Genomic DNA, 288,358 nt, shown 5'->3' on the forward strand with positions numbered 1-288,358 from the left:
GTTGTAGCCAATTTACTCAGTTTGAGGCCCCACAAACAACAATTGGGATTTGACACCAATGAAATTATTTTGGTCAACAGATGATGTTTGACCAGAATACAGAGAAAAATTCCTACACTCCTTAAAATTGTGTCATGGGATGTTTTTTACATTACCTGGACGTGCCTCAGTTTCCAATGTCACTTGGCAATACAGAGCTTTCATATCACTAAAAAAAAGAGACATGTTGCCGAAGCTTTTCATTTTGCCCATATCAGAACAAATGCAAGAATGCTAAATTTTAAATGATCACAACAATTTATAGTACAGGAGAAAAGGGTACTGATTGGTTGGCAAGTCAACTCTGATTGGTTGAGACGTTGCCATGGAGAAAGAAATGAGGAGCTATAGGCTCTCCAAACTCTCGGGCAGTTCAGAAAAGGAATATGTTGCTGTGCTTTTTTGACCTCAGGTGTGTGTCGCACCAGCAGCAGCCACCACCTCCCTGGTGGGTCTGCCATTCAGTAGAGCTGCTGACCTCTGATTGGCCAGCAGCTATTGGCAGGTGGGACTTGATCCCAGAGGAGGGTCTGCCACTGGCCTGTCAAGTGCCTGAATGGAACAAGGTGTAGTTAGCCCTCCCAAAAAGAGGCAACACAAGGCTCTTGCCACTTCTCTTGCCAGTGCCAAGACCTCTATAACCTCTACAAGATTCCGCCCCTTGAGAACTGCATTGGAGTATAGGTTCAATCCTTAAAATGAGAACTTGAAGCCATGATCTGTTGATTCAGAGGTAAAATGTTAATCATCTCACCTATACTGAGATGTAGTTTAAATGATTTGGGCTCTCAGACCCAAACATTACAACATTTTACAGCTCGCTGCAAGGAGTTTGAATACTTCATCGTTGCCTACAGTATAAATTGAGTGACTTCAGCACCAGCAAAGACCAACTGTATTGGAATCTCATTGCCCTTTCTAATGTTGTTGCCTCCAACACCCATACTGCTTGATGCATATTTGCAATATAGGAAGCTAGGGACTCGAGATTACAACAGATTGTTAGACGCTCAGGGTCAGGAACTCAGCTGCAAACGATGGGTAATTGTCTTCCATTGGAACATAAAACAACAGACATGGGTCATGTCTGCTTGACTAATCTCAGTTTAAGTGATTTATGAATTGGTGGACAAAAGGCTTAGGGCAGGAAAGATAAACATATATCATGACAGGAATTAACTTTATCACAAAATTACAATTTCAGCTGTTGAGTTTTAGAGGTGAGGTGAGAGTGACTGCCCTTGACATCAAGGTCACATTTGACTGAGTGTGGCTTCAAGGAGCCCTAGCAAAACTGGAGTCAATGGGAATCAGAGGGAAAACACTCTACTGGTTGAAGCTATATCTAGCACAAAGGAAGATGGTTGTGGTTGTTGGAGGTCAGTCATCTCAGCTCCGGGACATCAGTGCAGGAGTTCCTCAGGATAGTGTCCTCGACCCAACTACCTTCAGCTGCTTCATTAATGACCTTCCTTCCATCTTAAGGTCAGAACGGGGGATGCTCGCTGATGATTGCACAATGTTCAGCACCATTCGCGACACCTCAGATATCGAAGCAGTCCATTTCCAAATGCAGCAAGACCTGGACAATTTTCTTCCATTGCAACATAAAACAACACACATGGGTCATGAGAGAGTTTAAACTGCTTGACTAATCTCAATTTAAGTGATTTATAAATTGGTTGAGCTGACAAGTTGCAAGTAACATTCGCATCACATAAAGTGCCAGACAATGATCATCTCCAACAAGACAGAATCTAACTATCGCCCCTTGACGTTCAATGACATTACCATCACTGAAACCCCCATTATCAACATCCTGGGGGTTACCATTGACCAGAAACTGAATTGGACTAGCCATATAAATACTGTGGCTACAAGAGTAGGTCAGAGGCTATGAGTCCTGTGGCGAGTAACTCATCTCCTGACTCCCCAGAGCCTGTCCACCATCTACAAGACACGAGTCAGGAGTATGATGGCATATTCCCCACTTGCCTGAATGAGCGCTGCTCCCCCACAACACTTGAGAAGCTTGACACTGTCCAGGACAAGGCAGCCTGCTTGATTGGCACCACACCCATAACCATTCACTCCCTCCACCACCGATGCACAGTAGCAGCAGTGTGTACCATACACAAGATGCACTGCAGGAATTCACCAAGGCTCATAAGACAGCACCTTTCAAACCCACAACCACTAACATCCAGAAGGACAAGGGCAGCAGATAGATGGGAACAACATCACCTGGAAGTTCCTCTCCAAGTCACACACCATCCTGACTTCGAAATATTTCGCCATTCCTTCACTGTCGCTGGGTCAAAATCCTGGAACTCCCTAACAGCACTGTGGGTGCACCTACACCACATGGACTGCAACGGTTCAAGAAGATGGCTCATCACCACCTTCTCAAAGGCAACTAGGGATGGGGCAATAAATGCTGGCCTAGCCAGCGAAGCCCACATCCCGTGAATGAATAAAAAAAAAAACAAAGAATGTTTGCAATTTACTTTTTGTTGCATCTCAGTAATGGTTTTGAACTCATGCACCAAAAGTAATATATGTTTTACAGTATGCTTTTTTTAACAGAAGACACGGGGAATGTAAAATATTTATTTCTGAATTGTTCTTGGTTTATTAAAGTGCAGGCAATCAATTTTCTGTTTTGTTTAAAGTACAACGTATCAGACTGTCAGGCAGGGTCAGAGAGAGAGATCATGGGCCCTGGTGCTTCTGTTTCAGGGCCCCTTATCCCCTCCATTTAACACTCCACCTTGCATATTTCAAGTGCCCAGAATTGGGAACCATAGTCACAGTGGGGCCAAACTGTTTTATATAGGTTTAATAAAACTTATTGGCTTTTGTATACCTCTATTTATAAAGCCCATTGAAAGCTCAGGTTTCAGCCTGATACACTTTATAACTATGGCTTTGTCAGACAATTATACACAACTTTGTAGTTCATACTATACAACCAGCTCCGCTGCTTTGAACCTAGCCCTATGGAATATCGAGACAACAACATCAAAAAGGCACCTCACAAGCACCGCAAAGAATTCCAGGTACAAATGAGAATATCTTGTACTAACAGTGACATATTCTGTTAGCACATGACTCCTGGTTTCACTTCAAAGTTTAAAAATGGCAAAACCTTACAGTAAATAAGCACCAACCAATTCACCTGCAATAACGTGCTATTTCTATCCACTCTTGGGTTTTGTTAGCAGAAAAATTGCACTTTGCATTGAGTGATAAATACTTCCTCATTTTAAGTTGATACAAGCCACACTTACAAATGCCCTGGAGCATACAGGAGAGCAAAGTACTGTGGTTGCTGAAATCTGAAATGTAAACAAAAAATGCTGGAAATATTCAGCAGGCCAGGCAGCATCTGTGGAGAGAAAATTAGAGTCAATGGGCAGGATTTTCCCATTGGCGAGCGGGGGCTGTGGCCCGCTCGCCGACGTGTAAAATGATGTCGGGTGGAACTCCTGACAACACCGCGCCCCATTTAAATTTTCAGGAAGGCGGGGGCACAGCAAAATCAGCTGTGTACCTGCCAACCTGTCAATGGCCAATTGAGGCCATTGACAGAGTCATTTAGCTAATTAATGGACCTGCCGGTCCAACCTTAAGGTTGGGGGGCAGGCCAGGAACCCCCCGACGGGAATTAGAAAAAGCATTAAACCTCATCCATGGGCAGGATGAGGTTTCATATAGATTTTTTAAAAATTTATTAAAGTTTTTTTTAAACTATGGACATGTCCCAACTCATGTGACAGTGTCACATGAGGGGACATGTCAGGAATTTTTTTTCTCTATTTTTAATATTTGTGCCAATTTCTTTTTGAGTCAGCATTTACCCTCAGGGAGATGAGTGCGCTCTTTCATGCGCATGCGTGAAAGAGCGCACTCTCAGGTTTAGGGTTTTCCGTGTGGACATCGCGCTGGGCGGGCCTTTCACCCCCGACGGGGGGAAAATCCTGCCCAATGATTCAGGTCTAGGGTTTGCACTCGTTCTGATTAAAGATTACTGACCTCTGTTTCTCACCGCACATTTCTATTGGAGCAAAAATAACCCCTTTTGTGAGCCTCTCATTCCCCTTCAGCAAGAAACCCAGCAGCAGCTGCCCAAGATCTGGTTTGGCAAGCATTAAACATGAATTTCAAAACAATAAATTGATCATTTTTTTAAAAATGAGTTATTAATGAAAATGACCATTAAGAAGTGCCAAATACCAGAGCTAATAATAAAAGCCTCTGGTGGCAAACACTCCGAGTGTGAGTGTGTGTGTGTCTCCCCAGTTCATTCCCAGTCTTAGCACTCTCTCACACACACTCACTTTCTCACTCTCTCACACATTCACCCACACACCCTCACTCTCTCACACACCTTGGACCCTCTCACACACGGGTTCACTCACACGCACACACACACTCACTTCTGCACACACTCATAGAGGGTAATCCAGGGCCAGGCCACACTATCGTTGAGGTACTAAAGAGAGTTCAGGAAGGAAAGGGCCACAGTCCGCAGACACCATTGACTGAGGGAGGTTTCGGAGGAGAGGTCAGGAAGCCAAGAGCTTTCTGGGGGTAAACTAAACATAGAGCCACTAGGCCTATCCTGAGCTCCAGCAGCCTCTAACCCAGTCTGAACTTGAAAGAGTGAAAAAAGCAGCAACCAACAAAGCCCAACAGAATAGTCCATGAGGTAAGCAAGAAAGAAGGGACTGGGGAACCTCTTTTAGTTATGAGTTTTGACACACAGGCCTGAATTTTTCAGGCCGTGGGCGGGCTCAGCGGGAATGGGCGGGGGCGGTCGAAGAGCTGATCGCCGCCCTCAATTGGCTCTGCTCCACCATTTTACGCAGGTGGGCCAATTAAGGCCATGGAGCTGCCTCAGGGAGATTGAATCGCTGTTGTAAATAATGAATTAAAGATTTTAAAATGTGTTTAAACATGTCCCCTCATGTGACTGTGTCGCATGAGATGGGACATTTTTTATATTTAGGAAATTTATTTATTTATTTAATAAAATAACAGTTCCTTAATGGCCTTAATAGGCTATTTACGTGCCTGCCGAGCGAAACATTGTGAGACAGCGTGATGAAATTGGGACGCACGCCCGACATCATCACGCATCATTTACTAATCGACATGTTGGGCCTGCCCTCACACGCGACTGAAAAATTCTGCCCAATGTTCATTTGGGCCTTAGAAGTGATTACATCTGAGTCCAATCCTGTTCCCACCTGACATCCTCACGTGTGCCTGTTCCAGCAAAGGCCACAGGATAGCAATCAGGAGCAGGAATTGTGGTAGATCTTTTTCTCTACCTTCTTTGTCCAAAGCCATATTCTATCCACTCACCCACAATTCACATAACCACAAACTGAGTTTTGGAATTAGGGCCTGTATTTTTCAGGCGGCAGGCGGGCTCGGTGGGAACAGGCGTTGCTGCCTACGATCGGCTCCGCAACGCCATTTTACATGGGTAGGCCAATTAAGGCCCGCCCAGCGTAACATGCAAGCTGTAGCACTCAGTGCTACCTGTGTGGGCGGGGGGAGGAGGGAGAGTTGGGACCAGCGCTCTTTCGTACGCAAAAGAGCACTTCAATCTCCCTGAGGCAGCTCCATGCCTCAGGGAAATTCAATCAATATTGAAATAATTAAATATGTGGTTTCAAAATGTATTTAAACATGTCCCCTCATGTGGCTATGTCACATGAGATGGGACATGTTTTTATATTTAGGAAATTTTTTTAAATTTATTTAATAAAAGCTTTAAGAAACCTGATCCCGTCTGTGGATGAGGTTTCCTAAAAAATGCGAAGACCACTTGGCCTTTTCGCCTGCCCGCCAATCTTAAGATTGGACGGCCAGCGTTAACAATTACTTTCCTAATGGCCTTAATAGGCCGTTTACATACCGGTGGGCGGGCAGCTGACTCCAGTGTGCACCTGCCAAACAAAATATTGTGGGACTGCGCGAGGATGTCGGAACGCACGCCCTACATCATCGTGCATCATTTTACGCAACAGCGTGTCAGGCCCGCCCCCACACACCAACTGAAAAATCTTGCACTAGGACTTTCCTGACCTGTATAATACACCATTGCACATAGCGCATTTAAATAGTCATTTGGTAGTACAGAGCTTGAGTATTGCTAAAAGTAGAAACATTTTTTTGTCAAAGTTTTTTGTCTTGCACTCATCAGGACAATTCACAAGAAAATATCAATATCAGGGGAAACTGCATATTTATGCTGTATGAGAAGAGAGTGCTGATTGGTTGGCAAGTGGACTCTGATTGGTAGATGCTTGCCATGGACAATGCACCAGTTTTCAGCAATTGTGCATTTACTCATTACATCAGTGTGAGAGCTCACTGGCCCCGAAAATCTGTGGAAATGGGAATGAGGCACAACCTGATGTGAGTGTTGAGAGGCTCCCACTTGCATACTCTGCTGCTGATGAGGGTGACCAAAAGAATAGGATAGGAAGTGCAAGCTAATAATATAGTGGGGAGGGAAGTGGTGCATTTGGGACCTTTAGTGAATGGCAGGACCAAAAGTCTATCTCCTTAATCAATAAGATTTAAGGATTAGGAAAGAAACAGCCATGAAGAGTGAGTCAAATCAGGTACAGAAAGAAATAAATTGAGGGGAAAATTGCATTAAGGGAGAGAGAAAAAAATGAGAAAGATAAAGTAAGGAAAATGTAAAATATTTTAGAACTCTGATGAATTTACTACTTGTAGGAATGAGATGGAACAGTTAAATTGTCCTTAAGAAGTTTAATGATTAAAACACTCTTAATTAACAGCCCTAACTTTCTGTGGTGAGTTTAATGGGTGAGTAAAATTAATGTTATTTAAAATGAAAAGGCAGGCTAAAGGGCAAGATCTTATTTATGTGAAGCAAATGGCAGAGCAGCTTAAGCTAACCAGCATGTTCTGGAGACTTGCAATCTTTGCCTTATATTTTAACCCACTGAATTTGTTGGCTGATTTGCACATTCATAATGCCATATGTAATCAGCACACCATTATTTGTCCAGCAAAATTTGGCATAATAACAATAACAGTTACTTATGTACTTGAGTTGTAGAATTTTCAGTTAAGTGTTGATATGGATTTTTTCGAGCCATCATCTATGAGAGTCATGTGGGTATATTATTCAAGGATGATATGAAAATGTGTAACTTCATGGATTCTTATGTTTTAGGAATATAACTTTTAGGTTGGGGATTAGAGTGTTGAATGTAAGTTAAGTGTAAAAACCCAGATTTGAGAAACTGGTAAATACCCTTAAGGTAATTCCCATTCAAGGAACAGTCGATGTTTACTTAAAGAGGTCAGAGGTGGAAGTGTGGAAACACTAAAAAATGGGTAACCCCTTCCTGAGATACTTGATAGAGACAAATTACCTAGAGTTTTCATAAAGGGTTAAATTATTCATGTGAGTCCCAGGTCAAAGCAAGGTTTGAAAGCAAAAGCTAAACAAGGGAAGAGCTTAAAGTATCCATATACTTTTCAGGTCAAAGAACTGGTTTAAAATTGAAATTATTTGATTGAGATCTCTAACAGCGTTACTCCAGGTGTGTCGCGTTGCCATGGGGATAGATTTTATGGAGGCAGCCTTTTGTTTTGGGTTTATATGTGTGTTTACTCACAGACACAAGCAGCAAGAAAGAAAGCTGCCAGGAGTTAGCTTGGAAGAATGTGAGAATGCAGTGGTGTATATTCCAGCAGCCAGAACAAGGAGCAGAGAGGCCATTCGGAACCAGGAATGTTCCAACATTGGAGTTACTAAGCAGAAATTGCAAGTAGAGCCCATGATTGGAATGAAAAGTCCAAATTCATGGGAAATTAAAATGGTCAGATCTTCCTGGTAAAGCTAGTGGAAGAGATTGACAGTGGAATCCTAGCAGAGAGAGTGAGCTCTGAATGTCTAAGCATCAGTCTGGGAAACTGAGAAGAATCAAAGTGAATTCCTGAGGGTTATGGCATACCATGGTTTGGTCTCAGGAGTAGTGAAATCTTAAGATCCTGGAAAATATAGGGGAATTTTGGTGGAATTAAAAGCAGAATGGGAAGTGGTCTGTCTGCTTAAATAATAAGGGTTTACAAAATATCATTTTAAGTTATTAGTACTTGCGTTGTTTAATTCTTGTACAGGAAAGACTTTTGTGCAAAACTTGAAACCTTGTGGCATGGTTCTTTCAGGTACTAACTTGGAATTCAATTTTTTTTAAGTTAATGGCCTCCCTCAAGATCATAACAAGGGATATATGTGATAATAAAGGACTGTCATTTTGATTAGGTCCTGGATTATGAAGTGTATGTGATTTTATGTACTTTTATTGTTGCCAAACACTAAGCAGTTCCTTCCCTAAATTATACATGTGTAAAATCTAAGGACCTGTATTTCCTTCTTTGTAAAGTTAAAAAAAAATTATTCTCTTAGTTTATTGCAATTTGCTAAAAGATGAGAAATATATACATTGAGTGTGGTCAACCTTCTCTGTTCAGTCTAGAAAACTAACAGAATGAGTGTCTGGGAGCTTTGAGATTATTCTTGCTGTGGCTGAGGTGAAAGCTCTATAGTGTGGTTTGTTCCTAAAAGCTTTATAATACAGACCTGTGTATCCCTGACTCAAGCATGACAAAATATAAGTGGGTCAGTAGTACAGCTCATAATAGAAAAGAACCAGATCTGTCAAGATTGACTCAAAGTTAGTGGCCTTCAAACTTGTAAACTGTGCGGGGAATGCCATGCAAATATTGGTGCACTAGCAGTGATGTATCTATCTTAATCCACTGCTTAAAAGTCAAAAGAGGTGATATGCTGCTGGGGGTCCTAAATTAGAAACATTGACGTACCAAGTAGGCTGCATATAGGGTTCCAGGCTGGGATTGTGATACTCCTATAATGAAGTGCTGGCAGCAATTTGCCAACTCTCCAACCTATCCTTGCCCTGAGACTTTGCAGAAATCCCCAGATTTTCTGACATATTGAGGGTGATCGGTGCCTTAGGTGCACCTACCCAATATGTGAAAATGGAGTGACCATCCTTGCCCCTCTAAACACCAACAGCATCAGCAGTACGGATTGTCAGTGGGAGTAGTCCAGCACTTTATCAGATTGGTCTACTTACTGATCAAAGCTTTCAGTCCCAGAATCAGATACAAAAAACAAAACATTACTATCATTGTAGTATATATTTTTGTTTGTTTATTCACAGTAGTAGCATACTAGTAAATCAAAAAAGGAATCAAATGAACTTGGAGATTTTGTAAAAATATTTATTCTTGTGATATGTTTTTTTTAAGCAATTCCAGCATTTATTACACAAAATACAAAAATAGCTGGAAAAACTCAGCAGGCCTGACAGCATCTGCGGAGAGGAATACAGTTAACGTTGCATGACTCTTCATCAGAACTAAGGAAAAATAGAAATGAGGTGAAATATAAGCTGGTTGAGGGGGGTGGGACAGGTAGAGCTGAATAGAGGGCTTGTGATAGGTGGAGGCAAAGAAGAGATTGCCAAAGAATTCATAGAGAAACGGACAAAGAGGTGTTGACGGTGGTGATATTAGCTAAGGAATGTGCTAGCGATGACATTAAGGGTAGAAAGCAGGACGAGCAAGTGACAGATGGCCCTAGTGGGGGTGGGGCGGGGGGAAGGGATCAAAATGGCTAAAAGGTGGAAATAAAACGATAGATAGAAATAAATTTTAAAATAGGGAAAAGAAAAATATATTTTAAAAAATATGAATTATTGGAAAAAGGGGAATCCGAAAGGGGGTGGGGATGGAGAGAGAGTTCATGATGTTGTTGAACTGAATATTAAGTCCAGAAGGCTGTAAAATGCCTAGTTGGAAGATGAGGTGCTGCTCCTCCAGTTTGTATTCAGCTTCACTGGAACATTGCAGCAGGCCAAGGACGGACATGTGGGCATGAGAGCAGGGTGATGTGTTGAAGTGGCAAGCGACAGGGAGGCCTGGGTCATGCTTGCGGACAGACCAAAGGTATTCCACAAAGCGGTCACCCAGTCTGTGTTTGATGTCTCCAATGTAGAGGAGACCACATTGGGAGCAGCGAATGCAGTAGACTAAATTGAGGGAAGTGCGAGTGAAGCACTGCTTCACTTGAAAGGAGTTTTTGGGCCCATGGACAGTGAGGAGGGGGGAAGTATGCCACCACCAAACACATCTTCCCTTCACCCCCCGGCGGCTTTCCGCAGGGATCGTTCCCTCCGGGACATCCTGGTCCACTCCTCCATCACCCCTACACCTCAACCCCCTCCCACGGCACCTTCCCAAGCAACCGCAGAAGGTGCAACACTTGCACTTACCTCAATTTAGTCTACTGCATTCGCTGCTCCCAATGCGGTCTCCTCTACATTGGAGAGGCCAAATGCAGACTGGGTGACCGCTTTGTGGAACACCTTCAGTCTGTCCGCAAGAATGACCCAGGCCTCCCTGTGGCTTGCCATTTCAACACACCACTCTGCTCTCATGCCCTCATGTCCGTCCTTGGCCTGCTGCAATGTTCCAGTCAAGCTCAACGCAAACTGGAGGAACAGCACCTCATCTTCCAACTAGGCACTTTACAGCCTTCTGGACTTAACATTGAGTTCAACAACTTCAGATCATGAACTCACTCCTCCATTCCCACCCCCTTTCCGATCCCCCTTTTTCCAATAATTTATCACTTTTTTAATATATTTTTCTTTTCCCACCTATTTTAAAATTTATTTCTATCTGTCATTTTATCTCCACCTTTTAGCCCATTTCAATCCCTTCGCCCCACCCCACTCCCACTAGGGCCATCTGTCACTTGCTTGTTCTGCTTTCTATCCTTAATGTCACCATTATCATACTCCTTTGCTAATATCACCACCGTCAACACCCCTTTGTCCTTTTGTCTATGACATCTTTGGCAATCTCTTCTTTGCCTCCACCTATCACTGGCCCTCTATCCAGCTCTACCTGTCCCACCCCCCTCAACTAGCTTATATTTCACCTCATTTCTATTTTTCCTTAGTACTGATGAAGAGTCATGCTGACTCGAAACATTAACTGTATTCCTCTCCGCAGATGCTGTCAGACCTGCTGAGTTTTTCCAGCTATTTTTGTTTTGTTTCAAATTTCCGGCATCCACAATATTTTGCTTTTATCTTAGGATTTATTGCACATCCTTCATTGTCTTTGAGAAGATAGTGGTGAGCCATCACTGTTACAGTTTGTATGGTGAAGGTACTACCACAATACATTTGCGTGGTGATTTCCACAATGTTGACCCAGTGGCGATGAAGAAATTGCAATAAATATCTGAGCTGGGACGGTGTGTGATTTTTGTGGTGAACTCTTAAATGACATTGCTCTAATTTGAAAGAGTACCCCCTTGTTTAGGATTTCCCACAAGAGGAAAGAGTTTCTCTCTAGCTAACCTGTAGGACTCCATTATCATTTTAACAACCATGAGTAGATCACTCTTCAACCTTCTAAACTTAAAGGAAGCCAAGCTAAGTTTATGGAATCTGTCCTCATAACTTAACCCATTAAGCCCCAGTCTCATTCTGATGATTCTACGCTGTCCCTCCTCCGAGGCCAATGTATCTTTCCTGAGGTGGGGTTGGATTGGCCACAGTACTCCAACAGGGTCTGATCAGAGCTCTCTACAACTGAAGCACAAGTTCTTCCCCTTTGAGTTATAGGCCAACATTCCATTAGCCTTTTGATTGCTTTTGCACCAGCTTTTAGCTGCACTTTACAATTTCATAAAACTAAGAATCTCGAACAAGTAGAATACTTATTCGACCAGATCTTGCGATGGTAAACCTCTGCTCAGTACTGTGATCATCTTAATGACTCTTCTGATTCACTGACAATTCAGAACTTTTGTCAATCTGTTCTGTGTTCGTACACGTGGATCTTTGTCGTCGAACCTTCTCTCTGACTTTGCCCGTGGCACGACATTGTACAACTCCCTGCGCTGACTTGGGTTCCATCTGAGAGTTGCACACTCTGGTGCCTTGACCTCATTTGTTCTGCACTGGTTGCACACCCCAGCAACCTCTCCAGGATACCAAGTTCCCAAAAAATGATTGAGAACTCTGACCTTCTACCCTACTCACAATTGAAGCAGTTCTGATGCTGCTTGCCTGTTGTACAACATCTGCATCTTCTCTTGTTTTGGAAAGAAGTAGATATGTTACTATCAAAAACATAGAAAGATGATGACTGGGCAGGATAGCCTCCCAAACATCAACTCTGCAGGCCATGTACACCATTTCTGAAGGGAAGTGTAGCATTGCAACCTTAATATCTTGTCCTGTCTGCCTACACTTTAAAATTAATGATTTGATGGTACAAACCGTGCATTCAACCATATCGTTAGACATTGGATAATGTAGTAACTTTGTCACATGGCTGGCTCCCCACCTGGCACACATGTCTTGGAATGGTTTGCTTGCATATTGTAGCCCGTTATTGGAGATAATTTCTTCCAGCATGTCAAATAAACTGAAAAGAGCACTGATCATATCTGCAGACAATGCACTTGATATATCACATGGCTGCCTGACGATCGAAAATTTCAAGAAATAGTTTGTAACCAGGAGAAAATTATTACCTTAAATGTGAAATATACCTGTGCCAATCTTTGACCATGGATGTGGCAGAGTTTCATGTAGAATCAATAGCTCCTTCTGTTGATTTGCTTAATAACTTTTAACATGCCTCACAGGATTTCACCACTTCGTCAACATTGATTCCCGGCAAGTAAATCGTCTCTCTGGCAAGATGTCAGGTATGTTCAATTCCTTAATATCCTTAATGTAATCGGGTACGGACATCAGAACGCAGAGCTTCAGGGATATCCGGACTTGTTTTTCTTTAATAATCAGCCCTCAGGATGTACCAGTCTCATCTCGATACATGCAACAACTGCGTAAATGTTTGGTTACTCCTTGTATAGTTTCAGGCCGTCCTTCCAATCACCCTCCATAACAACGATGGGGTAGGGTCATGTACCATCTCATCTCTTTTTGGCTTGCACTTCTGGGGTCCAAAACTCATTAGGTCGATCTTCAAGATATCTTCAATCTCAATATCCACACCATGGACGTGGAAATCTGGAGAGACGTGTGCAACTTTATTTTGGTTAGGCAGCCTGCTCAGGGTGTCTGATATGACCATTTTGCTGCCCAGTTTATATCAGACACCACAATCATACCCTGAACCTTCCCCAAAAGCTTCTGTAACCATGGTGGAGCATTCATAAGCGGTTTGCACCATTTGGTTTCCAATGGCTTGTGGTTAGTCTCCATAATGAAGTGCTTTCCAAAGAGGTAGGTGCGAAACCTGGTTATGCCAAAGACCAGCGCTAAGGTTTCACACTCAATATTGGAATACTTGTCTGGGTCTGTGACAACCTCTTCCATGCAAAGGTGATTGGCTTCCCTTCCCAGAGAATGCATGCACCTAATCCCTTCTGGGATGTGTGGACTGCTAGAATGGTCATTTTGGTAGGATCGTAGTATTGCTGTTCACTATCCTGGTTCAATAATGCTAACTTTAAAGACTCAAACACTTGCTGGTGATATTTCTGCTACAAACAGGGTGTATCTTTGCATAGGAGTTCTCTATATGGAACTACTCGCTCAGCAAAATTTAGAATCGGGCTACACTGAACAGCCCTAGACACCAGTCTAAGACATCCTGGTCCTGAGGAGTTGTCTTGGCTCTGACATCCTCTAATTTGACTAGGTCTAGGGATATCCCTATGGGGAATATATGGACCCAAAGAAGCTGATGTGCTAACACTAACCTGGCATTTCTTGCTCTTAAACACGAGGGCTTCATGACAAGCAGCCAGCATTAGAAAATGCAAGTTTCAGTTGTGTTCTGCCTTGATCCACCCATCACTGCAGTGCTGTTGGTTGTACAGGTAGAGCCCAGGACATTTTCCGTTAGCAAGTCCATGTATTGTTGGAATATGTCTTGGCTGCCACACAGTCCAAACAGTAATCACCTGAAACAGTATCTCCCGAATGGCGTTCTAAATGTTGTGAGCAGCCGAGGCTCTGGCTAAGTGGACAGACCAATATCCCTGTTTCATGTCAAGCTTTGAAAATTACTTAGCACCAGTAAACCTAGGCTTCAGCTACTCAAGGTCTGGGATTCTATGCAGACATTGATGAGACTGTGTTCAGCCATTTTGGGTCTAAGCAAATCCTGAGATTGGCACAGAGGCGATGCAGCTGCTTCGATACTGGTGGACTTGGCGGATGACTCCATTGCACCGAGGTTTACTTTGAGCTTCTCTTGACTGTGCCTGCTGCATTGGCTTGGTGCATCGATAGTAGGAACTGCACCCTCCCTTACATGCAACATGGCATCTCCCTTGAAGTCACCAATTTTATTTTATTCATTTACAGGATGTGGGTGTCGCTAGCCGGGCCAGCATTTATTGCCCATCCCTATTTGCTCTTGAGAAGGTAGTGGTGAGCTGCCTTCTTGAAACGCTGCAGTCCATGTGGTGTAGGTTAAACCTGTGCGGATAGGGCAATTGCAGGTTTCTAACTTACTCAATGCGTTCCATGTTGCAACCTTCTGTACCTTTCGGAGCAGTGCTGACTTCATGTATTGTGATGAAATGTAAAGCTTGGCATACTGGAAGTCCTGCTACAGCTGGTCCAGCTGTGTCCACAATATAAAATAGTTATAGCCATTCCGACTTCCCATAGCTGCATTGCAAGGTTATCATTCCAATGCACTTGATCAACAGTCATGGGTCATACCGTAGAGTCCCACTTCTCTACGTGTATAGCCTTCAACATAGGGAGAGGTAAGATATTACCACTTGCTCCCGTATCGATTTTGACCTTAAGTGAATGTTTACACTCGTCTGCAGACATACAATCCCAATTATGGCGAAATCGTCAGATTGCGTAAAAGCATCAACATGTCGATCCACATTGACAATATGAAATGATTGTTCGACCGACATCTGAGCATGGTTCTCATTCAGATCCTCGTCATTTTTTGTTTCCTTGCCAACCTGATGTGACTTCTGCTGTGTGTTGACGTACCTTTGGCATCCCGCACTGGTTGCTGCTGTGCCTTGCATGCTTTTTCTCTGTGCATGGCTTGCCACCATTTTTAGGTACATGCTCTAAGCTTGGCCTCCTGCATTGCCTTGCCGGATTTTTGCAAATGCCACACACTTTACACAAGTCCTGGTACGTGAGACAAATGTGAATTGCGCGAATGTGCTTGGCATACTTCTGAGCCTTGCTTGCTATATCAATTGTCATAGCTGCTCCCAACGCTTCTAATTGCTAGTGCCCAGCCATGATGGCTTCAGATTTCCTTTCATCGCTAAGTAATGTGTCGATGCGGCATCTTTTTTTCCTGTCTAGTTTATCTTTATTTTTAAAAGGCCTTTATTGGGATAGATGCAGTGTCTGGGTTCCAAAATTCATTCCAACAATTCAATATCTAAAAAGTCGCACTCCTGGGCTTTGATTTGACACTTTGCCACAAGGTGATGGACTCAATTTGTCGTTGCTGGTGTGTCATCAGTTCCAACCTATGGATCTGAAAGTTGTCATTAACTTTGAGTTGATCTTCCAGGAGTGTCCATGTCCTGTTAGGCTCCTTTTGATCCTCAACCATCAACCACTGTTGATCCAGTGCAATCCGTCTTTGCCAAATGCAATCTTGATTTTTACTGCCTGTTTCTCTGGTTCACTCACTCCTTGATCCAGGAAACAAAGTTCCATCTGTTGGTGAAATAATTTAAATTCATGTACTATATCTAATTTTTTCCAAGTCACTTAAGTGTCATTCTTTTGATGTGCCGGCTTCCTTAAACATACAAGCTTCTTCACAGGTTTTGCATTTACAGACAGTGTTCCCACAGGCTCGCCTTTTTTGTTAGGCTTTCTTCTTCTCAGGCTGCAGTTTGTTTTTAGAAGCTGCGTTTTTTTTTCAGGCTCCAGTGTTTTTTAAAGCTTCATTTTTTTTTAAAGCTTTTTTAAAAGCCCCAGTTTTTTTTTAAAGCTCAATTTTTCTTAAAGCTCCATTTGTTTCGACACAAGTTCTCCGACAGAGCTGTGGAGTCATTCCACGCTTTCAGAATAGATTCTGTCCATGAAGCAAGTTAGCATGGGAATCCACCGACAGCGATGGCAACTGCACAAGTGAAGCTGTTTTCCCTGATTCCTGCCTGTACATTCAACCACACTGATCTCATGGCTATCCAGCTTGCCCCTTGACCACTGATCTGGCTGCAGTGTGGCCAGAGTACTCATCCAGCTCCTCAAGCTCGTATGGTCCTGTCTGTGGTGGGGCCTTCTGTATTGCTGAACTTCTGGTGTACCTTCAGCCAGACCAGTTAAGCAATCAGCTGTCTCTTTATTGTACCTGTTGTTCAGAATCTTCCAGCGATGTCACATTGTTGTATGTGATATACCTCAAAAATCCTCAGATACTCCACTATGTTATATTATTTGTTCCTATTCTGTGTGAGATTAAGGAATCATAGGAATACACACAATATGTGATGAATGCATGGGTTACTTATTGTAACTTGAACTGGAATATATATTTATACACACCATAAGCACAGGAGGGTGTTTAAACACCTCCTACACAATCGGTCAGAATGCACAACTCTCGGTTCATGTGAGACGTGGTATCACTTCTTTCAGTGACTCTTCACTTACAGCCTCTGAAAGTGATCCCACAACACTACCATGAAAAAATATTCCTGTTTTACTTTATTGGATCTAAAGTTGATCACCTCGTGGTTCCCCATTTTCTGCCACAGTTTTGCCCTGTCATTTACATTTTTTTGATGTCTTTGTAACTTCCTGCTCTCATCTAGACACTTTGCCTCCTAACCCAGTGCCTTTTGAAAACTGGAAAATACAATGCTCTTTTCTTTTATCCAGTTCATTAATATATGATGCATATTTGAAGTCCTGATACACCCTTGACTATTTGTCACATACTGTTAATCAGAGTACGTTCTGTTTATCCTACTTAATTTGTCCTACCTGCCATCCAATTATCAATCCATGTTGCAAAATTATCTCCAACTCCATGGGCATTTATTTTTGCAAGTAAGCTCTCATGTGAAACCTTACCAAATGCCTTCTGGAAGTTCAATATGGATGGTCTGAAATCCACCATGTTAATTACCTCAAAATATACAACGAAATTAGTCATAACTCAACCTTCAGAAATCCATGCTGACTCTTTGATCAGCTCATATTTGTTCAAATGCCCAGTCAGTCTCTTCCTGATGATTGATCCCAGTAACTTTCCCACAGCTGATATTGAAGTGACTGACTTGTTGTTTTTTAGTTTCTGTCTCAATCCCTTTATAAATAATGAAGTGACATTTGCAATTTTCCAACACAAAGGAACATTTTCCTTTTTTTGCGTGATACAATTTTATGCCTAAATGTATCTGCAATTATTTTTAAAATCCTGACATGGAAACCACCAGGGCCTGAAGATTTATCCGTATTAAACCGCATTATTTTCTCCATTTCCATTTATTTTACTTATAATAAATCCACAAAGTTCCTCCTCTTGACTTATTTTTAAGTTCTCTTTTACTGTTAGTATTTTTTTCCTTTCCTCTGCTGTGAAAAATGATTTGAAGTATGCATTTAACAAGTCTGCTCATTCATTATGATCTATTGTATTTTCACCTGTGCCTATCTTTAATAGAAAGATATTCACCCTGCTGTTATCTTTTTCTTAATAGATTTAGGCAAAACTTTTACTGTTAGCTTTGATATCTGTTGCAAATTGTCTTTACACCTCTTATTACCTTCTGTAGTTTATTTTGTTACTTTTTATAACTCTCCCAGTCTGTTGGGTTTCCACTTGTCCTTGCATTTGTGTAAGTTCTTTTCTTTTAGCTTAACACTGCCTCTTAGCACATCTGTTCACTGTCATTGCTTAACTGCACAAGTGAAGATTTTACCTTTCAAAATTATGTACTGGCTTTGTATTGTAACAGTACTTTCTCAAATACTTCCCACTGTTTCATGGATTCACCCATTAAAGTTTAGCCTAGTTTACAATGCTTAATTTATTTCTCATTCCTTTGAAGATTGCCTTTCTTAAATTTAAAACCTTGATTTGTGACTCTCCCTCTCCTAAAATAATATAAAATTCAGGGGGCTAAATTCATAGCCCCCAAAAAGAGGCACAGAATCGCAATGTGGGATTAATCCGCACCCATTGCTTCTGATGCAGGCATCATTCCAACCTCATGATGCCTACTAATTAACGAGATTGCAGCATGCAGCCAACAGTAACTGTGCCGTTGAGTGGCTGCATGCCTGAGCAAAACCAAAATTATGAGAGACTAGCACCAATTAAAGCTAGCCTCCAATACTTAAAAACAGCCTGCACCTCATAAAAGGGAGGTGCATTGGGTGCTGTAAGTCGAAGTGGAATTCATTCTGACATGCAAAAAGATGTAATAATGGCACAACATGGAAGAAAGAGGACTCCAAGATCTACTGATGTTGCACTGGACGCCTTAGTCGAGGGTGTACAGAGGAGGAGAGTTGTGCTCTATTCACAGGGGTCAGGACATCCTCCAAATAAACTTTCATAAGGCTGTGGGACCAGATAGCCATGGAGGTCAATGCTTAGAATCAAGCCTCGAGGAGCTATGCTGCAAAACGATCTATGATTTGTGGTCAAGGTCATTCAATGTATTTTAAAATGCTATATCCAACAACTGCACCGCTAACCTCAGCCACTGTTCAACCACATCCTCATCACTCACATACCAGCAATCTCTATCAATCAAGAGTCATGCCTAACATTCATACTTCAACTCACTCTCACATACTCACTGCTGCAAGTCTCACACCCACATCTCACACCTTGCATACGCTACCAGCTAATCAACCATGAAAGCCACATCACTCAAGCACATTGTACAGCCTTTGCTTCCTCATTCAGGATAAGTTGGTACATAACCAGAGGCAGCTGGTGCTAATCAGCAGGGAAGAGGTGCAGCTGTATGTCCTTATCCCAATAGAGGAAACAGTGCTCACCATCATTAGATCAGCCATCGCTAAGGCTATGGTTACCAGCGGGGTTGAAATGATAGAAGATGACGATACATTCATAACTAATCCTTCTTCTCACATCCCACTTCCTCCTCTTCCCACAGTCTCTTACGATTTAGAAGCTACTGATGATATAAGCATGTAGCTCTGACTTCCCCCACTCCTCTCTCCTCACAACACATTAGACTTGTGCCTTTCTCCTTTCAGATACCCTAGAATTATGACCCAACCAGGCAGTGGTGGAAGAGTAGAAAAAAGGTGATGATGAAGAATCGTTCTCACACACTCTGCCACCAGCTCAGATAACAACACAAGGCAGAATTTTGAGGATACTTTAGGGGCATGATCTTAATGTGATGAGATACCTGGCATGAGTGGCCTGAAGCCAGGGGAGGGGACAAGGGTAGTGCAAGCGCCAGCTCACTGGCAGGTGAGGGCACACACGAGTTCTGCTACAGATACTCAGATGAGTACTTCAACCTGTAGCATCATGGCCCAGCATATAACCCACTCTACCATTACCATCAAGCCAGGGGATCAACCCTGGTTCAATAAAGAGTGCAGGAGGGCATGCCAGACATACCTAAAAATGAGGTGTCAGCTTGGTGAAGCTATAAAACAGGACTACTTGCGTGCCAAACAGCATAAGCAACAAATGATAGAGCCAAGTGATCCCACAACTAGCAGATCAAATCTAAACTCTGCAATCCTGCCACATCCAGTCGTGAATGGTGGTAGACAATTAAACAACTCACTGAAGGAGGTGGCTCCACAAATATCCCCATCCTCAATGATGGAGGAGCCCATCAAAAGCAGTGCAAAAGATAAGGCTGAAGTATTCGCAAGAATCTTCAGCCAGAAGCGCCGAGTGGGTGATCCATCTTGGCCTCCTCTGGAGGTTCCCAGCATCACAGATGCCATTCTTCAGCCAATTCGATTCACTCCACGTGATATCAAGAAACAGCTAAAGGCACTGGATACTGAAAAGGCTATGGGCCCTGACAACATTCCGGCAATGGTACTGAACTTGCCGCGCCTCTACCTAAGCTGCCGCAGTACAGCTACAACACTGGCATCTACCCAGCTATGTAGAAAATTGTCCAGGTATATCCTGTACACAAATAGCAGGACAGATCCAACCCGGCCAGTTACCGCCCCATCAGACTACTCTTGATCATCAGTAAAGTAATGGAAGGGGTCATCAACAGTGCTATCAAGTGGCACTTCCTTAGCAATAACCTGCTCACTGATGTCCAGTTTGGGTTCCGCCAGGGCCACTCAGCTCCTGACATCATTACAGCCTTGGTTCAAACATGAACAAAAGAGCTAAACTCCCAAGGTGAGATGAGAGTGACTGCCCTTGACCAAGTGTGGCATCAAAGAGCTCTAGAACAACTGGAGTCAATGAGTATCCGGGGGAAAACTCTCCATTGGTTGGAACCATATCTAGCACAAAGGAAGATGGTCGTGGTTGTTGGAGACCAATCATCTCAGCACCAGGACATCACTGCAGAGTCCCTCAGGATAGTGTCCTGGGCCCAACCATCTTCAGCTGCTTCATCAATGACCTTCCTTCCATCATAAGGTCAGAAGTGGGGACATTCGCTGATGATTGCATGATGTTCAGCACCATTCGTGACTCCTCAGATACTGAAGCAGTCCATGCCCAAATGCAGCAAGACCTGGACAATATCCAGGCTTGGGCTGACAAGTAGCAAGTAACATTCGTGCCACACAAGTGCCAGGCAATGACCATCTCCAACAAGAGAGAATCCAACCATGCTCAATGGCATTACCATCGTTTAATCCCCCATTATCAACATCCTGGGGGTTACCATTGACCAGAAACTGAACTGGACTAGCCATACAAATACTGTTGGCTACAACAGCAGGCCAGAGGCTAAGAATCGTGCAACGAGTAACTCGCTTCTTGACTCCCCAAAGCCTGTCCACCATTTACAAGGCACAAGTCAGGAATGTGATGGAATACTTCCCACTTGCCTGGATGAATGCAGCTCCTACAACACTGTAGAAGCTGGACACTGTCCAGGACAAAGCAGTCTGCTTGATTGGTACCACATCCAAAAACATTCATTCCCTCCACCACCAACGCACAGTAGCAGCAGTGTTTACAATCTACACGATGCACTGCAGGAATTCACCAAGGCTCCTTAGACAGCACCTTCCAAACCCACAACCACTAGCTCCTAGAAGGACAAGGGCAGCAGATGCCTGAGAACACCACCACCTGCAAGTTCCCCTCCAAGCTCCTCATCATCCTGTCTTGGAAATATATCGCTGTTCCTTCACTATCGCTGGATCAAAATCCTGGAACTCCTTTCCTAACAGTACTCTGGGTGTACCTACACCACATGGACTGCAGCGGTTCAAGAAGGCAACTCACCATCACCTTCTCAAGGGCAACTAGGGATGGGCAATAAATGCTGGCCCAGCCAGCGAAGCCCACATCCCGTGAATGAATAAAAGAAAAATAGGGATGGGCAATAAATGCTGGCCTAGCTTGTGACACCTACATCCCATGAATTAATATTTTTTAAAATTGTTTACTCTTGCATCATACTATCTAGAAGTATACAATAGAGAAAAAACCTATAAAGACAATCTTCCTGATGTCAGGTCATTAAACTAGGCCTGAGATTCCCCGGAAATGGGTGTGGAAATGCAATTATTGGTCTATACTGGTGCTATTGGCTGGTCATAAGCAGTTGTTGAACTGTTTGCTGTTCGTAAACAGTCACCAGAAGGTTTTCACTATCAATTCCCGTCTCATAATTCCTAAAAGAGAAAGGACTAGCCTTCTTGAGTCCTCCAGACTTTGCTGGGTGCAGGTTCCAAGTCTGAATTCTTCTCAGTGTGCTTCAGAAAAGGCATCCTTTTGGTGCTGGAGAGGTAAATGAGACAAGAGGTTGCAGACACCCCTCTCTTATCTCATTACCACACCCACCCTTTGTTTGAATTGGTGTAAACACAAGTAGGGTCATTTTAATCTACCTCACCAAACTGGAAACCCCCAGAGCTGAGTGGAAAACTGATTTTATACCTTATCCAATTCTGTCAGTTTGCCAACGAGCATATTAGGTTAAAATTGCCAGCCATATCAGGAGAAATCCAGTAAATCCCAGGGCAATGTAAAAATAATGAAGACCTGGGACCTTAGGTCACCAGGCCCATCTCCTTGCTTTTGCACCTGAGAACTGGGCATTCTCAGGACAATGTGGCAGGGAAATCAGCTCTTATTAGTCTAAAACATTTCTATAGAAAGCTATCCCTTCTAAATCATACTTCAGATAAAAATATACAAATGAAAAGCTTACATCGTCCCCTACTATTCATTCTTTAAATACTATTTTCATTTTCCATTGAAATCTCTCCAATCCAGTCCTGATGTCAACCAGAATGACATGACATTTACTTTGCTCTTACAATTCCTTCTGCTCTTGATTGACTGGAGTAATGTTGTATTCTTACTGAATATCATTTCAAATCAAAATGATGGTTAGGGGCACTTTAGTGAATATTAGCAATAGCACAAGGTGCTGTTCCTCTAGATCTTTATCAGTAGTTGATCCACAGTGCAAATATTTCTCTCTTTCATTATTGCTGAGCCCATAATGGCAGAACTGTGCAATATTATCATTTTCAAGATCTGCAGTTATATCGAATGAGAGAAAAATTTACAGATTTTCTCCAATCACTCTAGGTAAAAATATCTCTGCAACCAGTTATACATCGAAAACTGAATTCCTACCTTCCCGACTGCTCTAAGCTGTATGTACCTGTGCTGACTTCATAAGGAACCACCACATTGAACTGAACTTCATAAGGCAGGGTGTTACGACCAAGTCAGGTGGGGTGAATAAATTTCTGTCTTTTCCACTCCTGACGTTGGTTATGACAGAATTTGAATTTTTAAAAAGTTGTGATGTTTTAATTCAGTGTTTACTTCACTGTATGGAAAGCCATATGAAGAAATAAGCCAACCAGATCTCTCGAGTTAACAAGTAAGGACTTATTTTTATTGTTAAAACTCACTCAGGTAAAAGTATAAGACATATTAAAAAGATAAAAACACACCCAAAATCCTGCAACACACACAAAACAGAACAAGTTACAGGGTGAAGGGAATGTAACTGGTAAGTGCTGAAGTCCATAAGGAGAAAAAAGAAATATACGTTCCAATGTTCCAATGGTGGTCTTGAAATTCCAGTGGTGTTGCAGCCATTGTAAGCTAGCTGTTTTTCTGGAGACAGTCTCTTTTAACTGTAATCTGTCATTTTCCAAAGTGGATGCTATGGAACTTAAAGTTTCTTTTGATTAAAATTCTCTGTCTCTGGGATGTATTCCAAAATATAAAAATATAGGGTCCTGAACTTGAGAATAGCAGAGAAAGGTGAAGATGTTACATTCTGCAGTCGTCTTCTTGATGTTACAGGAGCACTCTGCAAACTCCTTCCTTTATTGTGTAACAAACAGACAAGTGTATAATCCTAGCCTTTCACAAGTGGGGTTCCGATCATGTGACAGCCGCTATTGGCACACAATCTACAAGGTACAAGTCAGGAGTGTGATGGAATACTCTCCCCTTGCCTGGATGAGTGCTCCAACAACACTTGAGAAGCTTGACACCACCTAGGACAAAGCAGCCTGCTTGATTAGCACCCCATCCTCAAACATTCATTCCCTGCACCACCGATGCACAGTGGCAGCGGTGTTTCTGCAGTGCATCTACAAGATGCTCTGCTGAAACACACTAAGGCTCCTTAGACAGCACCTTCCAAACTCATGACCACCACCATCTAGAAGAACAATGGCAGCAGATACATGGGAACCCCACCACCTGGAAGTTCCCCTCCAAGCCATTCGCCATACTGACCTCGAAATATATTGCTGTTCCTTCACTGCGGCTGGATCAAAATCTTGGAACTCCCTCCCTAACAGCACTGTGGGTGTACCTATAGCATATGGACTGCAGCGGTTCAAGAAGGCAGCTCACCACCACCTTCTCAAGGGATGGGCAATAAATGCTGGTCTAGCCAGCGAAGCCCACATCGCTTGAATGAGTAGAAAAAACGATGGAGGGCAATCCATATTTACGAAGGAGAAACAGATAGTGAGTCCTTAGCATGTTCCTTGCATACTGAGTTTCATTAGTCCTTCTTTGTTCCTGGCAGTTTCTGGAGTCAGAAATTTTGGTGGCCTATTGTCCTTATGTTTTGCAGTGATTTCAGAAAATGGCAGGTGTGAAGTCCTTCAGGGAACTGCCTAGAGATGTCCCCTGGTAATCTTTATCAGAGGCTGCTAGAAACTTGGCCAATTTGCAGGTCAGGTGATTTCTGCAGCCACTTTAAAACAGTATCTTTGTAGGTCTAGCTGTCTCTTCCCCTTTTTAAAAACTATCCAAGGCATTGCGCTAGCCGATTAAACTAATGATTAATATTCCACATTACACACGACATGTTGTCATAACAAGAGCAAATAGTAATAAATTTGATAGTGTTGGAGCAGGATCAATTGAGTTTGAGCTTTTCCAAACAGAATTCTCTGCCAAATTTCCATCCTCTTAACCAAACACTAGGGCTGGGTCTAGATTGGGGACTGGACACTGACATCTTAGGGGGCTGGCTGCTAAGAATTATTACTTTTTTTAAAGCCTGGAATGTCCTCGCCACTGCTTTCCAAACTTTGAACCACTGCTTTGTAAGTGATTGCCATCAGAATGCTGGTATTAGACACCCAATTCAGTATTTGTAAAATAACTCTGACATTTGAAAGAAAGGCAATACTGATTGAATTTCTGCTTGGATATTTGTGGAAGATGTCATCCTGCCGGTTCCACCTCTTTCAGTGATGTCACTGAAGTTTGGGATTGTACAGAGAAAAGGCTGGAAACCTGACAGAAGTTTGTGGTTATTGCTTACACCTAAATTCGAGAGAGAAAAGGGAGAGAGAGGCTGAAGTCAGAGTGTGAATGAGAGAGGGGACGAAGAGAGAAATGGAGACTGTTTAAAGAGAAATCTCAAGCTCAACAGCAAAAGCTATTTCACTATTGAATATTATTTCAAGTTTCAAATAGCACTAGCTAAATTTTGAAGCCAACTGATTATCTCGCCTGTTGTTTGACTGACAGAATGGGTGCATGCTAGTGCTTTTTTTAACCTCAGAGAGAAAGAGGCTTACAGCTTCAAGCACAGGGGATGAGAGAGACAAAGTTTGACAGACCATTGTTTAATTTTTTTAAAAAGCTGGATTTTAAGAGTAAATAAACAATCTTTAATGGAAACAGGAAGGAAGGGGTGGGTAACTGATTGACAGAGCCTGTGGCCTTTCACCACCTGCCTTTGAATGGAAGCTTAGAGTAGTGGGAAGTAGGGGACATAATGAGAGTGAGGGGTGAAAGAAAGCAGGATTAATTCTGGGAAGAGATGTAAAGAGAGCTGTTAAGGATCACATTTTCCTTCCAACCCCACCACAAGTGCAGCCTTTAAACATCACTGGCACGTATCTGCTACAATATGACACACAAGCCACCACCTCCTATTCAAAAGAAAGAAGAAAAATAAGAATGACAGAGAAGCAAAAAGGGGCAGAGAGAGAAAAGAAAATTGTGTAAGATAGACCAAATTCTCCAGTTCTCCCTTAGCAATGCCTCAGCAGATTGACTAAATGAAAGACTTGCATTTATATAATGTCATTCATAATCTCAGGATATCCTAAAGCCACTTTACAGCCAGTTAAGTACTTTTGAAGTGTAGTCATTATTGCAATATAGGAAACATAGCAACCAAATTGCACACATCAAAGTCTCACAAACAGTAATGAGATAATGACCCAATAATCTGTTTTAGTAATGTTGCTTGTGACTGGTGAAAATTAAAGCATTATAGGGACTTCAGTACAACTTTGAAGGGACCAGTTTATTTTATTGCAAATCTAGCCTCAGATACATCATACTAATGCGTGAAAGAAAATCTTTTTTACATGAAGCACCCACAATAATCTCAACCTGCAGTACATTCTGCAAGCAAAACTGATTTACCAATGTATCTGTCTGCACTTCTTGGCAACCTGGAGGTGGGCAAGGTTTAACTGGTTTGAGGCAATGTTGATCTATTTTATTTTTTAAGTAGCTTCAGAAGGGATAAGGGTGAGTCAGCCATTGAAAGAAAACTTTGGAACCATGATCACACCCAAACATTAACCTGTGATCTCTTCCTTTGGATCCTTCTCAACCTGCTGTGTATTTCAAACATTTTCTGCTTTTAAAATCTGTTGGCAGTAATTGTGGGGAAACATTTCATGTGTCCGTATGACATGGCTCTGTCTGTCTGTTCAAATAACAGATGGAGCAATAAAGAAAGCTAAAAGAGCTTCCATTATTTAGCACTTTTCACGACCTCAGAACATCCCAAAGTGTTTCACGGACAATGAAACATTTTGGACTGATGTAATGTAGCGAAATACAGCAGCCAATTGTACACAGCAAGAACCCACAAATAGGAAGGAGATTAATGACCAGACAATTTTTTTTTTTACCTGATGTTGGTTGAACGACAAATCTGGCAGAACTCCCAAGCTCTCCTTCAAATTGTGATATGGGATCTTTACACCCAGTTGAGAGGGCAGACATGTTACTTGTCCTTGTTTTAACATCCCATTAATGTCTGATCTATATTGTTCTTTTCACTGTCAAAGAAGAGTGTTTTCTAATACCAGAAGTAAAAATAATTGACACTGCTATGATTTTTTTAAAAGTGTGATACTTCCTTAAATTTCCTCCACCCTTCCAGAGCCATGTTTCAGAGGGCCACAATGTTGTCTCATTTCATATGAATGTTTATGTGTGTGCTCTACAACTTGGGCACCAAGTGTTCTAATGTGTTGAGCCATTACTCCTTTAACCCCATAGGCTTCAATTTTGCCAGCAATGCTATAATGTGCCACTTTACCAAGCACCTTTTCAAAGCCCATATACAGATCAACTGCACTATCCTCATCAACCCTCTCCATTACTTTAACAAATAACTGCATTTTTTCCAGGTTCCAGTATATTCAGCATGTGTGCATACCAAAATTGAACACACTGCTCCATTTGCAACTATGCCAGGTCTTAGACAGTTTAAATATTGAAATTTCAGCCTTGTGAACTTGTGAAATAACAATACAACTTAAAACATTAAAACATGGCCTTTCCAACTCTTTGTGAGGCTTTAATAATTTACTACTTTGGCCTTGATATTGATAGGGGGACAAATGGGAAGGCCAGAAGTGTAGAGGCCCTGCCAATCTTAAGAATAGAGCATCATTTGAATAAATCTCTGAAGAACCCAGCCAGATTGAGTTCCTGGCAGCCGGTTGGGAGCAATGTTCCTGCTAAACTGTGCATTCTATGGGAGGGGACTGGCAAAGATCGGAGGAAGTCACCCACAGTAAGTGAGTTCTAGGATTCCTTGTGCGACCCAGAGCATACTTGCCCTTCGTGGCCCATAAGTGAACCTAAAATTCAATTTTAAAACCTACTCCCTGTACCTCTTCTGGTCCATGATGAACATTTTGGAAACTTTGGTTTTACATGAAGCTGCAATTGCAGCCCCCTCCACTCAGGCCTTCAACAAAGTTGCAGATTGGATCCTGATGACATAATTGGACCCAATGTGCATTTTTAAGGATGACCCTGCTTCCTTCCTCAAAAGTGAAGATTAAAATCAGGACATGGTGCAAAAACAGTGGGATCAGAGGGGATGAGTGACTGGCCATGATTTAACTATTCCTCCACAATCTGGTTTCCGCCAGGCTTTTGGCGTTAAAATTGGGATTAATGATTCCCATTTCCCTTTCCATAAAATTTGGGTCCCCTTTCCCCATGCCTGGAGTTTCCCAGACTCAAATGTATAACATTACATTCATTTATATTGAAGAACATCTCACACACAGGCTCATTTCCTTAAGTTATCTAAATCAGCCCATTGTGGACTTATTTGATCTTATTTCTCAATGCCCATGTATGGTTTTGAGTGACAAATCTGAATTCTACAGTTAATATCTTTATCCACATTATTCAGGAAGTTTATAAACATCAATGAAAATACGAACGTACGAGTTAGAGCAGGAGTAGGCCACTTGGCCCCTCAAGCTTCCTCCACCAGTCAATATGATCATGATGTGATTGATCATGATTTGATTGATATGATCTGATTGTAACCTACCACCTACCCGTGATAACCTTTCAACCCTTTGTTTATCAAGAATCTATTTACCTCTGCCTTAAAAATATTCAAAGACCCTGCTTCCACCACCTTTTGAGGAAGGGAGTTCTGAAGACTCTTTACCCTTTGAGAGAAGAAATTTCTCCTCATCTCTGTCTTAAATGGGTGACCCCTTATTTTTAAAGAGTGACCCCTAGTTCTAAATTCTCTCAGAAGAGAAAACATTCTCTTCACATCCGCCCTGTCAATGCCTCTCAGGATATTAAAGGTTTCAGTCAAGTCACCTCTTACTTCTAAACTCCTGTCTGTCTAATCTTTCCTCATAAAAATCTGCCCATTCCTGGTATTGGTCTAGTAAATCTTCCCTGCACTGCTTCTAATGCATTTACATCTTCCTTAAATAAGGAGACCAATACTGTACACAGTATTCCAAATATAGTCTCACCAGTGTCCTGTACAACTGAAGCATAACCTCATTACTTTTATATTCAATTCCCTTCACAATAAACAGTAACATTCTATTAGCTTTCCTAATTACTTGCTGTACTTGCATACTGATCTTACCCGAATCGTGCTCTGCGATCTCTCACCATTTAGATAATGTTTTTTTTACTCATGCTCCGATCTTTTCCCACTCACTTAAGCTATCTATGTCCCTTTGTAGCCTCTTTATATCCTCTTCACAACTTACTTTCCTACCTTCTGCCATAAGCAAACTTAGCAATTACACCTTCGGTCCCTTCCGCCAAGTCATTTGTATAAATTGTGAAAGGTTGAGGTCCCAGCACCGATCCCTGTCGCACACCTGACTCGTTACATCCTGCCTACCAGAAAAAGACCTATTTATGCCTACTCACTGTTTCCCGTTAGCTAACCAATCTTCTGTCTGTGCCAATATATTATCCCCTACACCATGAGCTTTTATTTTCCGTAATAACCATTGATGTGGCACCTTATCAAATGCCTTCTGGAAACCTAAGTACAGTACATCCATCGGTTTTCCTTTATCCATAGCACATGTGACTCCTTCAAAGAACTCCAGTAAATTGGTTAAACATGATTTCCCTTTATAAAACAATGTTGACTCTGCCTGATTGCCTTGAATTTTTCTAAGTACATCTTTAACAATACCTTCTAAAATTTCCCCAATGACAGGTATTAAGCTAACTGGCCTGTGGTCTCCTGATTGAACAATTCCAATATGGATCCCTGGGAGTCTCTGCTAATGAACTTGTAGATCTATTCTTATTGATGAAGAACCTCTGACCAAGAAATTACCAGTTTCCTATATGTCATAATATCTGACTCACAAGACCACACAATTCTGTTTTTCCCAATAGCCATCAGTGTGACATTATCAAAGGCTTCCTGAAAATGAAGGTGAGTTGAAAAAATTGACTGTCCATCAGGTTAAATTCCCAAACTCTATTTTGTGAACTGGTGAAAATGTTTAGCAAAGGCCAGAAACTTCCTCCAGGTTGGGACAAAAAAAGTCCAAGATGTGATCAGTAATGGAACAAATTTCACTGCATCCTAGCAACACGCCTTTGCTGGTCTTGAAGCCAGGGAGTCTACCTATAGGTCAATAACGGTCCAGATATGATGGGTTGAAGCCAGTTATTTTTTGGGACTATCAGTGAGTGCTAGCATTGGGTGAGAAGAAATACACTCATGAGGAGCCAGAATGAATACATACAATTTGTTGTTTACATCTTTACAGTCCTTGAGATAGAAAAAGCCAGAGAAATTGTAAGGTAGCACTTGGAACTGTCAATAAAAAGTCTTTCTCAATTGCTGGATTATGAAAATCCTGTTGATCAAGGCCAAATGCGTAATTTAGTAATCCTCATGATTCCATTGTGCCTTGGCATCTCATATGGTGCAGCCACTTACAGATAGAACTTTGTGATAAATGGCTAAATTGTTTAGGCTATAAACGCTGCAGTTACATTCGATGGATGTGACTGGATGCAACTGTCAAGGATGCATTCCAGACAGATGAATTATCGTAAAAACTGATTTCCATGTGTAATTTGTTAGAATGATTGTTTCAGTCTAATTACTTTTAACAGCTGCCTTATCAGTCATAATCAGGTTTTGACCTTCAGACAGAAGTATTTGGAAGGCCTCGTGCGACTATAACACTTCTCAGGAGTCTAACATAGAAAACAGTTAAGCAACACTATAGACACAGAATATTCAAATAACTTTGTATACATATTAAACGCAGAACATAAAAGTAATGTATAAACTGTCTTTTTATAATAGACTGCAGAGGTTTATTTTTCTTCAAATATTTCTGAATGAAGTTAGGGTTATTTTGAATTTGTTTGCTAATACTTCACAGTTTTTAACTATGATTGCTCTTGTGCAGTCAATGCTCTTGCAACTGACAGGATGGTGCAATCTGGTTTGCAGATTTATCCATTATCACTGTAAATGCTCTTAGCTCAGACCATTCAACCATTTCTCTTTTTTAATCTTCTCTCCTCTCCTGAAAGGCTGAACTTTACTGTAATATGGCTCAACAGGTGCTGGCAGCACTGTGGTGGCTCCCCTCAGGTGCCTTTTTTCATATTTGTGTCTAGACAATGCGTACCAGAGGCCATTTATCTATATAAGTCATCTTGGCAACATTCAAATTCAGTTCACATCTGACGTCCACATTGCTTAGTGCTACACCTGAGTGGTGGTCTTGATCACTAAACTTCAGAAGAACCATCATGAGTTATCTTTTTCTTTGTTTAATTCGCTTGCCCTTTAACCATCACAGGTTCCAAGCTGGAAGGACGCAACTGGTGCTCAATTTTGGTACATTCTGCATGTTCTCATGAAAACTGCGGTAATCCTTACAATGTACAGCCTGGTTCACTTGCTCTAAGAAACAACTTAGATACGCCAGGGAGTGTGAACAAGGTGACCCCCTATTTAATTTCAGAATTTATTGCTCACCATGTCTCAGCTGTTGCGCTTTTGAAATGCTTAGGGACTTCCTTTGGGGAATCACTTCAAAACCCAATCATTCTGTCTCCTGACAAAGAGTTAAATTTAATGTCATTAGCAACGATCTTCAGCCTTTAGGGTGAGAAAAAGAAGGCCTGTGATCATTTGGTGTTGCAGGATAAAAAATAGTACAGCATAGGTACATTGCCACTTCAATGCTGTCAAAGCTTTACAGTAATTTTTTCAAATCTTCCTGTTAAACTCAGCATGAGGTAACATTAGAGGTGTGTTTGATATATGTTAATCTTCTTTTATGTTTATAGCACTTTGTTTCCAATTAATGTTGTTGAGATTGACAAAGTGATTTTACAATAATTTTGGGAAATCACTTATGCCAAATTTCTAATTCTTTGCACTCTGATCCACCTGCAGCTAACTCAGTGCTGGAAATGTGACCAAACCATGATCTTTTATGAACATATGAAATAGGAGCAGAAGTAGGCCATTCGGCCCCTCGCGCCTGCTCCGCCATTCAATGAGATCATGGCTCATCTGTTTGTGTTTTGAGTTATACATTCCCATCTACCCCCGATAACCTTTCATTCCCTTGCCTACCTCTGCCTTAAAAATATTCAGTGATCCTGCTTCTACTGCCTTCTGAGGCAGAGAGTTCTAAAATCACACAACCCTCTGAGAGAAAATATTTCTCCTCATCTCTGTCCTATAAGGGTGGCCCTAATTTTAAAACGGTGCCCCTTAGTTCTGGACTCACCCACAAGAGGAAACGTCCTTTCCACATCCACCTTGTCAAGACTATTCAGAATTTTATATACTTCAATCAAATCATCCGTCAATCTTCTAAACTCTAGTGGAAACAGGCCAAGCCTGTTCAACCTATCCTCTCATAAGACAACCCAGCTTATCATCAACATTTATGCATTCTGTTATTTTTTTCCATTAGAAGGGAAATTTTCATGGGAAACCATGGAAACTTTTAAGAAGGATCTGGGTGGATGAATTAAAATGGACAAAACAGTGTTCCTCATCCAAAATTTCAGGGTCCTGACTTGGACTTTGCTGATGGGTGTCCAATGGTATTTTGAAGGAGATGACCAATTAGTGACCTGTTGGTGCCTCCACCTTGGGATGAGGTTTACGGAAACAGAAATTTCATGTTTACAGTCAATCCGATTGAGCCCTTATGCCTGCCATTGTGCGTTTTGGTTAAGAAGATACAAACATGGTTGCAAACAGAAAGGCACAAAAACAAGCAGCCACAAGAAGCTGGCTACAGGATCAGAAGGTTGAGCATCAGTTTCCTGTGACAACCACTCTTTCCCAAAATCTTATCTATCTGTTCATCACTTTTTGTATGAAGGATTTCCTGATGAGTTCTATGTTTACTGTTACTAGCTTGAACTTGTTTTGTCTTGACTCTCTCAGTTTAAATTAACATCTACAATTATCTTTTCCATTCATGTAACTACCTTACTTACATTTATCAGGCCACCTCGCAGGTATCTCTTTTCCCGACTGAGGAGTCCAAATCTCTGCAGTTTTGCCTATCAGCTCAGATCTTTGGCACTAGAGATCAACCTGGAAAGCCATCATTGTGCTGCAGCCAGGTGCTTGAATGTCACCCTTGTGTCTCCATGATCAGAACTAGATGCTGTGATCAAGGTGCACTCTAACCAGAGCAAACATTTGTAACAAAGTCTTCTGACTAAGCCCTAGCCATGTAATGCACCATTATTTGGGCATTGTTTTTTTTTTAAATTCATTCATGGGTTGTGGGCTTCACTGGCTGGGCCAATGTTTATTGCCCATCCCTGATTGCCCTTGAGAAGGTGGTAGTGAGCTGCCTTCTTGAACCACTGAAGTCCATGTGGAGTAAGTACACCCATAGTGCTGTTAGGAAGGGAGTTCCAGGATTTTCACCCATTGACAATGAAGGAACAGTGATATATTTCCAAGTCAGGATGGTGAGTGACTTGGAGGGGAACTTCTAGGTGGTGGTGTTCCCATTTATCTGCTGCTCTTGTCCTTCTAGATGGTAGTGGTTGTGAGTTTGGCAGGTGCTGTCTAAGAAGCCTTGGTAAATTCCTGCTGGGCACCTTGTAGATGGTACACATTGCTGCTACTGTGCATCATTGGTGGAGGGAGCGAATGTTTATGGATGTGGTGCCAATCAAGCAGGCTGCTTTGTCCTGGGTGGTGTCAAGCTTTTTGAGTGTTGTTGGAGCTGCACTGATCCAGGAAAGTGGGAAGTATTCCATCACACTCCTGACTTGTGCTTTGTAGATGGTGGACAGGCTTTGGAGAGTCAGGAGGTGAGTTACTCTCTGCAGGATTCCTAGCCTCTGACCTGCTCTTGTAGCCACAGTATTTATATGGCTAGTTCAGTTCAGTTTCTGGTCAATGGCAACCTCCAGGATGTTGATAGTGGAGGATTCAGCGATGCTAATGCCATTGAACGCCAAGGGGCGATGGTTAGATTTGCTCTTGTTGGAGATAGTTATTGCCTGGCACTTATGTGGCACAAATGTTACTTGCTATTGTCAGCTCAAGCCTGAATTTTGCCCAGGTCTTGCTGCAGTTGGACATGGGCTGTTGCTTAGTACTCAGCATTGTTTGGGCATATCAAGCATCAATGCTACTATGACTCCCTGTTCTCCTTTGGCTTTGTCCTTGGATATTTCATTATCATTCATTATTTTTCCTTCTTTTGAGCAGTGCTTTAAATTTGCCTGCGTTAAATTTCATCTGCAACTGTTTTATACTTAATATTTTATCTTACTAATTATCTGAACTGCCTCCTCCGAATCCAGTGCCGGTCTTAGTTTTATGTCTATTGCAAATCTGACGACTTTGAGGTCCTGAATTGAGTCCTGGGCACTCCATTCGATAACTCATTGCACCTGGGTATAATCCTCCTGACGATATGTTTTCTTTTTCCCCTCTATTTGCAGGATTTATGCTGAATTCTTACAGATTTGAGTTAATTTGTAGACTTTATTGTGAATCTCTGTCTAATGCTTTTTGGAAGTGAACTGATCATCCTGTGTGAGTGTGACCCTCCTCACCCTTCCTGACAGGGCTAACCAAACCATCCTCCTCCAAAATCTCTCTTGTGACATTCAGCTGGGTAGGAATATGCTCACCTGATCCACTTTTCTTTAGACAGCCAAAACCAGAAAATCACCTGCAATGGCTTTTGTTCCTATTTTGGATTCATTTCTGGACACCCTTTAGCATCTATCCTTGATCCCCTCCTCTATCTCATCTATATGCTGCCCCCTCAGCAACATCCTCTGAAAACATCAGCTGATGACTTCAAGCTCTACCTTATCACCACCTCTCTCGACTCCTCCATTGCCCCAGATTTATCACGCTGCTTGATCCATAACCAGGATGAGCAGAAATTTCTTCCAACGAGATGTTGGGAGGACCAAAGCCTTTGCATTTGGGCCCTGCCACAAACTCTGTTCCATCCCTCTCTCTGGTCAATGAGGCTGAACCAGGCTTTCTGCAACATTGCCATCCTAATTGATCCTGAGACGATCTTTCAACCCTTTATCCGCTCCATCACCAAGTTCGCCTACTTCCACCTCCATAACTTCACACAACTCTCTCCCTGCCTCACCCAAAATTCTCACCCGTGACTTTTTTTTAACTCTAGACTTGATTATTCCGATGCACCCCTGGCTGGCCTCCCATCTTCCATCCTCCACACGCTTGAACTCATCCAAAACTCTGCTGTTCTTATCCTAACTTACACCAAGTCCTGTTCATCCATCACCCCTATGCTGTTATTGACATTGGCTGCAGGCCAGTAACTCCTCAATTATAATATTCACATCCTGATTTGAAATCTCCCCATGGCCATGCTCCTCCCTTTCTCTGAAGCCCCCTCTTGTTATACAACTTTCTGAGATCTCTCTGCTCCTCCACTTATGGCCTCTTGCGCACCCAAACTTTAATTTGCTACACCATTGATGGCTATGCTATCAGCTACTTAGGCCCTAGCCTCTGGAATTCCCTTCCAAAACCTTTCTAACTCTCTCTCCTCCTTTAACATGGTCCTTAAAATCTAGCTCTTTGGCCAAGCCTTTGATCATTAGCCATAACATCGCCTTATGTGGCTTCAGTGTCAAATTTTATTTGATAACTCACTTGTGAATTGATTTGGGATGTTTTACTTTGCTAGTGTTGCTATAGAAATTCAAATTGGTGTCTGTACTGAGCTGTCACTTCAGGAGCGAAGTCAAGCTGACTGCAATTTACCAAATTATTGTTGTACATATAATCCTAATTCTTACTTCTGATAATCTATTCCATTATTTTAGGCATTGGCCATGGCAGCGGTGTTGCCTCTGAACAAAATGGTTGTGTGATCAAATCTCACTCCAAGCCCAGAGCCTTGAGCACAAAATAAAGGCTGATACTCAAGCACAATACTGAGGGTGTGCTGCACTGTCAGAGATTCTGGGTGGAATCTTGTCGAGGCAATGTGGGCCTCGGCCATTGTCTAGAGAGCTGACGAGAGCTGAAGAGCATTGCCTCTTTTCTAGAAGGCTTGCCACACCTTGTGACATCCAGTCATTTAACAGGCCAGGGGTGGGCCTTCCCCCAGGGTTAAGGACCCCAGGGGCACAAGTCCAACCCACCAAAAGCTGCCAGCCAATCAGAGGCCAGCAGCCCTCCTGTGCTTAGCAGCACCACTGGAGAGGTGGTGGCTGCTACCAGTACTACACCCATCAGAGGCCTCGGATCAAAGATGCACAGGTGAGTGATAGCAGGAAGTGGGTCAAGGGTGCAGGTCATGAGGGAGGGGGAAGATAGATCAGCTGCAAAGCAGAGGTGTGGCACTGGGCCACCTTCCCCACCTTCCTTCCCCCATCTTTCCCTTCCCCCACCTTCCCCATTCCCCCCCCACCTCCCCTTCACCCTCCTTCCTAACTCAGGTCCCTCGATCAGGCAATGAGTGGCTTTGAATGAGGGTTAACCCCTCCGCCCCCAGTAGCCCGCAAGCAGACACGGCAGGGTTTGCTTGGCATATTTCCCTGCATGGTGAGCCACCCACCTGCTGCTGGGCTAATACTAGCAGAAGCTGATTGGACCCTTAAGTGGGCATCAATTGCCCACTTAAGGGCCTAAATTGACAGTGGGAAGGCTGGCCCTAGGTTTAATCGGGGTGAAGTTGGGAAAGTGGTGGGGTCCCACCCACCACCCCCCTACCTGATTAAATTCCCTCCCACCAGCAAACTCACCATGAGGGAGGGCACAAGATTTCACCCTCTGACTTCTGAATGAAACATTAAGATATGTCCGTTCTCTCAGGTGGATGTAAAAGATTCCATGGCATTATTTGAAAAAAAGAGCAGGGAAGTTCTCCCCGGCATCCTGGCCAACATTTATCCCACAGTCAACATGACTGATACTGATTAGTCATTATTAGGTTATTTGTGGGAGCTCGCTGTGTGCAAATTGGCTGCCGCATTTCCCAACATTACAACAGTGACTGGACTTGGCTGTAAAGCACTTTGGAAAATCCTGAGGTCATGAAAGGCACTATATAAATGCAAATTGTTCTTTTTATACAGAATTGAAGTAAAACCATACATATATGCGCCTGCTTTGCCATCTTTTTGAAAGGAGGAACCATATTAGCTGGTTTCTGGCCTGCTGGCATCTCCGCAGTGTCCCATAATAATTGTCAGTGACAATCTCCTTCTTAATCTCTCTATCCCCCATGATTAATTTCTTTTGATCCCTGTTCGCCTGCCTAGAACTTCCATTTGATTCATGTCAAAGTCATTGCTTCATGGTGTCAGTGTAATCTTTTAAGGGAAACAAAATCTTGTGCAATTTTACCTTGTGTAAAGGGAATGTCACAGAGTTGCTTGAGTTATAGACTGAATTATTTTTTTTTAATTATTGCGCTGTCTAAATCAGACTTGAGGTTAAAGTACAACGGAAAATCATACTTGCGTGTGTAGAAGCACTGTGCTGTCAACCCTCCCACATCTAGCATGAACGTCAACACAATGGTTTTGTTTGCGATATTACCTATGCTTTTCCAAGGAAATTGGCTGAAGATGATGGTTAAAAATAATGTTAAAATTAAGTAACAAACCCAGGCACAACCACTACCCCCCCCCCCATAATATTGTTCATAAGTTAAGTGTAGTCTTCAGTTGAAGCAGGGTTAGATGGTGGAGTATGATAAGACGTAATTCAGTTCACATTTTAAATTCACATAATCTGCCATTAATTTTACAAAATACATTGATTTTGTATTTTTTTCAGTTAAGTAGCAAAATGCATGACATTTTAGGAAGCAAAGAGGGAACGTATAAGTTTCTGTACAGTGCCGGCTGACGAGTTGGGAGAGGCATTACAGTGCCACCACTGGTGAGAAGATTTAATTACAGAGTGACAAGTTTACATAGACATGTTCTATTATAAAAGTGAACATTTTTGGGGGGGGAAATATAGGTAGCCTATTTTCACCTAAAGAAGCTGAGGTTTTCAAACATAGTTAGAAGTCGGTCTTTCATTCTGAGTTTCATTTTTGCCCTGAATTTGGTTCAATAAATCAGATAAGTGAACTGGAAGCAAATTTGTGTTTCTCATGGGACAAAAATAAAACAAGGATTTAAAAAGAGTTTCATGACAACCTGCTGACAGGAGTGGGGTAGGCTCGAGGCATGCCCGATGTTGGACTTGGGCTTTATGTACATGAGGCCTACCAGCGGCAAACACCTCCTGGGTATCCCGAGAATATAACTCCAGGATGCTATATCACTGACAGCTGCCCTCCAATAGGTTCTAAGAGAGGCAGGTGGAATAGGAGGTCAGAGGAGAGGAATTGATTGACAGCGAGTGGGGGACTGGGAGAGTGTGGAAGCTGGAGTATTTTATTTTTAAAAGCTTGTGTTTTTGGTAGCCTGTAACAGTACATTTAGGTGACACATCAACTAGGTTTTCTTGAACACTGTTGGCATTCAGGGCAGCCCGCTTTTGCATATGCAAAGGGTCAAATGCCGGTTTCAGGCTTGGGCCATGAATGCCTCTGATTATGGCCTTGCCAACGTGGTGGGTGCTGCACGTTTGCTGCTCAATGAGCATATGCACCCTGTCCAATATTGGATGTGGCCATTTTCCACTTGAAAAATGGTGCATGGCAATGTTCATAATTAGGAAAGTTCAGCTTTAATAAGCAAAGCAATTTTGGAAGGTAAGGCACTTTAAATAAGCAATAAATACAGCTGCCTTCAGCAGAATAATTTTGAAAGGTTGGGTGTGGTTCTCGATGCCTCTCCACAAGGGAATGTTGTTCAGCTGTGCAAAAGTGGAAGCACATGATTAAGTAAATGCCCTTTGTTACAGAGAGGAGGTGAAAAATTCTGTCCACCAGACAGTATTGTCATGTGCATCACCTCTGAATTAATATCTGTGTTGACAAATCGGTGTTTTATGAGTTTTAACTCTAATTCTGGAATTCAGCTTTTGATGTAGAGATTAAGGATTTAACCCTAAAATCAAAACAAAGTTATGAGCCTCACAAAAGCAAATTCTGTTGAATTCTAATTCTTTTTTCACCACAGTATTAGCACCATATTAGAATTAACAGCTAAATCAAGCTTTGTATATGTGTTAGCTGTGTGTCAATTTCTCAATCAATGCTTTAGGAATATAATTTGTTCTGAAAGTCACTTCTGCCTTTTTTAAATTCACACTAAAGTAATACTTATGAATGCTAATAAAACACGGTGACCTTGAAACTGGATTTGATCGCGGCTTTTAATAGACATAAGGCCCAATTTTGAGGACCAATGTTCTACCATCAACGATGCCTGGAAGACTTTTGACATTATTATTTTGGGTGATCTGCCAAATCCAGTGCTGCTGCCTGAAACATGTGTTAGGCCCCTTGCTTATGCTAATGAGGGGCGTAACACATGTTTTTGACGATGTTAGGAGTAATACTTGTAAACACATCATTATCTGTCAGTGCTAGCACATTGGCAAGATGAGAGATCAGGGAAAAGTTAACTAATAGTAGATTTTATGATTTAGCCTCCTGATGTAGAGTTTCATCCACTCAATATTAATGAAGAGAAAATCATGCAGATCTCAAATTGGATACAGTGACCTCCATGGGCAACTTCCCAAAGTTGTATGCCAGAAGTGCTAAATTGCAAATTTTTTTTTTTAAATGTCTGTAGCAAAGGTTTAGTATTATTTAGTAGTTGGCTGATATCTAAAATCCTGCCACTTAAGCTTATCTTTTGTGTTAAAAGTCCCATGAAGTAGTTTGTAATGTTTGTCCTTTTATTGTACATCAGTTGGCTGTTTTATTCAGGGGCAGTGCAGGCTGGCAGGTGGAAAGTTATGGCCTGCTCCCCACAGCTATAATGGATAAAATTGTCAACCGACGGCCTTTGCTAAGTCAAATGATGTTAGCTGTAGCAGCAGTTGGGGAATAGCAGTTTGGTTCAGGTTCAGGAAGGTGTAATCAGCCTGGTTTCCCACTCATATTAAATTGTTTCTACTTAGATTGTAAATACCTGTAAAATGCATCCCAAGACACAATTAGCTTTGTTTGCATTGATAGAATATTTTTAATGAACTTGTTCACATACTTCCTAAAAATTCAGGTTAATTATTTACACTAGATCCACTGATTTAGTTTTATTGTAAATGTGATAAAGTGGAGTGCTACATACCTTTAAAAGAATGTAGCTAGTTGACCATGTAACTTTATTGACCAATCGCTACACAGCGCAGGCTTCTTGAGTAACTGTAAGTCTAGCGCTGGAGGTGATTGAAGAAGCACACATGATGTTAGCGCTCTGTTCTTAGTTCCAATTAACTACCAGTGTTTGTTCAGTTAACCGGTCTTTCTGCCTATATTGATTCAAGCATCAACTAATGTGTTAATATCAAGGGCGCAGTCAGCGTTCACTGGACAAAGCGAACTTGATAACCAGAAACATAAAAGTAAAAAATGTCTGATGTGTTTGTGAGGGAAGATCTAGTCATGGTGACTACAACGATGATAATTTGCATTTATATAGTGCCTTTACTGTAATAAAACATTCCAAGTTACTTCACTGGAACATTTCAAGCAAAACTTGATATTGAGTCACATAGAATCGTACAATCGTAGAAAGGTTATAAAACAAGAGGAGGCCATTTGGCCCATTGAATCCAAACCTGCCCTACATATTTTTTTTGCATCTTGAGTTCCAATTCCCTTTTGAAAGCCATAATTGACTCTGCCTCCACTACCCTCTCAGGCAGAAGAGTTGTAGGACTGCAGGAGGATACAGGGATAGGGAGGGGTGAGGCCATGAAAGGATTTGAAAATAAGGAGGGCCTGACAACCCTTTGTATAAAAATGTTCCTACATTTTACTTTCATTCGTTTGGTGAAGAACTTAAACTTATTGCTTCAAATTACTGACCCATAAATCAGCTGCAAAAGTTTTTTCTTCCCCCGCTATGTAACTTAACCTCTCATAATTTAAAAAATTTTTACTAGATTTCTTCTTAACCTTCTGTGTTGTAATGAAATAAGCCACAGTTTCTCTAATTTCTCTTCACTACTGAAGTCTGTTATCTCTGGTATCATTGTAGTGAATCTCCTTTGCATCCTTTTCCTGACCTTGATGTCCTTCTTAAAATAAGATGCCTAAAATGGAGACAGTAAGTCAAACTTTGCTGGAGTAGGACAGCTCGCTGGTTTGTGCATGTCTTTGTTTTAACGTTTTTTGCCTACAAAGTTGCTGTAAATATGAGCTGAGTGCAGTGAGGAGAATAAAACATCTGATCTTGGTGGAAAATGGGACAAACGTTATATCTCCTTAACTATTGAGATTAAAGGATTGAGAAATAAACAGAGGAAGGAATGAGAAGGAGCGTCAATTAGAGTGGGTGAATTCAATGTCAAATCAGGCACAAAAAGAGAAATTAAGAGGGAAAGAAAGGTTGGATTGAGAGAAAAAGAAGACAAAAAAGGCAAGTAAGAAACAAAATGGCACTCTAAAAATTTCCGAGATTCACAACCTGAAGGAATGAGATTCCACACTTATCATTGCTTACTGTCTGAGCAAGAGAGTTTATTGGGAGTCATTAACAATGATTGAAAGGTCACTTATGCTATTGATTACTTAACTTAAACTTCTATGGTGAGTTTAATGGACAATTACTGTGCAAATGTGGCAACTTCATGAAAATCACAGGGCAGTTAAGCCTGAAATGCCTTTTTTGTGAAGCTATCAGTAGAGAGGTGTAAATCACCCAGCAACTTGTGGCAATTCACAATTTGCAGGGCACCTCCTCCTTGCCACAAGTTTCTGGCCCATTTGCACATTATTGATGGCATGTGTCATTCACACACCATGACTTTTCCAGCAAAATGTGACCCATTATCTGAGGCCTAACCAATGTTATGGATGTAGAAATTCATGATGACTCATTCTTGGGCACATAACTGATGGAAGGCACACAATGTGAGCCCAAACTGAGAGGCCTGAGTCTCACCTGAAATTGGGCTTCAGGCCTTATTGTAATATTAGGGATGGTCCAGCTCTGAAGGTACAAGAGGCTTGCCCCAATTATTACAATGCAGTGCTCCAATTTGGACCTTCTGCCTCCATTGAGCCTCCGGCCCCCCCCCGCAAAGGGGAGGGAGGGAATAAGAACAGAAGCAGGGAGGGTTAATCACAGGCCAACAGCGACCCTCAAATGCAATGGAGCTGGAAGGAGCTTTGTCTTTCTTCCTCATTCCACTAGAACATAACATCAGAAAGCAAATAACCTTTTCATGGCAAATGATTGCTGGCCGTAGCAAACCCATCAAAACTGCAGCAAAGCAGGTTGGGCTCCTGCTTCAATCAAGGCTGATGAATTTTGCTGAGGAGACCTTACACAGCCATCAAGTCCCTCATTAGCATATATCAGAGGCCTAATGCATATTTAAGGCAGCCTCCTGAGATGGCTGAAAATTGCTTGAGGTGAATATGGTGTGAAATTTTATGCAACGCCCAGGAAAGGGCTGGAAGGTTTGGAATGGGGTGATGAGTGGGATGCATCTTAAGATCAGGAAGCATGGCAGCAGCACTGTGTTAGTCCCCATACCCATCAACATCGATATTTTACCAATGGCGGTGGAGGTCATGGTGGCCCACTCATCGGTGGGTGATTAAAGCCATAAATGGCCAATTAATGGCCACTTAATGGACCTCCTCCTGCTGCTGGTATTTGACCAGCGGTAGGTGGGTGCTTCCCCCACCCTCCACCGTGTCACCTCCGTTGGAAATTCAGAATTTCAGCACAGTGAGGCTGAGCATTGCACCTCAAATGCTTCGAGCTATGGAGTAAGGACTAACAACCAGATCTTTGCTCACCACTCCACCCACTTCTTGTTCTTAACCAATCTCAACTGGGAGGTGCTGAACAGAGGCTGCAGCATCTTCCTTCTAGGAAGAGGGCTTCCTTCTAGGAAGAGGGCTAGTCACACCCAACAGCCATTGAGTCACTCCCAAGAGCCTGCCACGAGGGTGGGGAGGTTTTATTGTTTATTGGTCTGCGAACAGGCTAACTGCTTACTCTAAGTACCCAGAATCCAAACTCTTCAGCAATATGCAGCAAGACCCTATTGTTTTCAAGTAAATGGAAGGAGCAGTTCTGCAGAGTAAACATCAATTGCTGGAAGTCAACTTCAAAATTCACCTGAGTAAAGCAACCACATTTTAGCAGTTAGGAGTTACAGAATTTTGGGAACCTGGGAATCAACAAGTTGTAGTGGCAGAATGTGTCTATATTTGAACCTAAAGGGGATGCAAAAGAGGAGGAAGAGCAACTCATGAGGCAGAAGAGAGGAAAGTGAAGAGGAGCACACGCTACAATACTAGCAATAAAAATAGGGGCAGGGAATAAGAATATTAAAGGCTAGAATGAGAGGTATAAGTTATCCAATGACAAATACTTTTCTTGTCATCTGTCCAGAGAGGTATTAGAAGAGCTGCCTGGTGAGTTTAGGTTTTGTGCACAGAAAGCAGAGTTAATCTGCCAGATAGGAGCTATTCAAATATTGGAAGCACCTAAGGCTCATTGAACAGTAATAAAAACAAAAAAACTGCGGATGCTGGAAATCCAAAACAAAAACAAAAATAGAATTACCTGGAAAAACTCGGCAGGTCTGGCAGCATCGGCGGAGAAAAAAAGAGTTGACGTTTCGAGTTCTCATGACCCTTCGACAGAACTTGAGTTCGAGTCCAAGAAAGAGTTGAAATATAAGCTGGTTTAAGGTGTGTGTGTGTGGGGGGCGGAGAGAGAGAGAGAGGTGGAGTGGGGGTGTGGTTGTAGGGACAAACAAGCAGTGATAGAAGCAGATCATCAAAAGATGTCAACAACAATAATACAAAAGAACACATAGGTGTTAAAGTTAAAGTTGGTGATATTATCTAAAGGAATGTGCTAATTAAGAATGGATGGTAGGGCACTTGAGGTATAGCTGTAGTGGGGGTGGGGAGAGCATAAAAGATGTAGAAAAAAATAAAATAAATAAATAAATATTTTTTTTTTTCTTTTTCTCTTTTTATAATGGAAATAGGTGGGAAAAGGAAAATCTATAATTTATTGGAAGAAAAAAAGAGAAAAGGAAGGGGGAAACAGAAAGGGGGTGGGGATGGGGGAGGGAGCTCACGACCTAAAGTTGTTGAATTCAATATTCAGTCCGGATGGCTGTAAAGTGCCTAGTCGGAAGATGAGGTGTTGTTCCTCCAGTTTGCGTTGGGCTTCACTGGAACAATGGAGCAAGCCAAGGACAGACATGTGGGCAAGAGAGCAGGGTGGAGTGTTAAAATGGCAAGCGACAGGGAGGTTTGGGTCATTCTTGCGGACAGACCACAGGTGTTCTGCAAAGCGGTCGCCCAGTTTACGTTTGGTCTCTCCAATGTAGAGGAGACCACATTGGGAGCAACGAATGCAGTAGACTAAGTTGGGGGAAATGCAAGTGAACTGCTGCTTCACTTGAAAGGATTGTTTGGGTCCTTCGTCGGTGAGGAGAGAGGAAGTGAAGGGGCAGGTATTGCATCTTTTGCGTGGGATGGGGTGGTGCCATAGGAGGGGGTTGAGGAGTAGGGGGTGATGGAGGAGTGGACCAGGGTGTCCCGGAGGGAGCGATCCCTACGGAATGCCGATAAGGGGGGTGAAGGGAAGATGTGTTTGGTGGTGGCATCATGCTGGAGTTGGCGGAAATGGCGGAGGATGATCCTTTGAATGCAGAGGCTGGTGGGGTGATAAGTGAGGACAAGGGGGACCCTATCATGTTTCTGGGAGGGAGGAGAAGGCGTGAGGGCGGATGCGCGGGTTTTCCACCCACGGTCGTTGACAGGGCCCTCAACCGTGTCCGGCCCATCTCCCACGCATCCGCCCTCACGCCTTCTCCTCCCTCCCAGAAACATGATAGGGTCCCCCTTGTCCTCACTTATCACCCCACCAGCCTCCGCATTCAAAGGATCATCCTCCGCCATTTCCGCCAACTCCAGCATGATGCCACCGCCAAACACATCTTCCCTTCAGCCCCCCTATCGGCATTCCGTAGGGATCGCTCCCTCCGGGACACCCTGGTCCACTCCTCCATCACCCCCTACTCCTCAACCCCCTCCTATGGCACCACCCCATGCCCACGCAAAAGATGCAATACCTGCCCCTTCACTTCCTCTCTCCTCACCGTCCAAGGACCCAAACACTCCTTTCAAGTGAAGCAGCATTTCACTTGCATTTCCCCCAACTTAGTCTACTGCATTCGTTGCTCCCAATGCGGTCTCCTCTACATTGGAGAGACCAAACGTAAACTGGGCGACCGCTTTGCAGAACACCTGCGGTCTGTCCGCAAGAATGACCCAAACCTCTCTGTCGCTTGCCATTTTAACACTCCACCCTGCTCTCTTGCCCACATGTCTGTCCTTGGCTTGCTGCATTGTTCCAGTGAATATTGAATTCAACAACTTTAGGTCGTGAGCTCCCTCCCCCATCCCCACCCCCTTTCTGTTTCCCTCTTCCTTTTCTCTTTTTTTTCCAATAAATTATATAGATTTTCCTTTTCCCACCTATTTCCATTATAAAAAGAGAAAAAGAAAAAAAAAATATTTATTTATTTATTTTATTTTTTTCTACATCTTTTATGCTCTCCCCACCCCCACTAGAGCTATACCTTGAGTGCCCTACCATCCATTCTTAATTAGCACATTTGTTTAGATAATATCACCAACTTTAACTTTAACACCTATGTGTTCTTTTGTATTATTGTTGTTGACATCTTTTGATGATCTGCTTCTATCACTGCTTGTTTGTCCCTACAACCATACCCCCACTCCACCTCTCTCTCTCTCTCTCCGCCCCCCCACACACACACCTTAAACCAGCTTATATTTCAACTCTTTCTTGGACTCGAACTCAAGTTCTGTCGAAGGGTCATGAGGACTCGAAACGTCAACTCTTTTCTTCTCCGCCGATGCTGCCAGACCTGCTGAGTTTTTGAATGAAAACAGTAGTTGGGTGAAAAAGAAATGTTTGAATTGAAAGTGGAAAGTAACCATTTTGAAAGGCAAATGTTAGCAACAGAAACATGGGAGTTCTCTTTTTTAGTATGTTGACATTTTAAAATTTGATTATTTTTATTCATATAGTTACATTTTTGTGTTCTAAAAACATCTCCCATTCAATAAAACATAACCAAGATTGTCCAACAAAATAGTCCTCTGACTGGCCATACTTGTTTCACAAACATGGTTCAAAATATTTATCAGATGAAAATTCATCTCCTCCGTCAATCCTTTGAGCAGCTACTGCCCGCACTGTTTCTCGATGTTAAGCTTGTCTTCTACTCCATTTCCAATACATGGAACTTTCATGGGGTCCTTGATCCTGATACCGTCATGTGCTTGTGCATAACTTTAGCACCGGTGTTTCCATGGAATTGCTGCTCCTAATGTTAAATACCTTAATGCAGAAGGAAGATTCAGTTAGTATTAGATTGTTACTGACCTTAATCCAAGATCCTTATGGCGAGTAACTTCCGGTGGAGAGGTAATTGAGTCAAATTCCACTCTGCTCGTAGTTACTTACCTTGAAATCCAGCCACACCTATCTCACCCAACCTTCCACCTCAGGCTGGACGAGATCTGTGTAACGCACTGGGCACCTGAGGCCTACAGTCGAGGGCAGCTCAGTCACATGTATGAGGTAAGTAGGTAGGATTTTTGTGGGGCGGGGGGAATGGGGCCTGGGGGGGTGAGGATGGTTGGGTCGGGCCTTGGGGGGGTGGGGGTGTCTTAGGAAGGGTTGAGGGAGGTCAGTAACTAGAGGTGGTTTCAATTCTTCTAACTTTTTCTGGGTAACTATTGCTACAAGACAGTCAGAACCAATCTAAGTTTGCGATTTAAATCGCATTTTTGGATGGTTCCCAGTGCAGGGCAATTGTCAAAGGAAGTTTGAACTCCACGGGCAATTGCCGTGCAATCTTTTACCTTGGAACTTATGTGAGGGTGGAGATGTTCACTAACGCATCTTTGGAGTATCCCCCCAGATACACTGCCCTGGAGCTCGGAAGTTACGGCCCATATATGATTTTCTTCCACATTCATTCCATCTCTTTCGCTGTCTCTCTTTCCTGTCCCCTGATGTCTGCAGTTACAGTGATGTTTAGCAGGCATCAGTTAATTTATTTTCTGATGATGGCGGGTGTATTGTATTTTGAAGAAACCTGGCTTCTAAAACAAAAGCCTTTGAAGTGTCATTGATGCTGCTCATTCAAAGCTTTCAAGAGCAAATCAATGACGCTCAGACATTACCCCCAACCACAAGTTTTCACAGATACATTTCTCCCAAAATTATTGTGGGATTAGACTCCTCCCTGAGTTTTCCCAGGTCCCAAACTCCTCTGCATAAGTTCTCCCAGATCCCAGACCTGGAATATCTGTCAAATGCACCATCGCTGTTCTCAAACTACAGTCTGATCCAAATGTTTTATTTCCAAAAAGTCCTGTTTAATTATGCTTCTGGCCTTAAGTACTCACCCAAAACTCTTCAATCTCAGGTGCACCCACAAAGCTGCATCTGCACAGTAGTACAGGCCAAACCTCAGCCCATTCACCGACTTTTCACCAACTCTCCACTTAGTCCTACCAGTCACCAGCCCTCCAACCCAATCACCAAATCTTTCCCAGCAATATATGTGGGGTGTATGGAATATAGTGCAGGGTGTATGGTGCTTGATACGGCCTATAAAGAATCATGGTCCTATGTGACTTTGTAGGGGCTCCCTTGCATGAGAAATTTGCTACAGAAGGCACTTCAGCCCTCACCTTGACGTGCTTATCCTCTTCAATCCATGAGCAACACCACAGGGACTTACCTGAGTCTGCACTTTTATTATTGCTTTAAATATGGATTTGAAGTCCACGTTAGAGTACAGCTTCTGAAAAAATACTTTCAAATTTACTTCTTGTGCTCCAACATAGAGTCGACCAATCTTGTAACTTTTCTTGTCTTCTTCCACCTGCATTCTGAGTTGGCTGGACAGTGAGTCTGCCAGACCTCTGCAACACCTGATGCTTGAGATTCAGAGCCAGGAGGAGAGGAACATCTTGTGGTTCTATTCAATTCATTCAGCTCAGTAGCAAGAGAGTTCAAATAGTTAGCAATGTCTTATTAAACTCCAGCTGTACTTCCCTGCTAATGGCAATGCATTTCTCCATTTAATGTTAATCCAAACAAAAGACTTGAATTTATATGGCAGCCGGGATTTTCTGTACCCGCTGGCACCGGGCATGTTCAGTGCCGTGGGAGGACAATATGGCACAATTGGTTTCACAACAGTGTGTGAAACCAGTTTGTGATTCTCTGCTCAGCCCACCAATGGACACCCCAGCTGGATTGTCTGCCCTTTCCCACCGACATGTTTCACAACAGCATATATATGGAGTGCACCTGGCGAGCTACACTTCACTCAGGACTTCAAGCTTTGTTTGCCTTCCTTGCTCTGGTCAGCAGTCACAGTCATCAGCACCACATCACTTTTAGCGGGGCTCACGGGCAGGTCTCTACCTATCAGATCAGCCATACAAGAATGGCTTTTCAGTGGCTGCAAGGTTAGGGCTTGCTTGGGGAATGGGGAGATGTGGTCTCAGGCAAGGGAAGAGGCTGCAGGATGAGAGCTCTACTGGAGAAGGATGGCATCCTAGGGTATGGGTGGGGGCACATATTGATCTGTGAAAGTGGCCTCAAGGTGGTGAGGGCTGAGGAGGCAGTCTGCAGAGGAGATGAGGTCAGATAGATATGCGAGGGTATGTGTTTGAGAATAGGTGGTGATGTCCCTTGAGCTGGCATTGAGTGAGATGCCCATGAATGAGTGATGGACTTGAGTGTGTGAGTTTAAACTGATGAGATGGTTGCCTTACCCTGGCAGCATGAATGAGATCATTCATCCTCTAACTGCATTAGATGGCCAATCTCTTCTGTGCAGCATTGGCACTGATCACCAGTGCCATAGCCTAACAAGCCAGAGTTGTAATGTTGCTGCCCACCCCTGCAGCCAGAGCAAGGTTAAGGACATCACGTCAGGTCCCCACAGTGCCCAAAGGTCACTTGAGAGAGAGCTGCAGTCTTCTTCCTTTCAGGGCCATGTCCTCTTTTCTGCAGTTCTGGGCTGGAAGCACTGAACATGGCTGCATTTTAAAGGTGGTTCCTGGCGTGATGAAGCAGTGCGGTAACTGCATGGCAGGCGAATCGGAGCCCACTCACCATTGAAATGGTGTGTATCCCGGGAATGCATAATTAATGCAGCAGATTTGGGAAAATACGGCGTGAAAAGCCGTCATTGCGGCCGGTTAGTAAAACATCATTTTTCCCACCCAGCATCTTGCACAACCACCAGATTTCCCAAAGCACTTAAAGCCAATGATGTATTTTTGAAGTGTAATCACTGTTGTAATTGTTAGGAAATAGAGAAAGTTTAAGTAAGTTATATTTGTATTTGTAGGTGTTAGGAATGAGTTTTAGGCTTTAAAGTTTAAGTTTAATTTGTATTTCTGTATATGTGTATTAAGAAATGTCAAATTGAGTTTTAGTTTCACTTTAAAAGATGCCTGCATTTCTAATGAATTTTACAACTCCCAAAGAGAAGTTAAGTAAGCATAAGAGTAGAAAAGAACAGTGCAACAGGATCCAGAGATGCAGTTCCCTCTCAAAGGCACATACAGAAAAACTAAAGAAACAGCAGTTTTGAGTTCAGTTTGAAGCCAGGATTCCAGAGAGACTGGACACTGGGAGAGGGAACTGCAGAGTGAGAGGAGATTTCCCAAGAGAACCTAAAGATCCCATGACCAAAGGAGTGAGACAGCAACAAGGGAACGTTCCAAGCAGACTTTCTAGCTAAAAGAAGGACAGGAACCTGGAAAAAGTCCTGTTAATGAAGTAAAGAATGAGGGCGGAGAAGGGCTCCAAGCTTCAAATTTAAAGAGACAAAAGCTGCAGAAAGTAAATTTAAAGACAGAACAGCTTGCAAAAGGCAAAAAGGTCCAAAGAGACAACTGAAGGTCTGTAACTTGTTGCTATGGGCATGAGAAGCAGTGGTGTACTGTTGAAAGCTGAGTCAGTGAGAGAGAGTGTGTGGAAGAAAGCTTGAATACAAGTGGTAACCCAGAGAAGAGGAACATCAGAAGGAGAGTTCAAAACCCTGGAGGTGAACCCTTGCAGAAGGCATCTGATAGAAAGCATCAGTTTGGGAGAAGATTTCAAAGTGAGTTCTTGGCGAGTGGAGGTCGGAAACCCTCGTGTGAAAGACGGATTTCGGTGAGACTGGTTGGCTCATGGTGTGACAAGCATCTGGGGGGAGTTGAGGAAGATCCAAAGCATCTGGCTGAGGTGGTGTCTGTCACTTGGGCCTGAATTTTACATGTGGCGGGCTTGCACAATCGGCAGCCTACTGCAATCTGCCCCCGACCACAATTTTGTCTGTAACTTTGAAACGTGTGCTGAAATGCTTAGTGCTGCCAGGGTGGGAGCAGGGAAAGGGTGGGAGATAATGGCACCGCAGACGCGGGTGAGTGCTGCAAGAAAGCTCCCTGAAAGGAGACAGCTGCCTCAGGGAGCTGCAAACCTGAAAGTGCCCAAATCAAGGTTTTAAAAGCGGAAAAAAAAATGTTCATGTATCACAATCACCCGAAAATAGAGCTGATAAAAATGCTGCCCACAGATATTTATTTTTATTTTATTTCATAATGGAAATTTCATCCCACCTGTCGATGAGGTTTGATGAAAAATGCGAAGGCTGCCTGGCCAATTCGCCTATCAGCCAACCATAAGGTTGGACGGGCCATGAAAAATCGGAGACCATTGCGCCCTTAATGGGCTTAATTGCCCCCTTAATTGTTGGTAAGCGCGCTTCTGACTTTTGCATGCGCCTGCTGAGTGAAATATCGTGCGAGTGCACGATGACGTCAGGATGCTCATCTGACGTCTTCTCACGCGATTTTACACCCAATCAGGTCGAGTGTGCGCCTGCCCGCAGGATGTACAATTCTGCCCTTGGTTTCAGAATGTGGTGTGTCTGACCACAACTCTATTTTCGGGTTTATATTGGTTTATATAGACTGTGTCTTACTTAAAGTATAAGATAGTTTTTGTAACTTGAGTCATCCTTACAAGTCTGTATATATCTGTAAAGGTATAGTTATGGAGAAGGAGTATTGTAATATAGTTCATTTTCTTGTTAAATAAATGTTTTATTCTTTTGTTAAAGGTTCATTAGCTGACTCTAGTGACTGTTCATTGGCCGCTGTCCGCTTATCTAAACAAACAAATTAAAAGATAGGATTTGTCAAGCCAGATTCCACTCTGGGATCAGGCTTTTCCAGGGGTAATCTCAGCTGGGATCATAACACAATGCAGGAAATATGGCAGCCAACTGTGCACAGCAAATTTCCACTAACAATGATGTGTTAATAACCAAAAATCTATTTTTATGATGTTCATTGAACAATAAATATTGTCCAGACCACCAAGGAAACTCCCCTTCTCTTCTTTGAAATAGTGTAATGGGTTCTTTTATGTCCAGCTGAGACGGAATCTTCCGAAAGATGGCACCTCCAACAGTGCAGCACTCCCTTAGTACTTCACTGAAGTGTCAGCCTTGATTTGTGTATTTAAGTTCTGGACTGCTGCCAACTGAGCTATGGCAAACACTGCAATTGTACTTACTAATATTCAGCAGCCAAATTTACATTAAAAATTTTGCATTTGTCTATCAAATTATCATAATTTTAACCAGTTATTAATTGATGTTGATTTTCCTTTCATAGTAATGTGATTTTTTTGCCTACTACATGTAGTAGTATGAATAGACTAACTGCATGATTTTTTTTCTCTAGTCATTTCATAACTCTTTAGCTCACCACCTAGCATGCACTATTCTACAGCTAAATTGGAGAACTGGTACCATGGTCCCAGTGTCATTCTGTAACAAGTAACAATGTCACAAATGTCAATCTGTAACAAGCCACAAAAAAGGTGAGTGGCACAGCTTCAGATCTTCGCTTGTTCCCTCTCAATGGGGTGGTGGTGGGGTGGGGAGGGTTGGGGCAGAAGAAGGATGGAAAGTAGGGGCTTGAGGCCCATCCTATCACCCAATGGCACAGCAATTTGGTATATGCATTGCCATCAGGTTGCCATATAGATAAGGATTGTGCCATCTTAGAGAAATTTTGATCTTTCCTAAATATAGGTTTGTGGCAGTGGAATGTTTACAGTTGAAGGTTAGTCTCTGGGTGACTTGTTTGCTGTATTGTTTGAAGCAATGCTGCCTAATATTTAATGCATTTTTTAAAATACTGACAGACTTAACAGGTAATTATTTTATACAGTATACAATAATCTTAATATTCATTATTTTAAAAGAGATAGGGGCAGTATTGGCACAGATTATGATTTCAAAGATCTTGATGACTTTTTGGAAAGCAACCATTATATCTATACTTTATAAAATTTACTCAACTGTTCAGAATTAAATGCGCTTTTTTAAACATCTCGAAAAAGGTAGAAAAATATTAAACAGAAATTAACAGAATTAACTGTTCTACAGGGAATACAAGGCTCTGGAGTGAATGGAATCAAACAAGCTAGGCAAGAAAAGAAAGCTACACAACAATGAAAAAGCAATTAGCCAGGCTACTAACTGTGATTTTTACTGCAACAAACTTCAAAGACACATTGTTAAAAGGAAATCATAAACCCAGGGGAAGAGCTGAAGCCCATAATGTAGGACGTCACCAAGGTTAAAAGAGCAGGATTATGTAACAGTTATGTAATTTGAAGGCTGGTTTTTAAAAGCCTGCAAATTATAGGGGAAGGGAAGACTGAAAGATAGAGAGTATAACAGGGAAAGAATGAGATAAGAGCCCAAGATGGTATGTTGCTTTCACATTGCCAATTCAGGTGGAAAGAGTGAAGGCTAAATTGGATAGCCCCTCTGAAAACAGGCACAAAGATCAGCTTCAAAAACAGAATTACCTGGAAAAACTCAGCAGGTCTGGCAGCATCGGCGGAGAAGAAAAGAGAACTCTTTTCTTCTCCGCCGATGCTGCCAGACCTGCTGAGTTTTTCCAGGTAATTCTGTTTTTGTTTTGGATTTCCAGCATCCGCAGTTTTTTTGTTTTTAACAAAGATCAGCTTGATTGATTACCCCGTGCCTGTTGACTGAAATGCTGGCAACATGTCAACTTCATGCTTCCTGCTCATTACAATTTTGCTGGTTCAGCCAATGATAACTGCGCTGTTCATTAGCTGCCTGCATCAGTAGGGGACCCAAAAATTGGAACTTTCAAGCACCACTTAAAGCTAGCCTATGCTGTTTAAAGTTAGCCTATTGTGGCTGCAGCAGGTGTTAGCAGTAATGCAAGAAGTGAATTTGACCTGGGAACAGTGAAGAATGATACAACATGAGAGTGTGTGGGTTCCAAAGTTTTCGGACATGTATTAAAGGCCTTGGTGGAGGAAATGGAATGTAGGAGAGGATTCCTGTATCCACAGGAAGCCAGGAGACCTACCAGGTGCACAGAAAAGGCAAAAGGAGCAAAAGGCTCTGGAGGTCAATGCCAGGAATCCAGTTCTGAGGACCTGAATACAGTGTCGCAATAAATTCAATGACCTCACAAGAGTGGTCAAGGTCAGTGAATGCGTTTTCAAATGCCATATTCTCCTAAATCTACCCTAGCCTCAGACACTCCTTGATCCACCACATCCCTATCACTCACAACAAAACAGAAGAAATAGGAGCAGGAATATATTAAAGGGTCTTTTGAGCCTGCTCTGTTGTTCAATAAAATCATGGCTGATCTTTGACCTTAACTCCACTTTCCTGTCTAATCCCCTTTTCCCTGGATTTCCTGAAAGTTCAAAAATCTTCCTGAGCCTTGAATATACTCAATGAATGAGTAATCACAGTCAACCCCATTTCTTGAGAACATGCATCCTAGTTCTAGCTGTTTCTCTCTTCACAAATGCTGCCTGACCTACTAACAATCTCTGTTAATCAAGACTCATGCCTACCATTCATATCTGCCATTGCATACTCGCACACTAAGCACAGCTTCAAGCCTCAAACCAACATCTCACAACTGGCACACATTGCTAACTATTCAACCAGATAGCCACAACATCCAAACAGATTGCTTGACAGTCACTGTTACCGTTCCTTTTTTCTTGCAACACAAGATAGCACACAGGCAGAGGCAGCAGGAACTATCTGGAGTGGGACAGGCATATCTGCATGTCCTGACCACATAGAAGAGATTGTACTGCCATTAGGGGACCAGCAGCAAAGCTGATGATGGTGATGGTTTCCTCATACCTAATCTTCCTTCTCGCATCCCACTTCTCCCTCATATCACAATCACTTCTGACTTTCAAGCTGTAGATGGTGGAAGCGTACATCTCTTACTATCCCTTCCTCCTTGCACCACAGGCTCACCCTTCTGCCTTTCTCCTTTCAGATACCCAAGAACTGCAACCTAGTTTTAACCAAGAAAGAAGAGAACGGTGATGAAGACACAGCACCGTCACTTGATTTCAAACTCACAGTCAACAGTTCACTTACTGATACTGCACATAATTTAGAGGATAGCAAAGAGGCATGCAGTAGTGAGATACTTGGAATGAGTGGGTTGCAGTCAGAGCAGCCGGCAAGGATAGCACAGGTACCAGATTGCTAGAGTATGAGGTTGTGCACAAATTCTGCTGCAGAAGGCTTGGATGAGAACTTCAGTGGGATGCATACAGAAGAACACTGATGAAAATACCCAACAGAGTACTTGCTGTGTTACCAGGTCTGCCAGAAAGTATGTGTTAAATATGGAAAAACATGAAGCAGTCCAACACCAACTTGTCACAGGGCTTTGCCCAGAGCTTGAAACCCATTTATTCCAGCATGGAAGAGGTGGCCAACTTCATTAACACACTTGTGGACCCAACCATGAAGAAGCATCTGATGGCTGGTGTCTCCGTTTCCATTGTAGCACAATGACTTTCATCAGAAGTCTGAGTGCTAAAGTGGAAACTCAGAGTGAATTCCCACGAAGTCAGCTTGCTGCTACACAAGCTCAGATTCAATGCTGTTCAATTAGAAGTTGGACTTGTGACCCTGAACAAAATGGTCATGAGCAACATTGACATAGCATGTCACAGCAGAGCAAAACATTTAATGGAAAAGCAATGTCAGGTCTTAGTTTATATAAATAAGTTAAGTGGAATTAGTCTAATGCATTTCCTGCTAAAGCATAACGAAAGCCTGCAGACTTAATCAGTTCTGACATTGGCCTTGTGACCATTGATTAATATGTATTGCTATGGCAATATGAAAAGTTGTGCTGACATATTTGCAGCACAAATCTCTGTTGAAGTTGAACAATGTTTTTGGATTGTGTTGTGCGATTACTGGAAGTTTTTGTCAGTAGCAACTTGCACACATATAGTATTGTAGCACACATACTATTTAATGTACTAAAATGACCCAAAGGCTCTTCACAGGATGGTGTCATTAGTAGGATAATTTGAATAACGTTGTTGTTAATTATGTTTCAGACAAAGGCATGATGCAATTAAAAATATATTATGTGTGTGTATGTAAATGCAGTGGTGTAGCGATTATGTTAGTGGATTAATAATCTAGAGGTCTGACCCAATAATCCAGTGAACATAAGTTCAAATCCCACCCATTAGAGAATTTGAATTCAGTTTTAAAAATTTGAAAGAAGAGACTTTTAGTTGCATCTGTTTGGGCTGAATTCAAACTCTGTTCCTAAAAGCAAAGGCACTTTGTGCTGACCCACAATGCCATAAGCCCCTTTCCCCATCACCCCCTGCAAAGTGTCACAGCTTCTATGTCAGGTTATCTATTATGCAAATATATGCAATCTAGTTGTTTGGGGTTTGCATGCAATCTTAAATTATGAGGCAATTCCAATGATCTGCAATTCACTTTCAGATGCTTCATAGTCAGCCTAATTAGTTATTTTTATCACTATGGGCGGAATATTAAGCCAGCGAGATTTTACAGTCCTGCTGAAGTCAATGGACTCTTGAACGGCTTGCCACGTTTTACGGCCCCACCCCCACTGTGATGGGATCATAAAATTCTGCCCAATGTCACAGCTCCTGGAAGTCCAACTGGGGAAAGATTTATGCTGTACACTAACTGCAACAAAACCGCATTTTAAATCATAAACTTTTTTTTACGAGCAATTTAGCCCAAAGAGTCTGCTCTGCCATTCTTTGCATTTTTAATCTCACTTCCATGCTCTTTCTCCATTTTAATTAGTGCCCTTATATGTAGGAATATAGGAACACATAAAACAAAGAAAATGCATGGCCCCCCACCCCCGACCATCCCCATCCCCATTCAACTTATATATAGGTGGGGTGAAGAGGTTGGAGATGTGATGGCCGTGTAATGCTAGGTGCAATATTAAACCTTTGCCTATTTCTGTAGGTTGAGCATGCATGTTCTGACATGAGAGCATAGAGGTTGAAAATGTACTTGTGTTTAGAAAATAAAATTTCAAAAGAACTTAGATATATTGAGCTATGGGACCATTGTAGATGATGAGAATGTGGATCTCACTATCATATGGAGTGGTTGAGGTGATTAACATAGATACATTTAAATAGAAGCTGGATAAATACATGATGGAGAAAGGAATAGAAGGTTATGCTGATAAAGGTTGGATGAAGTGGTGTACAATGACTTATATTTATTTTGCATCTTTAATGTAATGAAACATCCTAAGGTGTTTCATAGAAGCATTATAAGACAAAGTATGACATAGCCAAGTAAGAAGATGTTAGGTAAGATGACCAAAAGCTTGGTCAAAAAGGCAGGTTTTAAGGAAAGTCTTAAAAGAGGAAATTAATGTAGCGAGGCGGAGAGATGTAGGAAGGGAATTCCAGAGCTTGGGGCCTAGTGGAAAATTTATCATCAAGAATGCACGAGAGGCCAGAATTAGAGAAGTGCAGCTATCTCAGCGGTTGTTGGCCTGAGGAGATTACAGAGTTAGGGAAGGGCAAAGCATGGAGGGATTTGAAAACATGGATGATAATTTTAATGTCAAGATGTTGCTTGACTGGGAGCTAGTGTAAGTCAGCTAGCACAGGGGTAATAGGGGAATGAGACTTGCTATGAGTTAAAACATGGGCAGCTGTGTTTTGGATGACCTGAAGTTTATTTAGGGTAGAATGTGGGACAGCCAGAAGTGTATTGGAACAGTCAAAGTAATGAAGCATGAATGAAAACATCAGGACATAAGAAATGGGAGCAGTGGTAGACTATATGGCTCCTCGAGGCTGCTCCTCCATTCAATACAACCATGGTCAATCTGCTTCAGCTCCACTCACCTGCCCGCTCTCCATAGCCCTTGATTCCCTGTCTATCTCAACCTTTAAGTAAATTCAACCTTAGGATAGAGAATTCCAAAGATTCACAAACCTTTAAAAAAAAATTTTCCTCATCTTAATCCTAAATGATCAAACCCTTATGCTGAGACCATGCCCTCATGGTCTAGATTTCCCAGCCAGGGTCTCAGTGTCTACCCTGTCAAGCACCTTCAGAATCTTGTAGGTTTCAGTGAGATCACCTCTCATCTTTTCTAAAGTCCAGAGAGTACAGACCAAATTTACTCAGCCTCTCATTATAAACCCTCTCACCCCAGAAACCAATCTAGTGAATCTTCACTGTACTGCCTCCAATGCAAGTAAGCCCTTCCTTAGATTAGAGGACCAAAACTGTCCAGAGTACTCCAAATTTGCACCAAATCCCTGTACAACTGCAGCAAGACTTCTTTGTTTTTGTACTCCAACCCTGTTTTAATAAAGGCCAACATGCCATTTGCCTTCCAATTGCTGCTGAACCTGCATGCTAACTTTCTGCATTCCTTGTATGAGTACACTTCAAATCCCCCTGAACATAACGTTTAGAGGTTTCACATCTTTTAAAATATATTCTCCTTTCCTATTCTTGCTACAAAAGCAAATAACTTCACGCTTCCCCAAATTATAATCCAACTGCCAAATTGTTGCCCACTCACTTAAACTGTGTTGATCTCTTTGTAACTACTTTGTGTCCTCCTCACAAATTGCATTCTCATCTAGCTTTGTATTGTCAGCAAACGTAGAGACGTTACTCTCGGTCTCTTCATATAGGTCGTTAATATGATATGCATTGTAAATTGACGAGGCTTCAGCACTAATACTTGTGACACTCCGCTAGTTATACCCTACCAATGTGAAAACGCCCCATTTTCCCTAGTCTCTGCTTCCTGTCCATTAACCAATTCTCTATCCATGCTAATATGTTACCCTTAACTCCATGAACCCTTATCTTGAGTATTAACTTTTTCTGTGGTATCTTATTGAGTGCCTTTTGGAAATCCAACTATATGGCATCTACTGGTTCCCCTTTATCTTACCTTACTAGTGATATCCTCAAAAAACTAATAAATTCATCAAACACAATTTCCCTTCCAAAAAATCATGTTGACTTTGTCTGATCATACTACAGTTTTATAAGTATGTTGTTAAGGCTTCCTTAATAATTCATTCCAGCATCTTCCTGATGACTGATGTCAGGCTAACTGGTCTGTCGTTCTCGGTTTTTTCTCTCTCTACTTTCTTGAGCGGTGTTAGGTTTGCTAACCTCCAATCCACTGCAACCATTCTAGAATCTAAGGAATTTTGGAAAATCATAGCCAGTGCATGCACTATTTCTGCAGCTATCTCATTGAAACCCTGGGATGTAGGCCATTAAGTCCTAGGGATTCCATTAAATTGCTCCAATACTTTCTCTTTGCTGATATTAATTACCCTAAGTTCCTCACTCTTATTAGCCACTTAGTTACCCTCTATTTCTGGTACGTAACTTGTGTTTTCTACTGTGAAGACAGGCACAAAATATTTGTTTAACAGTTCTGCCATTTCCAAATTTCTCATATCCCTGCCTTTAAGGGATCAATGTTTACTTTAGCTACTCTCCTTTTTGTACACCTGTAAAACCTTTTACTGTCTATTTTTATGTTCCTGGCCAGTTTACTTGCATGTTTTATTTTTCCATTCTTATCAACTTTTTGGTCCTCCCAGCAGGAGGCCCATGCAGAACATAAACACCAACACAGAGCATTTGAACTGAACGGTCTGTTTCTGAGCTGTTAAATTCTGTTATACATTAATTGTAATAAAAACTAGAAAAATTATGATACAATAGGAGTCTTCTTAAATTTACAAATTGTAGAGGTGAAATTCCATCTGCTAAGAAGTTTACAGTTTAGAACTAACTGAGTTTTCAGTTGAAACTGCAGACACACAGGGCTGGATTATATGGAGGGGTTAAACAGTCAGTTGGAAATCAACTGATGAAAGAGAAATCCTCCCCTCAGTAATAACACACTGTAGGCGGAAACAACAAGGTAAGAGTGGGACTTCCACCCCTCACTGGGAGGAAGTCCTGCCCTTGGAAGCTGCCGGCCAACCTCATTGGCCAGCAGCTCTTGCAGCCCCACTAGCACAAGAGCTCAGTAGTGGGCGCTGTCAGGGCTACAAGCAATCCCAGGATAAAGGCCCCATTAGATCCTGGATTCAGCTAAGTCAAGGGTATTGGGCGGGGAGGAATCAAGCAGCTTAGGGAGTGGGGTGAGGGTATGGGATATGCAGTGCAAGTGGGGAGGAAGGAAGGGCGGTGGTGGGGGGGGTGGGGGTTCTATCTTCAGGGGTGTGCCCACAATGTGCAAAAGGCAGCTCCCCTGAAGATAGCAGCCCTCTTCCTTCCCACCCTTTTAAAAACTTTTTTGAAAGATGGGTTGCCTACTCCCACCTGCCTGCCCATACCAACCGTGTCTTGGCATGGGCAATGTAATATTTGAGTCAAATGGCTTGTAAACAAGCTCAATTGACCCTTAAATATTTATTTTCTTATGGCGAGCAGGCTGCTGTTTTCAGGCCCACCCAGCCCCCTTATAATGGGGGAACAGCTCGGAGGTGGGCTAGAAGTTGTTGGGCTAGCCGCCGCTCATATTTTACACGTCGCTGCACCAAAGCCATGCCTGGCAGGGGACCGTGAAATCCAACCCATGGTACCTTAAACACTACATACATTAAGTAATGATATCTTTCAAATTTTTGAATAATTAGTTTGAGTGTTATTTGTGATGCAAAAGATGTGCGTCTTTTGAGAGCTGGTATTTAGCGAATTACAATCATTTGGATATTTATCGGTAACAAGACCTTCTTTAATGTCTGGGATATCTATGGCCAGTATTTTTGTTGAAACAGATGAGACATAACTCCCCATGCTTCAATAAACTGATGAACTGCTGAAATAAAATCATGAATATAGCATGCATTAATTTTAATAGAGTAACATGGGGTATTAAATCAATGGCTTTGTCCAGGTTGCATTGATTTATTTGCATTCACTGGTGATTAATAAAATGCAAGGCCATCAAACCCTTTACTGTTGTTTATATTAACTTGTTTTTTGTTGTCTTTTGTTGACAGACCAGCAGTTCTCATGGTCACCTTCACAGCATTTCAATGAAGACTTATATTCTCCTTCATCAAGGACCATGAAAGGATTAACTAGTAGCCGTACTCACCCCCAGCTCAGCTCAGCACACACTTGTGGCCTGATGGCTGATGACTGTGAGCATTCTCATGACCATATGCACCATGGCTTGGATTCTAGACAGTCGTACTTGCTCAGCCCAACTGACAGCTGCCAAATGGACCATCACCGTTGTTCTCCTAGAAGTTCTATACATTCTGAATGTATGATCCCTATGATGGTAGGGGAGCACATGTCAAGCAGTACTTTCCCAAGAATGCACTACACCTCACATTATGATTCCAGGGATGACTGCACCAGTGTCTCACACACGGGCAGCAAGATTAATCGCATTCCAGCTAATCTGCTGGACCAGTTTGAAAAACAATTGCCTCTGCATCGTGATGGCTTTCATACACTGCAGTACCAACGAACATCCACTGCCACCGAACAGCGAAGTGAAAGTCCTGGCAGAATACGGCACCTTGTGCATTCTGTCCAAAAACTTTTCACCAAATCCCATTCTTTGGAAGGGGCCTCGAAAGGAAACATGAATGGCACAAAAAGTGAAGGACGGCATTCGGATGATCACCATCATTCCCACCACCCCAAACACGGCAAGAGGAGTAAAAGCAAGGAACGGAAGCCAGAGCCCAAACATAAGTCTTCGATGTCTGCCTGGTGGAGCTCAGATGACAACTTGGACAGCGATAGCACTTACCGTACGGCAAGTGCGATGAGCAGACATCACATTGACCATATCTCACAGTACTATCCAGAAAATATTCAGGGGGCCTTCAGTGATCTCACTTTGAAGACATCAAAAAGCAACAATGATGTTAAGTGTTCTGCTTGTGAGGGGTTGCCCATGACACCTGAGGGGAAATATATGAAAAGAAGCTCCTGGTCAACACTAACTGTAAGCCAGGCCAAGGAAGCTTACCGGAAGTCTTCACTTAATTTGGAGAAACCTCTTGTCCATCAGGAAATAAAATCATCTCTAAGGCCATGTCATTACCTACAAGTAAGTGGAAGTATTCTAATATTGGCAGTAGAGTCATCATTTCTGTTATGTTATTGATATACTTTATAAGAATTTAATGAGCATAATGGAAGCTAATAATTATTGCACCAACTCCATTACAAGCCACATATCTACCAAACATGTTATGAGAATTTTATTAACAAACCTCAGATCCAAAAACACATTTTTCAACCAATATTGAGCTGTTGTAACATCTAACTTTAGTATCATGCAGCAAGCAGATCAAACCATGTAATATGAAGAGATTGACAGAAAAGCACACACAGGAACCTAACTCGGACAAACTAACCAATCCATTGAAAGTAGTGCAAAAAGGAAATTAGGTTCCTGAATTAGCACAAGATGCATTGGAAAATATTGGAACCTGGAGTTGTCAGTTGGCATTTACAGCATTGTCCATGAGAGGGAAATGCGTTTCTGTTAAACTTTGATGAGTTATAGCTTAGTGCTGTCACCATCACTCCCTGCCCGTATGAAATAATATTGTAATTTTAGTAACAAAGATGTACTTGGACAATGCCTTATATCCCAGTAATGCTGGACCTCAATAAGCATGCTTGCCGAAGTGTGACAGTAGGAGTGGCTGTGATGTGACAATGGACAAATGGATGGAACTAAAAGATAAAAACAAAAAACTGCGGATGCTGGAAATCCAAAACAAAAACAGAATTACCTGGAAAAACTCAGCAGGTCTGGCAGCTTCGGCGGAGAAGAAAAGAGTTGAGGTTTGGAGTCCTCATGACCCTTCAACAGAACTGATCTTTCTTTACAAGGAGAGGGAAATATAAGCTGGTTTAAGGTGGGGGGGGGGGTGGGGGGGGCGGGGGGGGGGGTTTGTGGGAGAGAGAGAGAGAGAGAGAGAGAAGTGGAGGGGGGGTGGTGTTAGGATAGGAGCAGATCATCAAAAGATGTCACAGACAAAAGAACAGAAGAACACAGAGGTGTTGAAGTTGGTGATATTATCTAAACGAATGTGCTAATTAAGAATGGATGGTAAGGCACTCAAGGTATAGCTCTAGTGGGGGTGGGGGAGCATAAAAGATTTAAAAATAATGGAAATAGGTGGGAAAAGAAAAATCTATATAAATTATTGGAAAAGAAAAAAAAAAGGAATGGGGAAGAAACAGAAAGGGGGTGGGGATGGAGGAGGGAGCTCAAGACCTAAAGTTGAATTCAGTATTCAGTCCGGATGGCTGTAAAGTGCCTAGTCGGAAGATGAGGTGCTGTTCCTCCAGTTTGCGTTGGGCTTCACTGGAACAATGCAGCAGGCCAAGGACAGACATGTGGGCAAGAGAGCAGGGTGGAATGTTAAAATGGCAAGCGACAGGGAGGTTTGGGTCATCCCTGCGGACAGACCGCAGATGTTCTGCAAAGCGGTCGTCCAGTTTACGTTTGGTCTCTCCAATGTAGAGGAGACTGCATTGGGAGCAACGAATGCAGTAGACTAAGTTGGGGGAAATGCAAGTGAAATGCTGCTTCACTTGAAAGGAGTGTTTGGGCCCTTGGACGGTGAGGAGAGAGGAAGTGAAGGGGCAGGTATTACATCTTTTGCGTGGGCATGGGGAGGTGCCATAGGTGGGGGTTGAGGTGTAGGGGGTGATGGAGGAGTGGACCAGGGTGTCCCGGAGGGAATGATCCCTACGGAATGCCGACGGGGGGGGTGAAGGGAAGATGTGTTTTGTGGTGGCATCATGCTGGAGTTGGCAGAAATGGCGGAGGAAGCAAAATATGGAGTTCACATTTGGATAATTCACAGTTCCAACAACCAGATACTTGCTCAGATCTATAATAAGATTAGAGTTTGTTCAGTAGCTCATAATAACAGTACCATCCTTGAGTTGATTTGAAGAAAGTGTTAACAAGCCACCAGATAAACAGCAGCAAACATAAGAACTTAAGAAATATGATCAGGAGTAGGCCATTGAACCCTGGAGTCTGCTCCGCCATTGACTAAGATTACGGTTGATCTTCTATCTCAACTCCATCTTCCTGCACTATCACCATGTCAGACCATAAGACATAGGAGCAAAAATTAGGCCATTCGGCCTATTGAGTCTGCTCCGCCATTCAATCGTGGCTGATAAGTTTCTCAACCCCATTCCCTTGCTTCCCTCAATATCCAAAAGTCTATCAATCTCTGAATAGAAAATACTCAACAGCTAAACATCCAAATCTTTTTGGGGTCAAGAATTTCAAAGATTCATGTGCCATTTCCTTTACTTTACACTGTGCAGCTCACCGTGTTATCTGTAAGGACTCTTTTCCTCCTTTGGTGGTGGTGGCTGGAAACTGTGATCAATTTTTATCCCTTATAGCTTAAAGTTAATTTTGTTCTGTGATAGAACACAACCCAGCAAAATGCTGAAAATTCCCCCTCAGTTCAGCTATTTATACCACTTGCTTAGTTGGCAATTATACAGCTTTGTAATATTCTCACGGCTCAGTCACACTTTCTGATACAAAGGTGTGATTTTTTTTGCATGGTTGGCCAATTCAAAGCACTCAGTAATAAATTTTCAGGTTTATGACAAAGCAGACTGAAGCAGAAAGTGCAAGCAAATATTTCAAAGTGCTGCATAGATCCGACCCAATATGGAAGAAAGATTCTAATGTCTACAAAATAATTTAATAAAGTTACCTTGTCAATTGGCATTTTCTGTTTCTACCCTTTAGGTTAGGATTGATGCAGCTGATTAAGTCGCAGTTGTTGTCATCAAGCTCAGACATTGGTATTACTGTCATACTGCTTCACAGTATGTCAGGAATATGTTATTCCACTTGCACCTCTGATGACTTAGCTGATGAAAACAGTGAGTGGATAAGCCTAGAGACTAGAAAGATCTCAGGTTTGATCCCCCAGTTTTTGCTATCGTAGCTTGTCGTTGCCTTCTTAGCAGCAATCCCAACTACCGCATCGTCCTTTCTAGTTGACCCTCCTGCCCAGCATGCTTGCTGAGGAATAACCACATATCCTCCTTACTATCCAGATCACCTGATATAACACTGTCTCCTGCGACAACCAGCAAGTTATCAATCTGTATTTCCATCCAAAATGTCCATTCATATGTGCACATATGAATTAGTCACCCATGGTCGTATTTTGGATGATTGCAGTGACATCCTTGCTTTGACTGAAATGTGGCTCACAAATGGCCCTTGCTCTTACCAAACGTTCTACCTGGCTACAGTTTCTATCAATGCCCTGCAAAAAAAACACAATGCCATTGGTGTGCTCCTTATCACCAAGTCTCCTGCATGGCCTTGGTATCTCCTTTAGCCCCTCTACTTCTACAGTCTCTGTCATGGATGAATCCACCTCCAATCATATTCTTGTATCCCTTGCCTACCCACATTGCCCTTCCCATGCAACTTCATTCTGCATCCACCCTTGGAAAAAACTCTCCCCCAAGTAACTTACAACTGCATAAATTAGCCATCCATCATCAGATATAGTTGAACCACACACAAGACACTGTTGAGCCTCATTCTCCTCTGCCAAAACCCTACAGTCACAACCCACACCTGGGAAAGCCAGAACAGGGTGGGATCACATTGGGATCCTGACCTATCATTATTTTTTGTGACTTTCCCACTTGGGCGCCCCTGCACCTCCCTCCTGCGGCCTGGTAAAATTCCACCCATAGTACTCATCTCTACAAGTAACACACTGTCCATCGCATAAAATGACACACACAGCGCATTGTCTCAGCTGACACCCAACATCCATCCTCTCAAACAACACTCACTGTGTATCCTCTCAAATGACAACACTTTCAATTCTCTCTAATAGCACTCAATGTCCAGGTTCTCAAACAAAGCCCACTGTTCATCATCTAGAATGACACACACTTTCCATCCCATCAAATAACACTCACTGACAATCTTCTCAAATGACACCCACTGTCGATTTCTCAAGTTACAGACACTGCACATCCTCTTAAGTATAATGCATTGTTGATCCTCTCCAAAGACACTCACTGACAATCTACTTAAATGGCATACACTGTCCGTCCTCTCAAATGCCACATTATGTGCATCTTCCCTCATAAAACAGTGTGCATCTTCTTAATTGATGTACACTGTCCATACTCTGAAATAACATGCATTATCCATCTTCTCCTGTAAGACGCATTGTGTAGTTTCTCAAAGCTCACACTTTTTATTCATTCTTGGAGTGGGCATCACTGGCAACGTCAGCATTTATTTCCCAGCCCTAATTGCCTTTGATCAGGTGCTGGTGAGCCACCTTCTTTAACCGCTGCAGTCCACGTGGTGTTAGTAGACTCACTGTGCTGTTAGGGAGGAAGCTGCAAGATTTTGACCCAGTGGTAGTGAAGGAGCGGTTCAAAGTCAGAATGGTAAGTGGCTTAGAGGAGAACCTGGTGTTCCCATATGTCTGCTACCCTTGTTATTCTAGGTGGTAGTTTGGAAGGTGTTGTCGAAGGAGCCTCGGTGAGCTGTTGCTTGTAGATGGTACACACTGTTGCCACTGTGCACCAGTGGTGGAAGGAGTGAATATTTAAGTTGGTGGATGAAGTGCTAATCAAAAGGGCTGCCTTGTCTTGGATAGTGTTGAGCTTCTTGAGCGCTGTTCGAGCTGCACTCATTCAGGCATGTGGAAAGTATTCTAACACACTCCTGACTTGTGCCTTGTCGATGGCGGATAGGTTTTGGGGAGTGAGGAAGTGAGCTGCTTGTCACATAATTCCCAGCTTCTGACCTTCTCTTGTTGCCACAGTATTTACAAGGCTGGTTCAGTTAAATCCCTGGTCAATGGTAACCTCCAGGGTATTGATGGTGGGGGATTCAGCAATGGTAATGCCATTGAATGTCAAAGGGCTATGGTTAGCTTCTGGCTTTTTGGAGATAGTCATTGCCTGCCACTTTTGTGGCACAAATGTCACTTGCCACTTCACAGCCCAAGTCTGAATGTTGTCCAGCTTGCTGCATGCAGGAGCAGACTGACTCAGCATCTGAGAATATGCAAGAAAACATGCCTGTTAGGATGTCTATCCTTTCGTATGCACACACTGACCATGTCCTCAAATGACACTCAGTGCCCATCCTCTCAAGTGACAGTCACTGTCTATGTTCTGTAATATGACATACAGTATTCATCCTCTAAAATTACACTCACTTAATTTTCTCCAATATAACACTCACTGTACATCATATCCAGTGACACTCACTGTGCAGCTTGACTGCAGAAGCTGAAAATGAACTAAAGCTCCTGGCACAAGAAGGATTCTCTTCCAAGTTACAATCACAGGCTTCAGCTGAGGAGAAGAGTAAAAAAGAACAAAAAGTCCCACTGATCTCTGGTCGGAAGCACTGGTGGGTAAATTTAAATCCAAAGAAACTCTTCGGGCAGTACATCGTAGATATTATGTTTCCATTAAGTTTTAAATTAAGGGTGTTTATCTCCCAAAAATTCTGTTCTCCTGTGACATAAATCTGTTTATTCAAATTGGCAATCATATTTGAGTTCAGTTCACCAAAACAGAATGGACATGGCCCAACTGCCAAAATAATTTGTATTTTCAGAGAAAGGATCATTCAATTTTGGTTATGATTTTACATAAGGGCTACATCCTTTATAAGTAAAACATACTCTGCATTACTTGCTTAACTAAACAATGCACAGAATAAATAATGTCTTGCATTTATTAGTACAATAATGCCAGCTAGAATTGACTTTTATAGTAAATAAATATTTCATGAAGCAGTGGAGATTCCTTTGACATGCAAATCTCTGCTCTACAGTGAACTAATGTTACATGCATGTTGTTTATCTTAGAAAAGTTTGCACAGAAGGCCGCTGTCAGATCAAAATTATGCTGCATGGGAGGAATATCCAATTCTTATACATCTATTGGTTAGATTTTCTTTAAATAGTTGTTTCTTACAAAATATTTTTCACTTAATAAAATAAAGATTTGTTTATAGACATGTTGTCAAAGTAGCTAGCAATCAAATCTACCCACGTCCAAAGGTATCCTAACAAGCATGTTTCCTTGGATATTTCTCTGCAATATTGTGAGGATCAAGAATGAGAAAAAAATGAACTAAAAATGACAGACCTGAGACATTGGGATGGGAGTCAAAGATTAAATTCACAATCAGCGAGTAAATTAATGCAATTAAATGTATACAAACACGGTGGATCAGTGCCTCCTTCTCTAGTTCCCTCATTCAAAAAACAAGATGCCAGACTTTCACAACACTTAAATTCCATTTAACAAACAAACTCATGTTGTGGCCTGCAGCACAAAACCAATTTAATATATTAGACGGCAGGAAACAAAAATACTTGTGATAATTTGACTCCAAAGTTAGTTGAATTCCTCTAGTTTCTGCAGTAAAATAGTTACTCCTGCTGTCTTAAGAGTTTTTGCATTAGCGATGCCATGGCATACAAGGTTATGGGTCTATTGCTGAAAAAGTACTGGGATGAGAATAGTTAGGTACTTGTTTGACTGGCGCAGACTCAATGGGCTGAAGGGCCTTTTTCTGTGCTCTATGACTCTATGAGAGAACAACGTTTATTTTTATAACATGACTAGCTAAGCTCCAGAGGAACATCTTTAGTTTGAGATTCCACATCCTAGACAGTACTGGGCTGCACGTCCTGTCAGAGACCACCACTCATTAAGCAATTCTAATCCCCACTTACCTAATTCCACTGCCCAGCATTTTCCCTGGAGCCCTGCAATTTTTTTTTCTCTTCAGATAATTATCCAATCCTCTTTTGAATTTCTCGATTGAGTCTGCAACCATCATAATCTCAGGCAGAGCATTGCAGGCCCTAACCATGTGCTGCAGGAAAAGGTTTTTTCTCAAGTCACTGTTGCTTCCTTTGCCGATCTCCTAAATCAATGTCCTCTGGTTCTCGACCTTCTCGCCAAAGGGAACAGTTTCTCCCCTAATGATTTTGAAAATCTCTATTAGACCAAGAAAAAGCAGACGAGTTCTCCTAGCATCCTCGCCAATCTTTATCACTCATTAATTATCACTAAAACAGAATTATGTTGCTCATTTAACCTGTTGCTGTTTCTGAGACAGTACTGCGCAAACAATAGCTGCTCCATTTACACTTCAAAAGTACCTGATTGGTTGTGAATTTGTGACAACTGGGTGCTATATAAATGCAAGCATTCTCTTTCTGTAATATTTTAAAGATTTTGCATTTATTGCACATTTCCTGTAAGCAACATACATACTTCCTGTTCAAGTTTAACATATGCACTGATTTACTTAGAAAATAGATCTCCTGTGGCATTTCTCACAAGTACGTAAAAATGCAATGAAGCATAGAATGAGAAAAGTCTATGAGGCGCAAAAGAATCAGACCTTCTACAGATTGTGTATAATCTACCCAAACACTATCTATTTAATGTTGTTAGAAAAAGTTCCACATAAATGTTCACTGCTCCTCAAATGTAATCGAGCACTCCTGCAGACAAAACCTAGATCCACACTACAAGAACTATTGTCATGTGGAATATTTGATTCTCTTAGTCTGTACCTAATCTTTTGTATTATTTTCAAAAGGAGTTGGGCCCTACACCCTCAAGTATTCTAGTTGGATTCTGTTCCACGAAGAATAATTGTTACAGAATCTCACACAAACTTCCCCTGACTATGAGTGTACCTCATAACCAGTATCAGCACCTTGAACCCCATCAGACATGTATTGTCTTTAGAGTTACTTTCATAGGTGTTCATTGTTGTCTCGCTTAATACCTCTGGCAGTTCTGAGCATTGAACACATGGTGAGAATAACACAACCACATTTTAATTCCTCATATACTCACACCCCAAACAAAATTTGTTTTCATCTATCATGGTATCATGATTATTAATCTAATTATCAATCTAATTCAACAATCTAATTGACTGATGAATCAACATATTAAACAACAAATTATTTGCAAGTGGAAATTCAGGCTTTAAACAATCTATATTGTCATAATAAAAAAACTCCTGTTACAAGAAGTTTTAATTTCCTTTAATTCATTCATGGGATGTGGGTGTTGATGGTTAGATCAGCATTTATTGCCCATCCCTAATTGCCCTTGAGAAGGTGGTGATGGGCTGCTTTCTTGAACCGCTGTAGTACATATGATGTAGGTACACCCACAGTGCTGTTAGGGAAGGAGTCCCAGAATTTTGATCCAGTGACAATGAAAGAATGGCGATATAGTTCAAAGTCAGGATGGTGAGTGGCTTGGAGGGGAACTTCCAGGTGGTGGTGTTCCCATATGTCTGCTGCCATTGTTCTTCTAGAAGGTAGAGGTGGTGGGTTTGGAAGATGCTGTCCAAGGAGCCTTGGTGAGTTCCTGCAGTGCATTTTGTAGATATTACACACTGCTGCCACTGTGCTTCGGTGGTGGAGGGAGTGAATGCTTGTGGTTGGGGTGCCAATCAAGCAGGCTGCTTGGTGTTGAGCTTCTTGAGTGCTGCTGAAGCTGCACTCATCCAGGCAAGTGGAGAGTATTCCATCAAACTCCTATAAGAAACATGAGAACAATAATGGATTTGTTTAATAATCTTAGCAATCAATCTCTGTCAATTAGTCTACAAACAACCCTGATATGAGATGAGGAAAACCATACTGATGGAAAGGTGGATAAGTTACACTTATACGTCCTGTGTTAAATTGTTTGAGAGAGGATGGAAGGATGGGGTGCATTTAAAGTATCGATGTTGCCCATCTCTATCCCATTCCTGGCTGCTGTAGTGTTTACTGGATATGTCAGACTCTAGTTAAGGACGCCACTAAAAGCAGCAGGAACCAACTTAAAATAGACCAGTTACAGCATGATGATGTCTTTGGTGCTGCAACTTAGTTCTAATCACACTACTTAGATGTCTGTCTGTTGCAGGCGGCAGCAGCAACAGGGTGGGAGGAATCGATTAATCAGAGAAAAACCAGGTAATTTTTGGATTGTTGCCTGGTTTTAAGCTACTCATTAACCAGGAAGAGCAGGAGAGCACCCCTCAATCATCACAAAGACCTCCCCATCACACCTGACCTCCCCTTCACTGCCAAGGCTCCCTTATCTCCCATCCCCCAACCCCTCCACTGAGTCCCCCTGAAATCTTCCTTTACCCCCAACTCCCCCTGCCCTGCAAACCCCCCCCATTCTAATAGTGGTCTGAGACCTGCCTCTCCCACTGGCTACTGGGGTCAATTCCCACAGGTCCCTGGCTGGAGCTTCCTGCAGTTAAATGCACATTCCCATCCGGGGGCCAGATGTCAGCTATCAGGCAGAATCTGCACAAAATTATTTAAGTGAGGCTGTAATATTAAGATGCTGGGTCCCTTGACTTGAACCGGACTCCCCTGTACCCTTCCCATCAATATTGGTGCCTGTGTTTTGAAGATTAGTTTTGAATTTACCCTTCTCTCACCACCTGCACCCCACCCCGCCCCCACTTTCAGTGTGGGTCCTCTAGCTCTACTGTTCAGGACAAGGTGAAACAAATTATCTAGTCTTTATAGAATCATGAAAATAGCTGCCTTATCACATCTGAGTCCCCTCTTTTCCAGTGAGAACTAAACATTTTGCACAATTATCACTCCTCAAAATTGAATCCCTCCATTCTCTCAACCATTCTGCTTGCTATATCCCATGAATGGCTGTAATATCCTTTCTGTACTGTGGCAACCAGAACTGTATGCGGTCACACCAATGATTTAGAAAGCCTCACCACTTTGGCTCCATATTGACCTTTTAATGCATGCCAACATCTGATTTACTTTCCCCACCGCCAATGGGCACTGGTACAATAGTTTCAATTTATTGTCAATTTCAGTTTGCATTCTGTTAATCTATAATCAGCAAGGCACATACATTTGAGGCAGAATATTAAATATCCTCCCAAAATAACATTGAAGATAGTCACTCATTGTGGGATACTGCAGTTCAAAATAGGATCTCCTATATGAGTACCTCTGATGAATAAAAAAAGTACATTATTAAAGTCATTGATCAACAAAAGATCATTCAGATTATTAAACCTGTTCTTTACAACTGTGAATTACTTATAGGTGTGCAATCTGGAAAATGAACTGACTTGCAAACAAACCCATATTAAGCTCAAGCCAATGCTCAGATTGTCTCCGATTTTATTTGCTTCTGGGCTGCACAGCTTAGGAGTGCCATGAGAAGCACTTATATTCTATTTTAGTGAAGACCCGAAGACATTGTAAAACCCTGTATAAAGTAACAGCAAAAATAGGAAAGCAGTAATTATATATTAGGTGACCATTCAATGCAAGATTGTAAAATCTGCACCTTTCTAACTGTCCACATTACGGCAAAGTTTCAACCCTTTCAATTGTTGTCAGGCATGAAAAGAAAATCTGCATCTCTTTTACAGAGTGCGTTCATAAACAGCATTAAGCCGCAAATGTCCGTAAACCTAAATTCTGGACAGCAAATCTATACAATCCATCCATACTTGAGCTGATTGTAATGATGCATATTCTTTTAAACAAATTTGAAAGGCAACTTTTGCCATTTCCATTTTTAATGATTGGATCAACCTTTAAAAAATATAAAAGTACATCTGTCTTTACTTCAAGTTATAAATATTTTGGAAGGTTTGAATTTTGATCAAAAGTACTATGGAAGCCATATGCCAAATACTTAACAATGACAGATCTTTTTGTCTGATTTCAAAGCAGAAATGTAGGCTGGATAATTGCAATACATAACACACTTTCCCTGTGAACAAGCTCAGGTGTAGGCAGATAGGTCAGATTTTGGTTTAGAAAAATCACTGATCCAGATACAATGTGGTAAAAGCAAAATACTGCAGATGCTGGAAATCTGAAAATGCTGGAAAATCTCAGCAGGTCTGGCAGTATCTGTAAAGAGAGAAACGAGGGTTAACGTTTCGAGTCCGTATGACTCTTCTTCAGAGCTGAAGAGAGTAGAAATATGATGGATTTTATACTGGCTAAGGGGGGGTGAAGCAGGTGAATGAGATAGAAGGTCAGGGATAGGTGACAGCTAAGGAGAGATTGACAAAGATGACATGGACACAAGACAAAGGGAGTGTTAATGGTAGTGGCAAAGAGTAAAGAAGGTGCTGATAGTGGTATAAAGGTAAGAGAGCAGAAGGTGTTAATAGCAGAACAACATAAAAACAAGTGACAGATAGCTCTGTGGGGGGAGGGTATTTGGGCACAAAGGATAAATAATGAACAAATAATAAAAGAATAAAAGAATTTTTTAAAAATAGATAGGTAAATAAAAATTGGATTAAAAATGGGGTCAAGAGGAAGGAGAGAGTTGATGCTCTGTAGTTGTTGAACTCAATGTTATGCCCAGAAGGCTGTAAAGTTCCTCCAGTTTGTGTTGGACTTCACTGGAACATTGCAGCAGGCCAAGGACCGACATGTGGACACTAGAGCAAGACTGTGTGTAATGACAAGCAACTGGATGGTCTGGGTCATGCTTGCGGACTAAGCAAGGTGTTCCGCAAAGTGGTCACTCAGTCTGCGTTTAGTCTCCCCAATATAGAGGAGACCACATTGGGAGCAGTGAACACAGGAGACAAAATTGAAAGAGGTGAAAGTGCTTCGAGTGAGAAGAGTGTATGGGCCTTGGCGAGTGAAGAAGGAAGAAGTAAAGGGGCAGGTGTTACCCCTTCAGTGATTGCATGGGAAGGTGCCACGGGAAAGGGATGAGGAGCTGTGAGTGATGAAGGAGTGGACCAGGGAGAGAACAGTCCCTGCGGAATGCTGATGGGGGGGGGTGGTGAGGCAAAGATTTGTTTGGGGGTGGCATCTTGCTGGAAATGGCAGAGGATGATCCTTTGAATGCAGAGACTGGTGGGGTGAAAAGTGAGGGCAAGGGGGACCCTATCATGGTTCTGGGAGGGAGGAGAAGGTGTGAGGACAGAGCCGCGGGAGATTGGTGGGACACGGCTGAGGGCCCTGTCAGCCACAGTGCGGGGGAACCCTCGGTCAAGGAAAAAGAAAGATATGTCAGAAATGCCGTCCTGGTGGGTGACATCATCAGAACAGATGCGAGGGAGACGGAGCGACTGAGAGAATGGGATGGAGTCCTTACAGGAAGCAGGGTGTGAGGAGCTGTAGTCAAGGTAGCTGTGGGAGTCGGTAGGCTTGTAATAAATATTGGTGGACAGTATATCACCAGAAATGGAGACAGAGAGGTCAAGGAAGGGGAGGAATTTGTCGGAGATGGACCATGTGAAGTTGAGAGATCGGTGGAAATTGGAAGCAAAATCGATGAAATTTTCCAGATGAGAGCATTAAGTGACACTGATGTACCAAAAGAGAGTTGTGGGACGGCAACTGAGTAGGACTGGAACAAGGAATATTCCACATACCCACAAAAAGGCAGGCATAACTGGGGCCCATGCGGGTATCCATAGTCACACCTTTTATTTGGAGGAAGTGAGACAATTAAAGGAGAGAGAACAAGTTCACTCAGGCCAGGCAGAGGAGCGTGGTGGTGGATCGGGATTGTTTGGGCCTCTGTTCAAGGAAGAAGCGGAGAGCCCTCAGACCATCCCGGTAGGGATGGAGATGTAGAGGGATTGGACAACCATGGTGAAGAGGAGGCAGTTAGGGTCAAGGAACTGGAAATTGTTGATATAGCATAGGGCATCAGAGGAACCACGAATGTAGATAGGAAGAGACTGGGCAAGGGGAAAGAGAATGGAGTCAAGATAAGAAGAAATGAGTTGCGTGGGGGAGGAACAAGCTGACTCAGTGGGTCTACTGGGACAGTCCTGTTTGTGGATCTTGGGGCGGAGGTAGAAGCTGGCTGTCAAGGGTTTGGAGACTATGAGGTTGGAAGCTGTGGTGGGAAGATCTCCAGAGACGACAAGGTTAGTGACAGTCCTAGAAACAATGGCTTAATATTGGTGGTGGGGTTATGGTCCAAGGGAGGTAGGAGAAGTGTCTGAGAGTTGGTACTCATCCTCTGCAAAGTAGATGTCAGTATGCCAGACAACAACAGCACCACCCTTGTTGACAGGTTTGATAATAAATTCAGGGAGAATAAATTCTGCGAGAACAGAATGCAGGAAGTTCAGAAGGAGACTTGTTAGAGTGGGTGAGACGAGCAGAGAAATTAAGGTGGCTGATGTCCCGCCGACAATTCTCAACGAAAGGATCAAGAGCAGGTAAGAGGCTAGAGAGAGGAAGAGGGAGAATATCGAAAGGGGGAGGACTCCTGCCCAAAGAAGTGAGCGCGGAGATGAAGGCGAAGGAAGAAGAGTTCAGCACCATGCCAAGCCTGAAATTCATTGAGGTGCCGGCTTAAGGGGATGAAACTGAGTCCTTTGCTGAGTACAGAACATTCAGCATCAGAGAGGGGAGGTCAGAGAGTATGGTGAATACACGGCAAGGGATTAGAAGGAGGGATGGAGTGGAGGGTCCCAAATGGGCGTTGGTATCAGTATGTTGTTGGAACTTGTGTTCCTTAACACCTGAAAGGAAAATGTTTTTTGTTAAGGCATCGGATGAGATGAGGAATAAAATGAAACTGGGGACAAGGGCAGCTTTTAGATAGGGTGAGTTGGTGCTGCTAGAGAGAGAGGTCAAGTGTGTACATATGGCAGCACATGGCACTGAGAGTGTATCTCAGGATGCGACGAGAACAGCAGTCCAAGGAAGACCAATCCCTCTACACCTCCATCACCCACCAGGATGGTTTGAAGGCTCTCCGCTTTTTCCTTAAACAGAGGCCCAAAAAATCCCCATCCACCACCACTCTCCTCCGCCTGGATGAACTTATTCTCTCACTGAACAATTTCTCTTTTAACTTGCCTCACTTCCTCCAAATAAAAGGTGTGGCTATGGGTACCAGCATGGGCCCTAGTTATGCCTGTCTTTTTGTGGGATATGTGGAACATTCCTTGCTCCAGTCCTAATCAGGTGCCCTCCCACAACTCTTCTTTCGGTACACCGAAGAGTGTTTTGGTGCTGCTTCATGGTCTCGTCTGGAAAGATTTATCAATTTTGCTTCCAATTTCCACCCCTCTCTCACCTTCACACTTCCATCTCCGACACTTCCCTTCCTTGACCACTCTGTCTCCATTACTGTCCACCAATATTCATTACAAACCCACCAACTCCTACATCTATCTCAACTACAGCTCCTTAGACCCTAAGGACTCCATCCCATTCTCTCAGCTCCTCCACCTCCGTCACATCTGTTCTAATGATGCCAGCTTCCAAAACGGTGGCCCTGACATGTCTTCCTTTTTCTTTAACCGAGGTTCCCCCCCCACTGTAGTTGACAGGGCCCCCACCTGTGTCTGACCCATCTCGAATACCTCTGCCCTCACCCCTTCCCCTACCTCCCAGAACCATGATAGGATCCCCCTTGTCCTCACTTTTCACCCCACCAACCTCTGCGTTCAAAGGATCATCCTCCGTCATTTGTGCCAACTCCAGCATAATGCCGCCACCAAACACATCTTCCCCTCACCCCACCTGTCAACATTCCATAGGGACTGTTCCTTCCGGGACACCCTGGTCTACTTCTCCATCAGCCCAACACCTCATCCCCTTCCCATGGCACCTTCGTATGCAATTGCAGAAGGTGCAACACCTGCCCCTTTACTTCTTCCTTCCTCACCCTCCAAGGCCCCAAACACTCCTCTCAGGTGAAGCAGTGCTTCACTTCCATTTCCTTTAATTTGATCTACTGCATTTGCTGCTCTCAATGTGGTCTCCTCTACATCTTCGCTCAGTCCACAGGCATGATCCAGACCTTCCGGTTGCTTGCCATTACACACCATCCTGCTCTCATGCCCACAGTTCTGTCCTTGGCCTGCTGCAATGTTCCAGTGAAGCTCAATGCAAACTGGAGGAACAGCACCTCATCTTCCAACTAGGGCACTTTACAGCCTTCTGGACTTAACATTGAGTTCAACAACTTCAGACCATGAACTCTCTCCTCCCTCTTGACCCCTTTCTTAATCCAATATTTATTTATTTATTTTATTCTTTTATTTATTTCTTCATTTTTAAAAATAATTTTCTCCCAAACTCCCCTCCCCCCACAGGGCCAGCTATCACTTGTTTTTATGTTTTGCTTTCACAGAGTGCTGCTATTAACAGATATTAACAGAATAACAGATTCTGTTATCTTACCTTTATGGCACTATTAGCAGCTTCTTTACTCTTTACCACTACCTTTAACACTCCCTTTATCTTGTGTCCATGTCATCTTTGTCGGTCTCTCCTTAGCTGTCACCTATTCCTGACCTTCTATCTCATTCCACCTGCTCCAACCCCTCTTAAACAGTATAAAACCCATCGTATTTCTACTCCTTAGCTCTGAACAGGAGTCATACGGACTCGAAACATTAACTCGGTTTCTCTCTCCGCAGATGCTGTCAGACCTGCTGAGTTTTTCCAGCATTTTCTGTTTTTATTTCAGATACAATGAGGAGTTGAAGTTATATAAGAACAACTGCAGTTTGTATCCATGAGTTAATTGGGCATTTAAATTACAGAAGAACCTTAATTATTCACCAGAAAGGAGGGACACACCATCCCCCAGCCAGTAATGGCAATCAGAGGATCAAAAGTTCCCAAGTATTTACCTCCTGATTGATCTGTTTAGATTCCTTAATGAAGTCTCCTGCAGGTGTAGAAAGGAATGTTACATATTTTTACTTTAAAAATGAAGTATTTTTGGAAAGAGTACTGGTAGCCCAATTCCACTCCTTTTTGCATATAAAGCCCTGACACCTGATGACTTTTTGCACCGAAGTGGAAAATTGGAGCTACATGGACAATAAACTATATCCACTGGACATCTTCACAATGACTATTTGTCCTGTCACAACCCCACTGATTTCATCAATATTAAAGGTTTATGTAAAAACATCCAAAGCATAAAAATCCAAAAAGAAAATTGAAGTTTCTTACTGTATATTCTTCTTTTAAAGCTCTTCACATTTTAAAAGATACTGTGAAAGCAGCGGCGGCTGGCTGTATTGTTAATCAAGAGATTTCCTGAGTGTCAAGCCTCATTCACTGCTTAATTCACGGCATCCTCATCACCCACCTCCTCTGTGAATGGTTCCAGAGCTCTGCATTTTTAAGGGAATCCTGCTCTCTGTCAGCGACCTGGCTGAAAGTGAGGTTGCCTCCATATCACAATAACATGAAAGCATCATTTTTATTGAAAGAAGCAAAACATAGCTCAAATCAGTAAATAATGTAAAATTGCTGACATGGGATAAACTGAAGCTGAATGGAGCATACTAATTATTTATATCAAATGCGTGACTGGAGTAGTACTGCTGTATTCCCTGTGGTTCATTTTTCATTCAAGATTGTTTTCCAGGCAATTATTCACGTTAGTGAACCTTCAACGAAAGCAATGTGTGAATAGAATAAAAGAGGTGAATTCTCAGAAACGAGGACTTTAATCAGACTGAATAAGATAAAATGTTTATGAACTGTAATTTACTGACCAGGAGTCTCATGCCACTGTACAATGTGGACTACGTGCTTTAATCTGCCTTTTTGCATTGATGTGATGCAATTCTGGTCACTGATATCTCCTAGTTTGGGAAATAACATTTAAATTGTAGTTTTTATTTGGTATGGATTTGCGAATTAGAAACTCAACAGAATTAACAACGTTCAAGCTGCTGTACAATGTTTTCAGATACTCTCTGCACTTTTTCATTTGCTCCATGGATAGGTAAAATTTGTAATCACCATTCTCACTGAAGGTTTTTATAGCCATATTTTATCTGCAAAATTACTTTTCCATTTGTTTTATAAAGAGCCACATTGATTACCTCCTGGTTTTGGTCTTCTGAGGTTTGTGCTACATTAGTCCTGAATATGGAAATAGCTGTTAGGAAATACTCAGTAAAGCAGCCTTTGGACCCTGCACATTATTTTACTTTCATTACCAATTATTGCTGTGAAGAGAACGGCTTCTTGGTCCACAGGAGTGCAATGGAAGAAAGCTGGAGATTGATTCAAAGCAACAGTAAGGGACACATTATTATTTCAGAGAATGATATCTGTGCTGAGAGTGTCTTTCAAGGCTAGATGTTTCACACAAATGAGATTCAAGCAGTTTGTATCACTATCTGAAGCCTAAGCTCAAGTGCAAGCTTTGTGTTCTGGCCCTTATGCATTTTTAATCAGATCTGAATACTGAATATTTCAACCACCTAGAGTCAGCACTAAGCAGGCCTGGGTCAGGCAGAGCGAGCTCTGTTCCAATAATGTACATGGCATATTATACCTACTGTACCTGCATTTTTTCACTCCCCTTGCAGCCATGCTTCTTAGTTTGTCCCAGAATAATAGTTTAACTTTTGTGAGAGATTAGCAGTCATTTAGGACATAGCCTTGGCATTAATGCTCACTGTCAACTCAAAGGATCAATTGGACTAAATATCTTCAAATGAAAAATTGTACACCATTATAATATATCTTGAGGTGTTAATTGTTTTAAATTATGTATCATGCCACCATCTTCATGTTCTTTCATATTACATGAAGAGGAAATAATTGAGCATCGAGAACGCAAGTGAAGAAAGTTGCAGTCATTTAATCAAAATGCTCCACAATACAAACAGTTAAAACACAGCTCTGATTCCAGCAGTACTTTGCTCTTGGAGCTTCTATCAAAGGTTGGAGTACTGCAGTGGAAGCTCAGACTGCTGTCTTCCAAACTCAGATTGCTGTCATCATGGTTCTGGATACCACTGTTCAAAGATGCGCCCTGGGTATAACAGGTGTTCATCAATCTGTTCTCCTAGCAGATCAGCAGGACTGCTGAGGTACTACCCAGGGAGAATGTCGGTGTCTCTGTGGAGCACAAATCCGCTGCCTTCTCTCAGGGTGTGAGTACTCCAGCTTCCACCACTGCTACTCTGCCAGTGCCTTTGCCGATGGCTGTCAGCCAGCTAACCCAGACTACTGTGGCCCAGGTCAAGATGGTATAGTCTGAAGTTGGACGCTCTAGGTCCAGAGGTGCTCGAGGTCGTCCACTAAAGCCAACTGTAATCTTCTCAACTGAAGGTCATAAGCCTTCCATCACCCATGCTGCACCTACTGAAAGCACCTCATAGGAGCCCTAGGGGAGGCAAAGGCATCAAGAAAATAATTTTTGGTGTATAAGTGTATTACTCATGAATTACTTGATCATGTAGAGCCCGGACAAAAAAAGTTAACATAACAGCCTCCCTTCCTTCCTCTTCCTGTTTCTCCACTTCCTGTTACATTTCCTCTTCCTCCTCTTCTTGCCCCTGCTCCTCAGCTTCTGATAGATGGTGACAAAGGTTTTTCCCTCATTGTGGCCAGGCGGTGTCACAAACAGTATGCTACCACAAGCTGAATAATGTGGGGCTCCATCAGAGTGGCCCAGGAAGCAGAAACATTGCTTGAGAATGGTGATGGTGTGCTCTATAATGTTATTGGCAGCACTGTAGGCTTGCTGTGTGTATGGGTTCCAGCTTGGAGTCACCGGTCAGTCATGAGTGGATAACCCTTGTTAACCGGCCTTTGATTATCATGATGGGCAAAATACAGGTAACACAAAGGACTTTCACAGAATAAAAGAATCATGACTACTGTCAGGGCATGGGGTATTAACCAGCATGATGTATTGCCTGTGGTTGCACATCAGTTGTAGATTGAGGAAATGGGACCTTTATATTTCAGTAACGTGACCGAGTTCAGATGAAGCGCGCACAAGGCAATGTACATGCCATCAATGGCATCCTGCACCAGGAGGAAGCCTGCAATTTGTGCAAACCCTTTTGCTTGCTCCACTTGCTTGTCTCTGAGGAAAGGGAATGAGATGTATGTGTATGTGGCGCCTCAGTGACCTCCCTTATGCAGCAGTGCAATGCAAATTGCGAGATGTTGCTTACACCTCCAGCAGCAGCCTGGAGGAGTCAGATGCATAAAAATTAAGAGCCACAGTCACTTTAATGGGCAGAGGCAATGCTGCCCTTACCCTGTCCTGATGTTGCTGTTTTGGCTTCAGCAACTGGCAGATTTCAGTCAAAACCACTTTTGTGAAGCGAAGATGATTTGTTGGAGTTGAGGTAAGAGAATTGCTCCCAAAATAATTCAGTGGCATCCTGCTGAGAACCATCTCTCCCTTCTCCTCCTCTTCCCCCCTCTTCTAGCAGCTCGTCCTGCCTGCATGGCCTCTACTTATTCTCCCAGTCACACCAAAACTCAGAGGAAGGCCTACCAGATAGTTACCTGGAAAAACTCAGCAGGTCTGGCAGCATCGGCGGAGAAGAAAAGAGTTGACGTTTCGAGTCCTCATGACCCTTCGACAGAACTTGAGTTTGAGTCCAAGAAAGAGCTGAAATATAAGCTGGTTTAAGGTGTGTGTGTGGGGGGCGGAGAGATAGAGAGACAGAGAGGTGGAGGGGGGGGGCGCGGGGTGTGGTTGTAGGGACAAACAAGCAGTGATAGAAGCAGATCATCAAAAGATGTCAACGGCAATAGTACAATAGAACACATAGGTGTTAAAGTTAAAGTTGGTGATATTATCTAAACGAATGTGCTAATTAAGAATGGATGGTAGGGCACTCAAGGTATAGCTCTAGTGGGGTTTTTTTTATAATGGAAATAGGTGGGAAAAGGAAAATCTTTATAATTTATTGGAAAAAAAAGGAAGGGGGAAACAGAAAGGGGGTGGGGATGGGGGCGGGAGCTCACGACCTAAAGTTGTTGAATTCAATATTCAGTCCGGAAGGCTGTAAAGTGCCTAGTCGGAAGATGAGGTGTTGTTCCTCCAGTTTGCGTTGGGCTTCACTGGAACAATGCAGCAAGCCAAGGACAGACATGTGGGCAAGAGAGCAGGGTGGAGTGTTAAAATGGCAAGCGACAGGGAGGTTTGGGTCTTTCTTGCGAACAGACCGCAGGTGTTCTGCAAAGCGGTCGCCCAGTTTACGTTTGGTCTCTCCAATGTAGAGGAGACCACATTGGGAGCAACGAATGCAGTAGACTAAGTTGGGGGAAATGCAAGTGAAATGCTGCTTCACTTGAAAGGAGTGTTTGGACCCTTGGACGGTGAGGAGAGAGGAAGTGAAGGGGCAGGTGTTGCATCTTTTGCGTGGGCATGGGGTTGTGCCATAGGAGGGGGTTGAGGAGTAGGGGGTGATGGAGGAGTGGACCAGGGTGTCCCGGAGGGAGCGATCCCTACGGAATGCCGATAAGGGGGGTGAAGGGAAGATGTGTTTGGTGGTGGCATCATGCTGGAGTTGGCGGAAATGGCAGAGGATGATCCTTTGAATGCGGAGGCTGGTGGGGTGATAAGTGAGGACAAGGGGGACCCTATCATGTTTCTGGGAGGGAGGAGAAGGCGTGAGGGCGGATGCGCGGGAGATGGGCCGGACACGGTTGAGGGCCCTGTCAACGACCGTGGGTGGAAAACCTCGGTTAAGGAAGAAGGAGGACATGTCAGAGGAACTGTTTTTGAATGTAGCATCATCGGAACAGATGCGACGGAGGCGAAGGAACTGAGAGAATGGGATGGAGTCCTTACAGGAAGCGGGGTGTGAGGAGCTGTAGTCGAGATAGCTGTGGCAGTCGGTGGGTTTGTAATGGATATTGGTGGACAGTCTATCACCAGAGATTGAGACAGAGAGGTCAAGGAAGGGAAGGGAAGTGTCAGAGATGGACCACGTGAAAATGATGGAGGGGTACCCCATGCGGGTACCCATGGTACCCTCCAAATAAAAGGTGTGGTTATGGGTACCCGCATGGGCCCCAGCTATGCCTGTCTCTTTATGGGGTATGTGGAACATTCCTTGTTGCAGTCCTACTCCGGCCCCCTTCCACAACTCTTTCTCCGGTACATCGATGATTACTTCGGTGCCGCTTCATGCTCTCGTCAGGACTTGGAAAAATTTATTAATTTTGCTTCCAATCTCCACCCCTCCATCATTTTCACGTGGTCCATCTCTGACACTTCCCTTCCCTTCCTTGACCTCTCTGTCTCAATCTCTGGTGATAGACTGTCCACCAATATCCATTACAAACCCACCGACTGCCACAGCTATCTCGACTACAGCTCCTCACACCCCGCTTCCTGTAAGGACTCCATCCCATTCTCTCAGTTCCTTCGCCTCCGTCGCATCTGTTCCGATGATGCTACATTCAAAAACAGTTCCTCTGACATGTCCTCCTTCTTCCTTAACCGAGGTTTTCCACCCACGGTCGTTGACAGGGCCCTCAACCATGTCCGGCCCATCTCCCGCGCATCCGCCCTCACGCCTTCTCCTCCCTCCCAGAAACATGATAGGGTCCCCCTTGTCCTCACTTATCACCCCACCAGCCTCCGCATTCAAAGGATCATCCTCCGCCATTTCCGCCAACTCCAGCATGATGCCACCACCAAACACATCTTCCCTTCACCCCCCTTATCGGCATTCCGTAGGGATCGCTCCCTCCGGGACACCCTGGTCCACTCCTCCATCACCCCCTACTCCTCAACCCCCTCCTATGGCACAACCCCATGCCCACGCAAAAGATGCAACACCTGCCCCTTCACTTCCTCTCTCCTCACCGTCCAAGGGTCCAAACACTCCTTTCAAGTGAAGCAGCATTTCACTTGCATTTCCCCCAACTTAGTCTACTGCATTCGTTGCTCCCAATGTGGTCTCCTCTACATTGGAGAGACCAAACGTAAACTGGGCGACCGCTTTGCAGAACACCTGCGGTCTGTTCGCAAGAAAGACCCAAACCTCCCTGTCGCTTGCCATTTTAACACTCCACCCTGCTCTCTTGCCCACATGTCTGTCCTTGGCTTGCTGCATTGTTCCAGTGAAGCCCAACGCAAACTGGAGGAACAACACCTCATCTTCCGACTAGGCACTTTACAGCCTTCCGGACTGAATATTGAATTCAACAACTTTAGGTCGTGAGCTCCCGCCCCCATCCCCACCCCCTTTCTGTTTCCCCCTTCCTTTTTTTTCCAATAAATTATAAAGATTTTCCTTTTCCCACCTATTTCCATTATAAAAAAAACCCCACTAGAGCTATACCTTGAGTGCCCTACCATCCATTCTTAATTAGCACATTCGTTTAGATAATATCACCAACTTTAACTTTAACACCTATGTGTTCTATTGTACTATTGCCGTTGACATCTTTTGATGATCTGCTTCTATCACTGCTTGTTTGTCCCTACAACCACACCCCGGGCCCCCCCCCTCCACCTCTCTGTCTCTCTATCTCTCCGCCCCCCCACACACACACCTTAAACCAGCTTATATTTCAGCTCTTTCTTGGACTCAAACTCAAGTTCTGTCGAAGGGTCATGAGGACTCGAAACGTCAACTCTTTTCTTGTCCGCCGATGCTGCCAGACCTGCTGAGTTTTTCCAGGTAATTCTGTTTTTGTTTTGGATTTCCAGCATCCGCAGTTTTTTTGTTTTTATCTACCAGATTGTTCATGTTTGGAAGCAACTTCTTTCAGGGTGAGCTTTTAAATGAACAGAAAATACTTCAACACCAGCCAGACCACTCAATGTTGACTATTCAAATTTAACTAAGTATAGGAAATCTTCATAAGCATATAGAATTAGATCAGAAGGTAGAAGGAATAATTTAGCAACTAAACTGTAAATAGTTCATCATCCTGTTATATGATGTCGGTGGGAGTGCCTTCAGCAAAAGCAAAATACTGCCGATGCAGGAAACCGGAAATAAAAGTGCTTGATAAACTTAGCAGGTCTGACAGCATGTGTGGAGAGAGAAACAGAGTTAATGTTTTGAGTCCAATGTGACTCTTCTTCAGCAAAGACGGGCCCAACCTCCATCATAAGGTCAGAAGCGGGAATGTTCGCCATTAATTGCACAATGTTCAACATCAATTGTGACTCCTCAAGTACTGAAGCAGTCCTATATGCAGCAAGACCTGGACAACATTTAAGTTTGAGCTGATTAGTGGCAAGTAATATTCGCGTCACACATGTGCTAGGCAATGACCATCTCCAACAAGAGAGAATCTAACCATCACCTCTTGACATTCAGTAGCATTACCATTGCTGAATCCCTGACTGTCAACATCCTGGGGGGTTACCATTGACCAGAACCTGTACTGGACTAGTCATATAAATACTGTGGCTAGAAGAGCAGGTCAGAGGCTAGGAATTCTGGGGGAGTAACTCAACTTCGGACTCCTCAAAATCTGTTCACTGTCTACAAGGCACAAGTCGGGAGTGTGATTGCATACTCTCCACTAGCTCTAACAATACTCAAAAAGCTCAACACCATCCAGGAGGAAGCAATATGCTTTATCAGCACCCCTTTCACCAACTTAAACATGCACTCCGTTTACCACTGACACAGTGGCAGCAAGTGTGTACCATCTACAAGATGCACTGCAGCAGCTCACCATGGCTTCTTCAACAGTACCTTCCAAATCCGCATTGTCTACCATCTAGAAGGACAAGGGCAGCAGATGCATGGAACATCACCACCTGCAGGTTCCCCACCACGCCACATACCCTCCCGGCTTCGAACTAAAACCCTGTTCCTTCACTGTCACTGGATCAAAATCCTGGAATTTCCTTCCTAACAGCACTGCAGGTGTATCTACACCAGATGGACTGCAGCGATTCAAGAAGAAAGCTCACCACCACCTCAAGAGCAATTAGGAATGAACAACAAATGTTGTCAGTGACTCACACATGCCATGAAAGAATTTTAAAAAATAAACTGGTATTATGTTAATCTAAACCTGATATGATGTACTGGTTGAAAAATCTGCCAGGAGGTCCTCTATCACGGTTTACTACAAGTCTACATTCACTGGACAATATACACATTAGGATTATTACAGTTCTGTGCGCTATTAGATTGGTCTTATCAGCATCTTGTAAATAGGGTCCAGGCCATTTGCTCACCATGTAAGCTTGATGCTGAAATAGGGCACATCAAAGGCATCCTGCGGGATAATGGCTACCCCGATCAGATCATTTCGCGCAGTCTATCACACGAACTCATGAGTGGGCGTAAGATTGTCACTTTCAGCCCTGAAAAGTGCCCAGTCTGCCTGAGATTACCCTGGATGGGCAAGGTATGTCAAATATTTGGGCAACAAGTGAAGCTAGCTGTTTCATGCTGCTTTTTTGCAGCAGCAACACAAATGCTATTTGCCACTAACAGGAAGCTGCCGTCAAGCCAAAAAGCCTGTCACATAAATGAGTAATGTGGTATATGAATATCAGTGCCAGTGTGATGCTAGGTATGTAGGCCGTACATCCCAAAGACTGGTGGATCATATCAAACAACATGTCCCAGCCACTGTTCATAACAGGCAGGCTACAGATTGTACTCAACCAGCCGATACTTGCAAAACTCAAAACACAGTGTCCAACATTAGATGTGATTCTACAACTGGACAACATTTGCTAAATAATCCTCAATGTGCTAAGAATTACACTGACAACCAATTTAAGATTGTCAGTTGGGCTCACAGTGTGACACATTTACATGTACTGGAAGCTACATATATGAATACACAGGGCCCTGTTCTTTACAGACAGAAAGAACATGTTCACACATTGTGCCAGTTTCAATTAAACAAAATAAATGACAGCTATTGTCTGACTCATTCCTCAGGACAATGCCTTGACCAGTCAGGATCAAGCTGCTGGGTTTGAATTTCAAACAATGCTTGGCAGTCACCATCACTGATGCATTCTCCATGGCAATGCCTCTACCAATTAGAGTCCTCTTGCAAACCAACCAGCACTCTCTTCATATACAGTGTAAATTGTTGTTTTCCCATTATATTGATATTCTTGCGAAGTGTCCTGATTAGTGCAAGACGAAAAGCTTTGACTTGTCTCTTTTTTCAGCAAGAACCTGGTATGGTTCTTCTGTACATAATACAACTTGCTAATAAATCAATGGTTTATTAAAAGTTCATCACATAATATAGGCTAATAACATTTGCTAATATATTATTGCTAATATTGCTAATATTAAAACAATATTAGGAATATTGCTTTAATTCCTAAAGCAATATAAGAATTGATTTATTCAACCATCATTGTTTGTGGTGCTGCTTTCCCAACTATGACTTGCTATTAAACTAGTGATAGTAATAGTTATTATAATTGATAATTATGGTTATATCAGAATAAATTAATGTTTAAATGTCATTCTTTCCCCCAATTTCCTATGCCGGTCTCTGATAGACTCTTGCCGGTAGTACAGCTTCAATATGGTGCCAATAACCATTTGATGCATTAAGCCTCAATGTCCTAATCAGGGGAGAGACAAATGCAGTCAGTGTTTCTCCTCCTGTTTGTTATTCAATAACTTTTGGTAGAAAGTAAGTGTGTATGCGCTTCTGTAAGCATACATATGTGCAAGTGTGTGTGTGAGCATGAGGGGCATATATGCATTGTGAATACAACTATGCTTGTGCTTATCAGGTGAGCATGAGATACATTTTAGCTGGTTGCGCTCCACCTGAAGTGCCTGCAAATGCTCCCTTGCCTCGGTTCACAAATGAATAGCAGTCACCTAGGTAAGGGAATGGAAGGCTGACCATGAGCATTAGACCATATCCCAGCACAAATCAATGTTGTTAAGCAATATGAGATGGAAATTGGCAAAAAAATGAACTTTCTTCTGAATGCAGAATCACACTGAAGCAGATAAGATACAATGCTCAGTATGTTCACGATAAGCTACAAGGGTAAATCCATGGTCCTGTGCACCAGGTATTGAAGGGAATATGGATGAAAGGTAAGACCAGAATACTCTAGGCCAGGTTCTCCATCCTGTGCTCCCTGTGAACATAGCTGCCCAGTGGGTGTAGGGTATCATGGGATCATCCCTATAGTATAGGAAAAACAACGATGATCAGTATTACATGGTTTAGAATGAGAACAATGAAGCAAAGGCACATCAATAAAATGTGTTTGCCAATTATATCCTTTGAAGAACCCAAACTTATCAATCATGGTTAAACATATGCAGAAATATTTATACTACTTGCTGAGTGCAAGTATAGCTTTTTCTAAGCCCCCAAACGCACCCCTCATCTTACCCATCCTCCCTGCCTGGACCCCTGACACTTAAGTTTTTCTCCAGTTCCCCGGACTTAGGCTGAGGTATTTTCTTGCAGTGCCTCTTCCAGCCACTGCAGTAATGTTACTGGAGGGACTGGAGAGCTGATGACCAATTGGATTGGCCAGCAGATCTCCAAAATGCAACTTCCTCCTGTGTGAAGAGTGGAAGTCCTGCCTAATGCCTTGTCAGAGTGTAAAATGGCAGTAGGGATGTCAGAATCGGCAGGGATGTGCTGAGCCCTCACTATCCTAAAAATTCTGGCCACAGTCTTTGCTCACAGAGGCCTGGTTAAACACCAGGATCTGTATGATGACTGCCAAACTGAAAACAATTCCCATTAGAGAGCTTTGCTTGCATGAATTCCCAATGTTCTGAACTGCCAAACAGAAAAATCAGGCTGACTGCACCCCACTGCAATTAGCTTTCTATTTACCCGTTACTTCTTAGCTGTTCATTCCCATGGCAACGCTGGACATTTCTTGGAACCTAATGATGTCATAATCAGGAAACCAATTAACCCTCCTTCAAAATACTCCCCAGCCCACTTTGTTCTTAAAGGGACATCGCACAAAAGAAAATACAGGCTTTTTCAGCAGATATGTCATCACATCATTGTGAATAATAGATTAATCAAGTAATCAAAACCATCAGAAATACATGTAGATTGGATAATTGAAGTAGATATCTAAAAATTGAAGAGGCCTGAGAGCCATGTTAAACATTAACCTGGAAAAAGTTATACTTGCACTCAGAACCACACTATAAATTATAAAAATAACAGATTTGAAAAGTGTAGCTCTTCATTAAATTCAAATCTGAGACTTACTTTATCTTTAACAATATGACATGCAAAAATAATATATGCTTTGTTGCTATAGCGACAAAATTATTTTGAATGATCTAGCTATCATCAGCAGCGCTGAGCTGCCTTGCCTTGATGGGTAATTAGCACCTCAAGGTTGATACTGATTGTAATGCCTGAGCAAAATCATGTTGTCACTCTTGTTATCAATCAAAAGTTTGTTAAATACTGTATTTCGGCATTCCCTTGTCCTTGTCAAAAGGTTTGGGGCATTTCTTTGAAGTTATCACCAGAACAGTAACAATCTGGTTCACTACTGTCCCTTAGGGAAGGAAATCTGCTAAGTCACTTGTTAATACATATCAGGGCTGAGGAATAAGTGCATGGTTGAACTTTAAGTTCAGTTGGCTGCTCTTACCTGAATTACTGCCTTTGTACTTTTTGTTCATGCCTGGATAAGCCTTCGTTTAGTCACATGGAATAATAATATATGTGCTTTTTAGAATCTTCCACTGCCAGGGAAATGACAGCTTCTTTTCCCTTGAGTTAAATATGCAGATATTCATAACCTACAGTCAGAAGCCCAGCTGTCTATAAGTAATAACTTGCGTCAAAAGTAATGGATATTTCTTGCACTGTTTATGTAAAGTTTTCTTGCTTGTTTGGGTTCAAATTCTCACCAATCAAAATGGTAGCTAGCAATGATTCTTTTCTGGCTTTGGATCTGTGAAAATCAAATTCGATAGTGGAATAAAAACAGAAATTGTTGGAAATACTCAGCAGACCAGGCAGAATCTATGCAGATAAAAACAGTGTTATTTGGTCCAACCTTCTGAGGAGTGGCAATCACTGTCCACTACCATTTGCTTATACAGTACTGGTGCTCCACATTTCTGGCCCAGACTTCCGAACCGGGCCTCTTCAGAAATGTGGAGTGCAGAGCAGGATCATCAGGGGAAGCCATGCCATGTCCCCTTTTTACAGCACTAGCTGCTATATTATTTTTCATTCATTCATGAAATGTGGACTTTGTTGGCTAGGCCAGCATTTATTGCCCATCCTTAATTGCCCTTGTTCAGAGGGCATTTAAGAGCCAACCACATTGCAGTGGGTCTGGAGCCACATGTAGACCAGGTAAGGGCAGCAGATTTCCTTCCCTAAGGGACACTAGTGAACCAGATGAGTTTTTAATGATAAAACAAAAACAGAATTACCTGGAAAAACTCAGCAGGCTTTAATGATAATCAACAATGGGGTTTCATGGTCATCATTAGACTTTTAATTCCAGATTTTTATTGAATTCAAATAATGCTGTGGAGCATTACCCTGGGTCTCTGGATTACTAGTCCAGTGACAATACCACTATGCCATCATAGGTTTTCATTCACTAATACAGTGAAAAGCCTTGAGACATTTAAATAGCTTTTCAGTTTGTTAGCGAATGGGTGTGAGTGAGATAAGTGGGTAAGGTGGGTAGCCTACCAGCTGGGTAGGGTGGCAGGAGGGAGGGTTACAGGGTGGTAATGGCAGGGCTGGTAGAGTGGTAAGCTAGGTAGTATGCCAGGTGGGTAGGGTGGCAGGTTTGTAGGGTGGGTCGGGTGCCAGCTGGGTAGAGTGGCAAGGTCCAGTTTGGGGGGAGTAGTTGGAGGGTAGAGGAGGAAGACAGAGGGCTAGGGGAGGAGGGAGAGGGGAGTAGGAAGGTCAGACTGAGGAATCAGATGGTCACGGGGTTGTTGGAGAGTCATGGGGTCAAAGTGTTCGGGGGAAGTGTGGAGGGGGGGAATCAGTTGTATTATTACTCAGGAGTTAGACATGTCTAACACTTGTCTAACATTTCTTGGGTAACTGTCCAGGTAAGTGTGTTGGAACCCTTCAAAGTCTGCGACTCCAACTCAGAGTTGCAGGCTTTTTGGAAGGTCCCAGGAGCAAGGGAATAGCCCATCGGAAATTGAAACTTCCTGGTCAATCCCTGCGGAGTCCTTGTGTTTGGACTTCTGACGGTCCCCCAGCACATCTTCCGAGATACCTCCAGGGTACGGCCCTCCGAAGAGCCGAAGGTCTGGACCAAAGTTTCAGGTCAGTGACCTTTCACTGATAGTGGAATGGCAGGGAACTAAGCAACCAACCACGGAACCCATGCAGTAATGTTGGTTTCATGTTTCAGTCATCTAAACCACCTGTTGATTGGTTAAAAAGGTGAAAGGCTTTATGGGTCGCTGTGATTTGTCCAGGGGAGAGCTTTGATTTGATTGTTTACTGTCAAATTTAATATTCTAAATAATCAGATCGGTGGATATCTTGCAATATTAGATGGCATTGTGGAAAGCTGTACTCAAATGTCTTCCTTTCGTTATATGGCATTGAGATCTTTGTATGGAGATATATTTAAATATTCTTGGCAAAATAACTAAGTATATGCAACACCAAATGAATAAGTATATTTCTATATCTAACAAAACCCTATATTTTTATATGGAAATGGAGGAGACATGTGGACATGCATGTGAGGCAGATAATTGTTTCATGTTTTAGACAAGTACTTAATGGCTGGCCACAAAATAATTGAACTAATTCTTGTAAATGCAACTAACAAAGCAGTGTTCTTGATTCCGGAACCAAAACTACAGTCAACCAAAAAAATATGATAAAGGCGTGTTTGTGATTAAAAGTTACAAACTATAAACATTGGTGAAATCTGGAAGATAATGTATGTCATTGTGCTTCAAGCCAATCTTTTTTAAGCAAGCTTACTTACTTCATAAGATTCTTTGTTGACTAAAGATGAATTGCCGAAAGTTAACTCTAGACTGAGTATAAATTGAGAAATTAAAATGGTCTAATTTGGATCGTTTTTCTTGACTCAACATAATCTATCCTTTCATACAAAGCCTGGCTTGATTGGCTCTATGGAAACTGTGATATGGTCCACATCAAAGATCATACCATGGCACCAGGCTGAGGGAATATTGCATGACGTCTGCTACTGCTGTGTCCTAGAGTGTCCCAAGGCCCTGAGGTTCATTGCTAGTCATGATGCATTTCTTAATGTCAGCATTGTTGGCCAGTAATCAGGGTCCTTCTGAACAAAAATGTTGATACCAAGTTCTGTCAATGGTGGCAAATACAGCAGTCCATTCATTAATGTGTATCATTGTTTTAAAAGCTTGCAATTTAAAAATAATATCACTTACATTTTTTAGCTGTTAAGCTGTTTTTGTTTGCCCTAAGTCAAAGACTGCTCTCATAAATATGACCTCACTCTCTATGAACTGCGTTATGACCAATATACATAGAGGGTCATAGCTTCCTTGGAGTGGCTATCAGTGTCAGATTGCCACTCCATGCCCAATTATTTACTCTAAATTTCTTCTGTGCTTGTCTCACCAGACCTTCCATCTCAGGCTGGCGAGATCCAGGCAGCGCAGTTGTCTCCAAAGCCCAGTGTCTCAGTCCAGCTCTGCCAGATTGAAGAAGGACACCCCCCTTTTTTGTAGCACTAGCTCAGACATCAGGTGTTGTGGGGGGAGGCATCGAAGATCGGTGGTGGGTGGTCAGATGTCTGGGAGGAGGGGGTGGTTGGACATCCCAGGGGTTGGCGGGGGGTCGGACATCACAGGTGTGAGGGTGCTGGCATCAGAGGATAATGGTGGGCATCGGGGGGGGGGTGGGGGTGTTGTAGGAGGGGTTAGGATATCGGGGCTGGGGGGGTGGGAGGGTTGGACATCAACGGGGAGGGGGGCGGATCAGATATTGGAGGCGTGGGAAGGGGGTGTCGGATATTGGGGGAGCATCAGGAGTTGGGAGGGAGATCCAGCCGAGTCAGGAGGGGTTTAGGGCCTGTGGGGGGTGGGTGTCCAATAGGGTAGGGTGGGGGGGGGTTGGCTTGGAGTTGGTGGGCATTCGGACCTGCAGGGGTGGTTGACACTGCGGGGGGGTGGGGGCTGATTGTTATTACAGGGGTGGGGTCCATTCTGCAAGTGGGGGTGTTTTCAGAATTGGGGTTGTGGGTGGTATTGGGATGGCATGTGGTGACGTGGGATGGGGTTGGGAGGGGTCAGGATGGGGGCTGGGCCTGCGGGAGGGGCTGAGGTAGGTCGGTATCAATTTAAATTACATATCCGCATGGTTCTCAGAACAATTGCCCAGAGGAAGTTTGCACTTCTTTGACCTTGAAGTTTGGAGAGGGGATCCCTGCGCATCTGACTCTGGGGAGCTCAAAGGTTAAGTCCGAATATCTAGTAATGTATTTTTGTCTCAGGTCAAACATATTGGATGATATAGAGTTGATCTTCCAGGCAACTTTTCTTGGTGGACACATTTAACTTTATTTACAAGACAGGAGCAGCAACTACAAATGTGTGCATCAAACCCTATAACTAAAGAAAGACTCTCTCCTAGACTTCCCTATGCTGCTAACTCATTGGTTTACACAGATCATGTGACCTTACAACACACGATTATTCTTAAAGCTACAGTCCTGCATTTATCAGAACTATAATTACTACATTCCTCCCCCTTTAACTTTTCTGTACATTTTGTATTTATAAAGATATTTATCTCATTACATTACAATAGTTACACAGGTCATGAAATTACAAGTTCAGTCTTTCAGGTGGTTTCCTGATCCATGTGAAGCATCGTAGCTCCACAACTTCTGATTCTTTGACAGGAACAATATTCCCTGGAACTGCATTATCAGGTACCTCATTAGGCAATGCAGTTCAGTGCCTTTCACGCCGACAGAGATATTAGGCATGTCTATCCTTAGTTGAGCGACTTCAACAGGAACCACAGGTTCAGCAATGGTTATCATTTTATTTCCCTTTTTCTTAAATGATCCACATGTTTACGGGCGATCCGGCCCTCCACTTCCATGTGGAACGACAATGGCCCAGTCACAGAGTTTATTTTACCAGGTAACCACTTCGGTCCTCCACTGAAATTACTTACATATACTGCTTCTCCAACAGTAAATTGTCGCTCACAACTATGCAAATCGTGATTCGCTTTTTGGTTCCCTTGACTTTTTTCACCTTCCCCTCCAAATTGGGAAGTATCAGGCTTAGTCTTGTTCGAAGACGGTGCCTCATCAGTAATACTGAATCCTCTTTCTAGGTGTCTTCTTTCTACCACAGACTTTAGTTTCGGCCTTTTTGACTTCACTGTCAGCCAGACTTCTCTCAGATGTAATCTCAACTTGTCTTAGTTCTGTAGTTGAGCTACCCATGACTTTATTATCATCATCTTGGAAAGTTCTAGAACTTTTCCTTTCAAAGCCTCTTTAGCTTTATTCAGCTGATTCTTCAACTCTTCTGCCTCCTTTCTACCTGTTGGCTTCCTCCATTTATTAATAAGAGAAATGATTTTAAGCACATACATAGATATACAAATTGCTACTTTGATAACTTTTAAATCCCCTACTTAATCCTACTCCCAGTTACATTTTCATTGAGGCAACAGTAAGACACATAGGTTTTAAAAGACCCAGGCAAAGTGAGACACAATACCCTGAACCAGCCAAATTAAAAGTGAGCTTTCTTAACTTCAGTTTTTTGAAGACAGCAGCTTGAGGCACGGATGCAGAAGGGTGTTCACACTTGTTAGACTTTACACACAGCCTTCGCTCCTTTGTACATATTTTCCCCTTTGAATGCAAATTCCCATTGTTTCACTATTTCTTTAGAATTCATCTTCCTGATAATAAAAATCTCTCATAGCACTAAGTTTACCAGTAACCTTTGGAAAAAATAAACACACTGGGCTGGGTTGTGTGAGGGGTGGGCGGGAGCGAGCGCAAACCCGAATAGCGTGCGCGCCGCCATTTTACATGGGCAGGCCAATTAAGGCCCGCTCAGCGTGACGCTCACATGGAAATGCTGAGCACTCCCTTTGTGGGTTGTGGAGGGTGGGGGGATTCCCTGAGTCCAGGCCTGCGCTCTTTCGTGCATGCACGTGAAAGAGTGCAGAAAACTCCCTGAGGCACAGAGGAAAATATTTTAAGACATGTCCCTCATGTGACAATTAATTAAAAAATTTATTTAATTTATAAACACTTCATGTAAACACCTGTGGATGAGGTTCCATGAAAAATACAAAGGCCGCCTGGGCTTTCCGACTGCCCGCCAATCTTAAGGTTGGACGGGCAGCTCATTTAATTGATTTAATTAGTTTTAAACAGGCCTTAATAAGGCCTTCGACAGTTCAGCAGGCATGCAGCCAAGTTGGCTGCACGCCTGCTAAACTGAAAATCTAAATGTCGCGCGGCGACATCAGGACACCCACCCGACGTCACCATACGTCATTTTACGTGTTGGAGAGCGGGTCCCATCCCTGCTCACTGACTGCAAAATTCTGCCCACTGTTGCGAAACTTCACCTGTAGGTGACATATTTAAACCTTACATTCTAAGCTTCTCCCATATTTACATCAAAGCCTTCAGACCATTGCCTTTAATCCAATTAAGTCTCACATACACACAGACACACACAGATACATATACCACTATTTTACCACTGTTGTAATTCCAATAACATTATGAGAATGATTATATCTTCCTGACATATCACAGGAACTCTTCCAGCTTCCTTTTGAAATCTCACTGGCCATTCAAGGTTAATTTCTCTCAACCAATTTCAACCTAGAAGACCTAGACCTCTGCCTTCTAATACCATCGCTGCTAGTTGTGCTGTTTGGTGTCTATAATAAACAGGTGTTCTGGTGATACCTTTTATCTGGATTTTTTAGCCCATATACATTTTCAACTTGGCAGAGGTTTGTTCCAGATTTAATTGTTGAGCACCTTTATTTAAATATCTGAAAATGTTCTCCTACTACAGTGGTAGAAGCACTAGTGTTTACTTCCATTTTTAAGGGTTTACCATTCATTTGCAATGTGACAGTAATTGGCTCTGTCTTCCCAACTTTCATGTTAAATAAGGAATAAATGTCAGAATTGGTTGAATGTCAGAAATGCTTCTTCCACACTATGTACTTCATTGGACTTTGTTGATTGCCTGGAAGTCTGTTTTAATCTCGTTTTACAATGTTTCAATATGTGCCTGCTTTTGTGACAAAAATAACACTCCACCTTTTTAAATTGTCAATTATTAAGAGTATTATTGTTTCCACGTTTATAAAAAATAGTTTTGAATTTGCTGCTAAGCTGTTTCCTCTAAATTTTCAGTTAGCGGGAGCTGTTCCCACTTCACAGCAAAGTCCTGGCTTTTTGCACCACTTTCGGCTGACCATTCCTGCCCAACAAGGAAAATGGCATCATTTTGTACACCTTGAATCATGTGCATCCTGTGCATCCCTTACAGTGCTTTCCATCGCCAGCGCTACTTCTAACGCTTTCTTAAAATCAAGATCCACTTCAGCCAGCAATCTTCGCTGAATAGCGTCCTCTTGCACGCCACAGACCAAACGATGCCTGAGCATATCACTCAGGGTTTCACCGAAATCACAATGTTCCGTTAGTGGTTTTAATTTCACTGCGTGGAGAGCAATGGTCTCCCCCGGTGCTCTATTCTGTGAATTGAACCTGAACCTCTGCATTGTGACTGAGGGCTTGGGTTGGAAATGACCCTTAACGAGATCTACTAATTCACTGAAAGTCTTCAAATCTGGTGCACTGGAGACTGTCAAGCTTCAAATTAAATTGTAGGTTTTGCTCCCACAAATACTCAGGAGAATCACTCTGCTCTTTCCCTCCCCAATGATTTTGTTGGCTTGAAAGTAGAATTCAAGGCATTCTATATATTGAGACCAGTCATCTGTGGCTGGTTCAAAGGGATCAACTCTGCCAAATTGTGCCATCTTGGATGATTGTATCTTCCTTTCTTTTTAATTATCTTAAACACTCACAATCACTGGGCGAGGGACAGTACCGGACCTGATTTATCCTCGTTTCCAGTTTGATATTGGTGGACCACTTTTCTTGGTGGACGCACTCAACTTTATTTACACAGCAGCAGCAACTACGTGTGTATCAAACTCTATAACCAAAGAAGAACTCTCTCCGTAGATAAAAGCAAAAAACTGCGAATGCTGGAAATCCAAAACAAAAACAAAAATACCTGGAAAAACTCAGCAGGTCTGACAGCATCTGTGGAGAGGGACACAGTTAACGTTTCGAGTCCGAATGACCCTTCAACAGAACTAAGTAAAAATAGAAGAGAGGTGAAATATAAGCTGGTTTGAGGGGAGGGTGGGACAAGTAGAGCTGGATAGAGGGCCAGTGATAGGTGGAGATAACCAAAAGATGTCACAGACAAAGGAACAAAGAGATGTTGAAGGTAGTGATATTATCTAAAGAATGTGCTAATTAAGGGTAGAAAGCAGGACAAGCAAGGTACAGATAGCCCTAGTGGGGGTGGGGTGGGTGAAGGAATCGAAAAAGGCTAAAAGGTAGAGATAAAACAATGGATGGAAATAGGTGGGAAAAGAAAAATCTATATAAATTATTGGAAAAAAAAAGGGGGGGGGATTGGAAAGGGGGTGGGATGGAGGAGAGAGTTCATGATCTGAAACTGTTGAACTCAATATTCAGTCCAGAAGGCTGTAAAGTGCCTAGTTGGAAGATGAGGTGCTGTTCCTCTAGTTTGCGTTGATCTTCACTGGAACAATGCAGCAAGCCAAGGACGGACATGTGGCCATGACAGCAGGGTGCAGTGTTGAAATGGCCAGACACAGGGAGGTCTGGGTAATGCCTGCGGACAGACCGAAGTCTGCGTTTGGTCTCTCCAGTGTAGAGGAAACCATGTTGGGAGCAACGAATGCAGTAGACTAAATTGCGGGAAGTGCAAGTGAAATGCTGCTTCACTTAAAAGGAGTGTTTGGGCCCTTGGATGGTGAGGAGAGGGGCAGTAAAGGGGCAGGTGTTGCACCTTCTGCGGTTGCATGGGAAGGTGCCGTGGGAGGGGGTTGAGGTGTAGGGGGTGATGGAGGAGTGGACCAGGGTGTTCCGGTGGGAACGATCCCTGCGGAATGCTGCTGGGGGGGTGAAGGGAAGATGTGTTTGGTGGTGGCATCATGCTGGAGTTGGCGGAAATGGCGGAGGATGATCCTTTGAATGCGGAGGCTGGTGGGGTGATAAGTGAGGACAAGGGGGACCCTATCACATTTCTGGGAGGGAGAGGAAGGTGTGAGGGCAGATGCGCAGGAGCTGAGCCAGACACGGTTGAGGGCCCTGTCAACCACCGTGGGTGGAAAACCTCGGTTAACGAAGAAGGAAGACATGTTAGAGGAACTGTTTTTGAAAGTGGCATCATCAGAACAGATGCGACGGAGGCGAAGGAACTGAGAGAATGGGATGGAGTCCTTACAGGAAGCGGGGTGTGAGGAGCTGTAGTCAATGTAGCTGTGGGAGTTGGTAGGCTTGGTGGATAGTCTATCACCAGAAATTGAGACAGAGAAGTCAAGGAAGGGGAAGTGTCAGAGATGGACCATGTGAAAATGATGGAGGGGTGGAAATTGGAAGCAAAATTAATACATTTTCCAGGTCCAGATGAGAGCATGAAGCAGCACCGAAGTAATCATCGATGTACCGGAGAAAGAGTTGTGGGAGGGGGCCGGAGTGGGACTGGAACAAGGAATGTTCCACATACCCCATAAAGAGACAGGCATAGCTGGGGCCCATGAGGGTACCCATAGCCACACCTTTTATTTGGAGGAAGTGAGTGGAGTTAAAGGAGAAATTGTTCAGTGGGAGAACAAGTTCAGCCAGACGGAGGAGAGTAGTGGTGGATGGGAATTGTTCAGGCCTCTGTTCGACGAAGAAGCGGAGAGCCATCAGACCATCCTGGTGGGGGATGGAGGTGTAGAGTGATTGGATGTCCATGGTGAAGAGGAGGCTGTTGGGTTCAGGGAACTGGAAATTGTTGATATGATGTAGGGTGTCAGAGGAATCACGGATGTACGTGGGAAGGGACTGGACAAGGGGAGAGAGAACGGAGTCAAGGTAGCAAGAAATGAGTTCTGTGGGGCAGGAACAAGCGGACATGATCGGTCTGCCGGGACAGTCCTGTTTGTGGATTTTGGGTAGGAGGTAGAAGCGGGCCATCCGAGGTTGGGCGACTATCAGGTTGGAAGCTGTGGGAGGAAAATCTCCAGAGGAGGTGAGGTCAGTGACAGTCCTGGAAACAATGGCTTGATGTTCAGTGGTGGGGTCATGGTCCAGGGGGAGATAGGAGGAAGTGTCTGCGAGTTGACGTTCAGCCTTTGCGAGGTAGAGGTCAGTGCGCCAAACAGCAACAGCACCACCCTTGTCAGCAGGTTTGATGACAATGTAAGGGTTGGACCTGAGAGAACGGAGTGCAGCATGTTCAGAGAGTGACAGGTTAGAATGGGTGAGAGGAGCAGAGAAATTGAGACGACTAATGTCACGCCGACAGTTCTCAATGAAAAGATCAAGAGAAGGTAAGAATCCAGAGGGAGGGGTCCAGGTGGAGGGAGAATATTGGAGGTGGGTGAAAGGATCCATTGAACGGGGAGAGGACTCCTGCCCAAAGAAGTGAGCACGGAGACGAAGGTGGTGGAAGAAGAGTGCAGCGTCGTGCTGAGCCCGAAATTCATTGAGATGAGGGCATAAGGGTATGAAACTAAGTCCTTTGCTGTGCACTGAACATTCAGCGTCGGAGATGGGAAGGTCAGGGAGTATGGTGAATACACGGCTGGGGCTGGGAGCCTTTTTCAATTCCTTCACCCCACCCCACCCCCACTAGGGCTATCTGTACCTTGCTTGTCCTGCTTTCCACCCTTAATTAGCACATTCTTTAGATAATATCACCACCTTCAACACCTCTTTGTCCTTTTGTCTGTGACATCTTTTGGTTATCTCCACCTATCACTGGTCCTCTATCCAGCTCTACTTGTCCCACCCTCCCCTTAAACCAGTTTATATTTCACCTCTCTTCTATTTTTACTTAGTTCTGTTGAAGGTTCATTCAGACTCAAAATGTTAACTGTGTCCCTCTCTGCAGATACTGCCAGACCTGCTGAGTTTTTCCAGGTATTTTAGTTTTTGTTTAAGAACTCTCCCCAGTTCTCCATGTTGCAAACTCATTGGTTTATACAGATCTTGTGACCTTGCAACACAGGATTATTCTTAAAAGCTACAGTCCTCCATTTATCAGGGAAGGATAGGGTAGAATATTGCGCTAGTTAGGCAGGCGAGCGTAAAATGATGCGCGGTGACATTGGACGACATTCCTAACATCGTGCGATGTTTCAGTCGGCAGGCGGGCAAGGGAGTAAGCAGCACACCCGCTGACAATTAACAGGCCTTTTAAGCCATTTAAGTAATAATTAAATTAAATTTTTCACTGCCTGTCCAACCTTATGGTTGGTGGCAGGCAATAAGGCCAAGTGGCCCTTGGATTTTTTAGGAAACCTCATCCACGGGTAGGATGAGGTTTCTAACAGCAAATAAAAATAAAATTAAAATGTTTAAATTTCATTCATAACATGTCCTTGCTCGTGTGATATAGTCACGTGAGGGGACATGTTTTTTATATTGCTAAGTTTTTAATTTTTTATGTGAAATCTCTTCATCTCCCTGAGGCAGCTCTGTGCCTCAAGGAGTTTTTACTGCACGCACCTGCACTCCTCCTGCCCCCACCCTGGCAGCGCTGAGCACTGCAGCACGCGTTTTATGCTAGCTGCCTGTTAATTGGACAGCCAGCGTGAAATGAAGGTCAGAGCCCGATCGCAGGCGGCTGTCGGCTTCCCGACCGCTCCCAGGCTCGCCCGCCGAGCTCGTCTGACCATCAGGAAATCCTGGCCATAATTACTACACTGGATAAGGCATCAATCTTCTGTTTGTCAGAAGGGGTAAAATTAACACTCCATCTCTTGGCTTCGGCTATAAAATATGAGAAAGATTTATCAGAAGTAACAATAGTAATTACAGATTATGATGGTCTGCACAACGTAGCTATTCCAGTTTTGATTTAGGAAATAGTAGGAGGTAATACTTCACTAATTTGTCAGTCAACGCCTGGCTTGCAATAGCTTCCTTTAATAATAGTGTACTAAGTTTGTGTTGAGCTCAATTGCAGGAACGTTGGAGACTAAAGGTGGAAAGGACTGAGCGAGAAGATGAAGGAGATTTAAATTAGTGAACCCCAAAAACACCAGGTTCAAGTTTGTGGCCAGAATGAATAGGTATGGCTGGATTATCTCCTTAAATTCTGACAAATTTTGACCCAAATTAATCCCACTGTGAGCAAAATTTCCAGACTACTTTCTGCTGTATTCACTGGAACTGAGTCCACAGCAGAGCCCAGTTGACACAAGGCTGTTGGACAGAGTTTGTGGTTTAAGAAAAAAATCAAGCACAACACATTACAGTTAAAAAGGAATAAATAGTGATAGAGCAGAGAAAAACCTCTGGACAAGTTTTGAAACTAAATCAGTTTCCTTGTTTTCTAACAGTACCGTGATACAATCCTAAAAACCCAATACTCAAAAGTTACAGAGTATGAAATAAATAAAATGTGTCACAGATTCCTATTTACAGTGTTATTATATTTACTTTAAATTGGTGACTTGGCTCATGTCTAATTTCAAACATAATATTGTATATGCAATACATTTTTTCTTCCTTTCTGATGTTGATGTGTCTGCTATGTTTGCAGTGTTTATTGTTTATTTTTCAAATTTCCAACATTCACAGTTCTTTTACAAATCATATAAATTATTAACTGGTGCCACGTAAGACAATTTAGGGTTTATGTGATGTTTTGTGTACAAATGTAGATGGTCTTTTTTTTTCATTTGTTAAATATTTCATTTCATTTTGCTGCAATTCAGCATTTTTATATGTTGAAAACTAGGCATCCCCACTGCCATCTTTAATACTAATATAGCATTTCATTTCCTCTTTATATTGCAACATTAAGAACAGTTTTCCACTTTAAATTTATTGATGCTATAGCTGTCAAACCTCCGATGAAGGATCAAGGCCCACGATGTGCGACAAGCTGCTCTGTTGAAAATGAGCAAGGAGTTCCCAAGTTCAAAGAATCCTGTATCCAAATGAAGATAAAAAGATTATTAACCGTTGTTATTGCATTTTAAATGTTCCAGGTCCCCCAGGATGAATGGGCAGGATATCCACTTGGAGGCAAAGATGAGGAAATTCCTTGCCGAAGGATGAGAAGTGGCAGCTATATTAAAGCAATGGGAGATGAAGAAAGTGGTGAATCTGACACGAGCCCTAAAGGTTCACCAAAAGCTGCTAGTCTCCATGAAACGCTAATGAAAGCTGCTGGTCAGAAAGTAGATAATCAGAAGTAAGCATTCCTTTCATTCTCAGTTTTCCTTTCTAGGGAGCACAGCATTGGATTGGTGTGTGTGTGCGTGCGTGCGTGCATGTGGAGTGGGAAGGGTTGGCAGGGTAGATATTGAATCTCATGCTTAATGTTAGGTTGAATATCTGAAGTATCTTAGGTGCAATATATATAATAACTCATAACTAGGAATTTATAATAAGGAAAGAAAACTTTGAGATTCAAATGATGTTGTAAAATTGCAAAAAAGTATCTGAATATAAATTGCATCCACTGTAGCTGAAACATTCTTCATGTATGATTGTCAACAGTGCTGTACTGTATTCAGTTCTGGGCAGCACACTTCATGAATGATGTATAGGCTGTAGAGAGGGTGCGGTGTAAATTCACCAGAATATCAGAACTATAAGATTTAAATTATGAAGATAGGTTGCATAGACTGTCCTGATTTATTTGAATAGGAAGATTTATAGGTGATCTAATCAAGGTATTTAAGATGATTAAAGATTTGAAAGGGTAAATTGAGAGAAACTGTTCCCTCTGGTGGAGTAGGCCAGAACGAGCGGGCATAACCGAAAATTAGGCCAGCCTGTTCAGGGTGATATCAAGTGAAACTCTGGAACACTCTCCCCCAAAATTGAAAATTTCAAAGTTGAGATTGATAGATTTTTGTTAGGCAAGGGTACCATGGGATATGGAACTAATGCATGTAAATGGAGTTGCGATACAAATCCACCATGATAAATTTGAATGGCCGAACAGCCTTAAGGGCATGAATCGCCTATTCCTGTTCTTATATTCTTATGTTCCTATTTAATAGTGGAGTTGGGCATTAAGTTTTCTGATGAAGACGCTTGAAGCTATCACATGATTTATAAAATATTGCATGATCGAGAGTGTGTGGTACATGGTCTACTAAACATCGTATATGGTGTGTGGAGTGCTGCTCCTGTATGATAGATGGTATGTGGCATGGAGTGGCTGGAAGATAAGGACAACAAATGTTAATGCAGAAAACTATTTATTCGTAAATCCAGTGCTTCATTCTCATTTTCCTGAAGTGTTGCTGAGTTTGTGCAAGTGGGTGAGTTATATTGAGTGCAGTAGCTGATCACACACTGAAGTAGATCCACTTGCACCCAGATTGCCAAATGATTAACCTAAGTGAAATATCAATTGTGAAAGTTACTGGTATTTCTACCCCACATTGAGACAATGAGCACAGGATATAAGATCCCGTTAATATTTCAGTGCTGCAAATCTGAATTGCTAAAGAAGGCAGGGATTGAATTTTTTGAGTTGTCCTTATTTAACACTTCAGTGAGTTCAACATGGCATATAATTAGTTAGGGAAAAGGAAATGTTTGTTTTAATGATGGATTCAGTGAAAGTCTGTGATAAATGCACCATGTATATTTATGCATTTCATCTAAAAACGCTAACAACTAGACTATAGAAACAGAAAATGGAGGCAATGCATGTCAGCATTTGAAAGGAAAATTGTAAGTTAAAGTTTTGGGTAGGATCTGTTATAATAGTGCGCCTACTATGCATTTCCAATTCTCTGTTTTTATTTTAGGATGCCTTTACATTGAGGCTACAGTTATTGTGTAAATGCAACTCAAATATAAAGTACCACCTGACCTGACACTAGAGGTGTCTCACTGCACTTCATTTCACAGTCATCTTGAGCCTTGAGACTGAATTTACACAACATGTTTAACATACTGCAAAGTGCTAACAATAAACTTTGACTGTGAACACACCCGTAGATATGAAAGTTTTTCTTTTTATGTCTATGAGAAGCAGTGCACTTTGTGATGGACTGGTTATCTTCCATCAAAAGGTTCAATATCATCTAATTATTTGTTTTTCATAGAAAAGATATGTCGTGGGCAGGATTTTTTTCTCGGCATGCGGGTACACGCCCGACATACCCGAGCGTGAAATAAAGCGCGTTGACATCAGTCGAGTGCGCCAACATCAACACACACTCTTGTGATGGTTTGGCCAGTGGGCTCATGCTGGAGCCGGCAGCGCACCCCTTGATAATTAGAAGGTCTATTAAGGCCATTAAGTTAATAATTGTGCTGAATTTTTCACTGCCCGTTCAACCTAATGGTTGATGGGCAGGTGAAAAGGCCAAGTGGCCTTTGCATTTTCCCATGGGCTGGATGAGGTTCCCTAAAGCAAATAAAAATAAAATAAAAATTTTACACTTGAATTAAAAACATGTCCCTGGTCATGTGATAGAGACACATGCGGGGACATGTTTTTTTGACTCCTTTATTTTCTTCATTAGTTTTTTTAAACAGCGCTTCATCTCCCTGAGGCACGGAGCTGCCCACACAGGCAGCATTGAAATCACAGTGTGGTGCCAGCTGCGGGTGGTGGTCAGCTTCCCGACCACCCCCCGGCCAGCACCCCGACCAAGGGCTAAATTCTGCCCCATGTTTAGAACTGAAAGATGCTAAATATCTCCAGGCAATAGCTCACCAGAGAATTCAGCAACAAGAAGGTTGGAAGTTAGCTATGGGCAGCCATATAAGTGGCACAGTTCACTGTAGACATGACTTGTCAGCCTAGAAATTTGCCCACAATGCACCTTTTTCCAGGATGTTACTTGGAATACTAAGGCCCCAAAATGGCGGGCTGGAAGTGCACACACACACCTGCCCAGAAATTGTTAGACCACAATTCTGGATAAGGCAAAGTTATGTCCTTTACTCAAGCTGGAGGCAGACATTAGGCTCTTTATGTATGCAAATAAGGGACCTATCACCTGATTGAGGACTTCTGTCCAAGGTGGATTTGTCCTGAGGCTGCCCTTGCTAGTGTCAGCTGCAGTCAAGGAAATTAATCATTGGTATTTGCCTGTGCTGGCCCCCAACCTAAACAAGAAGATAAGTTACTTAGTTGAATATGGACCCAGGACTTATAGGAGTCTTTGGTCCCGATCTCAAACATGACACTCGGACACACCTGATGGTGGCTCTAGTTGTGACTAAATTTTCACTGCTCATCGTCAGTGGACTCCATTCTAATAATACCCAAGATCCAATACTTTGGGCAATTCGCGCTTTACCATTCAGGTGCAGGGAACGTCCCCTGTGCACCTCCTTACCTGAAAAATGGCACACCTGTATTTTTGGGATATTCCATTCGAAATATATACACTCTTAAATAAAAATGTGAAACGCATTGTTCTGCAAATACCAGCCTTTAACTGTGGTATAAAAATGTAAATCGTTTATATTCTTTTCAGCAATTAGAATGCACAAGAAGTGGGTCCTGCCATTGTAAGGTAGAAGCATCCTCCACACAGTGCCGTGGAGAATGTTAGGATATCTTTAGTCTTCTGAATATTTTATTATTTGATAGAAGTGTTGTTGAAGCAGTGGAGTCAATTAGAACATTGTCGGCAAGTGCAGAACTCATCATGTGGTGATTGCGACCTCCTTTAGCCCAAAAATAGTACTGCAGCACTAAAACAAAAACAGAAATACCTGGAAAAACTCAGCAGGTTTGGCATCAGCGGAGAAAAGCAAAGTTGACGTTTTGAGTCCTCATGACCCTTCAACAGAACTGCACCCTAACTCCATTCAGCTGCCATGATTCCATATCTCTTACTACCCCGACTAACAAAAACCTATCAATCCCAGAGTTAAAAATTAATTTAAAAAGCTAACGTCTACTGCTTTTTGTGGGAGACTCCCCCACTTCTACCACTTTTTGTGTGAAGATGTGTTTCCTAACTTCCTAATGGTCTGGCTCTCATTTTAAGGTTATGCCCTTCCTATCTTAGACTCTCCATCAGAGGGGAAAAAAGTTTTTCGCTATCCTATCAATTTCTTTCAATATCTCTAAAATCTCAAATATATCATCCCATAGCCTACTATATTCGCGGAAATACTAGCTTACTTTACGTAATTCCTTCTCATAATCTTACCCTTGGGGCCCTGGTAACCCTGATGCAATACCTAGAACTGCATATCTAGAACTCCAGATGTGAGCTAAACAGCACTTCATATAGCTTTGGCAAAACATCTTTCCCTTTGGGGAGAATTTTCACCCCGTCAGGTGGGCTGGGCAGGAGTGGGCGCGGGCTCTGCCGACCAGAAAATTCAGGCCTTTATATTCTATCCCTCTACTTATAAAAGCAAATGTTCCATTAGCTTTTTTGATTATTTCTTGTATCTTTTTAGTGCTGTGTACAAGGACCCCTGAAACTCATTGGTTGTCTGCTGTTCCTAGCTTTTCACCATTTAACAAATACATAAACTTTTTGGCCCAAAAAGATAGCTTCACATTTAGCTGCCTTGAAATTCATCTGCCATGACTTCACCTGCTCATTTAATCAGGGAGCATTTCTTTGTCATTTAAGCTACTGTCTACACTACTTGATATTTCACCGATCTTTGTGTCAATGGCAAACCTGAATATATGGCTCTGTATTGTGTTATTTAAGTCATTAAGAAATATAGTGAATAGTTGAGGCCCAAGCACAGATCCTTGTAGAACACCATTAGTCACTTCCTTCCAATTCAAGAATGTACCCATTATCCATATGTTCTGTTTCCTACCACTGAGTTAACCTCTTTACCTGGTCAATAATTTACCTTCAATTTCATCGGCTTTAATTTTAGCTGACAGTCTCTTATTTAGAGTAAGGAGGCCATTTTGGTCTAGATTTTGGTCTGAGGATCAGCTCACACCTGAACCAAGAGGCCTGAGATTGGTAGAAATTGGTTCTCAGGTCTCATCAACATACTTGACAGTGCCTCCAAAGGAGGCTGAACTGAGCAAAGAGATCAATTTTTTTTTTCATTCACGGAATGTGGGTTTCACTGGCTGGGCCAGCATTTATTGCCCCATCCCTAGTTGCCCTTCAGTAGGTGATGGTGAGCTGTCTTCTTGAACCTCTGCAGTTCATGTGGTGTAAATGCACCCACAGTGCTGTTAGGGAGCGAGTTAAGGACATTAGAACATAAGAAATAGGAGCAGGAGTAGGCCATTAGGTCCTTCAAGCCTGCCCCCATGGCCAGAATACTGCCATCAGCATGCTGGGGTGGACCCGACACACCGATGCGCAAAATGATGCGAGATGACGTTGGGCGTGCGTCCCTATGTCATCACGCATCATTCCAATAATGCGTTTGGTGGGCACGCACCGGCCGGACTGTCAAAGGTCTATTAAAGCCCTTAAGGAAGTCATTAACATCATTAACACTGCTGGCCATCCAACCTTAAGGTTGGCGGACAGGGGAAGGGCCCAAGCAGCCTTCGCGTTTTTCAGGAAACCTCATCCACGGGCAGGATGAGGTTTCCTGAAGATTTAATAAAATCAATGAATAAATTTTGCTAAACAAAAACAAAAATACCTGGAAAAACTTAGCAGGTCTGGCAGCATCTGTGGAGAGGAACACAGTTAATGTTTCGAGTCTGAATGACCCTTCAACAGAAAAAATTGACAAACATGTCCCAGCTCATGTAACTCTGTCATATGAGGGGACATGGCTAAATAATTTTTCTCTTTATTTATTAAAATGTTTCAACATGTATTTAATCTCCCTGAGGCAGCTCCAATGCCTCAGGGAGATTGCTGCGCTCTTTTGCGCGCATGTGCGAAAGAGAATAGGCGCCGACTCCCCCTCCTTCCCCCACCTGCACAGATAGCACTGAGTGCTACAGAATGCATTTTACACTGGGCGGGCCTTAATTGGCTCGCCCACATAAAATGGTGGCGTACAGCCGATCGTGGGCAGTGATCAGCTCCGCGCCTGCCCGCGCCCGCTCTCACCCGGCCCTTCCAACAAAGTTAAGTTGCAGCCGCATGGCTCATCTGCCCCAGGCCTCAACCCCTCTTTCGTGCCAGCTCCTCATAACCTTCAACTCCCCGATATTTCAAAAATCTACCTACCTCCTTTTTAAATATTTTCAGTGATCTAGCCTCCACAACTCTCTGGGATAGAGAATTCCAGACTTTCACTACCCTCAGTTTTAAATGAGTGTCCCCTTATTCTGTAACTGTATCCCCTAGTTCGAGACCTCTCCCCCCCCAATAGTGGAAACATCTTCTCAACATCTACCCTGTCAAGCTGCCTCAGAATCTTGTACGTTTAAACAAGATCATCCCTCATTCTTCTAAACACTAATAAACAAAGGCCTAACCTGTTTAGCCATTCTTGATAAGTCAATCTCTTCACCCCAGGAATCAGCCTATGAATCTCTTTTGAACTGCCTCCATTGCCAGTATTTCCTTCCTTAAATACAGGGACCAAAACTGTACACAGTACTCCAGGTGTGGCCTCACCAACACCCTGTGCAGTTATAACAAGACTTCCCTATTTTTAAACTCCACCCCTAGCAATACAAGCCAAAATTCCATCTGCCTTCTTAATTACTTGCTGCACCTGAATGCTAACTTTTTCTGTTTCATGCACAAGAACACCCAGATCCCTCTGTGCTGCACTTTTTTGGAGCCTCTCTCCATCTAAATAGTAGTCTGCCTTTTGATTTTTCCTACCAAAGTGCATGACCTCACACTTCCCTACATTAAACTCCATCTGCCAAGTTTTTGCCCACTCACTCAACCTGTCTATATCCCCTTGCAGATTCCTTATGTCCTCATCACAACATGTCCTCCCACCTATTTTATATTGTCAACAAATTTGGATACGTTACACTCTGTCCACTCCTCCAAGTCATTAATATGGATAGTAAATAATTGAGGCCCTAGGACTGATCCTTGTGGCACTCCACTAGTTACGTCTTTCCAACCTGAAAAAGACCCTTTTACCCTGACTCTCTGTCTTCTGCGTGTTAACCAATCCTGCGTGTTAATCATGCTAATACACTACTCCCAATACCGTGAACTCCTATCTTGTGCAATAACCTTTTATGTGGCACCTTATCAAATGCCTTTTAGAAATCTAAATACACTACATCTATCAGACCCCCTTTATCAACTCTGCTTCCTCAAAGAACTCTAGCAAATTTGTCAAACGTGATTTCCCGTTCACAAAACCATGTTGATTCTGTTTGATTGCATTAAACTTTTCTAAATGTCCTGCTGTTTCTTCCTTAATAATGCACTCTAGCGTTTTCTCAATGACAGATGTTAGGCTGACTGGCCTATAATTTCCTGCTTGTTGTCTCCATCCCTTCTTGAACAGGGGCGTCACATTAGCAGTTTTCCAATCCGCTGGGACCCTCCCAGAATCCAGTGAGTTCTGGAATATTTCGACCAATGCCTCCACTAAGTCTGCAGCCACTTCCTTTAAAACCTTTGGATGCAGGCCATCAGGTCCTGGTGACTTGTCTGCGTTTAGTCCATTTAGTTCCAGGATTTTGACCCAGCGACAGTGAAGGAATGGTGATATATACTTCCAAGTCAGGATGGTGAGTGACTTGGAGGGGACCTTCCAGCTGGTGGTGTTCCCATCTATCTGCTGTCCTTGTCCTCCTAGATGGTAGTGGCCGTGGGTTTGGAAGGTACTGTCTAAGGAGTCTTGGTGAATTCCTGCAGTGCATCTTGTAGATGGTACACACTGCTGCTACTGTGCGTTGGTGGTAAAGAGAATGAATGTTTATGAATGTGGTGCCAATCAAGCGGGCTGCTTTGTCCTGGGTGGTGTCAAGCTTCTTGCGTGTTGTGGGTGCTGCACTCATCCAGGCAAGTGGGGAGTATTCCATCACCCTCCTGACTAGTGCCTTGTAGATGGCAGACAAGCTTTGGGGAGTCAGGAGGTGAGTTACTCGTCACAGGATTCCTAGCCTTTGACCTGCTCTTGTAACCACAGTATTTTTATGGCTAGTCCAGTTCAGTTTATGGTCAATGGTGTAGGGGTTCCCCTTTTCACTCAGAGACCTTTACTACACTCAAGTTCATAACACCAGATTCACAAGTGTGTGGCTTGAACAGAATGACCTGCAAGACAAGTTTCTTCTGATAATTTACAATTGCTTTATTGAATCACCCACAACCCACAGTACAAAACCCAAAATTTAAAACAATCTATTGCCAGTACCTGACACAAAGTTACCGCGACTCGGTTGAAACTTATAAAAACACAGGCAAAACACCACGTCCTGTTCTGAAACCTTGAGAAGAAAACCCTTCAGACCAATATCACCAAGATATGACTGAAACAAGTTACAAGTTCCCGGCAAAGAAACACCAAGTTTTCACCCCAAACCTTCGCAATACCCTCATACCAATATCACTACGATTTGGCTGAAACTTATAATCCCCAACACAGCTGATCTGTCTGGTGTTGACTGTATGCCTTAGTCAAGGTGACCAAACTTGACCCTTCTTCCTACTGCAGCCTAAAACCATCAGACCAGGATCACCACAGTATGGCTGAAAACACTTACAATCCCCGACACGTCTGGTCTGTCCGGTGTTGACAATAGATGAGTGACCAAACTCGACCCTTCTTCCAAATGCAGCCCAGATACTCAGATCTGCTCTGATTTTGTAATAATTTAACTCAGACATGTTTCAAAACATATTTCCTGTTGTTCCAATGTCCATTTAGTTGATTCCATGCAAAGTCCAGACAAATATCATCAGCTCCTGCTGGTTGAAACAATGCAGGGTTTTTTTTGAAAGATGTATCCAGGTGAATATTACTAGTTCTCATTGTATGAGTAATTCTCTTGCTGCTTGAGGTAGCCCAGTAACAGCATCTGGCTCCAAAGTTAATGAGGGTTTGAATGACCCTATTCCAGTACTATTGTCTGTAGTGGTTGAATAATTCATTGAACGTATTGTTTTGATGATATTTCCTTTGTGCTATCATATTGAGTAATCAGACTTCTTGATTGCATTAGTCAATGGCCAAACCTTTTTGATGAGTTTTAGTGTTTTCACTAAATGTCCGAATTAAGGCCTTGCTGCCCAGCCCTGTACTGCTGACTGCAGTTTATGTTTTTGAAATTTATAGTTCCAATCATGAGGTCAAAACATCTCCTTGCGCTTGAAATTACGTTCCACAAATTTCCCAGTGAGAGTTTTTGCCAGTGAGGCATGGGGCCCAACATTTACTATTTACCATTGTAGGATCAAAATCCCTTCCAACTGGGAAATTTGTGGAACATAATTTCAAACCATGGAGATGTTTTGATCTCATGATTGGAACTATAAATTTCAAAAAGATAAGCTGCAGTCAGCAGTACAGGGCTAGACAGCAAGGCCTTAATTCAGACATTTAGTGAAAACACAGTGACTCATCAAAAAGGTTTAGGTATTGATTAACACAATCAAGAAGTCTGATTTACTCAATACAATGGCACAAAGGACATATCATCAATACAATACACTCAATGAATTATTCAACCACCACAGACAATAGCACTGGAATAGGGTCATTCAAACCATTCAATTATAACCAGCCTCTGCAATGTAACAAAAATAGAGTTGTGCCTTTCTTAAATTAGCAGACAAGGGAATTCCCTACAGATCTGCTAACTCATTTGTTACTAATGTTACACTGCCCCACTTCAACTCAATTATATCAACTTGATTTACAGAATTTCTTTACAAAAGATTACAGTTAAATTTTTGTTGTATCTTCAGTGCTAAAATAATTTGCTTAATTAGCTTACAATTTGAAAGGAGTATTAGTGCTAATCAGATTGAGACCAATGAGCCAGACATGTTTTGAAGTTATTTTTAAATCTCATTGTGTTAGTCCACTCTTATTTTTGTGAGTTGATCCAGTCAAAATCGATTTTAGATGTCTTCTCATATTATTGCCAGGTAACAACTAAAGCTACTAATAATGAATTTGGTGCAAGCAAAATAGTTAAAAGAAAATGAAGTTGCAAATCTGGAAGTAAAAAACATTCTCTCTTTCTCCATTGACCCCACTTTCTTTGTCACACCACTTTCTGTATTCCTCATATATTTTCACCACAAAGCTCAGAGGAAATTGGAATAAAAACTATCTGTATGAGAAACCAATGGGATCATGTGATTTCTTGTTATGGATATCCTGAATCAGGCACTGCCTCTTACATATCTTTGTGCCATATATGAATGGCCCAAAGTTTGTAGACTTTAGATTCCATGAGATCGAGCCGTCAGTAAATGGAAATCCCAGCTTTAGAGTTTAGACAAGTAATTAATAAAGCTCCTATCTTAGCTGGAAGGCTAAAGGGAAAAGCCAAAATAGAAGTAAATAAACAATTGCTTTGAGAGCAAAATTCAATTTAAATAATTGAATTTAATTTATTAATCTGTAAACAAATTTCCTTTAAACCTCATTGCAAATTGCATGTTAAAGGAAAGACAACCAGAATAAGGACTATATGATGGATAGGAGAGAATTGGAATAATCTATTCTGCTGGTGAGGTTATTCACTTTGGTCATAAGAATAGAAAAGCTTTTTTTTTAAAAGAATGAAACTTATAAATGTTGATGTTCAGAGCGAGTTTGGTGGATTCGTACGAGGAACACAAAAAGTTTCCTACTGGTACAGCAAGCAATTAGGAAAGCAAATAGAATGCTGGTCTTTGTTGCAAGAGGATTAGAGAACAAGAATAGATAAGTCTTATTACAATTGAATGGGGCTTTGGTGAGACCACACCTGGAATACTAAATGCAATTTTGGTCTTCATATTCAAGAGTAAAGAGAAGGTTCACTAGATTAATCCCTGTGATAAGAGGGTTGTCCTGTCATGAGAGGTTGAGAAAATGGGTCTGTATTCTCTGGGGTTTAGAAGAATGAGAGACGATTTTATTGAAATATTCAAAATTATGAAGAGGCTTGACAAGGTAGATGTATTGGGTGGAATCTTGTGCCAGTGACAGAGACCCGTGTGTCGCCTCCTTCCAGGCAGGTCCACCAGTTGTATGTCAATCAGGCAGTTGAGAGGCCAGCGGCAGACCTTTCCTCAGGATCAGGACCCCAGGTCAGAAGCCCCACATACTGAGAGTTGCCGATCAATCAATCCCCTTTCAATTTCCATTTCACTTTATTGTCCAAACGGAAATTCATTTTGGGTACATTGCTCATTCATTCATAACTTGCATACAAATAAATAATAACAATAAAGGAAAGAAAATTACCCTATCACAGAGGTCTAACTTTAATTAAAATCTACTAAAACAATTCCAGTGCATTAAAATAAGTGAGTCCCATCATGAGTGCATATCCTCATCCATTCATTAAACTCCTGTTAAAAGTTCTTATACAGAAAGGCATAAATGAGTTCAAGAACAAATTTGTCCTGCATCTGAGGAATTATAGCCTTTTCCCTGAACCCAATGGGTGATCCTCATTGTTCATGGCACTCTTTACTTCCATCAAAATTCTTCAAGAGCAGATTTTGTCAAGAAAGATTTGTTCAACAAATACCTTCCTGCCTGGTTCAATAATCTCTGTACCCTTAAAGAGTCTACTTTCCTAAGACCACAGTACCAGGAGAGACATTCAAAAAAGGAAAGCACTGTCAACTACAGCCGCATAGAAAAGTTCCATGATTGAAGGATTTTAATTTTCTGAGGTAATATGGTCACATATGTCCCTTGGCCAGCACATCTGTACACTGTTCCCTCCAATTCAACTTATCATCTACTTTAACATCTGGACACTTCTGGCTGGTAACTACTTGATATCCACATCATGAATTCTCACACGAACAATATCATTTTAAAAATGGTTTCCTAAAATCTACAACTATTTTTTTCATATTGTTTTCGTTCAGTTTAAGAGAATGGCGATTGCACCATTTTACAAACTTCTCCACTGAGTTCCTATAGTTTACTTTGTTATTTCTTAGAAGATCCACAAGTACCATATCATCAGCCTACTTCAGGATCGTTATGTCATTGTGCTCTGATAACAATCATTCGTGTAGAGGAGGAAAAGCAAAAGTGAAAGTACACAGCCCTGAGGAGATCCAGTATTCATTATTGACCACAATCTTTCAGTTTTCCCTAGATTCAGGGGAGTGCCAGAGGACTGGAGAATTGCATACATTACGTCTTGTTCAAAAAAGGCTGTAAAGATAAACCCAGCAATAACAGAGCAGTTAACTTTGGTGGTGAGGAAGCTTCTAGAAACAATTATTCAGGATAGAATTCACAGTCATATGGAAAAATGTGGGGTGATTAGGAAGAGCCAGCATGGATTCCCTAAGGGAAAATCATGGTTTACTAAATTGCTGAAGTTTTTTGAAGAGGTAACGAAGAGGGTTGATGAGGATAATGCTGTTGATGTGGCGTATATGGACTTCCAAAAGGCATTCAGTACAGTGCCGCACAACAGACTTGTGAAAAATGTTACAACTCACGGAATAAAAGGGACAGTAGCAACGTGGATACAAAATTGGCTGAGTAATAGGAAACAGCAAGTAATGGTTAATGGATATTTTTCAGGCTGGAGAAAGGTTTGTAGTGGAATCCCCCAAGGGTCAGTATTAGGACCCTTGCTTTTCCTGATATATATTAATGTTCTAGGTCTTGGTGTGCAGGGAACAATTTCAAAGTTTGTGGATGATACAAAACTTGGAAAAATTGCAAACAGTGAGGAGGAGAGTGTAGAAATTCAAAAAGACATAGACAAGTTGGTAGAGTGGGCAGATAGGTGGCAGATGAAGTTCAATGCAGAGAAATGTGAGGTAATTCTTTTTGGTAGGAAGAACAGGGAGAGACAATATAAAATAAGGGGTGCAACTCTAAAGGGTGTGCAGAGCAGAAGGACCTGGCTGTATATGTGCATAAGTCATTAAAGGTGGCAGGACAGGTGGAGAGAGCAGTTAATAAAACATACAGTATCCTAGGCTTTATTAATAGGGGCATAGAGTACAAGAGCAAGGAGGTTATGTTGAACTTGTATTGGACACTTGTTAGACCTCAGCTGGAGTGTTGTGTACAGTTCTGGGCGCCACACTTTCAGAAGGGTGTGAACGCCTTGGAGAGAGTGCAGAAGAGGTTTACAAAACTGGTTCCAGGGATGAGAAACTTCAGTTATGAAAATAGATTGTAGAAATTGGGACTATTCTCCTTGGAGAGGAGAGGGCTAAGAGGAGATTTGATAGAGGTGTTCAAAATCATGAGGGGCTGGACAGAGTAGATAGGGAGAAACTGTTCCCACTCATAAAAATATTGAGAACGAGAGGGCACAGATTTAAAGTGATTTGCAAAAGAAGAAAATGCGATGTGAGAAAAAACGTTTTCACACACTGAGTGGTTCGGGTCTAGAATGCACTGCCTGGAAGTGTGGTGGACGCAGATTCAATTGAGGCATTCAAGAGGGCATTAGATGATTATTTAAATAGAAACAATGTGCAGGGTTATGGCAAAAAGGCAGAAGAATGGCACTAAGTCATAATGCTCCTTCGGAGAACAGGTGCAGACATGATGGGCCAAATGGCCTCCTTCTGCACTGTAACAATCCTGTGACTCTGAACATGGGCTCCAAGTAAATCCTGGAAAATAACGCCCCTTGGATCCCGTTGTGAGGAAATCACTGATCCAAATTAGGAGAGTGGGATTGACGTCAAGGTTTTTCAATTTCTCAATAAGCTTGAATGGTTGCTTGGCATTAAAAGCTGAAGAGAAACCAACAAAGGTAGTGCCAGCAGAAACAAAAACAGAATTACCTGGAAAAACTCAGCAGGTCTGGCAGCATCGACGGAGAAGAAAAGAGTTGACGTTTCGAGTCCTCATGATGCTTCAACAGAACTGAGTGAATATAAGGAGAGGGGTGAAGTATAAGCTGCTTTAAGGTTGGGTGGTGGTGTGTGTGGTTGTATGGGGAAGCAAGCAATGATAGGAGCAGATAATCAAAAGCTGTCACAGACAAAAGAACAAAAGAACACAAGTGTTGAAGGTAGTGATATTATCTAAACGAATGTGCTAATTAAGAATGGATGGTAGGGCACACAAGGTATAGCTCTAGTGGGGGTGGGGTGGAAAGACTAGCAGGGCATAAAGGATTTAAAAATAATGGAAATAGGTGGGAAAAGAAAAATCTATAAATTATTGGAAAAAACAAAAGGAAGGGGGAAGAGAAAGAAAGGGGCTGGGGATGGAGGAGGGAGGTCAAGATCTAAAGTTGTTGAATTCAATATTCAGTCAGGAAGGCTGTAAAGTGCCTAGTCTGAAGATGAGGTGCTGTTCCTCCAGGTTGCATTGGGCTTCACTGGAACAATGCAGCAAGCCAAGGACAGACATGTGGGTAAGAGAGCATGGTGGAGTGTTAAAATGGCAAGCGACAGGGAGGTTTGGGTCATTCTTGCGGACTGACCGCAGGTGTTCCACAAAGCGGTCGCCCTGTTTACGTTTGGTCTCTCCAATGTAGAGGAGACCGAATTAGGAGCAACGAATGCAGTAGACTAAGTTGGGGGAAATGCAAGTGAAATGCTGCTTCACTTGAAAGGAGTGTTTGGACCCTTGGACGGTGAGGAGAGAGGAAGTGAAGGGGCAGGTGTTGCATCTTTTGCATGGGCATGGGGAGGTGCCATAGGTGGGGGTTGAGGAGTAGGGGGTGATGGAGGAGTGGACCAGGGTGTCCCGGAGGGAATGATCCCTATGGAATGCCGCCAGGGGGGTGAAGGGAAACTGTGTTGGAGTTGGTGGAAATGGCAGAGGATGATCCTTTGAATGTGGAGGCTGGTGGGGTGATAAGTAAGGACAAGGGGGATCCTATCATGTTTCTGGGAGGGAGGAGAAGGCGTGAGGGCGGATGCGCGGGAGATGGGCCGGACACGGTTGAGGACCCTGTCAACGACCGTGGGTGGAAAACCTCGGTTAAGGAAGAAGGAGGACATGTCAGAGGAACTGTTTTTGAAGGTAGCATCATCGGAACAGATGCGATGGAGGCGAAGGAACTGAGAGAATGGGATGGGGTCCTTACAGGAAGCGGGGTGTGAGGAGCTGTAGTCGAGGTAGCCGTGGGAGTCGGTAGGCTTGTAATGGATATTGGTGGACAGTCTATCACCAGAGATTGAGACAGAGAGGTCAAGGAAGGGAAGGGAAGTGTCAGAGATGGACCACGTGAAAATGATGGAGGGGTGAAGATTGGAAGCAAAATTAATAAATTTTTCCAAGTCCCGACGAGAGCATGAAGCAGCACGGAAGTAATCATCGATGTACCGGAGAAAGAGTTGTGGAAGGGGGCCGGAGTAGGACTGGAACAAGAAATGTTCCACATACTCCATAAAGAGACAGGCATAGTGCCAGCAGAGTTGCTTAAACTATCTGCTGTTGCATCAAATGGACCAAGATCAGAATAGCATCGTCCCCTGACTTATGAGTTTGATAGGCAAACTGTAACTGTTCAATATGTGAAAGAAGAGTATTTACATGACGCTTTAACACAATGCACTTGAAACACTTCCTGATTATTGATGGAAGAGAACCTCTTCAGTAATCAATCAGCTCAGCAGGCTGAGACTTCTTAACAACCAAAACGCTGATGGCTGATTTCCAGTAGCAAAGAACAATATGCATGTCAAACAATTTCTGAAAGACCAGACAGAAGGGAAATGCCAACTGATGAGCATTTCCTTAAGAATTTTTCTGCTGATCTAATCTGGACCTCATGTCTTCTGTGGATTCATTTGCTTGAATTGTTTCTCTACCTCCCATTTCTTAATAATAACATAAGATCCTTCTCATTCATGAAGTGAAGCCTGTTGCCAAATCACATGTTCCTCAAGTTCATCATTTTCAAACCGGCTAAAGAATCAGTTTAATTTATTTGCAACATCATGAGGATTGTCTGTGAGCAAATATGGGTCATTTCTAGTATTCCTCCTCCTGCTTCAGATACCATACCCTAAGAGGGTGTTGGAGACCATGGATTTCCATTGGATTGGTCCATGATTATGCTTGACAAAGTACGCAATGCCATTGCCTTGCGCAGTATGGTGTTATGACCGGTCCACAGCCTGGACAAGATACCCCAAATTGTTATGCTGCTGGGTGAGGAGGAATGAACTAGCTCCCCTTCTTTATTCAATCCCCTTGGTTGGTCGCAACAAGGTTAATTTAAAAAGGACCCCTTTCCTCATGGATGCCTTTTCCCAGTCCAAATGTATTTATGCTTTAGAAGGAGCCAATTTAACCAGGCTTTCTTAAGTCAAAGAAAGGATAAGTTTATTAGTTATTAAAACCTGAGAAAAAAATTATAAAAACGCAACACACATACATAGAGTATTCCATCTGCAGTGCTGGTTCAGCCTCCTGTGACAGCGGGTTTTTTGGCCATGGACCAGGTTACCACATAGTTAGGGAAAAAACCAGGAACCTTCTCCTGTAATTGCTCTGTCTCCCTAGCCTCATTTGGCTTCTCTAAGAGCACTGGGAAGCTACCACCTTAGCTGCCGCCTGGTCATTACAAAAGAGCAATTTAATCCCCTCCATAAGTAAACTAGGGACAATCCCTACCGTAACCAGTCCTGAAATATGGGCCAGAATTTTGCCCTCGTCGGGCAGGCTCGGCGGGTGTGAGCGGGAACAGTCGGGAAGCCGACCGCCGCCCGTGATCAGGGCCCAACCACGATTTCACACTGGCGAGCCAATTAAGGCCCACCCTGCATGAAACGTGTGCTGCAGCGCTCAGCACTGCCTGTGTGGGGTGGGGGGAGTAGGGCGAGCACACAAGTTTGCGAGTGTGCGCAGGAAAAGCTCTCTGAGGCACAGAGCTGCCTCAAGGAGATGAAGACTTTTGAAAATTAAAAATAAAGCATTTTTAAATGTTAGAAAACATGTCCCCTCGTGTGACTCTGCGCAGGGACATGTTATGAATCAATTGTTAAAATTTTAATTGCTGTTGGAAACATCATCCTGTCCATGGATGAGGTTTCCTAAAAATTCAGAAGGACGCTTGGCCTCTTCACCTGCCCGCCAACCATAAGGTTGGACGGTCAGCGAAAAATGTAATTCAGTAAGATCTTTAATGGCCTTACTAGGCTGTTAATTGTCGGTGGGCGTGCTACTGATTCCCGCCATGCCCGCTGCCCAAAATATCGCACGTCATTTTACACGCATTCGGGTCGGGCGCAGGTCCGCCTGACGAGCTCAATATACTGGCCATGGTCACAACCAGGAGCACTCAATACGATATATATATCCCTCCAATACCTTTCACTGAAATTTTTGCATTCAGTGTGCTCTCGGGTGGGAAGCCATGCCTTTTCCCAGCAGAAGTGAAAGGGTGGCCCCTGTATCTTCAAGTAGAACTTTGGGCTGGCTTACCTCATTTGATGGGTATAGGGTCACTTCCCCTTTAAACACAAAATTCTGATATCTTTGAGGAAAACCACACTCTCAGCGGTACATTTACAGGGGTTAACAGCCATGGTTAGAGACACAGCCTTGTCTGCTGTGTTTTCCATCAGGGCCCCTTGGCCTGCACTGGTCTGATGCACCCCAACAAAATCTATGGGTTTACTCTTGAATTTCCAGCAGTCAGCTTGGATGTGACTTGCTCTGGTACAGTGAAAAGACACAGGCTTTCGGACATCACTCCTGTTCTCAGCACCTTCCCTTTTAGTCTGAGGAAGGCCCCATGTCCTTCCGTTTCTATTTTCCCACCCATGATCACTTACTCTCCTATCACTCTCCCATCTTCTATCCCTTTTAGATTTTTGCAGGTGACTAGGGAAGGATTTTCCTTAGGAAAAGTCGTTTGTGGACAAGCTCATAATCGTCAGCCATAATTGCTGCTTGTCTGGCTTTAGAGACCCTCTACATGGGTCTTTATGGAAAGAGGGAGTGAGATCTTCAATTCCTCAAGGAGAATCACATCCCTTCGGTTTTTGTGTGTGGAATCTATCTGGAGCGACCATGTTCATCAGTCGAAAGCAAGTTGTTAAACGCTTTCGAACTCAATGAAAGTTTGCTCGAGTCGCTTCTGGAAAGTTTGGAATTGCAATACAACTCCAGTACCACATCCTACATGCTCAGGATGGTATTTTTGGTCACCTGGTAGTCTGAAGAACTCTTCAATGAATAAGGCTATGAAAGTGTCCCAAGTTATTTCATTCTGGTCTATGATGATACATACCTTGAATGTGGACACGTTAAATATTCAAGTACTGTAAACCAGAAGAAAACCTATATGGAAGTTTTAAATAATTCTCAGAATCAGTTTTCCATATCCAATTTTTCGAAGTCTAAGGGTTTTATCTCGGCGCTGAGCCCCCTAATTTCTGTTATGGCTAGGTGAGGAAAGGTAGATTGGCTCCTCTCTCTTTCTACCTCTCAGTTGACCTCAACGGGTGCTTTTAAAAGAATTTGGTTACCAATTCAACGAGTGTTTAACTGTTTAATTGCTGTGACTGTAAAAGACACACATGGGCAGGTTTTCTTGCAAATTGTATTTAACACCTGATCTATAAAAAATAATTTTAAAAAACACTCGAACTCACACTCAGGCATGCATCCAAGAGAGTCACACAAACACAGACAGAAGTAAGTTACGTGGAGGGAATATCCAAAAAGAAAGTCAATCATATACAGATCTTGAAGGTTGATGCATTGGACCATCTCAGGCCGTGTTTGATGATTTTTTTTCCAGATTCTGCATGAGACAATTTAAAGACTTAATGGATGATATCTGTCTTTTCTTCTGGAGTCAGCAGCTGCTTGATTTACATTGAAGGTGCTGCCTGTGGTATTTTGGCTGGTCACATACAGACAGGGTTTGGCTTGTAGAATGGCTGGAGAGAGAGGATTGCAAGTAATTTTCTGCTGTTATCATCTCATTGTCTTTCTGGTCCTGACTCACTGACCCTGGAAAAATAGTTTATTTAAACACAAAAAGTTAGCTTGCTCATCACATGACCTTCATTCACAAACTGGCTAGTTTCCAGCTAGATTCACAGCAAGCTGGGGACTCCTCATTTCAGGTCCATTGGTTAAAGTGATTACTTTACATGGCTGATGGAGTCCCCTTCTCAGCCGGGGTGCATTGTCCAAAATGATTGAGTCTAATAGCTTGGTCTGCACCCACCTGAACAGCAGATTATGTCTGAATGCCTGTGATTTGTTCAGGGGATGGGCCATTTACATTTGTTTAAGTCTGGTGGGCTACTTCCAGACAGGCCAGCTCCAGCCCAGCTCCTTTCTGGTGGCTTTGTAATTTGCAGAGTGAAGTTGTGTAAATGTTTGGCCATCTTAGAGCTGCTGTTATTTTGATCACTTAAAATGCTGTTGGCAGAGCTTTTTAAACTTATCCGGGGGTTTCAGCCCTCTTAATAAATACAGTCATTTCAATATAAAAAATTGTTTTATAACAATAGAATTTTATTGTCCTGTATAAGGCTTACATTTTTGGTCATTTCAATTACCTATTAGGTCACATGGCACATGGCACACACATTTTATATACTCAGACGAAATATGATGCATACTGTTTAAGATCACTGATTCATTATAATAGATAGTTACATGTACCATGACTCATTTGGATGTGCAAAGTAAATAAATTTCAGTGAGTGGGCCATAGAGGTGAACAGTATGGATTTAACATCATCTGGTCACAGGGTGTACTTTTCCTTTCAAGATGACACCAGGAGGAGGAGAAGGATCATGTAGCACAGTCTTGAGCACAGTGCACATTATTTATGGTCCCATATTTTAGATCCATAATCACGAAAATTGCAACTATATTGTGGAACAGATATTCAGGTATATCTCATATTGGGAGAGCAGACCTAGGGAAAGACAACACAAGAGATGGCCACCTCAGAACAGATAACAAAGGAGAAGGAGATCTCAAGACAGAAAGTAAAATATCCGCCCTGCAGTAGTAACATGCGGAGGGCAGAAACAACAAGGAAATTGTGGGCTTCCACTGGGAGGAAGTCCCACCCTTGGGAGTTGCCAATCAATCGGATTGGCCGGCAGCTCTTGCAGTCCTGCCAGCACCAGAGCTCAGTATTGGGCGCTGGCAGGGGATTGCAAGTGATCCCGGACTCAGTTAAGTCTGGGGTGTTGGGCAGGGAGGAATTGGAACCTTAGGGAAGAGGTTTTGCAGTGCAGGTGGTAAGGAAAAAGTGCGAGTGCTGTTTTTGAGGGGGTTGCCCCTGATGCGCAAAGGGCACCCCCACAAAGATAGCATGCCCCCTCCCCCTTCCTTCCTGACCTTTTAAAAACTTTTCTGCAAGAACAAGCTGCCCACTCCTGCCTGCCTGCCAAAACCAACTGTGTCATGGTGTGAGCAGCACAATATGTAAACAAGCTCAATTGACCCTTAATGATTTAGTTATATATGGTGAGCGGGCCATCCCCCTTCCAATTCCCCCCCCAACCCCCACTAACCTTCCCACCCCCTAAGTATTATGGGGGACAATTCGAGGTTGGCGAGAAGGTGGTGATCTTGCCATCCCTTGTATTTTATGTGCCCACTGCCCTCCCCCCAGCCACCGAAAGTACATCCAGTGTGGGGTTGGGGGGGCATAAAATCAAACCCTTCAAGAAGGAAAGGCCAGCAAAGGGAAGTGGAATGTCTGCATTTCAGATTCTCAAGAGCCCTGTTTTGCCTGTGACTTGATTAGGCAGAAAGCAGTTGCAACAATACTTTTTGCCCACCAAACTGCAGGTGGGCTGATCCCGCTGAATCCTTTGTTTAGTTAATTATAATAAAGGCTGTGGATCCAGAGCAGTTGGCTTGCTCAGACTGGACAGGAAATCTCATCTTAAAAAAAAATCTTAAAAGGTTATATTTAAAGGGATGCAGCCACGTATAGGTAATTCTGATTCTTCGGGTTGGATTTTCCCCACGTGACATGGGGCCAAATAGCGTTGGGCAGAATTTAAAAATTGCAGTTGGGACCTGATTCTTAGATTCCTGTTCCCATTTCCCATTCCCAACATCTGCGGTTTTCATTGGCGTGGGAAAGGGGTCTGGTCACGAGCCTGCATCCAGCTGTCCTGGTATTGCCAGCTCCATTGCAGGCATTTCAGATCCTCCACAATTTTCAAGGGGCAGGATTTTGCTCTTGGTGGGGTGCTTGGAGGGGGCGGGCAGGGCAGTCGGGAAGCCGACCACCATCCGCAATCGGCTCTGCACCATGATATTATGCGCGTGGGCCAATTAAGGGGGCGGGGGGGGGAGTGTGAGCAGGTCTAGCGCAATCTTCACGCATGCGCGTGGAATAACGCTTCAATCTCCCTGACGCATGGAGCTCACTCAGGGAGATGAAGTGCTGTTTAAAAATGAAAGGAAATAAAATTGTCATAAAACATGTCCCCTCATGTGACAGAGTCACATGAGCTGGGACATGTTTTTAACTCAAAAATAAAATTTTCATTCACCTGTGGATGAGGTTTCCTAAAAAATGTAAAGGCTGCTTGACCGTTAGGTTGGACGGACAGCGTAAATTTGAATCTAATTAGCTTCTTAATGGCCTTAATAGATGACTCTGGTGTGTGCCCACCAAACGAAATATCGCAAGACTGCGCGATGACATCAGGATGCTTGCCCGATGTTATCACGCATCATTTTACGCTCGGGCGTGTTGGACACGTGCCTGCACACCAAGAGTAATATTCTGCCCAAACAGTCAGGCCAGTTTTGGAAGACAATGTGTTTCACACCAGCTCAGAGGTGTCTTGAACCATGGGTAAACAATGGTTTGGAGTCCGGAACCATATGAAAGGTAAGTTCAAAAGATGTTGGCAACTTCACATGTTATAACTACCACAGAAAGTAGTTGAGGCCAAAACATCATATGTTTTCAAGAAAGAGTTAGGTATTGGGACGAAAGGGATTAAAGGATATGGGGAGAAAGCTGGAGTAGGCTACTGAGTTGGATGATCAGCCAGGATCATAATGAATTGTGGAGCAGGCTCGAGGGGCCGAATGGCCTACTCCTCCTAGTTTCTATGTTTCTATGCTGTATCATAAATTATATATATTTTTATATAGTGAGTGGTAAAAGAGATTTGTTTTAAAAAGGTAAGTGACCATTAAATTGAACAGCATTGTGAAATGCATTAGATACATCAGATGCATTAGTGTACATGATCAACTAAATAAAGTGCTATTCTGCATTTTATGATAGTGAAATTCAGATTTGATTGTGTGAATTGTCCGCTTCGCTTCATTTTTTCTTTAAAGTTCAACTCAACCATCTATTTGGCTATTTCAAAGCATTTACAGATGGCTGAGATTCTGGCTGTCTTCAAAGGCTTTAATCTATTCAGCTCAGGTGGTTTTGTTGGCACAGTTGTTCAGTGGAAGCTTATTATGAATGCTTGGCTGAGTTCCAAACCCACTAATAGATTCATCTCATCAGGGGTTGTTGACACAGCTGTCAAGGGGAGTGCGAGCTGGTTTCTTTTGACAGATTTATGAACTATTAAGATGATTGTGTTTTTAAGTGCACATTGAAATAATGGTTGTTTATCTTGACAGATTTATGAGCTTCTCAAATAATTCCTAATGTTATTATAGGGCTCATGAGTTTGGTTAATGGTGGATACTGTGTGTGTGAGTGTGGGGGGTGTGGGGAGGGGGTTATGGAGAGATGAAGGGTTAGAGTTGTGGGCTGACTAAGGGGAATGATGGGATGAAGAAAGCAGGGGGTATGGGAGGATAAGACAGGGTATAGAGAGGTGAGGAAGTGAGGTGGGAGGTAATGGGGTGAGCAGAAATGGGGGTGAGGGGGTCAGGGAGGGATGGGGGCTGAGGGGAACAGGGGTGAGTGTTAGGTGGTCTCAAACTCATCAACTGAACTGAGCCTTTTAATATGACCATTTCGACATCGACTCTCCACCGTTTCCACCTTTGGCAGTAGGCCCCACTCAAGCTCATTCCCATCTACCCACCATGAAGATAGCATGGGTGAGCACCACCAGTCAGGAGGTAGGATCGTGATGTCCTGACTCCTGCATCTCACTTCCAAGATGAAAGTCCAGCCCTTGGTCTTTAATTCCACCCCATGCTGACTTTGTGTTGTGCAACAGTTTGTTCCTCTTAGGAATATGTGAGCTTTAACTATCAGTACACTGGCTTCCCATTGTTTCTCCAAGTACTAGTTTCCAAATCTTTTATAGTATGTGGGTGTCTTAGCAACCAGCTTTCATGTCTAGATCAGGGTCACCTCTTGACTTAGGAGTTACAGTTAAAATAACTTCAGCATTTCCTGCCTCTAAGCTTTTGCTATTCACTGCAGCAGAAGGGACAAGATTCCACCTATACTCCCTTGCTTTGCATTGCTCACTGACAAAAATGTTAATGCAAAGCCGTCTGGGATAGGTGACTATTTGAACCACATATTTTAAACAACAGTCACTCACTTTGTATGCCTGTGCATTGCTGATTGCTCTGCATGATTAATGTCCCCTGTGGAAGGCTGAAAACAACCTGAGGTGTAAAAATCAAGGGCTTTATGACTTTGACAGCCACTAGCAGTGATTTGCCTGTGATAGAGTTTGGCTGGAGGTCTGTTTACAGCCTGTGGCTAACTCAGTCCAGTCTTCTCTTGAGTGCAGCCTACAAAGTTACAAACAAACCCAAGTTTATTGTAAAACAAAAACAAAAACAGAATTACCTGGAAAAACTCAGCAGGTCTGGCAGCATCAGCGGAGAAGAAAAGAGTTGACGTTTCGAGTCCTCATGACCCTTCGACAGAACTTGAGTTCCAGTCCAAGAAAGAGTTGAAATATAAGCTGGTTTAAGGTGTGTGTGTGGGGGGCGGAGAGAGAGAGAGAGAGAGAGGTGGAGTGGGGGTGTGGTTGTAGGGACAAACAAGCAGTGATAGCATCTTTTGATGATCTGCTTCTATCATTGCTTGTTTGTCCCTACAACCACACCCCCACTCCACCTCTCTCTCTCTCTCTCCGCCCCCCACACACACACATTAAACCAGCTTATATTTCAACTCTTTCTTGGACTCGAACTCAAGTTCTGTCGAAGGGTCATGAGGACTCAAAACGTCAACTCTTTTCTTCTCCGCCGATGCTGCCAGACCTGCTGAGTTTTTCCAGGTAATTCTGTTTTTGTTTTTGTTTTTTAATATTGCAGTGAATCTCCTGCTTATTTCCACAAAGAATTTCCTACCCCTAAATCCTTACTCCTGGAGATTGCCAGAATGCACCTTATGGATGGGGGATCCAGTGAATTAAATGTTCACCTTCACATCCATGCACCTTCAATTGGAAAATGTATACCATTAGTACCATTAGTCATTTTTTCTTTACCTTTTGCAAATGTGGGTTAGCCCAAATTTAATATTTTCCCCCTTATTAGATTCAAGTCATTATTGTTACTGTAGCTGATGAGCATCAGCTAAAGAAAGCAAGAACTGGATTTATAGTTTTACCATCCACCTCATAAACGGCAAACCATGTTAATGTAAATGCGGCCACTATAAGTTGTGTGATATGATGGAATAAAATATATATTAAGTAATAGCACAATCCCATGTCTTTTCAAAATGGGAAATCAAGGGTGTTTCCTTTGCTCCCCCTTGGAGTGAGTGTAAAGGAGAACTCTAGTTGCAGCAGAGCTTCAAAAGAGACATTTTCATCTTTCGTACTTTCTGGTGTCCTTTCAGAATTGTTATTTGTGTCCTCAGTTTTGTGTTCTCTTTAAATTTTATTTTAGATCATTTTTTTAAATGCATCCAATCTTTAAGTTGAAATATAACAAGAGTCCTGTGTCCACAAAGTCACTGGGAATCTACTTGTAATTAAAGTATTTATAAAACAACAGCAGAGCAGGAAGAGATTAAAAGAAGAGGCATTTGAAGGAGCTCTTAAAAGTGCATTCTGTCAGTGGCATTCAGGGGAAATAAGGCACTTACACATATGCTGCAGGGTAATTAAGGGATTACTAAATCAAGTTACAATAAACATCGGGGTGGTTTCATAAAATCTAAAGTTGAAAGAATTTTGTGGCCATTTTTGGAGGGGAAATGCCAGAATACATGATCCAAACCTGCATAGCGCACTTTGCCCATATATAGCTTAAAATTGCAGTCAAGCTCCTAATTATGTCATAGAATCCCAGCTTGTATGATCAAGGGGCTGACCATCTGAAACAAGTGGTGTTCGGCCACCCAAGGGGAGTCCTCTTTCAAAAGATTGGCATCAGGAGCATTGGAACAGAGCCTAAGTCTACTCAACACAAAAACAAAAATAAAAATACCTGGAAAAACTCAGCAGGTCTGACAGCATCTGCGGAGAGGAATACAGTTAACGTTTCAAGTCTGTATAACTCTTCAACAGAACTAAGGAAAAATAGAAGAGAGGTGAAATATAAGCTGGTTTAAGGGGGAGGTGGGACATGTAGAGCTGGATAGAGGGCCAGTGATAGGTGGAGATTGCCAAAAGATGTCACAGACAAAGGACAAAGAGGTGTTGACGGTGGTGATATCAGCTAAGAAATGTGCTAATAGGGTAGAAAGCAGGACGAGCAAGGCACAGATAGCCCTAGTGGGGCTGGGGTTGGGGGAAGGGATCGAAATAGGCTAAAAGGTAGAGATAAAACAATGGATGGAAATACATTTAAAAATAATGGAAATAGATGGGAAAAGAAAAATCTATATAAATTATTGGAAAAAAGGAGGATCGGAAAGGGGCTGGGGATGGAGGAGAGAGTTCATGATCTAAAATTGTTGAACTCAATATTCAGTCCGGAAGGCTGTAAAGTGCCTAGTCGGAAGATGAGGTGCTGTTCCTCCAGTTTGTGTTGAGCTTCACTGGAACATTGCAGCAGGCCAAGGACGGACATGTGGGCATGAGAGCAGGGTGGTGTGTTGAAATGGCAAGCAACAGGGATGTCTGGGTCATGCTTGCAGACAGACCGAAGGTGTTCTGCAAAGCGGTCACCCAGTCTGCGTTTGGTCTCTCCAGTGTAGAGGAAACCGCATTGGGATAATGCAATGTTCTCTAAGTCTACTCATCTCATTTTAACAATAGCAGCAGCAACTTGCATTTAGAGAGCACCTTTAACATAGTAAAACATCCTGAGGCTCTTTATAGAGGCCAAGTCAGAGAAATATTCACATCGGGCCATAAATGCCAAGCCCTCCAGCGTCAGATTTGGTGGGGTACCCCAATGATGCACTAGGGGATCTCTCTCAGAACCTCACAGGTAAGTGTTTGCACAGTAATTGCCCAGAAGCACGAACTTCCTCTGGGCAATTGCCCTGCGCTGGGAACTATCTAAAAATGCAATTTAAATTGCAAACTTCGATGGTTCTGACAGGGTTACATCAATAGTTATTCAGAAAGTTAGAAGAATTAAAACCTCTTTAAACCTCTGGGTAACAATAGTAAAGACCCAGACCTGCCCTCACTCAGGATTCCTGCCACTCTCCCCACCCCCCACCAGGATCCCCCAGGGGACACCCCTCATGCCTTGACTAACCACCCCACCCCCTCAGGTTATTCAGCACACCCGACCACCCCCCATCCCCCCACGGAATTCTCCTCACGCGCATGGGACTCCAACTTACCTTAGACACTTATCTTCTCCCTGGCCTCTCAATTTCAATGGGATCTTTAACTTACCTGGTTTATGGCAGTTAGTACCATAAGGGGGGGGGCCTGTCGTCCTTCACTTCGACGGCGCTGGACTGCAACGCTGGGCCTCAAGGACAGCTGCGCTGCCTGGATCTTGCCCGGCCTGAGCCGGAAGGTCGGGCAAGGCAGGCACGGAAGAAAATCTACACAGGTAATTGGGCACAGAATGGCAATCTAACACTAATACGGCAGGAGATATTAGGACAGGTGACCACAACCTTAGTCAAAGAGGTAGATTTTATGGAGCTTCCTAAAGAGGAAAGAGAGGTAGGGAGGAAGAGAGATTTAGGGAGGAAATTCCAAAGCCTAGGGCCAAGACAACTGAAGATACGGCCACCAATGAAAGTCAGTACTGCACGAGAGACCGGCATTGGAGAAACACAGAGATCTCAGAGGGTTGGGGGTGTTTGTGGAGATCAAGAGGGGCCAGACCTTGGGAGGATTTGAACAAAAGTTTGAGAATTTTAAAGTTTGGTTATTACTGTCAATTTCAGCCAGACTGTAATGATCCAACAGTGTAAATGAGAATTTAGGAGTGGTTATCAACTCAGTGTGGATAGCTTCAGTTCCTGGAGCAGCCCAGGGAAGTTTTCTCCAATATCTCACACTTGCATTTGCCCCAGGGCAGGTTTATGCTGCAGCTAGCCTGCTACATCTCTCCTTGTGCAAACTCAGAATGTAGTTATTCGACATATGAATCACTTGTGTTATCAATACATTTGTAGCGTTTGGCTTTGTAAATAATGCAATTACATCAATGACAATCATCCGAAAGAAACAAGAGGGTGCAATCACAATTCTTGGTAGTGGTTTAATTTTTATACAGGATGTTGATGCTTCCAAGAACGGTGTAATTATTTCTTAGGGTAGCAGAATAAAGGAGATAAGCATTTTCTTAATTAAATAATATATGTAAACCAGTGATAATGTAAAGAAAGCAAATGGATCCAGTATAGTTGTGTTTTTTATATATAAAGCTACACAAACCTGCAAAGCAAAGAAACCTGACTGATTTTTTTTTTCCACTTTGCGTTTGATTCTGGATTTATTGAGATTACTGTTTTCATTCAATGTCATTACATTACAACCCTGCACTACAACTAAGACTACATTACAGAAGTACTTCATTGATTGTAAAACACTTTGGGGTGTGCTGAGGTCATGAAAGATGCTATAATGCAAGTCTCTCTTTCTCTCTTCCCTTCTCTGACTTTGTGGTTCTACATGTTTTCTTTTTATTTGCAGCCAGAACTACCTACAATCTGCAATTGAAGTGACCATCAACCACAGTTTAGATCCCTCCGCCAATGAGAACTCTCCCAAGTTCCGCTCAAGAAATCAAAGCTATATGAGAGCTGTGAGCACACTGAGCCAAGCTAGCTGTGTCAGTCAGGTGAGGTCTAGCCCTCAGAAAGAAAATCTCCGCAATTTCTTCGATCTCAACAAAGATTAAACAAGGGCAGAAAGGGAAAGCCTTGAACCATTCAACAAATGTAATTGTGTACATTCAAATCAGCTATTATCAGCAAGGTGAAAGTTATCATTTGTCATTTTAAAATACGTAAGTGCTTCATGATCTAAATTGTTGCAAGCATAAATCCATTTATTATCTCTTGTAATGACATACTATTGCATTAACCTCTACACATGTACTAAAAGAACCTGCAGCTGCTAGCTAGGGATGAGCACAGACCCAGGCTGATTTCAATTAATCCAGATTAGCTGATTTTATTGGACTAAACTAAAACCATGTTTTGATTTTAATAAGTTAGTTTTATTCCTTTATTTTTAAAAAAATAGCAACCTTGTGGAATTTTTGTATTTTATTGACTAAATAGTGAAATCTGAAAAGAATTCCTTTTATTTTGTATGATTTTGGAAATGAGAACATCATGTTATCCACCTGGAAGAAAATGGCAGTCGAGAAGCATAAACAGAAGTATTGATTATCTCTCAGGTCCATGGTCTTAACATTCATCCAGGAGAGCCAGCAAAATTGGAATGCGTTTAGCCCATTCAATTAACCTGGAGGCTAGACCACTTGGGAATTTCTTAATTATCACAAGAAGCCTGGAAGATTAGATTTTGGAAATCTTTCAGTTTTTTCATGAAGCCTGAAAACATTCCCATAGGTGTGCTATCAAACATTAGTCTTATTACCTTTCCATAAAATATAGGTCCAGATCTTCCAGTCTCTGGATCGCTGGAGATTGGACATACGACCCAAGATGCACGTTGGGACCACACAGAAATCCTGTCACGCTGATCTCTGAGGGAATTGCCCAGGAAGTTTGAACTTGGGACAGGCAATTCCCTTGCTCCCTGAGACCCTCCACGAATGTCTCCAATTCTAAGTTAGAGTTGGAGACATTGGAGAGTTCCATGGAATTTGCCTGAATAGTTACCCAGGAAATATTAGACAGAAAAATCCTGGTCTAACACATGGGTAGCCACAGATATGATCCCCAGTTGCTCACACTGAACCCACACCAACACGCCCAACCTGATCCAACTTTCCCCTGACCATCTGACTATACCCCATCCCCAAACAACGCCACCGACCAGAGCCGACTATCCCTCCCAACCACCAACTACTCTTGACCAGACCTGACTAAACCCCACTACCCAACTACACCCCCAATCTGAACTGACTAGTCCCTGACCTTAACATCCCTTCAGACCCAACTACCAACTGACTCATCCACTTGCCCATCAAGCCACTCACCCACCTACCCACCTCGTCCACCTATCCATCTTACCCACCTGCCACCCTATTCAAATGCCAGCTTTTCACCTATCCTTCTCACCTGCCACCCTACCCACTTACCTCACCCACCCTACCCACTTACCTCAACCATCTACCCAGCCTACCACTCTACCCATTCATCCATTCACCCATTCAATAACATACATACTAACATTTAACATATTTCAACCACTAGTGTCATAAAAAGGGGTTGTATCCATTCTTCCTCTCGACGCTACTCTGCTGCGATGGAGTTCTCTGAGGGATGCGGCACTCCGCATCTCTGAAGAAGCTGGACTGGAAGACCCGCTGAAATGCATAGCTGCATCAGGGTGCAGTAAAGTACAGTCAGAGCGGCAATCCGATGGTGATTTCTGCTTCGTGGAGGGTCCAGGACATAGAGTGGCTGTCTTTAGGGAAAAATCTCAATCCAACAAGTGTAAAAGACTAAACACAGTGGGGGGCAACTTTAATCTGCCTGGGACTCTTATCAATCTTGATCAGAAAGGAAATCTGTAACAAAAACCTGCTATGTGAGGAATCATTAATATTAGACATTTCCAGTGCAAGTGTTGAGTGATGTTTAGTTAGATGCCCTGTATTGGTGGTAACTAGACAGTGGGACCTTGTAGGCCAGTCATAGTGATGGGGAGAGTTGTACTTCAAATGTCTAGTGTGTTTTATGGCTTAAATTGGTTTCAGCTGTGCCAAATTAAGTCATCCAATCACAATCACCATAACTAATGCTACAACTGCCAGCTTGAAGGACAACCTGTAGGAGATTTAACTGGTGAAAAACGAGTTAATCTTTTTTAAAATTTAAATATTACAGTGAATTCTATTAAAACAAATGTCTTTCTATACCATTACACAATATTTAATAGAGGACTTTAAATTTTGAGGAAATTGAACCGATAAAAATAATTTAATCCACCACCTCGGGTTTCTGCGATTGAGTTTGATTTCAGTTGTGAAGATGTAATGAAGGAATATTGCAAAATGTAATCAGGCTTAAGGATCATGTGGTCGATGTGTGTATGAACTATCAAAAGATGTTTCACAAAATACTACCTCATAGACTTATTAGCAAAATTAAAGCTCATGGGGTTAAAGGGACAGTGGCAGCATGGATACAAAACTGGTTAAATGACAGAAAATAGAGTAGTGTGAATGAAAACAAAAAAACCTGGAAATACTCAGCAGGTCAGGCAGCATTTGTGGAAAGATAAACAGAGTTAAAGTTTCAGATCCCGACATCATCAACCTGAAACGTTAACTCTTTCTCTCTCACACCTGCCTGCCTGACCTGCTGAGTATTGCCAGTGTTTTTCTGAGTTTATTTCAGATTTCCAGCATCTGCAATGTTCTGTTTTCGAATAGTGTGATTGATTGTTTATCAGACTGGAGGGAGGTATACATTTGATTCCCAGGGATTGGTTTTAGGACTACTACTCTATTTGACATATATTAATGATCTGGACTTGGGTATACAAGGCATAAAATTTCAAAGTTTGTAGATTATACCAAACCTGAAAAGGTAGTAAACAATGAGGAGGTTAGCAACAAGTGATGAAGTGCATCGACAAATGGCAGATGAAATTTACTGACTGAAGGGGTGGTTCAGCCAGATTCATAGTTGTGCCATTGTGAGATTTGAACTCTTGATCTTGGGGTTACAAACCCAGTACCATAACCACTTCAAAAACAGAATTACCTGGAAAAACTCAGCAGGTCTGGCAGCATCGGCGGAGAAGAAAAGATTTGACGTTTCGAGTCCTCATGACCCTTTGACAGAACTTGCGTTCGAGTCCAAGAAAGAGTTGAAATATAAGCTGGTTTAAGGTGTGTGTGTGGGGGGCGGAGAGATAGAGAGACAGAGACATGGAGAGGGGGGGGGGGGGGTGTGGTTGTAGGGACAAACAAGCAGTGATAGAAGCAGATCATCAAAAGATGTCAACGACAATAGTACAATAGAACACATAGGTGTTAAAGTTGGTGATATTATCTAAACGAATGTGCTAATTAAGAATGGATGGTAGGGCACTCAAGGTATAGCTCTAGTGGGTTTTTTTTTATATATAATGGAAATAGGTGGGAAAAGGAAAATCTTTATAATTTATTGGAAAAAGAAGGGGGAAACAGAAAGGGGGTGGGGATGGGGGAGGGAGCTTACGACCTAAAGTTGTTGAATTCAATATTCAGTCCGGAAGGCTGTAAAGTCCCTAGTCGGAAGATGAGGTGTTGTTCCTCCAGTTTGCGTTGGGCTTCACTGGAACAATGCAGCAAGCCAAGGACAGGCACCATAACCACTTGGCTATTTAGGCCAAGCTTCAACCAGATTCATGGTAATCTTCAAAAGGCAGCTAGATAAATATGTGAAAAGGGGAAAAAATTACAGAGTTGTAGGAAAGAGCTGGAAAGTGGGATTAATTGGATAGCTGTACCAAAATGCCATCACAGACACAATAGGCCAAATAGCCTCCACCTGTGTTGTTTCATTTTATTGATTCTAATCAAATCAATTCCCATTGAGTTTAAATGGGACTATCTTAAGCTGCTGAAATTCATTTTCCTTTTGCTAATCAAGTAGCAGAATGAAACATCCAAATTTTCATCTTGCTGTTGAAGAAGGAGCTTAAATCAAGTGCAATAACCTTGAATCTAATTACACTTGTGTTGGCTCAATTATGTTAAATCAACATATCAAGGAAAGCAGTTTGGGCTGCACCTCTCAACATGACTGAACGTGCATGCACTTATAGAGAAACAAGTGGAACATTTTATCTTGTGTTACTTCTAAAGCTGAAAATCCTTTCTTTGTAGCACTGGAAGAAGTTAACAAAGGGCTTTTCTGTCCAGATTTCCAATGCAGTCAACCCATTTTACCCACCTTCTCAAACATAGTTTGAGGCTTCAAATCACATGCACACATTTGCTCTATATTCAGCATCTTATGAACAAAGCAGCTGGTTTTCTCCAATTTTAACAGAAGTCCCAACATCTTGTTCCCATTGCTTCATTAATCAGTGAGGCCCAAGAGACACGTTGCTTCAGATGGCTGTGAATTAACTGCAACAGTCACAAGTTTGGGTATCACCATGATTGAAATTGAATCTGCACTCACACTTTGAGCCACTAGGTTATTTTTTTTTAAATTTCAAGGTATTTATTCATTAGGGTGCTAGCAGTAAGAGCTCTGAAGTTCCTGAGGAGGCTTTGGCGACACAGATGGGAGATAGGACAGAACTTCCAGATGTCCACACTGGAGAGAAAACTAATTCTAATGCTAGGGTCAAACTACTTAGTATAACTTGGGCAGATATCTGTCCTGTATCTGATATAACTGGGCTGTCGTATTTTGTTGCAACATCAACAGGCCCCATAGACCACAGTTATCATTAAAAAAAATGGAAATACTGCTTGTTTTGTTATCTGCCTGCATAAACAATTGAGTCAATTGCAGCGCAAACTCAACCTGGAAATTTCAGAACTCCACTGGACCTTCTTCCCTGGCCCCAGCCAGGGATTACAGGAGCTCAAAGATGTCCGCTGAGGATGTAAATGAGGAAAATACACTGGATAATGTACTTTTCTCATTCACATTCTGTATAAATGTGGAAAATAAGTTATCTGACAAATTGCAGTACATTACCCTCAAACATACTGAGGTTTAAAAAGGGACAGAACTGTGACATATTTTAGTTCTGACCCAAATTCCAACATGATACTCCAAAAGCACCCATTAAAGTCCAATTAATGAATTGAGGGGTAGCACATCTTTCGTTGACCCTAGGCAGTTATTTAACTGGGGTTATAGTGGTCCTGATGTCCATGTTTGTGTACTTCCAAAGCAAGAAGAAGAGAAGCAGCTTTGAATTGATAGCTTCTATTTCATTATTGATTTTGTTTCTCAGGTGAGTGAAGCAGAGGTCAATGGACAGTTTGAATCAGTTTGCGAGTCTGTTTTCGGAGAAATTGAATCACAGGCAGTGGATGCCTTGGATCTTCCTGGCTGCTTCCGCACACGAAGTCACAGTTATTTGCGTGCCATTCAAGCTGGCTATTCACAGGATGATGACTGCATCCCTTCAATGTCATCTTCAATAATGGCCTCCTCCATCAGATCCACGACAGGTAACTAAATTGATCTTTCACTTCTGTTGCACCTGATTTGTTCCCTTGATTTAGAAGGGAAGGTCTTGGTCATCCCAGAAGACATCCAACAGCAAGGCCACATACTCGGCTAAGATCCATTTATGCTAGGTCCAGCCCTAAGGCAGAGTTTCATGTACGGTCTTTTGGGAACAGGGCCTCTTTCGGTCTCTGCAAGGCCATTGACGTCAGGGGGCAAGGAATACCCCTCAGCCAGAAGTTTGTGTGCCCCAACTCTCAGTTTGGTTTGAACCATTGGCAGTGGCATTTTAATATCACCTTTCATTGAATCTATAGAATTGGGTTCCACCTGTTAGTGCAGGCTGGAGTTGGGGCCTGGAAGGTCTCTTGCCCCAGATTTAGGAAGGGACTGAATTTAGTTTTTTATTTAAAACAACTCCCTGGATAAGCAGATTAAGGAAGCAGACAAGTTATTTTTTGCAGGGGAGATGGGGGAATCCTGCAGAAGCCCTGCCTGCCAGCTGGCATCGGTTGGCATTTCTTGTGTCTTTAGCAGGAGGGCACACAGTTGTTCCCCCAACACCACTGAACATTCAGAACTGGAGACCCCACTCCTTCCCCTTGTGAGCAGGTCTGTGGCAAAGTTCTGAAGCAGGTGCAATCTGGGATTGTGCCTGTGGGAAGTTTTTGGGCTTTCTTCTATGATAGCTGTGATCAAGAACCTTGACCACACTGGTTCTTCATTCTGTTCTACTTTTAGCCAACATTCTTGCTAACTTTGATAGCAAATTATGCCCCAAGACATTTTCCATAACTCAAATATTGTGAGGCTTCCTTTAGATCCACGCCTTTCTTAAACTGGGAGATGTCAATAGAAACCCTTCCATTCCCTCACTGTTTCAGGTTGGTGACTTTTGCTGAAAGATCTTCAGCCTGAAATCTGAAACGTTAACTCTTGTTTCTCTCTGTAATATTGGTTTCAGACCTCCAGAGTATTTCCAGTGTTTTCAGTTTGTATATTAAAAGCTGACCTTGTTCATCTGCAGTAATATATTGAGCTAGCAGCTAGGACTTTGCTATTTATTGGACTCGTTACCTCTTGTGTTCGTAACCAAACCCTGTGCCAATTAATAACCATTATTACACAAACAGATAATTTTATAGTTTGAGGTTTTTGTGCTAGATTTCTATCACAGATTTGGCATTCTACCCCTCTCCTATAAGCAATCTTTTGCTCTCTACATCCGAGTTATTTTCTTATGGGCCTAAAGTTTGGTAAATGTGGTAAGGTCAGAGGCACCACTGACATTATACTCATCTACCAGCATGTTTCCTCCTCAAAGTTGTAAAAGTGGAAGAAAAACTGACTTGGAGTTGAAATTTCCTCCAGTTAAACATTGGTCAGACTGGGGACATCACCATTTGCCAAATTTCATTCCCTTATCACTAAATCTGCCCCCTTCCTTCCCTGCCACTATCTTATGGTGTACTACCATCGTTCCACTTCTGCAATCACTCACTTCAGTTCCTGCCTCAGCCCATCTGCTGCTGAAACCCTCATATAAGTTTTTATCACTTCCGACCTTGTCTATTCCAGTACTCTCCAGGCCTGACTTCCATTCTCTTCAGTATAAACATCAGCTCGTCAAATGCTTTGCAGCCCATCTCCTATCCTGCACCAAGTCCTGTTCACCTTGGCCTCATATTTAAAATCCTTATCCTCATGTTTAAATCTCTTATGGCCTCAGCCTTTTCTATCTCTTTAACCTTGCCCCAATCTTTCAATTCTTCTGACACTGCCCATTTGTGTACTGCCCCTCCCTTTGCTCCATCTTTGGCAACCATGTCATCTTCAACCACCAAGGCCCCTCACTCCGGAATTCTCTGCCTAAACTATCCTACCTCTACTCTCCCCTCCCTCACTTCATTTAAGACCCTCCTTAAAACCATTCTCATTATACTCCATGTACCAGCAAGTTTCCTCTTTTTGGAGAAGAGTCCATTCTAATATCTCCTTCTTTGGCTTAGCATCTTTTTTATTGATTATACCTCTGTGAAGTGCATTGGGATGTTTTTCTACATTAAGGGTGCTAAATTAATGCAAATTATTAAAAACAAAAACAGAATTACCTGGAAAAACTCAGCAGGTCTGGCAGCATCGGCGGAGAAGAAAAGAGTTGACGTTTCGAGTCCTCATGACCCTTCAGCAGAACTGGGCAGTTCTGCTGAAGAGTCATGAGGACTCGAAACGTCAACTCTTTTCTTCTCCGCCGATGCTGCCAGACCTGCTGAGTTTTTCCAGGTAATTCTGTTTTTGTTTTGGATTTCCAGCATCCGCAGTTTTTTGTTTTTAATGTAAATTATTGTTTGAGGCTCAATAAGTGTATTTTTAGGACATTTATACTGTATCCATCCAGGTAGCTACCATTGATGCTGCGGGACAGAATTATGCGAGGGGCTTGGTATTTAACATACATTAATGTATTAAACCACCCTTTGTCAATAGGAGAAGCTACAGACACTTTCAACATAATGGACACATTACATGCAGGGAATATTGTCACACTAGTGTCTTTGAAATGACCTGCGGCACACCAGACTTTCATGTGTATTCTCCACAGCATGCAGAAGCAACTAACAGTAACTCAATGTAAAGTGATAGTCTAACTACTATACCAAGATAATTAAATGTATAATCATTTTTTGGTAGTTAGAATTGAGACTGAAAGTCCCTGTTCATCACATGTTGGACAGTTAGAAGGTAATAAAATGTGATTAATTAGTTCAGATGATCTCAGAAGCAGCAAGAGGTAAGTTCAAGCAGCTGAGACCATTTCTCTTCCTCAAAGGCTCATACGAACATACAAATTAGGAACAGGAATATACCACTTGATCCCTCAAGCCTGTTCTGCCAATCAATAAGATCATGACTGATCTGATTGTACCCTCCGCCCCACAGTCCTGCCTACCTCAGGTAACTTTTCATCCCCTTGTTAATCAAGAATCTATTCAGCCCTGCCTCAAAAATATTCAAAGACTCTGTTTCCACCACCTTTTGAGGGAGAGAGTTCCAAAGACTCTCAACCCTCAGAGAACAAAAAATTCTCCTAATCTCTGTCTTAAATGAGTGACCCCTTATTTTTAAGCAGTGACCTCTAGTTCTAGATTATCCCACAAGATGAAACACCCTTTCCACATCCACCCAGTCAAGACCGCTCAGGCTCTTAAAAGTTTCAATCAAGCTGCCTCTTACTTTTCTAAATTCTAAAGCCTAACCTGTTCGGCCTTTCCTCATAAGACAACCTGCCTGTTCCTGGTATTAACCTAGTAAACGTTCACTGAACTGCCTCTAACACATTTACATCTTTCCTTAATAAGGAGACCAGTACTGTACACAGTACTGCAGATGTGGTCTCACCAGTGCCCTGTACAACTGAAGCATAACCTCCCTACATTCGTAATCAACTCCCCTTCTAACTGTAATAAGTATAGTTGTAATTTTATTTATTGAAACTTATAGTGATTTACTAACAATACAAAAGCAGATTACTGTAAATACTGGAAGTGTGAAATGAAGCTAGGAAACAATGGAGACACTCAGCATGATAGGGAGCATTGGTGGAGAGAGAAACAGGGTTAATGGGCTGGATTTGAGTGAGCAGGAGCAAGAAGGTTTGGGTGCAGCTGGGATGGGGGTGGATATGGGGGTGGTTAAAAGAAGTAAAATTGACAGCATAACTGAAGCCTGCTCCAATCCACCAACCTCTGCATTTTGCTGCAGTGCATAAGGCTGTGTGCAAGCAATCTCCTCGGGAGAGTCAGTTTGCAACTTTAAATATGTTAATCGCTCAATTAGAGTGAAGTTGGCATGAATTTTTCAGTTTAATTTTGGGTCCACGCCTCCACTGGTTTGCTGGCCTTCTGAAAATCGGCAGTGAAAGCAAGGTCAGTGCACAGCAGCAATTGCAGAGGCTGAATCAGTCACGTGGCTTCATACTCAGTATTCACAGCTATAAGAAAAACAGAAAATGCTGGTAAAACTTAGCAGGCCTGACAGCATCTATGGAGAGAGAAACAGAGGTGATGTTTTGAGTTCATATGACTCTTCTTCAGAGCTAAAGAGAAGTAGAAATGTGATGAAATTTACACTGTTTAAGGGGGGGGTGGTGGAACAGGTGAAGCTGGATAGAAGGTCAGGGATAGGTGAGGGCTAAGGAGATTGACAAAGATGTCATGGACACAAGACAAAGGGCATGTTAATGGTAGTGGTAAGGGCTGAAGAAAGTGCTGATAGTGGCATAAAGGTAAGAAAGCAGAATACGTTAATAGCAGAACAAGGGTCAGCACCCTGTGAAAGAACAACATGGAACAAGTGGGGGTGGGGTGGGGGGAGGGGGAGATGGTTGGGGAAAAAAGGATTGAAAAAGGGATTTAAAAAGGGATAAAAGGGGGTAAAACAATGAATTATTGAATAAAATAAGAATGAGTAGATAGAAAAGAAAAATAAATTTTAAAAAAGGAATTTAAAAAGGGTTAAGATAGAGGAGAAGAGTCAAGAACATAAGAACTAGGAAAAGGAGTAGTCCATTCGGCCCCTCAAGTCTGTTCTACCATTCATGGCTGATGATCCTGTGTTTCGATTTCCACATTGTCATCTAACCCTAATAACCTTTGATTCCCTTTCCTAACAAGAATCCATCTACCTCCGCCTTAAAGATATTCACTGACCCCTCCTCCTTCTGAGGCAGAGAGTTCCAAAGTCGCACAATCCTCTGAGAGAAAATAATTCTCCTCATCTCTGTCCTAAAAGGGTGACCCCTAATTTTAAAACAGTGCCCCCTAGTTCTGGACTCACCTACAAGCGGAAACACCCTTTCGATGTCCAACTTGTCAAGACGTTCACGATCTTGTATACTTCAATCAAATTACCACTCGCTCTTCTAAGCCCAGTCTGTCCAACTGTACCTCATAAGACAAACCACTCATTCCAGGTATCAACTACTAAACCTCCTTTGATCTCCAATCTAGTAAACCTCATACAGACTTGAAACGTTAACTCTGTTTCTCTCTCCACAGATGCTGTCAGACCTACTGAGTTTTACCAGCATTTTCCATTTCTGTTTTAGATTTCCAGCATCTGCAGTATTTTGCTTTTATCTCAGTATTCACAGCTGTTTTCTTATCTGCTAGTGGGAAAAGATTTGTTCACGGTACTTGTGCTGAGATTTCACTTTGCACACTTTGTGGTTTCATCAATACTTTAGAGGTTTGCACTGCACTCTGGAACTCTGATCGATACAATTGGCATGGATGCTACCTTGGATTGGATGTTAGATGAGGACCAAAGTGACCAGCACCACCAGCAGCAGCCTGATGGTCACAGACCTAAACTTCCACAGAAGAGAGGGGAACAGAAGAGAGGTGCAGCTCACAGGAGGCCATATTGAGTACACAGGGTCTTCAGGCAGAGCATAAGCTCTGAACTCCGGACCCCATGAAATCCCATGGCATTAGGTCAAACATGAGCAAAGAAACCTCCTGCTGATTACCACTTCCAGCCCTTCCTCAGCTGATGGATCAGTACTCCTCCATGTTGAACGCCACTTGGAAGAATCACTGATGTTGGCACAAAATGTACACTAGGTGGGGAGGTTTCATGTCCATCACCAAGAGTGGCTCAGCAGCAACACTACCGACCCAGCCGGCCGAGTCGAGAAGGACATATCTGCTAGACTGGGCCTGCGACAGGCAGTGAGAGAACCAGCAAGAGGGAAAAACCTATTTGACCTCATCCTCAGCAACATTGGTAGGAGTGACCACCACACAGTCCTTGTGGAGATGAAGTCCTGTTTTCCCACAGAGAATAATCTCCATCAGTTCTGTGGCACTACTACCACTGTGGTAAATGGGATGGGTTCAGAACAGGCCTAGTAGCTCAAAACAGGGCATCCATCAGGCACGGCGGGCCATCAGCAGCAGCACCCCTCCAAGGCCGTTATACTCATCCTGAGGTACAGTGCCCAGAACTGAACACTGTGCTCCAGATAAGCGCTCTGTACAACTAAAAGACCATAAGACATAGGAGCAGAATTGTGTTCCACCACCATCTGTAACCTCATGGCCCAGCATATCCTTCACCCTATCATTACCATCAAGCCAGGGGATCAACCCTGGTTCAATGAGGAATGTAGGAGAATATGTCAGGAGCAGCACCGCGAATGCCTAAAAATGAGTACCTGGTAAAGCGACAAAATAGGATTGCAAATGTGATAATCGGTGAAAAAAGCATGTGATAGACAAAGGTAAATGTTCTCATAATCAACGGGTCAGATCAATGCTCTGCAGTCTTGCCAAATTCAGTTGTGAATGGTGGTGGACAATTAAATAACTAATTGAAGGAGGAGGCTCCACAAATATCCCCATCCAGAGTGATGGAGGAGCCCAGCAAGTCAGTACAAAAGTCACGCTGAAGAATTTGCAACCATCTTCAGCCAGAAGTGCCGAGTGGATGATCTATCTCAGCCTCTTACTGAGGTCCCCAGCACCACAGATGCCAGTTTTCAGTCAATTCGATTCATTCCACGTGATATCAAGAAACGGCTGAGTACACTGGATACAGCAAACACTATAGGGCTTGACAACATCCCAGCTATGCTTTTGAAGACTTATGCTCCAAAACTAGTCACACTCCTAGCCAAGCTGTTCTAGTACAGTTACAACACTGACATCTATCCTACAGTGTGGAAAATTGCCCAGGTATGTCCTGTCCACAAAATGCAGGACAAATCCAATCCAATCCAGCCAATTACTGTCTTCAGTCTACTCTCGATCATCAGCAAAGTGGTGGAAGGTGTTAGCAGCAGTATTATCAAGCTGCACTTACAAATCAACGACCTGTTCACTGATGCTTAGTTTGGTTCTGCCAGGACCACTTGACCCAAACATGGACAAAAGAGCTAAATTCAGAAGGCAAATGAGAGTGACTGTCCTTGACATCAAGGCAACATTTGACCAAGTGTGGCATCAAGGTGCCCTAGCAAAACTGGAGTTGATGGGAATCAGGGGGAAACTCTCCACTAATTGGAGTCATATCTAGCACAAAGGAAGAAGATTGTGGCTGTTGAAGGCTAGTTGCATCAGTCCCTGGATATCATTGGAGTGTCCTAGCTGAACTTTCTTCAGCTGCTTCATCAATGACCTTCCTCCATCATAACATCAGAAGTGGGAATGTTCGCTGATGGTTGCACAATGTTCACAATTTCTCAGATAATGAAACAGACTGTGCCCGCATGCAACAAGACCTGGACAACATTCAGGCTTGAGCTGATAAGTGGCAAGTAACATTCCCAATGCCGAGGAACCATCGCCAAAAAGAGAAAATTGTATCAACTCCCCTTGATATCCAACAATATTTCCATCACTGAATCCCCCTTCAACAACAGCCTGGGGGTTGTTATTGACCAGAAACTGAACTCGACCAGCCATATAAATTCTGTGTCTACAAGAAACAGTCCAAAAGCTAGGATTCTGAAGCAAGTAACTTGCCTCCTGATTCCCTCAGCCTGTCCACCAGGGACAAGTCAGGAGTGTGATAGAATACTCTCCACTTGCCAGGATAGGTGGTACTCAAGATGTTCAACACCATCTAAGACAAAGCAGCCTGCTTGACTGGCACCCCATTCACCAACTTAAGTATTCACACTCTCCACCACTGGTGCACAATGGCAATAGTGTGCATCGTCTACAAGATGTACTGCAGAAACTGGGCAAGCCTCCATCAACAGCATCTTCCAAGCCTAGAAGAACATGGGCAGCAGACCCTTGGGAATACCACCACCTGCAAGTTCCTCCCAGTCCACACACCTTCCTGACTTAGAACTATATCACTGTTGCTGGTCAAAATCCTGGAAAACTCTCCCTAACAGCACTTTGGGTGTACCTACACCAGATAGACAGCAGCGGTTTAAGAGGCTGCTCACCACCACCTTCTCAAGGGCGATTAGAGTGGGCAACAAAAGCTGGTGTTGCCAGCGATATCCACATCCCATGAATGAACGAAAAAAATGCTATCCTGACATTGCTGAAGAGATGTATTTCAGGGGGCTCAGTGTGTCACATCAACTAGTGACCAAGATCTGCTGGACCAATTCCTGCTGCTAGCTGGACTTGGTGGCCAGTGGCTATCAAGGTCACTACTGACTTACAACTCTTTTGCCTTTGTATCCTTTTATGGCTTTGCTGGAGATTTTAAAGGATGGACAGTCAGCGGAACTCAAATGCATAGATCAGGTGATTGATGGTTAGTTTGCCAGGACTCTCGATTATATCAACTTTGCCTGTGATGATGCCAATCAGAATGAGTGGATACTCATATTTCTGGCATCAACTGCACAAACATGGCAGTTGAGTCACCCATATAGATACCCGAAGAGTGTTTGTCACCTGCAAAGACATCCATTCTATCAATGAGCAGCTGGTGTGCAACCAAATGAAGATCTTTATGCAAGTATGCACAAGATTCCTGGGCAGCACCTGGAAGCAGAGTTACTAGCTGGCTGGAGACAAGAGATACCTACTTAAAACATGGCTGATGACACTTCTCTGAAACCTGAGGTATGAAGCACAATAGTGCTACAATAAATGCCACATCACCACCAGATGCATCACGGAAGAAGCCACCAGCATGCTGAAGATGAGCTTCAGGTACCTGGACAGATCTGGAGCGTCCCTTCAGTATGCATCAGCTAGGGTCTCCAGAATGGTCATTGTGTGTTGCACTATATTGCCCAACAAAGAGGTTTAGTCTTGCAGGAGGACCAAGGTACAGAGCAAGAAGCCTCTCTGGAGGATTCCAAGGAGGAACAGGAGGGAGTGATGAAAGCATTGCACCGCCAGGAGTACATCTTGCTGTTCAGGATGTCAGGGATGCCCCTGATTATTACAAGGTCCACCGGTGGACTCATCGAACAACATCACGCAAAGCCATCTTTATGATCCCCCACTCCATCAATGCCACTGACGCAAAGCAGTCCTGAAAACAATCAAGCATCCTTTTCACATTCCCCCATTGGCTGCTGTCAATTCAGATCTTCCCCATTCATCAAGGCAGCATTTGTTTGAGTGTGGCATCAAGGAGCCCGAGGAAAACCTGAAGTCAGTGGGATTCAGGGGGAAATCTTTCCACTGGCTGGAGTCATACCTAGCACAAAGGAAGATGGTTGTGGTTATTGGAGGTTAGTCACATCAGCTTCACAATATCACAGCAGGAGTTCCTCAGGGTAGTGTCCTTGGCCCAACCATCTTCAGCTGCTTCATCAATGACCCTCCTTCTGTCATAAGGTCAGAAGTGGGGATGTTCGCTGATGATTGCACAATGCTCAGCACCACTCGTGACTCCTTAGACACTAAAGCAATCCATGTCCAAATGCAGCAAGACCTGGACAATATCTAGGCTTGGGCTGATTATTGGCAAGTAACATTCATGCCACACAAGTGCCAGGCAATTACCACCTCCAACAAGAGAGAATCTAACCATCGCCCCTTGACATTCAATGGCATTACCATCACTGAATCCCCCTCCATAACATCCTGGGGGTTACAATTGACCAGAAACTGAACTGGACTAGCCATATAAATATTGTGGCTACAAGAGCAGTTCATGGGCTAGGAACCTGGCAGCGAGTAACTCACCTCCTGACTTCCCAAAGCCTGTCCACCATTTACAAGGCATAAGTCAGGAGTATGATGGAATACTCCCCACTTGTCCGGATGAGTGCAGCTGCAACAACACTCAAGAAGCTTGACACCCTCCAGGACAAAACAGCCCGCTTGATTGGCACCATGTCCACAAACACTCCGTCCGTCCACCACCGACGCACAGTAGCAGCAGTGTGTGCCATCTATAAGATGCACTGCAGCAACTCACCAAGGCTCTTTAGATAGCACCTTCCAAACCTACGACCACTACCATCTAGAAGGACAAGGACAGCAGATACATGGGAACGCCACCACCTGGAGGTTGCCGTCCAAATCACTCACCATACTGATTTGGAAATGTATCACTGTTCTTTCACTGTCACTGGGTCAAAATCCTGGAACTCCCTCTCTAACAGCACATTAAGAGTACTTACACCACTTGGATTGCAGCCGTTCAAGAAGGCAGCTCACCACCACCTTCTCAAGGGCAATTAGGGATGGGCAATAAATGTTGGCCTGGCCAGCGATGGCCGCACGCCATGAATGAATTTTTCAAAATTTGTCAAATGACCGAAAAGACCACTTTCCAACTCATGAAAAAGAATGGGAAACTTGGGAAAGTGTTGCAAAGTAATAATATTTATGTGCATCAAATGAAGAAATGACACTTAACAGTACAGAATGTATAACACACCCATGTAAATACATTTGTACAGCTACAAACCTTTACTCTTTTCCTTTTGCTTCCATGCTTAAGCCAGATTCTTGCAATCTCTTGGAATGCGTGTCAGGACATCGCACAATCTCTGCTGCTGCTCAGTGATTCTCCTCGTCACTGATGGCCCCTGGTTACAGCATCTGCATCCAGCTGAATGGAGCTTAGAGAGTCCTGCACCCTCAAATGCAGGCCCTCCACTGCTGTCCCTGATTCTACCATCAGCACTTGCCCCCTTGTAAAGTGCGAAACACCAAGTCAAAACCCAACTGTCTCTTTAACTGGTCCCACTGGAGTACTATTGTCTGGGCTTGTTCTGCCTAAGTCCTGTGATGGTGCACCCTCAGGGGATTACAGTCCTCTGAGATGATGTTATTGGTGACATCGACCAACTCCTACTGGTATGTGAGAGCGCTGAGGGAGATAAAAAGATTTGAATGAGCACTGGCAAGGCCAGAATATTTGAAGCCATCATTATGAATAAGATCATATTTCATTTACTGTTGACAGCAAGTCTACATGACTACCCAATGTTGTATGCCATGTAGCTGGTTTTATTTAATTCTGTAAACAGGTAGCTGGAACACCCCAAATCTCCCCATCTCTGATTGCCAGGCACGCTGAGACATCACTGACCTCCAGTGTCTCCAATGAAGCTGTTAATTGCAAAATGTTTGGAGGGACAAGTCCAGTTCTCTGCCTCTCTTGGTGTTCTGTCTAATCTTCTCCTATAAAGAGGGAAAGGCGAGACCTATGAGTGAGAACAATGGAATATGTTCCCTGATGGATGGACAGCATTTTTGAGAGTGACTGTGAAGGAGAGGCATGACTGCACAACGTTGAGAGTGAGTGTCAGTGGTGGATGGATAGTTGGGGATTTGAGGAAGTGGACAGACAGGAAGAGATGGGTGTACCTGCAAGCTAAGTGGGTGTGAAGAGTGAGTAAGCTTGAGAAGGTGGAGTGAGGGTATTGCTCTGACCTTTCCTGACCCTTTGGTCATTGAAGCTCTTCCTGCATTGGATCCAGCAGCATGGCATCACACTCCTGCTGTAACCTCCTCAGCAACCTCCAACCACGTTATCTTGATTTCTCCAGTGGGTTCCTCCCTCCAGTTGCTAGAGAACAGAATCTCTCTCTAGGTCTTCACAGCCCCCAGCAGCACACCCAGAGAGGTATCTGTGAAGTCAGATACAGACTTTGACCATTTACCTTCCGTTGCAACATTTCCTTCTCTCAACTACTAAGCTCTGATTACTCCAAGTTCCATGTTTGGAGTGTCCATTTAAATATTGAAGTTGAGATCTGCTGATGCTAATTGGTAAGAAAACCCGGAATCAAATAATAATGATAATGATAGGGTAGCGGGACAGGTAGATAAGATGGTTAAGAAGACATACGGAATACTTGTCTTTATTAGCCAAGGCCTAGAATATAAGAGCAGGGAGGTTATGCTGGAACTGTATAAAACACTGGTTAGGCTACAGCGTGCAGTTCTGGAATCTGCATTATAGGAAAGATGTAATTGCATTAGAGAGAGTGCAGAGGAGATTTTCCAGGATGTTGCCTGGGCTGGAGAGTTTTAGTTATGAGGAGAGATTGGATAGACTGGGGTTATTTTCCTTGGAGCAGCGGAGATTGAGGGGAACATGATTGAGGTGTATACAATTATGATGGGCATAGATAGGGTAGACAAGAAGGAACTTTTCCCTTGGTGGAAGGATCAATAACCAGGGGGCATAGATTTAAGGTAAGGGACAGGAGGTTTAGAAGAGATGTGAGGAAGAATTTTTTCATCCAGAGGGTGGCGGGAATCTGGAAGTCACTGCCTGAAAGGGTGGTAGAGGCAGAAACCCTCATAACATTTAAGAAGTATCTTGATGCACACTTGCAATGCCATAGCATACAAAGCTTTGGGCCTAGTGCTGGAAAATAGGATTAGAATAGTTAGGTACTTGTTTGATCAGCACAGACTCGATGGGCCGAAGGGCCTTTTTCTGTGCTGTAAACCTTTATGACGTGGCTGCGTTAAAAATTCACTGACAGGCACACTTAACATATTTCTAGGTACCCCGGGCATTATCGCTGTGCCAGCCCAGCCCCCCGCCCCTCCACCGCCTGCGCGCCACCGCCCCCCCCCCCCCCCCCCCCCCCACCCTGCACCCCCACCCCCACCCCCACCCCAGCTCCCATATGTCAGTAAGCCAGCACATTAAATTCCAGCCCAACACTTCAGCCTGGTGACCTTTCATCAATACTAATAATCACAGCTTGTTGTGATCATTGCAAACAGCATGATGTAAACAAGCAGCAGTCCATCACTCACATTCCTAACAGAATACTATTACAAGTGAGCTACTGGGCTATTTACTCTGTGTTATGATCCAGTTCTGCGTTTTTTTTTATTTTTCCTGAAATAGATCTGTATGAACCAATGTGAAAATAGATGTTTGGTTTCGATTTCTTTTCCACTTATCGCTGAAGTAACAGGTTTTATTGATGAGGTTGACTGGTAAGTGTTGAGAACAAAATTGGAAAATGTGACAGGCCGAAAACAACACAGTCTATTTGACAAAATCCCCCGATCATTCTTTAAATTTGTTTGTTGGGGGACCGATCGTTATAAGAAGTGTTTTTTTTGGATTTGGAGAACCCTGCAGATTGTGTTTTTCTGAAAGTAAGCAGCCTGACTTCATTTCACAGTCGGTGTTCACTTCATCTTATCAGAAGCAGTTTCGTGTGATAATATTAAGCCTGCTTTATTATTTTATGGAACATTATTGACATGGGCTTGATATTTGTATCCTTCTAAAATTGTCAAAATAAAATAAATCGAAAGTTACAGCAAAATAATCTGCAGGACTATTCTATGAAAAGTTTAGTGGCAGAAAAATTTAAAATTTAAAACTGAATTCAGTTGCAATCTGACTATCCAAGGCTGAAGTAGACGACAGACAACATTGCGAAACCAAACTCTGATTTCCACCTTAAATGGTCAGGGAAATGACCTTACATTATTCTTAAGCAAAATTGAGTTAAACCACATTAAAGAGTAATCAATGCCTCCTTGTGGCACAGTCTGTGATTGCTATAATCAATGCCATTGTTGTCTGCAGATTACAATCACTGTTGGCAATTAACACAATTAGATCACTTGATGATGTAATTAACTTCTGCAAACGCAGATAGACTGTCCACCAATATCCATTACAAGCCTACCAACTCCCACAGCTACCTCGTCTACAGCTCCTCACACCCCGCTTCCTGTAAGGACTCCATCCCATTCTCTCAGTTCCTTCGCCTCCGTCGTATCTGTTCCGATGATGCTACCTTCAAAAACAGTTCCTCTGACATGTCCTCCTTCTTCCTTAACCGAGGTTTTCCACCCACGGTCGTTGACAGGGCCCTCAACCGTGTCCGGCCCAACTCCCGCGCATCCGCCCTCACGCCTTCTCCTCCCTCCCAGAAACATGATAGGGTCCCCCTTGTCCTCACTTATCACCCCACCAGCCTCCACATTCAAAGAATCATCTTCCGCCATTTCAGCCTACTCCAGCATGATGCCACCACCAAACACATCTTCCCTTCAGCCCCCTGGCAGCATTCCGTAGGGATCGTTCCCTCCGGGACACCCTGGTCCACTCCTCCATCACCCCCTACTCCTCAGCCCCCACCTATGGCACCGCCCCATGCCCACGCAAAAGATGCAACACCTGCCCCTTCATTTCCTCTCTCCTCACCATCCAAGGGCCCAAACACTCCTTTCAAGTGCAGCAGCATTTCACTTGCATTTCCCCCAACGTAGTCTACTGCATTCATTGCTCCCAATGCGGTCTCCTCTACGTTGGAGAGACCAAACGTAAACAAGGCGACCACTTTGCAGAACACCTGCGGTCTGTCTGCAAGAATGATCCAAACCTCCCTGTCGCTTGCCATTTTAACACTCCACCCTGCTCTCTTGCCCACATGTCTGTCCTTGGCTTGCTGCATTGTTCCAGTGAACCCCAACGCAAACTGGAGGAACAGCACCTCATCTTCCGACTAGGCACTTTACAGCCTTCTGGACTGATTATTGAATTCAAAAACTTTAGATCTTGAACTCCCTCCTCCATCCCCACCCCCTTTCTGTTTCTTCCCCCTTCCTTTTGTTTTTTCCAATATTTTCCCACCAATTTCCATTATCTTTAAATCTTTTATGCCCTGTTAGTCTTTCCACCCCACCCCAATTAGAGCTATACCTTGAGTGCCCTACCATCCATTCTTAATTAGCACATTCGTTTAGATAATATCACTACCTTCAACACCTCTGTGTTCTTTTGTCTGTGACATCTTTTGATTATCTGCTCCTATCACTGCTTGCTTGTCCCTACAACCACACCCCCCCCCTTAAACCAGCTTATATTTCACTCCTCTCCTTATATTCGCTCAGTTATGTGGAAGGGTCACGTGGACTCAAAACGTCAACTCTTTTCTTCTCTGCTGATGCTGCCAGACCTGCTGAAATGTTCGGTATAGTTTTTGATAGCCATTGTCAGTCATTTCAAATCAGGCTACGTACAGCTGGTGGATTGGTTTTGTGACTGAACATTTGTGATACACCCATTTTCAGCTGTATTAATCAAACTGGATCAAGTTATCACTCTTAAGTATATCAAGGAATATTTTTAAAGGGAAATTTATTTTTTTAAAATTAAGTTTTAGAAATGCTGCCCAGTTGTGCTGATTCATAGCAAATGTTGCATTTGGCGATATGTAAATGAGTTTGAGAAGAAATGTGAGAGAAAAAAGCACTTTTCAAAACTGGTGGAAATCTGGGCTCAATTTGCACCCGAATTGCTAATCACATTCAAAACGGAAACTACCTGCAGGTTGTCGTGATGTAACACTGTGCCAAGGAGTTGGGCCAGTGCGCTGTCCAAAATGGTCATGACCTCAGATTGAATTAATCATCACTGTTTCTCCTAATTGGGCCTGTTTGCAGGCCTTCGTGGAGGCTCTTAAAATTAAATTGATTCTTATGGGCGCAATACACTGAAAAGCATATTCTAAAAGCTTTCTGAATTTAAAAAAAATTACTAAGGAACTGTATAACTAGCAAATGGTATGCTCACCTGCATGACTTTCTGCATATGAGAATGCTCAGTTGAGTTCAATCTGCTGGGAGAGACAGGGGGATAGAGGTAAAAGTGTGAGAGAATGCTCTAAGTAAGCAGCACAAAACAGGCTCATAGCAGAATGATAGCTTATTTTTTAACACACCAGTTTTTATTTTTTCATTGGCTTGGAAAATGTTGGTAAGACCTTTAATTTCAAACCACGTAATGAAGGCAATGCGACTAGGGAATGAGTCTCCAAAAAACGGTTTGAATTATAATTATGTCAACTTCAGTGACGAAAAGATTGGGCTTGGTGAAAAAAATGACTGTCCATTTCATTCTGTTGGCATAGGCCAATTTGTGTTTAGTGTACTTCTGTTGTGCAATGCCATGCTGTCCAGCAATGTAATTATTGTGTATACTAACTGATGACAACAGTGAGAGAAAAACATTCCTAAGTGAACAGAATGAGTAGCCAGCCCAATGTTTGAAAGGAAGCATTTTTGTTTTCAATCAATTAGAAAATGCATTCTAGAGGCTCAGTCCTCTTGGGGTGAATGATCTAACCTGAAAATGTTGGCTAGCAAAATTGATAGCTTGTTTCACATGGGTGCCAATTAGATAGATTGGATGGGTGGGGTAGTTGCTGTCGAAGAATTAAAATAAGAGATGACATAACACAGTACAGGATAGCCTGTGAAACAATGACCAATATTCAATCGAAGGTACGTGTCGGAGAATATGAATTAATTCTGACCTGATTATCTTCTCAATTCCCGAAATGTGAACTTTATTTTTTTTAATTCAATTAATTCCTGCATTGTATTTTATTTAATTTGATCCCCTTTTTAAAAAAATGACTTTTCTCCCCTTTATTTAGCATTTCCCCTCTACGGCATGCAGTATTCCTCGCCGAGAAATCGGGATCTCAGCGCGTGGGGAGTTTCAGGCATGGCAACACGTCCTAACACTCCGCAGCATATTGGTACACCAGCACCGAGCACTTGCTCCGTGCTTTATTCTCTCTCTGTCTCCGTCTCTGTCAAATTGTGGCATGATTTATTTCTGTCTCTGGGTGTTAGTGATGTGATTGTGTTGTTTCCCCAACCAGACAGGAAAAGAGGGTGAAAAGTCTGAGCTGTAACTAGGTTGGACAGGTCATAGATTAGAACGGAAGCCACTAGGGAAAAAGCAGCAGCAACAAGAAGAACTTGCATTTATATAGCACCTTTAATGTGGGAACGCATCCTTCACAGGAGTAATCAGATAAGAATTGACACGGAGCCCAATAAGGAGATATTAAAAGAGATAAAGAAAGGTTTGCTGAAAAAGATAGGTTTGAAGGAGGAGAGAGCATATGCCCAGATAGCTGGAAGGTGAGGGTGAAGGGGGTGGGGATGCATAAAAATTGGAGGAATTCAGAGCTTTTGGCAGGTTGTAGGAGGTTACAGGAAGGCCTTGGAGTGAGTGATTTCAACGTGGGGATGAGACATTTCAATTTGAGGCGTTGGTCAGTCGACTAGGATAAGGACTAGAGTTTTGGATGAGCTCAAGTTTACAGAGGTTAAGGAGGCTAGCCAGGGGAGCATGAGTCTAGCCTCAAGTGATAAAACCACGCATGAAGGTTTCAGCAGCAGATGGTGTAATGGGTGGTGGAGTAGGGAGGAAGACAGAAATAGAAGTACGCAGTCAATGAAATGGAGCGGAAATGGAGTCAGAAGCTCAGCTCAGGATCAATTGGCTGCTGAGTTTCAGCACTTCAGTTCAACCTGAGACAGTGGCCAGGAAAGGGCCAGAATCTGTGATGAGGGAACACAATGGCCAAACACAATGGCTTCAGTTTGTCTAATATTTAATTAGAGAAAAAATTGGCTTTGTCAAGACTGGATATTGGGCAAGCAGACTGACAGTATGATGGCAGCTAGTGCAGGGGTCAAGAGCGGTATAGCTGAACGTTAAGCGATTATGTAGGATGGTGATTTCAAAGGCATTGAAAATCAATGATGAATTTAAGGTGAATAAAAATGAAAAAGTACATAGCATGCTTGGAGGATGGGAATAGTGTTAAGGAAAGATATAAGCTAGATAGGCAAAAGCAAGTATGTGATAACCATGCATAGATAGATGCAGATTGACAGAAAACTACAAATAATTCACTTAAGTAGAAAAGGAATACAGCAAGGAGAGAGAGAGAGAGAGAGGATGAACTCTACACAAAGAGACATCTCTTATCACTATTACCACAGGCATGAGTGCCAGCACTAAATTTCATTGTGCACCACAGCGCAAGATGTTTACCTGCTGGGTTGCTGCACATGATTTCTCCTGTCCTCCACGTTCACAAACCCTCATTCGAATTTAGCTACTCCCTTACTTCTTCAACTTATGCTGGTGTCCTGCACTAATGGGGAATTGGCAACAGAACAAGTCCTGGGTACAGAACAGTTCAAAAATCACAAAAAGATGTCTCTTAGTTTCTCTTCCAACCAAGATCTTTCTGACCATTCACTTCACAAATCCTCATCTCACTACCTCCTTATTTTCTCAACTGCTATCTATCCAGTTCCTTCTTAAATGTGTCTTAAGTGTAATTTATTCCATATATTTACCGTTGTCTTCCTTAAGTTCTGTTGGCTCAGTCCAAAAAACTACTGTGAATTTTCATTCAATGTGAGAATGACCTTTTTTTCTCACATTATGCGTAATTTGGTGTCCATCTTTGAGTTTGAAAAGTTATTGTTGGATATGGGGATTTACAGGTTTAAAATCTATGACCTGAGGCTTGAATCCAGGTGAGTACCGATGCACATCATGTTTTCTCTGTATCGTTACTGTAGGTGTGGTAAAGAATTTTAAAATGTTCTCAATTCAGAAACTGCTAATCCTGAATTAAATTGGGGCTTGTTTTAATGGAAAGAGACATAGTTCATTTTAAATTTATTCAAAGTACTTAAGCTGATGGTATTAAAATTACGACAGTTTAATGTCACTAGGTATGTTAAGCTGGGAGGAGCAGAAGGATGCCAACTGAGATACAATGAAGTATAACAGACACTGTTTCCATAGCACAGGAAGTTCTTGCAGCTAAAACAGTTCTTTCTTAAGGAGCCTCACAGCTGGCAAAGTGGAAATGCTTTTCAGTGAGAGCTTAGTAAAAGGATGAAGAACAGAGAGAAAGCTGGCACACAATATAAGATTGCAAAGCAGTTAAAAACTGTCACAATGTTACACATGATATGCTACCATACGTTCTTCAACTGCTGACAATTCACAGCGGCTACACTGCTACACAGAAAGGCTTTTCAGCACTTGAGACTTCCAGGATTTTGGTTTGTGTTGTGGTTCCATGGAATCACTACAAATAAAACATTTTATTTGTTAAAAGAAAACCCATGAATACATCTTGAATCTCACTGCAGTTGATAGCTTTGCTGGCTGACAGCAACAGTCCAGATTCCAGCAAGGCTCAACTCTGTTGACATTGCTTGTCATTTTCATATCTGGAGGTCCAGGCTGAATTCTACTGGGCCCAGATGGCAGAAACAGAGGCAGTGAGGGTGCCAGGAAGGTAGTGGAGAGCCGTGTTGGGAGACCATACGAACATATGAAAAGGGAGCATAAGTAGGCCATTTGGCCCCTCGAGCCTGCTCCACTACTCAATAAGATCATGGCCGATCTGTTTGTGTTTCAAATTCTACGTTCCCATCTGCCCGCAAGAACCTTTGGTTCCCTTGCCTAACAAGAACCTATCTATCCCTGCCTTAAAAATCTTCAGTGACCCCACTTCCACCAACTTCTGAGGCAGAGAATTCCAAAGTCACACAACCTTCAGAGAAAAAAAATTTCTCCTCATTTCTGTCCTAAAAGTACGACTCCTAATCTTAAAACAGTGCGCCCTGGTTTCGGACTCACCCACAAGAGGAAACATCCTTTCCACGTCCACCTTGTCAAAACCATACAGGATCTTATATACTTCAATAAAGTCACCCCTCACTCTTCTAAACTCCAGTGGAAATAAAAATAAAACTACCTGGAAAAACTCAGCAGGTCTGGCAGCATCTGCAGAGAGGAACACAGTTAACGTTTCAAGACCGTATGACTCTTCAACAGAACTAAGTAAAAATAGAAGAGAGGTGAAATATAAACTGGTTTAAGGGGAGGGTGGGACAAGTAGAGCTGGATAGAGGGCCAGTGATAGGTGGAGATAACCAAAAGATGTCATAGACAAATGGACAAAGAGGTGTTGAAGGTGGTGATATTATCTAAGGAATGTGCTAATTAAGGGTAGAAAGCAGGACAAGCAAGGTACAGATAGCCCTAGTGGGGTGGGTTGAAGGAATCGAAATAGGCTAAAAGGTGGAGATAAAACAATGGATGGAAATACATTTAAAAATAATGGAAATGGGTGGAAAAGGAAAAAATCTATATAAATTATTGGGAAAAAAGGGGGGATCGGGAAGGGGGTGGGGATGGAGGAGAGAGTTCATGATCTAAAATTGTCGATCTCAATCTTCAGTCCGGAAGGCTGTAAAGTGCCTAGTCGGAAGATAAGGTGTTGTTCCTCCACTTTGCGTTGAGCTTCACTGAAGCAATGCAGCAGGCCAAGGACAGGCATGTGGGCATGAGAGCAGGGTGGAGTGTTGAAATGGCAAGCGACAGGGAGGTCTGGGTCATGCTTGCGGGCAGACTGAAGGTGTTCTGCAAAGTGGTCACCCAATCTGCGTTTGGTCTCCCTAATGTAGAGGAAACCGCATTGGGAGCAACGAATGCAGTAGACTAAATTGAGGGAAGTGCAAGTGAAATGCTGCTTCATTTGAAAGGAGTGCTGAGTTTTTCCAGGTATTTTTATTTTTATTTTTGTTCTGGATTTACAGCATCCGCAGTATTTTGCTTTTATCCAGTGGAAACAAGCCCAGTTCTCTCCTACCGCCGGGGATGTTTCCCAATGGTGAGCTGTGAGGAGTGTCAGTTGCCTACTCGACTGAGATGGGCAGTTGATTTGTACAATTAAGGCCCCAGTTAGGGGCCATTAGGCAGGGCCGCTGACATTTTGCCAATGATGGGGCAGTCCCACCAAGACCCCGAACCTCCCCTCCCCTTTCCACGTGGTGATGACTTCCCTGTGGCAGGCAGCCCTGAGGCTCCATGGCACAAAGATGGGGCCACAGTCAGGGATGGTCTCCTCAATGGCCCCAATGGGTTTTCCCTTCCAACCTGCAGGGCCTTCCACAATTGCCACCTCCAAATTTTAATTTTACATATCAATCTGATGGTGGCTCACTGCTGGGCATTTATTAGGAAGCTGCCTGCAGTTAAATTATTGAGCCAGTCCCACTGTCAGCAAGTGTAGGCTCAGAACCTGCTTTCCAGCCTGATATCGGGATCTCAAAGCCAATAGTAAAATTCTGCCTCTTCCTTTTAAAGCTGTGTTCTATGCATATCTGGATATATTTATGCACATGTTGCAATTTTAGGTATTTTCTAAACTTATTCTATATCATTTCAGTATTTGATTACTCTCGTGGCTAAGTCCTGACTTGTGAGAGCGTCTTTCTTGAAAGCTAGTGAGCTTCCAGCAACACGACTGAGAAACGAACAGTAAAACTCTTAGCCAACAGACCTACCCTATGTTTCCATCAGATCTCAACTTCAAGCTTCAAAGGGAGGAGAGGCTCACCATCAGTGCTGATTTGTTTAAAATATCACATAAAAGATGAACACGCAAGTCACTAACAGCCATATAACATTATATATTTACAGTAGACGTCCTTCTACCATCTCCTTAAGTGGCGGAAAAAAACTGTTGTACTCTCCCAGGCTGTAATTTCCCATCCACTAATCAAAATTTGGGAACACATAATTTTGCAGCACGAACTCTGGGTGTGTATCATTGGTGTAAAAGAAGAATTTTTATTCCATAATGTCTAAATTTCTTTCTTTCAAAATAGAAAATTAGAAATAATGGGCCTGCAAGAGCTGCAGGGCCAACATCCCAATGTTTGTCCTTGCTTGAGACCCAAGGTGCTGGCCCAGGTAGACTTCTTAGGTCAGTGGGTAGTTACTTAATTTAAATCACCCAAGTGGGCACCCACAACACTTGGAGTGCATTTGCCTCCCCCAAATGCCAAAGGAGGCCTAGAACCCCAATTGAGGTAGCTGGGTTTTGATGGGGTGGGAGTTTCAGGGTATCCTAACCTATAAAAATAGAATTACCATGGAGAAATTTTCTTTCGGTGGGGGGGGGGGGGAGACGGTGATGTAGTGGTAATGTCACTGTACTAGTAATTCAGTGACCCAAGCTAATGCCCTGGGTCATGGGTTCAAATCCCACCGTGGCAGCTGGTGGAATTTGAATTCAGTTAATAAATCTGGAATATAAAGTGAGTGTCAATAGTGGTGACCATGAAACTATCATTGATTGTTGTAATAACCCATCTGGTTCACTAATGCCCTTTAGGGAAGCAAATCTTGCCATCCTTACTTGTGACTTACATGTGACTCCAGACCCACAGTAATGTGGTTGACTCTTAACTGCCCTCCAAAGTGACCTAGCAAGGTCAGTTTATGGGCAATTAGGGATGGGCAACAAATGCTGGCCTTGCCAGCAATGTGTACATCCCATGAAAGAATAAAGGGAAAAAAAATTATTTGGGGGGTCAGTGCCTCAACTAGACTGCAAGGTGGGATTCACTTCTGCTCCATGGCTGTTATTACCTCGAGTCTTGCTCGGCGTAACCCCTAGTCACCAGTGCTGCTCCTGATGTATCCCTGGCCAGGCCCACAGAATTCTCTGGCCTGGACTGCCAACCCCAAGCCACCAGCACTTATGCCACCAGCCCTGTTTGGAGTGGACAGAGGCTCCACCTTCAGTAGGGTCCCATTGGAAACTTTAGGGGAGGAGCAGGATGTGGTGTATCTTGGTCCCTGCCTAATTTCCAGCCAATCTTCCACACATGTACTGAAGTTACAACTGGAGATTGTCAAAAGGGCTGCAAATTTTTGTCCTCTAGGGTAAATACTTCCAATACCACATTAAAATTGCCAGTTTTGAGTATGACCTCAATGAATAATTACATATTGTTGAAATAAGCAATTTTTCACTTTTAACTAAAATATTGAGTATATTGTTGGCATAGCACAGGTCTTCCATTGCAATATTTTATAGACTGGTGAGGGATTGCAGAGCTTTGGGATGCAGAGGGATATGGGTGTCCTAGTGCATGAATTATAAAAGGTTAGTATACAGGTACAACAAGTAATTAGGAAAGCTAATAGAATGTTATCATTTATTGCGACGGGAATTGAATACACAAGTAGGGAGGTTATGCTTCAGCTGTAAAGGGCATTGGTGAAGCCATATTTAGAGTACTGTGTACAGTATTGGTCTCCTTATTTAAGGAAGGATGCAAATGCATTGGAAGCAGTTCAGACAAGGTTTACTAAACCTATACAAAAACAAAAATACCTAGAAAAACTCAGCAGGTCTGGCAGCAGCTGCTGAGAGGAGCACAGTTAACGTTCCAAATGACCCTTCAACAGAACTAAGTAAAAATAGAAGAGAGGTGAAATCTAAGCTGGTTTAAGGTGGTGGTGGGGGTGGTGGGGGGTGGGGGGGGGAGTTTTGTTTTTGTTTTGGATTTCCAGCATCCGCAGTTTTTTGCTTTTTACTAAACTTAGACCTGGAATGGGCATGTTGTCTTATGAGGAAAGGTTGGACAGGCTAGGCTTGTATCAGCTAAGTTTAGAAGAGTAAGAGGTGACTTGATTGAAACATATAAGATCCCAAGAGGTCCTGACATGGTCAATGCAGAGAGGATGTTTCCTCTTGTGGGAGAATCTAGTACTAGGGGTCATGTTTAAAAATAAGGGATTGCCCATTTAGGACAGAGATGAGGAGAGATTTTTTCTCTCAAGGGGTTATGAGTTTTTGGAACTCTCTTCCTCAAAAAGTGGTGGAAGCAGAGTCTTTGAATATTTTAAGGCAGAGCTAGATAGATTCTTGACAAGCAAGGAGATGAAAGGTTATCGGGGGTAGGTGGGAATGTGGGCTTGAGGTTACAATCAGATCAGCCATGATCTTATTGAATGGCGGAGCAGGCTCGAAGGGCCGAGTGGCCTACTCCTCCTAATTCGTATGCCGGTATTACTGATGTGGAAGCCAGATTCTTGATATTTCATGCAGCATGTCTTCAGGCTTGCCCTATTTTTAGAAAGAAAATTATCTGAGTGATTACATGCATAGCAAATTGAGAAGAATATCACATCTGCTTATCTCAATATATTTTCAAATGTTTATGTTTCACATGGGTAGAGCCGAGAATCAGCTTAAGATATTAACTCTTAGCTGTCAGAAAATTTTGAATACGTTTTATATTATGTCATGGTTAACTTAAATGGAGAGAAAATTGAGCAGACTATGTAAGGGACAAACAATCTTCCAGGTGCAATTGTGTAAACATGCACTTCTGAGTGACGCTTCTGCACAGCAACATATCAAATGTCCTCTTCTTGAGCATAACATTTTTGTGCTCCTGTTAACATTGTAATTTCTAAAAAACTTGAGCAGAGCCCATATAAACTATATTGTATCCCATATAAATTAGATTGGGATGATGCTGGTTATAAGAAATTTACACAGCAAGACAGCACTATGAATCCCTTTCACTGCAACAGGCAGTTACATAGATCCTAGAGGATGAGGTTAATGAACTCGAGGATGAGTCCACATTGATAGGTGAGGAAGAGCAAATGGCCCTGCCGAAGGAGAAGTTACTTGGCTGGATAAATGACTGCTTCTTTGCCCTTCCAAGTTGCAACAGTACAGGGGAGTACATTAACTGGCACTGCAGATGATTGCAATGCTGGTGTCGAAGGAGGTTGAGGAGGAAGTATTTGAAAGTGGCTGGGAACTGTGAATGATTTACAATGTCACCCCTATGTTGCAGATATCCTTGCAACATACAACACATTTCTGCAGCTTGCTTTCTGCTGTTGTGGAGCTTGAAGAGGAATTAATGATCATTGCCAAGTATGTGTGCCAGGGTCTGCAGATACAGTTGGTAGCATATTGAATAATGTGAGCACTCCAGCCCCAGTGCCAAATGAACTCTCCAGCTTGTATCCTTTCATCTTGCACCACATCAACCATGAAATACTGAGGATAATTTAAGTTTTGGAAATAATCTAAAATGGGTGATATCAGTTCAGCCACCTATTATGTACTGCTTCCTATTTTCCTTTCCATTTTGTCATGGGAAAGGAAAATTGTGGAAATGTATGGCTGATCTAATTTAGAAACATAGAAAATAGGAGCAGGAATAGGTCATTCGGCCCTTCAAACCTGCTCCGCCATTCAATATGATCACAGCTGATCCTCTATCTTAATACCATGGTCTCACTCTCTCCCCATAATGCATTTAGTGTCTAGAAATCTATTTCCTCCTTAAATATATTCAGTGATTTGGCCTCCACAGCCTTCTGTGCTAGAGTGGTGAAACCCTGAACTAGAGTTGCTCCAGTCAGAGGCACCTCCTATACACATGCTCATCCAGAATGCCAGGAGCATCTAGGATTTCCCACATAGTGCAGGATGAGCAAATCATGGGACTGAACACTCCAGACATATCTTAACTGAATAGAATATAGACCCTTGCTTTTATTTTACCCTTACTGCTACTTGAGTCTCACTATTTTAGCCTCTCTCTCCCAAAGTTTCACTGTTTTAGCCTCTCTCTCCCAAAGTCTCGCTGTTTTATCCTCTCTCTCCCAAAGTTAAACTGCTGCTCTCTGCATCCTTTTTAAACTGAAGTCCCTGCTGCTCTCCGCGTCCTTTTCAAGCACCTGGAATATTGTGTTTTTATCCCCTCTCATTCTTCTAAACTCCAGTGAATACATGCCTAGCCGATCCAATCTCTCCTCATAGGACAACCCTGCCTTCCCAGGATCCAAACTGGTGAGCTTTTGCTGTACACCCTCTATGGCAAGTATATCTTTTCTTAGGTAAGGAGACCAAAACTGCACACAATACTCCAGGTGTAGTAAGACATCCTTGCACCTGTACTCTTGCAATGAAAGCCAACATAACATTTGCCTTCCTAACTGCTTGCTGCACGTGCATGCTTGTTTTCAGTGACGAGTGTACAAGGACACCCAGGTCCCTTCGTATATCAACATTTCCCAGTCTATCACCATTTAAATAATAATCTGCCATTCTGTTTTTCCGACCAAAGTGGATAACTTCACACTTATCCACATTATACTGCATCTGCCACATATTTGCCCGTTCACTCAACTTGTCTAAGTCCCCTTGAATCCTCCTAACATCCTCCTGACCACTTAACATTCCCAACTAGTTCTGTGTTGTCAGCAAACTTGGAAATATTACTTTTGGTTCCCTCACCCATATCATTGATATATATTGTGAATAGCTGGGGCTCAAGCACTGATTCCTGCGGTACCCCACTAGTCACCACCTGCCATTCCGGGAAAAAAAAATTATTCCGACACTCTGTTTCCTGTCTTTTAACCAGTTCAAAATCCATGCTAATAAATAACCCACAACCCCACGTGCTTTAATTTTCCACAATAACCTCTTATGTGGGATTTTATCAAAAGCTTTTGAAAATCCAAAGACACCACACCCACTGGCTCTGCCTTATCTATTCTGCTAGTTACATCCTCAAAAAGCTCCCGTAGGTTTGTCAAACATGATTTCTCTTTCATAAATCCATGCTTACATTGCCTAATCCTGATGATGTTTTCTAAGGGCAGAATTTTGCCCCTGTTGGGTGGGCTCAGTGGGAGCAGTTGGGAAGTTGACCACCACCCGCGATCAGGGCCAGACCGCGATTTCACACTGGTGGGCCAACATCACACATGTGCACGGGTGCGCACTAGGAAAGCTCCCTGAGGCACAAAGCTGCCTCAGGGAGATGAAGAGTTCTTAAAAGCAAAAATAAAGAATTTTTAAATGTTTAAAAACATGTTCCCTCATGTGACTCTGTCACATGAGCAAGGACATGTTATGAATAAGATGTACATTTTTTTAATTTCATTTTTATTTGCTGTTTTATTTGCTGCCCAGGACGAGGTTTCCTAAAATGTGCAAAGGCTGCTCCGTCTTTTCACCTGCCCGCCAACCATAAGGTTGTATGGGCAGTGAAAAATTTAAGTTATTTAATACTTTAATGGTGTTAATAGGGCTTCTAATTGTTGATGGGCGTGCTGCCGATTCCCGCGCGTACCCGCCAACCGAACTATCGTGCGACTGCGCATTGACGTCAGGACGATCACCCGACATCATCGCACGTCATTTCACGTTCGAGCGGGTTGGGTCGGGCATGTGCCCGCCCACCAAGGTGAAAATTCTGCCCTAAATGTCCTGTTATCAAATCCTTTATAATAGACCCTAGCATTTTCCCTACCACTGATAGGCTAACTGATCTGTAATTCCTGTTTTCTGCCTCCATAGAACCATACAAAAGTCATGGTGCAGAAAAAGGCCATTCAGCTCATCGTGTCTGCACCGGCCAAATAGAGAAAATAGAAACTGACCGCTCATTTTAATCCCACTTTTTAGCACCTGGTCCAGCCTTGCAGGTTACAGCACTTCCGATGCAGATCCAGGTACCCTTTAAATGAGTTGAGCATTTCAGCCTCAACCACCAAATTAGACAGTGAATTTCAGATGCCCACCACCCTTTGGGTAAAAAAGTTTTTCCTCATGTCCCCTCTAATCCTTCTGCCAATTATCTTAAATCTATGCCCCCTGGTAATTGACCCCTCAACTCAGGGAAACAAGTATTTCCTGTCTACACTATCTAGGCCCCTCATAATTTTGTACACCTCAATTAGGTTATCCCTTAGCCTGTTCTAAGGAAAACAATGCTAGCCTATCCAATCTCTCCTCATAGCTGCAATTTTCAAGCCCTGGCAACATTCTTGTACATCTCCCATGCACTCTCTCCGGTGCAATTATGTCCTTCTTGTAATGTGGTGACCAGAACTGTACACAAAATTCTAGCTGTGGCCTAATCAGCGTTTGATACAGTCCCATCATTACATCCCTGTTTTTGCATTCAATACCTCGCCCAATAAAGGAAGGCATTCCATATGCTTTCTTGACCACTGTGTCCACTGTCCTCCCACCTTCAAGAACCTGTGGACATGCACTCCAAGGTCTCACACTTCCTCAATAACTTCCCATTTTTTTGAGTATTCCCTTGCTTTGTTTGTCTTCCTCTCCTTTTTTAAATAGTGGGGTTACATTTGCCACCCTCCAATCTGCCAGGACAATTCCGGAATCTATAGGATTTTGGAAGATGACAACCAACGCATCCACTATTTCCATGGCCACCTCCTTTAGCACCCTGGGATGTAGATTATCAGGCCCTGGGGATTTATCAGCTTTCAGTCCCATTAATTTCTCCAGCATTATCTTTTTTTTAAGCAATAGTGATTTCCTATAATTCCTCCTTCTTACTAGATCCTTGGTTCCCTAGCATTCCTAGGGAGTTATTTGTGTCTTCCTCCGTGAAGACAGAACTAAAGTAGTTGTTTAATTGCTCTGCCATTTCTTTGTTTCAGAATGTAAGGGACCTACATTTGTCTTCACTAATATTTTTCTTTCTACATAGTTATAAAATCAAACTGTAAAAGCTTCTACATTGCTTGCAAGTTTACTCTCATACTTTATTTTTGTTCCTCCTTTGCTGAATTCTAAACTACTTCGAATCCTCAGGCTTGCTACTTTTTCAAGCAACTTTACATAACTCCTCTTTAGATCTAATACTATCATTAATTTCTTTTCTTAGCCATGGTTTGGCTGCTTTTCCTGTTGTTTTGTGCCAGAAAAGAATGTATAACTGTTGCAATGCATGCATTCATTCCTTAAATACTAGCCATTTCCTATCATCCACTGTCATGCCTTTTAATGAAGTTCCCCAATGTATTATAGCCAACTCTCCCCTCACGCCTTTGTAGTTTCTTTTGTTTAGATTTAGGATCCTAGTTTCGAATCTGACTACAACACTTTCCAACCGAATGAAGAATTCTATCATGTTATGGTCACTCTTCCCTAAAGGACCTCACACAACAAGATTATTAATTAACCTCTTCTCATTGCACAATACCAAATCTAGGATAGCCTGTTCCCTAGTTGGTTCCTTGATGCACCAGTCTAAAAAAACCATCTTGTACACACTCCTGGAATTCATCCACCGCAGTATTATTATATTATAATTTGGTTTGCCCTGTCTGCATATAGATTAAAGTCACCCATGATTACTGTAGCACCCTTGTTACATGCATCTCTGATTTCCCGTTTAATGCCATCCCCTACCTTATCATGACTGTTTGGAGGCAGAGACAATTCCCACTAATGTTTTCTGCCCCTTATTGCATCTTAGCTCCACCCGGCTGACTCTACATCTAGATTTTCTGAGCCAATATCCTTTCTCACAATTGTACTGATTTCATCCTTAATTAACAATGCCACCCCATCTCCTTTTCCTTTTTGCCTGGCCTTCCTAAATATCAAATACCCTTAGATATGCAGTTCCCAGCCTTGGTCACCCTCAGCCATGTCTCCGTATTCACAGTCATATCATACCCATTAATATCTATTTGCATTATTAATTTATTACCTTATTGTGAATGCTCTGTGATACAGTGCCTTTAGACATGTCTTTTTAACATTTTTTACACATTCTTTTTGTACTATGGCCCCATTTGCTACTAACCCTTGTTTTCTCTGCCTTCCACTTTTGCTTTCTACTTTTCTGTCTTTCATTTCTATCTTTGTTTCCCTCTTTTGAGTTTCCCCGCTCAGGTTCCCATCCACCTGCCACCCTATTGTAAACCCTCCCCTACAGTCCTATCAAATACCCCTGTGAGGATATTGGTCCCAGTCCTGCTGGGGTGCAACCTGTCCAGCTTCCCCAGGGTCAGTCCCAATGCCTCAGGAATCTAAATCCCTCTCTCCTACACCATCTGTCCAGCCTTGCATTCATCTGTTCTCATCTGGTCTATTCTCCTATTCATAATCTCACTAGCATGTGGCACTGAGAGTAATCCTGAGAATACTACCTTTGAGGTCCTGAATTTTAATTTATTCCCTAGTTCCCTATGTTCTGCTTTCAGGACCTTATCCCTCTTTTTACTTGTGTCATTGGTACCGATATGGAACACAGCCTCTAGCTGTTCATCTTCCACTTTCATAATGTCCTGCAGCCGCTCAGTGACACCCTTGACCTTGGCACCAAGGAGACAACATACCAACCAAATGTCATGTCTGCAGCTGCAGAAACATCTATCGGTTCCCCTTATGATAGAATCCCCTATCACTATTGCACCCCCCGCCCCGCCCCCTGTCCCCCCTGTCCCCCCCGTCCCCGTGGTACCACAGACTTGGCTGTTGCTGCATTCCCTTGAGAAACCATCCTGCACAGCAGAATCCAGAACAGGAAATCTGTTAGAGGGGGAAATGGACCCAGGGGCTCCTGCACTACCTGCCTAGTGTTTTTACTCTGCCTGGCGATCACCCATTCCCTTTCTGCCTATGCAATCTTTACCTGCAGTGTGACCTCCTCACTGTACATGCTATCCACAAAGCTCTCAACCTTGCGGATGCTCCACCATGGCTCCAGCTCTGAAACATGGATTTTGATTAGCTGCAGTTGCACATGTGGTCACCCTGGAAAGAAGCACCTCTCTCCATTCCTCCCTAACTCCCTTAATCACCCAACTCCCAGCACTCTATTCGAAGTTGCACTCAAGTGCTAAGTCACAGTATGTTGGCTGGCTTTATATGCTCCTAAAACAAAGGCTAGCTGACCCAGTTACATTAGAGATAAAAACAAAAACAAAAAACTGCGGATGCTGGAAATCCAAAACAAAAACAGAATTACCTGGAAAAACTCAGCAGGTCTGGCAGCATCGGCAGAGAAGAAAAGAGTTGACGTTTTGAGTTCTCATGACCCTTCAACAGAACTAGGTGAATCCAAGGAAGGGGTGAAATATAAACTGGTTTAAGGTGTGTGTGTGTGGGGGGAGGGGGGGTGGGGGTGGGGGGAGGTGTGGGGGGAGAGAAGTGGAAGGGGGTGGTGTGGTTGTAGGGACAAGAAAGCAGTGATAGAAGCAGATCATCAAAAAATGTCACAGACAAAAGAACACATAGGTGTTGAAGTTGGTGATATTATCTAAATGACTGTGCTAATTAAGAATGGATGGTAGGTCACTCAAGCTATAGCTCTAGTGGGGGTGGGGGGAGCATAAAAGATGTAAAAATATTTAAAAATAATGGAAATAGGTGGGAAAAGAAAAATCTACATAATTTATTGGAAAAAAATCAAAAGGAAGGGGGAAGAAACAGAAAGGGGGTGGGGATGGAGCAGGTGTTCTGCAAAGCGGTCACCCAGTTTACGTTTGGTCTCTCCAATGTAGAGGAGACCGTATTGGGAGCAACGAATACAGTAGACTAAGTTGGGGGAAATGCAAACGAAATGCTGCTTCACTTGAAAGGAGTGTTTGGGCCCTTGGACGGTGAGGAGAGAGGAAGTGAAGGGGCAGGTGTTACATCTTTTGTGTGGGCATTGGGAGGTGCCTCAACCCCCACCTTTTATGCTCCCCCCACCCCCACTAGAGCTATACCTTGAGTGCCCTACCATCCATTCTTAATTAGCACATTCGTTTAGATAATATCACCAACTTCAACACCTATGTGTTCTTTTGTTCTTTTGTCTGTGACATCTTTTGATGATCTGCTTCTATCACTGCTTGTCTGTCCCTACAACAACACCACCCCCCTCCACTTCTCTCCCCCCACCCCAGACGCACCTTAAACCAGCTTATATTTCACCCCTTCCTTGGATTCACCTAGTTCTGTTGAAGGGTCATGAGGACTCGAAACGTCAACTCTTTTCTTCTCCGCCAATGCTGCCAGACCTGCTGAGTTTTTCTAGGTAATTCAGTTTTTGTTTCCAGTTACATTAGAACCAGTTTCAGCTGCTTCTTTAATTAACTAAAACCACCTGCTCACCCAATGGAGACCTTGTTAAAACCCTGCTTAAGGATGGGAACTTTAGAATTTAAACTGCACATTTCAGTTAAATGCTAACTGCAAGCAAAATTAGATTTTTACGAAAAGATTTTAACAAATTAAGACTCCTTACTCACCATCCAATCCTCTATGATTCCATGAGTATGGCTATGCAGGCTGTTGCTTGACTAGTCTGTGAGACAGCTCTCCCAATTTTTGCACTAGCCTCCAGATGCTACTAAGGAGGACCTTGCGGGGTTCACAGGGCTGAGTTTTGCTGTTCAAAAACAGAATTACCTGGAAAAACTCAGCAGGTCTGGCAGCATCGGCAGAGAAGAAAAGAGTTGACGTTTCAAGTCCTCATGACCCTTCAACAGAACTGAGTGAATATTAGGAGAGGGGTGAAATATAAGCTGGTTTGGTGGGGGGGGTTGGGTGGAGAGAAGTTGGGGGGCCGAGTGGTGTGTGGTTGTATGGACAAGCAAGCAGGGATAGGAGTAGATAATCAAAAGATGTCACAGACAAAAGAACAAAGATGTGTTGAAGGTGGTGATATCTAAACGAATGTGCTAATTAAGAATGGATGGCAGGACACTCAAGGTACAGCTCTAGTGGGGGTGGGGTGGAAAGGCTAACAGGGCATAAAAGATATAGATTTAAAAATAATGGAACTAGGTGGGCAAAGAAAAATCTATATAAATTATTGGAAAAAACAAAAGGAAGGAGGAAGAAATGGAAAGGGGGTGGGGATGAAGGAGGGAGTTCAAGATCTAAAGTTGTTGAATTCAATATTCAGTCCAGAAGGCTGTAAAGTGCCTAGTTGGAAGATGAGATGCTGTTCTTCTAGTTTGCGCTGGGCTTCACTGGAACAATGCAGCATGCCAAGGGCAGACATGTGGGCAAGAGAGCAGGGTGGAGTGTTAAAATGGCAAGCGACAGGGAGGTTTGGGTCATTCTTGCAGACAGACCGCAGGTGTTCTGCAAAGTGGTCGCCCAGTTTACGTTTGGTCTCTGCAATGTAGAGGAGACCGCATTGGGAGCAACGAATGCAGTAGACTAAATTAGGGGAAATGCAAGTGAAATGCTGCTTCACTTGAAAGGAGTGTTTGGACCCTTGGACGGTGAGGAGAGAGAAAGGGAAGGGGCAGGTGTTGCATCTTTTGCGTGGGCATGGGGAGGTGCCATAGGTGGGGATTGAGGAGTAGGGGGTGATGGAGGAGTGGACCAGGGTGTCCCGGAGGGAACAATTCCTATGGAATGCTGCCGGGGGGGTGAAGGGAAGATGTGTTTGGTGGTGGCATCATGCTGGAGTTGGCTTCTTCCTCGAACAGAGGCCCGAACAATCCCCATCCACCACTACTCTCCTCCATCTGGCTGAACTTGTTCTCACACTGAACAATTTCTCCTTTAACTCCTCTCACTTCCTCCAAATAAAAGGTGTGGCTATGGGTACCCGCATGGGCCCCAGCTATGCCCGTCTCTTTATGGGGAATGTGGAACATTCCTTGTTGCAGTCCTACTCCGGCCCCCTCCCACAATTTCTCCGGTACATCGATGATTACTTCGGTGCTGCTTTATGCTCTCATCTGGTCCTGGAAAAATTTATTAATTTTGTTTCCAATTTCCACCCCTCCATCATTTTCACATGGCCCATCTCTGACACTTACCTTCACTTCCTTGACTTCTCTGTCTCAATTTCTGGTGATAGACTGTCCACCAATATCCATTACAAGCCTACCGACTCCCACAGCTACCTCGACTACAGCTCCTCACACTCCGCTTCCTGTAAGGACTCCATCACATTCTTTCAGTTCCTTCGCCTCCATCGCATCTGTTCCGATGATGCTACCTTCAAAAGCAGTTCCTCTGACATGTCCTCCTTCTTCCTTAACCGAGGTTTTCCACCCACGGTCGTTGACAGGGCCCTCAACCGTGTCCGGCCCATCTCCCACGCATCTGCCATCACGCCTTCTCCTCCCTCCCAGTAACATGATAGGGTCCCCCTTGTCCTCACTTATCACCTCACCAGCCTCCGCATTCAAAAGATCATCCTCCGCCATTTCCGCCAACTCCAGCATGATGCCACCACCAAACACATCTTCCCTGACGGCATTCTGTAGGGATTGTTCCCTCCAGGACACCCTGGTCCACTCCTCCATCACCCCCTACTCCTCAACCCCCACCTATGGCACCTCCCCATGCCCACGCAAAAGATGCAACACCTGCCCCTTCACTTCCTCTCTCCTCACCATCCAAGGGCCCAAACACTCCTTTCAAGTGCAGCAGCATTTCACTTGTATTTCCCCTAATTTAGTCTACTGTATCCATTGCTCCCAATGCGGTCTCCTCTACATTGGAGAGACCAAATGTAAACTGGGCGACCGCTTTGCAGAACACTTGCAGTCTGTCCGCAAGAATGACCCAAACCTCCCTGTCACTTGCCATTTTAACACTCCACCCTGCTCTCTTGCCCACATGTCTGTCCTTGGCTTGCTGCATTGTTCCAGTGAAGCCCAGCGCAAACTGGAGGAACAGCACCTCATCTTCCGACTAGGTACTTTACAGCCTTCCGGACTGAATATTGAATTCAACAACATTAGATCTTGAACTCCCTCCTCCATCCCTCCCCCTTTCCGTTTCTTCCCCCTTCCTTTTGTTTTTTCCAATAATTTATATAGATTTTTCTTTTCCCACCTATTTCCATTATTTTTAAATCTATATCTTTTATGCCCTGTTAGCCTTTCTACCCCACCCCCACTAGAACTGTACCTTGAGTGTCCTGCCATCCATTCTTAATTAGCACATTCGTTTAGATATCACCACCTTGAACACCTCTTTGTTCTTTTGTCTGTGACATCTTTTGATTATCTGCTTCTATCACTGCTTGCTTGTCCCTACAACCACACAGCACCGCCCCCACTTCTCTCCCCCCACCACCGCCCCCCACCTTAAACCAGCTTATATTTCACCCCTCTCCTAACGTTCACTCAGTTCTGTTGAAGGGTCATGAGGACTCTAAAAGTCAACTCTTTTCTTCTCCATCGATGCTGCCAGACCTGCTGAGTTTTTCCAGGTAATTCTGTTTTTGTTTTGGATTTCTAGCATCCGCAGTTTTTTGTTTTTATCTCTGAGTTTTGCTGTTGTTATTTCTGGTGCCTCGGTCGATGCCGGTTGGTCCATCTGGTTTTGTCCCTATTTAGTGGTTTGATACAACTGAGTGGTTTGCTAACCATTTCAGAGAGCAGTTGTGGGCCTGACCAGGCATTAGTGAAATAGATGGGTTTTTTTTTACAACAGTGGTTTCATCATTAGACTATTAATTGCAGATTTTTTTATTTAATTCAAATTTCACCACCTGCCTGGTGGGATTCAAACCCAGGTCCCCAGAGCATTACCCTGGGCCTCTGGATTACTAGTCCAGTGACAATGCCGCTACACCACCGCCTCCCCACCATTATACACATTATAGCTCATTATATAGAACTCCAAAAAATTGAAGTTGCCCCACCACCACTGGGCCATCTTAAACACAGCCTTTGTTATTTATTTTATTTTGCCAACTGCCACAGGAGCCTATGGCTTGCAATTATTTTGTTGAGAGCCAGAGCTACAGCAGAAGTTGTATTCTAAGAAACCGTTCTTGATATCCCCACTTCTTTTAACAGTCTTCCTGTCATGCTGAATCCCTATCAATGATTTCACTTGGCTTTTCAATGATTTTGCAGCAGCTATTTAATGATTTGTTTCTAGATAACAATGTTCCATCATATTCTGGTGTTAAAAATACACTAAAAACCCTTTGGAAGGAAATTGAAATAACATTCTTTGCCCCGTTTATTTCTCTTTTACGAATGATATACACCCTTGGGCTCACTCCAGGTGGTCGAACGAAATATAATTTCATCCTGAACTATTCCACACCGTTAGGATTGATCTTGCCAGCTTGAAAATACATACCAAAACATCAATTAACTTTAAAACTTCAGTTAAGCTCCATTGAGGCATTTGTACTGCATAATGTTTACCAATGGAGATTTTTTAAAATTCCCTTCATTCAAATGACCCTAATGCAATAAATTGTTTCTTCAGCACCTGAGCGAACATAATTGTTATAGAGATTCATTGCAACCTCTCAACTACTTCTAGGATATTTACTTTGGTATGCTGCTCATTTGCACTAGGTGACCTAAACTTGATGAATGGAGCCACTATTGCTTCAGAACCAATGTGTCTTTGTCTCCCTTCTCTGCTTTTAATATTTAACCTTGTGGATCTTTGCTTTTAATTGCTGGCCTCTTCTCCTGCTCCTGCTTGCAATCAGTTTATCTCTGTCAAGCTAGATAACAGTCCACTCCCCATAGGCAACTCTTAATGGATATATTGATTCACAAGAAAAAGCCATTGCTTCTTGTCATTAGATTGACACTTTCAGTTGATTCAGAGTTCTGCAGTAGGTGGTCTTATGTACGTGTCAGTGCCAACACTATAGAAAGGCAAAGGCTTGTGCATGTGTCTTATTGGGTCATCAGCCCCATACAGATTGAAAGGTGAAATTTGTCTTTCATGGAACCCAAAACTGGGATGCCTAACTGGTTGATTATTGAAAATGAGTTGTCATTGTAGTTGATATTGGTCCATGACCAGTAACTTCAATCATTACTCAGCTTTAAAAAAAAGCTTATCAGGAGCCGTACAGAGAAATATCTCCACTCCATAATGTTTACAACCTGGAATAAGATTGCTAAACTTGGCAAGAAAACCATTCATTATAATAACAATTCATATCACTCCACAATTCAGCACTCCCAGCAGGAAGCCTAGCATGCATGGAGAACATCTCAGGAAATCACGAACATCATTTCCTGCTGTGTATGCCAAGTCATGGAATCAACCCTGTAACGACCTCTATCATCAGAAAATTAGATGACACATTTTTTTCCTTTCATTGTTTCCCATTTTATCTCACTTGTGTTCCAACTCAAAGCACTTCAGTTAGACAGCATGTAAAATAAAACTTGGTGCCAAATTTGTCCTGCCTACACTGTAGGGCAGATTTAGTAATGCGACTTAACTGCCAATGTACAAATAATGTATTTGTGTAAATAATAGAAGGAGAAGAATGACTTACATTTATATAGCACCTGTCACTACCTCAGGATGTCCCAAGGTACCTTAGGCCCAATGTAGTAGTATTTTTGAGGTATAGTCACTATTATAGTGTAAAAAGTGTGACAGGCAATTTGTGCACAGTAAGCTTCTAAAAAGGGTAATGAGGAAAATGACCAATTAAACAGTTTTATTTTATTGCTGAATAAAGAGGCACTCTGTCGAAGCTTTTCATTTTGCACTCACCAGGACAGATGCAAGAATGCCATATTTCAAAGGGAACATAAATTTATGCTGCATGATGAAAGGGTGCTGATTGATTGGCACATTGTTTTTAGTTGAGGTGTTGTCATGGAGAATGCACCAGGGAACTAATGTCTCCCAGGCTTTTGTTTGATTCAAAAATAGTTCAATGCCTAGACATGTTCCTTTTGCCTGCAAAAAGGACAGGCCCTGTGAATAAATATATGTAGCTTCTGGCAAGCATAAGTGAGCCACATTGTGAACCCGACTGATAAGTTAGCTGTTAGTATAATTTTTAGTGCACACGCAATTAGGCAAATGTCTCTCGCAAGAAATCTATCACCTCAAGCCTGTTTTGGGAGATGGCAGGCCTGTCTCCAACCTGTGCCTGCCTCCTCAGGATGGAAATATGGCAGGCAGGCACTGTTAGGATGGAGGTAGATTTACAGAGTTGGGAAAACTCCCCACTCCTGTTACCCAACTCAAAGTCAAAAATCTGGCCCCAAGATTGTGTTACAAGGAGACCTCCTTACATTTTTCTCAAGACATCAGTGGTGAAATTTAACGCTCCCCACACGCCCCCCCCCCCACACACACACACACACACACCCCCCCCCACCTCCCTCCCCCCACCCCTCCTCCAGAGGCAAGTTCAGAGGTGGAAGTTTTGGTGTGGTGATCCCGCTGCCTTCCTGAATCCTCCCGATCAAGCTCTGGGTGGGAAAGGTGGAGGCAGCCTTCCCACCTGGAGATTAGTTGAGGCCCTTAAAGCCACTTAAGGGCCTCACCCTGCCACCTGTTCGGTTTGGCTATGGCCTGCTGGTGGTTGGGGAGTTGTGGTGGGGGAGCCTCATTCTCCAGCACTCTGTGTTCGATCAAGGGACCTGGCATCAAGAAGGCACCCCCTTTGCCCTTGCTGTTGACCCCCCAGTTCCCACTGGCTGATGCATTCCCCTCCCTAGCACCCTCTTCCCACCCCACTTACCTACGTCCAAGGATCCAGCAACAAATCCTGGTGAAGGTGGAATGGCAGTACCAGATGGCTGTCGACCCAGCAGCTCTCAGGGTGGCAGGGGGAGGGAGAGATTTTTGCCCTGCTTGGGGCTTAATTTAATGGATGCCATGACACTGTCCAGGTAAGTACCAAATTGCCTCGAAATGGTGTCCCAAAAATAATTGACCTGGGGTTCCAATCGTTCTGCTGCAGTGGACGTGAACCTCACCTCGAACATTAAATTCCGTACAGTGAGAGATTTGCACTTATATAGTTTCTTTCATGACCTCAAGGCATCCCAAAGTGCTTTGCAACCAATTGAGTACTTTTGAAGCGTATTCACTGTTGTAATGTAGAGAAATGCAGCAGCAAATTTGCACATAGCAGGATTGCACAAACAGCAAAGTGATAGTGACCAGATAAGCTGTTTTAGTGATAAATTTTGGCCTTGACATTGCGGAGAACTCCCATGCTGTTCTTCAAAGTAGTGCCACAGGATCTGATACATCCACCTGAGAAGGAAGATGAGGTTACAGTTCAACCTCTCATCTGAACAAAGTCAGCTCCAACAGAGCAGCACTGGAATGCCAGGTTAGATTATGGGCTCAAGTCTCTGGAGTGAAACCTAGGTACACAGCATTTTGACTCGGAGATGAGAATGCTACCACAGTGCCTCAGCTGACACCAGAAAAACAGTTTCTACGCAGGCTTGCAGGGTATTTCACACTCTCACGCCTCACTGGGATGCACTAAGTCTCTCAAGCATGTTACAGACTACAGACACCAGCACTTTGTGCACCCAGTAATCAGTAGCTTTCCTGGCCAGGAGTGAATGGCACTGCGGTGGCCACCTGCAGTGGCTGGAAAGTTAGTTGCTAGGCCGTCTCAGTCAAACATGAAAGCCCTGACTAGATTTTACATTGAGCATGTAGTATTTATGGTTTTATTTAGTGTGTAATGTACCCTTTAAAGAATAATACTTGTTAAGGAAGATCACAGGATCTGTAGTAACCAATAGGAGAGTTATGTGGGCTGCCTCAGCAGCCGGTGTGGAGTTAGAGTTGGAGTTGAAAGTACACGTGTAGTTGCTGCTGAATATATTTTAAATAAACTTAATGTTTCCACCCAAGAAGTATCTGTTGATCAACTCTATCATTAATAGTACAACTCAGCCACCCTACAGCAAACCGACGATGAGGGTAAACAGGATTGAACAAAAATCAATCAAGTTTTTTTAAAAATTGGCACTGTACCTCACCCAGTGATTGTAAGTAGCAAGCTTTGTTAGAATTGAAGTTATCCACTCTCAAAATGCCACAAATTGGGAGAATTGATCCTTTTGAACCAGCCACAGATGATTGGTCTCAATACATAGAATGCCTCACGTTCTTTTTTTCAAATGACTGAGATTTCAGGGGAAGAAAAGAGGTGAGCGATCCTCTTGAGTACTTGTGGGAGCAAAAACTGATTCTAAGTTTGACAGCACCCAGTGCCCCAGGCTCAAAGAATTTCGATGAATTGGTGGGCCTCATGAAAGGTCATTTCCAATCCAAGCCCTCAGTCATGATGCAGAGATCCAGGTTTAATTCACAAAATAGAGCCCCAGGTGAGACAATTGACTGCTCCATGGCAAATTTGAAGCAGCTAGCGGAACACTGTGAGTTCAGTATGACTCTGAACAATATGCTCCAAGATTTTTTAGTATGTGTTGTGAAAGAGGAATCTATTCAGAAAAGGCTATTATCCAAAGTGAATCAGTATTTCAAGAAAGCACTAGAGATAGCGCTGGCCATGGAAAGCGCAGTAAGAGATTCAAAAGCAGTGTAGTATGCGCAAAATGGCGCCGTCCTCCACATCAGCTGGGAAACCTCAGTCGAAAGTGGTGCGAAAAAATGAGACTCTGCCGAGAAGTGAGACACAGCCCTCGTTAGTCGAAGAATAAAGAAAAATAACTTAGCAGCAAAATCAAAGAATAATTTTAATTGCGGTGGGAAAAAGCAGTCTTTTAGTAATTGGCAGTTTAAAAAAATTGAATGTTACTATTGTCACAGAAATGGACATATGATGAGGCAGTGCAAGGAAAGATTCAAGCAAGCTTGTAAACAAAAGAAGAAGCCCAATGAAATGTAGAAGAGGCTGAAACAACAAATTCAGACACTTATTTGTTGTTTAGTCTGAAAGTTGGAAAGACAGAACCAATATTTGTCACAGTGAACATAAATAGCAAATTTGTTAAAATGGAAGTGGACATGGGACCTTCTACTAGAGAAATTGGGGAACATACCTTTAGATATTTGAATAATGGTGAAGTTTAGAAGAAACAGCCGCCAAGCTAAAAAAACATATAGGGTGAAGACATTCAAGTAAAAGGCATAAACAGAGTAACTGTCCATTATGGAAGCCAATTGGCAAAGCTACCAGTGTTAGTATTGAGAGGCAGAGGGCCAAGCCTTCTAGGGCAAAATTGGCTAAGGGAAGTTGACCTTGATTGGCCACTGGGATTTCAAATGAAAGCTGGAAGCGTTCCTGTTTTGTAAAAGGAGTGTGTAAGGAAGTTTTTTGATAATGTCGCGCATGGGAGACTGATAATGAAGGTAAGAGCCCATGGGATACAAGGCAATTTGGCAAATTGGATCCAGAATTGGCTGATTGCAGGAAGCAGAGGGTGATGGTCGAGGGGTGTTTTTGTGACTAGATGCCTGTATCCAGTGGGGTTCCACAGGGATTGGTGTTGGGTCCCTTGTTGTTTATGGTATATATAAACGATTTAGACTTGAATATAGGAGGGTTCATCAGTAAGTTCGCGGAAGACTCGAAAATTGGTGGGATGTTAAATAGTGAGGAGGATAACCTTAGATAGCAGGAGGATATAGATGGGCTGGTCAGTGGTAAATGGAATTTAATCTGAATAAGTGTGAGGTGATGCACCTAGGCAGGACAAACAAGGCACTGGGATACACGATGAATGGTAGGACCCTGGTAAGAACCGAGGATCAGATTGATGTGCATGTCCACCGGTCCCTTAGGTAGTGGGACAGGTAGATAGGATGGTTAAGAAGGCATATGGGATACTTGCCTTTATTAGCCAAGGTACAGAATATAAGAGGTTATGCTAGAACTGTATAAAATACTGGTTAGTCCACAGCTAGAGTATTGTGTGCAGTTCTGGAATCAGCATCATAGATGAGATTGCACTAGAGAGAGTGCAGAGGAGATTTACCAGGATGTTGTCTGGGCTGGAGAGTTTTCGTTATGAGGAGAGATTGGATAGACTGGGGTTATTTTCCCTGGAGCAGAGGAGATTAAGGGGGGGACATGATTGAGGTATATAAAATTATGAGGGGCAGAGATATGGTAGACAGGAAGGAACTTTTCCCCTTTGTGGAGGGATCAATCACCAATTGTGGAGGGAACATAGATTTAAGGAAAGGGACAGGAGGTTTAGAAGGGATGTGAGGAAGAATTTTTTCACCCAGATGGTGGTGGGAATCTGGAACTCATTGCCTGAAAGGGTGGTAGAGGCAGAAACTCTCATAACATTTAAGAAATATTTGGATGTGCACTTGCGATGCCATGGCATACAAGGCTATGGGCCTAGTGCTGGAAAATGGGATTAGAATAGTTAGGTTCTTGTTTGACCGGCGCAGACTCGATGGGTTGAAGGGCCTTTTTCTGTGCTGTAGATCTCAATGACTATGACTCAACAACCTAAAGAAATGCAGCTGTCTTAAGCCAAAACCCTGGATGAACAGCAGAAGGATCTCGAAGAGATGCTGCTTAATGGCAGGGTTCGAGACAAGGTGAGCAACCTTTGAAGGGAAAAAGAAAACCTGTTGAAAGACCTTCACACACCACAAGATTCCCTCAGGTCAAAGTTTGTACTTCTGGAAAAGTATAAAGAGAAACAGAATTCTGCAGTTCCCTGAACAAGCTAAAGAATGAGTTGGCAGAGAAGACAAAATAATATTCAATTTTCCAGGAGGCAGTAAACAAATACAAAAAAGAGATGGAAGAGTTGAAGAATCAGCTAAATGAAGCCAAAGAGGCTTTGGAAGCAAAATTAACAGAATTTACCAAGAAGCAGACAGATAATAAAATTTTGGGATACTCAGCCACATGAGTTGAGACAAGTGGAGCTTGCATCTGAGAGAAGTCTGGCCAATAGTGAAGTAAATAAAAAGGTCAAGATTAAAGTCTGTGCTAAAAAAAAGTGCAAGTTCCAAGCAAGGGAGGTAATCTATTTGGGTCACCGGGTGGATTCACAGGGCATCCACTGGGTTGAAGAGAAAGTGAGAGCCATAAGAGAGGCACCTGCACCAAAGAAATCCTCAGAGCTGAAATGATTCTTAGGAATGATCAACTATTATGGGCGGTTCTTACACAATTTGTCTACAGTGCTCACCCCCCTGCACTCTCTATTCAAAAAGAACCAATGTTGATCTTGGGAGGTGCCCCCGAAAGAAGCTTTCATAAAGGTGAAAAAATTGTTGCACTCTATTAGTGCATTATAACCAGATGAAAGAATTGGTGCTGACATGTGATGCATCTCCCTATGGAGTGGGAGCAGTGCTCTCTCTCATCGGATGGATGACGGCATGGGACGACCAATAGGTTATGTATCAAGAATGCTCACCACAGCGGAAGAGGGATATTTGCATATAGAAAAAGAAGGCCTGTCCATCATCTTTGGTGTCAAGAAATGTCACCAGTACGTACATGGCTGCCATTTTACAATCGTTTTAGACCACAAACCATTGCTAGGATTGTTTAGTGAGGACAAGGCTATACTAACCATAGCTTCAGCAAGAATACAACAATGGGCTTTAATTCTGGCAGCATACGAAAACACTTTTGTACATAGGCCTGGCAATCAAATCACAAATGCCAAAGCCCTTAGTTGTTTGCCTTTACAAGAAAACAATGAGCATGTCCCAATTCCACAGGAACTTGTTTTACTGTTAAATTTCTTAGATTACTTGCCAGTATGTGCTCAACAGATCAGAGATTGGACAAGTCAGGACCCAGTCCTATCTCAGGTACAAGAACTAGTGCTACATGGTGGGTCACAGGAGCCCGTATCTGACGAAATGAAACTGTACTTCAACAGAAGGCATGAAATAACCAGCCAGGATGGCATCATGTTATGGGGGCAAGAGTGATAAGTCCTCCAAAGGGAAGGGAACCACTTTTAATTGAACTACACAGTGCTCATCCAGGAATTTCCCGAATGAAGACCATAGCACATAGCTATCTATGGCAGCCTGGGATGGATGGCGAAAAAGAGAGTTTAGTAAAGCACTGTGTGCAATGTCAGCAACTGCAAAAGTTGCCAGTGACAACTCCATTACACGCATGGGAGTGGCCAGGTAGACCCTGGGTACACTTATACATTGGACCTTTCCTGGGAACAATGTTTCAGCGTATATGAGGTGAAGTCCCCAACCTCGGCTGCTACATCAGAGTTTTGCCATTCACGGACTATGGGAAGTAGTCATTTCTGATAATGGCACCGCATTTGCAAATGCTGAGTTATCAATGGTACACTCATGTGAAAACTGTACCATACCACTCTTCCTCAAACGGACTGGCCAAAAGGGCGATTCAAACATTCAAGACAGGCATGAGAAAGCTTACTGGTGATTCCTTGGCAACCAAGCTAGCACCTTTCTTTTTCATTACAGGACTACCCCTCACACAACAACAAGTGTCACTCCTGCTGAGTTATTGTTCAAACACCGTTTCAGGACAAGATTGAGCTTAATAATGCCAAATTTAGAGGGGAAGGTGGAAATGAGTCAGGGAAACCAGAAAACCAGACACAACTGGCATAGTTGTGAGAGGAAATTTACTGTGGGAGAGTCAGTACATGTGAAAAATTTTGGGGAAGAACCAAAGTGGTTACCGGGTGAAATAAGTGCAGTGACTGGACCTCTATCTTACCACGTAGAGGTGGAAGGCCGGATCATCCATAAACATGCGGACCATTTAAGGAAGAGAGAGGTAAATCACCAAAATTTGGTTCCACCAGCGACCATAACCGGGTCTCCATTTCTTGTTGAGGGTACTCAACCTAGGACTAACATGTCTGATGTTCCTGTAAGAGTCGAGGATACAGAACTGCAAGTGCCCACCAAAGCACCTGATGTTCAGGCAACTTCAGATTCTTTATCAGGTACCTCCTTTTATGGAGTTGTGGAGCTGCGATGTTCAACATGTACCAGGAAACCCCTGAAAGACTGAACTTGTAAATTCCTTACCCAGTGTAAATATTATGTTGTCTTGAAAAATATATACTTGTAAATAAAATATGTATAGCTGAGTTAAAGGGGGAGGAATGTAGTAATTATGGTTTTATTTGGTGTGTTACGTACTTTTAAGAATAATTCTTATTAAGGAAGATCACATGATCTGTAGTAACCAATAGGAAGTAGTGCAGGCTACCTTTGCAATCAGTGTGGAGATAGTTGGAGTTAAAAGCACACGTGTAGTTGCTGCTGAGTATATTGTAAATAAACAAGGAATTGTCTGCTGATCAACTCTACCAGTAATAGTACAACTCGGCCACCCTACAACAGAGCAGGCACTTAATCTCCTGCAGTCATGGATTCCACCCCCTATAGGAGAGTTGCTGCTGTCCACTCAGGGGCCAGTAGCTCTCCAGCCCCAGCTTTGGCCCCTGCTCCCAGTTGTGGGGTAGCTGTCCATGGAGGAGGCCCAGAGTGCGGGTAAGTAGAGTGAGATATCACTGGAGCCAATCAGACAGGCCTGGGGAGGGGAGTCTTCCAGTGGGGGCAGCCCTTGTCACTGGTGATGGGGTAGTCTCTGTGGTCCACAGGTTCCCAATCAGGAAGTACCTTTCCTCTCCAGAGTCTGCAGAGAGGGTGCCAGCTTTTGTTAGGAAGCCTCCCTAAGTGGCAAAGTGCTCACCTACCATTGGTCAAATACCAGGCGAGATAAGTCCCAAGAATGGGCAAGCAAGCCGCCACCTACCCCACCATTGGTAAAATTCAGCATCCCACCTGATTTTATGTCCAACCTATTGCCTTCTCACTGCTCCTGGGTGTGGCACAAATTCCCAGTCCCTATGTGTTAAAGTGTCTCAGATGCCGAGTATCTGTGCACTAGCATGCCAGTAATAATTGATACTGCAAATAACAATGGTGTTTTTGTAAAAATGTATTATTATTTTTGCATATTTAACATTAAACATAAGAAAACCTAGCTGCTGCTTTGTTATTCCATCGACCATTCAGAAATGCTAGGCTCCCTATGGGCTAGGAGCATAGGAATAAGAGTTCCTATGCCTCTCTCATGCCTGTTCCCCCATTCAGTGAGATCATGACCGAACTATGATATAACTCCAAAGTAATCTTTAATGTGCTCAACAAAATGATCCTTATGTCCTCTGTGTACAGTTGTTGTGGCACTGTCAGTCCAATACTCAGATCAATCTTCAACCCTCAACCACTACAACTAAGACATTAATTTCATTTTTGACCTTGTGTGCATGTTGGCTGCTCCATTTCCCTCAGCTGCAACAGTTCTTAAGCTTCAAATGTACTTAACTGGCTGTAAAATGGTTTGGGACATTCTAAGATCTTTTAAAAATTATATAAATGCAAATACTTTCTTTCTTTGAAAACCAAATAAAGAAATTAACACTTCAAAAATAGTGGCAACAGGAATATCATAGAAATATGTAACTTTTTCGAGTACAAACCCGTTTCCATCTGTTTCAGATGAAGTTACATTGTTTCGTAGTTTGCTATTGTGAGATTTGAACTCGTGATCTTGGGGTTACAAACCCAGTACCATAACCACTTGGCTATTTAGGCCAAGCATAGAAGTATGTAAGGTGCATATATCAAACAGCCTACAATCATAAATCAATCAGCAATACCAGAATGTTCTGATAATTTCAACCTTTGTGGTTTGCTACCAATTTAATAATCTGTCCAATCAGGAATGCTAAATCTGTCTTCTATTAAGTGAAATTGACTTGAAACACTCAAGACACCAGCAGTTGCATTTTCATTAGGCGCAGGGAGAATTGTCCAAGTTTGATAAATCTACCTGATAGAAAAAAATTGGGGTGAAAATGTTGTTTGGTTGAATCTTTATTAGTTCTGATCATCATTCCTATATAAAACTGAGGAGAAAGTTTTGCATACATGGATAAAAACAAAAAAACTGCCGATGCTGGAAATCCAAAACAAAAACAAAAACAGAATTACCTGGAAAAACTCAGCAGGTCTGGCAGCATCGGCGGAGAAGAAAAGAGTTGACGTTTCGAGTCCTCATGACCCTTCGACAGAACTTGAGTTCGAGTCCAAGAAAGAGTTGAAAGATAAGCTGGTTTAAGGTGTGTGTGTGGGGGGGGGCGGAGAGAGAGAGAGAGAGAGAGGTGGAGGGGGGGGGTGGTGTGGTTGTAGGGACAAACAAGCAGTGATAGAAGCAGATCATCAAAAGATGTCAACAACAATAATACAAAAGAACACATAGGTGTTAAAGTTAAAGTTGGTGATATTATCTAAACGAATGTGCTAATTAAGAATGGATGGTAGGGCACTCAAGGTATAGCTCTAGTGGGGGTGGGGAGAGCATAAAAGATGTATAAAAAAATAAATAAATAAATATTTTTTTTTTCTTTTTATAATGGAAATAGGTGGGAAAAGGAAAATCTATATAATTTATTGGAAAAAAAAGAAAAGGAAGGGGGAAACAGAAAGGGGGTGGGGATGGGGAAGGGAGCTCACGACCTAAAGTTGTTGAATTCAATATTCAGTCCGGATGGCTGTAAAGTGCCTAGTCGGAAGATGAGGTGTTGTTCCTCCAGTTTGCGTTAGGCTTCACTGGAACAATGCAGCAAGCCAAGGACAGACATGTGGGCAAGAGAGCAGGGTGGAGTGTTAAAATGGCAAGCGACAGGGAGGTTTGGGTCATTCTTGCAGACAGACTGCAGGTGTTCTGCAAAGTGGTTGCCCAGTTTACCTTTGGTCTCTCCAATGTAGAGGAGACCACATTGGGAGCAATGAATGCAGTAGACTAAGTTGGGGGAAATGCACGTAAAATGCTGCTTCACTTGAAAGGAGTGTTTGGGTCCTTGGACGGTGAGGAGAGAGGAAGTGAAGGGGCAGGTGTTGCATCTTTTGCGTGGGCATGGGGTGGTGCCATAGGACGGGGTTGAGGAGTAGGGGGTGATGGAGGAGTGGACCAGGGTGTCCCGGAAGGAGCGATCCCTACGGAATGCCGATAGGGGGGCGAAGGAAAGATGTGTTTGGTGGTGGCATCATGCTGGAGTTGGCAGAAATGGCGGAGGATGATCCTTTGAATGTGGAGGCTGGTGGGGTGATAAGTGAGGACTAGGGAGACCCTATCATGTTTCTGGGAGGGAGGAGAAGGCGTGAGGGCGGATGCGCGGGAGATGGGCCGGACACGGTTGAGGGCCCTGTCAACGACCGTGGGTGGTAAACCTCGGTTAAGGAAGAAGGAGGACATGTCAGAGGAACTGTTTTTGAAGGTAGCATCAAGGTACCACCAGGATGGTCTGAGGGCCCTTAGCTTCTTCCTCGAACAGAGGCCCGAACAATCCCCATCCACCACTACTCTCCTCCGTCTGGCTGAACTTGTTCTCACGCTGAACAATTTCTCCTTCAACTCCTCTCACTTCCTCCAAATAAAAGGTGTGGCTATGGGTACCCGCATGGGCCCCAGCTATGCCTGTCTCTTTATGGGGTATGTGGAACATTCCTTGTTCCAGTCCTACTCTGGCCCCCTTCCACAACTCTTTCTCCGGTACATCGATGATTACTTCGCTGGCGCTTCATGCTCTCGTCGGGACTTGGAAAAATTTATTAATTTTGCTTCCAATCTCCACCCCTCCATCATTTTCACGTGGTCCATCTCTGACACTTCCCTTCCTTGACCTCTCTGTCTCAATCTCTGGTGATAGACTGTCCACCAATATCCATTACAAACCCACCGACTCCCACAGCTATCTCGACTACAGCTCCTCACACCCCGCTTCCTGTAAGGACCCCATCCCATTCTCTCAGTTCCTTCGCCTCCGTCGCATCTGTTCTGATGATGCTACCTTCAAAAACAGTTCCTCTGACATGTCCTCCTTCTTCCTTAACCGAGGTTTTCCACCCACGGTCGTTGACAGGGCCCTCAACCGTGTCCGGCCCATCTCCCGCGCATCCGCCCTCACGCCTTCTCCTCCCTCCCAGAAACATGATAGGGTCCCCCTTGTCCTCACTTATCACCCCACCAGCCTCCGCATTCAAAGGATCATCCTCCGCCATTTCCGCCAACTCCAGCATGATGCCACCACCAAACACATCTTCCCTTCACCCCCCCTATCGGCATTCCGTAGGGATCGCTCCCTCCGGGACACCCTGGTCCACTCCTCCATCACCCCCTACTCCTCAACCCCGTCCTATAGCACCACCCCATGCCCACGCAAAAGATGCAATACCTGCCCCTTCACTTCCTCTCTCCTCACCGTCCAAGGACCCAAACACTCCTTTCAAGTGAAGCAGCATTTCACTTGCATTTCCCCCAACTTAGTCAACTGCATTCATTGCTCCCAATGTGGTCTCCTCTACATTGGAGAGACCAAAGGTAAACTGGGCGACCGCTTTGCAGAACACCTGCGGTCTGTCTGCAAGAATGACCCAAACCTCCCTGTCACTTGCCATTTTAACACTCCACCCTGCTCTCTTGCCCACATGTCTGTCCTTGGCTTGCTGCATTGTTCCAGTGAAGCCGAACGCAAACTGGAGGAACAACACCTCATCTTCCGACTAGGCACTTTACAGCCATCCGGACTGAATACTGAATTCAACAACTTTAGGTCGTGAGCTCCCTCCCCCATCCCCACCCCCTTTCTGTTTCCCCCTTCCTTTTCTTTTTTTTCCAATAAATTATATAGATTTTCCTTTTCCCACCTATTTCCATTATAAAAAGAGAAAAAGAAAAAAAAAATTATTTATTTATTTATTTATTTTACATCTTTTATGCTCTCCCCACCCCCACTAGAGCTATACTTTGAGTGCCCTACCATCCATTCTTAATTAGCACATTCATTTAGATAATATCACCAACTTTAACACCTATGTGTTCTTTTGTATTATTGTTGTTGACATCTTTTGATGATCTGCTTCTATCACTGCTTGTTTGTCCCTACAACCACACCGCCCCCCCCCCCTCCACCTCTCTCTCTCTCTCTCTCTCCGCCCCACCCCCCCCACACACACCTTAAACCAGCTTATATTTCAACTCTTTCTTGGACTCGAACTCAAGTTCTGTCGAAGGGTCATGAGGACTCGAAACGTCAACTCTTTTCTTCTCCGCCGATGCTGCCAGACCTGCTGAGTTTTTCCAGGTAATTCTGTTTTTGTTTACATACATGGAACCTGCTAATTTTGGTCCTATGGTTTAGAAATCATCATTTGTGATAATGGTGTACATGCGCCCTACCCATTCCTATGGTATTCCTGTTTCTGCTATTTTTGAGGTATTAATCCCTTTATTTGGATTTCAAAGAAAGAACAAATCTGCATTTATATAATGCTTTTAATGACCTAAGAAAGTCCCAAAACACTTTACAGCCAGTTAAGTACATTTGATGTTTAATCACTGTTGCAGTGTGGGGAACGCAGCAAGGTCCCACAAGCGAAAATAAAATTAATGACCAGGTCATCTGTCTTATTTATGATGGTTGAGAGATGAATGCTGAGCAGGACTACTCCCCTGCTCTTAATTGAATGGAGCCATAGGATATGTTATATTCACTTGAGAGTGCAGATGGGGCTTCAGTTTATGTCACATTCAAAAGGCCTCCTCAATACTGCTTTCCGATGCCTGCCTATATTATGTGCTCAAGTCTGTGGGGTGGTCTTAAACCCACAACCTCAGAAGCACAGGTTTTAACACCGTGCCAAGGCGGACATATTTGCTTTAAATGGCTGGTGTAGCAAGGGGGTTGGTATAGAAGAATGATGATCAGACACCCATCTGGAATATTGCACTCACTTTTGTACTCCAGATGTCAGGAAAGATACATTGACCTTAGAGGGGGTACATTGCAAATCCATCAGAATGAGACCAGAGCTAAATTATGGGGACAGACTCCAAAAAATTAGTTTGTATTCCCTTGAGTTTAGAAGGTTGAAGAATGACCTAATCTATATTTTTAAAATATTTAAGGAATTCAATAGGGAAGGTACAATAGAACTATTTCCACTGCAGGGGCAATCCAAAATAAGGGGCACACTCTTAAAATTAGTGCAGAGCCTTTTAGGAATGTCACTTCTTCACAGAAAGGGTAGTGGAAATCTGGAACTCGCTTCCAGTAGATGCTGGGCCATTGGAAATTTTCAACACTGAGGTTGATAGATTTTTGTTCAGTATGGATATCATGGAACATGGACCAATGGCAGATAGGTAGAGGACAGTCAAATTCATCAAACATTAGAAAAAGGTTAGACGGTGTCATTGTGGTTAGGAATGATCTTGTTTAAGTGAGGCAAGACTAATATGGGAAAAGTGATCAGTTTATTATTTGGTATCACTTTGCTAGAAAGGAGTGTACAGATTAATCTCGGTGAGACTCATTGTAACTGTAGCTATGAAATAAAGGAGTTTAGTGAATTGTATCTAACCTATCTTACCAGGTGTTTTCTCAGGTTATCTTTTAAAAAAAACTGGATTTTTGTATCTTATGCACATCGCAAGGGATATTGTAATTATACACCTGAGTTAGGGCAGTACAGATATACCCCTGAATAGAAGTTACTTAAACTGCTTTACAAAAATCACTAACACCGCTGTACCCACCTAAACTTGTAATAACGATATTAATTACAATGATAAAAATCTGTGCATACAATAATAGTGCTGTGCTAGAATGCTGATGATCCATTTCATTAAAAGACAGCAGTAGAAATAGATGAAGAGAGCTTACTCATACAAAATCTGAAATTAAGATTGGGGACCAAACTGCCAAGTGTATAACATGTCACACCCATGAACAGTGAGGTACAAGGCTCCCCTGCAGTGAGTCCTAGATTCAGCCAGATTGAAAGGCTAAAACTGCTCAACAAGGTTGAAATTCAAATCTGAGCACACCGGCAGCGCTTCTGCATTTCCACAGGTGCATTTTGTATTGCTGATGAAGTGGCGAGATGTCCATGGATCTTGGAGGAATTCAGGATGCAATTTGCATCCTGCACCAAGAATGCAGAGGTCGGGAAGGGAGTGCTGGAAGAGGAAATAGGATTTTGTGGGTAGCAAGTGTTGTTTCCATGGTGACAGAATTTGTGTATTAACAGGAGATAGGATTTGAGCTGAGTACTTCAAATGGGAGCAGTGCAATAGTATAATTAAAACTAAAGAAAGGGGAACAAGTGGCACCAGTAATTTGTGCTGGTGGACCAGCAGGTAGATGGCTCATTTTAACAATGCTGCTGGAGGTTTTGGTGCAAAGTACGATATTAGACAATTAGAAACTTTATGGCCTGAATTTTTCCTGTATCGGGCGGGCTCAGCGGGAGTGGGCAGGGGCGATCGGGGAGCCGACTGCCACCCGCAATCAGCTGCATCACGCGGGCAGGCCAATTAAGGCCCGCCCTGCGTGGATTGCGAGTGGTAGCATTGCGTGCTACCTGTGCGGGCAGGGGGAGGAGGGGGAGTCTGGTCTAGAGTGCAGTTTGCGCATGCACACGAAAGAGCGCTTCAATCTCCGAGGCACGGAGCTGCCTCGGAAATTAAGGTGCTTTTTAAAAAAAATAAATGATGACATTAAAAATTTAATGAAACGTTCTCTCGTGACTGTGAAACATGCTTTTATTTTCAAAATTAAGGTTCTATTTAATTAGTATTAGCTTTAGGAAACCTCATCCCGCTCGTGGATGAGGTTTCCTAAAAAAATGTAAAGGCCGCTTGGCCTTTTTGCCTGCCCGCCAATCTTAAGGTTGTGTAAACAGCATAAATTTCAAGTTAATTAGGTCCTTAATGGCCTGCCAATTATCAACAGGCGTGCAGCTGACTCCAGCACATGCCCAGTGAATGAAATCACATGCGTATGCATGATGATGTCCGGACACATGCCCAACGTCATCGTGCATCATATGATGTTCCAGCATGTCAGGCACACGCCTGCATGCCGAAGGTAAAATTCAGGCCCATGAAATTAAAAATGTTAAGGCAAAACATAACAGGGTAGGAACTTATTTTGTATGGAAACGCAAAAATGGATATTATCACGTTGGCTGCCTATTATATGCCCCACCCCATATTCAAATCTGTTGAAGCCAACAGAACCGAATATTGGTTGTGTGGGGTTGGTGATGCGTATATGTGCCACAGATCTGTTACTATCCGTTTCGTACAATTGAACAAGATGAATTTCTTCTCCCTTTTGTCATTAAAAATTTGGCGCTGCCAACAGAATGCATAGTGTAAATTGTGGAGGAAAGAAAAAGTTTTGAGGATTTGGTTCAATACACCGAAGCACAGGAGTAAATAATGTACTGTCCTGTGCTGAAGCATAAGCTGGCACAAATTGTTAGAGGATCATGAAGTGGCAAGCTATTCCTCTTATTGCTAATCAGGTCAAGAAAGTCAGATCCCAAATAATCAGCGAGACAACTTGTATTGCTTGTATAGCTCCCATCTAGAGGTGAAAGACTTCACTCTATTGGCAATGAGTGTTGCACCAAAGCCAGAAGAAGAATGTTGCTGAATTCACCCTACTCTTTATTTTCCTCACCAACCTTCAGCTTTTTTGAAGGCATGGACTCCAAGACACCATGAAAAGCTGGGTCAAAATCATGGAGTCCGTCCCTTAACAGCACTGTGGGTGTACCTACACCACAGAGACTACAATGGTTCAAGAAGGCAGCTCACCGCCACCTTCTCAAGGGCAGTAAGAGATGGGGAATAGATGCTGGCCTTGCCAGAGAAGTTTATACCCCATGAACGAATATTTTAAAAATCCTTCCTAAGATTTAGATTGTAGGTATTAATTTGGCATAGATATAAAATATATAACATAAATATAAAAATAAAGCAGGCCTTCAGTAGAACTTGATAGGATCAGTTGTTTCACTGAGACATTAATCCCAGATACAGCTCAGTGATTTGCGAACTGAATCACTTGACTACAATAATCCTAACAAGTGTGATCTATCTTCAAGAACCTCTGCAACTGTCCCTGTTCTGGAACCCATGGCTGCCGAAGGCAAGCAAGCATTACTTGTAATAGAGCAAATGCTCATTTAGCTATTTTAAATAAATTGATTTTTTAAAATAATGCCTTGAGGAGTGATTAAGGCCAAGTCAAATCTTGGCTATTGTAAAGGTGCAGTGACGGAAGTGGTCAAAGCAAGCTATTAATGTAGTCATGTTGAGGGTAGCTGTGCAGGTCAAAAAATGTTGCAACTAATCTTGAAGAAAATAAGCCTTCATATAGGAGATGCTCCTTCGAGAAAAATGAAAGCTATGCCTTGGAACCCTATTTTTTATGTATAATCTTTTTGTGAACCAAATGCTAAATAGCTTGTAGTTGTGAAGTCCGTTCACAACCTACACTGGGGGAAATGAAACACTGGTAGGCCATGTAACAAAGTGCAAGAGGCAATGGTTTAAGAATTTAGCTCAAGCTTTAAATTGAAAGTAGACCAGCAAACATCAGGAACAAACACAACAGGGTCTCAAGTGATACACCTGAAGCTTTGAAACACTGCAACATGTAACTTCCCTAAAGTGCAACTTGTTTTATTAATCCTGTGGAGTTTGTTGATTTTCCATCTACAGTTAACACAGTTTGTTTTTTTTTAAATGTTGTTTTTAATGTGAGTTACATTTCAGTTGAGCAGTTCGGTCATTGAATAGGCTTTGTGCTTATACTTCTTCCCCCATTGAAAACAGTGGGAGCTCTCATGAGCATCCAAAGATCATCCTGCCCAGAGGTGCAATGCAGTTTACCTATCCTCTTGAGATCTCATAGTTCTCTTAATGGGCACAAGCAGATTGATGTGCTGCACCATCATAAACATAGACTTTTACAAGCATTTCTCCCTTGAGAATTAACTAATGAATGATTCTCACATTGCATTTTTCATTCTATAATACAAAGGAGTTGATCTGCAGAGTTCACATGGCATCACTAATCCTCCTAGTTCTCTGAATCGGTGGTACCTCCCTCAAGCTCTGCCTCTAAGAGCCTGTGAGATTAACTATTTCACTTACCCTTCACAGTGCCCCCAACCCCACCACTGGCCCCAACCACCTTGCACTCCATGGTGACACCAGATGCCATTAAAGCTTCAGGCCTTGGTAGTGTTATTAGGTTTCGCACCCATCACGGTTTGAGTGGGACTCTACTGGAATGCGGGTTTGGTCTCCCAGGTGCTGCCTCCAGTGACACTGGAGGAATGGTCCTGTAAGGGCGGTTCACACGAGCAATAACCCTGCACTGATGGCTTGCAACAAAGTTATGCGGTCTGAGTCTTGCATGTTTCCCCACTATTCAAAACATATTGCTTTGTTGCTGGTTGTGCGAATAACGACATCAGGGCTAAGGAAAATCACTGTAAACCCTGAGAGTCCTGAGAGAGCAACTGGGGAGGGAGAAATAGAAAAATAAACGGGCGGAGGGTAAGTTAGAAACACATAAACAAAGGGCTGAAAGGTTATCAACTGTTGGTAGGAATGTGGAGTTGAGATTAAAATAAGATCAGCCATGATCTTATTGAATGGTGCAAAGGGCCAAGTGGCCTACTGCTGCTCCTAATTCATATATTTGATTGTACAATTTTGGGAGGGAGAGCACAAAACTGGGAAAGGGAGGGAGAGTTCATGTTGTCCTCTGCTGTGTACTGTTGTATAATATGTTTTATTTCAGCAATCAGACAGCTTTGGTATGACTCCCTGAGGACTGAATCTCACCTCCCAAAAGCTGTGGGGTGTGGAAATCAGTGTACGGAACTAGGTTTGGTTTTTGGCTTCATACATTCTTTTACAGGCAGCTGAGTATAATAAAAAGTTATAAAATTGTATGAAAACTTTAGTTAGAAGTATTTGTCTGTCGATGATCTTTTTTTGTTGTTTCAATGGTATTTATTCAGTGCTTCATAATGGCAGAAGTAGTTTGTAATTAAGCATAGTTTAGCCATAAATCTTTCCATTCATTTCTGTCTTTTTGTGATTCATAAATGACATTCATTCTCCATAGAACAAAAGTCAATTCTTTATTTAGGGCTTGGTGATTCTGTAACATTCATCCAAAATAAATGCAATAGCATTTGCAACAGGTGGGAAACGTGATGTGATTAACTATCACGTGAAAAGTATCATGTGGTTGAATATCACGTGATCAAAAGTCACATGATTCAATCTCTAGGAAAACTTCTAACTAAATTCTATCAGAGACCCAGATTTGCTTCATATTAAGCATCTTCTGTCTTTGCCTTCTAAACAGACAGAACCAATTCCATGGGTTTCCAAAGCTTTCTAGATGATTCTATCTGCATTGTACCACAGGTATGCAGATGTACACATTGACTTTACATTAACTTTCTGGCCCACCTTGCATGTGCTTATGACTTGGCACAATGAAACATCTGAACAACGTCTCTTTGTTTTGATAAAAATTCTTAATTTAAAAACACAGGCAATGAAGCATTCAGACTATGGGCTTGAATCACAGAATCATAGAGTTGTTTCGGCAGAAGGAGGCCACTTGGCCCATTGTGTCTGCACTGGCTCTCCAAATGAGCATTATGACTTAGCGCCATTCCCCTGCCTTTTCCCCGTAACCTTGCACAGTGTTTCCTATTTGAATAATCATCTAATGCCCTCTTGAATGTTTCAATTGAACCTGTATTCACCACACTTCCAGGCAGTGCATTCCAGACTCAACCGCTCGCTGTGTAAAACAGTTTTTTCTCACATCACACTTGCTTTTATTTTTGGAAATCACTTTAAATCTGTGCCCTCTCATTCTCAATCCTTTTACAAGTGGGAATAGTTTTTCCCTATCTACTCTATCTACTCCTCATGACTTTGAACGCATCTATCAAATCTCCCCCTAGTCTTCTCCAAGAAGAACAGTCCCAACCTCTCCAATCTATCTTCATGACTGAAGTTTCTCATCCCTGGAACCATTCTTGTAAACCTCTTCTGCACTCTGTCCAATGCGTTCACATCCTTCCTATAGTGTGGCATGCAAAACTGTACACAATACTCCAGCTGAGGTCTAACTAGTATCTTATGTAAGCTCAGCATAACCTCCCTGCTCTTGTACTTTGTGCCATATTAATAAAGCCTCAGGATACTGTATGCTTTATTAGCTGCACTCTTCACCTGTCCTGCCACTTTCAATGATCTGTGCACATACATACCCAGGTCTCTCTGCTCCTGTACCCCTTATTTTAGATTGTCTCTCCATGTTCTTCTTACCTTACACTTCTCTGCATTAAACTTCATCTGCTACTTATATGCCCACTCCACCAACTTGTCTCTCTCCTTTTGAAGTTCTATACTGTCCTCACTGTTTACCATGCTTCCAAGTTTCATATCATCCGCCAACTTTGAAATTGTCCCCTGTACACCTAGATCTAGATCATGAATATATATCCTGAAAAGCAGGGGTCCCAATTCCAACCTCTGGGGAACTTCGTTACAAACCTTCCTGCAGCCTGAAAAATATCCATTGACCGTTACCCTTCGTTTCCTATTACTCAGCCAATTTCGTATCCATGTTGCTACTGCCCCTTTTATTCCATGAGCTATAACTTTTCTCACAAGATTGTTGTGTGGCACTGTATCGAATGTCTTTTGAAAGTCTGTATACCACATCATTACCCTCATCAACCCTTTCTGTTACCTCTTCAAAAAACTCCAAGTAAGTTAAACACAATTTCCCCTTCAGAAATCCTTGCTGGCTCTTCCTAATCAACCCATATTTTTCCATGTGACTACTAATTCTACCCTGAATAATTGTTTCTAGAAGCTTCCCCACCACTGAAGTTAAACTGACTGTCTGTATTTGCTGGGCTTATCCTTACACCCTTTTTCAAACAAGGGTGTAATTTTTGCAATTCTCCAGTCCTCTGGCACCTCCCCTAAGTCTAGGGAAAACTGCAAGATTATGGCCAATGCCCCTGCAATTCCCACTTTCACTTCCTTCAATATTCTTGATTGCATCTCATCTGATCCTGGTCCCGGTGCCTCTAAGTACCGACAGTTTATCCAAAGCTTCCTCCCTATCAATTTTGAGCACTTCTAGTGACAGAGTTTCCTCCTCTGTCACCATGGCTTCGGTAGCATCTGCTTCCTTCTAAAGACTGATGCAAAATATTCAGTTAACGCCTCAGCCAAGCCCCCTGCCTCCATGCATAGATTCTCTTTTTGGTCCCTAATCGGCCCTACTCCTCCTTTTACCACCCTCTTACTATTTGTGTGCCAATGGAAGACTTTGGGATTCCCCTTTATGTTGGTTGCCAGTCTTTTCTCATAATCCCTCTTTGCTTCTCTTATTTGCTTTTTCACCCCTCCTCTGAACCTTCCATATTCTGCTTGATTCTCAATTATATTTTCTACTTGATACCTGCCATAAGCACACTTTTTCCACTTTATATTAATTTCCATCTCCTTTTTCATCCAGGGAGCTCTGGATTTGTTTGCCCTACCTTTCCCTTTTGAGGGAATATACCTTGACTGTGCCCAATCCATTATTACTTTGAAGGTAGCCCATTGTTCAGCTACAGCTTTTCCCGCCAACCTTTGGTCCCAGTCTATCTGACCCAGCTCCCCTCTTGCCCCATTGAAGTTGGCTCTCCCCCAGTTAATTATTCTTACTTTGGATTGCACGTTGTCCTTTTCTATCATCATCCTAAACCTTACGATACAATGATCACTGTCTCCTAAATGTTCCCCCACTGACACTTGATCTACTTGGTCCACCTCATTTCCAAAAACCAGGTCCAAAAGTGCATCCTTTCTTGTTGGACTGGACACATACTGCTGAAAATTCTCTTGAACACAGTCTATGAACTCTTTCCCATCTCCGCCCTTTACACTACCACTGTCCCAGTCTACATTCGGGTAATTAAAGTCCCTCATTATAACTACTCTATAATGCTTGCATCTCTGTTATTTCCCTTCAGATTCGTTCCTCTACATCTTTCCCACTAGTTAGCGACCTATAGACTACACTGAGCAATGTAATTGCACCCTTTTTGTTCCTTAGCTCTAGCCAAATTGATTCTGTTCTTAAACCCTCCGGGACATCCTCTTTCTCCAGCACTGCAATGCTTTCCTTAACCAGTACTGCCATCCCTCTTCCTTTTCTTTTTTCCCTATCTTTTCTGAATACCTTGTACCCAGGAATATTTAACACTCAGTCCTGCCCTCCCTTGAGCCAGCTCTTGTTATCGTCACATTATATTTCCACATGGCACAAACGCGCCTGTAACTCCCCAATCTTGTTTACTGTACTCCATGCATTCACGTACATGCACAGAAATCCTGATTTAGACATCATGACTTTCTCCTTTACCCTGCCTCCACCTATTAATTTACTATTCTCTATACTAGTACTATCTGCCCCTCCCAGCATTTTGTGCATCCTGGTATTCCTCTCTCATATTTTCGCTTGGTTCCCATTACCCCTGCCGAGTTAGTTTAAAGTCCTCCCAACAGCACTAGCGAAATGCCCCGCAAGGAACTCAGTCCCGGCTCTGTTCAGGTGCAACCCATCCAGCTTGAACAGATGCCATCTCGTCCAGAGCCATTCCAGTGTCCCAGGAATCTAAAGCCCTCCCTCCTGCACCGTCTTTCCAGCCACACATTCATCTGCCTTATCCTCCTATTTCTGTACTCACTTGCACTGGGAGTAATCCAGGGGTTACTACATTTCAGGTCCTGCTTGCTAACTTTCTGCCTAGCTCCCTAAATTCTGATTGCAGGACCACATCCCCTTTCCTACCAAAGTCATTCGTACCAATTGGACACGACCTCTGGCTGATCATCCTTCCCCAGAAGAATGCCCTGCAGCTACTCGATGACATCCTTGACCCTGGCACCAGGGAGGCAACATATCATCCTGGAGTCATGCCTACAGCTGTAGAAATGCCTGTCTGTTCCCCTAACTAATGAATCACCAACCCCAATGCTCTTCCTTTCTCCTTCTTCCTCTCCTCCTGTACAGCCAAGCTACTTGTGGTGCCACAAACTTGTCTCTGACTGCACTCCTCTGAGGAACCAGCGCCCACGCCAGCTTCCAAAACAGAAAATCGATTTATGAGCGGGACCCCAGGGGACTCCTGCACTACCTTCCCAGTTCTCTTGGACTGCTTGGTGGTCACCCATTCCCTTTCTGTTTCCAGGCTCCCAAGCTGCAGTGTGATTACCTCTCTGAACATGCTATCCATGTGGCTTTCAGCTTTGTGGATGTGCCACAGTGACTCCAGCCACCACTCGAGCTCTGAAAACCAGAGCTCAAGGTTCTGCAGCTGGCAGCGCTTCCTGTACATGTAGTTGTCTAGGTCACTGGCAGCGTCCATGAGTTCACACATGTTACAGGCCACACATTCCATTTGGCTGAGCTGGCCTGCCATGCCTTAACTTTATTTTATTTTGGTTTACTTATATTTCTTTATTATACTGGCCCCGACTTTCCCTTATTACTGGTGTTTCTCACTTAAGTCCAAGTATAGTTACTTCTTTAAAAATATGCGCTTTTCTAATTTACAGCAAATTAAAGATAGTCCCTTATAGCAGTTTCTTACCATCTAATGAACTTAAAGCTCTCCTGTGATGTCACTATTAGCTTTTTCTCACTCTCCTTTCAATCTCAATGCGGGCTGGTTCCGAGCATCTGACTCGCCCCATTGCCTCTCTGACCCCCAGGTAAGTTCAGCATCACTATGCTTCTCCCATGATTTTGATAAGTGCCCACCAGCACCAATCTCTCAAGGCTTAATTTTAAAGGAAAAGGTGCCTTATTTAGGTTTTAACATGCTCAAACACTTTTTCCCACAGCTGGAAGAATTATCCATAGAATGTGTGAATTAATACCTACCAATGCTACCCTGTTACACACTTTGTTTCGTTCTTTACTTTCCTCAAAATTTGTGGAAAGTGAATCAGCCGTCAGAGCTGAGGCTGAATCCAAGTGAGAGCATTTCATCCAGGCCATCTTCTTCCTCTTTCCCACTGTGTTAGCTCTGACTTCAAGTTCAGGCTGCATTTAATCTTTGTATCAACATTACATTTGCAGTTTGGAGTTAACATTTACTTCTCAGATTATTGGGTGGGTCAATTCAATATCCGTTAATAGAAACTATTTTGTCAACATGAGGGAGTTGAAAAGGATGATCAAAATCAGCAAAACCATTTTGAGGATTTGGGCTGGCAGAGGAGTCATGGAGGCTGCCAGGAAAGTGAGCACATACACTGAAGAAGCTCTTGTTGTGTTCGCAGACTAGTTGGACTTTGAGAGAGTGGAAGCCCTTCCTGTTGATGGATCTCACTGGCTGCTCACTGGATGCCTTGATGGCCACATGTGCCCAATCAATGATGCACTGCAACTGGGAGAATCCAGTGATGGAGATAAAACCCAATTCCCAGAAACCCTGCGAGGCCATGTCTAATATTAAATGAATATGTTGTCCAGCTCTGACAAAGCAGACATCAGTGACCAGTGAGATGCAGTTTACGCTGCCATTTTTGAGATGTCACTAAGGTCCATAGCTGATCATTGAAGAACCAGAAGTCAAGGTCACAGTGACATTGGCAGGGCATGACAACCAGATCAGTGAGGTGTGAGGTCTTTGGTGACGGAGTCTGTGTCTGGCTGGAGAGTTGCAGTCTCCTGCAGCACTGGGTCACGGTCATCTCCAGTTAGCACCATTTTCGGCACTAGATCCTGTGTGAGGGTTTGACCTCTGTTGCTCTCTTGCCCCTCTTTCCTCTCCCATGCCCTTACGCTTGAGGTTCTGCCCTCCCTGCGGAGCATGTTGCCCCTCAAACTATGGAGCTCAAAGTCTGATAGTCATGCCCCCATTGCCAGCTGAAGGCTTCCTTCTGGGCAGTTGTCCTAGGCCATCTTGCCTTCCACTGTTCTGTCTCCGCAATGACAAGGGTGTGCCAACCCCATTCAGCACTCAGGTGCTGAGTACCCACTCTCCACACTACCTGTTCAGTTCCTAGGGCCTCCCTTACCAATTGCTCAGTCCTGTTTGCCCCACTCTTACGGGGCTGGTCAGTTTTTGAAGGTGCAGGTAAGCTGTCTGACACTTTAAAAATGGGAACTTCAGTCTCAACAAGCTCTGAACAAGCTTTTTACCATATTTAATTATCCATAATGAGGATGAGAGTGAGATTTCCCCCTGCACTGGTGCCAGATTCAGCATCTTTCAATTGACACACCACCTGGTGCCAGTATCTTCACCCCCTCCCACCCACTTTTCTGCTCCCAACTTGGGTGGAGGAGAGCCCAAAAATTCAGCCCTTGGTTATTAGCATCCAGTTCCATTAAAATATCAGGCCAGGCTTGCCACATGCAGATGACAAGTTATCTGATTTTCAATTTCAGCTTTATTTAATAGTCCCAGTTCAAAATCAGCACTTGGCTGTCTTGAATCCATTTATCAGGATATCTGGACAGATTTTGAAGCATTTTATATGTCACTTGATTAAAGAATCAGTTGTGCTGATTGAATTATAACTATCCTGAAGCATGTCCTTCGGAATCAAACTATATTGTTGTAACTTAAGGGTTCTCAACATGAACAGCTGTCAAAGTCTGAACTCCAGATGTTGCCAATGCTTGAAACAAATTTCCAGCATTAGAAGTTTTTTGTCTTCAAAAAGTACCTATTTGTGACTCCATTGCAATAAAAAAGGTCCAGCACATTTCAAAGGCAAAGGCCAAAGCTGTTAGTTGCTGACTGTGCTCTAGGCATCTGGTTACCACAAGGCTCCTTCAAGCTACTTGACCCAAGGCACAATTCTCTCTAGCTGTTCAGGATTAAGCACTTTATTTCCCATTCATATTTACTGAGCATTGATTTTGATAAATACATATTCTGATCATCTATGTAATAGTCTCAATTACAGGAAAGCACAGAAGATTGACAATAAAATGTATGAACCTGAAAATATGTTAAACTGTAGTACTGGCAAATCACGGTGTAAATTGTGGGAGATGCATGAAAGTTGTTTGAGTGTCCCCCTCAAAGGGGCTGATTAACAAATTAAAAGTATGTTATTTAGATTTAACATGCTTTAACACCTTTCCTTGGAAGAATTTTCCGCAGTTTTTTAGTGACAACAATCTGTATAGTGAAGTGAAGGTACATCTAGTGAGAGCACCTGTTAAATGATGTTCATCTCTTTTTTTAAAATTTCATCTATTAACATTTTGTTTTTGTCAAATATGTTGCAGAAGTTCACAGTGCAACAGATGTTACATCTTCCCAAATAGCACTTTTCCTGGATAGCTACTTGACAGAATTCTAGATAAGTTCTCAGTTCAAATTGCCATGAATTCTGTCTTCCCAAGAAAAGAAATCCCCCATTATGACAAAACTGAAAAGAATAAAAGAAGGGAAAAAAAGCTAGTATTAATTTACTTTGTGACATTCCTATTAACCATTTAGTTAGCAGCCACATTCATTACGAATACATAAAAAAGACAAGATGGGATCAATACGTTCATTGAGCTAACTCCTGTAATACTCCCATCCTAGCATTCAATAGCAATCCCTTTGGATGAAGAATTTTTTCTAAAATCTTTTGAAAATTTACTTTTCACAAATTTATCCTTTTGAGGTATTATTGTCAGTGGGCCTTATCTACGTTAGTAACTATTTTGTATACTTCAGTGAGGTCTCTCTTAACCTTCTCTGTAAACTGCATAAGGTCAAGTTTCTGTAATAGTTAATTGATTTGGCATTCAAGATTATTCTTATTGCTTTACTGTCAACTATCTTCATTGCATGTATGTTTCTTTTGAAATGCTGTAACCAGAATAGTAAATTGTGCTTCATACTTAGTTTGACCTTGCATTATAAAGCCTCTGCATACAATCGACAGACTTGTGCTCCACTCTTCTGTCTAAATACCCTAACATTCTACTTGTTTTTTAAATTACTATTGCACAATGAAAGTGACAAGCCTACCATCACTCTCCAATTCCATTCCAAAGTTACTCAGTTCTAATTCTATTCCCAGTATTACCCGCCCTCTTTATTTTTATATATATATCTTTGTTCCTTATTTTTTTGTTTAACAAGCAATCTATTGCATTTATCAATAAATGGGTAAATTTATGCATGTCCACTCAGCCAGTTATAAGATTGTGTAATTAATACAGATAAGAAAGGCCATTAACTCATCCAGGATAAAGAAAAGCATTCATATCTCCATCTCATCATCTAACTGCATACCTCTAGAATGTGCTTTCTCCTTCCCATCTAGAATATCATTCTAGGTCGGCTGGAAGAAGCTTTTCCTGACATCGTTTCACTCATTTTAAACTATGGCCCCTTGTTCTAATATCCTGAAATGCTCTGCATTTACCTGATCTGTGCTGATTAAATCACCATGGCTTGAATTCATCCTTCATGTCTTGGTGACCATGTTTTGGTATAGTTTGTCCAAGGTACTGTGCAATTTTAACATGATACCTTCTGATTTTTACTCAGCTAACATCGCAATATGGTTTAGCAATCTATTCACTGTGTTGCTTTTTGAAGTGATTTGACAGGCTAGGTATCAAATCTATTATCAACCCAGATCTAATTCCACTTTACCTTCATCTATTTTTCAACCATCCATAAGATACTTGAGGCATCCATTTTTCTTCCACTTATCTATAACTGAATTTCATCTGCCATGGATTAGTCCACACGTAGCTTTTATATACCTCCTTCTGAAGCTGCTTGGCTGCTGCCAATGTGAACGGAGATTTGAATGGCTCACCAGCCCCACCATGGGGAAACCACCACAGAATGCTGGAAAATTCCAGACATTATTTATACTCATGTTTGAACAATAGAGGCACCTGACCAAACCTTCCTGCCACCCCGCTGCTTGTCACTTCCTATCTTAGCAAGGAAACTTTCATAATTTTCGATCTAGCTCCTTAAATTCTGATCGCAGAATCACATCCCCCTTCCTACCAATGTCATTGGCACCAATGTGGACCACAACCTCTGGCTGATCACCCTCCCCCAGAAGAATGTCCTGCAATTGCTCGATCACATCCTTGACCCTGGCACCAGGGAGGCAACAGACCATCCTGGAGTCATGCCTAAGGCTGCAGAAACGTCTGTCTGTTCCCCTATCGAATGGATCCCCCATCAGTATTGCCCTTCCTTTCCCCTTCTTCCCCTTCTGTACAGCCGAGCTGCTCACGGTGCCACAAACTAGTCTCTGACTGCACTCCTCTAAGGAACCAGCACTCTCACCAGCTTCCAAAACAGAAAATCGATTTGTGAGCGGGACGATTGATGAATTGGTGTGAGCAGGAGCACTTGATGAATTCCGGAAAAAAAAACCAGTGCCAGCTTGACATTAATGAAAGCAAAATCTTACAAAACATCAGGAGGTAGAATAAGTCCGTTTTGTCAAAATTTGGTTTTCACCATAGGCATTCTACTACGACAGGGAAACAAACCTGAAGTCTCATTGTTTTAATTACAATTCAATCTGAACAGCAATGCAAATGAATAGAATTCTTGCATCTGAATGAGATATGCATGTTCATTGTGTTTAGGTGCACATCGGGTCGAGTGAATGAGTACCTGGAAGCTAATAACTACAAAACACATGGACAAATAAGGTTAAAACTGCGTTTTTAGTAAACAAGTATTTATGTAGCATCTTAGAACGTGCAGTCAGTTCAACCATGCAAATCCTAGTTCTCTGCTGTGGTCAGATGTTACCTAATCTGATGTGGAGCATTTAAGCAGAGGCCAAGCAAGTAGGAGATTTGACAAATATCATTGTTACTACTATAATAAAAGCAAAATACTGCGCATGCTGGAAATTTGAAACAAAAACAAAAATTGCTGGAAAAACTCAGCAGGTCTGACAGCTGAGTCATGCAGACTCGAAAAGTTTCTCTCTACAGATGCTGTCGGACCTGCTGTTTCATTGTTACTACTGTTAGGTTAATAGGGTTGGGGTCAGAGAGAGAGTGGAAAGAAAGAACAAGGCGACGTGCCCTGCTCCACACCCCCTCTCCCGCCACCCTCCCCTCACCACCTTCTCAACATACACAACCCAGGCTTTCAGAACAACAGTGATTCCTTCATCAAATGAGAACTGAGAGGCTGCTGAAGTTGGGGAGCTGACAAGGGAGTCAATGTTATATGTCTTTAAATCGAAAATCCATGAGTTGGGTGTTTATGTGGAAATCTAAAGAAAAAGGTTACCCCATAGTATGTTCACATGCCGTACTTTACTGATTTTCTTCTTCAAAATGTGCCTCAGAAAATTATGAAGCCGATACTTCTAGTGTACAAGGTACAAGGTAATAGGGTTAAAGCTTGACCTACATAAAGGAAATCATAGGGCAGAGTTTTACGTCTCGTGGGCGGGCATGCGCCCAACCAAATGGACGTGGAATAGCATAAGATGACGTCAGGCGAGTGTTCTGACATCATTCCGCACGTGAGCAACCTTCAGGTTTGGGTGCCTGTCAATGTCGGAGCTGTGCCTGCCAACAATTAAAGGGCCACTTTAGGCCATTAATAAGGCAATTGATCCCAATTTTACGTTACCCGTATGATTTCACGCTCGCCGGGCAGGCGGGCAGCCCACTTTTAATGAAGTCTCATCCAAGGGTAGGATAAATAGGGTCTGCAGCATTGCCATTGTGAGTAGGGAAGAGTTTAGGAGATAGTTTGCTGCTTGTTGCTTATTTGAACTTGATAGCTTCATCTCTGTTCTGAGCTTCAGTCTTAGCATTTCTAGGCTTTATTTCAGGACTCATTGCTGTCTCCAAGATCCCAGAGGATTTCGGCAGTATGGACCCTTCAAGGCACCAGACAACTTTCTGTTATCCTGGTAATGGGGATTGTGCTCTCCGTTGGTGGCACCTCCTCTGAGGAAGCAGAGAGGGGCAGAAGGGAGAGGAGGCCAGATCTCCCTGTGCAGCTTCCAGGGGAGGAAGAGGCACAGGCAAAAGGGGCTCAGGGCCAGCAGGTGGAAGGGGCTGCAGAAGGTGCCAATATCCTACTGCCAGGGTTTACAGGCAGCAATGCAGTTACCTCAACATGTCTGAGGTGCAATGCTGAAAGAGGCTTTGCCTCTCCAGGGAGACTGTGATCTCCATTTGTCACATGATTGGGTCTGAGATCAGCTCCGACGGTGTGGGTGGACACCGCATGCCAGTGGCCCTCAACTTCTATGCTTCCGGCTCTTTCCAGAGATCAGTGGGGGATCTTGGTGGAGTCTCCCAATCAGCTGTCCACGGTTTCGTCAAACTGGTGACTGTTGCTCTGTTCAGGTGGTTAATGACATTTATTCACTTCTGTATGGACAAGGCCAGCTCGGCAGAGCGAGCCAGAGGGTTTGTAGCGATTGCTGGGTTCCCCTGCGCCCAGGGTGCCATCGACTAACAGATGTGGCCATCAAGGCACCCGCAGGTGAGCTGGGTGCCTTTGTCAACAGGAAGGGATTCCACTCCATGAACGTACAGATAGTGTGTGACCGCAGTGTCCTGGCAGCTCCCATGATGCTTACATCCTCAGACACTCACAGGTGCCAAGGCTGTTCACTGTTCCAGCCTGACTGGATGGATGGCCGCTGGGTGACAAGGACTATCCCTTGAAAAAGTGGCACATGACGCCTCTCTGCCACCCAAGAACAAAGGCAAAGCAGTATCATGCCTCCACAAGGGTGGTGGTAGAGAGGACTATAGGTCTTCTCAAGGTGCGTTTCCAATGCCTGGACCTTTCAGGGGGAACACTACAATACCCCCTGGAGCAGGTGTCATTGATAGTGGTTGCATGCTGAGCTCACCACTATCTGCAAGGGAGGACACACTGGAGGAAGATGATCTTGAGGCAGCTCCACAGGCCACAGAGGATGAATCCAGTGGTGAGTCAGAAGAGGACAATTCTGAGGGCATGGAGGCAGACCTCTGGATCCTTCAGGGATGCAGGGACACCAGAGATACCTTGATCCAATGATCCTTCAACTAGGCTGTCAAAGGTCTGCTTCCACCTCATGCCAGAGGTACCACCTCCATCCAGGATATCTGAAATGACCCTTTCATTTGAACCAAAGTCCATTCAGTGACTGTGCAATAAAGTTTTGAGCCACTCACGTGCAGCATGAGGTACTCGCATGCCCTGCACCTACTAAACAAGTGAAGCGTACTCAGGCCATTAAGACAAAAGCAAAATTTATATCATGTTGGCACTTAGATCAAATGAACATAACAATATATGGTGTTTACGGTCACACCAGTAAACATATTAACAAAACATGGCAGAACAGAAGATCCCCCATGAACAGCCCCTCCTGTGCTCATGGTGCCTTAAACTTACATTTGTGAGTGCTGTGTCTTGCTGCCAACACCCCCCTTCACTGGCAGTGGCATTGGAGACAGCCTGCTGACTCTGCTGTCCTGTCGGCCTTGATGATCTTGGCGTTCGTCCTCTGGCTAGTGGAGCTGTCTGGGAGGGAGCGGCCAGTGCCATGGCTAGCATCTCCCCAATCATCACAGCCTCATCAGATGCCACGGTCACTGGCAGACGGGTTGAGGAGCTGCTCCTATCATCCAGAGTGCCCTGAGAGGAGCCTGCAGAGATGACAAGCAGGTCGTGCGCCAACGTGAGGTCACTCTGGACCTCCTTGCTCGCCATTGATGGACGGGCAACTGGATAGGATAGTGGGTGCCTCATCCATCTTTCACACTGGCACTGACCACCTGAGGTCAGAGCCTGTGCAAGGGCTTGCAGGTCCGAGCGCAACCCCAGGAACCCATGATTCTGTCCCTGGAGTTGCCTCTCCATGAGTGTTGTCATTCTCTCAATGGAGGAGGCAGTGTGCTCGGCGATGACGGTCAATGCAGTGATCATGCTCTGCATGGATTCCTCTCTAGCAGAGACCATGGCACGCATACCCTCATGGATCTCCACCTGATCCCCCCACACATTCCACTGGACAACCAGCGTCTGCCGCCTACAACTCCAGAGGCTCATCTGCCTTCAACTGAGCATTGTCCTGGTCTCCAGCAGTCCTCCGACTGGGCACTCTCTGGCTTTGCCTGCACTTCAAGCGAGTGTGAAGTGCCCTCACCAATGTGCACTGACATTCTAGCCAAAGATCTAATGCCCACCAAGGTGCTGGTATCTGTGCTGGTGCTTGGTTCAGAGAGGGAGCGTGACATAGGTGCATCTAAAGCACTGTGGTCCTCTGGCATCAAGAGTGGCTCTTCAGGGTCCTGCATTCATTGGCAAGCTGCCAATTCTAAGGGGGAACAATGTCATGTCATTAGATAATGTCATCACACTGTCACTGTGCATGCCAGGCGCCCTGGTGAGACAATGGAGATCTGCATCATGGTGCCATTATCTTTCAAGATCAATGAGGACTCTAGGTTTGAGGCTCCCATTAATGATGAGACTACGCAAGAATGTTTGCACAGTCCTACACTCTCACCTCTGTGCATTGCACTCTTACCTTTGCCAGAGCCCCCTGCCTCTCCACGACTCGCTGACCGAGGTGGGTGGTGGCACTCCAGCTCCAAGGCATCCATCTTGTACCTCGTCAAACAAGGAGCTTAGGGGTGCCTCTGCCTGTCTTAGTTCTTTCGTTGGTATTATGGCTTCTCTTCTCTTGAAATGACAGAGGAGCATTGATTAGTCCACTCTCTACCTGCAGTGCCATTGCAGCCTGGCAAACACTGCCGCACCCCCCCCCCCCCACCCCACCTTTCTGGGACACCTTGCAGAGCATATTTGAGTCATGGCCCTCGACCCGCAAGGCACTCAGGCCAAGCAGCCAGGGCTCACCCCCTTGGCCGGCGCCGGTGTAAGTGACAGTTGGCAGTCAGACTCTAACACCTCTGAGCTCCACGGTGGGTGGTGGGGGAGGGGGCAGGCAGCCCTTAACACCTCTCCACACTGATCCATGCCAACTTGGTACTCACCCCTGCTGAACGCAGCAGATTGTTGAACCTTTTGCGGCACTGCACCCATGTGCGCCGCACAACGCCGTGGCTGCTGACCTCGGCTGCCAGCACCTCCCAGGCTTTTTTGGCCAGGTGTGGTGGCCTCCTCCTGCCATCCCTGGGTACTAGAGTGTCCCGCCTGACACCAACCTCCCCCACAAGGAATGTGAGGCACTCGTCTAAGAAACGGGGGTCCAAGTGTCCACCTGACTTGCTCTCCCGCCTGACGTCTCCAGCCACTTGTGAGGCCATTGTTCGAAAGAAATGGTTTCCTGGACAGACTCCAAAGATTCTCCCCTGGTAGCCTTCAGGGAGCTGCTTCTGCCGGTTTTAAAGTGACCGCCGGATCACCATTGGACCCAGCGCCCGACAGGCTCCTGCCCCTTCTCGACCATTGAGAAGACGCGTTTCACACTGGGTGGATATTAATTGGCCATCCAGCATGAAGCTGCATTTACAACGGTGGCCGCACCCGGGAGCAGATTCCACATCTGCTTCTGCTCCTGCCGACTTGGTGCGCACGCCGAGCGTGAAATTCAAGCCATGGGATAGTTAGGATAGAAAACTACCGAAAAATCCACTGTCAAGCTTTAGCTATGCTTTGGTACAACATTTAGAACATCTGATGTGAAATAAGGAAAATCAGTTTAACAATACAGAAATCAGTATTAATGGGTGGGATTTTCCAGTCCTGCCAGCGGCTGGCATTGTCGCGGGCAAGACTGGAAATTTTGGAGAGCAGCCAAAAGCATATATCTGTTACGAGAATGTATACTGTATGATGGAGGCACAGATTTTAGATTTGGTTGTTAGGATTCTGTGGATCAAAGTGAAGGAAGCAGGTGTCAGTTTAATGCAATTTAAGAAGCATCAAAAGATATATGTAAAGAACTCTGGCTAGTTTGGAGATATATCTGGTTTAAATTATCACTATTCTGGTAAGTCTCTAGAAATGAAAATTGTCTTATCTTTTCTGATTAAAATTAAACGGCTAAAAGTTTATTTCTTCCCCTTTTTTTGGAAGTGGGAATCATGATTTGCAGCCAGTCCCAATGAGACAGGGAGCACGCAAACCTTGTGCTGCCTCCTCATTTGCATGATTGGAGTGTTCAGCCAAGAGGGACCCATGCTGCTGGCTAGCTGAATGCACAACAGGAGGCCTATTATGGCTGGGAGCTTGTATGTATTCCAACCAGCTTTCAACTCTTAAAGCCAGCCTGCTACTCTTAAAGCATATACTATAGAACTCATTATTAGAACTTAGGAAGCAGTTGCTGATGACCAGTACTACAAATGCCTGCAATTTAAACAAAGAAAATGAAGCACAAGGGCAGGGAGAGGGCTCCAATTTTAGCTGCAGCCCTGGAGTCCATGAGGAGGAGGGGTGCCAGGAGGCCCTCAAGGAGCACCCTCCAAAGGAAATGGGAGTAATTGGCCAAGGAGGTAGAAAAGACAGATTTTGGCCCAAGGACCCTGGAAGACATTTACTGCTCTCACATGGGTGGTCAAGGTTTTTTTTCCAGCAGATTTTGTCAAGTTTTACTTGGAGTTGGTGTACTTGGTCACCGCCTTTGTCCCCTCCAACACAGCGTGCTTGGCCAGTTCCCCGGGCAGCAGCAGGCATACAGCGGTCTGGATCTCCTGGGAGCGGATGATCTGGCGCTTGTTGTAATGGGCCAGGTGGGAAGCCTCACCCGTGCTGCACTCAAAATGTCGTTCACAAACGAGTTCATGAGGCTCATGGCCCAGGAGGAGATGCCAGTGTCCAAGTGAACCTGCTTCATCACTTTGTAGATGTAGATGGAGTAACTCTCCTCCCTGGCTCTTTTCCGTTTCTTGCCGCTCTTCGTAGGGCCTTCTTAATAATTTCCTTGGCGCCCTTCTTGCCAGCTCCTGCTTTCTTATCCTCTACAAAATAGTGAATGCTTCTTCATATGATACCTTCTATTATCACACCACATCCTGTTCAATGCACCACATCCCCAACACTCACCATTCTTAGCACTCAGAACTACAATCCAGATACTCCAGTTCACCCTCACACCTTGTAGTGCTGCCTGCCTCACACCCACCTCCCTCTGCCTCCACACAGTCCTTTCAGCTATTCAATTATGGCAGGCATATCATCTAAAAAATGAAGCAAAATTACAGACTTTCTGCCCTCTTGCAGGGCATGGTCACCCAAAATGGAAGGGAGCAAAGTAGAACCGATGGGGTACCGGTATGCCTGCAGCCTTAGTAGCACTATGGAGGAAAAGGTACTATGCATCATGGAGCCAGCAGTGACAGACCCATAGAATCTGGCATTGCTGAAAGCATTCAGGATGACGATATGTTTTTACCAATACCCTTTTGCAACTCCCACCTCACTTTCTTCCTGCTATGTGGCACAAAGTGCAAGCTGCAAATTGCGTGATTGTGGACTTCTTGCTTTACACCCCAACTCAGTACCCCCATTCCCCTTACCTCAACCCACCCTTCTGATTTTCTACTTTCAGTAACCAAAGAATAGCTGCAGCTCAGCCACATCAGCCCCAGAAGGAAGGGCGAGAGCGGCAGCACAGCACTGATGAAGAAGCATTGTCACTTGATCTGACAATCGTAGCCATCAGCACAGACACTGAAACTGCGCAAACTTTAGAGGTTAGTTTACAGTCAGGTCTCAAAAGAGGTAGCTGCAGAGAGTGTAGATGTATTGGTTATAATCTTCCAAAATTCCTTAAATTCTGGAAGGGTTCCAGTGGTTTGGAAAGTTGCTAATGTAACACCTTTACTCAAGAAAGGAGGGAGACAGAAACAAGGAAACCACAGGCCAGTTAGCCTAACATCTGTCATAGGGAAATTGCTAGAATTTATTATCAAGGAGGATAACTGAGAAAATAATTTGATCAACATAGGTTTGTAAAAGGGAAGTCGTGTTTAACTAATTTATTAGAGATTTTTGAGGAAGTAACAAGTAAAGTGGATAAAGGGGAACCTGTAGATGTGGTACACCTGGATTTCCAGAAAGCATTTGGTCAGGTGCCACTTCAAAGGTTACTACACAAGATAAGATTACATGGTGTAGGGGGTAACATATTAGGATGGACAAAGGATTATTTAGCTAACAGGAAGCAGAGAGTGGGGATAAATGGCTCTTTTTCAGGTTGGCAAGCTATAACAGGTGGAGTGCCACAGGGATCAGTGCTGGGCCTCAATTATTTACAATCTACATCAATGATTTAGATTAAAACACCAAATGTGTAGTTACTAAATTTGCTGATGACACCAAGATAGTAAGAAAGTGAGTTGTCAAGTGGAGGTAGTGAGCTGTAAAGGGATAAAGACAGGTTAAATGAATGGACAAGATGTTTGGCAGATGGAATATAAAGTGGGAAATTGTGAACTTGTCTGCTTTGTCAGGAAGAATAGGGAAGTAGTATATTATTTAAATGGAGAAAGATTGCAGAACTCAGTGGTACTTAGGGGTCTGGGTATCCTGGTACATGAATCACAAAAAGTTAGTATGCAGGTACAGCAATTTATTAGGAAGGCAAATGGAATGTTGGCAAGGGGAATGGAATATGAAAGTAGGGAAGTTTTACTGTAGCTGTACAGGGCATTGCTGAGACCATATCTGGAATACTGTGTACAGTTTTGGTCTCCTTACTTGAAAAATGATATAATTGCATTCGAAGCAGTTCAGAGAAGGTTCACTTGACTCATTCCTGGAATGAGCGGCTTATCTTATGAAGAAAGGTTGAACAGATTGAGCCGAGACCCACTGGAGTTTAGAAGAACGAGATGTGATCTTATTGAGATATAAGATCCTGAGGGGAGGAGAGTCAATGGTTATGGAGGAAGTGGAGTTGAGAGCACAACTAGATCAACCATAATCTTATTGAATGGTGGAGCAGACTCAAAGTGCTGAATGGTTTACTCCTGTTCCTAAATCCTATGTTCCTATCAGCATCTTGTGAAACACTGGGCACGAGCGGGCTGCAGCAGGCCAAGGGGAAGGGATAGCTCATGTGCCAGCTCACCAGAGGGTCAGATCGCAGACAAATTCCACTACAGTGGGGACTCAGATGACAACTTCAAAGGGGTGATATACAGGGGAACACTGACGATGCTGTGCACCAAGATATTTGGTGCAGTGGCAGTCTTTCCAAACAGCCTCCTGTTACTGTTGAACACGGAGGAGTCTGGCTGCAGTATGGCAGAGGGCTTCTCACTGAGTTTGGAGCCCATCATTTCAAACATGGAAGTGGTGGTTAACTCCATGACTGCACCTGCAGACCTGACCATTTTGCAACATTTGGCGGTTACTGTCTCAGCCACCCAAGGTCTCAGTTATGCAGTGGAAACTCAGAGGGAGGTCATGTCACACAGGCTCAGACTTATTCCATCATTGCTGCAGATCTCAGTGCCCCAAGGGACATACAGGCTCTCATGGAAGTCCAGCAATCTGTCCTGCAACAGATTACTAAGATTGGTGAAGTGCCTCCCCATCGGAGTGGCAGTGGCACCGTGAAGCACAAACCCCTGCGGCCCTTTCTCAGAATGACAACATATGTGCTTTATGTGCTCCCAACTCTGCCATTGCGCCAGTGCCAGTGCCATTGTCTCCTAGTGAGCCAGCCCAGACGGCTGCTGTCCATGTCATGGTGCTGCAATCTAAAGCATCGTCAAGGCCACGAGCTTCTTGCAGGCAAGGTTTGTGACCACCTCCTTGTTGAATCTGAGTCACCTCAGAGACTGCTCCTGGCTGAGGTGCAGCATGAGTAGTACTTCCCAAAAATGCGTGGTGGGTAGGGCCTTCTGCATGTGGAGAGCCCTCCTCCATCTTTGAGGACTTTCCGCTCTCTGCAACCTCTGCTCCATTTCTTGGCTGTGCTGCTGACCCACACCCTAATGCCACCGAACCTCTTGGAGGCTTGGGGTGGAATTTTACAATGGCGGGACTTTACCATTCCGCTGAAGTCAATGGGCCTTTGAACGGCTCGCTGCATTTTATGGCCCTGCCCCGCTGCAAAGAGGCCATAAAATTCCACCCTTGGTGTGGACAGATCCTCTGCCATCCCTGATGAGATGCACCAGAGCACCAACAGACCTGCATAAACAAACCACAGGACTTCCATAAACTTGGTTGCAGCAGAAGTCAGAAGGACCTCACCCTTTAAATAACACCAATGAGGTGGGGGGTGGGGGTTTCGGGGGGGCGGAGGGGGGGGTGTGGGCAGGGGGGTGCTCTCATTCAACTAAACACGTGCTTAGCTGTCAGCAATTTTAAAAAGTATGAACATGTATGGTCCAAGTTACGAAAACATACATCATATCAGCCAGATAAGCTGACTGATGTCATGATCCAACTTCTCCTGAGTCTTCAGCACAGTAAGGTGCAGCAAGCCCTTCCCAGCATGAGGCCAGAAGCACAGCACACCCAATTTTCTGCCTTTGGGGCTTCTGTAGCATGGCAACAGTGTTGCTAGCGAGCCTAACTTCCCAGCCAAAATATTTCCCATATTCCACTGAGAATGAATTCTACGGGCCAGATTTCTGCTGACAAGGCAGGGGGAAATTTCCCAAATTGTCGTACCCAACTCGGTAAAAATCACACGATTTCCACTCTGGGGATGGTGCAGAATGGACTTGGGCCTGCCAAACCTGAACGCAGAGCGTGGCGGCCACAGGGGCAGGCTTGCTGGTTAGAAGTCTGCCTTGGTTCCCAGGGACTTCATCCCAGTCGTTTCAAAAGTTGTTAGGTCCCCTAGCCCTCACCTCTTACAACTCCTCAGCCCCCACCTACCCCTCCCCATGGCCCCTCATATCCTCATGCCAATTCCATGCAAAATTATGCCCCCAACCACTCCTATGGTGCCGCATAGCCTCCATGTCAACTCATGCTCCCCAACCAACACCCACATAGCCACCTGCATAGCCACTCACATGGTATCTACCATGGGCAGACCTCAGGAGCCACATGGAGATGAAAAAACTGAACTCTTAACAATCTAATATAGCTCTTACACATATATGCTTGATATTCAAAGAACATTCATGGCCTGAATTTTTCATTTGTCAGGCGCAATTGATCGGCGGGCCTGGAAGCAGATGGAAAATGCAACTCCAGCCGCAATTTGCCCTGACCATGAAACGGTGCTGAGAAACGCTTAATGCTGCTGGGGTGGGGGCGGGAAGAGGGCGGGTGCTGACCTAACTGAGGGTGTGGGTGAGCACTTCGAGTGAGCTTCCTGAAGGCAGACAGCTGCCCCAGGGAGCCTGCAGACCTCCACAGAATAAAGGAAACAACAAATATGCTGCAAAATATGTCCATGCAGCACAATCAAGCACCTGAAAGCATACTTCATAAAAATAGTCCCCAGATATCTCTATTTTATTTACCCATGGAGATTTTATCCTGCCCTGGATTGAGATATGAGCAAAAATGCGAATGTCTCCTGGTAGAATGGCCCATCTGCCAACCGTAAATGTGGATGGGCTATGTAAAATTGCTGTTTCTTGCATCATTAATGGGCTTAATTGCCGGTGGGCACGCTTCCAACTGTTGCATGTGCCCGCTGAGCAAAATGTCACCAAGTGCACAATGACGTTGGGACACACGCCTGATGTCATCCCACGCTATTTCATGCCCGCCCACAAGATGTAAAATTCTGGCCCATAAAATCCACCAAAGCTTTTCAGTCTCTTCAAGTGGTTATTAATCTATTATAAACAAATAAACTTCTATTCAGATCCCACATCAAATACAACTAATCCTTTAATAGCATCTTTAAACTGTTAATCAGACTGTGAACTCAGAACCCCCTGCTGAGATAATTGTAGCTTTTGAAACTCAGCAAAGCATTCATGATGACAATAATAGCTTTGGGGGAAATGTCAACAAAGAATTCTATTGAAACTACTTGACCAGATGCTACTGTTTTTTTTTTGCTAATCTGCAGCAGATGCCTGTCATTTAATGCAGTCCTGCAGAGGGTTTTTGTTTAATTCTCAGTGACAGCTTCAGCCTCTTTTTAAAGAGCAGGGCATTTAAAAATCTTCAAATCATGACAATTATACAAACCTTATCTGTCCTTCAAGAGTATTTATGTCTGCTCCATAAATTCATGATGCCCACCCTGCGTGTTTAATGCCCTTGCAACAGCAAAAATGGGGTCTGTTGAACTCAGCGCTAAGTTCAAATGGTCCTGCTGGGTTTCCCGCCTGTGAAACCATGCGCCGCTGCCTTCCCCCTGTTGTCAAAAATCGACTCTGTCAGAAATGGGGGCAGGACTTCCACATCCGGGTCCCACCCACCATTTTTAAAAGTCTGCAGAGTCTTCCCAACTGCACAAAAATCTGGCCCATAGCATTGCAACACTGTCATCTCCTGATATTGTAGTGTATACTTCAGGTGAAATGACAATAGTTTCAGAATTGATAGATTCAGAGTGAGTCATCCAATATTACTTAGGAAGTATTTTTCAAATGTATAAATAAGATTACTTCTAGCATTTCTCTGGAGAACAATTCTCAGGAACAGTTAGTAGTTCGCAGACCTCAATGGTTATCCTTTTTGTAAGTATTTAGATGCATAAATCTGCTTGTATTTTGTTGATAATAATGAAGCCAGCAGGTAAATTTACCTCTGGTATCTGAACCTACATAATTTGGAGTAATCTACTTGATTGATCTAATACATGTTGGTCTCGGCATTCTGCCATTCAGTGTGTATCAAACCACTTAGATTAACATGCAAGCACACAAACAGAACCTTTTCTTCAAAACCCATTGTAACATTCTCGACTACACACAACTTCTAGCATTACTTAAATTGGGTCCCTTAGGCTTTCCTGCAAGACTTTTTTAAGAGCTGTTGACAAGAGGTCTAACTGACAGGAAGATAACACCAGCAAATGAATTCCAGGAGATTATAAATTTAAAAAAAAACTTGCTGAATTTTTATCTTTCAGTCTTTGAGTCTGAAAATTAGATTGCCAGAGCTAATGAAAATTCAGTGAAGTTGTTTTATAGGACAAGATTTGTTGTCACTGTGAAAGTGTGTTTATAGCTACTTTCAGTTAGCAAATTATATAATTTCTACTCATTGTTAGCTCCTTCTACATCCAAATCACTTATGGTTCTCCCACAAACAGTTAAACCTCATAAGCTGCTTTGCAATGTGTCTCCTTAGAGTGACGCACTGTATGGCTTCCAGCAAAAGTAGGCTAAGAAAGACTTGCATTTATTTAGCGGCTTTCATGACCACATGATGGCCCAAGATGCTTTGCAAATGAGGAAGCACTTTCGAAATGTCACATTGCAATGTAAGAAATGTGGCAACCAATTTGCACACAGCAAGCTCCCATAAGCAGCTATGTGATAATGACCAGGTAACCTATTTTTCTGATGTTGATTTCGGGATAAATATTGGTCAGGATGTCTCCCCTTCTTCTTCAAAATAGTGTCACAGGTTCTTCCACATCTACCTGAGAAAGCAGATGGGGCTTCAGTTCAATTCAATTCATCTGAAAGACAGCATCTCTGATTGTAATTGTGAAGACACTGATCCACGTTTTCCTGTTCTGTTGTTTTTTGAAAGTTAGAAAATGTAAGCATTCTAATTACTGATTCGTGTGAGATAGCCAAGAGTGCAGAGTTTGGCAAGTGGAACCTAATCAGTTCCAGCCCTGGTGGAGCAAAATACCATGATTGCTTCCATTTCAATTGAACTGCATTCTGATAGAAGTTGGAAAGCAGCAACTCCCAGCATTGAACATTCCTGTCCTTGCACCCCAACTGACTTCATTGGCCTGCTATGGGGGCGATGGCGAAGGTTCTCCACAAACCTAACTGGGAAATCCAAGAATCAACAGGCACCTTGCAGAAATTTGGGGCCCAGATTAATAATTTTACGAGGGAGGCGAATGTGGTTTTCTTTTAATTTAGCAATTTTTAAAACATGTTTTAAATATTATTATCATCACTTTTAGTTGTATATTTATGTACTTCTAACCCAAGAGGGAAGGGGAAACTGCTGAAAGAATTGCTTGAGCAATCTAATTAGTTTTGCTTTGTGGTACTTGCTGCTTCTATATAGCTGGATTTCAAGGAAAGTCCATTAATATGATTGGTTGGTCTTGTGTTGCTTGCTCATTGATTAATGGAAATGGAAATAGCAATCCAGGCATCTGCAACTCACCAGTCTTCTGAATGGAGTGTTTAATTGTGTCACATTTAGTTAATTCGAGATTTAAACTAGTGTTTGGGTTAATTGGTTTGAGCCACTCAATCTCTTGAGGTGTGATGTCCTCAGATGTCACCATATCCAAGAATTTATAACAGATGTAACGCTGCAGAACATTGAAATTCCAGGCCAAAGATTTTATGTACATTCCCTTAAGGAAACAATTTTCCAAGCAATAATAATCAGTGGCACGGCACCTATTTTTCAGCTGCAAAACAGGTGCCCAAGCATCCCATATGGTGGGTGGGTGGGATGTCTGTTCATTATGTGCTGGAAAAAAGAGACATCTGGAGTCCGTATCTGAAACTGACATTTCAGATTTGCAAATTGAGGTCTTATCAACTGATTGAGGCTCCTTTGCAAAATTGAGCTGTCCTGGTCATCATGTATGTGCAGCCTAACTAGCAATCCTTAAAGGGACTGCTGGAGGCTGCCACCAAAAAGGTAAGTTTTTAAAAAGATACCTGTCCTCCCCCCACTCCACTCCACCCGACGCCAGGTCAATTTCTCCGGTCTCCCAATTGCCCCTCTGCTGATTGCCCCCTCCCTCACAACCACTTCCTCCCTTCTTCGATCACTCCTCACTCCATGCCAGTGCCCTACCTTCTCATTGTTTCCCAATTCACCCAGCACCTATGTGAAATTGAAATCCTCTTCACTGACAATCTGCCTGGAAATGGCAAGCTATGCATCTGCAACTCACCAGTCTCACGTAAATGAGATCTGATGCCTAATATCAGGAATACCTTGGACCTTCCTGTTCTGACACAATATGGTGCAACCAGTTTCTCGGCTTATGTGCCGAGTGCTCTGTGGTGTAACTTCACTGTCCTTACATTCACAGTGTGTTTCTCCTTAGAGTTTTATGGTAAATATAATAACTTTCCTTCTTCTTCTTCTCAACAGTAACTTGCACTAATTATAAAAAGACCCCGCCACCTGTACCACCACGAACCACATCCAAACCAGTGATTTCAGTGACAGCCCAGAGCAGTACAGAATCAACTCAGGATGCATATCATGAGAACCGGGGTCAGAGGAGTTCCCCGTGGCCCCAAGAAGGCAGGATCATTTATAACTCGATGGACAGCCTGGACAGTACAAAGGCAGTGAATATTGCACTGGAGTCAGCAGCTGCCCAGCATCATGTTATCAATAACAGCAAAAGCAGCATGGTTTTAACCAGAGACAAGGCCATCTTAACTTTAGATGTGACAAAGGCAGAACAGTACCTAAAGAATCAGCGATCCTCCATTGGAATTCAGGTAACCTGTCATTAACATCTCCTATCTGTGGCAAATTGGACACATAACAACTGAAAATAGCACTGAATGAGTCACACAGATTAGTTGTTATTCAAATGTATGCCAGCATGCACTGTAACCTGCATCATAGAAAAACTAGTGGCACAGATTAAGAAAAAAGAAATTCAATGTGTTAGCTGAAGGGAATAAAAGTTAATCTAAAATCATATCTCAATCATCTCAACCATCAAATAGATTAAAATAGGAATCTTAAGTCAGTTTTTTTAAAATAATTGTTCAGCCAGTAATTATTAATTAGTGTATTTTATATAAGGCTTTTGGAACTTTTCTCGTCTTTCACTATCATTAATTTATTTTTCATCCACTAATTAATTCATCCAAATTCTTTGCTGTTGTCCCACTGAGAAAGTTTTCCTCTCTAATGTCATGCAAGATCAGTAGCGAATAAGCACAAGACACCTACTCCATGTTGATTCTTATTCATGATTATCCCCTCCTTCCAGATGAATTGATATCTGCCTTACATGTGCTCAGCCCATTGAAAAGATAGCCAAGGATTGGAATATGGGGAGTCATAAGAATCACCCTGTATTCTAGTATAGAATGTGGAAAGACCAGCAGAGATTTTGCCAGGTCTGCACTGGGTGTAGCACATACCAGATAACAGGGTGAGTCAGTGCACATTTCTATGGAGGAGCTTGACCGATTTTCCTCCATTTAGATGAATGGGTGCAGATCCCCTGCCAACTCAGTGGGCAAAGCAACCATTAAAACACATGAGCATGACACAGAATATGTGATAGTATGATCATAGTCAGCAATAGTATTAGTAAAAAGACAGACTTGCTGTACTAGATACTGCTAACACTGTTGAGAACAATTTGGATAATTCATTAGCTGTTACTTGTCATGGTGTGATGTTTTATTTATAAAACAAGTGTATTTCTATTCTATTATTAACTCATGGCTTTACATAGTAGCAGCTCCACAGGAAGAGAAGAAAAATTGGACATTGCGTCACCTTGGGCTGATTTTATGTACCTCTTCATTTGGACCAGATTTGGTGAAAAGCCAGGGAGCAGGTCAAGAGCTTGCTCTCTGTCCAGCAATTGCTAAAGCACAGATTGAGCAGCCAATAATGTCAGAGTTTCTCATTTCTTCTGTTGCTGGCTCACCCATTGGTTGGGATTGTCACCTGAAGTGACGTAATCATTTTCAGATGCTAAAATGTCAAAACATGTTGGAGGTTAAATTTATTTTTCAGGCGGTTGATTTGTCAAATTCTTGAGTTTTCATAAAAAAGACAATAAAAATGTGAAAGTCGTTTTCCAGTTTCTAGTTTGAAGTGAATTTCCATTACTAGTCGTACATAGGGTTACTATACTATCTATCATTTTCCTGCATAGAATCCTAACTGTCAAAGCATGAATTGCTCATAGAGTGTGTTCTGACTTGAAAGCACATTAGAGATGGGAACAGTGTGATACTGAAGTGAGAATGTATGTTGCCAAAATGAGGAGACAGTGCATTAAATCCAAGCAAATTGTGTCACATGGGTTTGTCAACTCAGTTTCTGAGTTTGTTCAAAATAGATCAACAGAGGAGGAGTCAGAAATAAAGATGTTGGACTGGAAATGAGCTAATTTCAGAGCAATAAAAGTGGACCTCAGCTAAATTGTTTAGATAAAAAGGCAAATGAATAGCATACAATGGACACAAAGAAAAATAAAGATGGATAAAGTTAAATACATGCTAACTAGGATTATAGAGGATGCATCGAAAGTTCAAAATCTGTGGATAACTTGAAAGGTTGAACAGCAATTAGTTTAAAAAGAAATAATACAAAAAAAAATCAATGAGGAGTATTCAAACTAGAGAAAGAAAGCAAAAAGGCTGATTGAAAAGGCAAAGATGGTAAATGAAAGATGATTGACAACCAACATAAAGGGAAATACCCTAATTCTTTTTTAAGCTAAAGAGCTGAGAGGGGGGACATCTGATATTTGAGAGTTTCAAGTTGAAAAGTCACCAGACCCAGCTAGGATGAATTTCAGAATACTCCAGGGGAGGGATTAACAGGGACACTATTCATTATTCTCCAATATTCTTCAGAAGTGAGATTAATGTCATCAGATTGGATGGCCGTAATGTTATAAACCATACGCATGGCAAGAGAAAGCAATAAGTCAAAAATTATAGACCAGTTAGATTATCTGATTTGTAGATAAGTCTCATGGATCCATATTAGTGAGTGAAATTAGTGAACCATTGGACATGCATGAGCTAATTAAAAACTGTAAACATGCATTTGCGAAGAGAAGGTTTTGTTTGATTTTTTTTGAGAAACCGCGTTGCATACATTAAGCGGATGTGTGGATATTGTATCCCTGGACCTTTAGAAGGTATTTAAAAGGTTCCAGATAAGAGGCATATTATACGATGAAGGCACATGGTGATAAGACAAGGGGGCCCAAACCCTGACAATATAACTGCTCTTTGTGCTTATATTCCATATGTGCTTGTTTTCCCTGTTTTAATTTTGTTGGTTTGAAGGTTTGGAAATGGTTGCTTGTTGTGCTGGGGGATTAATCCTAAATCGGAACACCAAAATATGTTACCATCAACTGCATGAAATATATGTAAACTAAATTGGAATATCGATGTAACCCTTATATGTGGCCTTCCCAAGAGTCCATGGCATTTTTCTTTATTAATTCATGAGATGTGGGCATTGTTGACAAGCCAAACAGGTATTGTCCATCCCTAGTTGCCCTAGGAAAGGTGAGGAGCCATTTTTTGAACCACTGCAGTCCATGAGGATGATACAATGTTCTCAGTGGTTTTGATGCAACTGAGTGGCTTGCTAAACAAAAACAGAATTACCTGGAAAAACTCAGCAGGTCTGGTAGCATCGGCGGAGAAGAAAAGAGTTGACGTTTCGAGTCCTCATGACCCTTCAACAGAACTAGGTGAATCCAAGGAGAGGGGTGAAATATAAGCCTATATAAGGGTAATTGGAAGTTGTTTGGATTATGAGTAGTACAGTTGGGATTTGTGCTGGGGCTTACTTAATTAAACAGAAAAAAGGATAAGTTGGACAGGTGTAGAAGAGAAATGATAATAGTTTGCTGAGGCTTGGCCTAAATAACCAAGTGGTTATGGTACTGGGCTTGTAACCCCAAGATCAAGAGTTCAAATCTCACAATGGCAAACTATGAAACAATGTAACTTCATCTGAATAGGAACAGATGGAAATGTGTTTGTACTCGAAAGAGTTACAGATTGCTGATAAATTTGGAGGCTTGGGAAACCCGAGGGAAGAATCAGTGGCAAGGGGGCATAGATTGGAGTTTATTACTAAATGTTTGAAGGCAAAGTTAGATTTGTTTATTTGACACTGAAAGTTATTAGAACATGGAATGTTTTATCATCATGGCTATTGAAGCAGAGTTGATAAGATCATTAAGACTGGAATTGGATAGTAATAGAAAAGGAAGAATATAAGAAAGTTCAGGGAATTGGGATGAGAGTAGATAGCACCATTTAATGAGCTAGTACTGACAAGCATGATGGGCTGAATGATCTCTCTCTGTGCTGTAATCATTCTGATTCTATGAATTTTGCAATCTGACTGTGTTTATTGGGCCAGGTGGATGCCGTGGAGACAGCAACAGACTCGGATACAGACAGCAGAGGCCTTCGGGAGTACCACTCGGTGGGAGTACAGGTTGAAGATGAAAAACGGTAATTCAAGCAAGAAATGAGTGTTCCTGCAAATTAAGCAATCTAATTTTTACTTAAACAAACAACATGGTAAACATCTGGGAAAAAATACTCAGTTGCTAAGGAGAATTAGCAAGGAAATGTAAATGGGAACTGGTTAATTCCCAGTTGTGTTTCATTAAAGCATTATTACAGCCTCATGCTGATTGGGAAAGATTCTCAATTAAAAAGTTATGGTCAAAGCTTTGTTTTCAGGTGTTATTTGCAGCATTGAGTCGAACTCAATTATATCACCAAAGCAGATGTTGCACACAGGATGCACTCAAGACAAATGAAAGAAATAGAAAAAGAATGGCAACTGAGGCTGAACCAGACTGTTCAGGACCTAACCATCCTATTTTCCCCTAAACTAAGCTTCTGACTCCATGTCCATTCCATTACCAAGACTGACTACTTCCATCTCTGTAACATTGCCCATCTCCACCCCTACCTCAGCTTACCTACAGCCTGAATCCCTCATCCATACCTTTGCTACCTCAGCTATTCAAATGCTTTCCTGGCCAGCTTCCCACCTTGCACCCTCCATAAACTTGAGATCATTCAAAACTCTGTATCTTGATTCACACCAGTTCCATTTGCCCTTTGTTCACTAATTTACATTAGGCTCCCAGTGCAGCAACACCTCAATTTTAAAATTCTTGTCCTTGTTTTAATGGCCTCCCCACTCCCATTCTCTGTAACCTCCTCCATTCCTACAGCCCTTTGAGTTCTTTGCACTTTTCCGGTGAATATGTGGCCTTTAGCATATCCCCTATTTTAATTGCTCCAGCACTGGTGACATTACCTTCAACTGCAGCAGTCCTAAGCTCTGGAATTTCACCAGCCCCCCACCCCCGCCACCCCCCAAGCATCTCCACCACTTTGCCTCTCTTCCCACTTTTAGATTACTCCTTTAAAACTACCTCTTTGATCAAGCTTTTGGTCACCTGCCTAATACCTCTTTATATGGCTCAGTGTCAAACCTTGTTTGATAATGTGTCTATGATGCTTCTTGGGACATTTTACAACCTTAAGGGTGCCATCTAAATGCAAGTTGATGTTGTTTAAAAATAATTTTCATTATGTTATTGAAAAGATCTTTACAGGTGGAAAGTGTTTTCAAACATTTAATGGATTTTGCGACTGATTCAAGACACCACTATATAATTGCCCTCAGGTCACCCAGATACTATTTGGATAAAGAATGAAAAAGTAACATGGCAACCATTGTTAACATTAAAAAAAACTCAATAATCTATGGATTGTCAAGACGAGGGAATGATGTGGAATCCATCACACTTGCTTCAAAGCAGCAACGCTTGAATAATTTATGTGAGGAATTACAGTTATTCTGTTTATCAGCTGGTGGCACTAAAGCAATTCTGAATGAAAAATGAAAACTGGTTCACTCCCATGTTGATAACACGGGAAATAAAATAAATGCAGTAAATTTGTAATGTTAGATATTATTTAAAATGACAATTAAACTTGACACCAAGGACATTTTATCCTGTTGAAGACTGAAAAACTCTTTCAGGCTTTCAAAATGCAATGTTTATTTCTCATTCATACGGCAAACTGATTCTAACTGTATTGCATGTACGCGGGTTTCTTATGTTAAGCATTAGAAGTGGAACTGAAGAAACACCACAGTAGTAAAAGTTATCATTTCGTCTCATGATCTGCAAAACATTGAGCCATTTTTTTCAAAGCAATGTTGGGACCCCAGCACCCGTATGAATTCCAAGGCCTGACCCCGTGATATTTGATGATGCTATTTCTAAATGTAAATGGGTTGTTTGGGCAGGAGGCAATTTCTCAATTAGTGGCACTGAGTGTCTCCAGGAGGCAGGAGCTGCCTGCCTGGCGCCAGCAACACAAAAAGGCGGCAATAAAGTGGCCATGCAAACACAAGAAAAGTTACAGCATTGGACCCAGTGCAAGTTGACCCATCAAAATTCAATCTTCCAAAAAACAAAGTTAGCTTTCTGATGCCCCCATATGAACTTGACAGCTGGCACTGACAGCGCACCAGACTATTTGGGTTCACTGAAAAAAAGGTTAAAAGTATTTCCCATATAGGACCCATAACAAGCTCCTTAAGGAGCTTAATGGGCCATTAATTGGAGGCAAGCAGGTTTCCCCATTCCTTTCCCTCCATTAGCCCTTTAAAAATTCCAAACTATCCCATAGGCATCAGGATCCTGAGACCATGTCCAGGACCACAATTTTCAAATCATGCCTGCACTGGATCCTAACTCCTCTGGCTTTTGAAAATCTGGTGCCTTGCACTCTTACTACTGTAGTCTTCAAAGCTTAAAAAATAATTGCGTGAATGAAATGGAAAATTCTAACCTAATTGTAAAAAGGTGCAGAACTCTAACATAAGGAGTAGGATTTTCAAATCCAGTAGATAGTTTATGCTAAATCATGTGCTAGGAGAATAAACTCATTTCCTCTATTTATTTAGTAGCTTGTGCATTCTTTCTGTTTTCCAGGCGTGGGCGATTTAAGCGTTCAAATAGTGTGACAGCCAGTGTGCAAGCTGACCTTGAACTAGAAGGATTTCCTAGTCCAGTTGCCACTGAGGACAAGGCACTTCAGTTTGGTTCCTCATTCCAGCGCCACTCTGAGCCCAGCACCCCTACCCAATACACTGCACTCAGAACTGTGCGCACACAGGGTCCGCTGGGCTATAGAGAGGATTACCGAACACCCATTGACACATCCAATTTCCCACCACCGGATCCATGGCTGGAATCTACCCATCAACCTGTGGAAGCTGGCCGAATGTCCCCTTGTCGAAGGGATGGGCAATGGTTCATGAAGCTGTTGCATGCAGAAACAAAGAGGATGGAAGGATGGTGTAAGCAGATGGAGAGAGAAGCAGAGGAGAATGACCTGTCGGAAGAAAGTAAGAATACTAGCTTTTGTTTTCTTCTCAAGTATCTGTGTAACATTCCATGACATAAATCTCAAGCTGGGTCAGGATATGCATTTTAAAATTCTGCAGTTCTAGCACATTGAGGGTGGATAGGGAAATAAGATAAAGTTGGAGGTGGTACTACTTAAGAACTCTATTGTATATAAGAGTCACCATATTTCTTTAATTTATGCACTGTGTTATCTTCAAAAATTCAATTAATCAACCGCACTCTTCTCTTCGCAATTCCCTAACGAGCCCATGCTCTTACAAGAGTTCACTAATTTTATCTAGCACTACAGACTTAAGAAGTTCATCCACAAACCAGGTATAGCCAATATTCACCATCATTCAATCCCATGACAGAATCCCTAATTCTGAAGATTATTGGAGAACATCGATTAGTCTGCTATCTCCTCCTCTGCAGTGTTCTGAAATTCATCCTATTTGATCTGGTGGCTTTTCTATTTTTGTCTCAATAACTTGTTAAATACATTATCCATTTGAGTATTTATTTTTGATAATGGCTCCTCTATTTACTCTTCAGTTACTCCTTTCATCTTCCCCTGTAAATACCAAGACTAAATAAATTTTGAAGCTTCTCTGATTATCCTTCACTATCAAGTACTGGTTGCTTTCTGCATTCCTTGTACTTATAAAAGCCTCAGGGTATTTCCCTTTATATTGATTGCTAGTCCATTTCATTCTTTCTCTTAGCTTTCTTAATCTGCCTTTTGCTCCCTTTCTGTATGCTGTATTATTTAACAATTTTTTAAAAAATTCATTGTTGCTGTAACCTTTCTCAATTTACAAACAGATTTCCAGCTTTGACACATTGCCTTTCATCCTAGTTGTTATGTATTTAACCTGCACCTTATCCATTTTGTGTTTAAATTCTTTTCACTGGCCAGTGTTCATCCTCTTAAACAATAAATTTAGGTTTTAGGTCCTTTACATAGTGCAAAAATGTTAAAGTAGTTCAAACAAAATCTCTTTGCATTCAGCTAAAGAATGGCAAGGAATTGGTCACATTCCTGAGGCTATATATAAATCTTGAAATAGTGGGAAGGGAGAACTGTAAAAGATATTACTTTTCCAAAAATGCTGAGATACAGAAATATTCTTGCTAGGAAAGAGAGAGCTTTGTTTTTGCCAAGTGTTTCCTCAGTCTGTAGCAAGGGCCATAACTTCTGAGCTCCAGGGCAGTGTAACTGGGGTGTACCCCAAAGATGGACCCCAAAGACGAACCCCTCCCCCCAACACAGAAGTTCCCAGGTAAGGTTTGCACAGTAATTACCTGGGAAGTGCAAGCTTTCTGGGAGCCATCAGAAAATGCGATTTAAATCGCAAACTTCAGTCTGTGTTACCCAGAAACAGTTCAAACAGTTATAATTAATACCACTCCTAGCTTTTAGGTAACTATTGTACAGACCTACTTTGATACACCCCACAGGAATCCTCCAACCGCATCCCCCCCCCCAACTTGCAGGACTTCCCCCGACACCCCCCACTCCAAGGCCCAACCTGACCCTCCCCAGCCTCTAAGCCTAGCCCAATCCCTCACCCCCACCTCCCCCAACCCACCAGATCCTACCCACTTACCTTATAATCTTATCCTTGTCAAAGACCCTTAAACCTGACTGGGCCTTTAAACTTACCTGGTTTATGGCAGCTAGTGCCTTAAAAAAGGGGGCATGACTTATTTACCTTCAACTCTATAGCCTGCAACGCTAGGCCCCGGGAAGGCGGTGCACTGCACAGTTCACGCCTGGCCTGAGTTGGAAGGTCGGGCAAGGTAGGATCACCTGGATTTCAAATTAAGAACTTTAGAGTAGAGTGGCAATCCGACTCAATTGCCACTCCATCGGAAGTTACCACCCATTAATATGCTGCTGTTGTAATAAGGAATTATATCCTTGTCTTGGGTTTAGATAATGGAGAGGGGAAAATAAGTATCCTAACAGAGAGGGCACCTTAGATTAACAGTGACCACAACATAGTTAAATTCTTCATAAGAACTGAAAAAGAGAAAAAGTTAGTTTTGTACCTAGATGTCTAAAATTAGAAATCAAGGAAGTAATTTTGAAATTTATAAGACCTTATCATCAGCTTGAGTATTGTGTGCCATATCACTATAGGAAGGGTATAAAAGCATTGTCATGTTATCAGGGATGAGGATTTGCTGTTCTGAAGAGACACTTGAGATGTTAGGACATTTTTTCACTAGAACTAACTTGGTGACCTCACTGAAGTCTAAAGATAATGAAAGGTTATGCTAAGTGAAGTAATATTGGTGTGTTTCCATCAATCAGGGAGACACTAACAGATGGTACAAATTTAAGATGATCATGAGAAGACTTAAAGCGAAGTTTGGAAGAAAATCTTTATACTGTGTCTGCTACAATCCCAGTAGAAACCAATAAGTTTTGAAAATATATATAATGTTCCCAGTGACCAATTCAAAAGATCGGTCGACAAGATTTCATGTTTTAAGATTTTTACTGTAACAAACACACTAAAATCAACAATGACTAACATTACTTAATAGACAACAAATACATTAAAGTACAGAAAAGGCGTTCCATATTAACTTCTTAATACAACTAAAAACCCCACATTTATACGCTACACCACACTCTCAAAAGAAATGTAGTCTTGTGTTTAACCTTCCAAGCTCCTCCCTCTTTAACAGGATCCCTTCTCCCTGCGCCACCAGAGTGAATCTTCCAGTGTTTTTGTAAAACAAATTCCTCTTCACTCCATCTTCTGAGCATATTCAAGTGGACTTCTAGTAGCACGGTACCATCTGATGATTCCGTGGTCTTTAGTTCTCCACAAGCTTCTTTTCTTTGTCCTCACCAGCCTCTGCTTGGTGATTAACCTGAAAACCGTCCTTTTTCCCTGCTCGGCATTGCTGAACCTGTTGTGGGTCCCCGTATCTCCCTGGTTGACTGCCTCTGAGAGTCTGTCCACAACAAGAACAGCAATCTCCTCTTTTGTGTCAGTGTTAAAGCTTGTACCTTACTTTCAGCAAGCTTCAAACAGGGCCCCTGTCCCATAGCAATTAGGTCACATGGGTTTGTCTCCAGGCAGATTTCGTAGGAGGCCACATCCCCTACTACTCCTTGAATTAGAGGAGATAGTTTAAAGCATAACCACTATATAAAGTTTTGCATTCGTACATGACCAAGAAGAATGTAAAATTGTCTGCTGTAAAATTGGTGTTGCAGAGTTTATAAAGCCTTTGAAAAGGTAATTAGATAGGTGCTTGAGAAGATATAATTATTAATGGATATTGGGAGCAAGAAGGAGATTGGGGTTAAGCTAGGTGGCTCATATGATAGATACCAGCACAGACCTGATGGCCCGTTGGCCTCTTTCTCTCCTGTAACATCCAATTATTCTAAATTCTTGCATTATATGGCAGTGGTCATTAATATAATGTACAACAAAAAGTACTCAATGAACTATATTCCTCGTATTTAAATCAAAACTTAAAGGGACAATGCCAACTGGTATGAAGAGATCAATAGAAAATCTGCAGGAAGATCAGTCACAATGGCATTGAATTAGAAGGTGTTGGTAATAACCAGATTACTTTACTTTAATGAATTAGCAGTACTTTGTGTGATTTATATGATTTCATCATGTTATTTTTTCAGAATAACCTTGTGTAAGAAAATAAGTTTTACAGATGAATGCATGATTTAAATCTGAATGTTCTGCATATTTGTGTGACTAATTTAACCTGATTAGTCTGTAATTAAAAAATCCTTGCAGCTGTTTGTAGCAGGATTATTGCTCAACATACTGTTAACAGAGAAGCACAGGCATGGAAATTAATTAAATACTGCTCTATCAGACATACCTACAGTTTTGTGAAGTCTGTTTTTTAAATAACATTTATTATTCCTTTGTCCTTAGTTTCCTACCTGACACGCAAGTTGTAAATGTGTAAGAAATAATAGAACAAATTTTAAATTAATTTCCAGCATAACTTGTGTCACAGCCACTAGATAACGTTTGCTATGCCTTTTTAAGTGGTTTGTTTTAGCTGAGAACTGGCAGGAATTTAACTAAAACCTTACCTGAGATTAGCTGCAGAAGAATCAACAGGACTTTACAGAGATGAGTACCAACAGGTTCAAAAACCAACATGGGTTCACACGCATTTTATACATTGTAGTTGTCAGTTAAGATCCTATTTTCTCAAAGATTGAAATAAGATATTAATTATAACACTGGGCCATTATTATACTCCAAATAGTTTTCTGCGTATTATGAAGCATGAAATTAGCATTGAAAAATCACTAATTCTCCATCTCACAAGCTAAGAAAAAAAGAATTTAAACCTAACTGAAAACGGTGTTCAGTGGCTTAGTATGTTGTCTTTTATCTTATCCTCAGCTTTAGGGAAAATTCGGAGTGCAGTGGGCAGCGCACAGCTTCTTATGTCTCAGAAATTCCAACAGTTTTACTGGCTTTGTCAGCAGAATCTAGTAAGTACTTTTTCTTGTCTTATCCACATGTCAAAATTTACAATTCTGTCTGCACTTGTAAAGTCTGAACATCAGGCTGTTCTTGTATCAAATTTCCATTTCAAATTGTTTGCAGTGTCTGCTTATACATTGTGAATTTCATCACAAGCCAAGGTTTGATTACGGTATTTTAGGGTCTATAGTTATGCCAGATTCACCATCCCGTGACCAAACTAATTCACTGTGTTAGCAGTCCCTATATATTAAATATAGGGAATTACTTCCTGCATCTAGACATGACACTGAAGTCACGTTAGAGGTAGCTAGAAGATTGATCCTGTTCTTGGATCAGGATCATAAGGCAGCAGATATTTTACTCTCTTGTGCCCTGGTTTATCTATATTTTAATGATGTCTGTATTTCTCCTTGAAATTTTATCAATTCCACATACAACATTAAGTAATCAGTTCCAGAAATTTCAGCTGTCTGCATGAAAATAACAAATGATTCACCAATGAATACAACCAATGTTTATTTAATAAAAACAGATTGAGTATTTGACCTTGAATCAATATCACTAATCTGTACTTGAATTTGTATACGACTAACACCAGTTATTGTCATCAGAAATGCAAGTGGGTTCATTATTTGGGGTGTCATTTTACTCGTCTTCCAACGACTGCACCACTAATGTCGATACAAGACAGTCCAGGAATACACTAATGGAACATTTCCTTCAGAATGTTTCTCCGTTTTGTGTTAAGTTCTTCTTCAGCATAAATGTACTAAACAGACATAAGGATTGGTGAAACAATAATGAGGCTTCTTTATTTGAAGACAAGAGTAGTACTGTTAACTGGGAGATTCTGTTTGCACATCTGACCTCAACTGCTGCTGATTGCAGGGTGACTACAAGTCATGGGACTAATACATAGCGTCCTGTCCATGTAGTAATGATTGACAGCTGTTTAAGATACTCTTCCTTAAAGGTATATGCACGTTATATCACAACACCTTGAATCTCACATAAGCAACCAGGTGGCGCAAGATCAACATGTATTTAACTTAAGATTTTCCAACATGATTTATACTTCCAGGCTGACTACTGTAAATGGTTACATTACTGTCGTATCAATAGCAATAGATCCGAATACAAATTATAAAAACAAAAAAATGCAGATTATGTAATCAACACCTTTTATTGCCCAATCACCCACCAGGGCAAACCTCAAGAACTCCTCTTCACTGACTGCAACAACTTTACCCGCAGTCTTTAGAAAATTCATCTGAAGAGTCTTTTTCACTGGATTCAGACACTAATTGAGGTATCTTTAGCAGTTTCTTTGTAAGCCCAACCTTTAAATCTTTTGCAGTTATTCAAAGTATAGACTCTATAGCAAGAACAATGAATTTGCCACCTGGCTGCAGCACCTCAATGCCCCTTGCAGTGAATGTTTCCAGATCTTCAGATATCCTATAAACAAAAATATACTACAGATGCTGAATGTCTGAAAATGTCAGTCACCTTTCTTCTGCTTCCTGTCTCTGTACACCGGGAATAGTGTGACTGAACGTCCTGTCTCTGTACACCGGGAAAAGTGTGACAGAACCTCCTGTCTCTGTAAACCGGGAAGAGTGTGACTGAACCTCCTGTCTCTGTACACCGGGAAGAGTGTGACTGAACCTCCTGTCTCTGTAAACCGGGAAGAGTGTGACTGAACATCCTGTCTCTGTACACCGGGAAGAGTGTGACTGAACCTACTGTCTCTGTGCATCGGGAAGAATGTGACTGAACCTACTGTCCCCGTGCACCGGGAAGAGTGTGACTGAACCTCCTGTCTCAGTACATCGGGAAGAGTGTGACTGATGCCTGACATTCTTGGTATTTCCAGCTTCTTCTTTTACAGATACCCTGTTTCTCACAGCTTTCCACCAATATTGTTGAATATCCTCCCAACTGTTACATCTTATGGCCAAAACAAGCTGTTAAACCTCTAAATATCCCAGCTGTTGTGTTTGTTCACTGTATAACACTGCCAAGGTAATGGCTTTTCACTGAATCTGTTGCTAAGTACACCAAACCCCTTCAATCCACGACTGCATCAGCTCTTCACTTGTCTGACTTTTTGAATTTTACCCCATATTATCAGGTAATCTTTTTGCCTGTAGTGGAACCTTTTGTCTGAAAACAACTTCAACTTATGACATCAACTGTATAACTGACAGTAAATGGACCAACTTCACTGCATCAACTGTTCTCTTTGATGATAGTGCCCAGTTCTATTGTCTGTTGCACCAAAGCTCATTGGATCTTGGTCCGCATTCCCAGTGATCCAAAAACCTTGCAAAGTTTTCCTGATAGTGAGTTGGCATTGTCTGACCTGCTGCTACATACACCGCCCCCCACCCCCCCTCGACCAAGTTTCATTTCCATGAAGTATCATCACAAGTTGCAAGTGGATTAGGGGGAGGGAAGTTCGCTGACTGCTCTTCCTGTTATTCTTTTTATTGGTACCCAATCCAGCCATTCTTTTTGTAATTCAGACCACTCGGCCTTGTACAACTTCAAGCTTTACTTATAGAAAAACTCGTGTGAATTTGAAAAAAAACTGGCAATGTTGGTAATACTCAGCAGATCTGGCAGCACTTGTGGAGAGAGAAACATAGTCCAACGTTAACTCTGTTTCTCTCTCCACATATGCTATCAGACCTGCTGAGTTTTATCAGCATTTTCTGTTTTTATTTCAGATTTCCAGCATCTGAAGTATTTTGCTTTTATCCTCATGTGAATTTGTTCTTGCTCCCTTCCGCAGTCCTGAGTGTTGAACTCTTTAACAATGAACCTTCATGCTGCTGCTGAGTGACTGTCTGTCTTTCTCAGCAGCCTCTATCACCTTAAACAATAAAATGCGGTTTGGAGTCATCAGCAATATTATATAAGTGCTGTACCTCCATATTATTTGTTAATGGTGTGAAAAGAACCGACCTGCAGAATTCCACCAGTTCCTTCTCTCCAATCAGAAACTGCCTGTTACCTCTTGGCAAACAGTTTCCAATCCAGCATTTAAATTCTTAAGCCTTAAATTATTTTTTTGAAAGCCTGACACATGGAACTTTATCAAGTACCTTTTAAAAGTCCAGTACATTGTCCTCACTCAGTTGATCTCAAAAATTCAGTAGACTTGTGGGGAATTTTCTATTGGTTTTGATCTGTACTGACAAACGTGTCCTAATCTCTGGGCTGTCAATGAACATTGATTTTCTTCACTACTTATGTCAGGTTTAACTGCTCTTTAATTCCCACATAAGGTAGTTTTTCACTCAATTTGTTGATTATGTGGCAAATATTCAGTATCCTGCAGTTGGCCAGTATAGTTGTCATTTCTGTGGTGCGCCTAAAATGATCCCCATAACCTCAACAATGTCCTCACAATAACTGTAGGGTGTGTCCCATTTGTTCCATAATGTCTCTATCTGAGATCAGTGAAGTCACCACAGATATGGGGCCTTTTGGGTTTCCATCGTGCTTTATGGTACATTTACCCACGTATCAGTTCAGTGTTCATTTATAGAATGTACTTGCATTGAGTGTGCTCACCACGTGGCTGCAGAATCAGGTTGAGATTTTGGATTTTGATAATTAACAAATAGGTTGAGTTTTCCAGACCTGTGACTATTGGCAGTGTGTCAATCAAGTGACATTTGTAACAGGAAGCCTCAACTCTTTTCAAAAAAATGAGAGAAATGATTGCACCAGCCAACTGTAACACCTTGCTTTAGGTTGTTTTAAGATGGTAATGTAAATGTGGTTCATCTCACATGGTGCTTCACAAGAGTAGTCAATAGCAGATGTAACCTTCAGGTACCTGAAGAATAGAGGTAGGGGATAATTGATAACAATATGCATATATAATTCAATGCTGTTTTAAAGTTATACATTCTGCCCTTGTTTTTATCTTTCTACTATAAATTCCTATATTTGCACTTATACTGAGAATAGCCCATATAAACACATCATGTTTACATTCAGGCAATGGTGGCTATAAAGCACTACCTACTAGGGGAAGGTAAAATTACATCATGACAAAATTACATTGGAAGTTTCCACATAGCTGTTGAAATTTATAATGAGAAAAGCCGACAAGAAATGAACACCGATGTGAGATTTTTAATATATTACTCATCGATCTTCTGTGGTGTTGCAAAGAGGAAGTCAAAGACCAAGTGCAGCCTTCAGGTAAAGCAGGATTAGTGGATGAGTGATATTAAACCAGAACATGTTCCGTCCCGATTTTAAAGTCACACATTCTGTTCTTACACTTGTATTTCCATTATTGTATTTTCTATTACATCATTTATATGTGGAAGTGCATCGCCCGCCATATTGGTATAGGCTCCTGCATAGGCCAGGGCCCACCCCTGAACCAGGCATCAGGTTGTCCGCTCATGCAGAAGGAGGCCTAACCCCCCACCACATTACAGAATTCTGTGCTTTTATTGCAGATATTCTACCATCTCAGATACTTGTCAAGATGCACATGTTTAAATCATTGCATACATTAGAAATCATTTATCTTATGGCAAATAAAGAAGAGGTCTTAATGTATAGTACTAATTTAATGCAACTTGCACTGTGCCTAAACTCTCTCACAAAAGCCCTTGAAATTAGATTAATTATTCAGAAAGGAACATAATAAAACTTCCATTTTGAAACAACAGGGACAATGGAGATGGACATATATTTAGAAATGCCAGGATTTCTTTTACACCAATAAGAAAGGTGACACTGCTTAAAATGGATGTATGTACTTGCATGATGTTGTCAATTTGTAATGACCACTGTAAACTACAGTGATTACATCATGAAATTGTAGCACATGTCCATTTTTTAAATTTGCAATGCTTTCAGTACTACATGGCAAATGACAAATAAGTTCTCACTATTAGAGCCTACAGCAATATTGCATACGTAATGAAATAGAGTCTGTTTTATTTCTTGGAGAATGCACCAAGGAATGGGTAGTTCGTGAATCATGGACTAAGTATTCTGAGATTTGCCAGAACAAGCTGGTTGATTGCACACCTTATGCACTAAACCAAATGCCTTCAAATTAAGGTGAATATTACATTGACTAACAGAATTTCACAGGTCTGACATTTGTTCTACTGCCAAGTCAAAATATTCTTTAACCTGCTAAGTGATGCAGTATTGCCAGGTTAGATGTGTTTTACATACTTTGCGATTTTGTTCTCCTACAATAAGTTATGTAGAGGCCACACTTTCCTATGGAACTTCCTGAACCCCTTTATCTTTACTCTCGCCTTATTTATAAATCACAGAAACATAGTCACAAAAACGGTCGAACATTTGGTTCTTGTACAAATGTATAAAGGACAACAATTCCCATTTCCATAAGAAGTATAATTAAACCAGTTGCATTAGAATACCCATCACATAGATTAGAATGTGAAGTATCATTAAAAATAAGTAATGTTACGTTCTTTGGGTCAACAATGGATGGCACTCGATGCACACGTTTTTCCAGATGTAATTTTTGTAATTATTTTTTGCCCTTAAAACATCCTGTACTTTGGAGTATTTCACTCTCTGTTCACTGAGGACAAGATCCCTGACTGGCTCTTTTTGATTTCAAGTCTTTAATAATTGGAAAGATCTCGCTTTGGAGAACATTTGTGATTTTCACATGGCAGCAATGTTCCAGAAAATTGTCTTCAACACATTTCAGTGTGTCCTCCTGCAGACAAAATTCCCATTATTGGGGGATATGCTTTAATTTGGAGTTGTGACACAGGTTCCAACAAAGCCCAGGGTTGAAAACGCCAACCCTCATGGTGAATTTAGATATGTTAGAGTCATGTTTCACCATATTAGATTCTGCCAGGCTCATTCTGGAGTTACAACAAGAAATAGGTAGAATCTATGAGGAATTTCAGGGTCACTGCATCTAATATTTAACACCAATTGCTGACTTTCAAGCACACTTGGCCTGTTTAAGTGACTTAGTAATTTGATTTCTGGCACATTGCCTTGCAATTGCCTATATTTTAATTGTGCCAGAGAGGCATAGCCACTCATTGCAAAAACCCAATGCTCATTCTCCCTCCCTCCTTCATATTTTGAAACACCACAAAAATTCAAGATTATAACAAGATTTTACGTGAATATTAAAAATCATTTTCAGCAAAATGGTGCGCATGAACATTTTAGCCTCATTTGGAGAATCATCATTTATCTTCAGGAGGCCAAGATCAATAGCAAAGATAGTTGTTCAGAATAAAATGCTGCTTAAAACATTGCAGCTTATTTTTCTGTTTAATTATTATGCTCCCTCATGAGATACTCTGCTGTACAAGGTTGAAATGGTGTTGTGATGGCTCAAAGTTCAAAGTGAAAACTGTTGAGCTGTCATAGTTGAGAAGTATTTCAGTTATTGTGCAGTAGTAAGAGCACAAAAGATGCATTTTAAAGTTAATTGAACTAAAGTCTTTGCCATGTCTGTTTAGATTGCCCAGCATTCCTTTGCTCTCTGATTTCTAATATTAATGTCAAGCCAAAATGATTTCCAGTATTTTGGCACATGTCGAATGAGTCTTGGCTAATGAATCTGCAATGAGGTAAACAGTGAAAGTATCTAAATATCCATAAATTGTAAAATCTGCAATTTCAGAGGTGTAATTTTTTAATAGTGTATCTAGAATGAATTATTAATGAGCTGATTTGTACCTGCTAGGATCCCAGTGCGATGCCAAGGCCTACCTCCCAGGATCTAGCAGGATTTTGGGACCTCCTGCAGCTTTCCATTGAAGATGTCAGCATGAAGTTTGATGAGCTGCATCAGCTGAAGGCAAATGATTGGAAACCTATTGAGCCATTTGAAAAACAGGTAAGGTAAAATGGTGCAGTGAAATGAAATGTAGCCAATGAAATTAATATTCAGCTAACATTGCTTTTCCCCAGAAAGGCCCAGTTTCCTTCTGTCTCGAGGTTGGTAGCAAATGCGAGTCCTGAGCCTGCAAGGGCGGGCAGCAGGACTGCAATGGCAATCTTCCCAGCAATAGCCAATTAAAAGACCCCACCACGCCCATAACCCAATTAATTATAGAGGGTTGACTCTCTACACTGCTGGCCAAATCATTACAGTCTTGGCTGCATGGAGCTGCTGCTGTGGCTGCAATGAGAATGAGAGGGCGCCTCCAGTTTGAGGCACCCTCGAAAGGAAGGTGAGAAATTTGCTGCTGAGCCAGGGCCAGGCAGGCAGGCCCTGGAGATCAGAGGGTTAACCTTCAATAGTACTGAAGACTTGTGCTCCAGAACTTGCTGCACCCCTAGCCAAGCTGTTCAAGTACAGCTACAACACTGGAACCTACCTGGCTATGTGGAAAATTGCCCAGGTATGTCCTGTACACAAAAAGCAGGACAAATCCAACCCAGCCAATTACCGCCCCATCAGTCTACTCTCGATCATCAGTAAAATGATGGAAGGGGTCAATAACCTGCTCTCTGACACTCAGTTTGGGTTCCACCAGGGCCACTCAGCTCCTGACCTCATTACAGCCTTGGTTCAAACATGGACAAAAGAGCTGAACTCCCGAGGTGAGGCGAGAGTGACTGCCTTTCACATCTGCCTTAGTGTAGCTGGCAGCCTCCCCAAATTGTCAGTGACCTGAGAAAATGGCTGTCAGTTTGCCCTTTGATTATGTAAATTGGCTGCCCGCATGACCCGGTTGGCAGATGGCTGAGCTACTGCCGTCCCCACTGCTGGGAAAATGGCCTGTCCGCGGGACTGCTTTGGGGGGTGGTGAGGTCAGGGCAGGGTGGTAAAATGTCAGCCACAGCCTCTAAGTGTTTGCAATGTCCTTAGGAACTTTTTTTATGAAAGAACAAAGCACAAAACTGGTGCAAAATCTGTAAGATGTGCTGTATTGGATTTTTCAAGATTTACTTTCCGAGGTCTTTACATGGTGTTTGGTGGGAAGTGGAGCTAATAGAATAAATTGTGTCCACACTAATACACCCAGTGCAAGAACATCCATATTACCTCCGAAACAGACTTGCGCAACTCATAGGGATTTGACAACAACAGTAGACAATTCAGCTCCTAGAACAGGGGTCAGCAAACCTTTCAGGAGTGGCGTGCCCAGTGTTTGGTTATTCTTTCTAATTTAAGGTTTTGCGTGTCAGTAATACCAACCACCCGCCCCCTTGTAACCTTCCCTCCAATCTCCACCCACCCCCCCCCCAAACCGCCGCCCCCTACACACACAGCAGCAGCTAATTGCTTCTAAAATTGCAAGGATTTCACCTGCCATTTTCAACCGAGAGCTCTCCTGACCATTGCCACGCTGCTGCTGACCTTCGGGCAGCTTCGGCTTTCTCGCGGGCTTTTCCGAAGGTCGGAAGCAGCAGCGCAGCAACTCCGTGAAATTGACACTGACAAACCGGCAGCAACTCCGTGAAATTGACACTAAAAGACCGGCAGCAACTCCGTGAAATTGACACTGACAAACCGGCAGCAACTCCATGAAATTGACACTGACAAACCGGCAGCAACTCCGTGAAATTGACACTGACAGACCGGCAGCAACTCCGTGAAATTGACACTGACAAACCGGCAGCAACTCCGTGAAATTGACACTGACAAACCGGCAGCAACTCCGTGAAATTGACACTGACAGACCGGCAGCAACTCCGTGAAATTGACACTAAAAGACCGGCAGCAACTCCGTGAAATTGACACTGACAAACCGGCAGCAACTCCATGAAATTGACACTGACACTAAAAGACCGGCAGCAACTCCATGAAATTGACACTGACACTAAAAGACCGGCAGCAACTCCATGAAATTGACACTGACACTAAAAGACCGGCAGCAACTCCGTGAAATTGAAACTGACAGACCGGCTTTAAAAGGATCGGAACACTGGTTCCGATTTCTTTAAGCCGGTCTGTCAGATCTGTGGCTCTGGCTGCTCAGACTGGACTATCATTTCACGTTCCACCTTTGGTACACGTGCTATAGTTTACCGACCCCTGACCATAGAACATGTCCTACCATTCAGATATTTTATGACTGATCTGTACCTCAATTCCGTCCACCTACCATGTTCAATTTCGCCGAATGCCCTTGCCTAACAACAATATATCAAAAATTAAAATACCTGGAAAAACTCAGCAGGCCTGACAGCATCTGCAGAGAGGGAAAACAAAAACAGAATTACCTGGAAAAACTCAGCAGGTCTGGCAGCATCGGCGGAGAAGAAAAGAGTTGACGTTTCGAGTCCTCATGACCCTTCGACAGAACTTGAGTTCGAGTCCAGGAAAGAGCTGAAATATAAGCTGGTTTAAGCTGGCTTAAACCAGCTTATATTTCAGCTCTTTCCTGGACTCGAACTCAAGTTCTGTCGAAGGGTCATGAGGACTCGAAACGTCAACTCTTTTCTTCTCCGCCGATGCTGCCAGACCTGCTGAGTTTTTCCAGGTAATTCTGTTTTTGTTTTGGATTTCCAGCATCCGCAGTTTTTTTGTTTTTATCTCTGCAGAGAGGGATACAGTTAACATTTCAAGTCCGTATGACTCTTCATCAGAACTAAGGAAAAATAGAAGAGAGGTGAAATATAAGTTGGTTTGGTTGGCGGGGTGGGGGGGGGGGGGGGGGGGGACAGGTAGAGCTGGGTAGAGGGCTGATTATAGGTGGAGATTGCCAAAAGATATCATAGACAAAAGGACAAAGAGGTGTTGATGGTGGTGATATTAGTTAAATGTGCTAATAGGTGACATTAAGGGTAGAAAGCAGGACGAGCAAGGTACAGATAGCCTTAGTGGGGGTGGGGTGGGGGGAAGGGATCGAAATAGGCTAAAAGGTAGAGATAAAACAATGAATGGAAATACATTTAAAAATAATGGAAATAGGACGGAAAAGAAAAATCTATAGAAACTATTGGGAAAAAGTGGGATCAGAAAGGGGGTGGAGATGGAGGAGAGAATTCATGATCTAAAGTTGTTGAACTCAATATTCAGTCCGGAAGGCTGTAAAGTGCCTAGTCGGAAGATGAGGTGCTGTTCCTCCAGTTTGCATTGAGCTTCACTGGAACATTGCAGCAGGCCAAGGACGGACATGTGGGCATGAGAGCAGGGTAGTGTGTTGAAATGGCAAGCGACAGGGAGGTCTGGATCATGCTTGCGGACAGACTGGAGGTCACCCAGTCTGCATTTGGTCTCTCCAATGTAGAGGAAACTGCATTGGGAGCAGCGAATGCAGTAGACTAAATTGAGGGAAGTGCAAGTGAAATGCTGCTTCACCTGAAAGGAGTGTTTGGGCCCTTGGATGTTGAGGAGGGGGGAAGTAAAGGGACAGGTGTTGCACCTTATGCGGTTGCATGGGAAGGTACCGTGGGAGGGGGTTGAGGCATTGGGGAAATTAGGAGATGAGTCACTCACCACAGAATACTCAGCTTTAGTAGCCAAGGTGTCTGTGTAACTGGTGCATTCAAGTTTCTGATCAACAGTGACGCTCAGAATGTTGATGTTGAGGAACTGGAAATGTAAGGTCTCAGGGAGATGATTTTGCAACTCTCTTGTTAGGCATAGTCATTGTCTGGCACTTCTATGACTCAAATGGTCCTTTTTATTTTTTTATTATTCATTCATGGGATGTGGGTATCGCTAGCAAGGCCAGAATTTGTTGCCCATACTGAAATGTCCATGAAAAGGTGGTGGTGAGCTGCAGCCTAGAAACACTACAGTCCTTGTAGTTTAGGTACTTTCACAGTGCTGTTAGATAGGGAGTTGCAGGATTTCGACCCAGCAACGACAAAGGATTGGTGATTGTGATGTCTGCATCAGGAAAATGTATGGTTTACAGGGGACCTTGGAGGTGATGGTACTCCATGTCCTTCTAGGAGTTAGAGGTTACAGTGTTTATGAATGTGTGTAGCTTTTGCTCTTCAGTCCTTGAAATAAACAGTTTTTTACAGTTCTGTATTGAATGGTTAACATTAGTTCCACACTTAAAGCATTTCACATGAGAACACTTATTTTCTCTCTGTATTAGGACTTTGTTTTCAAAGAAATTAAACTGTTCCCCACCTGCAAATAATGCTAAATTGATGAGTGCTCATTTCATTTCTGAGGGCTGCAGGGTGGATGAGCTAACTGGCCATGGCACCATGTTACAGGAAGCCATTCGAGCGGGGGGAATGTAGTGATAGTGGGGGACAGTATAGTCAAAAGAATTGACACTGTTCTCTGCAGCAAAGAGCGTGAGTCGAGGTGGCTGTGTTGCCTGTCCGGTGCCAGGGTTTAGGACATCTGCTCAGGGCTGGAGAGGAACTTGCAGTAGGGAGGGGAGGACCCAGCCTTTGTGGTCCACGTAGGTACCAATGACATAGGCAGGACAAAGAAGGAGGTTCTGCGTTGTCAGTTTGAGGAACTTGGCACCAAATTAAGAAGCAGAACCCCAAAAGTCATAATCTCTGGATTATTACCAGAGCCACGTGTAATTTGGCATAGGACAAATCAGATTAGAGAGATATATGCTTGGCTCAAAGACTGGCGTGGGAGAAGTGGGTTCTGGTTCGTGGGGCACTGGCACCAGTACTGACGAAGGTGGGATCGGTGTCTTTGGGATGGTCTACACCGAACCATGCTAGGACTGGTGTTCTTGCAAGCCACATATTAGGTAAATAGAGAGGGTTTTTAAACTAAGTAGTGAGGGCAAGGGTACAAGTTTTGGAAGATGTGGTAAATCAAAGAGTAGAGGCAAGGCAAAAAGGAAAGGTATTATTACGGGAAATGAAAAACAGACAGTGACAGGAATGGACAGAGAGTACAAATCCAACAGAAAATCAACAGATGATACTAGAGGTTATAAAGAGAATAAAAGGATAAAACTAAAGGTTCTGTATCTGAATGCGCAAAGCATTTGAAACAAAACAGATGTACTGAGAGTGCACATAGAATTAATAGCCATTACTGAGATTGGCTGCAAGAGACATGGATTGAAACCTGAATATTAAAGGGTATAGGACATTTAGGAAGGACAGGAAGTGAGAAAAATGTGGAGGGGTGGCTCTGTTAGTTAATTGTGGTATTAGCAAAATAGAGAGGGATGGCCTAAGTTCAGGAAACCAGGATGTGGAAATTGTTTGGGTAGAGGTGAGAAATGGTAAAGACAAGAAGTCACTTGTGGAAGTTGTGTACAGGCCCACTAACAGTATTCACATGGTAGGGCTGAACATAAAGGAAGAAAATAACTGGAGCTTGTCAGAAAGGCATGGCAATAATCAAGGGAGATTTTAATCTACATATAGACTGAAAAATTCAGATGGGCAAAGGTAACCTAGATGAGGAGTACATTGAATGTTTCCGGGATAGTTTCTTGGAACAGCATGTTCTGGAGCCGACTAGAGAGCAAGCTATACTATACCTGGTGTTATGCAATGGGATGGGATTAGTGACCTCATAGTGAAGGTGCCCTAAGGTAGCAGCGACCATAATATGATTGAACTTTACATTCAGTTTGAGGGAAAGATGAGTGGGTCCAGGACTATGTTTTTAAACTTAAGTAAGGGCAGTTATGACAGCATGAAAGCAGAGCTGGCTAAAGTGAATAGGCAAATTAGGTTAAGGGATAAGTCAATAGAGATGCAGTGGCTGATATTTAAAGGGATATTTCAGAATACACAGAATAGATACATTCCAACTATTAAGAAAGAGTCCAAGGGACAGACACCCATCCGTGGTTAACTAGAAAGGTTAAAGATAATATCAAACTTAAAGAAGAAGTATATACTTGAGCAAAGATAGGTAGAAGGTCAGAAGATTTGACAGAATGTAAGGAACATCAAAAGATGACTAAAAGATTAATAAGGAGGTTAAAATTAGAGTACAAGAGAAAACTAGCAAGAAATATAAAAACAGTTAGTAAGAGTTTCCATAAATATTTAGAAAAGAAACGAGTTAACAAAGTGAGTGTTGGTCCTACAGAAAGTGAATCTGGAGAATTGATAATGGAAAACAAGGAGATGGCAGATGAATTGAACAAGTATTTTGCATCAGTCTTCACTATAGAGAATACAGGTAACATTCCAGAAATAGCTATAAATCAAGAAATGAAAGGGAGGGAGGAACTCAGAATATTATAATCACCAGAGAAGAGGTAATGAGTAAATTATTGGAGCTCTGGGCTGACAAGTACCTGGGTCCTGATGGATTTCATCCTAGGGTCTTAAAAGAAGTGGCTAATAGTTGACGCATTGATCTAATTTTCCGAAACTCCCTAGATTCGGGGAAGGTTCCATTAGATTGGAAGATAGCAAATGTAACTGCATTATTCAAAAAGGGGAGACAGAAAGTGTGAAACTACAGGCCAGTTAGCTTAACATCTGTCATAGAGAAAATGTTAGAAGCTATTATTAAAGAAGTTATAGCAGGGCATTTGGATAAGCTCAAGGTAATCAGGCAGAGCCAACATGGTTTTGTGAAAGGGAAATTGTGTTTAACCAATTTATTGGCATTCTTTGAGAAAGTGACATGTGCTGTGGATAAAGGGAAATCACTGGATGTACTGTGCTGAGATTTCCAGAAGGCATTTGATAAAGTACCACATCAAAGGATATTGTGGGAAATATGGTATAGGGTCATGGTATAGGGGTAACTTATTGGCATGGATAGAAGATTGGCTGGCTAACAGGGAACAGAGAGTAGGAATAAAAGGATCTTTTTTAGGTTGCCAAGATATTACAAGTGGTGCGCCACAGGGATCAGTGCTGGGACCTCAACTGTTTAGAATTTATATAAATGCCTTGGATGAAGGGATAAATAGGATGGTTGCCAAATTTGCTGATGACACAAAGATAGGTAGGAAAGTAAGTTGTGGAGAGGACATAAGGAGGCTACAAAAATATATAGCCAGGTTAAGTGAGTGGGCAAAGATCTGTCAAATGGAGTATAATGTGGGAAAATGTAAAATTGTCCATTTTGGTAAGAAGAATAAAAGAAAAGCATATTGTCTAAATGGTGAGAGCTTGCAGAGCTCTGAGATGCAGAGGGATCTGGGTGTCTTAGTGCATGAATCACAAAAGACTAGTATGCAGGTACAGCGAGTAATTAGGAAAGCTAATAGAATGTTATCATTTATCGCGAGGGGAATTGAATACAGAAGTAGGGAGGTTATGCTTCAGTTATACAGAGCACTTGTGAGATCACGTTTGGTGTACTGTGTACAGTACTGGTCACCTTATTTAAGGAAGGATGTAAATGCGTTGGAAGCTGTTCAGAAAAGGTTTACCAGGCTAATACCTGGAACGGGTGGGTTGTCTTATGAGGAAAGGTTGGACAGACTAGGCTTGTATTCTTGGAATTTAGAAGAAGGGGTGATTTGATTGAAATATCCTGAGGATTCTTGACAGGGTGGATGTGGAGAAGATGTTTTCTCTTGTGGAAGAATCTAGAACTAGGGGTCACTGTTTAAAAATAAGGGGTCGCTCATTTAAAACAGAGATAAGGCAAATTGTTTTTCTCCTAGAGGGTCGTGAGTCTTTGGAACTCTCTTCCTGAAAAGGCGATGGAAGCAGATTCTTTGAATATTTTTAAGGCAGAGGTGGATAGTTTCTTGGTAAGCAAGGGGGTGATAGGTTATTGGGGTAGTGGGATGCAGATTTGAGGTTACTATCAGATCAACCATGAGCTTATTAAATGGTGGTGCAGGCTCGAGGGGCCAACTAGCCTACTCTTGCTCCTTGTCTGTATGAGAGCAGGTAAATCAGACTGATCATTGCCAGGCTCTGTTTGCTTCTGTGGTCTGTGGCTCTAATTTCAGATTTGCATATCTTAGTGGCACAACTTAATAGGGTTGGCTGCATGAATCAGATAAGTGCAAATGCTCTGGAACTGTAAACTTTTTGGGCAGGATTTTCCCATCGGCAAGTGGGGGGCAGGACTCGTTTGCTGACGTGTCAAATGACATGTAAAATGGCGGAACTCCTGACGTCACCGCGTCCCATTTAAATTTTCAGGTAGGCGGGGGCTCAGCAAAATCAGCTGTGCACCCGCTGACCTGTCAATGGCCAATTGAGGCCATTGATAGAGTCATTAAACTAATTAATGGATCTGTCCGTCCAACCTTAAGGTTGGTGGGCAGGCCAGGAGCCCAGGCGGGAATTAGAAAAAGCATGAAATCTCATCCACGGGTGGGATGAGGTTTCGTGTAAGTTTTAAAACATTTAATTAAAGTTTTTTGAAATGTTATGCACATGTCCCAACTCATGTGACAGTGTCACATGAGGGGACATGTCAGGGAATTTTTTTTTCTATTTTTAATATTTTTGACAGTAGAGGCGATCTCCCTGAGGCAGCATTTAGCCTCAGGGAGATGAGTGTGTTATTTCGAGTGTATGCGTGAAAGAGCACGCTCTCAGGTTTAGGGAATCCCCACCCTCCCGCACGCACAGAGAATGCATAGCGCTTCCGTGCAGACGTCATGCTGGACAGGCCTTAATTGGCACCCGTGTGTGCCCGCACTTCAACTTCGCCCCTGATGGGCGGGGTGGGGTGAAATCCTGCCCTTTATATTCAAGGGGCGATATTAAGCACACAGGATGGGATGGAGTTTGTTGGGGGAGCCAGAATTATAAGAAAATAAATGAGTGGCTGCCATTTTACTTTGGTGTTATTTCTATTTAATATTAATGATAATTATTTCATAATTTCTTAGGAGGAAAAGAAGATTCCGCCTCCAGTACCAAAGAAGCCACCAAAAGGAAAACTCCCTATCATGCGAGAAAAGTCCCTTGACCTTCCTGACAGGCAACGACAAGAGGCGAGGAAACGGCTAATGGCTGCCAAGCGAGCAGCTTCCTTTCGACAGAACTCGGCCGCAGAGCGTGCAGATAGCATTGAGATTTACATCCCCGAGGCACAAACCAGGCTCTAAAGACAGTTTCTAGCCTAGTGTCCTTTTAATTTTTGTTTACCATCGGCGCTCAATATTTGTCATGTACATTTCACCAACCAAGCCTGGTGGAATTAGTGTTGGGATTTCCATGGTAATTCTTGCCCCAGCCTCCACTGTGTATGCTCTTGCTGTTGTGTTCATTGTGCCATACATCACAGTGGAATGATTATAATTCTGGGTTTTTGAACTCATTGCAAGACTTCCTATATCCTATAAGAGGAATCAATCCAAGGAGGTCACACTAAATATTCCACTTATCCATCAAGCTCTCTCAGAAACTGTTAAAGTGGAGGACCTCTAGAGGAAGAACACAAATTCAGCTAACCATACTAATTTCTATGAATTGGTTTGCTCAATGGGTTTGAGGGAATGGCTAAATAGTTAAAACCCAGTGTCTCTGGAGAGCACTGGAGGTGCGAACTGATGAAACCAGAAGGTGCTGTGGTTTCAACAAAAGAAAATAGGATGAATAATGTGCCAACATAATTTATTATCTCTTAACATTATAAATGAACCCAGCTCCTAATAAGGGAACAAAAAGACACTATGCCCTGTGCTCAGCAGAACTGTTCCCCACTCAAAACTATTCAGGGACTGAACTCCAGTATGCTTTGGGGAAAGTATAGGTAAAAAGGTAAGAATTATTTCTCTAAAATAACTCTTACAGGATAGTAATCTGTATAATCTATTGGGACATAAAGTAATTTTCATCTGCTGAGACAAAGGTACTGAAAGAAACCCCTCAGTTTCTGAAGTGTTTGCCAAAATGCTATAAGACTTGAAAGAGGAAAAAAAAATTTAGCTTCTTTGCGAATGCATTGAAGTGATTTTCAGCAAAGTGTTACGTATCTTTTAAGTAAAATGGGTTGGGGGGGAGTGCTCACCTTGTATGGGTGGCAAAAATGTGCAATAGTAATCAGCCTCATGTTAAATGTGTGCAACTACAATCGTGCCAACGCAGAGAGTGGAGCCGAAAGAGAGACTGAATGTAACTTCCCCACAAACGCTTGCCTTACTATAGCCAGATACTGGTAGTTAGATCTTTCACTGAAGGAAATTCAGAAGTAATCTCCTGATAGTAATCACTCCAATATCCCCTTCATCTAATATTTATTATGCTCTTTGAAGGATTTTGTTTTATTTATACACAGTTGCGTTAACTCTTTTGAATTGGCATGCTATTTCAATTTTTATTTTCATTTATTAAGGAAAAGAAAATGTACTAAATATGCTAGCTATGAGTGAGAATATTTATAAATAATACATGCTTACAGTGAATATGTTAACTATTATTTATTGATTTATTTTGGTTTTTTTTGTAAGGATTATCTTTAAACTTTTGTACATGTTTGGACTGAGTGCTCCTGAACAGTATGTGTGTGTCATGTCAATGTAACCAACAAAAGATTTCTTGAATGTGAGTGTTAAGATTTCAGTTAAACCATTTGGACATGTACAGAGGTTATTTTACCTGAGGGGTGTTTTTCTTTTTTTAAAAAAAAAGTACTTTTTTTGGTTATTGTGAAGGAAAAGTGACCGTTTAAATCCAGTGATGTTTGTGGAAGCATTAAATTAGTCCAGTTAAATCGGCCTTTTCAAACAATTCAGAATGCAGCACCCTCTGCAGTAAGGTGCCCTACAGCACCATCATATACACATGCACCTCATGTTTTATTTATATTGTTACCAAACAGCCTTAAAATAAATTTGGAAGCAAAAATATGAATGAATGTACAGCCCCTAAATTTGCAAAAAAAAGAAATTGCTTGTCATAAATAAATAAGATCTAAAGTTAAGAAGCGATTTGCAACATGATACTTATTTAGGCAGCATGAAACAATATAAAAAAGGTCATCTGAGAAATGTTTAAAATAAACCTCTTGTTCACTCAGCTCTGCAGAAAAAATATGAAACGTTAGTTTTCATAGCCCTAGTTTCTAAAACAAGCTCATTAGGAAAACACATGGCAGAAATTGCTGGAAAAACTGAGCAGGTCTGGCAGCATCTGTGGAGAGAGAAACAGAGTTAATGTTCCAAGTCACATATGACTCCTTTGTAACTGAAGAAGAGTCATATTGGACTTGGAACGTTAACTCTGTTTCTCTCTCCACAGATGCTGCCAGATCTGCTGAGTTTTTCCAACACTTCTGTTTTTATTTCAGATTTCCAGTATCCTCAGCATTTTAAAAGTAAAATACTGCGGATGCTGGAAATCTGAAACAAAAACAGAAAATGCTCGAAAAACTCAGCAGATCTGGCAGCATCTGTGGAGAGAGAAACAGTGTTAATGTTTCGAGTCCATATGACTCTTCTTCAGCGACCCTTCTTCATCCTAAGTATTTTACTTTTATTAAAGGACTAATCTCCCTTTAAATTCTGTTTCATTAAGACTTAGAATAAAAGCATTTTTTTTCCAAACCAAAGCCTTCTAGTCATTTGTGCATTCTATAACCACTGTTAGAGAGCAGACTTGTTTTTAGTGTATTGTTTAGCTTGCTCAATTTAATATGGAAAGTACTGAACTGGTTCTCAACAAGTTGGTGCTGGGCTAGCTTATCTCAGCTTCATCCAGAAATAGTCATTCACATCCCTTGCACAACATGCAGATACAATTTTATAATTTTAAAACATGAAACCAATCAGCAATTATTAATGACTTTCCCAAATTCAAAGGTATTACTGTGTTCTTCCCCCTTTCCTGCTATTCAGTACCAATGCATCAATTCGGCACATGCTAGGCAAATATTTAACTTAAAAGTGACAATGATTACCTTTTTATATACAACAGATTTAGAAAATAGATCATATATAAAGCAAAACATATCAATTTACAGATATCTTAACGAGACAGAATTGTAGCTTTGATGCTTTTGTTATCATCACCCAAATGCCAACCAGTGTCGAATCCTACATAAAGGTATTGGTTTTGTTCTTGTTGGTAAAACGTTACCTTTACTGTTAGGTTAAAACACCTATACTTCTAAGTGCAATATACCATGTATATCGTTGGTGTTAATGGTAACGTCAGGGCAACTGAACAAAAGGCAATATTTGTTTTTTTATCTCTCCACATTTCTCTATTAGGCCAAGTAAATAGCAATGCTATTTTGTACATGTATTCTTCTCATTACTGACTGAGCTTGTATTTGATAGCAAATCGTAAACTAATGCAGAGAAGTCTGAATGTTCTATTAAGTACCATTAACTTTAACTGCACGTTAATTGAAGCAACATTAGTTGCATTTCATGTAAAATTCATGCTGTCATTTTACCTAAACATGCTTTATAAATTGAACATAATATTTACTCATAAGTGTGTTGACGTTTTTTTTTCCATTTTTGTGGCAGGGCTGGGGTGGATGTTGGCGGGTGTTTTTTTTTAATAATGGGGTCACCATGAAGAGCAGGTATTCAATTAGCTCTATCCAATAGGAAAGATACATGGACCAGAATTTGCTGGCAAAATAATGCCGAATATAATGCACACGTCATTATTAGTGTGTAAATCATTCAATAAATTGTAGTGAAGAAAACATAGCCTGTGCATTGTGAATTGCTACAAGCTGTTGGACAATTTGCACTGCTGCTCCATTAGCTCCACATAAAGGTCAGCTTGCTGTCATCCTGCTCATGAGTTGCAAGAAATTGCTGCAGTTGCACATTAATTGCCAGTAAAACTCCTGGAGAAAATTAGGGCTGGAATTTGACAGTGCCTTTTTAATAAGGTGATTTATCTTCATGCAAAGCCACTTAGCCTCTCAGGCCCAGAAGGAAACAATTTAAAATATACATTCTCAATCCTACGGGTAGCAAATTGTAGTTAGAGACTTTTTATAAAAATAATTTTAAACGTTTTTCTTATTTTCCTTTCTATCTCTATTTTCTCTCTCACTAAATCTTCCCCTCTTTTTATTTCTCTTTCTGTATCTGATTTGACTCTAATTCTATGTTGTTCCTCTGTTTTTTCTTCTCAATCCATAGATTTCATTGTTTAATGAGAGATTCTGGCCCTCTCATTCACCAAGATCTCAGATGCCCCTTTCCCTTCGCTGCACCATTATCAGGTCACACTTCCAGCACAAAAATACTTTGAGCTTCAGAATAAAAAATAAAGCATAACTCATGGGATGTGCCATGAGATGACCCATTCCAGCAAATTCTGGTCCCATATTTCCCTGCTAGTGGCATGCAAACTGGCAAATTGGATAGAGTTGTAATTCTCCACAGAGGCAAAACAGATAACAAATATTTTCAGGTGTAACTAGGAATATAGTTAATTTAGTTTAAAATACTGTTAACTAAACAAAGAATAATAATCACATCTGTAGAAAAAGAGTCGAGTGCCATTACTATTTTTTGCACAGCCAAGTTCTTCTAAGTCAACAAATGATTGTCCATAATTCTATCTCTTTTGCCTTTCATGTTTCTTTTGATACGCACTATTTATCAGCATGAAAGATACAGATATTAATATTGAATGTACAGTGCGCTATTTTGCTGAACGTGATTCCTTGGTACTTGCTAATGCCTTCCTTTGCAATTTAGTAATTAGTTACTTTTTGGAGGACATGTTTGACATCATTTTATTTTCATTACCTTTTCAGTTGATGATTGCTTAAATCTGTAGATGATCAGGAGATGTGTTTATTAGAGTGTCATTCCATTGCTCTTTTGACAGAGTTCACACACACTGTGTATCGCTAATGCCCATTTACCAATTGTAAATCCTTCTGCACTTAAAACCTTTGTTTGGGGGGAAGTCTCTGATGCTTTTGTCCACTGGAAAAGCTGTGTTCTACCAGTGACAGAACTGAACCCTGAAGTGGACTGATTTTGCTTCTGATTGTACAGAAGGAACACTGCCCTCCTCACGTGTTTATTTCCCATATTCATGGAAGAAATGATATTTTAAAACAGATTACTCTGTAAAGGAAACTTTAAAAAAAAATCCAGTCGTGACATACTTCCAGTGAAATATGAGTTGAATGTTTGATAAACTTATGAGTTGTTTCAAAATTATGGCCTTGTGTGTTGTATTATTGCCATTTTTAAATAGTAAATAATGATGGTTCCTTCCGTGCTGAGGGTGGGTCTGCTCTAAATATCCCTGCTGGCTCATTGGGTTTATTTTAAAGTTTTTAAAAACACATTTTTTGAAGCAGTCAGCTTTTTGTTGCTAGTGAGGATTACAAGCAGAAGGTTATCTACAATGCAGGTGGAAAGGTATTGCTTTTGTTATAATGCATGCCACTATCCACCTTTACAATGTGTCGTGGCATTCCATCGAAGGATATCTGTTAAGATCTATATTTTGTAAAAGCTCAAAGTGATGTTTCCCAGTAAACTCAAACTTTATAGGCCTACAAATTGGTCTTCCCTTCTCTTTAGGTCAGTATGAGGGAACTGTAGTCACCACTCGCAGCTCCTGAGGCAGCTGACAGAGGGCAGCTCAGATTCCAAATGAAGGGTCTTAGGGAGGTCAAGGGAAGGGGGCAACCTGCTGGGGGAGTGATCTGGCTGGCCAGCAGTTTTAAAGTGAGACATGAGGGAGCCTGCACTGTGTCTTCTGCAGTCATTCATAATCCAATTTGGCAAAGTTCTCCACCCCCTGATTTTCACATTTAATGGGTCAAAAGCCAGTTTTAGGTCTGCAGCTTGGACACATTATGAGCAGCCCTAACCAATATGGCAGGCTGTGCACTTCCAGAGGAAGCTCTGGTCAACAATCAGGATAGGGGAGGGAGGCTGGGGATCAGGCTGAGGGAAGTCAAAGGCTTCTTTGAGGGCCCATGGGGAGCATCTCTGCTCTCCCCGGCTGACACAGAGTGCAGAAAAAGCCACTCACTTTGGGAAGCCTGAATCTCCCACCTCCCTTTCACTGCTGGGGTTTCCTGGCCTCCGGTTAATTTGAAATTGGGTTCCCAACTGTGCTGAAGAAGCACAATATAAATATGTTAATAAGCATTCTGCTTCTTAACATCAGGATATTTGGTGCCCCCCCCCCCGCCCCTGCTGTGTATGGATGCAGATTTTGTTTTAACAGTGCCACCCCCAAAGAACCTCTCGCCTTGGGATGTGGGTTAATTTTGAAAGCATTATCTATCTGTGTTTCTTTCTTCACAGATGCTGCATGACCTGTTTGTTTCCAACATTTACTATGTATATTTTGCTAATTGCTGACATGCAGCTGGTGGGATGAATAAGCACACTGGTGATTAATGTTGATCTTTGAAGAGATTTCTGAGAAACTAACCATCAGCTAAACAACAGAAAACACATTAAAATTGAACAATTGGGCCTCTATAGATACAAAGGTAGAAATGGGGTAACAGCCATTCAGGCAATCAGTTATTAGGATTCATGCACATGATCCATTCAGACCAATCTCCCTCCTTTCCTTGACATTAGGCTTGTGAATATTTTTGTTTCTGTGTGCTGCACAAACTCCAAGGTCTCTGCTGATACTTATTTGGGGAATTAAACTGTGGACGAGCCATAGAGACTAAAAGGCTGCCCAGATTTGATTTCTGATCTGAGTAAGCCAGTCCAGACTAGAGCATGGTAGAGCAGTAGTTCTGCAAGGTAACATCCAGTAAGGGCTCAACATATCCAGCAGCCCAAAACTGGGCATCCAAAAGTTGCTGTGGGCCATCAGCAGCAGCAGAATTGTATTCAACCACAATCTGGAACCCCCATTCTACCATTACTATCAAGCCCAGGGATCAGCCATAGCTCAATAGAGAGTGCAGAAGAGCATGCCAGTAACAGCACCCAGCATATCTAAAAATCAAGTGCCAACCTGGTGAAGCTATAAATTGGGACTGAATGCAGGTTAAACAGCAGACATAGCATGCAGTAAACAGAGCAAAGCGATTCTACAACCAATGGATCAGATCAAAGCCCTGCTGTCCTAGTTGTGAATGGTGGTGGGCAATTAAACAATTAACTGGAGGAGGAGGCTCAATATATATCCTCGATGATGGTGGAGCCCAGAACATCAGTGCAAAAGATAAGGCTAAAGCATTTGCAACCATCTTCAGCCAGAAGTGCCAACTGGATGCACTATTCACTCCTTAGATACTGAAGCAGTCTTTGCCATATGCAGCAAGACCGAGATTCATGCTTGTGCTGATAAGTGACAAATAACATTTGTGCTACACAATTGCCAAGCAATGACCATCTCTAACAAGAGAGAATCTAACAATCTCCCCTAGACATTCAACAGCATTACCATTGCTGAGTTCCCTACTATTGATATCCTTGGGGTTACCATTGACCAGAAACTTAATTGGACCAGCTATATAAATACTGTGGCAACAAGAACAGGCCAGAGGCTGGGAATTCTGCAGAGAGTAACTCACTTCCTGACACTTCAAACCTGTCCACCATCTACAAGGTAAAAGTCAGGAGTGTGATGGAATACTCTCCACTTGGCTGGATAAGTGCAACTTCAGCAACATTCAAGAAGTTCGACACCATCCAGGACGAAGCCTTGATTGGCACCACATTCACCACCTTAAACATTCACTCCCTCCACCACCATTTCCTAGTGGCAGCAGTGTGTACCATCAACAAAATGCACTGCAGGAACTCACCAAAGCTCCTTCGACAGCATCTTCCAAACCCACAACCTCTACCACCTGGAAGGACAAGGGCAGCAGATGCATGAGAACACCACCACCTGGAAGTTCCCCTCCAATCCACGCATCACCCTGACTTGGAACTATATTGCTGTTCTTTCACTGTCACTGGGTCAAAAACCTGGAACTCCCTATGTGTTTGTAACTACACCACATGGACTGTAGCAATTCAAAAAGACAGCTCATCATCACCTTCTCAAAGGAAATTAGGAATGGGCAACAAATGTTAGCCTTGCCAGCCAAGCTCACATCCCATGAACGAATAAAAATAGTGTTTCTACTCCTGATGGCAATCCGTTGACTTTCCTGAAAAATGTGACTGCATGAATGTGGATATTGTGAGATTCCTATGACTGCACTGTCCATTGGTATGGAAGATGAGTGGCCACTAGGGCACTCTACCCTGGTCTACCCGACAGCAGGAGCTGCCACACAAACTAGTAAATATCCACCTCTGGGAAGTGATGAGGATTATTCCTGGGATGTTGAAACCAATACAGCTCGAGTCGCTTTCTGTGCTAGCACACATTGAACCTCCTGATGTCTGTGGGGAGAACATTCTCCTCAAAGAACACCATCGGCTGACAGCTGAAGAAGTGCTATCCTTGACACAGGACCTCAAAAAGAAACCCAAGACCCATCTGAAATCCCACAGTCTCTACTGGAGCATATTCCACACCTTACAAAACTGATGACAACCCCACCTCTCAATGGCGTACCTCCCAGTTGACTGCAAACATCACCAACTGCAACCTGGTAACTGACCCGAGTGGTGAAGCCCCGGATTTCAATCTTCCAGGGAAAACCCGGACAACCTTTAGCCACTTGCGGATGGGCCAGGGAAGGTGTGATAACCTGTTCTACAAGTGGAACAGCTCAAATTGTGACTGTGGCCATCCAAGTCAGACAACCGCCCACATACTGTATTCTTACCCTGAGAGATCCATTTGTGATGGCATCACAACCATTCATACTGCATCAGCGGAAGCCATTGAATGGATTGTTAACCTCGACATTGAACTATAACTGCTTCCCAGTCATATATAATATGTATACTCATGCAAGGCAATGGGGGCTGCTGATACTCATGGAAGTGACTTTAGACATTGTCTCCCAGAGATCATGTCCTGAAGTTTACTTCCCTGAGTGCTATTGATGCATTTACACTATTTAAATGGATAAAAATGTCTAAATCCTGCCAATACATAGATTTTAATTTAATAATTTCTTCTGGTGAAGTCACAGCAATGGAGCAGGAAATTTCCTCACTACAGATTCAGTCATGAGATGTAAAAAAGGAGAATTGTTTATAAAATCACAGAGGATCACAGGAACTTCAGAAGAAGAACCTTCAGTCCATTTGGTCTCATCCTTCCAGATTATAAACTCTAATATCTTCTGACAGCACCTACCAGATCACAGCTAATTGCCTCTGAAATGAATGTGATCACTGTGCGATCGATTCCCATATCATAAAATCCCTGCTGTACATATGTAGGGGTCTTATGGTGCAGTGGTAGAGTCCCTACCTCTGGCCAAGAAGCTCCAGGTTTAAGTCCCACTTCAAGACTTGATGGCCATGGAAGGTGTGTTTGTGATGTTGCTAATCAGACTTGCCCAACCTTCTCTAATGGGGGGGGGGGCCATATTTCAATTTTTTCTCACTCAAGGGGCCAATGAGCTGTAAGATAAGGTTTTAAGGTTTGGCACAACATTAAACATCAATTTAAAAAAAAAACCCGAGGCAGGAAAAGAAACAACTTGCTGAGCAAAGAAAAACAATGTCAAAGCAATAAACTGATAACTAAAAAAGAAAGAGTAATAAATAAATATGACCATTAGTGTGTGAGAGTATGTGTCCCCAACTCACTCCCAGTCTCAGGGTGCTCACTCCTTCACCCTCACCTCCTGTCTGAGTGGGTGTAAGTGCATGTTGGTGTCTGGGGCCGAGGGTAAATGAGAACCCTGAGACTGAGAGTGAGCCAGACTCTCACACACACTCTCCTCCCTCTCTCTCACATACACACACATACACACACTCTCCTCTCTCTCTCACACTCTCTCCTTTCTCTCTCACACACACACTCACTCACTCACACACTCACTCACTCACTCACAAACTCACTCACTCACTCACTCACTCTCTCACAGCCACACTCTCCATCTCTTTTAAACACACACAGACTTTCCTCTCTCTCTCCCCAACACACATACACTCTCCTCACACACTCTCTTTCTCACACACAGTCACTCTCTCTCACACACACACACACACACACACACTCTTTCTCACACACACACACACACTCTCTTTCTCACACATACTCACTTACACACTGTCCCTCACACACACACACACAGACACACATTCACTCACCCCCTCTCACAAACATGCACTCACTCCCTCTCATACACACACAAACTTTACTCCCTCTCTCTCACCAACACATACACAGGACAGGAGTTTCCGTGCCCGCTGGCATTGGGTGTGTTTGGTGGTGTTAGCGGAAAATACTGTGAGAAGGCCAAAAATCTGTTTCACAACAGCATGAAACCCGTTTGTGATTGTCTGCTTTGCCCGCCGATTGTGGGTCGCGTTTCTCACCACCAGATGTTGGGAACCTCATTGTAGTACATCAGCACATCATTATAAGGCCAACCTCGTCAGACTCATCCCGGCCCGCTGGATCATCCACCCATGTCGGTACAGAACACATCTTGACAAGTGTGAAGTGCAGAAGTTAGGACTTACCACCAAGGACTTGCTCACACGTAGACATCCGAGGAGCAGAAGATGCTGGAGCCTGACAGCAACAGTACACTGGAGGAACATCCATGGAATGCTGGGCGGATTCTCATGGACATGGCTCTGCTGTGAAGCAGCTCACAGAAGTTGGAAAGTCACCGTTGATGCTCACAACGGATGATGTTGGAGGGGGTGGGAGAGGAAGATCTAAGATCAGCTGGAAGAGGGAGAGTTGTTGGGGAGTGAGGTTGGGAGGGAGAATGAAGGTGTTGGGGGTGAGGTTGGGGGGGGGGAATGAAGGTGTTGGGGGTGAGGTTGGGAGGGGGAATGAAGGTGTTGGGAGTGAGGTTGGGAGGGGGAATGAAGGTGTTGGGGGTGAGGTTGGATGGGGGGATTGAATGTTTCAGGGGGATGAGTTTGGGAGAGGGTGGAGGGATTGCGGGGGAGGAGGGGTAACAGGGGACAAGATGGCAAATGAAGAGGTAGGTGTAAGGGAAGGAGTTCAGAGGAGTGAAGGAGTGCAGAGAGGGGAAGGAGTCCAGGGGGAGGAAGAAGTGTGGAGAGGGGAGGGAGTCTGGGGGAAGAAAGGAGTGAGGAGAGAGGAGGGTGTTGGTGGGGAGGAAAGAGTGTGGAGAAGGGCAGGTGTCCATGGAGGATGACGAAATGTGGAGGGGGGGAGTAAAGGTGGAGGAAAAAATAAAGATGGAGGAAGGATTTGGGAAGGGGGAAGGAGTAAAACTGAAGGAATAAGTGAGGATATCTGAGGGAGTCAGGAAGGGGGAAGGAGTAAGGCTGGAGAAAGAAGTGAGACTGGAGGAACAGGTAAAGCTGGAGGAAGGAGTCAGGAAGGAGGAAGGACTAAGGATGCTGGAAGAAGTGAGGGTGTCTGAGGGAATCAGGAAGGGTGAGGAGTCCGCAGGGGGGTGGGAACTAAAGGGAGGGGGGAAGGGGACCGGAGGGGGGAAGAGGTTCCAGTAGGGGAAGGTGTCTGGAGGGGGCAAACGGTTCTGGGGGGAAGGGGTCTGGAGGAGGGAAGGGGTCCCAGGAAATGGCACAGGGGAAGGGTTCTAGACGGGGGAAGGGGTTCCAGAGGGAAGTGGTCTGGAGGGGGGACGTCCAGGTGAACATGCAGGGGAGGGATCTGATGGGTCCATGACTGCCTCCTGGGGAGTGAACTGAGAGTGGACGTGGTATGAGGAAATGGTGGGAATGACCGAGGGCAGAGTGAGGCAGTGAGGTGGGAGGGTGAGAGTTCAACAGTAGCGGTAGAAGGGATGGTAAGAGTGGTTGGTGGGGACTCAGAGGCAGAAATGGGCCCTGGGGGTGGGAAGGAGGATGCTGGCAAGGTGAAAATGAAGGGTGGTCAGATTTTCGGGAAGGGAAGGAACATGCATGTTCACCAGGACATTTCCAAAGGAAAAGTGTTGTGGTTGGTAGATCACGATGGAAGGTGGAAGGTGATGCCAGGAGGTCAACAGTGATGGGAGAAAGGAAATGGGTGTCTGGGGGAGGGGAAAAGATGGGGGAGCGCACGAAAAATTGAATCCAGACCGTGCTGTTCAAATCGAAAATGAAGCGAGAGTCGTGGTGGGTGAGATCAAGTGCTGCTTGGGAGGGTGGTCATTGGGTGGGTGGAGATGCAGGTCAGCTCAGATGGACAACTGAAAGCAAACCCCAGCAGGCAGCATTCAAAATACTCAGGACATTGATGTTAGGATGATACGTGAAGGATCCTCGTGTATGGGACAGTGCTTGCATGAGGCTCTGAAAGGCCCTGCCTCACACATTTCTCCCTCCAGAATCACTCGTTGGCCAACTGCCCCCTCAGTGGTGACAGAGGACGAGATTGAGGGGGTCACAAGCAAAGGGGTCTCGGAGGTAGAGGGCAGCCTCTGAGATTCCTGAGTGGATGACCCAGGGGTGTCCAGCTGCCGCTTCCCCTCCCTTCAGGTGCCCGAGGATTCTGGCCTGACTCTTGGGGGAGGGAGCACCTGGAGGGACGTCAAGGTGCCCCATTTTCCTCTCACGTCACCACTGTGGGAGCTCACCCATGCCTACTGCGATGGAGTTAAAGTCTGAGCGTATCTCCACCTTCTGCTGGATCAGGGTCTCCATGGCGTCCGCCATCCTACCCATGGAGACCTCCATACGTGCACACGTGGGCACCACTTCATCAGCAAGTAGGCAGATGCACTCCTCCAATTCATGTGCCACTCTGCTGAGGGCTTCCAACAGCTTTGTGTGATGTTCCCATACCTTTTGCTGACTCTCCAGGGTGAGTTGGAAGGCCAAATCCAGAGGCTCATTATCTGACTCGGACGTCACAGATGCCCCTCTTCCCCAGCAGCCCTCCAAATGTTGGAGCTCAACCAAACCCGCCTCCTCCTGCTGCGGATATGTGTCAGTGCAGTGACCACCAGATTGTGAACCCGAGCCTGCTCTAGATCTAGATCCCACCAAGGTGTGTGTCTCTGCCCTGGTGCAGGGTGTGAATAAGCATTGTGATGGGTCTTCCAGGCTGCTTATTTACGGCCCTTCAATGGAGTAGATGTCCTCTTGGCTGGCAGTGAGGATGTGGATGGAGGTGAGGGCCTGGCTGGTTGAGGATGTCGGTAACTTGGCAGAGCTCCCTGTAAACCAGAGTAGAGATAATTAGCGCATGGCAGCAGAGTCAAAAGCAGGAGAGAGAGCACTCACAGTTACGATGAGAGAGAGATGATGTGGTACAGGATCCTCATGTGGGTGTTCGCTGCTGACCTCACCATTGCTGCAGGCACCGTCCACATCCTCACCAGTCAGCGCGGTGGCACACTCCTCAATGTGAGTGAGGGGCCTAATGTGGACCACTCCATCCCCGGTCTGGGACCTCTCTCTGCTGATGTGAACAGGCTTCTCCTACATGGGAACAGATGGAGAGAGTGTGAGCAGGACACATGGCACTGTGTGGAATGTTTGTGGTGAGAGGAGCCATGGACAGGATGAGGATGTGAGCTCGAGAGGATATGTGCCTGATGGAGATGTGAGGATGTGTGTGAGAGTTAGTGGTGTTGTCCCTTGAGGTGTGAGATCCCTGTGGATGTGTGATGGGTTTGTGAGTGTGAGAATTGAGAGTGAAGAGAAGAGTGACTAACCCTGGCAGAACGGATGAGACCATTCATCCTGTAGCGGCACTGGGTAGCTGTCCTCTTTTGCAAGGCATTGGTGCTGACCACCGCTGCCACCGCCTCCCATGCTGGATTGGTGATGCTGCTGCCCCTCCTGTGGCCAAAGCAGGGGTGGAGGACATCATGGCGAGCCCCCACAGCATCCAAAAGGCACTCAAGGGACGCGTCATTGAACCTGGGAGCTGCAGTCTTTTTGCCTTTCAGGGCCATGTCTGCTTTGCAGCAGTCCTGGGTTGGAAGCACTGAGAGGTGTGTGCGCGGCTGGACTTTAAATGTGGTGCCCGGCGTGATGAAGCAGTGGGGTGACGGTGTGGTGGGCGAATGAGGGCCCGCCCACCATGAAAACAGTGTGTTTCCCGGGAATGTAAAAGGGGCAATAGCTACCCACTACAGCACTTAGTGCAAATCTGGGACGATTCCAACCACACATTCTCCTCTCTCACACATACACACGCACACTCCCATCTTTGGTACATACACAGACACTCACTTACTCTCTCTCTCACCCAGACATACACTCTTCCCTCTCTCACACATCTTCCTCTCTCACAAACAGACACACTCTCTCTCTCATACATGCGCACACACACACCCTCACTCTCACACGCATACTCACTCTTACACACACAAACACACATGCACTGTCTTTCTCACACATGCACACTCACTCACACACACACACACACACACACATGCTCACTCAGTGTCTCTCTCTCTCTCAAACGCACACACTCAATCTCGCAAACATACACACTCACTCACACACTCACTCACACACACACACAAACATTCACTCTCTTTCTCACACACACTCTCTCACACACATGCAGATACTCCCCTTTCTCTCACACACATACATACTCTCACACGCGTGCATACTCACTCTCTCTTGCACACACACACATTCGCTCACTCTCACACACACACAAACTCACTCTCTCTCTCACAAACACACAACACACTCAGTCTCTCACACACTCATTCTCTCTCACATGCACTCACCCACTTTCGCACACATACAGACACACACACACATGCACACACACTCTCTCACGCACACACAGTCTCTCCTCTCTCTCTTACTAACATACACACACTCTCCTGTCTCACCCACATTCACTCTCTCACACACATGCACGCACGCACACATGCATACACAAGCACACACCTCTTCCCATTTGATTTGGGATGAAGGCACACTAAAATTGAAAGCATGCAAAGGCCATACAAGACTTACATATTGATAGCAATGCTGTGTACATGTGCTCATTTGACATTGCTAGCCTATTCACCAATGTTCCACTTAAGGAAGCCATAGATATATGCGCTACAGCATTATATCATGGTGATCTAAACCCACCAACTTTGCGTGAATCAGTATTCACTGAACTTAAGAACTCAGCAACTCGTGTAGTTGAGTTCAGTTTTAATGACACCATGTATGCCCAAATAGATGGTGTTGCCAAGGAATCCACTCTAGAGCCAGCTCTCGCAAACATCTTTGTTGGGTTCAATGGAATGACATCTATCCTCCTACCCCTCGCATATTTCCAATAGGTGGATGAAACGTTTGCTATATTTAAATCTGCAGCTGCATGTAATAATTTCCTTACATGTCTTAATAGGCTCCATCCTGCACTCAAATTAACCTACAAAGTGGAGCAGTCAAATGAACTCCCCTTCCTTGACGTACTAGTTGAGAAATCTGCCAGGGGGTTCTCTACCACTGTCTATAGAAAGCTTACCTTCACTGGTCAATATATGTGTTGGGATTTTTACAGTTCCACGCGCAATAAGATTGGTCTTATCAGCAACCTTGTAAATAGGGCCCGAGCCATTTGCTCACCATGCAAGCTTCATGCTGAAATGGAGCACATCAAAGGTATCCTGCAGGATAATGGCTACCCTGTTCAGATCATTTCACACTGTACATCACGCAGACTCATGAATGATTCTAAGGTCATCATTTTCAACCCTGAAAGTGCCCAGTCCACCTCAAATTACAAGTGCCAGGCAATGACCATTTCCAACAAGAGAGAATCTAACCATCACCCTTGAGGTTCAATGGCATTACCATCACTGATTACCCCACCATCAACATCCTGGGGGTTACCATTAACCAGAAACTGAACTGAACTAGACATATAAACACTGTGGCCACATGAGCAGGTCAGAGGCTAGGAATACTGCGATGAGTAACCCACCTCCTGACTCCCCAAAGCCTGTCCACCATCTACAAGGCACAGGTCAAGAGTGTAATGGAATACTCCCCACTTGCCTGGATGAGTGCAGCTCCAAAAACATTCAGAAAGCTTGACACCATCCAGGGCAAAGTAGCCCCCTTGATAGCCCCCATTCCACAAACATGCACTCCCTCCATCACCGACACACAGTAGCAGCAATGTGTACCATCTACGAGATGCACTGCAGCAACTCACCAATGCACCTTAGACAGCACCTTCCAAACCCACCAGCACTATCACCTAGAAAGACATCAGATGCAAATGTCTTCTTTTGCTGTGCCAACTTGACTTGCTTCCAGGCACTTACCTTTCCAAAAGTGTTCACTGGAGAGCAAGTCAGCAGGAATATCTGTGCCATATTCCCTCTCCCTTGGGAACTATCACCCAAACAAAATCTGCAACAAGAGCACAGTCACCAGCCTGTCAATGTACTTTTCAAAGAATCAGCAAAGTACATTGTAAGCTTTGTGGATTCTTAAACATGGTTTTGAATTCAGGAGGTACAGAGGTGATAATCTGCTAATTTGCTGGGGAGACTGAAGACAGTTCGACAAGGTGCCATTGACTGCACACACATCACCTTGTGGATGCCATATGTTAATTCTGCTCTGTACAAGAACCAAAAGGGTTCACTCAACATCCAGCTAACCAGGTGGGTCAGTGCCTGGTTAATATCTAGTTTCTGGCAGCAGTCATGATGCCTCCATTCTGTGACAGTACATTGTGCCAACTGCCTTTGAGTGACACAGCAAACCAAAAGGTGGCTATTGGGCTACAAGGGCTAACCATTAATGACTCCAGTGCGCAAACCACATACACACATGTGCAGCATACACACAATTAAAACCATGCTGCCGTGTGAATTGTGATAGAGCAGAGCATCAGCATGCTGAAACAATGCTTGCACTGTCTGAACTGTTGTGGAACAGTGTTGCAGTCCTCAACAGAATGGATTTTAAGCATCATGGTGATCTGTTGCATGCTGCACAGCCTTCGCATTATGAGGGGACAGCAATAAACATATGAAATCAAATTTATAGATGAAATTGTACTATATTGCACACAAAAGTTAACTAATCATGCTTGTGCATTCACTTGCTGCCTATCTTTTGGGACCTTTTGCCTGTCCTACTGCTCTTAAACAGAGACACCCCAATGGCTACAGAATGGATAGTGGAAGGCTGCTGATTTTCAGTGGGGGAGGCTGCAGATGGTCCTGCATGAGAACTTTGATCGGCTCTGACCTTAGATGGCCTGCTTCAATCTACCTTGGCTTGGGCAGCAGCAGTCTGGGCTGGCTGGTTGACAGGCAACAGAAAGGGAACTGGCAGTGTAACAGGGTTAAGAACAAACTCTCTTCCTGAGAGAGGACAGTAGGTTTATGCTCCAAGGAGTCACTGCCACTGTCCCGTGACAGTGCCCCTGCAATCCAGTGATCTTTTGGAGGACAGCATTGCTGGATGCTACAATACAGTTAGATTCATAAATGCTGCCCATGGAATTGGCCACCACGTCCATGCTGAAAAGGATGGATTCCAAGCTCTGGGCAAATCGCTGTGTTAAACTGTTGCTGGATTCCTCCATGCTCCTTAACATTGACCACATGCTTTCTGACAGGCTTCCCAATGCACCAAACATTGTGCTGTGCATACCCATCATCTGCTATGGGCTGCCCATCAAAGTGCTCACACCACAGTGTAATGTATTTACGAGCTTGCCCTCCAGTGAACTGGCACCAGCGTTATCCTTGCCCACTTCCTGGATGCATGCCCAATTCATACCATGTACAGATCCAACCTCTAATCTATCCTCTAAGGTATGCACAAGTGTCAATCTTTGAGCTGGTGGCTGCAAGTGTGAAATCAAGTGATGGTGTGTCTTCATCACCCGCCTGGTGTTCCTGCTTTGCCTGAACAGGTTGGAATTCTGACGTATCTGAATGGACAAAGGCAGAAGGGTAATGCTGTAGTGCAAGGGGAGGAAAGTAAGAGGTGCATGCCTACACAATCTTCATTTTGTAAATCAGAAGAGATAGCAGAATTAGGGGAAAGTGGGATGTGAGAAGGACGATTAGGTCTAAGGATTCAATCATCTTCAATAGCTTCAGCTCTGCTGATGGCCACGGCAGCAATGGGCATCCTAACAATGCCCAGCAACATTTCGTCTCGTGGGATTAGGATGTGCAGATGCCTCACACACCACCACCCCCCCACCCCACTTTCAGCTAGTTCCTGCTAGTGCACCAGAAAGAAGGAAGTGTGTCAGTGAGTGTGATATTTGGCTGATGTGGCTGTCATGGTTCAATAGCTGACAGTGTGTGCACACTGTGAGATGTGGGTGTAAGGCTTGCAGCAGTGCTTAGTGTGAGAGTTTTAACTGGTGCTGGCAAGCTACTATTCTGGGCCCCCTGCTGATGCATGCAGCCAATGAATAATGCAGTTGGAGCTGCCTGCATGCAGCAATCATTCAAATGGTTGGGCTGTTGCATCATTACATTGAACAGGCTTGGGTTAATCACACATCCTGATCCCCAGGACTGTTTTTGGGAGCTCTCCAATTTACCCACCATGGATATCATATGATTTTTAACACCCTTCTCAACTTTCCTTGTTACCTCCAAAGATTTATGTGTAGCACTCCCAGGTTCCTCTGTTCCTATATCCCGTTTAAAATTGACTATTTAGTTCATATTGCCTCTCCTCATTCTTTCTGCCAGAATGTATCACCTCACACTTTCTGTGTCTGCCCATTTCACCTGTCAATCTATGCTGTCCAGAAGCCTTTCCTATTCTCCTCTTTGTTTTTTACATCCATGAGCTTTACATTAACTGCAAACTTTTTTGTTTATTTTAGCAGTTTCATGAGCATCTCAAAGACTTACTAATGTCATTACGGTGCTCATGAGTTCTACCCATGGTGGATACTGGATGAGTTGGCATGGGGGTATGGCAGGGGCATGAGCATATGGAGGAGACATGGGGTGTATGGACACGGCATGGGGGGGGTGTGGAGAGGGCATGGGGGCATAGGTGGGAGGTGAGGTGTTAAGGGGTGAGGGCTGGGGCCCCTAATACTCGCATTCAGAGCTGGGCTGATGTCCCTGTGAACAGAAGTGGGTCTTCTAACCTGGCCACCTTGGCACCCGCCTTTCTCTATTCCAATCTTTGTTCCTACCTCAGGCCTGCTGTGGAATGCAGTGGTCCTGACTCCAGCTCATTCTCACCATGTAGCGTGGGAGGGGACAGCTACTTGGGAGGTAGGATTGTGATGTTGGAAAATGGCCCAACTCAAGATTCCTGCCTCAGAGGGGAAAATTTGGTCCACAGCATCTGGGAGATGAAGATTGATTGATAGGGGATAGGTCGGGATAAAAGTGACCCAAGCCCTTAGCTATAGTGACATGTGTCTTGCTTTCTATAAAACATCATTAATTACTATTCTTCATTAGCCCTAATGTTATATGATCCAGTTAAATTTATTTCACTATTGTTTAAGTACTTACTATTTGTTTTGCATTTTTAAGAATTTGGCTGTAGTAAATTGAAACTTTTTTTTCAGCTATGGTGGAATTTACAAACAAGACAATTAATTCTTGTTTTAAAAGTGATATTGCACAGAATATTATTCCATGTGAAATTAAAGACAGAATTACATTCATCAATGATGACTGAAGGTAAGACTCCCTCTCACAGAAATGTAGAGGAAATTGAAAGGGTTAAATTTGTTTAATGTATCTCTGGGACACTGATTATGCAAATCCATTGCTTTTCACTACCATCTGAAGTCTGAAATGGATCAAATTGAAAGGGTCAAGATACTTTATCTCTTTGCATTGTGACTTAGTATATGAGATGTGGTAAAAGGCAAATAAATGGGGCACCAAATCATTTCCAAATGGGAGGGAATATAAAATAATTAAATACCTATATATATCTCATATTGTCTGTGTGTGAGACCTCTGGAGTTCTGCACCTAGTGCGATTACAAGTCCTAGGCAAGCAAGATGAGTACAAGCAGCAATCAATATGACAGCATTATTTTATAACCTCTCATTAAAACATAAATACTGTAATAATGGAAATTATACTTGCAAGTTGTACAAATTTACATTGGAGCCCACTTAAAGTCAACTCAGATAAAAATAAATTTCCTGTAAGAGAGCCCATTGACTGGAAAATTTGCAGAACTAATTTTTTGTCATTATCTGCCACAGCACAGTCATTAGTGTTGTGCTATGGATGGTTTATAGAGATAGCTACAACCTAAATGAGTCATTTGGGGACATGGGGCTGGATTTTTCCCTCGTTGGGCAGGCTTGGGAGTGGCTACAAAACCAACCATTGCCCACGATCAGGCTCGATCGCAATTTCACTCTGGTGGGCCAATTAAGGCCCGCCCAATGTGAAACATGGCTAGTCATTGGCCAGGAAGGGTTGAGTGGGGCTGGGGGCCTGTTTTCTACCAGGTCCAATGGCGCCCTGGCGGCCGGTTTAAAGAAGGTCCAGGCAGGCCATGAAAAGCTGTCAGGGAAGGATGTCTGGCTGCCGTTCTAACAATGCACTCGAGTGTGGCAGCAAATGCCAGGTGGGAAGGGCAGGTCGGGTGGGCACTTGGCCCCCCCCGGTTTTCTGATGAGTACCTCGTGGTCCTACTGGAGGAGGTGGCTGCCAGGAGGGACATCCTTGTCCCCAGAGATGGGAGGAGGAAACCACGGCATCTCACCAAGAGGGCATGGGAGAAGGTGGCAGCCCGGGTGACCAGTCATGATGTGGTGCAGCGCACCTGGGTGTAGTGCCAGAAGCACTTCAATGACATGCTGTGCTCAGGAATGGTGAGTACCGTGTTGGCATGGGTCAGTGTGAGGATGGGTTAAGGTCTGGGCATCCCCTGTGGACCTCAGCAGTGTTAGGGTCTGAGTGCCAACTGCCAATCATGCCAGAACTGGCCAAGGGGGTGGGCCCTGGCTCCTTGGACTGAGTGCCTTGCGGCTCGAGGATTACAGCTCGGATGTGCCCTGCCAGGTGCTCCTCAGGGGGTTTGGCCAGGCTGCAATGGAGCTACAAGTAGAGAATGGACTAATCCATACTCCTCTGTCCTTTCAGGAGAAGACAAGCCATAACCATGTACAGAGCATGTTCAGGTTGAGGCCTGCCCAGCCTGCTGCTGTTCTCCTGGTTTGCACAGGATGCCCTTGAGTTGGAGAGCCGGCACACTCTCATGCAAACGGGCGGGGAGAGGCTGGGGTGTCAGACGAAGGTAAGAGCGCAGTGCACAGAGGTGAGAATTTCGGATTGTGCAACCATTCTACTGTAGTCTCCTCATTGATATGAGCCTCAAACCTGGAGTCCCCATTGATCATTGAAATGCAATGGCACTATGATGCAGATCTCCATTGTCTCACCAGGGTACCTGGCATGCACAGTGACAGCGTGATGACTTTAACTAATGACATGTTCTCCTTTTTAGGTTCGTCAGCAGGCATCCCATCTGCAGACCCCAGAGGTCCACCCCTGATGCCAGAGGACCACCATAGGTGTCACTGCCAGCTGCGTCACACCCGCTCTCTGAAGTAGGCACCAGTGCATATACCAGCACCTAGGTGGGCATTAGATTGGCTGCTAGTATCTTGTTGCACATTGGTGAGGGTACTTCACACTCGTTTGAGGTGCAGGCGGAGACAGAGTGTGCCCAGGGCACTGACAGTCAAAGGGTTGCTGGGGATCAGACGATGCTGAGTCGAAGGCTGATGATGAGATTCTGGAGTTGTCCATTAGGCGGTAGATGCTGGATGTCCAGCAAGATGTGCAGGATGATCTGGTGGAGACCCATGAGGGTCTGCGTGCTATGGTCTCTGTGATGGAGGAATCCAGGCAGAGTGTGAGCACTGCCTTAACCGTCATGGCCCAGCGCAGTGCCTCCTCCATTGCGAGTGTGGTGACTCTCATGGAGAGGCAGCTCCAGGACAGAATGAGGGGTTCCTGGGGTTGTGCTTGGGCCTGCAAGCCTCGCTCAGGTGGTTATTGTCAGTGTGGGAGATGGATGAGGTACCCAGTATCCCAGCTAGGTGCCCATCCATCAATGGTGAGCAGGGAGGGTCACAATGACTTCACGTTGGTACATGAGCTGCCTGTCATCTCTGCGGGCTCCTCTCAGGGCGCTCTGGATGACAGCAGCAGATCCTCTGCCCCTCCGCCAGTGACCGTGGCATCTGATGAGGCTGCGGCGACTGGAGAGATTCCAGCTGTGGTATTGGCCGCTCCCTCCCAGGCAGGGCCAGCACTGGCCAGAGGACGACCGCCAAAGTCATCAAGGCTAACGAGACAGCAGAGTCAGCAGGCTGTCTCCAATGCTGCTGCCAGCAAAGGGGGAGCACCAAGACGTAGCACTCGCAAGCATAAGCTAAATGCACCAAGACTTCAAGAGGGACTGGTCACAGATGATTTTATATTCATTTATGGTTAATGAATGTATACTGGTCTGAGAATGAAGACCAGAGAAGTTGATGTAAATAGTCTGTACTTGTCAAAATGTTATAAATTTTGTTTTTGTCATCATGGCCTGAGTATGCTTCACCTTTTTATTTTATTGATGCAGGGTAAGCCAGTATGTAATGCTGGACATACGTGGCTCTGAACTTTATTGCACAGGCACTGAGTGTTCTTTGAGTTCAAAGGAAAGGGTCATTTCTGGGATGGAGGCGGCAGCCCTGACATGAGTTTGAAGCTGATCTTTGATAGCCTAGTTGAAGGAGCGTTGGATCAAGGCATCCATACCTCCCTGGAGGTTACTAAGGTCTGCTTCCATGCCCTCAATGTTTCCCTCAACGTCTTCCTCTTCAGACTCACCACCGGACTCATCTGTGGCCTGTGAAGCTGCGTCAAGATCCTCTTCCTCCAGTGGGTACCCCCTTCCCAGTGCCAGATTGTGGAGAGCACAACATGCAACCACTATCAGTGACACCCGCTCTGGGGGGTATTGCAGTGCACCCACTGAATGGTCCAGGCATCAAAGCACATCTTGAGAAGATCTATAGTCCTCTCTATCACTGCCCTTGTGGAGACATGACCTGTATTGTAACGCTTGTCTGCCTCTGTTCTTGGTTGGCAGAGAGGCGACATGAGCCACCTGTTCAACAGATAGCCCTTGTCACCCAGCAGCCATCCATCCAGTCAGGTTAGAGCACTGAAGAGCCTTGGCACCAGGATGTACACATCATGGGAGCTGCCTGGGTCCCTTGCACAGACTTGCAGAATCAGCATCCTGTGATCACACACCATCTGCATGTTCATGGAGTGGAAGCCCTTCCTGTTGACAAAGGCACCGGGCTCGCCTGCTGGCGCCTTGATGGCCACATGTGTGCAGTCTTTAGCACCTTGGACGCGGGGGAAACTGGCAATCACCACGAAGCCTCTGGCTCGCTCTGTCTGCCTGGCCTCGTCCATACAGAAAAGAATAAAGGTCAATACTCACCTGAACAAAGCCTCTGTCACCAGCTTGACACAACTGTGGGCAGCTAAATTGGGAGAGTCCACAAAGATTCCCCCACTGATCCCTGGAAAGAGCCAGAGGCATAAAAGTTGAGGGCCACTGTGACCTTCAGATCCACTGTCATGGGGTGTCCACTCACACAATTGGAGCTGATCTCAGGTCCAATCATCTGTCAAATGGAAGTCACAGTCTCTCTTGGGAGGTGGAGCCTCCTTCGGCATTGCACCTCAGACATATTGAGGTAGCTGCATTGTCACCTGTAAACCCTGGCAGCAGGATAGTGGTGTCTTCTGCGGCCCCTTCCACCTTGGACTACTTTCTGACCCTGTGCCCCTTGTGCCTTCGCCTCTCCTCCCAAAGGTGCCTCCCCTGGAATCTGCATAAAGCTGCAACAAAAAGCAAGTATCAGTCATGGTAATCTTGAAATTATTGGATTGTCAAAAACCAATAGTGCACTCATTTCTTTTAGGGAAGCAAACTTGCTCTCCTTACCTCCTGGCCTCTATGTAACTCCTGACCCAGAACAATCTGAGTGATGATTAATTAGAGCAGACCACAGGCCCCATCAAGCCTGCTCCCCAATTCAATAGGATTATGGTTGAACTTCTATGCCAACTCCACTTGCCCAAATCATCCCCATATCTCTTAACTCCTTTCAATTCAAAAATCTATCTTGAATTTACTCAATGACTGAGCATTCTTGGGTAGAGAATTCCAAAGATTTACTGCCCTCTGAGTGAAGAAATTACCTCAATACCTTAATAGCTGATCCCTTATCCTGAGGCTATGTTCTAGACCAGTGGTTCTTAAACTGTGGCAAAGTGTTTCGGGGTTAACGGGAAAAATCTCGTAATGGTGGAAGCAGAAGTGTTTGTGCGACAAATTACAGCAAGTGACAGCTGTCGGCCCACTAAATGACCGGGGCCCAGGCTCTTGGTGGGGCCTGGTGCTCATTGGCCAATAGCCTGTCTTTCAGGATGGCCAATGTCCAAAGGTATGTAGACCATCCCAATTGCCAGGCAGCTTGGCTAATGTTTTCTGTTGTTCTGACAACAGCAATCATTGGCCCAGTAGAACGTGCCTTGTCTCGCACCTTGTGACTGGACTCGAAGTTGGAGAGTTGTTGGTGGTCATGTGCGCTGTGTCTTCTACTTGGACTTTGGAGTCATGTGCTGCCTGTGCCTGTAAGAGTGGGGCTTTTAGGTAAGTACCTGCATTTTAATTTAATTTTCCAGCCAGCTGCACTATATCACCTCAACTCTATCCCCAACCCGCATCTCCAAAGGCTGTTCTCCTCCCTCGAGCTCATCTATGAATCCTTGCTGCTTCAACTTCAGGGTTTAGAGATGAGATCGAGAGAGGAAGGGCCCTGGGTCACAGACAGACACTATGCCTGTGGCCCAAGGTGCTTCCCCTCTCGATCTCTTCTGAGTCTTGAAGTTGTCCTCCCTTCAGTCACTTGATGATGGGTCTGTAGCCCAAGGCCCTTAAGCCTTCTCTGGGATATCTTCTCTGAATCCTCCCCTAATCCCTCAATGCATCATCGAAGCACTGGGGGAGGACTTTTGCCCATCAAAATGGTAGGGTGCTGCTTTACTTGCTGGTAGAAAATTGAAGATTCCTTCATTGCATTTCTACAGATATGTGCCCCCACAACCAATATTAAAGGCTCCATTTAGTGCTGACGGGTGGAAATAACCTATCCAGAATGGAAATGATGGGGCCATTCGCCCATTAATCATATCTGGAGTCCAGCAATTCTGTAAGTAACTAGAACAAAAACAGAATTACCTGGAAAAATTCAGCAGGTCTGGCAGCATCGGCGGAGAAGAAAAAAGTTCACGTTTCGAATCCTCATGACCCTTCAACAGAACTTCTTACCTCAGCAGACTCTGTAAATATTCTGCATCAGCACAACAAGATCAAGAACATTACATGGTGGCAACAAGTGAAAGAACAAGAATGGAAAAGTCTCTGCCATTACTGGAAAGATTCAAGCTTGTCTCAGGCCTAAACCTGGAGAAGAATGGCTGAATTAGCATCAAATATTTACCAGATATTACACCACATCAGGTCGCATGGGGTCAGTATGCTACTGTATATAATGGGTAGCTGTGCAGGTGATATCCTAGTCAGGCAAGGGATCAACAAGGAAAAATCTACGTACAATGAAGTAATAAAAACTGTTGATGCCTACTTCAATGTGTGAGAGAATACCATTGTTGAATAGGCTAAGTTTAACAAGTGTACTTGACGAAAAGGGGAAAATATTGATACATTTATAAAAAATCTTTGAAGACTTGCAGAGAAATGTGAATGTGCAGCTTATAAGATGAACTAATCAGGGACAGAACTGTTGTTGGAGTCTTGAATGAAACGTTGCCTGACTTTTTGCAGTTGATGGATGATTTAACCTAAACAAAGGCAATTCAACTGAGCAGACAAGCTGAGGTCAGGAAGCAAAATTGATCAGTGATTCAGGGTGACAGGGAGAACCATAACCCAAAAATGACTGATTCTGTGGAGTCCGTTAAATTTAAAAGCAGAGAAGGAGCCTTAAAAAAGCAGGGGAAGCAGGAAGAGCACCCATCAACTGCCCCAGTTAACTTTAATCAGTATAGCAGGAAAAAATTCAAACATGAATGTTGCCTCGCCAAAGAGACTGAATAGCATTTTTGCAGAAAGTAGGGTCACTTCCAGACTGTGTTTCACAGCAAGAAGCCTGCCCAGAATAAGCAAAAGAGAAGCCTTCAAAAGGTGGCAAGATCCACGAAATAAAAGATATCAATGATATTGAGATGTCCTTCCTTGGAGAGATCAGGAACCAAGCGGAAGCTACTGGAGTGTTGACATCATTGTGAGAGAAACAAGACACGCTTTAAGTTAGACACAGGTGCAGCAGATTTGGTTCTTTCTGACGCTGAACTGTGGTTGAAGAAAAGTTCTCTTCAGATATCATGCAAAAAATGACATGGGCCAGATGTATAGGACTCAATGTCATAGAACACTCAATGCAGTGTTCAAAGTAGAGAGAGAAAAAACACTGAAGCCTGATATGTGATACTGAAGTAGTATTGTTCCCTCTTAAGCAGAATGCCTGTACCGACTTACATCTGATTTGCAAATTGGAGGAACTGGAAAGACAAGAAAATCATCCTAAAAACTTCAGAGCTAAATTTCCACAGCTTTTCACAGGACCAGGAAAGCTGAAGACAGTGTACGACATCACTCTATGTACTGAAATGAAGCCAACATGTCTATTTACACCCAGAAAAGTTCTTCATCCACTCTTGCCGAAGGTAAAGCAGGAAATTGATTCTGTGTTGAAGCAAGGGGTTATTTCACCTGTGACAGAACCAACCAGCTGGTGCTCGGGGATGGTCCCAGTGCCAAAACCGCTATCAGAATTCACGGAGATCTTACCCAACTGAACAAAACAGTTCAAAGTGAAGTTCATCCTATGTCGTCTGTGGACGAAAGCTTGGATAACTTGGGGAAGAGTTCAATCTTCATGAAGCTAGATGAAAGTGGTGGTTCTCAGCAACTAACGCTCAATGAAGAGTCTAAGCTGCTCACAACCTTCATTTCACCATTTGGGAGGTTTTATTTCAACAGATTACCCTTTGGCATTACATCAGTGCCTGAAATCTTCAAGTGTCCTAGAAGAACTGGATAGAGCCGTATGTCACATGGATGAAGTCCTGATCCATGGATCCACTCAGAAAGAACACGACACTAGAGTGCGAGCTGTGCTACAACGCCTACAGGAAGCAGGACCTATACTCAAGAGCAAATGTGAACTCTCATAGCCGACTGTGCAGTTCCTTGGACATATTATGGATTCATCCGGTGTCAGAGTTCATCCACAGAAAACAAGAGCAATCAAGGAGTTTCCAGCTTTACATGACGTGACTGAGCTCCAGAGACTCAGGGATGTGGTAAAGCAAGTTGGAAAGTTCCTGCCTTATCCAGTGGTTGTCAATGAGACATGACATCAGCTGTTGTGACACAATAGCACGTGGTGCTGGGAGGAAGCACAACACAGATCTTTTGAGAAAATCAAAGAGATGCTGATATCACCTGGTATTTTAGCTCACTATGACCCAGAGCTACCCTCTATCATTTCTGCAGATGCATCTCCTACAGGAATGGGAGCTGTACTCTTTCAGATACAGATGGATGGAAAGCATTGACCAGCTCACTATCCTTCCCGTTCACTGACAAAGACTGAACAGAGTCAGTGATAGAAAAAGAAGCATTGGCTGATACATGGGCTTGCAAGAAGTTCACAGATTATGTTCTTGGTCTCCACTTCAAGATGGAGACAGGCCACAAACCCTTAGTGACACTCTTAAATTATAAGGAGTTAGCGAAAATGCCTCCATGAGTACAACACTTCAAACTGAAGATGATGAGGTTTGATCTAAAGACAGAGTATGTTCTGGGAAAACAGCACACCACAGCAAATGCCTTGTATCTCAGTGGCAAGGCCTGAAAAAGGTAATGTAGCCCTTGTCAAATAGGTTTACATCAACAACAATCACAGCTCTGTCAACAACAACTCAATGACTGAATGTGATCCGGGATGCACAGAAACCTGGGGTAGAATATTGCCGTCAGCGTGTGGGGGTGGGCCCAATGCGCCAACGCGTAAAGTGACGCATGGGCATGCGTCCCGACATCATCGCGCTTCAGTTCAATATTTCGTTCAGTGGGCCCATGCTGGAGGCGGCTGCGTGCCCACCAAACTGTCAATGGCCTATTTAGGCCATTAACAAAGCAATTAAACTTGTTAACAATGCTGCCCGTCCAACATTACAGTTGGAGGGGCAGGTGAAGAGCCCAAGCAGCCTTCGCATTTTTCAGGAAACCTCATCCATGGGCAGGATGAGGTTTCCTGAGGGGTTTATAAAATAATTAAATAAGTTTTCAAAACTTCACAAACATGTCTCAGGTCACGTGACACTGTCACATGATGGGACAAATACATTTTTACTTTCTTCATTAAAAACTTTTATAATCCATTCAATCTCCCTGACGCACAGAGCTGCCTCAGGGTAATTGCTGTGCTCTTTCAAGCGCATGCCCACCCACGTAAATTGGCGGAGCGCAGCCAATCACGGGCAGTGATCAGCTCCGTGCCCAAACCCAAACAGCCTGCCCACCATAGGAAAAATTCACCCCGGTGAAGAAAATGCTCAGCAGAGTCTGAGAGATCACCCACAAGATTCAACTCCCCAGCTTTCTCCAAAGGAGCTGAAGATGTGTTCAGGTAGACTAGTGAAAACTGCCAGAGAGGTTGTCCCTATAAAAAAGAAATGAAATCAGAGACTTGGGGGGAGATGTAGTATAAGAAGTTAATCCTAACAGTGTGATATGTTAATGAGATGATATACATCATCACAGGAAGTGATGTAACATCACATGCTCTTGCTCTATTGTTGAAGCGCATGGCAAGATGAAGCCACAGTAAGTTGTTTCTTAATAAAGTTTAATGTTTTCCATTTCTCAGCAGACTCTGTAAATATTCTGTGTTAGCATGAGACCCGAAGAATATTATATTATCAATCTTATGAACTAGAGAGAAGATAGGCCTATCTGACTCAAGCTTTCCACCTAGGACAACCCTCTCATCCCTGGAATCGATCTAGTGAACCTTAATTATACCCCCTTTAAGGAAGGTATGTCCTTCTTTAGGTTACGAGGTCATAACTGTACACAGTGCTCCAGGTGTGGTCACACCAAAGCCCTATAACAATTGCAGAAAGACTTGCTTACTTTTACACTCTAAACATGTTGCTATAAAAGCCAACATGGCATTTACTTCCTAATTGCTTTTTATACCTGCACTTTTATTTTCAGTGATTTGTGCACAAAGGGCGGAATTTTGGTGGCGTGAGCAGACAATATGGCAAGAAAGCCAGAAATTGGTTCCGCGACGTTGTGAAACCAGTTTGCAATCATCCACTCAGCCCGTTGATGGTGGACTGCATTTCCCACCATTGGACATCAGAAACCTCATTGTAATACATCTGCATATCTATATAAGAGCAGCCCACTGGAATCATTTCCTCAACCCTGAAATGCATCCATGAGGTCATGGACGCCACCTTCGCCAGGGCACACAACTTTGTGCATTTCACCTGGGGCCGGGACGGCCAGGATGGGAGAGCGATCGGATTCACCCAGATCTCGGGTTTCCCACAGGTGCAGGGCGCCATCAACTGCACTCATATGGCGCTCAGATCTCCATCGCAACAATTTGCTGAATATGCAGCTGGTGTGTGACCACCATAAGCACATCCCGCAGGTCTATGCACAGTTTCCAGGGAGCGTGAATGACTCCTACATCCTCAGTTGGTCACAGATCCCTGGCATCTTCCAGGGTCCACAGAGGCTGCAGGGTTGGCTCTTCGGTAACAAGGGCTACCCACAGAGGCCGTGGCTGATGACGCCTGTGCAGCAGCCTCAGACTGCAGCAGAGCGATGCTATAATGAGGCTCATGCAGCAGCTCGCAACTTGGTGAAGCAGACCATCAGGATGCTGAAGATGAAGTTCCAATGCCTGGTGGAGCCCCTTCAATACATTCACCAGAGGGTGTCACACATCATCTTCGTCTGCTGCGCTCCTTACAACGGGGAGAGAAGCTGGCTGAGGAGGAGATATAGGAGCTGGAGGTCTACTCCAATGAGGAGGACATCGACGGGGATGAGGGTGAGGAGGTCCTCGGAGGCAACAATGATAACGATGAGGCCCTCGCACTGGCCAGATGAGGCAGGTGCACTCAGGAGGCCCCTATAGCTGCCAGATTTGTGGAGAATGATGACGACATGCAGTGAGGAAACACCATAGATTCTGAAATTGCATCAAGGAACGTTTGACTCCAGTCTGGCTTATGGTAGCTCACATACCCTCTGTGATAAGGCTCCTGTCATGGAAACACAGCAGAGGCCCTAATTGTCGCTCAATTGCAGGAGGATGATGATGACATGCAGTGAGGACACTCCATTGATCTTCACATTGCCTCTGAGTATGTCTGACTCCTGCCTGGCTGAGGGCAGCTTGCTTGTGTTCTGTGATCAGGGTTATATCATAGAGGGGCAGCCTTGAAAACTCTAAAAGCACCTGATCCTTTGTCCGCCTTCAGAACCTGGCCCCTTCAGGAGCTGGAGCAAGCATCAGTGGTCACAGTTGCTGAAGAGATGGGGGCCACAGAGAGAATGACGGAACTCTGTGATGCCTGCCCACGGCATTCTGGCCGCACTGACAAACACCATCGAGGTGCAGCACAGTCTCCAGCCTTGAAATTCATCTTCCTCCAATATTACCAGCATAATTGAGGGGAAAAGACAGGGTTTATGAGAACATTGGTTAAACCTATTCTCCCTTTGCTATTTGATTGTTCTTAATTCTGTATTAGAATGATGTAAAAACATAGCTATATTTTTACACTCTTCCATTAAGAACCTTGCTATTGATGTAAGGTTATAGGAATGTCCAACTGTAGCTCCAATAGTTCATCAAGAATTTGCTATCCTTTCCTTACATCCAACTGTTCAGCTATGGAGTTAAATCATAATGTAACTCTGCAATGCTTTAGACTATGAAAAAACGTTGCTTCTTTGTACCCCAGCATTAATTTTTAAAAGGTTGTCTTGAGATATTGCCATTGGCAGCAAAACCAGCTCTTGCTTTCTTAAAGCTGTTGGTAAACCTTTGTCTTGAAGTGCTGCCACCCATGTGGTGATGGTGCTCTCAGAGGGACGTTAAGGAGGAGCTTCCAGGATATTGACCCGTGACAATGAAGAATGATGTTTACATTGATCTTATGTGCCCCCAGCTGTTTGCATATGAGAACTATATATCCTTGGTTGAAAATGTCAAAGTGCTGAAACTGGGAGGATTTAGAATTAGATGAGTACCCAGTGGGATTTACTTGATAAGGTTTCTCAGCTCAGGTTGGCATCATTTTGTAACTAAATCAATAAAACCCTGGGGTGCCCTCATGGACATCACTAAAACAAAGTGAGCGCATTTGTATTGAAGAGAAAAAAACAAGTGAATGTTTTTGCCTATTATTGAACAGAATGGAGCTAAAAAAAACTATGAATATAAAAAAAAACTATAAACTCAGCTCTAGTAATTGCTATGAGCACAGTGGGTCTTGGAAAAATAATTCATGGGAACGAAGGGGCAACAGAATTTTCACAGCCTGAGGAAACTCTGCTTTGATAAATCATCATTAATCCTTTCCGAGATTGGGTTTCTGTGCATCCTCCCAAATGAAGCTGTAACATTCCATTACTAGCTATCAGCTGTGGCTCATTGTGTAGCCCTATTGCCTCTGCATCAGCAAGTCATCAGTTCAACTCTCACCCTAGAGCTAAGCACATAATCTGGGCCAAAACTCAACTGTAGCACTGAGGGAGTGCTGCAATTTTGGAGGTGCCAGGTTTTGGCCAAGTTTTTAAATCAAGGCCCTGTCTGCCCTGTCTGTCTCAACTGGATGCAAAAGATCTCACGGCACTTTTTCAAAAAAGATTAAGGGAGCTCCGTGTGTTCTAGCCAGCATTTATCCCTCAACTGTCATCACTAAAATAGATTATCTGGTCATTATCATATTTGAGTATTGGTGAAAAATGAGGCTTTTTTTGTCGAAGCTTTTCATCTTGCACTCCTCAGGACAACTCATGAGAAAATGCCAATGTCAGGAGAAATAACATATTTATACAGTATGAAAAGAGGGAGCTGATTGGTTGGTAACTGGACTCTGATTGGTACAAGGAGAATGTACCAGTTGATGGCAACTGACAATTAACAGGTGCATTCTCCATTGGCAACACCTCTACCAATCATTGCTAACTGATCAGCACTCTCTTCTCACTGTATAAATATGTTGTTTCTCCTGACATTAGCATTTTCTTGTGAATTGTACTGATGAGTGCAAAACAAAAAGCTTTGACAAAAAAGTCTCTTTTTTCAGCAATACTCAAGTTCTGTACTACCAAATTACTATTCACCATCATGTTGTTTGTGAGACTTTGCTGTGCACAAATTGGTTGCTAAATTACCTACATTAAAACAGTGATAACACTTCAAAAGTGGCTATGAAGCATTTTGGAACATCCTGAGGTATTGAAAGACCCAAAGTAAATGCAATTTTTTTTTGTTTTAATTATAAACTATGGAAGACTGAAGTTGGCAATAGTGATCAATAGAGCCTATTATTTTGGCTCAACATTTTTGGCCTAGGAAAGAACAGAAATTATATTGCCGGGGCTAAAACCGCTTATAATGGAAACAGCCCTCGACCTCTATCCAATAGAAAGGGATGAACACAATCACAATTCTTTTTTTGAGAGATTCGGTATTCTTAGCCCTGATAATAACACACTTGTTCACCCCTTGTCCCAATCAGGTTCTATTTGCCTGAATTATCTCAATTATTGCCTGTCATTCAGATGGAGAATTAACCAACCTATAGATGATATGTCATCATTAAACACACAATGTCACTTTTGATAAGATAATTATTGCTCTATCACAAGACCATAAGACATAGGAGCAGAAATTAGGCCATTCGACCCATCGACTCTGCTCTGCCATTCAATCATGGCTGATAACTTTCTCAACCCCATTCTCCCGCCTTATCCCTGTAACCTTTGATCCCCTTACCAATCAAGAACCTATCTATCTCGGTCTTAAATACACTCAATGACCTGGCCTCCACAGCCTTCTGTGGCAATGAATTCCACAGATTCACCACTCTCTGGCTGAAGAAGTTTCTCCTCATCTCTGTTCTAAAAGGTCTTCCCTTTACTCTGAGGCTGTGCGCTCGGGTCCTGGTCTCTCCTACTAATGGAAACATCTTCCCCATGTCCACTCTATCCAGGCCTTTCAGTATTCTGTAAGTTTCATAGATTTAAAGTGATTAGTAAAGATTAAAGGTGAAATGAGAAAAAACTTTTTTACCCAGACGGTGGTAGGGGCCTGGAACTCACTGCCTGAAAGGGTGGTAGAGGCAGAAAACTTCATCTCATTTAAAAGGTACATGGCTGTGCACCTGAAGTGCCATAACCTGCAGGACTATGGACCAAATGTTGAAAAGTGGGATTAGGCTGGATGACTCGTTTTATTGGCCAAGTTGCCTCCTTCTGTGCCGTAAACTTTCTATGCTGCTTGAGCGATGGACCTTAGTGCAGCTGACGGCCACACACCACAAAAATAATCTGTTGGTCTCGAACTAATGGAAAATTAAGAGATTTGAAAGAATGTGGACAATGCTGCTGCACTGGGAAATATTGAATAAGTGTGGTGCCTAGTCTAAGGATCCTATAGAGGGGTGGTTTGGATTTACTGATGCCCTTGTAGTTTGATCAATGACCAACCCAATTTTCAGACTGAGCAAGATTAGAAGAAATGAGCTCAATTTACTTCAAAAAAAGCAAAATGCTTCAGATGCTGGATATCTGAAATTAAAACAGGAAGTTCTGGAAAAACCCAGCAGGTGTGGCAGCATCTGTGGAGAGAGAAACAGAGTTAACGTTTTGAGTCTAATATGATTCTTCTTGTCCAGAGATGCTGCCAGTCCTGCTGTTTTTCCAGCACTTCCTGTTTATATTTCAACTTACTCCATACTGCAAATATTTAACATTTCAGATATCAAAATGCTTAGTTACCACTTGTATTCTGCTCTCAGCCAGTACAATTGTTAGTATTATGAACCTGTGATATACCCTATTATGCTCCAATCAAAACTTCCATCTTCAATTATCCAGAAGAAAATGAGAAATGTACTAAAATTGCTCCATTTACTTGAATGCATAGTGGAATAAATCTCCCTCTAGAAACCAATAGTTTATTTTGGTGTTTTAAGAATAAAATCACAACAATCTTGATGTGATGACAAGATTAGTCTACAAATGTGCCTCTCAATCTTTCATACCCAGATTACTTTTCTGCCTTGCTGGAAACTGGCAACATTCAAGTGCAACTGGTGAACTCAATGTAAGAAAGAACAGAGTGACATGAAGAGGGGCATGACAAGTGTTATTGGAGGTGGTGATGATTTGTGCCCAAGCCATCAACAGTGGTGCCAAATGTCACAAACATTTGCTACTGGACATGTTTTCTAGCTGAACCACTGAATATTTTCTCTGTACATGACACCAAAATAGTTCAGCCATATAAGTGCCTCAAAGCCCAAATCCATCCAGCCTACATTCTTACTACTGTACACAGTAAGAGTTGTCAATTAATCTTTAATTCACATTGGTATAATTTAGGATTTAACAAAATACGTTTTGTTTTATTAATAGTTTACCTTATTTAACTACATCCACATAGAACAGGGTATTATAATTTATATTTTTATGATCCCCGTAGAGACCAATAACTTTTAAAAAGAGATATAAATTTCCCAGTAACCAACTCAAAGGATCACACACCAAGATTCCACATTTTAAGACTTTTACAGTAACAATCCAAAATCAATATTGACTGAGGCAACAAATACACTAAACTACAAAACACTTAACACAACTGAAAATCCTCTTCCATGGTTACACATTGGTGGGGACTTTCTGCTCCCATTTGTGGCAGATGTCATGGGGATTGGGAGTGGAAAATCTTGTGCGATCACAAAAATCCAGTTTACACCATCATGAAAACAGTTCGCGATTGTCTGCTCCTCCTGCCAATGGCGGGTTGTGTTTCCTGCTCCTGAACTTCAGGATCATCATCTCCATTCATTTGCATGTAATTGTTATGACCGGCCCCTGAGTGAGGTCCCCCCTAAATTGCTTTGCTCCTAGGTGAGGAGGAATGAATTGCCTCGCCTTCTTTATTCAACACCTTCAGTTGGTCACAACAAGGTTAACTTAAAAATGATCCCTTCCCTCGTGGATACCTTTTCTTATGTTTTAAAAGGAGCCAATTTAACCAGGCCTTCTTGAGTTAAAGAAAAAGTGAGTTTATTAGTTACTAAAACATGAGAAAAAAAACGCAACACACATCCATACAGATTAGAAATGAGAAGTGAGTCCAGAAATAAAAGTTAAAAAGATATATACGAGTCGACCTTTGACAGTTCTGGAGTGCAAGTCTTCAATATTACTGCTGGAATATTGTCAGGGCCCTTAGCCTTTGCACTATCCAGTGCCTTCAGCCGTTTCTTGATATCACATGGCTGAAGACTGGCATCTGTGATGCTGGGGACATCTGGAGGAGGCTGAGTTAGATCATCCGCTCAGCACTTCTGGCTGAAGATTGTAGCAAATGCTTCAGCCTTATCTTTTGCACTGATGTGCTGGATTCCCCATCATTGAGGATGGGAATATTTGTGGCATCTTCCCCCAGTGAGTTGTTTAATAGTACGCCACCATTCACAACTGGATGTGGCAGGGTTGCAGGGCTTAGATCTGATCCATTGGTTGTGGGATCGCTTAGCTCTGTCTGTCACTTGCTGCTTATGCTATTTGGCACGCAAGTAGTCCTGTGCTATAGCTTCATCAAGTTGACACCTCATTTTTTAGGTATCCCTGGTGTTGCTCTTGGAATACCCTCCTGCACTCTTCGTTGAACCAGGGTTGATCCCCTGGCTTGATGGTGATGGTAGAGTGGGGGATATGCTGGGCCATGAGGTTACAGATTGTGGTTGAGTACAATTCTGCTGCTGCTGAAGGCCCACAGCACCTCATGGATGCCCAGTCTTGAATTGCTAGATCTGTTCGAAATCTATCCCATTTAGCACAGTGGCAGTGCCACACAACACGATGGAGGATATCCTCAATGTGAAGGCAGGACTACGTCTCCACAAGGAATGTGCAGTGGTCACTCCTACTGATACTGTCATGGACAGATGCATTGGCGGCAGGTAGGTTAGTGAGGATGAGGTCAAGTAGGGTGTGTTGCCATCAAAGGTCTGAAGGTGCTGACTTGTCAAGCATCTCTGCAGCATTCCATTCACGACGTCAGCCAATATGATTCAGGAGCTGGTCCACTATCATGAGTGGCAATGTAGGTGGTAACCTTCAATCGGACAGTACTTCTCGAGCTTCTCCAGCAACATGATACGTATTGAGTTATGTCGATGGTGCAACTGATGAGTGAGAGTGGGGTCAAGACAGTCGAGGAGGTTCGGCAGGTCTCAATCCATATACAGATGAGTCAATCCTCCCTGTCACCTTCTTCTCAATCTCATTGACATCCAGCACTCTTACTTAGGGATGGGGGCCTTCATGTCTTGTCAACTTGCTATGGATGTGGCCACCTGAGGCTGACGACATTCAATCAATTGCATGCTAGCCACTAATATACCTCCTTTTCCACACACACATTGTGCCCTCATGGGCAGCGCTGGCTCTGGCAATTTGAAGGATCTCTGATACCATGAAGCCCCCAGGGTGAAGCATCATTTCCAATATGGAGCACACTGAAGCTTCAGTGTTATATTCCTCATGCCCCATTTCTCCCATCAACTTTGGTCCAAAGGCAAGACTGGCGGCTTCTGATCATGCTCAACGGATCCATGGTCCACTACATGTGACTATTTCGATGCAGAATTAGCGACCGTGGCCAGCGGTCGGGTGAGGGAATGTACAGCGCTGCAGTCGTACATTAAACAATAGCTATGTAAATGCAGCATGCACTCATACCTCCACAGTTACAAACACATAGGCCTGTAGGTTCGAGTGCAAGGACACTAGTTTGGCTGAGAGGGCCAGAAGCTCATAGACTTAAGTTGGAAAGGTGCTCGCACTTATTGCAAGCTTATTAGACATAGTCTGGAGGCTGCCAGACAGGATTGCTCAGTCCCTTACAGTGTGGCCTCATAGCATGGCAGGTGATAGAGTGTGTGGAGTTCCAGGACACATCACCCTTCTCCATACATTAACACTTCTGGCTTTCCACACTACACGTTCACCTTTCAATTATGCATATGACATGGGAGAACACTTCTGCCTCTATGTCACACAGGCAGCACTGAAAGTGAAATGACCCTGAGAAGCATTTGAACAACGTGCCTTCCTCTAGAACAGATGACATGCTGGGCAGTGCATCACTGATGTCGGAAATGAAATGAAAGCAGCCAAATGCTACAGTCACACGTAACCAGACTACACAAAGGAATGTCCAATCGCAACATCCGCAATAAGTGGGAGGAGGGACAATGGTGCGGTTTTTTTTATTCATTCATGGAATGTGGCTTCGCTGGCCGGGCCAGCATTTATTGCCCATCCTTAGTTGCCCCTGAGAAAGTGGTGGTAAGCTGCCTTCTTGAACTGCTGCAGTCCAGGTGGTGCAGGTACACCCACAGTGCTGTTAGGAGGGGAGTTCCAGGATTTTGACCCAGCGACAGTGAAGGAACAGTGATATATTTCCAACTCAGGGTGCTGAGTTACTTGGTGGGGAATTTCCAGGTGGTGGTGTTCCCATCTATCTGCTGCCCTTTTCCTTCTAGGTGGTAGTGGTTGTGTGTTTGGAAGGTGTTGTCTAAGGAGCCTTGATGAGTTCCTGCAGTGCATCTTATAGATGGTACACACTGGTGCTACTGTGCATCGGTGGTGGAGGGAGTGAATGTTTGTGGATGTGGTGACAACAAGTGGGCTGCTTTGCCTGGCTGGTGTCTTCTTGAGTGTTGTTGGAGCTGCACTCACCCAGGCAAGCAGGGAGTATTCCATCACACTCCTGACTTGTGCCTTGTGGACAGGCTTTGATGAGTCAGGAGGTGAGTTACTCATCACACGATTCCTAGCTTCTGACCTGCCCTTGTAGCCATAGTATTTATATGGCTAGTCCAGCTCAGTTTTTGGTCAATGGTAACCCCCAGGATGTTGATAGTTGGGGATTCAGTGATGGTAATGCCATTGAACATCAAGGGGTGATGGTTGGATTCTCTCTTGTTGGTGATGGTCATTGCCTAACACTTGGGTGGCGCAAATGTTACTTGCCACTTGTTAGCCCAAGCCTGGATATTGTCCAGCTCTTGGTACATTTGGACATGGACAGCTTCAGTATCTGAGGAGTTGCCAATGGTGTTGAATATTGATAAATAACCAGTGAACATCGCCATTTCTGACCTTAAGATGGAAGGAAGGTCATTGATAAAGCAGCTGAAGATGGTTGGGCCCAGGACACTCCCCTGAGGAACTCCTGCAGTGATGTTCTGGAGCTGAGATGACTGACCTCCAACAACCACAACCAACTTCCTTTGTGCTAGGTATGACTCCAACCAGCAGAGCGTTTTCCCCCGATTCCCATTGACTCCAGTTTTGCCAGGGCTCCTTTATGCCACACTCGGTCAAATGCTGCCTTGATGTCAAGGGCAGTCACTCTCACCTCACCTCGGGAGGTCAGCTCTTTTGTTCATATTTGAACCAAGGCTGTAATGAGGTCAGGAGTTGAGTGTCCCTGGCAGAGCCCAAACTGGGAATCAGTGAGCAGATTATTGCTAAGCAAGTGCCGCTTGATAGCATTGTTGAATGCCCCTTCCATTATTTTACTGATGGTCGAGAGTAGACTGATGGGGTGGTAATTGACCGGGTTGGATTTGTCCTGCTTTTTGTGTACAGGACATACCTGGGCAATTTTCCACATAGCCAGGTAGACGCCAGTGTTGTAGCTGTACTGGAACAGCTTGGCTAGGGGTGCGGCAAGTTCTGGAGCACAAGTCTTCAGTACTATTGCTAGAATATTTTCAAGGCCCAAAGCCTTTGCAGTATCCAGTGCCTTCAGCCGTTTCTTGATATCACGTGGAGTGAATCGAATTGGCTGAAGACTGGCACCTGTGATGCTGGGGACCTCCGGAGAATCCAATCGGCACTTCTAGCTGAAGATTGTGTCACCTGAGTGATTGCAACACAGCTTTTAATAAAAAGGAGGCATACACAAGAGGAGATGTGGATTGGGCCATGTTCTATTTACAGTTGTGCATATTATATACATCTTGTGCTACCGTTGTGCTCCTAATATGTCTTCACTTTCTTAACCCTACTGCCGGTGCATCTCCGACATCCATAGCAGAGGTGGAGGCAACCTGCTGACTGCTACACCCTGTTACCTGTGATGACCTTGGGGGCGTCCCCTGGAGGGCCAAGACATGAAGAGCCCCGGCCTGCACGGTCGGGGGGGCGGTCCTGCTGCAGGCCAGGTGCACCCTCCTCGGCCTGTGGAGCTGGAGCTGATGGGGTCACATGAAGTGGGGATTTGGATCAGCCGGACATTCCCGGTGTCACCTGGGTGGCTAGCCATGGAGTGTTGAGTTGCTGATCCTCCTCCCTATGGGTGCCTGATGGCGGCTGGCTGACTCCTTGAGGAGAAGGGGAAGTTGGAGTGAGATCGAGATGCCCTGCACCCCTCTCATGCTGACGCTGTTGGAGGGCAGCTGAGGCATCAATGATGGATTTCAGTTCATATAGCAGTGCAGGACCGATAACCAGGACCAAGGTCTCCATGGCAACTGCAGTCCTGCCATTATTGACCTCAGTGCATTGGCATGAGGTGCGATCATCTCGGACTGAAGGCAGACGGTCTCTTCCATCCCCCCTTGTAATCTGAGGACTGGAGTAGACATCCCTCCCTGATGTTATTCATCCTCTTTCAGCGCTGGGTGGCTGACTTCTTCCAGGCTGATTTCACACTCACCACCACTGTCACCGCTTCCCAAGCTGGAATCATCAAGTTGCTGCCCTTCCTGCAGCTAGAGTGAGGGTAGAGGACATCACGGTGGGCCTTCAGCAGGCGCTAAAGTGAGGCATTATCAAATCTGGGGCAGCATTCTTCTTTGTCTTCGGAGTCATCTCTTCAGTGGAGGGCTCCTGCACTGCAAGCATTGTGAAGTGTGCACGTTGTGCCCGTTTAAATATGGCGCCCGCATTGAGGAAGCAGTGAGGTCATGCCGGGCCTGGCAAACCAGAGGCCGCCTATCAGCGATCCATGGGGTTCAGGACAATCTAGAAACAAGGGGTTTTCATGGGAATACATTATTAATGATGCAGAACAGGGACGATATGGCATGAAAACCCGCCATTATGGCCGGCAGAATCAGTGCTGATTTCCCTGCCCACTACCACACTTAGTGTGATTCTGGGACAATTCCACCCTTTGTCTGCACTTTCTGTAGAATGTAGAATTAAGTTTAAAGTCCAACTCCGCCTGGCATTAATAGGATCCTTTCCCCCTGCTTCGCCAAGGTGAATATCCCAGTGTCCTTTTAAGCCAAGCCCTCTTCACTCAACTCTTTGAGCGTAATTGAATGGACTCCCGTCTGGACTCTTGTGGTCTCTAACTTTTCACAATCCTTGTTTCCTCGAACATGGGTTCTTATCCCTCATCAGCTTTCCACTTGGTGGTTAACCCAAAAGCCATCCTTTCCTTCTGCCTGGAATAGCAGCACCTGCTGTTTTTTTAAAAATATATACTTTATTCATAAAATATCTGGAAGAACATTACAAAACATTTCAAAATCACAAAAAGTCCAATCCGATTCAACTTTTACATATGGATCACGAGATGCATCAATACAATCAATGAATATTACAATCATTTCAATATAGTCATTACAAAATAGCAGCACCTGCTGTTGTTTCTCCTTTCCCATCTCCTTCGGTCTGACTGACTCTGAGAGTCTGTGAAGCTGCAGCAGTAAGGCCAGCTGACTCCTCCTTTGTGTCCAGGTGTTAAAACTTGTACCTGACTTTGAATAAATTTTGACCTGGGCCCCCTGCATCCCCATGGCAATCAAGTTGCTGGGAAGATTGATGACTGTCACTTTAAGATCAGTTCAACTGAGTAGGGGGTCACGTGATTTGTTCAACCAATGTGTGGCTAGCGTGGTGGGAACAAATTCTAGGGATGGGTTTCCTGGGAAAAATGGCTGCACGAAGGGCTGGCTGGATACAACAGCCATGGAAGCTCTCATGTAAATAAAGTTAGTTTTGTTTGACTAAGAAGCCTCCCGGGGCTGTTTCTACAGAAGAGTACAGTGCAACTTAATACCATCCCCCCCAATCCAAGGCATTCTGTTTTGCCTTAAATTAAAAGAGACAGTTTAAAACATAAACATCTTATTAAGTCTAGCAGTCTTAACAATATTAATCATCGCTCTATAGGTAAAACGATTTAACAAAATACACAAGTTCTTCAATCTAATATATTTCATAAATATTTCATGGACTAATTCAGCTAGAATTATGGTCCTGCTAGTAATGAAATGTTTGTATTATTTAGAACACTATAGTTTCTTTTGGACACTGAATTCTTTATTTCAGATGAAACACAATGCTTATCAGGCCATCTCTTTAGCTTCATAAACTTCCTGTACTCAAGCTAACATGTACCATAAACATTTGAACTGAAGAAACAGCAATATATACTCTCTAACTGAAACTTTGAACGAAGTAAATATCATTAACCTGCTCATCACATTGACTAAGATGCTATTTCTGTCTATTACAACTTAGACTAAACCATGCTGCTAATAGTCCAACTATAGCAATGGGATAGTACTTCTCCTTTTCCAATGGGGTGATCTAGTCGCAGTGTCTAAGATGATAAAAGGATTTGATAGGAAGAATTTTAGAGGGATTTGAGTTTGTTTCACGTAAATCAGCAAATTGAGTGTTTTTGAACTTCCACAGGTTAAGTGATAAGTGGTCATTTATTAAATGTCCAATGTGCAACAGCTGCTTTGAGACTGGGCACCAGGATGTTGCACACTTCTTGGTTTTGGTAGACCAACAGGGATTGGGGTCCTATTCTCAAGAATGCCTCTTTCCTTAAAATGGAAAAGTGTTAACAAGTAGGCAGAGGGAAAGCACTGCCAATATGTTAATTGTTTCTCTGCTATCAGTAATTTCAGCCCTACCATTTTTGAAAGTCCTAACATCTTTGAAGTGCCCCGTTAAAGACAAGAATGAGAACACACAATTACACAGCAGGCCAGGCAGCGTCTGTGGAAAGAAACAGTTAACTTTTCAGGCCAATGGCCTTTCCTCAGAACCCTGTTAAAGGCGGATTCAAGCATGTTATTAGTGCAATTTTAGGTCAGGATTATAGGATTTTTGGTCAGTGAGATCATGGGCAGATGTTGCGCTCCATCTGAGGATTCATTCTCCAGAAATTTCAGAGCCATTTAAATGTGAGTTTGGACAAAAGTTGTGCAAATAAATGAACAGGTTTCTGGCTGAAAAAGGAGAAGAGATTCAGCAGTAAAAGAATTACAGTCGCTTCAGGCACCGCTGTGCTGGAAATGACAGTTGTGTATGATCTTCCAAACCTGTTCATTTAACAACTGAACCTATTATTTCTCACATCTGGAACAATTCAGAAGCTGGCAATTTTGAACCAATCCAGGTTTTCAGATTTTAAAATCAAACTACTATAAATATAGTCCGAGTAAACGTTTAGGGAAAGAGTTTTCTGTGTATTTGTGGCCAGACACATGTGTAATCAAAGTGTAAAGCAGAGACCTGACATAAAAGATCAAGGAAAACTTAGGTGCAAATACGTTGCGCACGCAATAATGACTCATTTAAATTCCCTCACTCATTTCCACCCATTTATTGATCATTACCCCTGAATGCAGCTCAGTTCATTATATTTGTTCTGCCCCAAGCTAAAGAGCCATACACACAAATTGCCTCCAATTGCATTGATTAGGAATGGGTGTGGTGCAGCAAGAAACAGTCAGTTCTCCACTATTTTGTTGCCATGCTTTGTGACCTTTGACTCCTGTTTTATGGCATGAGCAGAAGCCACGTTAAAAATGGATTAGGTTCCCTGCTTATGAATTCTTAAACTTGAATTGATGGTTACACATGAGTTGAATCTTGAAGAAATATATTGGATGAATTTGATGCTTTTATTGGGCCCTGACTGATTTACACCCTTCTTTTGCATCCGGGCATATGCGAATGGGATTAACTGGAAAATTTGAGTGCAGTTTGACATTTACAGAATGGGCATGTGAATGGGATTAATTTCAGATGCAACCTGCCCTGTTCCCATTGGAAATTTCAGGTTGCTGTGCCCATTGCTTGTGTATGATAGATGGCTTGAAACTTAAATTTTCATACTTTAAAAGGAATGCAGGTTGTGAGTTTGGTGCTTTTCTCAGATGTTGATTATTTATGTGGATCCCTGCACATATACACCCATTTTTTGTCTATTAATGAGATTGTTGGGAAATTTAGGTGTAAACAGACATCAGCAAACAGTAATTTTAAGGCAAAAACAGAATTACCTGGAAAAACTCAGCAGGTCTGGCAGCATCGGCGGAGAGAAAAGAGTTGACGTTTCGAGTCCTCATGACCCTTCAACAGAACTGAGTGAATATTAGGACAGGGGTGAAATATAAGCTGGTTTAAGGTTGGGGTGGGGTGGTGGATGGAGAGAAGTGGGGGGTGGGATGTGGTTGTAGGGACAAGCAAGCAGTGATAGGAGCAGATAATCAAAAGATGTCACAGACAGAAGGACAAAGAGGTGTTGAAGGTGGTGATATTATCTAAAAGAATGTGCTAATTAAGAATGGATGGCAGGACACTCAAGGTACAGCTCTAGTGGGGGTGGGGTGGAAAGAATAACTGGGTATAAAAGATATAGATTTAAAAATAATGGAAATAGGTGGGAAAAGAAAAATCTATATAAATTATTGGAAAAAACAAAAGGAAGGGGGAAGAAACGGAAAGGGGGTGGGGATAGAGGAGGGAGTTCAAGATCTAAAGTTGTTGAATTCAATATTCAGTCCGGAAGGCTGTAAAGTGCCTAGTCAGAAGATGAGGTGCTGTTCCTCCAGTTTGTGTTGGGCTTCACTGGAACAATGTAGCAAGCCAAGGACAGACATGTGGGCAAGAGAGCAGGGTGGAGTGTTAAAATGGCAAGCGACAGGGAGTTTTGGGTCTTTCTTGCGGACAGATCGCAGGTATTATGCAAAGCAGTCGCCCAGTTTATGTTTGGTCACTCCAATGTAGAGGAGACCGCATTGGGAGCAACGAATGCAGTAGACTAAGTTAGGGGAAATGCAAGTGAAATGCTGCTTCACTTGAAAGGAGTGTTTGGGCCCTTGGACGGTGAGGAGAGAGGAAGTGAAGGGGCAGGTGTTGCATCTTTTGCGTGGGCATGGGGAGGTGCCATAGGTGGAGGTTGAGGAGTAGGGGGTGATGGAGGAGTGGACCAGGGTGTCCTGGAGGGAACGATCCCTATGGAATGCCGCCAGGGTGGTGAAGGGTAGATGTGTTTTGTGATGGCATCATGCTGGAGTTGGCGGAAATGGCGGAGGATGATCCATTGAATGCGGAGGCTGGTGGGGTGATAAGTGAGGACAAGGGGGACCCTATCATGTTTCTGGGAGGGAGGAGAAGGCGTGAGGGCGGATGCGCGGGAGATGGGCCGGACACGGTTGAGGGCCCTGTCAACGACCGTGGGTGGAGAACCTTGGTTAAGGAAGAAGGAGGACATGTCAGAGGACCTGTTTTTGAAGGTAGCATCATCTGAACAGATGCGACGGAGGCGAAGGAAATGAGAGAATGGGATGGAGACCTTACAGGAAGCGGGGTGTGAGGAGCTGTAGTCGAGGTAGCTGTGGGAGTCGGTTGGCTTGTAATGGATATTGGTGGACAGTCTATCACCAGAAATTGAGACAGAGAGGTCCAGGAAGAGAAGGGAAGTGTCAGAGATGGACCATGTGAAAATGATGGAGGGATGGAGATTGGAAACAAAATTAATAAATTTTTCCTGGTGCTGTTGAGAGCATGAAGCAGCACGGAAGTAATCATCGATGTACCGGAGAAAGAGTTGTGGGACGGAGCCGGAGTAGGACTGGAACAAGGAATGTTCCACATACCCCATAAAGAGACAGGCATAGCTGGGGCCCATGCGGGTACCCATAGCCACACCTTTCACTTGGAGGAAGTGAGAGGAGTTAAAGGAGAAATTGTTCAGTGTGAGAACAAGTTCAGCCAGACGGAGGAGAGTAGTGGTGGATGGGGATTGTTCGGGCCTCTGTTCGAGGAAGAAGCTAAGGGCCCTCAGACCATCCTGGTGGGGGATGGAGGTGTAGAGGGATTGGACGTCGATGGTGAAGAGGAAACGGTTGGGACCAGGGAACTGGAAATTGTTGATATGATGTAAGGTGTCAGAGGAATCAAGGATGTAGGTGGGAGGGGACAGGACAAGGAGAGAGAGAAGGGAGTCAAGATAACGAGAAATGAGTTCCGTGGGGCAGGAACAGGCTGACATGATTGGTCTGCCGGGACAGTTCTGTTTGTGGATTTTGGGTAGGAGGTAGAAGCGGGCCGTCCGAGGTTGGTCGACTGTCAGGTTGGAAGCTGTGGGAGGAAGATCTCCAGAGGAGATGAGGTCAGTGACAGTCCTGGAAACAATGGCTTGATGTTCAGTGATGGGGTCATGGTCCAGGGAGAGGTAGGAGGAAGTGCCTGCGAGTTGACGCTCAGCCTCCGCGAGGTAGAGGTCAGTGCACCAGACAACAACAGCACCACCCTTGTCAGCGGGTTTGATGACAATGTTGGGGTTGGACCTGAGAGAACGGAGTGCGGTAAGTTCAGAGAGAGAGAGATTAGAATGGGTGAGAGGAGCAGATAAATTGAGAAGACTAATGTCACGCCGACAGTTCTCAATGAAAAGATCAAGAGAAGGTAAGAATCCAAAGGGAGGGGTCCAGGTGGAAGGAGAATATTGGAGGTGGGTAAAAAGATCTGTTGAATGGGGAGAGGACTCCTGCCTAAAGAATTGAGCATGGGGACGAAGAGAGCGGAAGAAGAGTTCAGCATCGTGCCAAGCCTGAAATTCATTGAGATGAGGGCATAAGGGTATGAAACTAAGTCCTTCGCTGAGCACTGAACATTCAGCATCGGAGAGGGGAAGGTCAGAGGGTATAGTGAATCCCAGCCGGGGCTGGGATTGGAAAATGGGGTGGGGACGGAGGGACAGGCAAGAGTGGAGGGTCCTAGATGGGTGTTGGTGTCGATGAGTTGTTGGAGCTTGCGTTCCTTAGCACTTGAGAGAAAGAGAAAAAGTTTCTTGTTGAGGCGTCGGATGAGACGAAGAATAAAATGAAACTGGGGGCACGCGCAGCTTTGAAAAAGGGTACGGCGGTGCTGCTGGAGGGAGAGGTCGAGTGCGTTCATATGGCGGCACATGGCACTGAGTGTGGATCTCAGAATGCGATGGGAACAGCAGTCTAAGAAACGTTTTATGTCCCAGAGATACTTGTAATCCTGGGTGGGTTCGAAACAAGAGGGATGGAATTTCAGTTGAAATCCACGTGGGGTAAGTCGGAG

General features: G+C 43.2%; 1 protein-coding gene across 1 annotated transcript; it reads left to right on the top strand.

Moving 5' to 3' along the window:
* The first annotated feature begins 60,488 nt into the window (after window positions 1-60,488).
* dlgap2a (discs, large (Drosophila) homolog-associated protein 2a) lies at window positions 60,489-241,758 on the top strand. The gene is made up of 13 exons (XM_041188234.1): window positions 60,489-61,505; window positions 101,503-101,694; window positions 111,792-111,793; window positions 124,513-124,530; window positions 129,449-129,596; window positions 134,864-135,083; window positions 135,691-135,693; window positions 214,283-214,641; window positions 218,291-218,385; window positions 220,902-221,317; window positions 225,734-225,825; window positions 232,557-232,709; window positions 241,540-241,758. The coding sequence occupies exons 1-13, from the start codon at window positions 60,504-60,506 to the stop codon at window positions 241,756-241,758; spliced, it is 2,919 nt and encodes a 972-aa protein (XP_041044168.1). The 5' UTR covers window positions 60,489-60,503.
* Window positions 241,759-288,358: the final 46,600 nt, after the last annotated feature.

This window comes from Carcharodon carcharias, chromosome 5, assembly GCF_017639515.1.
Source record: "Carcharodon carcharias isolate sCarCar2 chromosome 5, sCarCar2.pri, whole genome shotgun sequence".
In the NCBI taxonomy this organism is placed as follows: Eukaryota; Metazoa; Chordata; class Chondrichthyes; order Lamniformes; family Lamnidae; genus Carcharodon; species Carcharodon carcharias.

Bases quoted from the DNA above. Each gene is read 5' to 3' on its own strand.
- dlgap2a (XM_041188234.1), top strand. From the start codon at position 60,504: ATGAAAGGATTAACTAGTAGCCGTACTCACCCCCAGCTCAGCTCAGCA. The intron at 214,642-218,290 runs GTAACCTGTCAT...TTATTGGGCCAG, and splicing joins GATCCTCCATTGGAATTCAG to GTGGATGCCGTGGAGACAGC. The intron at 232,710-241,539 runs GTAAGGTAAAAT...ATAATTTCTTAG, and splicing joins TTGAGCCATTTGAAAAACAG to GAGGAAAAGAAGATTCCGCC.